This window comes from Bombus flavifrons, chromosome 8 (genome assembly GCF_040668555.2).
Source record: "Bombus flavifrons isolate JBK064 chromosome 8, iyBomFlav1_principal, whole genome shotgun sequence".
NCBI lineage: Eukaryota > Metazoa > Arthropoda > Insecta > Hymenoptera > Apidae > Bombus > Bombus flavifrons.
The window spans coordinates 15333285-15619330 of record NC_138449.1 but is presented as its reverse complement, the minus strand read 5'-3'; the positions used below and the strand labels follow the sequence as shown (position 1 = coordinate 15619330).

The 286046-nt window shown below is 40.8% G+C and overlaps 26 protein-coding genes, 2 long non-coding RNA genes and 1 other non-coding gene across 55 annotated transcripts in view; 13 read left to right on the top strand and 16 right to left on the bottom strand.

The window, feature by feature from the left end:
* Positions 1–51818, top strand: part of LOC138182341 (protein Skeletor, isoforms B/C) — a 55307-nt gene extending 3489 nt beyond the window's left edge. For 2 of the 5 annotated variants that reach the window (XM_069118070.1, XM_069118071.1), the window contains exons 2-12: positions 12755–12933; positions 28663–28888; positions 29782–29893; positions 42620–42858; positions 42948–43128; positions 43263–43283; positions 43399–43789; positions 43949–44269; positions 44432–44555; positions 44817–45111; positions 45225–51818. In XM_069118070.1, coding sequence (XP_068974171.1) covers positions 12867–12933; positions 28663–28888; positions 29782–29893; positions 42620–42858; positions 42948–43128; positions 43263–43283; positions 43399–43789; positions 43949–44269; positions 44432–44555; positions 44817–45111; positions 45225–45347 — 2100 coding nt within the window. In that variant the 5' untranslated portion in view covers positions 12755–12866 and the 3' untranslated portion in view covers positions 45348–51818. Of the gene's footprint in view, positions 1–9981; positions 10116–11721; positions 12199–12754; positions 12934–28662; positions 28889–29781; positions 29894–42619; positions 42859–42947; positions 43129–43262; positions 43284–43398; positions 43790–43948; positions 44270–44431; positions 44556–44816; positions 45112–45224 lie in introns of those variants that run through there. The other 3 variants (XM_069118069.1, XM_069118072.1, XM_069118073.1) reach the window with 3 other exon arrangements.
* Positions 51819–52041: 223 nt separating this feature from the next.
* On the bottom strand, positions 52042–55650 carry Nup107 (nuclear pore complex protein Nup107). Its single transcript, XM_069118067.1, has 7 exons — positions 54991–55650; positions 54431–54906; positions 54130–54337; positions 53194–54047; positions 52793–53110; positions 52466–52717; positions 52042–52374 (listed from the first exon to the last, which is right to left on the bottom strand). The coding sequence occupies exons 1-7, from the start codon at positions 55511–55513 to the stop codon at positions 52273–52275; spliced, it is 2733 nt and encodes a 910-aa protein (XP_068974168.1). The 5' UTR covers positions 55514–55650; the 3' UTR covers positions 52042–52272.
* Positions 55651–56021: 371 nt separating this feature from the next.
* Positions 56022–58683, top strand: UQCR-C1 (Ubiquinol-cytochrome c reductase core protein 1). Its single transcript, XM_069118082.1, has 6 exons — positions 56022–56177; positions 56736–56954; positions 57032–57417; positions 57491–57854; positions 57939–58193; positions 58260–58683. The coding sequence occupies exons 1-6, from the start codon at positions 56109–56111 to the stop codon at positions 58398–58400; spliced, it is 1434 nt and encodes a 477-aa protein (XP_068974183.1). The 5' UTR covers positions 56022–56108; the 3' UTR covers positions 58401–58683.
* A 190-nt stretch (positions 58684–58873) lies between these two features.
* Positions 58874–61109, bottom strand: Mob3 (MOB kinase activator 3). 3 transcript variants are annotated; one of them, XR_011173770.1, is made up of 6 exons: positions 60740–61109; positions 60347–60497; positions 60028–60255; positions 59843–59958; positions 59547–59773; positions 58874–59436 (listed from the first exon to the last, which is right to left on the bottom strand). XR_011173770.1 is itself a non-coding variant. In XM_069118091.1 (5 exons), the coding sequence occupies exons 1-5, from the start codon at positions 60788–60790 to the stop codon at positions 59609–59611; spliced, it is 711 nt and encodes a 236-aa protein (XP_068974192.1). In that variant the 5' UTR covers positions 60791–61109; the 3' UTR covers positions 58874–59608. The 3 variants fall into 3 exon arrangements, 2 of the variants coding, with proteins under 2 accessions (XP_068974192.1, XP_068974193.1); XM_069118091.1 differs by having other exon boundaries at positions 58874–59773; XM_069118092.1 differs by having other exon boundaries at positions 58874–59773; positions 60746–61102.
* A 1897-nt stretch (positions 61110–63006) lies between these two features.
* Positions 63007–66795, bottom strand: Letm1 (Leucine zipper and EF-hand containing transmembrane protein 1). The gene is made up of 7 exons (XM_069118068.1): positions 66548–66795; positions 65745–66202; positions 65482–65652; positions 65092–65406; positions 64546–65004; positions 64019–64456; positions 63007–63947 (listed from the first exon to the last, which is right to left on the bottom strand). The coding sequence occupies exons 1-7, from the start codon at positions 66603–66605 to the stop codon at positions 63531–63533; spliced, it is 2316 nt and encodes a 771-aa protein (XP_068974169.1). The 5' UTR covers positions 66606–66795; the 3' UTR covers positions 63007–63530.
* Positions 66796–67461: 666 nt separating this feature from the next.
* On the top strand, positions 67462–73773 carry LOC138182343 (uncharacterized). 4 transcript variants are annotated; one of them, XM_069118078.1, is made up of 7 exons: positions 67462–67619; positions 69063–69355; positions 69443–69845; positions 69929–70255; positions 70334–70739; positions 70993–71632; positions 72258–73773. In XM_069118078.1, the coding sequence occupies exons 3-7, from the start codon at positions 69519–69521 to the stop codon at positions 72316–72318; spliced, it is 1761 nt and encodes a 586-aa protein (XP_068974179.1). In that variant the 5' UTR covers positions 67462–67619; positions 69063–69355; positions 69443–69518; the 3' UTR covers positions 72319–73773. The 4 variants fall into 4 exon arrangements, with proteins under 4 accessions (XP_068974179.1, XP_068974175.1, XP_068974178.1 ...); XM_069118074.1 differs by having other exon boundaries at positions 67463–67619; positions 69926–70255; XM_069118075.1 differs by lacking the exon at positions 67462–67619 and adding an exon at positions 68792–68811 and having other exon boundaries at positions 69926–70255.
* Positions 73774–73922: 149 nt separating this feature from the next.
* On the bottom strand, positions 73923–78051 carry Ir25a (ionotropic receptor 25a). Its single transcript, XM_069118095.1, has 5 exons — positions 77826–78051; positions 76568–77700; positions 74823–75661; positions 74399–74728; positions 73923–74317 (listed from the first exon to the last, which is right to left on the bottom strand). The coding sequence occupies exons 1-5, from the start codon at positions 77950–77952 to the stop codon at positions 73975–73977; spliced, it is 2772 nt and encodes a 923-aa protein (XP_068974196.1). The 5' UTR covers positions 77953–78051; the 3' UTR covers positions 73923–73974.
* A 3379-nt stretch (positions 78052–81430) lies between these two features.
* On the top strand, positions 81431–91281 carry LOC138182344 (hrp65 protein-like). Of its 4 annotated transcripts, XR_011173769.1 has the most exons (10): positions 81432–81760; positions 82266–82484; positions 82676–82977; positions 83237–83529; positions 83618–83808; positions 84130–84223; positions 84400–84419; positions 90436–90491; positions 90631–90722; positions 91105–91281. XR_011173769.1 is itself a non-coding variant. In XM_069118079.1 (8 exons), exons 1-8 carry the CDS (start codon positions 81569–81571, stop codon positions 86140–86142), a joined length of 1527 nt encoding a protein of 508 aa, XP_068974180.1. In that variant the 5' UTR covers positions 81431–81568; the 3' UTR covers positions 86143–86817. The 4 variants fall into 4 exon arrangements, 2 of the variants coding, with proteins under 2 accessions (XP_068974180.1, XP_068974181.1); XR_011173768.1 differs by having other exon boundaries at positions 90436–90722; XM_069118079.1 differs by lacking the exons at positions 90436–90491; positions 90631–90722; positions 91105–91281 and adding an exon at positions 85927–86817 and having other exon boundaries at positions 81431–81760.
* Positions 91282–92905: 1624 nt separating this feature from the next.
* LOC138182347 (ionotropic receptor 25a-like) lies at positions 92906–99065 on the top strand. Its single transcript, XM_069118083.1, has 5 exons — positions 92906–93322; positions 95729–96081; positions 96910–97448; positions 97872–98201; positions 98415–99065. Exons 2-5 carry the CDS (start codon positions 95797–95799, stop codon positions 98689–98691), a joined length of 1431 nt encoding a protein of 476 aa, XP_068974184.1. The 5' UTR covers positions 92906–93322; positions 95729–95796; the 3' UTR covers positions 98692–99065.
* Positions 99066–110084: 11019 nt separating this feature from the next.
* On the bottom strand, positions 110085–173954 carry Oct-TyrR (Octopamine-Tyramine receptor). The gene is made up of 3 exons (XM_069119183.1): positions 173500–173954; positions 148154–148328; positions 110085–115943 (listed from the first exon to the last, which is right to left on the bottom strand). The coding sequence occupies exon 3, from the start codon at positions 115924–115926 to the stop codon at positions 114718–114720; it is 1209 nt and encodes a 402-aa protein (XP_068975284.1). The 5' UTR covers positions 115927–115943; positions 148154–148328; positions 173500–173954; the 3' UTR covers positions 110085–114717.
* Positions 173955–179027: 5073 nt separating this feature from the next.
* Positions 179028–188685, top strand: P5CS (Delta[1]-pyrroline-5-carboxylate synthase). 3 transcript variants are annotated; one of them, XM_069119174.1, is made up of 6 exons: positions 179028–179688; positions 182759–183095; positions 185149–185796; positions 186786–187603; positions 187677–187967; positions 188149–188685. In XM_069119174.1, exons 1-6 carry the CDS (start codon positions 179590–179592, stop codon positions 188314–188316), a joined length of 2361 nt encoding a protein of 786 aa, XP_068975275.1. In that variant the 5' UTR covers positions 179028–179589; the 3' UTR covers positions 188317–188685. The 3 variants fall into 3 exon arrangements, with proteins under 3 accessions (XP_068975275.1, XP_068975277.1, XP_068975276.1); XM_069119175.1 differs by having other exon boundaries at positions 179031–179688; positions 182792–183095; XM_069119176.1 differs by lacking the exon at positions 182759–183095 and having other exon boundaries at positions 179029–179688.
* A 977-nt stretch (positions 188686–189662) lies between these two features.
* Positions 189663–192228, bottom strand: U4-U6-60K (U4-U6 small nuclear riboprotein factor 60K). 5 transcript variants are annotated; one of them, XM_069119180.1, is made up of 5 exons: positions 192075–192228; positions 190967–191521; positions 190512–190889; positions 190228–190441; positions 189663–190156 (listed from the first exon to the last, which is right to left on the bottom strand). In XM_069119180.1, exons 2-5 carry the CDS (start codon positions 191490–191492, stop codon positions 189697–189699), a joined length of 1578 nt encoding a protein of 525 aa, XP_068975281.1. In that variant the 5' UTR covers positions 191493–191521; positions 192075–192228; the 3' UTR covers positions 189663–189696. The 5 variants fall into 5 exon arrangements, with proteins under 5 accessions (XP_068975281.1, XP_068975283.1, XP_068975278.1 ...); XM_069119182.1 differs by lacking the exon at positions 192075–192228 and adding an exon at positions 191706–191822; XM_069119177.1 differs by lacking the exon at positions 192075–192228 and adding an exon at positions 191601–191779.
* Positions 192229–192898: 670 nt separating this feature from the next.
* On the bottom strand, positions 192899–193316 carry LOC138182874 (histone H4). Its single transcript, XM_069119184.1, has one exon. It carries the CDS (start codon positions 193260–193262, stop codon positions 192951–192953), a length of 312 nt encoding a protein of 103 aa, XP_068975285.1. The 5' UTR covers positions 193263–193316; the 3' UTR covers positions 192899–192950.
* A 3315-nt stretch (positions 193317–196631) lies between these two features.
* LOC138182496 (histone H3) lies at positions 196632–197238 on the top strand. The gene has a single exon (XM_069118405.1). It carries the CDS (start codon positions 196797–196799, stop codon positions 197205–197207), a length of 411 nt encoding a protein of 136 aa, XP_068974506.1. The 5' UTR covers positions 196632–196796; the 3' UTR covers positions 197208–197238.
* Positions 197239–199902: 2664 nt separating this feature from the next.
* Positions 199903–200725, bottom strand: LOC138182583 (histone H1). The gene has a single exon (XM_069118583.1). The coding sequence runs from the start codon at positions 200629–200631 to the stop codon at positions 199960–199962; it is 672 nt and encodes a 223-aa protein (XP_068974684.1). The 5' UTR covers positions 200632–200725; the 3' UTR covers positions 199903–199959.
* A 2921-nt stretch (positions 200726–203646) lies between these two features.
* LOC138182582 (histone H2B) lies at positions 203647–204135 on the bottom strand. Its single transcript, XM_069118582.1, has one exon. The coding sequence runs from the start codon at positions 204067–204069 to the stop codon at positions 203698–203700; it is 372 nt and encodes a 123-aa protein (XP_068974683.1). The 5' UTR covers positions 204070–204135; the 3' UTR covers positions 203647–203697.
* A 129-nt stretch (positions 204136–204264) lies between these two features.
* On the top strand, positions 204265–204749 carry LOC138182581 (histone H2A). Its single transcript, XM_069118581.1, has one exon. It carries the CDS (start codon positions 204331–204333, stop codon positions 204703–204705), a length of 375 nt encoding a protein of 124 aa, XP_068974682.1. The 5' UTR covers positions 204265–204330; the 3' UTR covers positions 204706–204749.
* A 2631-nt stretch (positions 204750–207380) lies between these two features.
* LOC138182267 (histone H3) lies at positions 207381–207880 on the bottom strand. The gene has a single exon (XM_069117930.1). It carries the CDS (start codon positions 207842–207844, stop codon positions 207434–207436), a length of 411 nt encoding a protein of 136 aa, XP_068974031.1. The 5' UTR covers positions 207845–207880; the 3' UTR covers positions 207381–207433.
* A 149-nt stretch (positions 207881–208029) lies between these two features.
* LOC138182599 (histone H4) lies at positions 208030–208681 on the top strand. The gene has a single exon (XM_069118625.1). The coding sequence runs from the start codon at positions 208084–208086 to the stop codon at positions 208393–208395; it is 312 nt and encodes a 103-aa protein (XP_068974726.1). The 5' UTR covers positions 208030–208083; the 3' UTR covers positions 208396–208681.
* A 2385-nt stretch (positions 208682–211066) lies between these two features.
* Positions 211067–217610, top strand: LOC138182758 (histone H2A). The gene is made up of 2 exons (XM_069118935.1): positions 211067–212953; positions 215624–217610. Exon 1 carries the CDS (start codon positions 211124–211126, stop codon positions 211496–211498), a length of 375 nt encoding a protein of 124 aa, XP_068975036.1. The 5' UTR covers positions 211067–211123; the 3' UTR covers positions 211499–212953; positions 215624–217610.
* Positions 217611–218135: 525 nt separating this feature from the next.
* On the bottom strand, positions 218136–219015 carry LOC138182759 (uncharacterized). Its single transcript, XR_011173905.1, has 5 exons — positions 218912–219015; positions 218694–218834; positions 218476–218616; positions 218258–218398; positions 218136–218180 (listed from the first exon to the last, which is right to left on the bottom strand). It is a non-coding gene; the product is annotated as an uncharacterized LOC138182759 (long non-coding RNA).
* Positions 219016–219627: 612 nt separating this feature from the next.
* Positions 219628–221980, top strand: LOC138182756 (uncharacterized). The gene is made up of 2 exons (XM_069118933.1): positions 219628–220242; positions 220717–221980. The coding sequence occupies exon 2, from the start codon at positions 220717–220719 to the stop codon at positions 221401–221403; it is 687 nt and encodes a 228-aa protein (XP_068975034.1). The 5' UTR covers positions 219628–220242; the 3' UTR covers positions 221404–221980.
* An 18-nt stretch (positions 221981–221998) lies between these two features.
* Positions 221999–224352, bottom strand: LOC138182657 (transcriptional regulator ATRX homolog). The gene is made up of 2 exons (XM_069118686.1): positions 222812–224352; positions 221999–222328 (listed from the first exon to the last, which is right to left on the bottom strand). The coding sequence occupies exons 1-2, from the start codon at positions 223892–223894 to the stop codon at positions 221999–222001; spliced, it is 1413 nt and encodes a 470-aa protein (XP_068974787.1). The 5' UTR covers positions 223895–224352.
* Positions 224353–224436: 84 nt separating this feature from the next.
* LOC138182757 (uncharacterized) lies at positions 224437–225880 on the bottom strand. Its single transcript, XM_069118934.1, has 4 exons — positions 225760–225880; positions 225042–225206; positions 224826–224954; positions 224437–224700 (listed from the first exon to the last, which is right to left on the bottom strand). Exons 1-4 carry the CDS (start codon positions 225763–225765, stop codon positions 224494–224496), a joined length of 507 nt encoding a protein of 168 aa, XP_068975035.1. The 5' UTR covers positions 225766–225880; the 3' UTR covers positions 224437–224493.
* A 984-nt stretch (positions 225881–226864) lies between these two features.
* LOC138182753 (cytosolic carboxypeptidase 1) lies at positions 226865–260196 on the top strand. Of its 8 annotated transcripts, none has more exons than XM_069118928.1 (20): positions 227882–228158; positions 231625–231678; positions 232073–232217; positions 234437–234519; positions 235136–235247; positions 235410–235552; positions 235622–235766; positions 235905–236036; positions 236175–236318; positions 237088–237259; positions 237620–237686; positions 237882–238057; positions 238150–238738; positions 239232–239741; positions 240110–240288; positions 257639–257891; positions 258319–258443; positions 258531–258683; positions 258783–258922; positions 259129–260196. In XM_069118928.1, exons 3-19 carry the CDS (start codon positions 232076–232078, stop codon positions 258895–258897), a joined length of 3240 nt encoding a protein of 1079 aa, XP_068975029.1. In that variant the 5' UTR covers positions 227882–228158; positions 231625–231678; positions 232073–232075; the 3' UTR covers positions 258898–258922; positions 259129–260196. The 8 variants fall into 8 exon arrangements, with proteins under 8 accessions (XP_068975021.1, XP_068975022.1, XP_068975025.1 ...); XM_069118927.1 differs by having other exon boundaries at positions 227882–228282; positions 231588–231678; XM_069118925.1 differs by having other exon boundaries at positions 227882–230026.
* Positions 240355–246932, bottom strand: nw (narrow). Of its 2 annotated transcripts, none has more exons than XM_069118929.1 (4): positions 246635–246932; positions 244053–244410; positions 243282–243437; positions 240355–242267 (listed from the first exon to the last, which is right to left on the bottom strand). In XM_069118929.1, exons 1-4 carry the CDS (start codon positions 246678–246680, stop codon positions 241556–241558), a joined length of 1272 nt encoding a protein of 423 aa, XP_068975030.1. In that variant the 5' UTR covers positions 246681–246932; the 3' UTR covers positions 240355–241555. The 2 variants fall into 2 exon arrangements, with proteins under 2 accessions (XP_068975030.1, XP_068975031.1); XM_069118930.1 differs by having other exon boundaries at positions 242132–242267; positions 243275–243437.
* Positions 259359–271912, bottom strand: LOC138182755 (dicarboxylate carrier UCP2). Its single transcript, XM_069118931.1, has 6 exons — positions 271763–271912; positions 268083–268627; positions 267735–267856; positions 265630–265739; positions 263769–263978; positions 259359–263157 (listed from the first exon to the last, which is right to left on the bottom strand). Exons 2-6 carry the CDS (start codon positions 268200–268202, stop codon positions 262772–262774), a joined length of 948 nt encoding a protein of 315 aa, XP_068975032.1. The 5' UTR covers positions 268203–268627; positions 271763–271912; the 3' UTR covers positions 259359–262771.
* An 810-nt stretch (positions 271913–272722) lies between these two features.
* Positions 272723–272796, bottom strand: TRNAI-AAU (transfer RNA isoleucine (anticodon AAU)). The gene has a single exon. It is a non-coding gene; the product is annotated as a tRNA-Ile (tRNA).
* Positions 272797–276281: 3485 nt separating this feature from the next.
* On the top strand, positions 276282–277521 carry LOC138182602 (uncharacterized). Its single transcript, XR_011173837.1, has 2 exons — positions 276282–277091; positions 277217–277521. It is a non-coding gene; the product is annotated as an uncharacterized LOC138182602 (long non-coding RNA).
* Positions 277522–286046: the final 8525 nt, after the last annotated feature.

Sequence of the window (286046 nt, the reverse complement as noted above, 5' to 3'; positions counted from 1 at the left end):
GGAATTTTTCTGCCATTGGAACGAGTTGTTCGCCGAGGGGATACGTATAAATTCGATCGAACGTTTTCCATCGTTGCCTCGGGTTGCGCGAATCGCCAGAGATTTATCATCCTCGTTTCTGATCCTTGGCCGAAGCCAAACGGTTATGAAACCAGCCTAACAAGCATCGAGTCGCTACGTTTTCCTCGCGAAACAATTGCCAATGGTTCTCTTTCTAAATTTCGTTCAAAGATTCTGTTCGAAGATTCTGTTCAGTGATTCTGTACTTTTCTGTTTCATTTCCAAATCCCTGGCAAATTCTTTTAATTTTATTCTATTTCTACGTCGTTTGAATTCGGACGATCTCGAAGAAAGCGAAGCGGCCAAAGCAAATAGTATCTTTGACTTTGAACACGCGCACGATATCATTGAGAATATCAAGCCAACCAAAATACCTTCAGTTACGTTTCTATGCTCCCTATAGGGAAGATTCGAATGATAAAAGCTTCTCAGAGTAACTAAGATTCTTAGGATTCAACGGGAAATGAAAGATGCTGCGTCTCGAATATCCTGCAACTTTTCTCTGAATCTCGCTGTCAACTACTTAGCGATATTATTCACTTACATCGTCGTGCAAAGTTTGTTTATTGGTCGCGGCGCTGATTATTCGAGCAACGATTTAGCGCAGCCACTCGAAGTCGTCTGGAATAATCGTCTATCTGCGGTGGATAAAGACGGTTGTCCCTTTGTTTCTTAAATTTCTCATTCACGAAAAGAATAACGAAGAATATAGCGTATAGAAGAGGATAGCGGATGATTAATTGTACGTTAGAGTTCTCCTTTATCCGGTTTCTGAAGCTTTCGCGGCGGATTGCTAATATTATGTTACGTCGGTTGGCGCGGTGACGTAGCAGGATCTTTATCTGCTCCGGTCCGGTTTTTCCGGTTTCACCCTCGCGGCTTAAACGTCGTTTCCGGTTGCATCGTTGGCAGTCGGTTCGACCGGCGTTCGAATTTAAGTCGACTCGGTGCATTATTATTCACGAAGCGTTGCCAGTGAGCGCGAGTAAGAAGAGTAAACACGAACGTTTCGAATGTATTTCCGGGTGCGATAAGAAAAGAAGAATAGAAGAGAATAGAAGAGAATAGAAGAGAAGAGAGCCACGGTGATATTTACGATGAAAATTACGACGGCATCGTGTTGCACGATCGTTGGTCGTTATATCGGAGCCGCGACGAAAATCGTTAATCAAACTGTTCTCGAAATGGAACGACCGGGTCTAATAACTCGCTCGCAAGACAGAATAGGCTGCACGGTGAATGGAAGTAAGGCGTCGTATTACGGCAATGTTCCGAAAGAGAAATCTTCCTTATAACGTTGGATTGTTATGCGAGGAAGGCTCGAGCTGTATAATGCCATTGTATCGTCAGGATAATAGGGCTATTAAATTTGCTATGTGAATATCGTCGAACGATAAAAATATCCGTGATCGCTTATTAAAGTTCTCTCGTTCGTTCAGCCTATGCTATATGTTCCTTTGCGTATCGTCGAAGGAATTCTTCCTTCCAAATGTTCGCCCATAGGAAAAGGAACGAAACGGAAAGAGAAGAAGCTTTCTAGCGAATCGTTAACAAGACGGAAAGACAAGGTTACTCGTTGGACAAAGTCGATCGTTAGGATTATTCCGACAGCCGAACAGCGTCGATGGTCGTGTTCGAACGACGACGAAAGAGTATAGCAGCACCATTGCCGATACACCGGAACTAATTTGATAGCGTTTTGGGTCAGCCAGGGTCGTACGGGAAAGGAAAGAGCCCCTGAAGGTTGCGTCCTACTTCCAACGTCGTGATGCTTGGGTGGGAGTGCAACAGAAAGCAAACGGGTAGGATAAGGACTGGGTGGATCTAGGGGTGGGAGAGGGAAAAAACTCTACCGCGAGAGAAAACCGAATCAATAAACCTACGATCTCGCCTCCAGCCTGCTGCCTCCTGCCTTGCACCTACTTATGTAACTAGGCGAGCAGTTACGACCCTTCGAACTGCATGCTTGCATTAATGGGCCGACCAAGTACCGCGAATTACCTTGCCGTTCGGATAATTAATTAGCCACAGCGATCTTTTCACTTCGGACGTTGATGCGACGATAAATAACCGAACGATTCTCGCCTCTCTATCATCGTCATCGTCATATATTTTTATATATTTCTTCCGCTTCTTCGTAAGTTCGTAACGTCCGATCGACGTTTTCAAGCTGCTTGCCGAGGAATTTTTATTTTCGTAGAAAGATAGATTTCGATTTTCAGCTTTTCGGGAATTTTGCACAAAATTTTACATAGATTCGAGATAGAATCGACGAAGGTATAAAGTTTCGCGATCGAAGTAGGCGGATTTAAGTGGACGATCGATTTCGTATCGCTCCCTCTAACGTCAGATGGGGGTGCGTTTAGCCTCTGGCTGCGATCGAGTTGTATGGCGCTCGCTATCTCGAATGTTTGACGAGAGACAATTAGGGGAATATATCTTTAGAAAAGTAGATCTTATCGTGGCAATGATCGAACACGGATAATTGTGTTTCTTGGTGCGCAAGGCAACGGTCGGAACATTCGGAATTTATTGGAAAATTCGATCGACGCTATTCGACACCGACGCGACTTCATTTTCTGGCCAACGGTTGACAGAGTATAATTCTCGCAGAGAGATAGACACCGTGGCAATTGTTACTCGTCTTTGTTTCTCCAGACATTGTTCTCTCATTACGACAGGATGTCACGAGGTTTCAATTTCCGCGGTACATTTAAATCCTTCTACTTCTCCCGATAGCTTGTTAGCTTTAGTTCTCGCCCGCGGCTCCAGCAATTACCCGACCGGTTCGGCTCGAATTATTTTCTAACGATAAGACAAATCCGTAATAAATACTTAACAGAGATCGTTTTGAACCGTGTCGATCGGCATAACGCGACGATAAATTTTTTTCACATAAAGAGAGAACGACTACGAAAAGAGACGTACGATAATTAAAAGAAATTCGTTTCTATCGCGCATCTATCGTACTTTTATTTTATTTCTTGTTTTTAAATAAATAAAAAATGGTTCTGCAAAATTGTCCGGACATCTTAATTGCGAGAAGAACGCGCTCATTTACGATAAACCGAGAGAAAAGAAAAGAGAACGGAATACAAGGCCGTGGCACAATGCTGTCTGCCTTGAATTTTGATTGGAATGCCCATTGTCTTCCATTTAATTATCTGTTTAATGCTGACCGTCATCTCTTCCGCTCGTCCTTCGTACGTACACGTTCCGTTTGCGTGTCCTACGTATGTACGAATTCGCGTTTGCCGATATAATTAATGACTCGCAATTAAGACCAACGAACAGAATCGACGGGAATCAGCCGTAATAACGACGATGAAACGAAAAATTATGGAAAAATATTTGGACGATACAAAAATTGCCGCGCGAGTATTTCGACGTTTAAAGATCGTTTCTTGTTTTAATTAGGAGAAAATAGCATCTACACGCGCGTATGCGAAGAGACGCGGATACGAGATAGCGATCTCTTGGGAAAAGAATTTCTTTGGAAGAAAATTTGCATGTTCGACGGGGACCATGGAAGATTCGAAAGAGCCTGTACTTTACTTTCGTTTTCGACGAGATAAAATATTTGGTCAGTTACATTGTCTACGGTCTGTTACACAAATACAGCGGTCACGTGGCACGCGGCGAGCTTCAAACGTTGTTTGCGAAGGGAAGATATTAAACTTCCAACATGATGCACGGCCTCGGACTCGGAGCGTAACTCCGGAAAGGAACTCGGGAAAGGAATGCGGGTATCGAGTTTCAGCTCCTTTGTGTACAAAGAAACCCTTCGACAACTTCGTTCCAAGCGTTTCGTTACTTATTGCACGAATAATTTAAAGCAGTAACGAATCTTCATCGGCTGCTCGCGCGCTTCATTTTCCAAACTCTTCGTTCAGCCGTTAAATTTTCATCGTACCGTAAGCGATATAGTCGCCATCCCTGGAAAGAAAGGCGCCCTTCTCGGTGCGGATCGCGACCGATTTCGCGTCTCCATAGAGCTTCGCCGACATAAAAGCCGCCTCATTTCCTGCCGCAACGAGAGAGAGAAAAAAAGGAAGAAACAAAGAATGAAAAACGAAGTAAAATATCATTTTCGAATCGTTGTTTCGCGCGAGCGGTTCGGAAATCGCGCGGCGAAACTCCAGATATACGTATACGCGAGGTTTGGCGGTGGTCGTCGACGTGATCGAAGGGAGCGAGAGGAAAAAAGGACCGAGGTAGAAGTAAATAAGACAAAGGTTGGAGAAGGGACGGTAGACCGATGGAGGGATGGAAAGCAGCCAGGGGATGGTACGTGGTTGCGTGTGTGCGACGATGGGCGACAGAGAGAGCTTTTCAAGGAAGCGACGTGTGTGCGAGAAACGCGAGAGCTCGTGCGCCGGCTGGCTACGGACAAAAGCGTGGCTCGAGCTTTTTTTAATCGCGTCTCTCTTACACCTGCTCTCGTTCGACCTGCCTGCCTTGGCTGGCGACACCTTCCACGTGGCCCCATTATCTCTTCTTCTTTCTCTTCTTTCCCTTCTTTTCGTCCATCCTGAATCGGCTCGGTTTTATCGGAGTATCGCTCGACTTACCCCCAAGGACGCGCGGCCGTATCGTCGTCCACGAAACCAGGCTGGTTTTACGGATTCTCGATCGGGAAGAGAACTCCCCGTCGTCGGTTCGGAGAGGGGTGGACGATGACGCGTGAATCGGAGAGATAGAATTTTATTTTCCATAGGCGCCGCGCTATTTATGCCTCGTACGCCTGGAAACGGGCCTCGATACCGTGATATATTCGCGCGTGAGTGGCCGAAAGCCTGTGGTGAATTTGCCGGTGACGCGGCGTCGTACCGCGTGTCCTTCGATTTTCATCCCTATGGTTCCGTTATCGCGACCACCGCTCTTCGAGACAACGACTTTCGCCAGTTTATCTTGCCCCCGTGAATTTTCCCACGTTTCCTCTTCGTTTCCATACATTGGCCGTTGCAAGCTTGGAAAACCATCGCTGGTGAAATTATTTTTTTTCTATCTCTTGCTGAGAAATGTCGAGGAACTTTCGAGTAGCCTCGATTCGCGCGTTTCTGCTCGCGTAGAACTATCGAAAGTCGTGGACGATTCGTCGCGATTGAAACATCGTCGTTTCTGAAGTTTTAAGTCGTTTGCGTTAACCGGGAAGACGTTGCAGCCTCGCCAGGAGTTCTTTCACGGGGCAAGCGTATCCTCGAGAGGAATGGCGCGGCTCGAGCGAGTAATTTGAAATTCAGCTTCGTCCTTTCTTGCGTCGCACGAACGAGCTTGCCTCCTCTCTCGCAGCGAAGCAAAGTCACGCAAACGAGTTTAGAACGAGAAGAAAGGAGGAAAAATAGGGAGTAGATGCGTTATTATGTTTCTCTGGAACCGATACAGACAACGGCGAGACGATGATGCGATTTCCCCTTGACGGGAACGAATTTACGAAACGTTGCGTGGTCGGCTGTGGGAATCGAGAGGCTGCTTATTTATCGACGCACGATCGGTCCTGCGACAATTTCCCGCGCAAAAGTTGTCGCGATTCCATTATGATGATATTACGTGGAGGAACGCGAAACCTTTGAAAATCGAATGCAAAGGAAAAGGCGATTAATTGGAAGAGAAAAACTTGGCAAGAAGTAAATCCGTTTTTTCTTCGTATCGGAATGAAATTATTCGATAGGATACATCTATACCGCTAGGAAATTCGGAAACTATTTGCTAACGATCCTAAACATCTTTTCTTTGAAGCAGCGACGTTCGTGCTTTCATTAGTACGGTCGTAACCGTTGAACACACGACGAAACAAAAAGCGCTCGTAATTTCGACTCGCTCCTCCAAAATCCTAGATACCCGATAGCATCCTGGCAGCGGATTCAGCCAGCGCAGTGGCTGCATCCTTTTGGCGCGCGCTGAATTCAAATAGTCAAAGCGCAAAAGCTCAAAAAGGACGCCTCGCTGCGTGAAGCTTCGGGAAACTCGGACTTTGAGTCTCTCTCTCTCCCTCTCTCTCTCTCTCTCTCTTTTTCTTTTTGAAAGTACGCATTCACGTAGGCAGGTACTCGCGTGGAGGAAGAGCAGAGAGGAGGAGAAAGAGGAGAGAGCTTTGAAAGCTGTCGCAGGAACGAATCGGACGGGCGAGCTGTTGAAACGCGGGCGTAGAGGATGTACGGTAATAGATTGTACAACCGGGCGATTCTGCATGAAAAAATAAACCACGAGTGTCGGATAAAAGTTTTACGCGTGAGCCATCGTTTTCGAGAAAATCGACTTTGATAGTACGAGGGTGCGTACTCGCGTTCGCTCCGCGTAATAGTGGAATTACCGTCGCTGTAGTTTGTGAATCGACTGCGAATGTTTTTACGTCTACGTGAAATTTAAATGCGTATAAATTATTTCGTCGGATGTATAAAAATTTGCATAAACATTCGCCGTCTATTCGCAATGGTTTTTCGCGAGTTGCGTGTTTCGAAAAAAAAAGATCGTAATCTTTGCAAAACGATCCAAAGTTTGCTGCATTTTGATCTTTTTCCCCTCACGGTGAACCGTCCGAGTCGATCGTTTATTTCGAAACACCCTGTACAAGTTAGCGAGTGGAGGAAGAGGTAGCACATTTCTCATTGAAATACCGTCATATTTCCGCGTTGCCAATGCGTTTCGTGCATACAGCTGACTAAGACGTACGAGCGAGCCGAGTTCGATCTCGCTAAGAGCAAATCACGCGCCGCGCTTTCTGTGAGTCGAATTGGAAATAATGCGAGAAACGAAAGCCATCGCTACCCTCTCTCCGAGGTATCGTTTTATCGATAGATCTTAACATTCTCGCCGCTGACAAATTACATTACGTTTGCCTGTCTCTCCGTACGAAACCATCTCTACATATTTCGAGTATTTCTTTTTAAGTAAGTTTTTCCTTTGGATTCGCGTCGAGTCTCTTGTAAAATTTCACCATCGTACGGACTTCGTAGCGTTTGCCTCGTATCAATTTTATTTCAAATTCCCTGGACGCTTGACGTACGTAGGATCGCGTTAAGGCATCGTTCGATCGGAAGCGATCTAGGAGCGGATTAATCCGACGATGGGATTTCGAAACGCGGCCGATCTCCTTTTCCGCGTGTATATTCCGAAATGAAATTAAACCGTTCGATTCGGTGTCAATCAAAGTGGATCCACTCGGATGATATTTGACGGTTGCCGTGAAAATACGCATCGACGAGTCCTTCTAGAAATTACGTTACGCCCTTATTACCTGTCATTGTTCGATAACGATATATATTTAATTAAATCGGACCCGGCCGATTGAAAGCAGACGGGACGTGCTAGATTTTAACGAACCTGTCAACGTCGTCGTTCCCCTGATGCGGCCACTCGATATTCGTTTCTGTCCGACGGAATGCTCGATCGAAGTTATTGTCTCGCTGTGTTTTCCCGAACAGGCAAATGCGCCCCATTACGCGTGATTATCGATCTTTATCGATTATCGACCAGGGAAATGAACAAGTTAAATTTCTTAAGAAACGAAATTTACTTTTCCGCGATATAGATAAAAAAATCAAACCGATAGATTTAAATTCGTTGTAAGCAATCGTCGCGGTAGATTATCAACAGAATCGATCAGTTTTACGCGCTACGTTCTGTTTGTCGCGTAGAGTACCGTCGATTAATCCGACGTCCGCGAGTGCACGTCGTAACCGATTCCTCGGCGGATGATAAAAAAAGGGGGAAAAGGAAAAGGGAAAAAATGGTTGCGATCGAAAATGATCGTAGAGTCGCGTTAAAAGCAACGATTTCATCGACCACGGCAGCCGCGCGTTACGGACACGCTCAAAGCTCGCACGAACGACCGGCGAAAGCTGGCTATAGCGTGCCGTGTGGTCGTGCAAAACGTATCGTCGTAGATGGCCGGATCTGCAACAACGAAACGACGAAACAGCGATCCGCTTGTTACATCCTGGAATGTTTTCGATTAACCGGTAGATGATCGTCGATGCTTGATCGACTCGTAATTTACCAGCTGATGAGCATATTGCACAGAGTCATCCGAGCGTAAAGAAAAACCGAGACTTCTCGACTTAAGCACGCCTCGAATAACGAGTTCAGGCAATGAACGAATCCTTTCATCGTTGTTTTTGTTTGACCGCGAATCGACTAATTCTGAACGAATGTTTCGCTTGCGCCCGATCAAGAATCACCGGCATCGAGAGTGAAAATTCACGATTTCGGCAGAGGCAGCACAGAAAAGAAGGAGATAAAAACGTAGAAGAATTTGGTTGAAAAGGAAAATTGTCGATGAATAGGTTTGAAGCGATCGAAAGGGCTATCGGTCGCGCGTGTACGAACTTTACTCGAAACATTCGGAATCGAGCAACTTTGCTTTACGTCGATTATCTCTTTATTTATGTCCCAATTTGGTTTTATTCTATTTTCGACTGTACCGCGCTCCATTCGCTCGCTCGTTATTTTTTTCATATTTACTTTATTTCATATTTCTATCATTAGTCCTTGTTACTGCCTTAAACGAATCGCAATTATTACCCTGCCATTGTCTCGACTTTGTTTCGCCTTCCCCATTCGCGCGTCCTTCTCTCCTATTTAATTTCCCTCTCGCTTCCTCTATTTTCATTCCACGAGCAAACCAACACGGTCGGGGAGACAGATAAAGCCGTTGAGCTGATTTCGAATTCTTTGCCGCGACAACGAAATCGTATTACATTCATTAAAGGCTGTGAGCCGGCTAAGAACACAAAACACTGGCGAGGGTAGCGGGTGGAAGAGGGGGCGGGACAGAGGGATCGGTGTATAAGTGCGATACGTATCGAGGAGCGAGACGACGAGGAGAGCCGAGTCGACTCTAACGTGTCAGTGGAACAGCGAACCTTCTAACCGCGGTTCGTTACAAGAAGACACGACCCGCAGCTGCAATTGCATCCCCTTCTGCCTGACTTTTCTTCCTGACACCGTGGCGAGATCCTCGGCGTGCCTGCGGTTAGTTTCTCCTGGTCTAAATTTCGTCTACGTCTGTCTCTAGCGATGGCGTCGATATTTCGGGACTGGTATTTCCGACTTGCCCTTTGTCGTACCTTGACGAAAGCGTTGCGCGTAGGTTTCACGTAGGACGATCTGCAGTCCTTCGAACGAACTTTGACCTATCGCCAAACGAACGTAGGTGTCGAATATTCGGAACGTTATGACGTACGTAAGAGCGGCACCGTTCGTCACAGTTACAACGTTTGCCAAATCGTGCGAGATGCGAGCTCAGTTGCGATCCGATAGTACGTGCGAGCGGCCAACGGACTGACTACACGGTATTTCCTACTACGTCGGCACTAACGAGCCAACATTCCGCTTTCGTGCTTGCCTTCGTCCTTTTTATTTCGTCCCGAAGAATCTGAAACGACCTTCGACGCTTCCTCGCCATCGTTCACTCGTCTGGCGTTCTCCAGCGCAACCCTCGTCCCTTCCCGGTATCGCGACTCTCTTACGCCGTTTGGCCGCGTTACGATCCTGCAGATCGAAGGGAACCGATCGCGATAACGATCGACAACGTCTTGGAATCGGTATCGATAAGTCGACGCGAGTGTATTGGTCCCATCGCTAGCGGCGGTCGTAGCCGTGTTAGACTAGAGCTCTTTAGGTATCCAGGGTGGGGTGAGATTGGGCGCAGAACCAGCGTGGGTAATGGTGACTACGTTGGCTGGTAGGTTCCGCGGGGTTAGCAGGGCCGAGAGGAAGGCGGCGGTGGGGTGGACTCGGGTGGCATGGCGCGGGGGTGCACCGCAAGCTCGAAAGTTGGGAAAAAGCCAAGGAAGGGGTTGTGCTTCGAACGGAGGTCCGTCCGAGGGCGCAAGCTCGAGGTCGTCCCCGTATCCTCCCACTCTGGCACGCGATAGGTGGAGCCTCCCTGGCCGCCAATACATGTCCTGGACCCGTGTACGCTACGTGCGTAACCCCAGTCAGTCCTTCCACGTCCGAAAACGCGCGCTCTACGCACCCGGTGCGAGCGAGCTTAGCGCGGGCTCTCCCTGCTCTCTCTGCCGCGCTGCGCTGCGCCCAGCGTATCCGAACAGGTTAGCCCTTTTCGCGATACCTGCACCAGAACGTTCGTGCTCGAGCGCTTTCAGATATTTGCTAAATCGCCGACGATTCGATCGTTCGTCCCTCGGTATCGTTGTCACGCCGCTGTTCCGCCGACGTGATAGCTCGTTGTCACAGATTCTCGGCGATGGAGATGCCGGTGAATCTGTTTTGCAATCTGTTTCGACCGTGACGATTCGTCGAGCCTCTTCGTCTCGACTCTGGTGATATTTTCCGAGTTGCTCGTCGTAACGATTCTGGCGGGTTCTGCGTGGATTTTCTAGCGCAAGGCGCCACCGCTGCTACGCCAGTTCGTTTGTCTCGAAAAACAAAGCTCGTCGTATCGTAACGCGTATCGGTTTTTTGCGAACATTTATTAAAGAATAACAGGCACGCTGCTCGGTAAGCTGCAGCGATTTACGATTTCTACGAGCAACGATTGGAAGCGCTGGCATTTCGGGTTCAGTGCCAAAACCGCGAAAGTGCGAGGTCGTTAACGCGGAAGGGAAAGTTCCAGTGTATTTCCAGTGACGTATTACTTTGAAAGTATTCGTAGATAAAATGGAAAACGGTCGAATAATATTTTAATATATCGTCGTACACGAACGTACGTGTAGGACGGATCCTGTCGAATCGATAGATCGAAAAATATCCGGCGAATCGTCGGTGAAATAGCGAGTATTGCATTTCGAGCAACTCGACCGCGAATCGTGCGCCGAATGAAATTTGCTTCTTCGTCCGATGTGAAAACACCAGTCGATTTTCGTGTGCTCTCGTCCGATACAAAGAGATTACGGCCACGGTGGTATACAATACGGTGGCATAGTGCGTTCTACGATAAATACGTTAATAATAATCAGCTATCGATAGAAAAATAATGCCGCGGTGAAAGCGTGGAAAACGTAGAGCGTCGAAAACGTGGATCGCGCGATTTCATTTTTACCAGCAACTATATCCTTTCGAAAACGTTTTCGAATATTCGTTCTACGACGTACGATCGTGGTAACAACCGTAGGAGAATAAATCGCGATAGAATTTCATCAGCGATCGTGTTTAAACGTTCGCGGAAGATGGCGCGTTCGGCTTGACCTAGCACGATACATTTCTACTTTCCATCGGCTCGTATTGCGCGATTGCGAAGGAATGCAATTATGGAAAACATTGCCGAGCAATGTTGCAACCAAACATTGCATGCACATTGGAACAACAACGGTGTACGGGCTTGGCGTACCAGTACGTGTGCAGCTTACTTCCTGTCCATCTCTCCTTTGGTATTCGCTAGATGGCCAACAGAGTAATTAAAGATGCAACGTGTGAATGAACTCTGACACGAACACACCGATGGCATTTTAATTGCTCGACGCATCGCATCGCGTATCTTACTCTCTCCTCCTGTTTGCTTCGCTAAGCTACGTTTATCGCATTCGTGTAGCGAAATCTTCCCGATCGATTCATAATTATTTACTATCGCACCACTTGCAAATAATTCCTACGATCTGAAAATTAAATGGTTACGTGGCCTTTCGTTTGTTCCGCCAGTCCAACGTATTAATATGACCAATAGAAATTAAGGTAAGCGTAAGAGTAAAACGTTTCGCGTATTTTCTTTCGATCGTACGGTAATCATGTTCTCTGTGCGTAGAGCGCAATTTGCTCGCTTAAGGAAAGACGTCGCAGCTGTTGTGACAACGCGAAATTCAACGTGAAATCCGTAATTTCTTGCGATTCTATCGAACCATTCGACGACAAAGAGAAAAACGATAAGAGTTAAAAAGAGAGAATGGACGGCCGGAGTCGGTAGACTCGTTCGGAGGAAAATATTTGTTGGCCGCTGATAGAAAGTACCGGCGCGTTTCGTGGACTCTCTCGAGGTCGTGTAGACTGTACGGCTGTTTTTTTCAAACTCGCCAGCCGGTACGGGAAAGGTGTGCCGGCAGACCGATGGCAAATTTCTGCTCAGTCGACGTTGTCTCGGTCAATAGTCAACACGTTCCACAGGAGTCCGTCGCCTCTCGTTCACTTTTTCATCGAGCTTCTTCCGACCGATCGATTCGAGTGTTGGTACAATTCGTTTTGGTTACTTTCTTTCGCCAATTACTCGCACGCGGCATTTCACTCGATGTTCGATAGCACTTTTATCCTCTTTGTCGTTGGTAAGTTGCTCGTTCAACTTGGTTATTCCGAATCTCGATCGTGAAACGTCGTTTAAACGACGATCGATTATTTTCCTTCGGAATCGTCGAACGAATTTCAAACGACTGTTCTTCGAATTTCGCGAAAAAATAATATCATTCTCTCCATCGTGGCGCGGTTAGATTCAACGATTCAAGGTACATAAATAATCCTGGACGAGTAAGTACGCGATCCTAAAGCTGCTTAAAGCCTTTGTCCGAGACACAGTGTCGTTTCATGGTTCCCGCGGCGAAAGGTTCTCAAGGATCTTGAAGCGGCGTGCTCACCGTCCGTTCTAAAAAACAAAGATTTTCTGACCGCGACAGCTCGAAGCACGCGGAAAAAAGGGAGAAAAAAGAAGGAAAGAGGGAGAGAGAGGGAGCAAAGAAAAAAAAAATCCCGCCGAGAAAACTCTCGCGAGGATAGTCGAGGCTTCACAGTGTTCCTTTCGAATTTCCAGATCAAAAGTAAGTGCGCGCGTGTGGTTCGTGTGTGTATACATGTGCCATCATCCGCGTGAGCGATAAGCGGGAGAGAAGAGGACTGGGGCCAACAGAAGCCGGAACCGAAAAATGGATGCGACGTCACTGCGACTCATTTCCGGACTGCTTTTGTTCGCCTACACCGCGTCACACTTTAGTAAGTCATTTTGCTTAATAAAACTACTATTTCTTCCTCCGTGTGCATGCGTCTGTCTGTCTGTGTCGCGTAGTTGAATCCTCGTGTCGCGAAACTTGTCAATTTTCGAAAAACACGTCCTTCCTTCATCGATCACTGTACGTTGCTTCGATCGTTGTATTTCGCGTTCTTAGAATGTCAGAATTATGTTTTAGAGGCTTGCAGATAAGAGGGGGAATTAATGAAAATTGGCCACCCTCTAGTTCATAAGACTCTGGTTTATTATCAGAGAAAAATTCCACGCGTACGCTCGATTAATTAAAAGCGAAGATAGCTTAATTCTTCGTGTCGCAAAGAATTTCTGAAGCATAGCCTAGACAAGGTACCCCTATGATAATGTTTAGATCGTATGTCTCGATTATGCTTACAAATACTATCTCCGTAGAATGTTATTATACGCATTTGTGTTTAATAATAATAATAATAATAATAAGGATGAAAATTTTAGTTTCGTTGGTAACCGCTTTAACAGCTCGCCATTTTCCCGGTACAAATACAACCAACTAGAACGGCTGACTACGTAACACGTGTTCATACCGCAGCCACGATATTCGAAACACGAATCACGACGCGTTTGCCTTTCGAGCCCTGTTCATTTCAAAAAGCATTTCGATGTTTCCAACATCCGTCGATCCAACCGTTTCTGCCAATCTTTCTCCGCCTCTGTTTCGCGTTCCCGCCACAAATCGTCGACGATTGCCGATAGAAAAACCCGTGTGAAATTGTCGTTGATCAACCGATCGCGATATGGAGGCTGGTCGATTAAAATCTCTAGGATCAAAAGAGGACTTAAAGTTAATTGTAGGAACGGGAGTAACGTTCGCTTATCGGACACTAGGATGGTTATGGTAATTTCAAAACTTTGAGCGATTTAGAAGGTAAATTGCTAAGGAAAACGAGGACGTGGCACAGCAGGACCGAGGCAATGGTGGAAAGGCGGCAGCAAATGCGTCGCCGTAATTGCATAATGGACCTGGTGTGTTCGCGTCGAGATACGAAGCCCTGGCCTGGTTTTTACTCGAGGACTTTCACTCCGCATCACTGGCTCTTCTCTCTCTCTCTCTCTCTCTCCATCCTTCCTTGTTTTCGTATTCATCTCTCTCGATACTCCTTCTCTCGTCGTGTTTCTGTTTCTCTCTTCCTTATTTTATCCCACGCGTTTCCTTGTTACTCCATTTTTCGCTCGCTATTTTTCTTCCCTCTCTGTTCGACCGTTTTTATCTTCTCCTGCTGCCATTCTCGGTTCTCTATTTTGCGACGTATTCGTTATCTTTATTCCCGCTCGTAAATGTGAATTTAATTTCGCACCTCGAATAATCGAGGTACGATAGATTCTGAAATTCGATTACATTCTATAAGAATTTTCTCATTCGCGCGAAACTTTTGTAACGCTGTCGCGAGAACGCGAGAAACGGCGCTATAATTTCCGTGTGCTCGCCACGAATCACCATGAACATGGTAAATAATAGAACCGAAGAGAAGGATCCAGGGAGGACACCCGGTATATAAGGAACAGGCGGCTCTCTCTGTTACTTGGCATTAGTCGGTTTCAAGTACGGAGTATTGTTTCTGGAGATCCCGCCGCTCAAATTGCCAGCATTTAGCGGCTTATCTGGATTATCGTTTCCCCATGCACGGTCCGAGGGAGCATTTTTCGCGGGGGTAAAAACGCGGGACGGTTCGCGCTTTTCGAAATTCATCGTGTTTTCTCTCACCGGACGATATTCTTTTTCCTTCTTCCTTCCGCCGTCTGGAAAAGGATTAAACGGAGAAGAGGATTAGAGACGTTTTCTTTTTCCTTCTTTTCCCCTCTTACTCGTTTAATTCTTTTCTTTCTCCCTCTCTATTTCCCTTCTGTTTTCTATCTCTCTCGGTCAAGCTCGGTCTCTATAACGGAAATAATTTCAGCGGAGGAGGAAGCGTAAATTCAGTGAGAAAAATTACGCGAGATTTCAAGATAAACTGGAAGCTGGTTTAATGAGTTGCGTTCAACTGGTATAAAAGGCATATATATCGTTTTGCAGCCGTATATCGATTCGCACTGGGATCGTTAATTGATTACAGAGCGCAATATTTGCTCTATTTCTTTGCGTACAGGCACACACGGTTGAACGTTTAACGTTTGACCTACTTCCTACGGATAATTTGAAAGGCTTCTCACGCGTCCCAAGGTCAATCATGCCCTCTCGACAAAATTTTACCTTGGGATTAGAATCCGATCGGACATTTATTGCGGTGTCTTACAACCGCATTTTACACGGTAGATATTTCGCGTGCAAATTGCTTTCCACGAATAACGAAAAGCATCTTCGTAATAATATTTCGTTTGAACGTTAAAAGGCAGCCACTTGCTCTAGAAATGAAATATTTTTCTCGAATTTCTGCCTGAAAATTCTCGTTAACGACCAACTAGCTTCGCTCAAAGGCTCTGCTTGCTTCCTTTCTTCGTCATCAACTTATAAGGTGTACCATAAATATGTCGTATACTTTCGCAATGTCTAAAGCGACGATAGCTGCCGCCGTATACGTACGAAGCTTCGAGGTACGTTGCACAAATATCGAAAATTATTTCTTCGTAACGCTGTGCGCGACCATCTTCCGCTTACGAAATTCGCTACGCGAACGTAACTCGTTACTCGTAGCACGAAAAGTCTGAGAAACGTACTCGATTTCCGGGACACCTGGTACGTCGGTATACACGGAGATAGAACAGGGCGCGCTCATGTAGCTTCCAATAAAGCTCCGTTCGAGTGCTCGTTCGGTACTCGACGAATCTTGAATCGGACAATACCCTCGTGGTACGTCCATCTGAAATAACCCATAAGGTCCCTCGAGTGTAGCATCTATATAGGGAGCGGTAATGCCTCGTGGCACGGTTACGAGTATCCGCCGTACAACCAGCGGAGCAACATTTTTTACCTTCTTTGTCAGGGATTACTTCCGGGTCAGCAGCCAGGCTCGATCGTGTCCAATCCACAAGCTTACAGATTACCGGACATACTTGTCACGAGCGTGGTAACGCGATGCGTATCACGTGTAATCCATCGACTTTTCCAGCACGCTTTTACTCACATTTCTCTTCCTTCCGTTTCGTTTTTCTCGCACGGAGTTTAGTCCGCAATAAGACGAGTCGGTAGACACGCGTGCAAGCCTGAATGTCGTATAAAAAATATCGTATATTCCAGCTTCTGTGTAATTACGTCCGCTAGAAATTTTGTTTTTTCGTCACGACAATGCGTTATTTCTCGACTGTGATCGAGCCACGTTCCATATATATTATTTCGATTCGCTGGAAAACGAAATTCAAACGTACTTTCGCGTATTAGGGAGAACAGGTCGGGGGATGTCTAAAGGAACGGGGTTCGGTTCGAAGCAGACGCGAAGACTCGCGGAGGTGGAAATCGCGAACGAGAACAGGCATTCATCGGACGTTGCGATTGCGAGGTTACGCGGCCGTTCGTTGCAAAAGTAATCGAGCAATTTTTTCCCTTTTTTTTTTCTTGCTTCCCCGCGGGATTACTTCCGGTTCAACGAGTCCCGCTCAGTCGGGTTCAATCTCCGTACTCTGTGTCAGATTACAGAGTACTCGCCGTAGTAACATCTATAGTAACACGTGTGTAGTATGTAAACTCGTGGTACGCGTGCGCGTTTACGGACCAGTCGCCCATATGCATAAAAGGCGAGTACTGCATATATGTATATCGCTGGAAAATCGGGCGCGTTCGTGTGCGTTCGTGTGCGTTCGATGCATATCGGAGACGCACGATCTTTATTCCTTTTCTTCGATCGAGATTGTATCGCGTCTGCGATTCCGTTCGTTCCATACGAAATATTATATGCTCGTGAAATATTTTTAAACGATGCGCGATAACTAGAATGCTACAGAAAAATGATTGGAAAAGATTAAATTCGATTTGATATTTAGGGGATGAAATTTATCATTCATTTACCATTTAAAATCGAAGGAGTTTTATTTCCATTACGCATACAATTGACACTTATCGATGATAAAAGACGGAATATCGATGTGTCGCGTAATCGCGATACAAGCTACGAAATAATAGACCGGTAATAAAGTAAAAAGAATAGAAATGCACTCTGCTTTCCACTCGATCGCCGGAACGAGAGTGAACCGCAGAGCGCTCTGCACCCTGAAACTTAAGTAGCTCCTACCAGAGTGCACACAGACAGGGTGGGGAGCGTCGTTTCGACGCGGCGCTCAACCACGGCGTCCCCTCCGTGATACTCGACGGTAGTATGAGGGGCGTCGTTTCAGCGCTCGCCGCTCACAATCAGACAGCCGAGTCCCCACCGTGAAGCGTACGAAAGAGCACCCCACCACTGCCACGCCACTATGGAAGTGGAATAGGTCAGCCGGACGTTCTGAATAAACCTTGTAGTTACGATTATTTCTATACATTTTGAAACTTTCGATTCTTCTGCAAGCATTTACCGATAAAGTACCCCAGTATCTACCCCTGTGGAATTATTAAAGAGCAGAGTATACGAAGTACAATATTCTGAGATAACTTTCCATATTTGTTGCTAATAAAATTCTATCGAAATTCCAGCGAAAGTAGTAGAATGTTAGTTATGGTTTTCTTTTCGGTATTTCTTCGAATCACGAGCGACTTGTTCTAGGCGTTGCTTAATTCGTTCGTATTTACGATCTGTTCATTCATACCGTACGTTAAAGTTTGTCTCGTTGTGATCGTCCGTGTGCAAGAAACGAATCGATTTAGCCATGTTCGGTGTGAAAAATTTACGAAGGATGATAATTTCCTGAGTATATCGTATCGAACAAGATTCCTATATTTTTCTGGAACATCGGACGCTTTGCAATTTTCCTGGCATGCGAGCCTGACGCGCATGCATCAACGTAATCGCGCGCTTGTTCCTTCCATAGATGACACAGATGTGTCGTGGAACGCGCCCATTACCGGAGATCATTATACGCGACTCGTAACGAAATTTCAGTATCGTTTCTTATGTTCCCAATTTTTCACGCGTTAAATAAAACTGCGATACTCTGTTCCAACACCGAGACTGTTCAAAGATAAATTCCGACGATTTCTATCAGAATTTCTACCTTGTCTCGGTCTAAATCTGCGTGTACGTTATACGTATTTACGATGCTCGTTCTCGTAATTGCTACTATACCTTGACATAAATGAATCGTATACCTGGTATTCGATCAGTCGTTGCTACAAGAGTCCTGGAATGCCACGTCGCGTCATTCTCTCGTCCATGATCTGAATTATATAGAAAATTATGGCGCTCTTGGATACGTAATCCCATATAATGCCTCATTAGCGGTAAACCTGCGTCTCTAGTTTATTCTTAGCAGTTAAGTTTGCACCGTAAATATATCAGTTCGACTGAAGCGTTTTATTTTAAAATCGATATATACTTTCATCGAGAGAGTCTCGTAGTAGAATCTTACAGCGAATTGAAATTCTTATCGTCGCCAGTCTCTTAAAAGAAGGATTCGTTCTATGGTTAATAAAGCGGCAAGTGTAGAAAGTTAGCACCGAGCAAAACCGAGCGAACTGACGCATCCTCGTAATTAAAATTCGTCGGTAATCGAAGGGAGGCGCGCAATCGAAGATAGAGGATCGCATGTGCACGTGCGACGCAGCGACAGGCTACTCGGAGTAATTGGAGTCGGTAACGGGTGTACATTTAATGCGTGCATAGTATACTTGTTGCTTGTTCGCCAGATGTGTGGCTCCCAACGGAGCCGGTTACACGATGCTTTCGAAACGGCGAGCAAACGGCGACCACCCTCAAAGTTGGCGGTTCGGTGTTAATAGATGTAAACGGCCAATTCGAGACTTTAACTAAAGGGATTTCTCTCAGTCGGCGATATTTGTAATCGATTAACGGTCCCACTTGTGACCGATGGCGCAACAGCGAAATATCGATCGACGATCGAAGGATGATATATCGAAGTCGTATTCGCAACGATGTGGTTTTACTCGCGTCGAAACTAGAGCTTTGATTATCTTATTCGTCTAGCTTCGTTCCAGCTATTTCTCGGCCTCTTTCTACTTTCAGTTAGAAAAAGAAAAAATTCGATTCCATTGTTGGATCAGTCTGCCGCATTAACCGGTGGTCCGACACAAAACGTTCGGTTTGCATTGTCAGACAGTACAACCCCTGTACCTTAATCTATCCGCAATCAAATGATCACCCATCTCCCCTGGGGATCCCCTTTTCTTCTTTCGTACTATTTTCTTATCGACTTCTCCGGGGAGAGAATAACCCGGAATTGCATCGTAGCTGGGCCTATCCGACCAGCAAAACGGAATGAAAGGCCGGAGTCAAAGAACGCGGACGTATCAGGGAAACAATTTAACTAATGGAACCGTATTGCCCGTAGAGATCTATGATCGTACACGATGCGCGCACCCGACACCCTTCTTTACGCGACATTATCCGAATTTTTCACCGGTCGTTCTTGTTATCGGTGGTCGATTCTAATTCCTCGGAATGGTATCGATCGATATCGGCCAACGTCAATCGAAGAGAAAGACGTTGTCTCGCGGAGATACTGGAATCAACGTCTGTGCCGTTAGTCGGGCCGAATTTTCTCAATCTAACGAAATATTTCGTTCGGTTACTTTTACCGTATCCGTATCCTTTACCTGTATGCGTCGATGAAGGCACAGATGCATCGCGTTAACTAAGCGGCAACGGCGTATTTCATTGGCTTCGTCTCGTCGACCGTATCGGAGCCGGGTGTAATTTGCACGTCTTGCGGATGCATAATGTGCTATTAGACGAACGGCTGACACGTGCTCTGACACGGAGTCATTATCGACCGTACCGCTGTCTTTCTCGTTATAACACCTCGTGCTTCTGTGCCTACGACTCTATAAAGCGAGATACACGCGTGTATTGGAAAACTCATCGCCAAACACACGCTTTCTTTTACCTTTCTTTCGCTTCACAGTCAAATAAAAATAGAATCAAAATCGAACGAAACACTTTGATCGTCTCCAGCGAGTGTAATCACTTGCCTCTTGGAGCAATCAAATAGAAAGCGGTGGAGATCGTGATCGAAATTGGCATCCAAATATTCCGATATCGATGGCACAGTGATCAAGTCGGCCGAAGGGGACGATATTACAGTGGCGTGTCTCTGGTCCGTGTTTGAGTTCCACTGCGATATGAATGTCTCCCCATGGGGGTGTCGTCGCATATCGATTGGAATGAGGTGCTAGCTACGCGTGCATGTATGTATCTATGTATGCACGTCCCGCTACCAGCGGCCCTACGTCGTAACACGAATTTCGTGGGAACTGTAGCATCGAAACGGAGGGAGTCGACCGTGAATTGTCTTCTGACCGATGACACGGTCACCATCGCTGCTCCGCGATAATGGTGTCAGCCAGGAACATTCGTCACATACACTCGTATCAGACCGTGTCGGGCGTTCCGAACGCACGAGCCGCGAAACGCCGATCTCTCAGGTCACGATCGTTAAAATTCGATTTAAGTCATCTTTGATACGAAGCAATAGTAAAATGTATTATCTACTATTTTAGGAAGCATCTATTTTACGAAATACATTTATCCAACAAGAAGGAACTTTTCGGAACAACGTATAGTATTACGTGCACGCTAAATAGGACGGCTGTCACGTTACCTGTCCACCCTTGCGCTCGTCCCCCATTCGAGTCGCTCAAAAGACCATCCGAGATAATATCTAACGGATAGAGTCCCCTTCCTAGTTACCATTACCCTAAGCCAGGTTTTAACGAGCGGTTATTCGATCGAAGATAGTATTCCATTATTATTCGGCGTAAATCGTAACCAGCGACAATCTCCATTTATCGAAATGGAAGCGTAAACAAGTGGGCGAAATAAACGGAAGGAATGTGTCCAAATAGAACGGAAAAGTAAAGATAAACGAAAAGAATCGTCCACGTGGACGTCGAGCAAAGAAACATCTTATCCAGGAGGATTCGTTTTATCCGTAAGCCGTGCCTTTATTTTCTACACCGGCCGTGTTTGTCGATCACCTTGAGCCCCGCAGACAGTCTACCCGGCACGAGTTCTATTTCCCTGGAATCCCGTTTCTTTTCACTGGAAAGTTAACCTGTTCCCGTCAAAGGTATTTCGCGATGTTTTTACCACTTGAACGCTGGGTGTATCGAAAGGCGTGAAAATACTTGTAGACTACGGCACCGGTTAGACTCTTATAGTAAACGAGGTGCGAGAAATCGAGGTGTATCCCGACTACGGAGCGAGTCGCACAGTCAGTTCGATATCGCCAAGAGAGGAGGGTAGAGGGTGGTCTTAATGCATTTGTCGAGGTAGCTATGGTACGCATCACCAGGCACCCTTTTTGCAAGCTCAGCGTGCTCTCTCCATTCGCTCCCTTTCTCTCCAGCTCTTCCTTCTTCTCTTTTTATCCCCCCAGCCTGCGTACGCTCGTTCCTTCTTCTCCTTTTCCTTCTTCCGCGTCTTCTTTGAATCGATGCCGAGTTTCATATCTGTCTATTCTTTCTTACTCCGTTCGATTCACCTAATCCATTCTTCGTCCCCTTCTTTCGTTTCCGCTTATTTCGCTTTATAATTTTGCATCGGTTTTACCTTCTCCTCGGTGCTCCTCTTTCCGTACTCGTCTTTCTTTATCTGCGTGTTCGTCACGTTTTAGAATTTTCCCGAGCATAGTTGCTTTCGCCAAGTCAGTCTTCGTTTATTCGTCCCTTTATCGCGCTCTTTCTTCCTCTCTTGCCCGCATCTCCGGCGCTTCCCCTCTCCCGAGAGTATAATGACTCTAAAACGAAGCGACCGACCCCTTGGCTTTAATCTCTTAACGGGCAAACGGCAAAAAATATCATTCGTATTCTTGCTCGGAGACGGACAGAGGCTGTCTGGCCCGATCAATTAAGGGATTGCCTTGTCTGCGACAATTATCCGGATTAACCGGTGCGCGTCGAAAGAATATCCGCGGATTAGAGCGAACGCCCTTTTAGGGGAATATCTCTATCTTCAAAGACGTTGGAAAAATCGAGAACTAGATTTTAATGAGCGACAAGAAGAAAGTACAAAAAGATCAGATTAGGAAAAAACGACGGTGATTCGGCGAATGTTTCGGTTATGGAAGAGCGGATCGTTTAAAACTTTAGTCTAAAATGCGGACGAGCGACTCTTAACCGCGCGATATCGTTGCGATCGTACGACTATCTTTGTTTCTCCAGTTAAGAATAAATCCAATTAAGAAAAACGTCGCTCGTCTACGTCGTGACCTAACGTCCGGCTATGTTGCGTAATCGTTGTACGCGCATTTGCTTGAACGAACGCGTTCCTTTCGACGATTTTCCTCTCGGTCTCGGATAGCAAAACGGGTGAAATCCCTTTCTCTTCCACTCTCGATCCTCCGTATGATCCGCTTTTAATCGTACGACGGAAACTTAGAGGTAAGCTGGCTTATAAAATCCCAAGCGACGGTATGAATATTTATACGAACAGGATACAGGTACAACAGGATGTTTGAATAATTCTAAAAACGTCTAGAGGAAACTTGCCAGGCTATGAAACGATTCGCTTAGAAATAAGACAGATATCGGCGTCGTCTGTCTGACTAATCGAACGAAAAACGAATGCCGGTTGAGTAATCGAATATTCTACGAAATCGTTGAATATCCGATTGTTTAGTCTGCGAAAGGCGACGCCTCCGGTTCTCTTGTTTCGCTATTTTCAAATTCTCAGCTAGTGTCGCAGACGACACGCTCTCTCGGTCGGGAGCACTTAGAAAATCGATAAGCCCTGGCTCGCTTGATCCGCCGCTGGCTGCTGCCAGGCCATATCTTGATTAAAATCAGTGCCACCCGGCACTCTCCTTTCTTCACCCTTCTCGCGCAAGATCCAGCCCTTCGCCTAGCGATGAATCCGGTTAGTCTCGTTAACGTCTTAAGTCACCGGCTTCTCCAACCACCTTCTCTCTTTCTCTCTTTCTCTTCCATGCTCTCATAACCTTCTTCATCCACGCCACTTTCTCCTCTCGAGGACAATGGAACATCGAGTTTGCTCGAAAACTTGCACCGCCACTTCCGCTCTAACGCGTGTCCGATAAAATCGTTCCACGACGGGCTTGATTCGACGGAAGCACTCCGGCAGCGCGCGTACACTTGGTCATTAGGATCATCGCTTCCGACGATTTCCACTCCTCTTTGCTCGCCCCTTCCATCGATTTTTCTTCCGATCAACTTTTTTTCTTCGCCATTTCATTCACATTCGATTTCACCGGATAGATAAGTTTGAAAACAGTTGATTCGATTAATTTAATCGCTGCTACTTTCATCGCTTCTGAAACGCGTCTTTGGTATATAAATTTCCCTATTTCTGTATAGATATCGTATCAACGTCGATTTTTCTATTCACGTTACATTTTCCTCGAATTTAAAACATTTCCTTACGACGAGCGAACGAACCGAAGAATACAGCGTAAAACAAATAATTCTGGAACGTAACGCGTTACTTATTGGAAAAGGAAATATTCTCACTTGCGGTAATTGCTGCACGCCTATATGAAAACCGATACTGTCGAGCCATATAAATCGATGTGTTCCCATCGCGACGCGGTAGTCGTATCTGTTCCTGCGGCTCTCTCCACGATCTCACGGTGTCTCGTTTATCGTTGAACGAGATTGGCCGTTCTTTCGCACGAAAGTGAAAGTTCACGCGTTTGTAGGTCTAGTCAGCTACCCAGCGAACCGGTAGCGTAACGACTGGTTGGTTGGCTGGCTGGCCCGCATGTAAAATCAGATCGTATTAACTTTTGTGGTCTGATTATCCGGTGTTATTTGAGCGGGTCAAATCGGTCTCACGAAATCGCAGAATCGTTACAAAATCAAGACGAGAATACTTGGCGCAACGTTGCGTCGCGGTGCTTCGAACGACCGCTAATTGTAAATTTAAATTTAAATTCATCGCTACGTGGGTGATTACGTAACAGACGGAACTGTTTACGCTTACCGCGATGAAAAAAAGTTAACGATAGGACGAGTCTGTTGATTGGAGTGACGGCGGTAAGACAGGATGATCTTACAGCGCATAAATTGGCTCGTTATCTTGGGATCTTGAATAAAACCACGCACCCGTCGTTTTACCTCAAGGTTTACCTCAAGTTTATACACGCGTGGTATGTGAAAAACGAAACGAGATCGACTTACGGTTTTTCTCCCGTCCGTATAATCATAGGGCACGAAACGTGATCGATTTTGCGAAGAAACAAAGAGTCGTCGCTAATTGATTCTCCAATTAGCTTACGTCACTGATCGATACGGATACGTTTTTTACGAAGATGATCGTCGGACGATGGATAGATCGTAGCTGGTTGACCGACTCATCGTGAAATCACAGCCGGAAAGATGATTTCTCCAACGTTATTGCGTTTTACGATTTAAAGTAAATACGCCGAGGCGAACAGATATTTCCAGTGGAAACGAGGCGAAGAACATAAGCTGCGGGAAAGCGCGACGCGGTTTCTTTGAGAGCGAGGTAACAAGAGAATTTCTCGAGACTTTTCTGGTTAAACGCGTGGCCGAAGGCACGCAAAGTCTGGCGAAGCCATAAAAACAATCGAGTTCTCGCCACGACTAAAAAAACATTTGCTTCTAATTAATTAGCTCCAAGTTGGAACATAGAGCGTGGACAAACTTGTCGCTTACTCTCGTAAACGGGAGTTGGATGGAAACCTCTATCGAATCGTTGAAATGCACGCGCTACTTCTATCATCGATCGACCGACCGATCGGTTCCGTAAATAGAAACCGGTATAATGTCATTCACGATTTTGTAATAGTGAAAAGGAAGGAGGAAGATTCGAAAGGAAAAAGAAACGTTAGGATTCTTCGATTTCATGGTCGTTGGCGGTGCGTCGCGCGAGCCGTAGTACCGCGCGACGTAGCAAGATAACGAGTGAATTTTTTACGACTATCCTCATTAAACGCGTGCCCGGAGGCGAGCGGTGGATCCGCTGAATCCGATCGAAAGAGCAAAGACCATCGGCGCCAGAAGCTAACGAATCCTGACGCTCCCGGCCCAGCCAGCCGGCTGCGATTGTGTATTTGGGGCACATGCAATATGCTTTGTGCTACGCTGCCCCGGGGCTAAGGTATTCCCCACAGTGGCCCGTGAAAGCGGAGTTATAAGACTGACGTGTGCCAGAGAGGAGAGACTATTCGAAGAACCTATGCGCGATTCGGGGTCTCATCGACGGTTGCGAATAGCACGACGGAGCCAGGATGCGGGGAAGAGAAGAACGAAGGGAAGAAGCACGGTCGGCCGATGTTTACTCGGTTCAAATGTTGACCGTACTCCCTTCGCCACTCTCGCATCATATCCTGCTTTCAGACGAACCTCTCAGGACACGTAGTCGCAGATTCCGTTAAAGCGTCGCTCACGATTCACAGCCATCGTCCTGCGGAGCATCTACGAAGACGCGAACGATACACGATTCGTCGATACGTCGCTTAAAGTTCGAGGATAGCGGACAGTGGGTAGCAGTGGGACAGTGGGTAATCGAACGCGAATCCACCGATTAACGACGAGTATACGACGAGTCAAGCACGTTAAAAGGAGAGCCGGCTGGCCGAGTGAACGGGTAGGAAGAAGCAACGCTCGGTGTAGCCGTGTTTAAAGTAGCGCCGAGTCGTAGGCGAGGCGTCGCGTCGTCGCATTGCGTTAATTCGTCCCGGTGATTATGGATCCATTAGCGTGGCAGCCAACAAATAGCACGGTACAATCCAATAACCGTCGCGGCCCATAATAAAAGGGGAGGCAGTTTAAGCACCAGTCGGGGGTAGTTTAGGCGGTGGCGCGTAGGCACGCACCTACATAATCTCTCTTTGCCTGTGGACGTACTTGTGCACCAGTGTGCGCTCCTGTTTACTAGTAGATATTCTCTCTATCCCAAGACGCTTCTATGTCTCTACCCCTCCGTTCGAATTCCCTTCTTCCCTCTCTCTCTCTCTCTCTCTCTCTCTCTCTCTCTCTCTCTCTGTCTCGTCCTTTCTATTCGCTGTTCTTTCCTTTTTTTTCCTGTACTTCTCTACTTTTGCCCCTCTTTCCGTCCACGTCATTCCATAGCCGATTTCGCGAGCGCACAGCGAGGGTCGACATCCCCCAATACCGGCCAGATAGCGATCACTGCGTTCATTGTCGCATCACCATAATATCCTGCTATACCGATGGGGTGTAGACACACTACGTCGACGACAAGGACGACGAGGAGGAGGACGGATCGAGAAGAACGGTAGCCGGAACCTCGACGTTCACCAATACAACCGCGAGCGAACGGGGTGAATGGGAATCGAGGGTGGACTAAAAGCCTGGAGTCTGCGTTTCGGTCCAACACCGCACCGGTGCGCGCCAACGACGTGTTAATTATCCTTGGGCGACGGTGATGGTGTTTCGTTCCCAGCAAAAATCACGCACCACTAAGTTGGACGTTCAATGGGAATTAATTGAAGAGGGAACTTCGTGGCGGTTAAGAATTATACGTACGATCGTGCCGAATTACGTCTTTTTGGACAGGTGGAGAACGAGTTGGCAAAAGGTGTACGGTTTGAGGCCCGACGCAGACGAGCGACTTTTGTTCGCAGCGATATCGCGCGCACGAGAGTCGTTGACCTGTATCGAACCTAATCGAAGTATCGGCTCGTTAAACGGTTTGCGAGATACATTATTATTATTAATCGATGTGCAATGTTTAATTCATCGGAACGTGCATTTCGGGTATTAGAAATTGTATTAATATCGAGTTGTTACAACGCGTGGAAGATTGAAACATAGCGATAATAAATAAAGCGTTTGGCGTGTCGGTTTATAATATTAGCGGGAAACGGATTTGACGAAATATAACAGAGAGCTACTGTTTTTAATAAAATGCCCAACTTCGATCGGATTTTCTTGCGTCTAGTTTCATCGGCTGGAATATTTGTCGGAAAAATATCGTAGATAAACGATCAAAGTCGTTTTTCAGCATCGAACTCGGTTATTTAAAATATCAAATTGTTTATTACCTTTTGTAGCGAGATTGTAGCCAACAGTGGCGATTTATCCGGTTGGTAAAAATATAGGTACACGCGAAGGCGTGTGTGCGTATGCCCTAAATCCAAAATTCCGATCGAACTATTAAGCCGATTGCGACGAGATTTGAAGAGAAATTCGTGCATTCGGTGTGCATGAAATAAGATTTGCAGAGTATCGGTTTTTTCGCCTAAAAAATATCAACGACCGATGCTTCCCTTTAGCTGTACTCGGACAGCACCCAAATCTATGCTTTGGTTTTTGTAAAATATCGTAGAATACCTTAAAATAGAGGAGAAACGTTTTCGAGACAATGTTTGTTGTTGGAAATATTATTCGATGATTTTTACGGTATTGACGTTATTACGGGTGTTTACATATTTACGGGAAATTAAAGTACGCAAAAATGTACAGTGTGTGCAATATGGAAAATATTATACGATACACCTGAAGCAAAGAAGACAGCGAGAAAGAATCGTGAAAGGTAGAAATTTGGAATTCTACCAGAGAAATCCTAAAATGCGATACAGGCGAGGAAGAATATTTAAGGTATGAATCGTATCTCCGTTTAAGTATCTCCATTTCCTTGGTCATCTTCGTAAAGTAAAATACAGAAGCTGATGAAAGCCGTGTCAGCATCTTTCGCAGCCATTGCGCGAATCGTCGTAAACGTTCGCAGTCTAATTACCGCGCTTACAAAATACAATAATACGCGAACCGCCTGACGAGAAAAGATTACTCCGTGCAAATGGAATTCCCCTCTATCCCTGCCAACCGATCGCGGATAGTACGATCTTTCCAGGAGCGCCAATAAAACCGGAAATAAATCCTATCCATCGCGAGCAATCTCGCGGAATCCGTTTCCCTCGATTTCACGCTTCAGACTGTTAAACGCAACCGCTAATCTGAAGGCGAGAAAGCGCTCGAAGACGATCGGTTCGCGCGTCTGAATCCGTTCCCTCGTACGAACGATCCACGGGTGATCTTTACTGCCGCGGCGGCTCTTCCGATCTATTCGCTCGTCCAACTTTATGGGGCCTGTCGAGCAAATGAAATGAAATTCATGCAAATCGCGGCACGGCCGGCTGGTCCGTCGACGCTTTTGTATCGGGGCGGTGATGCGTCCAACCTATATCACGAGGGTGAAACCGTACTTCCCCCTTTTGCAACCGTGAACGTAGCACGCCTCGAACGAAGTCCCGACCGCCGCCGCCGCTGCGTCTTTTCGCGGTCTCGCTCGTTTAGGCTCCAGTTCGCTCCATATGTTCGACGTTACGTTGGAACCTTATACGAATAACGATCGTTTAATTAAACTATCACACGGCAGAGAACTGCATTTATCCGAATTTGCCGGGGGCAAACGGTTAATCGTATTGGAAATCATGCAACATGGGTCTACCGATTTGCTCCACTTGTATTTCTCGTTCGCGCGATAGCAGCTCGAACGAGCGGGTTCGACGGGTGAAAGTTCGCTTAATCGAGCGTTAAATAAAATTTCGTTACCATAAACGGAGTCTTACCGTATTCGCGTTAGTTTGAAAGATAAAAGTTAATGGAACGCGCGACACGCCGAGCGACAGCATTGCGCACGTTAATTTTTTAACGGTCTATCGTCGACATTAATTGATAGAACGATCTGTTACAGGTCATGCAAACAACGGACCCAACTACTACGGCAAATTAATCGGCTCGTTGAAGAACTACGCACATGGAATCAAAGGAGACGTGTACGCCGTGGACGACACGACGATATTCATAAAAGGATTCTGTTACGATGGTACCGGACCGGACGCGTACTTCTGGGTGGGCAATAGCTCCACGCCCACCCCACAGGGTTACATCGTCCCGTATCCGGAAATAAAGGAGGGCAGGTAGGAGTGAAATTCTTTCTTCGCGCGTAATTTTCCTACACGCGTTTCTATCGTTGTCGTTCTATTCCTACTGAAATCTCGATGTTGCGTCGCCATTCTTTCACGTTCGAGAGGCAAACCGAGTACACTGGTTCTCGCACGAACAAGCACGAACGAAGAAAAGAAGAAAGTTGCGTATGCGGTCAGGGTTGACGCCTGATAGGAACGCCGAGAAGAAGGGGAAAAAAAGAAAAGGGGGACGGAGGTGGACGCAAACGGCATACCGTAACCAAGGGATGAAACGAAACTCAAAGAGCTTGTTGCGTGCGTCGAAGGGACTGGCGGTGAAAGGGGAGAGGATAGGGCGGGGGATGAAACAGACGGAAGGCCGGGCGAACGGATTGCGGGGGTGCAGTTAATAAAACGGGAATTATACGGCCATCTCGTTCGGATTTCGTCCACGCGAGCACTTTATTACGTTTCCACTCGCTGTTACTTGTCTCTTCTGTGTTCCGTTCGTTGAAATTCGGTGAAAAAAGTTGACACCGTCTGAGACCGGCTCGGCCTCCTTTTCCACCCTCGTCGGAACTCCGCGAGCCTTTTAAGTCGCGAGAGATCGCCGCGCGCAATAACGATGTCTCGCTTAAACGGATCCAATTGAACGGAGATTATTAAAGGACGGTATTAGAAGTATTTGTTCCTGTTCGACCGGCTCTCCTCGTCTTCTCGAATGTTCGCGAGCACGATCGATACACGGTTGTTTGCCAAAATCGTCGACGCGTTGCCCGGCCAGTCGATGTACGATCTGGTCGGTGAAAAACTGGTGGGCAAAAAGCGCGGTATTGCTATTAGGATAGTTACGAGGACTACAACACGCTGGACCCTACAAACCTTTTTCTTGTTGTTGCGCTCAGTGACCCGGTGGTGCTCAAATTGTACAACTATACGGACATCATTCTGAAGCTGCCTAACGGGAAACGGATACGGGACATCAAATGGCTGAGCGTTTGGTGTCGTCGATTTACCGTAAGTCAACTCCAACGTTTCCTTTCTTTCTGTGTTCTATTTACCGTGCGTGTCCGTGTCTAAATACATACCTATACATGTATCTATATGTGTAATATTTATACGTAGGTGTATATGTATATGGAAAGTATCTTTTCACGAGAATATTCGCTGCGTCGAGAATCTATTCTAAGAAATCTTAAACTTTGCTCCTCGTCTCCTATCTCCCCGTATAAATTGCCTTGTCTCGTTGAATCCGATGATAGAACGACGATCCTCTGTAATCTCGTGTACGGCATTTCCAATAAATTTGTGCGACATACTCGGCTCCTTGGTCGCGGCGCAGAGAACGTGGTCGTGGCACAGAGCCACCCCCGTCGCGCGACGTTTTATTCGAAACCCCACGACGCGCGGAGAATGGAGATAACTTGATTTTTGAGGAGGTCCATGGGCCGCCCTATCGGACATGCATTCGTGGTCAATGGTGCGTGTGAGATGGATACGGAAGCCGAGATCAGGGGCGTGCACGCGTTTTCGCACATACACATACTCGAGAACGAAGCAGCATAGTTCGGTGCGTGCACGCACCTAAAGCATGCATTTAAGTCGTTTCCCTCCCATCCCCGGTTCTCTTCGCTTTTTCTATTTCTTCCGGTACTACTTTTCTGCTTTCGACTTTGCTTCCATGAATTTTCACAGAGTCGCATCAATTTATGGGATTGGCATAAAAAGCATCTAGTTTTCTAGCAGAAATTTACATTTTCTCGTAGAATTCGCGCATTCGATGTTCGACGATTGTCCGACGTTAACGATCATAGTAATCCGGAATAATTGGAATTTCGCCAATCTCGCGATTTTTCTGTACGCATTTCCTTACCGCGATACGCTTTTTGCGAGGTTCGAGAGAAACATCGCGAAGCTTAACGAATCTGTCCATCCTTTTCGCGATTCACCCTCTTGCACGCCCACTCGCTTACCCACGGATCCAGAGTCGTCCGGTCGGTCGCACGAAAGTCAGTATCGCTTGTTGGAAATATCCGAGGGAGAGAGAAAAGGTTTGAAACGAGCATATCGACGGTAGAGAGCGGAGCTTTTGCTCTTATATTAGGAGGGCTTTAATATCGAAGTCTGAGGGGTGCTCCCATACCGTGACAACCCTCCATCAGACACGCTCTGTCACCGCAAAACGCGCTGTCCGCCGCCTATGCTCCATTCTACAGGGTGTCCCGTTACGATCCGCCCGGTAAGTGATCGTCGAGTCCTTTAGTATAAATCGATTCCTCTCTCTCTCTCTCTCTCGTTTTGAGTGCACCGATCAGGAACGTGAGTAGAAGCCAGACCAGTCGTCTAAGGGGAACACGATGAATGTACGATCGTGATTTTGCGATAGGAATATAGAAAAGGCTGTTCTACCATTTCGCGAAAGGTTGCCTGGAAAAGATTGAAACGTCGCTTTCGAAAAAATCTATTTGTCATGGAAGTAACATTCGAATACAGTGGAAAATATTCTATGTTACGTAGCGCAATTGAAATTTTCCTCTTAACCGACAGGTGCATAGGTAAGTTTGAAACTTTAATAACTTTAATAAAAAGAAAATGTTAAAAAAGAGATGGAAATAGGGTATCCCGCACTAAGGTCAACACCCTGATAAAACTTAAGAAAATTAGCGTCTTTAAAACAACGGCATTTCCAGCGACCGCTACGCGCGACTGGAACGATCGCTGAAACGCGCGAATGTACCTTCCTCCGATGGACGGTGTCTATTCAACGGCGTCTCGATACAACGAAAAATCCCCGAAAATACGATCCCCGGAAGGGCTTTGGTTTCTTCGGTACGGTGTTCCTCCATTTATTCGTGATTCGCCAAAGATTTGAAACGGCTGGTGGGGTGTACCGATCTCTTGAAGGGGCTGACCGATACACACAACAGGGGTAGGTTTTGCTTGGGTATCTGGTAGACAGGAGCTGTCTGTCAGTCGGTACACCCTCGCGTTACGTCGAAGGATGTATTGTTGGAATAAGCCTTCTTCTTGTTCCGCTTTTCCTTTTCCCCTTCTGTTCTCGTTCCATCCATAGATACACCGCTATCGCTGCGCGATGCTTGGGTTCCTTTTCAAAAGAACTCCAGGAGATATCCTTGCTCGATATCAAGCCACCGTTCAATGGACCACCGATTCAGATAGGATTTAGTAATTTTTTTTCCAGCTTCCATCTCCCCTTGCCGGGCAGACCAACGTCCAAAACGGTCTCGCCACTTTTGCACGCGATTGGGGGAAGCCTCCGACTGCCGGGATCTTATCCGCGGGGCTTCCTCGGGGAATCCAAAACGTTCAAGCCGTTGATCGGTCTTTCATCTCGATCTCTGCCTTTCTTTTTCGTCTTCGAACCGCTTTTCGTTAGTGTATTCTTTTGGTGACCCGTGGCAAACTCTATTTGACCAGCGTGAGAGAGCAGGGAAGAAAAAGAAAAGATGGAATTCCGGTGGAAGATACTTTGTTCGTTCTTTGAAATATATTTGAAGCATATCCTGCTGCGATGCCTTAATTCGTAAACTTCATTCGATCGGACAGTAGACGTACAATGAGAAGAGAAATCGACGGTTAACAAATCGTAGAGTCTGTCGTACGTATCGGTCTGACCAGTGAACGACAGCAACTACTGCGGCACGCGTTGCCCACTCGCGCTGCCTGCGAGGAAAAATCAGAAGAAAACGAAAGAGAATAGAGCGGAATAGCTTCGCCCCTGAATCTCGTACGTGCTTTCTGCCATTATGAATATGCACGGTTCGCGTTACAGGTATTTAATCTTTCTCTGTAGCTTTCGTGCGATTACCGGATGTACGATAATAGACAATGACGGACGATTACGCGATTGGAATCGCCTTGAAATATATGTTTCGTGTAATTTATTTGAAATAGATTAAAGCGTAATACAGTGAATTTAGTCGATTCTAAGATATTCCAAATCGATCCTCTAAACGACAAATTATAGATTGGTGGCGCATTTAAATTCTATCAGCTAGGGTATCGCTCCAACCACCGGTTTTCGGCGATGGTTGTGTTTTAACCGGAAGAAGAAAGGGTCGTCCTGTGGGCGTGTCACGGCATTTGCATTTAAATTCTCCGTCTCTTTCCACGAACACTGGGAGTTAATTAAACGCCTTATAGTTTTCGGGGTGGGATGATGAAGTAGGACTGTTTGTGGCACCAAGTGGACGATCCTAGCCCGCTAGAACGTCAATTAATAACCGTTTCAAACGGGTTGTAAATACGAGAATCGCGTTGTTTACGGTATACGATCCTCGACCAGTCTACCTCCGTTGTCGACTATCGCGTCTTCGTGAAAAATATTTCTAACGTTGTGTAATACGTATTACGGTCGTATCTTTTGTTTCGTTGGAATTGCGAAACTGAAAAAATATCAATCTCGAACGAAGATGAAAAATATATACGTATGTAGCGCTTGTTTATCGAAAAAATATTGTCACAGATTACGCAGTCTTTGCGAGGGAAAAATGCGTGGGGGAAAAGCGGGGCGAAAACATGAGCAAAAGCTCTCGTATAAATCGTTTGCATTGACAGTATTTATTGTGCCGGAGCGACAAATGTTTTCCAACCACGTTGAAGGACTTCTCGGAAAACACTCCATGGCATTCCAGTTTCGCTCTTTCCAGCCGGTCGACGCTAATCGTCGATCGGAAACTGGTAATATCGTCTTCAAATATTTTACCGCTGACACGATCGTTAAACACATATCGATGGCGCGGAAAAAAAAAGAAAAAATGAAACATTTACAAAATACACGGAATAACGTTTGCCGGTCTCGAAGCCACCAAAATATTTTCACGTTGGTTTTAATACCGCCTCTTATAATAGAATCAGTCGAAAGCGAAGGAAACAATGTTCCCGTTAAATATAAAAATTCCACTCGAAAAGCTTAAAAACCGCGGGGAAAACAGCAATGCGCGTATGAAAGTGGTTCTGTTTTAATTTCATCGTATCAGCGTTATCGTAGCTAAAAAACTCGTGGTAATATTTAACCAGGGTGAATAAAACTTTGTTTTGCAGATTCTTTCCTACGATAATTTCTCAATTTTAGAATAATTTACCTCGTTAACGATACATTAGTTGCTAGACTCGTTAACTCGCTGCACATCCCGAATGCGATTTTGGCAACTAAATTACCGGTGCTTACCGATGATATACCAATCGACCCATTCGCAAGACCAGCTTCAACCCGTCGGTAACTTGGGCAGTTATCGTTTTGTAAAAGTAACGCAAAGTTGTAAGTCGAGAATTGGATCGGGCCCATCGCTAGTCCTGGGTAAGATCGTTGCGCATGGGCAGAAAGCAGCTCGCCGGGTCGATGTTGGCCGGGGCTGGCTGACTGGCTGGCTGCCGGCTGCTAACCGAGGATGCTCTCCCCCTTTCTCTTCGTCTCTATCTTCCCTCCCTTCTGCCCTCTATCCTCATCCTCTTCCTCTCTCTCTCCTCCCTTCTGTCCTAAGTCTAACTCTTCTCTGTCTCCGTTTCGCTTCCTCTTTCCCTCCAAAATTCTTGCCGCCGCTATTCACGCGCTTGCTTCCGCTTCCACCTTTTGTACCGTTGTATCTGCAAAGACCCCCCTCCCCGTTCCTCACGACGGTACTTTTTGGAAAAATTATTTAGTTTCGTCATCGTTTCCTCGTTTTCATTCCCATCCACAGATTCGCTCTCTCTCTCTCTCTCTCTCTCTGTGAACTTCGTTTCTTCTCCGTCCCAATGCCTTCGTTTCTTTCGTTGGCGTTCCTTTTTTCCTCTTTGAAGCGATAGTACTCTCGGTACGATGGTCATTACCCTTGTCTGCGGCGTCGCGACTTCCTGGTCGCTTCAAAGGGCCGCCATTTTGAGAAGACTTGGCCGATGGCTACGCGGTCGAGTGGCGAGGATCAACCGCTTGCTTCGAAAGATCGAAGATACCCTCGATCGAAGCTTGAGAAAGGAGCGATGGCTCTTTGAATTTTAAAGGGACAATATCGCGGCATCGCTAGCTACCATCGCCAGCTACCATCGCCAAGGATTTTTCCAACGACGGAACCGAAAGGCGAAAGCCGTCTCGTCAGTGCTCGTTTCAAAAACCGACTATCGATACCGACCGATAAAGCGCAAACGCCGACAAAGGGATTAGAAGAGCCGAATAAATTCTATTCTCACCCGTTACATCTTCCTCGCGGCACGCGATTACTTATTCCGTGAGACGAAGATCTTCACCGAGGATGGTAATTTTAAAAGCTGTCGTAGGATTCGTTGCGGACATACGATTACGCGATCGCAGGTTTTTACGAAGAAAACTCGTTTGTAATGGCGTAACGCGGCCTATGAACCGAACCGGGTGGCGTGTATTGTAATAGGACGCCATTTTGAAGCCACCCCAAAGCTCGGCACACGTTTCAAAGCAGCCACAACGGTGCATCAGGTGTATGACGGTGCTGCAGTCACGCATATGAGGCTATACACGCGTACATCGTGCGGCAAGTACCGTTGGAATCTCGCCAAACCTATAAACTTACCCTCCCGTCTGAAAAAAATCGGTACGCCATCGAAATTTTAACGCGGTCAAGCTAATCGACCAAGTTTAAGCGGTTATCTTTTGTGTTTCCCTCCCTCCCTACCTGCCTCTTCCCCGCCCATCCTACTCGTCGTTGAAAATAGAACGATATACTAACGAGAAACGCGAACGCTATCGCGCGTTGCGAAAAACGAACAACGCGTGGAAAAGGGGAAAATTAACACGAGTACGAAACACCTGCAGCCACGAACTCTTTTACTGTCTAAGTAACCCCCCTGCTGGCGGGGCCGGCGAGGGCGGAAGGGGTTACCGACCATGCATTTCCACGGTACATATGAACAGTATCTGCGCAGGCAGCATTCGGATACACATAAGTGGTGGAGTACACACGAGTAGACGTGGAAATGAAATACCGGGCAGAGTGGTTGGCTGGCGATGGCGCAGAAAGAGAGCGGGTAGGTAGCGCGTTGGTTGGCAAAAGCGGTAGAAGCAAAATGAGTGGAACGAGGCGAAGTGGAACGAAGTTAGTATCTCGCGTCTGACCAGCGACGTACTTGAACAAAAGTTATCATTTTTCGTTGCGAAACGAACGAGCGAGATAGCGAACGAATTCCATCTTGTCTCCTCCATTTTCACCCCTACTTCCATTTCCTTCTACCTGCAGGTCCGTTGGCAGATTTTTCTTTTACCCGTTATTCATCGTTCTCTTGGCCATTCTTCCAGTTTTCTATCTTTCTACTACTCCTAACTACTCCTTTCTATCTTTCTTTCTATAATTTTCTTCTCGCTTTTCTTACCCTGTAACTCGTCTCTTTCTCCTCGACTCGCCTCCTCTCACCTCCTAACGTCTACTTCTCGGCGTATCGGTTCACCGATCTCTTTCTCGCTTTGCCCCGTACTTCTTCCATCGTTGTCTCTCCCTTTTTCGCTCATTCACCCCGCTCGTCGGTTTCTCGCGGTCTCTCATCCGTCTCTTTTCCAGCGGCTTCTCCCTTTCTGGCCGATTCTCTGGCTCGTTCGCCTCTCCTTCGCACCCTCTGTCATCCGCTTCCCCTCTATATATCTTTCTCGCTCCCGACACGCCGATTGGACGGGAGCTTGCGAAAGTTCCAGGTATCCCGGAGGACCGCCCACCGGTCCTCCTGCAGCCGGGAAAGTTTCGTCATTCCGTGCAGAACAGGGAGGGAATCCGCTGCTGATGTTGCTCCGCCGGCGACGTTGTATACCTTGGCAATTGGTCGGCCCTATTCAGAAATCACGCGACACGCCACTTTCTGATAACCTCCGGCACCGAGGTGTAATTAAATTTCCAAGGATTTCGCGAATGAACCTGGACCGTGTGCCCTAGATCGGTACGCTCGCGTAATCCAGATTTCCCAGAGACTTTCCCAGCGTACAGACGTTTAACGTAAATATTTTATCGCGTTATTTGCTATTCTTTCTTCTTTTTTTTTTTTTTTTTGATATTTCACGAATCTTTCCGTCGATAAAAACGTATTAGTTAAATAGGAAACGAGTTCGAGGAAATATATAAATATCGAGTAATATGGTACAGAGCGTGGAGCAATTACGTTGGCAAGTTTATAAACCGATATCAGTCCCCAGGCGGCGCGCGTGGAAACAGCTCAGTCGGAAAGAAGTTCGAAGTGACGCGAGAAATCCATGTAATTAGACTGGTGAAACGTATTTAACGGGAGCTTATCCCCGGTTAGTATAAAGTTTCGATTAAAAAAAGTTCCATTAAATCCGCCGGCTAAGATATAGAGGAATTACGAGGAGGGGAGGCTCTTTTAATTTATCATCTGCTTTAAATCCAACGGACGCTGCTTGATAGAAGCGGTCCTTTTTAGCTCCGATTTCCAAGGTTCGGCCAATTGCCAGGATCGGAATTCCACGAGAGCCTCGTACAAACACGATGATACTTCCTGACCTTGTTCCATGCTATATCCTTCGTCCATCTACGCTTGACCTTCGAATCCATTCGTCATCGTCCTCCCTTGTATAAATTATTTACCTCGCTCGAAAATATTTTATATTTCGATACTTTTCTCGTAAACATCCGAATCCACGGCTTCCTTCGATCGAACGATTAGCCGAGAAATCTCGGACGTCGTAAGATCGTCTAGACGTTGAGACAACGTCGTGACTGCGTTATCAATTTAATCGTCTGTTGGCACGACGTTGAACGATAATAGCGACAGACTAGAATCGCTGGCCCGGTAGCAGTAAAGTGCAACATAACGTGCGTTTGCTCTCGTTTGACGAAGAACAGGGATAAGGGGCGTTGCTATCGAGCCTAACGAGGCTCGATGTCTCAATTTCCGTAAGAACGTGCGCCTCGCAACAGGGGGTGACCAATCCCGAAGGGGAACGCCTGCCTGTCCGAGGGCGATACGGAGCTGATAAGGTGCTAAAATAATATACGACTGTGACCTGTTAGGAATCCCTCAGATTCGGATGCATCGTCGTCCCGTTTCTTTCTTTCCTTTGTAATTATTAGCCTCCGCTGCTGAGATTATCGCTAAGGGATCGACAAACACGGATGAAAGCTTTAGGGAGAAAGATAGAATCGATGTGTGTATCGCTGTATCAGACACGTGGTAGCTTCTGTAAGTTACGATTAGATTAATTTATTTCCTTGGTCAATTTTTGTTATTTTATTTACGATAATTTTACTAATCTTATCTTTACTTGTATTAACGGAAGCAGTTGTTATATTAGTTTTGGATCGAAATTTTAATACAACGTTGTTTGGATTCTTTCTAGAGTCGTTCTAGAGTCTCTATCTTAATTTTACCAACACTTGGATCGTTTCCTCAAATTATTGTAAATTAACGAGAATCCATTCGGGCAATTTCTTTCTGAGATATTAAAGAGATGAAAGTGCAATAATAATTGGTGAATGTAAAGGCGAAGGGAAAAGCACGGAGACGATATCTTTCAGTTACAAGGGCAGATTATTAGATCCGTTCGTCCTTGATCGTGTAGTCGCCTCCCTTTCCTCGGGATTGTTTCTTGATGCTATCTCTGACTCTCCAGTTTGTTAGGGGGATTTATTTGATTGAATATCGACTGCTCGGGCACCCGCCTTGGTTATAACGAGTATATCAGCATCGGCCGTATCGCACCCGTCCACGGGGACCACCCCCGTGAATTGCGTTCATGGGGCGGTACGGATCTTAATCCAAATCGACCGACCGGGGTCTTGGTCACGTTTTTTTTTTTTCGAAAATAACGTAAGAAAAATGGTCGCGGTGAATTTATTCGGAAATCTTGTTCTCTGAGAACAGGTACAATCCGAGATTTTAAATCTTCGAATCTGCGAACCTTCGAATTTTCTTCGATCCTTTGCATTCTTGTAACGCGTGATTGCAAATTTTATAATTTATATCCATTGCCACTTGGCACCGAAAAACGTTCGCCGTGTTACGCGGAAGACATTAGATTTAAAGAGATTTACGCAGGGGTGCGCGCATGGCGCATACATAGACTCAAGACTCGCATAATAGAACCCGATTCGAATCTAAATCCCAGCTTACGAGATAAACAGTCTATTAGGGGCTGCAGTAACCCTCGGTGAAACTTCCACCGGCCTATAACGACCAGATCAAAGGTATCGGATCGACGAGGACCCCTCGTGACCATCGTATCCCGATTTATAAACTGCCGGTGTCTTCCCTTCGCGCGACTTCAATTTACCGGAAATTTTATTCCTCCGATCGATTACAATTCCGAGTAATAATATTCGGATCATTTTCAATGAAATTATTTATCCAATTTTCCATCGACGATTATTAGCAGAAACACGAGTCTAGTCAGACATTAGCGATTCTTATCTGATAATGAAAAAAGTTCGACGTAAAGGGGAACGTGAAATTTCATTCGAATGGAAAGTTTACCAGAAGCTGGTTCGATAAAGGGCGATTAATTATTGGCTGCGGATGACACCGCACGCGGCACGTGATCCGTTCGATGATCGACGTCGAAGTATCGCGACTTTCGGTGTTCCCGGCCTTTAGCGATTATCGCGAAAGCAATGGCATTTCTACGGAGACCGCGTGATGGCTTCCAGGGGAAAATCGATGTTGGAAAGCGAGAGGAAATTTTTAGCGCGTAAACTGTCCGGGATGGACGGGCGAATGGATCTCGCGTGAGATCCGCGCGAAAGAGACAAAGTGAACGGTTGGCGAAAAATATCGAGCAAGTTCGTTTTAATCGAAGGTGTAACGTTTGAAAGAAGATCGTGGAATCGATCGTAACGAGTAAATAAAAGGTATTCGTTGGACCATGTCTGCATTTAATGCGAAGGGTTGTCGTTGAATATCGAAGGAAGACGCGTGGGTGCTGTCAGATTCGAACATTTCGTATTGTAGCACCCACAACGTAATTAATCGTAACGTGAATACCAAAGTTACACAACCATTGTCCCTTTTTCAATGGAATTTCTTTCGCGTAAAACGCTTTACACGTAGGCACCTTAAATTGTTTTCGAAATTACCTTCTCCCTCGTGTATGTTTGAACAACATCGTACGGTATCGAGTACGTCGAGTAATAACGAATTAATCGACGAGTAATTCATTCATCCGGGGACCCAACGTGCAAACTCGGGTGGACCCTCGACTCGCATACTCGCATAAGCACCAATTTTCAGAAGATCTCGCCCACTCAAAACACCATTAAGCTCGAGTTCTAGTTCATTGGTAGCCAGCATCTCCGCTCCTCTCTCTCTCTCTCTCTCTTTCTCTCTCTCTGTGTGTCTGTCTATCGCACTGTCTGCGTATACGCGAGCACATAGCCACTCGCAGAGGGTGGATATGATTGACGAGCCCTTAAACGAAATGGGATTAATGCGCGTGCAAATTTCAAACTCAGCCGGCGGGAAGGGAAACGTCGGGCCCGGCTTGCCGATAATCATTATTATTAACGATGGAATTAGTATTCGACGAAGTGCGGACTTGGGAGAACTCAAAGGGAGCTACTTTGCTTTCCGGGCGCCGACATAATGCCGACGAAAACTTCCTAGACAATGGCGAAAAGTTTCGCATCCGTTTTGTTCCGTCGTTTCCAATTGGTCCGTCCAAATGTTTAATTTCCTTCACCGTTCTCCGATCGCGTTGAACTTTAAAAATAAAGGTGAACGTTAATTTGCCGGTTGAATGGCCAAAAGGAGTGTACATCGGTGGAAGATTAATTTTCAAAAGCGACGCCGCCAAGTTCTTTTGCTCGCCAGCTTCCTGTCTCGCCGGAAAATTATTAATCGATCCTTCGCCCAAGCTCCAGTCCCATTCACGCACCTTTTCACCTGCGATTTTTCCTTCGAAATTCGACGCTACCTAGGTGTATCTACTCTGGTTCGAGTCAGTGACGCGTACTTGCCGTGCGAGAGAATTCGTGTTATCATCTTCGGTTGGTATTGGAAAAGTAATCGCGAAAATAAGATTACGTGGAAGGAGCGTTGCGAAGGAAACGATTAAAGAGGCAAGGACAAAGGTGACCAGTTTCAAGATAAAGAATAGAGCGATTAGTTCACAAGCAAGTTCGTCGGGATCGTCGTACGTTATACGTTTCAATTAGAAATCGGTGTGAAACGGAATAGATGAATTTGCAAGTTCGTGAAATTTCACGCTTCGAAGAGGCTCGTACAATCGGCTGAAGACGAAAGTAAAAGAACAATTTCTGAGGAATTGCTGTTCGAAATTTTCCGCGCCGTTTATCGATGGATCAAGTTACCGAGACAAGAAAAACGACAAAGTTGCCGGGAGAGTGGTTCTCCTGGAAATTTCTTGGCCCAATTGCAGCGACGTTTTTCCGTGACTCGAAAAGCTCGTCGGCAGGGAAAAGCAAATAATTTAACGAATCCGGCGACCCTGATATGGAAAACTCATATCGTCGGTTCAAGGTATCGCGCGTATCGATTTCTTTGTAGACAAAAGTCTGCGAGTCGGTTCCAAAGAACATCTCGAAACGGGCGGAATCAGGCCACGTATACAGTAGCCTTGAGCGGAATATCGAAGACGTCGAAGATATTCACCGACTTTTCAATCTTCCACTCTTGGCACACTTCTCGAGGAGTCGATAAAAAAGACAATAGAAAAATAGCGACCGACAGAGCCGATTAATCGGTCTACGCCAATCACACGTGCAAGTAGATGCTTGAACCTATTGAAAAATCCTTAAATAGTCGAAACAAAATTGGCACGTTCGGATCGAATAAAATGGCCTATAACGAAATAACTCGCTGTAGATATAAATTTGCAAAGTCTCTTGATCGATCTAAAACAAAGCGGCTAGCGAACGTTTTTTAAATATTTTTAAATGACTTGAAAACGGCGTGAAAATGGGAGAAAAAAAGGAGCAGAGAATAAAAGGGGGAGAAGAGGAAGTGTATAAAACTGTATCGTACGCGAAATAGATTTGTCCAGGGTTACGGAATGAGTTGAGAAATCGTCGCGAGCGCTGAATTTTCTCCCATAAAACGTTCCCCAGGGGATAAGCGAGTAGATCACCCTGTATACGGGGTGGAATCCGTTTCTCGGATTTTACGAGGTCCCGCTCGAGATCTTTCTTTTTCTACTTTCGCCGGTTCTCCGTCCCCCTCTCTCACTCTCTCTGTCTCTCTCTCTCTCTCTCTTTCGCCCTTTAAACCTCCATCTCTCCAATCGCGTTCCTCTCTTTTTCTTTCTATCGTTATTCCACTCCTGCGCTTTCCTCGTCTCGCTTATTCAGACGTTTGACGGAACTTAGAATATAAACGACCCCAAACCAGACCCTATCGATACGTCAGCTTCAACAGGGGGTAAGGAATGATAGATCGACTTTTTCGACTGGCAGGGTGTAAATATGCGGTTTCTGAAAGACAGCTTGATGAGACGGTTCCTGTTCGATGCCGGAAATCTCTCTTTCTCTCTCTCTCTCTCTCTCTCTCTCTCTCCCTCTGCCTGCCCTCTTGATCCTTTACCTTCGACAGGGAAATCGAACCTTCGAATCGCTCAACTTTTTCGTGAAACTCGGTCCCACGCGAGACTGGAAGAAATTTCTTCAACGAGAAGATTAGAAAAGTTAGGGAATGCAATGTCCCGTGCAATTTTGAGAAACCTCGACTTGAAATTGTCGCGTTAGACGTTGACGCTATTCCATCGCTCGGATTTCATCGGTGCAAACGTTGGATCGAATCAAACTTACGTCTAATTTGCCGCAGGTGAACTTCGGAGACGTTTTCATTCCGGCGAACCTGAAAGCGCCGAAGGCCAGAGTGCTGCCTGAATTCTCGAGGTTGGCGCACGGCCTCCGTAGCGGCAACATCACCATCTTAGATTGCAAAACTATTTACATCCCGAATCTGCATTACGACGGCGCCGGTCCTGACGCTTATTTCTGGGTTGGAAACGGCTCGGAGCCCAACACGTTTGGCATCAAAGTACCGAGCGAGAGACAAAGGTACATCGTACTTGATCCATTCCATCCGTTCGAACTTGCCTTTAGACTTCGTGCATTACGAATAAAAAACGAGCATTTGTATTTTACAGCTTGGCGCCATTAAGCGGTTATCAAGGAGCGGACATAGAAATCGTCCTGCCGGCTAACTTGACCGTGCACGACATCGACTGGCTGTCGGTTTGGTGCGTTCAGTTTAAGCACAACTTTGGACACGTTATGATCCCGAAGGACCTCGACGTTCCACCGGCTCTTGGACAGACAAAGATCGCGGTAACTGGAAACGAACTGTTCGCGAACAAACTGAATTTCATTTCTTAGTATTCATGCACCTGTTAAAAACAAAAGTTACGTTCGTTCAATTGAATCTGACATTTCATTAACGAAATGTATTTTTATCGGGATAGCCGCCTTGGTGGTACGATCCTGTAAGTAACGTAGAGTCTATCAAACAGACGATTTCCACGTGTCAGAAACGATCATCCGTTTTAAATACAAGCGTGGTTCCTATATAAAAAGCAAAAACTTGCGTTGTTTTTGCAGACAAGCAGCACGCCGCCTCCACCGGACAAGGAAACGCCGCCTCTGTCGAAACTCGAGCTGACCAACTGCAAAGAGATAATGGAGGGCCGTGTACAGGTCCAGTGGGAGATGATAGGAGACGATATCCAGATCAGAGTGTCCGGCCGGATCAACGAGGACCAGTACGTTGCGTTCGGTTTATCCGGTCGCGAAGGAAAGCCCGAAATGATCGGTGGCGACGTGGTCGTGGTCGCTTACGACAACAGAACCGGTAAATTCATCGCGGTCGACTATTATTTGTCGGATTACGCTCAATGCGACGGCAAGAAGGGTGTGTGTCCCGATGAAAGGGTCGGAGGGAAGAACGACGCCGTTCTTGTGCACGGAGAACGAAAGAACGGCGTGACGACAGGTAAGAAATTACTTTTCCAACGATCGCGAAAATTGTATTTGTATTTATCGTAGCATTTCTATACGTACTAATTAATTAGGTCAAAGTGTATTAAATTTATTTATTTCGTTTATCATGGAAGATTACAGCGTGATGTAACGTTCGCGATCGACGTTTCAGTTACTTATATGAGACCTATGAGTACAAACGAGCCGGTAAAGGACAGAATGATCCCGAACACAGAGACGAGCGTAATCGCGGCGATAGGACCTCTGAATATGAGAGGAGAAGCCAATGCTCATCACAGTTTCGACAGGACGAACGAGGACATTCGTATTGATTTTACGTCGAGGAACGTGCACGAGTGTACAAATTCCCTCTACAACCTCCCGGACATGTCTGACATCGAACCCTGGCCAGCAGCCGTAATCACCAACGAAACTACCTTCAGCACGAGGATCGGACCTGCTGGTGGCAAAAGAGGATACACGAGGATCACAGGTATCCTTGCTCGTGTGCTACGTTCGTTGGATAACTTTTAAAACGAGCGTTAACAGGAGAACCTTGGGCTATTATTTTTAACAAATCGTTTTATCCCGTATCTTTTTTATACGTTCGTGCCGTGTTGTTTGAATATCGTAATGATCGAGGATTAAAACGTAGGACAACCTGCTTGGGGAATCGCGTGGTACATCAACGACTTGCTGATCCCTGAAATCACAGTGGAGAGAGGACAGACGTACACGTTCATAGTCGAAGGTGGGAACGATCCGGCTAATCCAGCAAGGCGAGTTGAAATTTCAAACTATTAATAGTCCGGTTTGTATTCTGTTTCCTTGATTTCGCCGCTCCTTCGATGTTCGATAATTATAGGAAATTCGTAGCGCCGGCATACATCGTTCACTGCCATTCGATTACAATTTTCCATAGAATTTTCGAACGTATCGTCGAAGCCATTGTTTTACGAATTGTTTCTTTTCGAAATTACCTGCGAAATGGTAAGTTTCTGCTTCGCGTAGAGTGCAAGAACGCGATTTCTTTCCTGTAGGTACCATCCATTTTATATCACCGACAGTCCAGAGGGTGGATTCGGTCAAAAGACCGAGACAGAGCAAAGGGCACAGAGAGTGTTTGCTGGAGTAAAATACGACACGGACGGATATCCTTATCCCACGGCGGCTGGTCGTTACTGCGAATGGGTTCACAAGACGGTAGACATGAGCGCGGATATGGAAACTTTTGAGAATTTCTTTGAAACCCTTAGACTAGAGTGTGACAAGGGTGAGCCCGCTAAACTTGTCTGGACCGTTGCTGAAGATACTCCGGATTTGGTCTATTATCAGGTACGGTTCATAAAGATACAATCGACATCGTATGAACGCAAGGTCGACACTTTTGCCATGATCGTGTCACGAATAAAGAACGTTATAAGAACGAGAACAATTTGTCTTCGCAGTGTTACACGCACAATAATCTGGGCTGGAAGATAAACGTTGTCAACAGCGCACACGCGGCCGTGCCGTTACTGTCGATGGTTACAACGACGTTCGTCGTCGGTATGTTACAATTCATAAGATGAATTAACCCTTAAATATTGCCTAAAACATACGCGAGGTGTTACGAGCGTACGTGCGATCGCAAGGCTAGATCTGAAACAAAACGAGACGAAGGGAAAGGTAAATTCGGATTCGAAGGAAACTCGCGTAGATAACGACGGTGATAAAACAAAAACAAAAAAAGGCGATTGTTAAAATCTGCTGAACACGATACAAGGTTGTAAGAAAGTACTTAGCTCGTAAGGTTTAATCGTACGTAACAGATTAGCAGAATATTTTTAAGATCTCTATCAGATTCAATATTTCATATTATACTATATATATGTATATGTATATGTATATTTATATATACACATATATATATAATTATATATATTATATACATACATACATACACGTATTAACACGGCACTTGAGGAGAACGAGATTCGAGGTGATTTTTAACGTTTAAGAATTTAAGAGACTACTTAGGAAAAGGAGAGCGAGAATAATTTCTGACAATAATAATAATTCGGGAGCGGGGTATAAACGTGGATAATTTCTGACAATAACGTGAAACTTGTATTGTTCATCGTGGGTACAGGGAGGGATATTATAATTTATCGAGCAGAATCGATCGGTGTAGATCGATGCGTATATCGGTGATAAACGAAAGAACGGGGAAAGTATCCGTGGTACATGTACAATGTAAATTTTGCACAAAGCTATAGTTGAGTATAATGTAACATTAAAGATCGAGTAGTACTTAAGATATACATTTATAAATGCTGTCGACTTGACAATAATACGTAGGGTAGTAAACGATGAAGGAATCGCTGAAGAAAAAAAAAACGGGGAAATATGTACAAGGTAACGTCAGACATTATGTAATTTAAGGGTGATACAGTTGCAAACTATCCCCTATACGTGTAACAATGCTATAATATGTACATACTATAGAGTGGACCTTCCTAAAACGGAATGAAAGTATAAAATGTGCCTTGGGTACAGATAATGAACTTCTCTAATTACACGAATTAGGAACCACTCGGACAAGAGATACCCTGTAGTACTTAGGAGCTGGTTTCTTGCGCGTTGAACGTATCCGTACGTGGTCAATTCATAGAACCGAATATTAACGCTGATGTTTCGTTTCGCAAAGGTATACCGAGTGAAACAGTTCAGTCTGTTTTAACTGGAGAATCCAATCGAAATCAATTCTCAAAGACGTAACGACAAGCGAACAGGTAGCGTGATACGTGCAAGGAATGAGATGTCGTGCAACCAAGAAATCAGAAAAATACATAATCACTCTAGAAACGTAGAGATTAACGAGGTAGCGAAAAAAAAAAAAAAGAAACGATATGTCTCTCCCTCTTTTTAAACGTGAATAATAAAAACTATGCAATGTCCAGATTCTAAGTAACGGGGTGTCCTCAAAATTGCCAGCAGCCAACAAAATTCTTTGCAATTCCGATTGCTTAACGTACGAAGACCAGCCTGTATTTAATTACATATGCATTCATACCTAACATAAACATTATATATATATATATACATACACAAAAACACACACACGCACACACAGATATATATATATATATTAAACATACATACATTATACGAGGTACTACATGCATAAATATGAAAGAAAATTCGGAAATTTACATCGTTTAGCTGTCAACGTTGTCCAGTTTGTATTCGTCCGCGCTTATCAATCGCGATAACCAAAATGACAATGACAATTGGACAAATACCTAGCACAACAGTTTATACCGTTCTGCTCTACCTTCGATTTACGATAGATCAAAGGATCGGCTCCACTTCGAGCAACACGTGTAAAGAAGCAACGAATACGCACGTTGGACATCGTTGCTCGAGCTTTTAAGCGAGATGCGTCAAAGAAACAACAGTGTCAAGTAAGGATACTACGCATTACACGCGTTTGTAAAGTTAATTAAGCGACCATAAGGCGAAGCCGAAGATTCGTTTGATCGCCGTGTCGATTGAACGCGTCCGGATTGCAGTATTTCCGGCGATGCTCGACGGCGATCCTCCAGAGAATACCACACGATTCCACATGATTTTCTTCGGGTCTGTACACCTTAGAATAACGCATCCTCGTCGCCATTTTCGTTCTTCTTCCTCGTCTCACTGCTTTTCTTCGTCCCTTCTCCCTTATCGTATCTGTTATTCTTCTTTCTAAGCGAGTCCTTCGAGAGAGCGAGGCGGATCGTAGCATGTAAGCGGATATAAAACTCCTACTTCTGTGAACGACAATAATATGATACCGACTTGCCGGATCGGAAATTCAGAGGGGCTGCTCCGATGAATCCAGCGATTTACGCGCGAGCCGGAAGAGAAAGGAACGTTTCGAAAGACGCCGGACTCGACGAAACTTGCTGTCCCGCGTTTCCTGCTTTTACTCGAGACAATAAACGAGCTGTTGAAACCGTAAGGGTCGATCGTTCGTTCGCCAATGTTACTCGGACAATAACGCGATTAATCGCGACCAAAGAGTTCTATATTTTATCGAGGGGATGGTAAAACGTATCCGAACGACGATCGCGACGATATTCGTGGATACGGTTTACTGTTCTAAATTTTGAAATTCCGACAATAATCACGCTCGATCCTTTCAAGTACAAACGTCCGATAATAATCGATCGCGTTTGTCGGTTATTAGATCGGACAACGGATACGGTCATTCGTCAAAGGAATGGCCGCGCGAAGAAAACGCTCGGTCGTAGGACAGCAGACGCCATTCGCTAGAAGACAAATATGTATCTGTACGGATCAATTATTCGAGTTGTAAGTGTAGAAAAAGAGAATTTAAACGGCGCACAGTTCCGCCGGCATTAAGCTACTAGCTGTAAACGAGTGTACAGAACGAACGAAAGTTTTAGATAGGAATGTAAAGATCTTCTCTTTTTAATAATCTCGTCTCTCCTCTCCTCTCCTCTCCTCTCTTTTTCTCTCTGTCCGTCTCTTTCGTGTACATGTGCACTTTCTACGCCACTATTTCTCTCTCTTTGTCTCTCGTTTTCACTTTGTCCCGTAGAATATTCACGGAGCAGCCCGAGCGATGTCCCTCAAGTTGTTAGCAGTTAAGGAGAGAGAGAGAAAAAAAAAGAAAAAAACGATAGTTTAGAAGTTAAGCGAAAACCTTCTTTTCTCGCCGTATCGAAGCGTAATTTAAAAACGACGTAAGAAGAAAATATGAAAAGAGAATCGAGGATATGTACGAGCGTCGAAGATGATCGTACGGTCGATCGGCCGTCGTTCGGATCGACGAAACGATGGCTTGGTTTCCAGTGTACGACGTTCGAAGCGTGAATTTCGAATCGTTAGCGATTATCTTATAGCAGGTAAACACGTTTACATTTTGTGTCTCTCGTATAGTAGTTCAAATAGCGTTTTACTCGTGTAACTTTCCTTCCACAAGCGTCGATCCTCTCGTCGAGGAGGAAATCGACGAATCCAAGAATCGATTAACTCGAGGAATTTATGCGAAAAAGAAAAACCTAAGAGACCGATAGAATCTGATTCTATACCGTTAGCGCTCGATTCGTATTCAAGCACGTTCCTCCCTGTGTAATCCTTTCTTGGCTGATAGTTTCGACGAACTTCTATATTTGTTATACCCAGTTTTGTCCTTCTACTATACCCGCTCACATATCCCTACGAACATATCCCTAATGTAAGGCTCGAAAGGTTTGAGACGAAACGTTCTCGATTAGTGTTTTATTCGATAAAAGAAAAGACAACAGCGGACTGTCGTTCGAATTGGAACGTAAGGAAATTGCGTGGAAATTGTCGAGAGTCCTCGAGATCGGCGTTTGTATCTCTGATTTTTCGCAAACGCCGTCTGACGGATATCTCGAACGAAGAAATAAGAAAGGAAAAGACGAACATCGCGGATTGATAGATTCATAGATAGAGATGCGCGAAGAATCGAGATCGATCGGAATTGATAATGGGAAAGATTGGGCGAGTGGCAAACGAACCGTAGAGATAAGTAAAGAAGAACGTTCGAACTAGCGATTTTAATAGCGTCGATCGATCGAACGGATGTATAACACTGTCAATATGTATGTAACGACAAAGGTCTTCTTGTTTCAACGATGTATCGCAAAGAGAACTGGAAGGCTTTTAAAAGTGGATATCTTTGTGAATCTTATCCTTGTCGTAGAATATATTTTCACACTTAAGAACACGGCGTCGAGAGCGAGAGAAAAAAAGGGAGAAACGGTATATCGGCGCTTCGGCTCTTTGCGCTCTTGTGAAACAGTCTGCTTTCTTGCTTTCGCTGATAAAGTACGTCTACGCGTGTGACGTACGTGTGAAGAAGAAACGAAAGATGGAGGACGCGTACGGGTATCGAGTTTAAGAGTCGCAAAACATTCAGAAGGATTTTATTCGCCAGCGCGATACGAACAACGTACAAAGTGGTGTCGATAAGAAAGAATTGATTTATTACGATAGACCGTCCTCAGTTGTGTTTAACAAATTCTAAGGATCTATATTTTTGAACGACGAGTATCAATGGGCGAGTGCCACGATGTTTTATCGTTAAGAGAGAACGCGTCGACGAGAGACCGTGTTTAAAAATCCGATCGAAAGTAGTAGAATGGCCAGACGCGAGTGCGAAGAGTCGAAGGAGAGAAAAATTCGTGAAATCCATATCCAAGTATCTGTAGATAAGTCGTTTTCGAACATGCTGACACCCACCCATTAGTGATTAGTAGGTCTCGTAGAGGATGACATAGCTCGTGAAAGTTTAAACGAAGAAACGAAAATAAAGAAAAAAAAAAAGAAGTAAAATATTTATCAACTACTCTATCCGAGAAACGTGTCGAGAAGAGGAAGAAACGAAAACGAACCTGATTCTGGAAAGTATGCGAAATGTTTCGGCGAATTTATCCAGCTCTCGCGTGAACAAAAAAGTAAAAAATATAACGTAGAATTATCGAGAAATGGTAAAACAATTGTCAACCGTTTTTTTCAACGTTTACGTGTTAGACTAGACTAATCAACAAAGTAACTCTATTAATCGTGTACTCGTATTACTGTAAAGTCGATTCAATTGTCAAGGTCCTCGTGTTTTTACGAGACACGTGCGAACATGGTTTTAAGAACATATCGAATTTTTTCATAATTTAATCGTGCATTGTGTTTTATGTTATTCAAAGAAAAAAAAAAAAAAAAAAAAAGAAAGAGAAAGAGAAATGAAAGTACCTAAATAGTTGGAATACCAGCTTAATTTAAACGTTTTGAATGTAATGTAATCGTTGATTGCGTTTATCGAACACCGAACTACTCGCACGTGTCTGAAGTTTATGGCCATCGTGAATGCGAAAATAAAACGCTCTGGTCCAGAGTGTAAGCCTAACTGCATACAAAGATGTATACGAGTTTGAATTTCGATGTCAATGCAGTGTAGTGCATTTTAAGCCATGTATGTGTATAATGTTGCACGTGTCGTCGTTTCTTTTCATCTTATTTTTGTCTGTTTTCGATCCAAGAATCTTACTCGTGGTGAAATTGATTCTGCACCGAATAGATTTATGTATCATCGAGCGAGAACAGATATTATGAAAATATAAATGCTCGGACAACTTGTTTCACGACGCTACAACTATTCGCATTGCATCATTGAATATATACATTCCTTTTAAAATCTTCAAACAGTTATTTCTCTGATTTCGGTGCTATAAAAATTGTTTTGTGCGAGATTACTAATATATTTGAGGTTAATCGATCAACTTAATAAGAGCATTGTAGCTTTCTGAAATAAGTTCAACAATTTGCGAAACGTACTATCAAATCAAATTTTATTTAATTATCAAACTAACGATTAAATTTGAATATAGTAAATTTTTTCAATAACTGTCCACCAAATATGTATAAATAATTTCACGTTCTGAAATTCTACGTACTGGCTAAGAACTCTAAAATATGAAATGAAAGTAATTCGGATAAACATGGAGTAAACATGTATATTTTGGTCAATTATTCCGTGATATACATATCTTTCTAGTTTCGATTCATTGGTGAATAATTACAAGTAATCTACGAAAGCCTACTTGATCCTCTGATTCAACTACGAATGAAGATATTTCCGTGCAATGTTAACATTCTTGATATAGTCTATACATTGTACGAGAATAGGCGATGGTTCGTTTATAATATCGGTTCATTTTTTTTTTCTTTCTTTTTCTTGGTCTCTTTTTTTACGGATATAAAGAGGAAAGTAAGACAGCAAATGTACGCATAAAACCACATAGAGAGAAAAATGCTCTCAAAAAAAAAAAAAATGTTATGAAAAGACTGCTCTTGCCGGCAAAAAGTATCAACACCCTATGAATATAGAAATAGAGACTCCAATGTACATCACGCATCACGACCACCTTCGTTCTTTATCATGATTCTTACCTTTTCGTTCGATACATAAAACCTTTGAAAAGGTTTCCTTTGAAATTCTATATACAAATAAACACTTTTGTATGTATTTATCCACTATACGCAGATCCACGTCCGAAGGATACCAACGATGTGTATGAGATTTAGAAGTGACTAAACTATAGAGAAAGATCGTGGAATTACGATGATTATTATTATTATTCGAATGAAAATATCTCAGGATAATGTATGTCCTTCATTGACCCTGAATTTCTCCGCAATATTTCACGCGTTAAATCTACAGCTTTGACAGCGCTACATTTATTAATGATTGGGTAAAAGGAGCATCTAAATAATCATGAAGTATATAATATATTATGATTATGAATTATTGAACATTGTATCAAATTTTATATTCACTTCTTGTGGTTGACAATAAACTGGTTTTATAAAAAAGCTAAAGAAATTTTCTATACATTTTTTCGATATTAAAATTCCAATACGTTGTTTCGTTGTTACATATACGATTGAATATATTCCTTAGCTATTTATTTAATTTTGCTAAATTTATTTTGGGTATCCCCAAGGATCTTTCTTTTGATCCATTAGGACGAGAGAAGATTCGCAGATTTTCTTAAACACTTCGCGCAGTCTTCCTTTTTGGAACACCTGAAATAAATTAAAGTATCGATTATTTTACCTTTCAGTTTTAATACATATTGATCGTGTACGAACGGTGATATATAGTATCAGTATGTACCTTATAAAGTTGATACTGTTCAGAGGCAAGAATGTCTGCCAATTGTATACATTCAGCGTGTTCGTTCATTTCGGTCATCACAGAATGTAAAAGAAGCGTAACTTTTGGAATACAAAGTTCCCGTAACTTTTCCATTTGATGCTCGCGGGTCGCTTCTTCAGGGGTACATGATTCGTCGTTATTGTTATTTGGATCAACCAACCAACCACCATCCGGAAATAGCAATACGTTAAACAATAATTGTTTCACTGCCTATAAGATTAATAATATTAAAAATACTTAACAATCTTTATTTCGTATTAATATGATAAATTTTATTTCACGAACCTTCGTATGATGTTGCATCGTAGACTTCCACCTTTCCATTTCTACGTTGTATTGTGACTTTTTATGTTCATATGCGACTTTTTCGGTGAACGTCGCATATGCGGGTAACTCTTCTAACGGCGTAGGTTTTCCATGATGATAATGAGAAAACCATTCGGCGAAACCTTCTTGGGCATCAAGATAAGTTTTATAACAAAGGTATTCCCGAATCGTTGAAGACGCTCTTTTCGACAGATTATTTGTCATCGTGAGATTTGTTAAAGTACCTTCTAGCGTTGGATATTCAGCCATAATAGTTTCAATAGAATCTACTGGAATCTATAGAATTTGACAAGCAAAAGTCATCGATTAAAAACAACTGGAAAAACATTTAAAAAGTAAGGAATCGTTCAACTTCGTACCTTATTAAAAGCTTTTCTAGCAGCGTCAATTTTTTCATTTGTCAGAAAATATCTTATAAGAGCATTAGTTTGCGACAATGCTTCTTCCCGTTGACTTTGATAAAATATTAACCAATCCAGAGCATTAATCTTGTCAACGTCCGCGTCAGTCATAGTACCTTTCAAATCAGTGGGATCGACGTCGATGTTCTTAGAACGTATACTTTCTACTACTAGTTTCGTAATTGCCTCTACGTTTAGATTGGCATCTTCTGCTGCAGATAAGCATTTTTTCCGTTGTTCATAATCTTTTATAGTCTCCAAATAACTGGCATAATTTGTTATTTGAAGTTCTTGAGGTAACATAGCTGTATAGAAAGCGATTAAAATTGGATCATCCATTTCGATTAAAACGCGAACATATGCCAACAGAACTTTATCTCCAATTTTATCTTTTGCATTTTTCCCAATTTGACGAAAGAAATATATCAGATGCGCTAAAAACCTTAAGAAGTGAGGATCGCAAGACTTCGAACATATCATGTCCTCTATTTCTTCCATCAATTTTGGTATTTGATCCAGTATCAGATATTTCTGAATAAGGTGATCGGGTTTATTCGATTGTGCTCGAATATCAGGGTTTTTCGATGCGTGAAGTTCTTTAAATACATCTTTTAACGAGATCTCATTTTTCCAATAATCGTCAGGCATGTCCGTAAAACTTTTTGCCACTAGATCTCTCACTTCCCTTTCTACCTTAATGTCTAACAGTGTTTTCATATAAGCCCATAGTGCATCTTGCCAAGAAGACGCCACTTGCAGCATTTGTTGAACATTTCCACAAAGACTAGCATAAATGGTGCGATAAAATTGACCTGAACGCGGAAAAATTTTAATTAGGAGATGCAGCTTGTGGTAAGTCATGTTTAATAGTACAGATAATAAAACAATCATTACCTACACGCCTTTCTTGAGAAAGTTCCCAAGCGCATAATTTCCAAAGACTTCTATTAGGATTTCCTTCAATAGGTAATTTAGAATCAGATAATGGGTTTTGATAGTTAGGATCATGATGAGGTATCCATCCTAACAGACAAGCAGCTCGCCAAGGTTGTCCACAGTATTGAGCTAATGCTTGTGCTTTTTGAAGACGACCGCAGCGAACCTATTTAAATAAAATATATTTTATATATTACCTTCTTTTATATATTACATATTTAAATATTTTTCGATTAATTCTTTATTAAACATCTTGTACCTCTATGAACATTCTCTTCTCCATCCTTGCGTCATCTTCCCTGTCTAAATCATGGAGAGGTTTTCCTTCTCTTATTGGAGCATCCGGATCTAGGGATGATACCAATGGTCTGGATGAACGAAATGGAATTTGTTCTTTGTCTTTATACATTAATAATTGTCTCACAGTATTTTCCCATGCGACTGTTTTATCCGTGAAATGTTCAGTGATTGGATATTTATCCGCTTGGTCTAATGCATTTTTCTCCAACCAGTCAATTATTAACTGGTATTCTCTAATGTAACTTTCAGTTTTGAACAAATTATCTATTACAACCTTTTCTGATATGTAAGTATTATTTTCGACTGGAGTAGGAAAATTGAGACTATTTATTCTATTTTGGTACAAACAATAAATAAGTCTCCATGTGTTCCTTTCATTTTCTAAAGAAATTTCATCTTCTGATATTTCAGTAGTTTCTACTTTTGACTGCATACCTAAAAGATAAAAAATATATAATTATATGCAAAATATAATACTAAAGCACAAAGTCAATACATACACTATAATTTTCTATGTACCTCTCATTATATCTAACGTGTCTGTGCAGTTTTGTATAAAATCTGCAATAGTATCAAATACCTGTGCCTGTGAAAAGTTTGTCTGTAAACTATGTAAGAAATCATAGAAGAGTTTAGACATAACATCTCTCCAAGGTTCCCTCGCTTTTAAAATCATGCCAGTCGCACTACTATCTTCCATCATTTCTCTCAAGGTAAATTCACTTTTTTCTGAAGCAGCCATTATATCTCGTACTTCATGAGGAGCAAGCGTTAATGAAGTATCAATATCCAAAAGATCATGAGCTTTAATTAATCTTGAATGAAGATAGGATTTACCCGACATCCTTGAACTATTGATGTCATTAAAGTTATGAGAATCATCCACATCTTTTCGCAAATAATTAGTGTTTTGTAATGATAGTCTTTTAGAAGGTGTACTTTTTCCGCTTAACCTCAAAAATGACCTTCGTTGAGCGTTTTCTTGATTAAGCATTTGAATAGATTGCTCTAAGTTCTCATTGCTATTGTTTATGGTATCCATTTTGAAACATAGACTTAAAGATCTGAAAACGTTTATGCAAGACTACTTATTTCATTCAGATAGAGAATATTTACAACTGTAGGATATTTAACAATCGTACCGGTTTTCAAATTCACAGTAGGTACTAATGGCGGGATGAGGATAGGGAATTATTCCAATGTAACGAAATTCCCTACATCAGTATCGCATAAAGTTCACAATCGAGTACGAAACATGCACTTTTTTATATTTACGCCGTAATGTATTGTTAATATGTAATATTTAATATGATTATATTTTCTTTTCTCATGTCGGACATGTATGTTAAAAAATAAAAGTATTACAAAAATTTTATAAAATGTAGTCAAGTAATAATCTCCTCAGTATTCTCTATTTTAAAAGACTCGACTTTATATCAATTTTATACTATATGAAACTTTGTACAATTGGATTGTTATCATAATAGATATGGATTTTGATCTATTGTTTCATCAACATTTATTTATATATATATATAATATTAAAAAGTATGTCAAAACTATACTCCTCTAAGCATCAGTTCGAACTCTACCACCACACTCGTCGCAAGGTCGTACAGTTGTAAAGACTTAAAGAAATGGCGACTCGTCTGCTTAAAGTTAGTTCCGCATTACGGGCTTATTCTAACAAAACCAGCCTCGTAAAGGTAATAAAATTCAAGTTCTATCATAACGTTGCTATTATTATTAAGTAGTAACAGAATAATTTCTCGAACTTTACGTTCAATTCAATATGATTTTCTCAAGCTGAGGAACCATTGAATCCATTTACTGCTTACGTAATAAGAATGAACTTTTTAAATGTTTGTAGAAACAAAAGAAATATGATGAATTATTATTAATGAATAACAAATAGAATTCAGTAATCTATGATATATATAGAAATACTTGTATCAAGCTATCATAACCTTAATTCATGTTGCACAACGGTGTCGTAAACAGAGAAATTTAATTTTGACAGATATCGTTTTCTATATTATTAAAATGATCACATCAATTTCATTTCAATAATTTATAATGTTATCAAATTTACAATTTGTGCAATCTTTTAGTTATTATTTCAGCCTATAAAATTAGTTTCGTCAAGATTATTAATATTGGTATATCTTTTAAATAAAATAAACCAGCATAAAATGAAATTAATCTTTTACACTTTTGTCCTTTTAGTTTTCTTTGTTATATGTCTATAGTTATATTTATATCAGGTACCAAAGCAATGGCAATCTACATCAGCATCATTAAAAGAAATATTGTTGAATCAACCACCAACACAAGTTACAACTTTAGATTGCGGTATGAGAATTGCTACTGAAGACAGTGGTGCACCAACAGCTACGGTAGGATTATGGATCGATGCTGGCAGTCGCTTTGAAACCGATGAAATTAATGGAGTTGCCCACTTTATGGAGCACATGGCTTTTAAAGTAAGTAGTGGTGTTCAAGTTTACTTGAAATAAAATGTTAAAAATGACAATCAAAATGAGAATGTAATTACAAACAGGGAACTACTAAACGTTCACAAACTGATTTAGAATTAGAAATTGAAAACATGGGTGCTCATTTAAATGCATATACAAGCAGGGAACAAACAGTATTTTATGCTAAATGTTTAGCAGAAGATGTTCCAAAAGCTGTTGAAATTTTGAGTGATATCATTCAAAATTCAAAGCTTGGTGAAAGTGAAATCGAAAGAGAACGTGGTGTTATTTTGAGAGAAATGCAAGAAGTTGAAACAAATCTGCAGGAAGTTGTTTTTGACCATTTACATGCTAGTGCATATCAAGGCACACCTTTAGGAAGAACGATTCTTGGCCCTACTAAAAATATTAAAAGCATTACAAGAGACGATCTTGTTAATTATATTAGGCAATACTATGGTCCACCTAGGTAATTACAACTATCTATAAAATAATTTTATTATACATATATGTATTTAAAAATTGTTAAAATATCTTCACAGATTCATTTTAGCCGGTGCAGGTGGTGTAAATCACAATCAACTAGTAGATTTAGCTCAGAAGCATTTTGGCCAAATGAAAGGGCCATTCTATGATGAAATTCCACCTTTGTTAGAACCATGCCGTTACACAGGATCAGAAATAAGGGTTCGTGATGATAGTATACCTCTCGCACATGTTGCTATTGCTGTTGAAGGTGCTGGTTGGACTGATCCAGATAATATTCCTCTTATGGTTGCAAATACGCTTATGGGAGCATGGGACCGTAGCCAAGGAGGAGGTGTAAACAATATAAGTTTCTTGGCTGAAGCTTCTGCAACTGATGGATTATGCCATAGTTATCAAAGCTTCAATACTTGTTACCAAGTACTTGTTATTAATTTATATTACTATATATGTATACAATATTGTACATTAATCATGTGTTAATATGAGATATCTTCTTTATAGGACACAGGACTTTGGGGTGTATACTTTGTGTCTGACCCAATGGAAATTGAATGGTTTGTACATAATTTACAACGTGAATGGATGCGATTATGCACGTCTGTGACTGAAAAAGAAGTAGAACGCGCGAAAAACATTCTTAAAACAAATATGCTCCTTCAATTGGATGGAACAACTGCAATTTGTGAAGACATCGGCCGGCAAATGCTTTGTTATAACCGGCGCATACCACTTCACGAACTTGAAGCTAGGATAAATGTAAGTAACATTCACATATTTTTTATGTTTTAAATACAGTTCTCATATCAATAAAATTATTTGCAGAGCATAACTGCCTCAAATATTCACGATATTGGCATGAAATACATTTATGATCAGTGTCCAGTAATTGCAGCGGTTGGACCAGTTGAAAACTTACAAGATTATAATGTCATTCGTTCCGGCATGTATAGATTACGAGTGTAAACATGTTACCATCAATAAATTTAGAACAAGCTATAAGTAACACAGATTTTAGCAAAGGAATTGGAATTAAAGTGAGACTATAAAAATTCAAACTATTTGTAACTATAAAATATAATCATAACTATAATATAAAATTATTATTGAAGCTACATAAAAAAATGTTGTATTTAATCTTTAGTGTGATATTTTATAGTCTTACTTTAATCCTGGTGAATAAATAGTACATTTCCAAATCATGTATTATCTGGCTACAATATAACAATAAACTCATCCTCGAAAAGTTTATTTGTTGACTTGTAATCTGCAGTAAACGAAAATTGTATATAATGAGTGAAATTATTTCAAATAGTCATAATCCATTTTAAGTTATTTATAAACAGTGAACAAGTTTTTATCATGGCAATTGGTTTATTGTGTTTTATTAATTTTTAAATTTGTACTCTTTTTTTTCTTTTTTTTTACAATATGCGATGTTATCTATTTTTATTATTAGTACAGTGTTATTCATAGAAAATGTTTTTAATTTTTAATGCAATATATGAGAACATTACACAAACATCTTAATGACGCAAAATTATATATACAAATATATATTTTATAAAATAATTTTATAAATACAATCTATTTATAAAATTAATATGTATCATAAATAATTTATTTATAAAATTATTAGTCTATTTATAAAACTCGACGTATAAAATTACTTGAGTACAAGTGTTAATCTGTACATTTAAAGATATATAAACTAATTTTAAGACATACACTTGTAAAAACATAACTTGTATGTTTATACATTAATTACTTACTGCTACAATTAATTATTGTAATAATTGCTGTAACTATTTACCCACAAAAAGTATAGATTTTCAAAATCTAATTGTTTCATTTGTTACGCATTTAATATGGCTAACCAGGGAGAGAGAGATATAGTTACATTAATAAGATATCCTAAAGTGGGAAAATATAAAATATTTTCAGTATTATAATTAAAGAACTTAAGCACTGTACATAAAGTATTTGTTGAAATTCTTTGATTCTGTAAATTGGAAAAAAACAAATATTATCCTGTGGTATCCTAGTAATAAAAATTTTGCAATACTTTTTGAAAGGCAATAAAATTGTATGGTCATTATCTATTTTACTTACATTAAAGCAAATTTGTTTCATTCTAATTTGGTTATGACTTCATGCATTTATTAAGCTTACAACTATCTAGCATTACTTGATGGTGCTGTTGCTTGTGTTGGTGATGCAGTATCCTTGCAAACTTTAGCAGTCATTTCAGCCAATGGTTCTAATTCTTTTGTATTTATTAATTCAAATTCTGTTACAAAATAGTAAAAGTGTTTATAACATGTATTTACATGTGCTTCCTAAAATAGAAATATTTTAAATTACATTTTAATATGATAACATTTATTGAGCATGTATAAGAAACTTACTGCTCCTATTGCTACGATACGATCAAAATGATGTATATAGACATGGACAAAAACTCTGAACAAACGTGTCAAAATTTTCCTACAGAGTGGTACAAATGTTTTTGGAAATGGTACATCTAAAAAGAAATTTTTGCATATATAAGTTATCAAATTACCAAATATTAAAATTTTTTAAAACTTTATACCTGTTGATACAGGAAAAATGGTTTCATTATTAATTTGTGCTTCAATCCAATCCATAAGAAGGCTAACATATTGTGGTGCTGGCAGTGCAGTAGGTTTTTTATATTTTTCACCATCTGCCCATAAGTATTCAAAACGAGCTCCGCCACTCATCGTTGGACAAGACGCAGAATCACAATATTCAGATACCGTACCATATATCAGATTTATTCTATTAAAAAAGTCTACCACTGAAATTATATTATTATTTATAAAGATTATGACCTTTTAAGCCTTTTTGTTATATAATAGATAGTAAGATTAATAGAAAATTTCAAATACCATGAACTGCAATCCAATCGTTCAGATCTTCTCCTGGTGGTAATTTCACAACAGATCTCAAATTAATTCCTGAATTCAATGAAGCTTGTGCTTGTTTATGCAAAGAATATCGTAATGTGCCATGAGCAAATTTTTTTTTTGGCCTAAATGTCTGAAATGTCAAATAATTAAAAATCCATTATTAAACAAATTTATTTTTAAATACCTATACAATGAATAAAGCGAAAGATATGAATTGAAATTTAATTCACAAGACTCTATGTAAAAAACTTTATAGTTTTAATAACTTTACGTAGTTTAAATAGAATGCATTTAAGTATAAAAATTGATCGGTAATATCAGGTTAGAATTTTTGTTATATTTTAAAAGAATGTAACATAAACAGAAATTTACATTCACCTTCCCTTTTTGAAAAAATTCCATAAAACCACTTAACGCAGTCATTATGGTTAAATATACAGAAAACCTGCACCTCTTTCGCGAGTAGCGAGGTAACCGGTAGTACAAAGTATTCACTCTGTCTTCTTACATGTGCTAGGAAATCCTTGTATCGTATGTATGTATAAATCTTCACTACATTTTATTATTTTCAATTTATTTACAAACATTATAATGAAGATAAAATGCTGAAATATTTATCATATATGTAATATTATTTCCTTATAAATAAATTTTAAAATTAGTGCTCGAGTCAAATATACAATAAAATGAACAAATGCAAGTGATTTATGATATATGATGATACCTTTAAATATCTTATTCATTGACCAAGTAGTTTATGTAAAATTCACATTAATTTTAAGATATCTTGAATATGTATGATTAAGATTTTATGAAAATGATATTATTTCAAGAAAAAATTATATCTAAAGATAGAAGGATTTATATATATCTAGAGTTAAATAATAATGTACAAAATCAAGTGGATTTAAAGAAATTAAGTAATTGCAAATTAAAAATGTAAAACATCGATATTTAGAAGAGAAAAAAAGTCATAATAAATATCTCTTATATTCATATACATAAATTTATCTGACTTTTTTTTACTTACATATATAATTTTCTATAACTCATATAAAACATAAAATACTAAATAAATATAATAAAAATGTGAGTGAAAGATATATATTAATATAACAATGATAAATATGTAAATATGATTATTGATCTAAATTTAAAAAAATTGCTGTAACTTTTATACAGAAATGCTTTTATTACATAAACTAGCAGTTTGATGCACTAAAGTAAAGAAGTAAATATTTTGCCCTGGGCATCATTGCCATTCATGTTTTTCCTGAAATAAAATAATTGTTACATGACAATATACATATAGTATATATATCTTATATAATATATATATGTCGGGTTTACATTGGAATTAGGATTAGGGGCGTGAAACGAATCTTCGTTTGGATTACACATTGTCGATAAGCAATAGAGAAGACATTGACTAGTGCAGGTACGATTATTATAGAATTGGACAAGTAACCGTGGTAATTAGATACTCGAGAAACTAATGACAATGATCCTAGGTTCAATAACGAACCCGCGGTCGCCGGGATGATGGATGAACGTGCTCACAAAATCTAAGTCAGACTCTTTGTTAAAACGTGGAATATCCACCGAGCGTACAAACGCTAAGTAAGTCGCTAATATGATCTCGCGAGAGAATGACTTTTCGTCGTGATGATGCTGCAGAGGAAAACTATGATGGGGTGTGTCTAAGGACACGAGATCATCGGATTCGTCGAGGATAGTCTTCGTTCAGAAAGTAAGGGACATTGACGTTGCTGCTAATTGGTCAATCTCCATATCGGTGGTTAGAAAAAGATGCTAGCCGCCCTCCAGGGAAAGTTGTTAGTGGGAGACGTCGTTCGTTGAAAAATAGGTCTCCTCTATCTTCTCGTAGTTGGGACAAAGACTGTTTGTTTAAAGGACTTTAGTTAGCTAAATCTTAAGATTTATAACGGACCCTCAGGCTAGCTGAACATGTACTGCGGAGACGCATCGACATCTGGCAATCATCTTACTCGAAGAATAGGGTATGCGTGTGGCGAGCCACAGGACAGAAACCGTTGGAATGTTTACTGTCGCGTGCCGCCACAAATATTTCTTTTAAGGAAAGCTATAGAATTACTCCATACCTTTGTTAGACAAAGCGTCCATCCCGTGACCGCGGCTACGCTCGGCGACTGGCTGTCGCCTCGAGCCCAAGCTCATTATCACAAATCTCGAACAAATACAATCGGATCGAAAGACGACAATTGTTTAATTACGCCTATGATAGAATCTAGATTACGGTGTTAAGGGATTTTCCCGACGTTCCAAAGGGAAGGTACTAATAATTATTCAATTTTTCATGTAATATATAGTTCTTATTAAAATATTGTATACTTTTTTATATAATTGCATCTTTATGTAATCGGTACGTACAGGTAACCACTAGTTCTTTGTTGTATATTTAGCAATTAATTATTTTATTTATAAATGTACATCTTGTCTTAACTTTGATTAAGAAGCTGTTATACAACAAAAGAAGTGACCTATTGTTTACGGATAATAATTATAATTCCGTAATAATCAATAGTTAAACAGATGGAATGATCCCTTTATGCTATTACAGTATTTTGTAATTAGGTTTTATTGAAATAAAAGCTGTATATTTCTATCGTATTTCATTACTAATCATCAATATTAGTAACATTATCATAACATACAATTTTACAAAGCATTTTTTTACATTGGAAGTTTACATGCAAGATGTACTTTTTGTGTCCAGCACATGTTACCTAGAAAATTCATAAAACAAATAATATATTGATGCCATTAAATGCATCACAGTCTTTAGAATTCAAAATCTGTTTTAGTTTCATAAATATAAAAATTATATTAATATTTTGTTTGTCCTTAATCAAATATTTTAAATCTAAAGACATGCATGTAACAGTAACATTTACTATAAAGTGCATTACTACATACATGAAACTATTACAGTTGTTTTTCTTACAAACACTTTTTACTTTACAAGTTCGTTTACGAAAAAAGAAAAAATTTATAATAATATCGTACTATGGAGGTAGAAACATAATCTAAAGATGAAAATATAATAGCTTTCTAAATTAGTACCCAGTAAAAAGGTTGTATTTATAATTACATACATTAATCATATTTGTTTGTGCGGTTATTACAGCTGTTTAGAGCCTTCCGCTTTTTTTTCAGGTGGTGGAACACCGGGAGTCAACGGAGGATTTCTGACTGGGTCAGAATTGGAATTACTCTTAAAAACTGCAGCTGACTTCTCTCTTTCTTTTTCAGATGAGTGTGCAGCAAAACTTTTATTTGATTCTTCAACAGTTTCTTCTAATTCTTCTTTGCCGAAACTCTTCTCAGTCGTCACTGGTGTAGCAGGAACTGGTGATTTAGGTGGAACATATTTTGTTTGAGTACAATTTCCATCTTTAAGTTTACTTGCATCTTTTTGTACCGCTTTCTCGGTCTGCCCTTTCTCTTCCAAGATTTCTTCTTTATCAATCAATTCAAGCAATTCATCTACTTGCTTTTTACTTAACTTAATATCTTCTTTACCAATTAATTCCACCACCTTAAAATTACGATATGCAATTAGTATAAATTTTCGTTATTCAATTATTTAATCTATATTATATATTATACCTTTAAGACGTCTTCAATTTTTATAGATCCGTCCCTATCGTCATCAATTTTTGCTAGAATTTCGGCTATGCGTTGTAATCGGTGCTGATCAGGTACATTTTGAATCTTTTTAATTACTGAAATTAATTCATCTATCTTAACTAACTCTTCAGCAGTTTTTGAAGCAGTAATTTCCTCTTCGCCAACAGTATTCTTTTGTAATTCTTTCATTTGTTTTTCAGATTCAAGTTGTGTCAAGACTGCATCCATCTTATTAATCATCTTATTCACTTTCTTAAACAAACGTGTAGCACCTTTGGATACCTTAATATTTTCTATATCTTCTTGGCCTTTAGCAGCTGCTTTTATTTCATAAAGTTCTTTGATATCTTCTTGGTACTCTGCCATTTCTTCCTTCAACTCTTTCAATTCTTCTTTTTCAACAGACATTTTCTTATCCTTTATAAAATTGAATACACAGTTATCTTTCAAAAATAGTAATAAAAACTACTAATCTAATACTACCATAAAAAATAATTTTCACATACCTTCCCCAGAGAATCTAAAGCCTGTTCTATTACTTTTACATCTGAATTTGTAATCTCGTCGGTTTTATGGTTTCGGACAACAGTTTGCGGTTCTTTCTCTTGCCGCTCCTCTTCGATTTTACGTTCCTCCATTTTAATAATTTCAATATTCGTTTTATGGTCCATCTTACCCTCTTTCTCTCCTATTACACCTTGGGTACGTGTAACAACAGTATCAGGAAGGGCAGAAATGGTAGCCTTCAATTTGTCTGACATAGGTATCGTTTCGGGGACCATTAGCGCGCGCGAAAGAAGCAGTAACGAAGGTGGAACTTTTTTATTTAGACTTAAGTCTAACCATTGAGACAATTGTTCCTTTAACTTGCTATCTGGTAATCCGTACGCTCGCATTCCGCGGGCCCTACACGCTTGTTGTAACTCAGTTCTAGTAAGTGAGTCTATACCTTCTTTTTCAATTAGCTGTAAAGGTAAGTATTAATTATTATCATATTAACATTAATTAATATTTTCGAAAAAGCTTATTATGTGCATATACATAATAATTACTTTATCATCTGCAGTGAGACTTCTAAGTCTCATTCTAAGTAAAAATCGTAAAAAGTTTGATGTTCCAAGAGTTTGTACATCTAGTACTCTACATAATGCAACTAATTGTGGTCGAGTAAGAGAATCTAATGTAATCTCGTCTTCGAAAAGTTTGCTGAATTGCATAATTTCTTCGTTACTGGCTACAGCACCAGACGACCGTACTTTATAAAAAAATTCGGCAAATTCTTTGGCTTTTATCGATTTATAACCAGGTGACTGCACTGCCATATCGTCCAATGTCTGTTGCAGAAACTTCGCCACTTCAATTTTCATCTAAAATTCAGAAAATTATATACATATGCAACTTATTAAGAGGAGAATTGTTACTAAATATTATAGAGATGATACCTTCAATGCTTGTTTTAGTTTATCCTCTTTCTCTGTTGCTGTTTGGAAAGTAGATGGTAATAAACCAGGGAAAAATTTAACAACAATTGGAAGTAAAAATTCCATGAAGGGTACAATAATAAAAACAGAGAAAGGAATAAGTCTGAAGACATCCCCTGTTGTTTTTATAAGCTAAAAATAATTAAGTTAAATAAATCATTAAAATAATTGAATGAATATAACTTATAACTATCATTTATAGTTATACACAATTCGTAACTTACAAGTCTATGTTCTCTTCTACTGAGTTCATTACCCTTCAAAATTCTCCATATCAGCTTTGCTGAAATTTTCATATCAAGACCTAACAACCTAAATCCATGATAATAATGTATAATTTCTCCTTTGACTTTTTGCCATATAGTTAGCTTCTCTACTTTTTCCACTGATTTTGAACCACTCTGAACAATAGATTCTTGTACTTTATTTTTTATTTCTTTTTGTTCCTTGATATTTTTTACAGTGTCTTCCACTTTGGAAGATGAATCTTGACCATGCCAAGTTGGTGTAATATAAAATGAACGAGACTGTACATATGACAAGTTATTACTATTGCAGTTCTCTGTTATCGTTGAATGCAATAATAATCTATTATTCCTGGTATCTCTTCTATCCATATAAATAAATGCTAAGTTACCATTTATTTGATTGGTATTATACCACAGTTTAAAGCAGTAATATTCTGTAATAAATATACTTTATAAAGCATTTAGATGTAAGATGAAGCAAAGCACGAGTATAATTCGAGATATTTTAATATTCATCAGTTTCAATAACATATATGTTATAATAATATCGATGTAATATCTATTTCACAACATAACCTACAATCGGAATAATTAGATAGATCATTAACAAAATGTCAATGTAAAGTGGAAAATTTATGTTAATTTGTCATCGATATTAATAGCTTTAACTACAAATTCGCCTGTTACATAAACATAGCGTGTACAATCTAGAATATATGTATTAAAAAATGTTACAATTATTACTCAATTTATTATCGAATAAAAATAATTGTACATACGGCGAATTGCTGTTCTGTGGCCAGATACCATCCTTTTTGTATGAATTAAAGAATTCATCTTGCACTACAATATTTTGTTTGTAATTTTTTTAATTATTTCGAAGCCGTTTTTAACTGCAATGTAGTAAAATACCTCACCATCATACATTTTCCAACTTGAACATAGTGATGAGAGAACAAAGATCAGCTAGTTGTTGAACTAGTATATCACTATTTTTAGTGTAATAATTAATATCTCCGTTAATACCGATCTAGGATTACTTCTTTCAATATATTTTCTTTTTAGAAGTATATTTGCAATGAAATATGCATCATTTCTCCAGAAAAATAGTTTTTGTTTATTTATAGTGTATTCTTAACCATTTAAGAACATACAGGTAGCATTTCTAATGCAAATTAGTTACACGAATGAAAACACATGAACTTCTCTTTATAAAATATGTATTATTGAATGATTTAATAAATACATAAACTATAATTAATTTAATATTATTTTACTTTTAAATGTATAATATATTTTATTTTTTATGTACATATATCTTCCTTAAATTTTCTCTTTATCTTATTATCAATTTAATATCAGAGAGCGAAATATTAAATTCTCATCGAAAGTATTTAAATGGGTTTGATGAATCTGTACTTTTATCTGGATCTGTTCATTACGACCTCCCTAGATTACACGTGTCATCTCTACTGCTATGTGTCATTATGTACCATTGATAACATGACAATAATATGTATAAAATATATATTTATTTACAATGAATCATAATAAATAAAACCTCAAAAATGAAGTACGGAATGAAGTCAGATAATTAGATTATGAATGTTTATGAAAATTTATATTTTTCTGAATATGATTAACGAAACAGAACCTAACTAAAGAAATCACATGTTTATCATCGATAGAAGATTCATTTCTGAACAGACCACGGAATCTTGTGCAAGAACTGTGCGATTGCCAGCACCTGGAAGGGGGAGGGGCAGTGAAGCTTTTAGTAGCCGCCATGTTTTTCTCTGAGTGGGGTGTGTAGAAGAGGCCGGGGTGAAAATCATCTCTCGAGGCATGCAGGTACGTCAAAATTTCCAAATTTTTGTTGATCATGATCGAACTAGCTACCATGCTTGTCACGAATTGACAGTGCGTTGTGTATGAAGGCAGGTTTGTTGTTATTTTGTAACGTCATGCAGTTGCTCATTCTCTTGACGAGAGAACTATGACTCAGACAAAACGCATAGCGCAATCTGCAAGGTTATTCGCATTGCTCGAACAAATACCTTTGCCAACAATTCGTAGACAGTCAAGCTGCAGCATTGTGCACACGAATTTACGGTTTGTTTTCGTGTATCAGTACGAGAGACACCTATCAAGTGGACGAGGCTGGTTGATAATACGTGGAAAACTCGAAAATTTTATCCTATCATGCTCGAATTCCTGTACCCGCGTAACCCAATGATAAACGTTTTTGACAACATTGATAAAAGTGTCGATTCGTCCTGGTAGATTCTGTAGCTTGTTTTTATTTGCGTACGCACTATGATAGCTCATCTCCTGACCACGATGTGGAACATGTATTTTAGCTCCACGATCCGTGCAACGTGATTTAATAGTCTCTAATACATGAACGTACGATTCTAACTGCGTCTTAGATTACTAACTGTATTTTACATAAAAAATTTCCAATACTCTAAAATTTAAATGAACGTGTTACAAAACGTGACATTTAAAAATTTAGAGTAGAAATATATGTTTGACTTTGTGTTATAGTAAAATAAACAAAATTTCATATTAAATGTTTTGTGTCTATTCTGGAGTAAATATTGTTCCCACTTAAGGTTAAGAAATCAGTTTGCTTTAGACATTTAATATATTTTGTATTATATTATATCTATGAAATAAAGAGAATAAATCTTTTAGCAATACTTTGATATTTTATACGGGAACTAACCTTAGTCACCAATTTCTGTTCTATTGTGTTTAAATATCTATGACTCATTTTACTTTTTATTTTTTTTGTAATATGTGATATGTATCGTTCGGTAATGCTTGTTATTACAAGAAACTAAATTAGCCAAATTAGTCTAAGTTAGTAAAAGTGAGATTTATTATTGACGGAACTTTGTTTCAATAAACATTGTTTTATTTTTGTATTACTTTATATGTTTATAGGATGGTATATGAGCTATTAATGTATTGACACTAACACTTATTTAGATTATACGAAAGTGAAAGTTTTACACAATTACCAGTTAGTGTTGTTTATGTAAGAAATGTGATAACAATATTTTATAGTTCAGTTATGAAGTCTTTTATAAATTTAAGTTTGCTATATATGTATAACATGGAGTTTTCAAAACATGTATTGTAAAATGAATATATTTATATTATATATTTTCTATCGTATAAATAAATGAGAATAATGAAAAAGAAATAACATGTATTTCTTTATTTGCATGAAATGTTATTTGCATTCAGAATGTCTAAAGTGATAATGTGGGAATTATAAAATTTCAGTGTCAAAATGGGGAGGAGACTATATTTGTTATCCTTCACTAAGACCTGCCAGCCTCATTTCCACAAGATATCCACCACCTGTGCACAAGAACTAAATAATTTTTAATATCCACGTAACTGAAATCTCAGGAAGTACCACCATTGATTGTGGGCAACGAAACTAAAAGAGAGAAATTACAAGTAACAAGAAACAAAAGAACATTTATTAATCTAGTAAATGTCAAGGTGGTGGATTCAGTAAAATTGAAACATTAAAGGACAATAATATAATACTGTAACTCTATTGTAAATAGGTAATTTGATTTGTTACTAGCTTTTTCATTAATCTTCATCACACCAACATTTAGTGTACAACTGTTAAAATTGATTTGCTTTTCAAGGAGAGAAGATGATCACCCTGGAGGTAGTGAAGTCTGTGAAAGTTCCTGGGTCTAGGAGGAGCTTTATTAAAAGGAAATGAGGAATCCAGCACTGCACCTAGTTGGGATAGCGACGTCCCCTGGAGGAGGTGAAGTGTTTGGTACCAGGGCCGAGGAGGAGTTGCGCCAGTGGCTTGAGGCACGCTTGGACGCACTGGGAATCGACCCCGTTGCGTACTCGCGATTTGTACTCAGCCTACTGCGCTGCCCCGACTCGGCCCTAAGCCCTCCAGAAGAAGCAGTTGGTACAGGTAGAAACGGAGGACGTCGCATTCGGGCCCGACCTAAAGCAAAACTGCCCACGCGAGGAGACACAGAACAAAGACGTGCTGTTGTGCAATGTTTAACAAGTGCTGCTGATAATGTGCGTAATTGTAATTGTTATTATCATTTCATACTTTAAATATCTGTTTACATGTATCAACAATATATTTTATTCTATAGAAGTGTGGGGTGGAAACGCTGGTCGACGAATTATGTATGAAACTTCGAGACCTAGAAGGAAGTGGTTCAGATGAAAAAGAAGAAGATTTCAAGAAGTCTGATGGTGAAAACAAAACAAATCTAGAGTCGCTTACACCTCGCGACAGAGCTCTCAGATATTACGCGGCATTTCCTGCTTTGCAACCTACGACCTTGAAGAAATTTTCTCAGAGGAAAGATAAGAATTTTGGAAATAATAACAACAACAATAATAACAAAATTAACGGAGTCAACTACAATAACAATAAGAACGCTAGTAAATCTCGCAATAAGAAAACTAAAATGTCCATTGTAAGTATCCGAGATTAAGTCAAGTATCGTAATATATTATCAAGAAGAATCATTGACTAGTTGATCTACTTGTTATAGAGTATTGATTCACGCAGAGCAGAAGAAAAGCAAAGTTTTGGATTTGCTAAATCAATGGAACGCGAGAGGGAAAAAGAGCTAGAATTGGAATTGGATAAACTTCGATTGGCACAGTTACAAGCAAAATTTGACGAGAGCTTGGAAGCACTTTGGGATTCAGGACCAGGCAATGCACAGGACACGGCTTCGATTTGGGCAGCACCTACGCTTTCTATTCCTTCAGGACCCCTTTGGCCGACAGACACTACCGAGACAATCTTTACTGTATCCACCTCAGATAATGGCTATGCTACTGACACGCCGTATCAGGAATCTATCGTTGACGACTCGCCGCTCATTCCATGGGACATCGATTTAATCAGCATTGAAGATTATGCGGATGAATGTAGTAACAAGAATAAATTAAGTGAGTATCTTAGGTACATATAATTTACCAGTGTCACGACATAGTAATACTGACTTAAGTATATCTAACGGATAGGAGATCGTTGTGACATGTAAGTAAATAACAGAGTACATCAAGTTAGACGTAGAATATCTGTGTCGTACTGCAATGTATGTTTTATTCTCATTTTTTGTTTCATATACGTGCAAAAGTTAGTTGCTAACTTTGTCATCTAAATCAATGGTAAATGAATATTTAATATATACCATTCCAGAGAGCAATGTTAACTGGTCTGACTCAGCTATGGATGGATCATGGTGCTGGAAAGGGCTAGGTAGTAACTTAGCTACCTTGGGCCACAGTCCTCAGACAGGTAGCTGCTTCTTTCCAGTCGCACCGCGTAAAACTCCCATTGGAACACGCAAAGAATCTCGTTCAAATCTGAAGGTAAACAGCCTTCCAGAACCGGACGAGGATTTGCTCACTTCCGCGCGGACACACTTTCGTCCAATAAAGGATGATGGTCAGTGGGCCGATGGGACAACATTTCCTGTGAACAATACTTTAGAGCGGGTCGCGTATCGCAGATCTGAGTCAGGAAATTTGTTATATCTTCCTGGTGGAGAGAGTCCTTACATGGAGTATCGAGAGAATGACTCACCGCTTCCTCCAGTATCTTCGAATTTAACGTTGAAATTCAGGGTGCGTCAATGTGACAAGTGCGTTCAAACCGAGCCCATTCGATCTCCGGTCAAACGCAGAATTCTCTCCGAACAGGATCATTTTCATTATACTCCGATCGGAATGGAAGATACTATTATTCGCGAAGAAGAGAAAATCGAGAAAGATTGCTATACATTGGGTCAGTTGGATTGGGTACGGTCTAATGTACCTCTGCACAATGATAGGAAAAGGTAATAAAGTGTACATAAAAAGGAAATCATACTACGTGCCGAAGGCTTTGGTTTTTTCTTTTTTTTTCCGTTTTGATTTATTGCGCTCCATTGTACTATTCGTCAACCGTCATCGTGTTGGAAAGTACGAATGAAAAAACGTTATGTAGCCGTTATTCCGTACTAGTATAACAAAATATACACAAATTAATAAGACCTCTCTCATTTGTTCGAATGTGTACGATGTGTACAGATATACAATAAAACCAAAGATTATTGGCTGAACAGTCAAATTGAAAACTGTTATACGTTACGTATTATGTTACTCGAGCTACGGACGTTGAAATACTTTTTTTTTTTGTTATATTTGTTGTTATGTAACCTGAAATTGGAAGATGTGTATATGTATATGTATTTATATACGCGTAATTAATCACGTGATATGTAGTACATGTCACGAAATAGAGGAACATTTAATTGAGCAAACACCTCTTGAGAGATTGGTCTCGATGCATTACTACATCGATCGGGTTTTTATTTGAAGCGCGCGATTTGGCGTAACGTAGAATGTATATGGTCCGATTACTTAGTCGAATTTACTGCAGTTACAATTAACGTTACATATTTAATATGTTTTTTCCGATAGAAGGCACAGTAGCAGTTTCGGATGCCAGCCTCTGACGACTTTGCGTCCGTTGACCTTATGAACTGGATAGATATGAGCTGCTACAAATGCTTTGTGACTGGAGAGTTTGAGGTGTAGCTATACTTTTTTTCTCAAGACGAAGACGCAAATTGTTAACAAAGAAAAGAGAAAAAGTAAGAATATGACATTGGGGGGCCTCTTGGCATGTGGAATTTGTTATGCATGTATCCAAGATGGTGCCGTTAAATGAAAAAAAATGTATCCCCCGTTGTCGTTGAACAAAGAGTTAAAAGAAATAAATAAATAATGGTCGCAACGCGAGCAAAGCGAGACGAGAGGAATATTAAACGTTCATTTAGATAATTATTATTAATCCTTTGATAAACAAAATGCAGAAAGAGAAACGGGACGAAATAGAGAAAGAAAAAAAAGGTGTATATGTTTACGCAGCGTTTAACGATGAGAGCGCATGCGATGAAAAAGGAGAGAAGTATGGAGAACGTAGTCAATGAGATTTCGTTTGTAGCTTGTTGATAATTTTATGTGAACTTTTTCGAGGAGAAAGAAACGAAAACGAAAAAAAAAGATATATATATAATTAGTGCGCTGATTTTTCTAGGAATTGTAGCGTGCAGTTTTCCTTTTTTTGTTTCTCATCTGATGTGCAGGCGTTCACTGTGTGTTTGCATTTGATGCATTGCAGGAAAGAGAGAAAAAAATGAAAATAAAATGTAACTAAGAAAAAAAATGCCAAAAAAAAGAATGGAATTAATTTAAAGAAAAGAATAAAGAAAGAGAAGAGCAAGCCAAAAGAGTAATATTCGAGGACGGAGTACTTATAAGTATAAATAAAAAGGATAAAAAAGAAGTGCCGCACGATATTAAACCGAGAACCATCGAAGTACTATTCTATTTTCTTGTTGTTTTTTTCGTAACTATTAATGGATTATCTTAATTATATCCCCCTAATTATAATTTAACTTCCTAGATGATTAATACCCTGTCTCCCAATTCCATCATCCACCAGATCCCATGTTTTAAAGAAACCCAGAGTATCCAATGCTTTTCCAATGCTCCCTCAGAGAGAATATCGGAAAATATTATTGAAAGCGTACGTGTGAGGAAAAACAAAAAATATATATGTATATAAAAAAAAAAAAAGAACCGTATAACTTGAAAACAAAATACTACGCCTACCTCGGCGGAAAAGCGGATAAGCGGACGAAAACGTGAGAGCAACGTTATTAGAAAAAAAAAAAAAAAGAATGCCTTTTAGAGCGAAAGGAAAAGGGTGAGTAAAACGTTATTTAAAAAAAAAAGAAAAAAAAAATGGTGATATGTTAAGACGTCGCGAGGAAGGTTAGTTAAAATGACAAGCAATGTACGTGAATTGTGATGCGAAGAAAGTGAACGGATTATGAGGGAAAAGAAACGAAAGAATATCCGAATATGTATTCTCTGCGCGAAGTAATGTACGCAAAGGGAGTAACCAAATAAAGGCATTGCAAACGCTGAAGCTCTGTGTCATTTATAATTCTGATCCAGACTTTCTTCTGTAATAAAAAAAATTGTTAATTTTTTAGGTATTTCTGTACATCGTCTTTTTATATTTTTATTGAACACTAACCAACGGTAAATATTAACATTGAAGTGATATATCTGTAATACACGATGATCGATTCATGAATATCTTTTTTCTTCTTTATCGCAGACACATTCAAAATCTTGGTCTGAGTTGGCTAGTCTGAAAACCGTGCGTAGGCGCCGGCTGTAAGTTGAATCTAAGTGGTTTTACTTGTGTGACTTTCCCTTTGGTTGTGCTGTTTAGATTAATCTTCGTGATCTTCGTACGGTGTCGATAGTACCAGTATTCAAAGGCCAAAGTGAAACAAGCAAAAATAATACCTAGAAATATAACAACGAATACTCCTCCGATATTTTGGATGCTTATACCGTCACTTTGACTATTTTCTGCGTCGCAGTCTTTTCTGTCAGGGTTCTTCTTCCACCATGTGTCCTTTAGTTTCTCCAATTTCCTCTTGTTTAGTAGTATCAAAATTCTACATCAGAAGGAAATTAGGCAATGACATTAAATTACTCGGTAATTAATTTGTTATTTAAGGTAGACAAAAGATGCATACGCATTGTTAAACTGATCCTTCAATGGCGATCCCTGTTGAACGGCAATGGCGTAAGGCTTCCTCGAAAAATCTTCGCCTACTTGGACCAGGTCACAGTTCGTCATGGTAAGATACTTAATGGTCGTCGAATCTTCTATATAAGCGAACTCGTTATTCGAATCAAGACGCCGAACTCGTCGTAGCGCTTCTTCGGTGGAAGCTGGAAATCCAGCCTCTTCCATGGCTTGCAACATTTTCGTGTATTTGTCACTGACAGGGTAATCCCACACTGCCAAGTTTGCCCTCTCTACATCTGACAAACTATCATTAAGACTCATTTCCTTCCAGATGCTAAAATGTACAAGATCAATGCTCTTCATACCTTGATCTTCAAAGTATTCGACTTACAACCTTGAAAGTAATCCTAATCTCTTCCATTACTTACTCATAGAATTTCCATTCAATGGCAGCCATTCTCTTGAAGTAAATATAAGCTGAAGAATTTATCACCGGCGCATATTGAATCTTATACTGTTTGCTGAGATCCTCCAACGTTTCGATTGGAATTTCTAGCCTGGACACTGTCAGAAAAGCAGCTAAATTCGCCGTGTACGATGCGATGATTATAAATCCGAATAACCACCAAGTAGCAGCGACCAGTCGTCCAGAAAGATTTTTTGGAGCCTCTCCGCCACCCTGTGGTGTCAAGGAAGTCATACAAAACCAGAAACACTCCCTTAAATTGAATTCTCTTTTCTCGTCGTCGTTCTTGTACTTTTCTCGATTGTTCTGATAGCTGTATGGAGACCAACGGTCGAAGATCCACAACAAGACGCTGGTAAAGAGGTAAGCGGCTAGGATACAGAACCAGACCTCGTTCTCCAATACCGTGAGGAATTTGAATAGCGAGCTGGTTGTTTTCGTTTTCAACATCATGATGGACAGACCGACCAGATCGTAGTAAGGCACCGTGAAATCGACCACCCTCTCCCTTTCCGCTGTGACCCAGACTGATCCTAGAGCGATATCAGCCCGTTTGTCGATCAGCTCTTTCATCATTCCGTTCCAACTCCCATTCGGATTTAAACTTCCATATCGTCTGTCCTCCGTTTCTCGTATTTCGTACTGAAAGCCTACCGTGTCTTTAATCTCGTCCAGCAAATCGATGCAGAAACCGTAATACGTGCCGTTTTCTTCGTTGTACATTACAAATGGCGGATGAATTATGGTGACTACACGGTAGCTCTTCACCGCTGTGGTATTCATCACTTCGTTATTCGTTATCTTTAGAGAAAATGCAATTAAATTCGAATTGAGTCGATTAAAGAGATAAATGTAAAAATTGAATTATTAAGAGACCGAATTCTTTTGCAGGACTGGGATGGTTCTGTAAAGATATTGCGTTTCCTCTGATAATAAGACTTCGATGAATGCAGTTATATTTTTATTAGGGTAAGTAACGATGATATCTCGAAACGAATGGATAAGTACCTACTCGATGCATGACTCGCGAGTGTCAAGTTGCAATTACGTAGTTGAAGGGTTTCGCGTTACATGTTGGATAAACAAATACAGTTGCATGAACTATTTCCATTAGCGTGCACCGTTATCAGCAATAACGGTAAATAAATATAACGAGTCAGGGGCATGACTATCGCGATAGCTAGCCGAATGGAGGTCACGACTAAGAAATTAAATTTCCACTTTATAATTCATCAACTTAAAATACAAACATTTAATTATAAGGATATTTTAGCACTCCTAATTTGAAGAAATTTAACGAAGCATTCATCTCTGTTTAATTCGATCCATTTCATTTAATCGTAACGTAATCTGTAGTGATTAATTCTGCACGATATTACACTAGAGACGTGACGTTCGATTATCGAACAGATTCCTATCGTCGCGTGACTCAAACACACCATAATTTTTTCTTGCTGATCAATAGACTGACCTAATCTTGCTTAGAAATATCACGTGCACACTTTATCAGTTCGTCTGATTAATTTCACGCGTGATGAACTTTCTACGCTCTCCTCTGGATGTTGAACGAACATACACTTTGATACTTGAAACTCGTAGAGAAATTGAAGTTAAATACGAATGCTTAAAATAACAAGGAAGAAAAGTAAACGCAAAGAAAGGAAGATATTGAGAAAAGAAATCGATATTCTGTATACACAAGCTTACCTGCAATGGTGCGGAGATGCTCGCGTTCCATGATCCACTATCGATAGTGTTTGAAACAATCCCATCTTTTATGTCCACTAAATGAATGGACATCTCGAACTTGGCCCGGTGTTCTCCATTCTTCGATCCCCATTTAATTCCAGCATAAGTCGGTGTCATGTTATTATAAGTTTCCTTTAACCTATTAAAAAAGTTCACCTTTCTTTCTGGGGTATTAGTTTTATCATATTCGTCGCATGTGATATGCTTAGGTTCTACTGGCCATTCTCCGTCATCCAAGGCCGATTTCATTGCCCGAACGCCTAATTGTATTAAATCATAATAAAATGCGGAAGAAATAACCGGTTTTGACAAAGATGACTCTATTGGGCTTTTCTTGTTAAATTCTGGCTTCATGAAGAGGATGTTCATATTTCTACACTCGCATCTCGGCCAAACGTCAAGTTCCGGAGTCAATAAAAACCAACCGTACTTTTTGCCAGTGAAGTTTAAAGCTTCTGCCGCTTCCAGAGCTATATCGATGGTATTTTCATCACCAAGAATGAAATAGTTCACTATATCCAAATCTCGTAAACGAGGTAACTGTGTTCTCATTTCCATTACTTGCTGAGAAGCTTCGTTGATCACGTGTCTTGTTGGCACGTTCAACAACAGACTTTTATATTTATGATCCATGACGAAATTATGATCGTACAGAATCGCAGCGTTTGTTATGTTCAACTGAATACACAATTGTCTGATTACTTCTGGTATTAAATCTGTCGGAGGCATCACTTGAATCAAATAGGATTCCTGGTCTGTGTTTAAGTTCCTCCAGTATAAAAGATCTCCTTCTTGACCGTATTGAGCGGATAACGTGGGGATTCCCAAAGCAGCTGTAAATGAGTTAGATATCTTGGCCCCTAAACCGGCTGTCGTCGTGTCTATAACTAGATCTGGAACTCCGGTTCCTCCTTTTTTTACAGCCGAATCCCAAGGTTTGCAGATACGATCGAGAGTATCGTTGACGTCAGATTCATTCACTTGAACGATCCAAACCTTGCCCAAATAATTCGGGTATTTTTCTTTGATTGTCTCTAACGCCGCTATTATGCTACTGTTTGCTACTTTGTTGGCTTCATCGTTAATAAGATCTAGGGAGAAAGACGGTGTAAAGAAAAGATTAAAGTTAAAATCGTTGGAATTTAATGGATCTGAACAGTTAACTTTAAAAATTTAGAGATTCGAAAATTGAGAGATTCAAAATTTAATTACTCACAAAGATTAACAGCTCTTGTTTCTGTAGATCCTCGATTGCCCACGACGTTTCTCTGCGCGTAAACCGCAGATTCACCGCAAAATCCGAGGAATCCACACATGACGATCGTAAATCCCACGAGCCTCATTTCGAGAATACACAAAAACTAACTCTAATAATAATCAATTTTTAAGGCCGTCTTTTACAAAACCTCCATGATTCGTCTTTCCTCTTTTACATTATTCTCCAATTTCTTTGAAAGTTATTCGTAATGATTATTGGGTATAAGAAAAAATACAGCGTTAAAATTGCAGTTAATTTTCTTACAATAAGTAACTGGCCGATAATCAGGTTGGTTTCGATCGTGTACGTGATGTGTCTCGAGATGGGGATATCGCGTGCGGAAATCGGTCAAGCAACTGAGGGTAGTTTCGAAACCCATAGCCAGACTTTCTCTCCGTTTCATTTGTGTTTGCCCATTGGTTGCCGCGGGGATGACCCAATCAATTCTTCCTATCAACGCAACTTGTCTTTTCGTTCTCTGCCGTTAGTTTTTCGACAAAATTTTCGATCGTCGTTCGTCTTACATTGCTGCGAAAGGAGTAGTAGACGCGTACGATGTTGAGTTACTGCGAAGAATTTGCATGTCGTACATCGCGTGCCATCAGCCCCCGGTCGGTCGTTAGTTTTATCTCGTCGTGTATATATGCACACACGTATTGTTGAAACTTTCAGTTTAATGTGATATCGATATTTTCGTGACTAACGATCGTGACCACTTGATAGAACCGGTCTGTATTCGCTGCTCGTTTCTTACTTTTGTCCGTTTGTCTCTTGGCATGGCTGCAGCTTTATGTCTGCAAGATAGGATCGATCTAATTTTGATCCATCTATCTTTCCGTTCTATAATTCCGTAAAAATGTTACGTTCTATCGTGATCACATTCAGTTACATATTTCTTGATGAAACACTGTTTTCGATTATGAAATAAAAGGTATTTTATAAGGTACTAAAGAAAGGATAGTCCAGAAAGTGATATATCTATAGTATTTTAGAAACAAAGTAGAATGGAATTTCTGACACACCTAGATGTTCCCTGGTAATATACTCCATCGAATTCTTTCTATTAATATCAAAATTTTCATAGCTTTTAGGTAGACAGTCAAATGTTAGTAACTCTGAAAGAAAACAATAAGCAAGCATAGGAAAAAATGAAAGTTTTAAACTTTAGTAGTAACAACAGCGCCTTATAATTGCCGCGCCTGATCAACCGCTGACTTGTCCTACTTACATGCGACTGCTGGTGCGCTTCTCCAAAATAATCAACAAGCTAAATAAGGGTCGATAAAGTAGCAGGTATGAACATGTATCTGAAACCATCTTTATCTACAGTTGCAATTGTTACATTCAATTTACAGCGTACACTTGGGTACTTACAATGGTAACGTAAATGATAATGTTCGTTCCAAGGATTAGCTTTAAGTGTCCGTTTTCGGGCTGAAGCTGAGGTTTCTCTTTTCATACCGTTGCTAAGACGTTTTTGAACGTCAAAATCCTGTTGCTAAAACGTTATTAATCTTTGTAGCCTAAGAGCTTGGCACTGTACGTACTCCGATTGCAGTTCCGTATGATGAACATCATAAAATTTGTGGTTAAGACAGGAGCCTCGATTTCGAGTAATTAATGCAGCCAATGATAAACTCGTGGATGAATATGTTCTTGGTAAGCTTTTACTTTAACGGGGAAACCCTAGCTACATATTTATACATGATGACAAAAAATTGTTTAACTAATATTCAAATTTGAGTTATAATTGTTTATTGGTGGTAACCATTTTCGTGACAACATTATGGCAGACCGAGCCGTTATTTTATGAATGAATGACTAAATGTTTGGAAAGTCGATGGCCGGCGATTCGAAATTCTCGGGTTTTACATAGTCATAACTTTTAAACCAGCGGATTTCACGCCTTTGACCTTGCGCGTCGAAAACTACAAGATTACAAAAAGAAGTCAATAATTTTTGGGACTCTAAAGTAAAATAAAACCAAGGAAAGGGTCATATAATAACTCTAAATACTAAATAAATAAATACTAAATAAATATGAGCTCTAGATACTCACACGTATACATATTGAAAACTGAAAACATGGGAAACCACGGACCAGGGTCATATTTTATATTGCGTCAGTTGAGTTGAAAAAGATCAACATGGAGGAAAGGTCTCGCTCTGCGCATGCGCAAAAAGTTGCGGTTTATTTTGAATATTTAAAAAATTACTAGATACTTTTTTATTCAGATTTCTTTATTAATGAAACAATAATAATAAACCCAGAAAATAAAAGTTTTAAAACGAAACGCTACATATTCTTAGATTAAGAATAATAAAAAATTATGAATTTAATAATAAACTCTAATACAGTAACATATTATTAAAGAAATATTAACAAAAAACTTCATGTAAAGAATTTATTATTATAGGAATATTAAAATATTTTCTTAATAATAAATGTCGTTATAAATGAGTGCTGCAATAAATGAAGTATCTATCAAAAATTAATAATTTTAATATCATTAACTGGATACTAAGAAGAATATAAACTTTTGTACGCAAAACTGGAATTGTATAAATGTTTTTCTGAAAGGAATATGTATTTTTCATTCGCAGAAGATATAATAATAATCATAATTATTGTATATCAGACTTTAAGTCTATTACAAGAAAGTTCTTTGGCACGAAACATTAATCTATTTAGTATACCTTTCCTTATAGTATATCGTATACCTTCGTGTAGTTATTCTAACCTTATACATACATAAGCGTAGATATAGTTTACGTAATAGTATATATATGTGTATATATGCGTGAACATAGCTATAATACTAATATACTATACTATAATATCGTACTATTTGATTGTACTTGTAATACTGTTCGAAGTTTATTTCTTATTGGTACTGTTTTGAGATATTCGAAAAAAATAGAAAATAAAAGTATGTAGATTTATAATAATGAACTAAAAACGCATCGAAATAAAAATTAATGATTTATAAATAAATAAATGTGCAAATAAATAAGTAGACGTGGTAATTTATGGTGCGAATTTTTCGCTTCACTTTCGCCTATATTCATCGGCGATTTCTTTACTCATCTCCAACAAGATGAGACATGTTCACATAAATTTTATATAACCGGGGTCCAGACCTGTTTATATGACCGTGGTACGTAATATTCTTCGAATTAATGCTACGGGAGCGTGCATGAATCATGAACATAGAAATATTCTCATATCCATGGCATGGAGTTACAAATCTGCGACAACACATAGCAAAGTATAATCCATATTCATTTATCGTATAAATGCAGCGTTCTCTTTCTATTCCTATATCGCTTTTTCAACTCGCTCACGCACTCTATCTTTATATCTCTATGTAACAGCTAGTGTTAAAATATCACTTCCGGTTAATCTCATCTATCATACATCCATTAAATGTTTTATCTGTCTGAATTAACCAATCAAATGTAATTCCTATTAATGAAATAACCAATCATGTTCTTGAAATGTACCCATAATGCACCGAGAATGGAGCTACATAGGGGAATTGCTCCTCTGCCCTTTGGCTGCCACTGGTGGATCTCCAATCTTACCACTTCGTTTTATGACGCCATAGTGAACGATTTATTTAGCCGGAAAGTCGAAAGTAAGTCGAACTGTTTCACGACGGAGTTTGTTCTTAATAATTACTGCTTGAAACATCTGAGCGATGGCAGAAATTGAAATACCTAAAGTAATACAAGAACCTCAGAATACTTCTACAGAAAATAGTAATGAAAATCCACGGGAACGGAATCTTCCGGGCGATAATCGCAATCCGCGTGGTCGAAGAGGAGGAACACGTTTTTCTGGTGGACGCGGTGGCGGAATGAGCGGAGGAAACAGATATAGCGATGGATCCGTAAGAATTATATATATTTCTTTTTATATACATTTAAAGAATATATTTTTTGTTTCTATCGCCATATTTGCTATAAACTGATGCGTAATACATACTATGACTGGTTGTAAACTGCTGGCTTTTTAATTTATTAAACGCTCTTATTTATAACTATAATCTCTGTTTGTATTACATATTTTAATTTATTGTTGTGACTAAGGCAAAGTTAATTTTTTTTGTGATTCAGTACACATAATTGATTATATTTTATATATTATTACATTACTATACATTACTATATTACTGCATATTTTACTATGGCAAATATAATTTAAATAAAATATAGAAGTACTTGAGTGATTATGTTAATATTTCTCAGATCGGTACATCTCAAATTTTGCGTATTATACATTAATAATTCTATTACTATGAGTGAGCAATATTTACTACCAGTAAATGTTGCTTTTCTTTGCCAAAATTTCTATATATTAGAGATAATTAATATTGCTCTTATTTTTATGGTTAGGATCGCTTAATGGAGCGAATTATGAGTATTAGTGGACCTACGCATGATTTGCCACCTCAAGAAACTACAGAAAAAAAATTCAGTGGTCGTAATCGTCTGTATATTGGAAACTTGACAAATGACGTTACAGAAGAGGAGATCCAACAGATGTTTCAACAATATGGTGAAACATCTGAACTTTTTTTAAATAAAGAGAAAAACTTTTCATTTGTTAAAATGGTAAGTTCAATAAGTTTTGTTTTTTTCCTTTTATAATATTCTTACATAAACAAAATGATTAAATTAATTACCGTTTGATAAAAAATGATAATAATGTTTGGCTGTTATATTTATGATGATACATATATTACATACATATTTATATAGATATATACATTGTTAAACTGCAACATAATCGTTATTCTTTATAGGATTACAGGGTAAATGCTGAGAAAGCAAAACATGAATTAGATCGCAAAATGGTTAAGGGACGTGCACTTAAAGTTCGATTTGCTCCTCTTGATTCAACAATTAAAGTTAAGAATCTTACACCTTGGATTTCAAATGAATTGCTTGAAAAAGCATTCAGTGTCTTTGGTGAAGTCGAACGTGCTATAGTTATAGTAGATAAAAAGGGGAAGTCCAGTGGAGAAGGAATTATAGAATTTTGCAAGAAGAACTCAGCCCAACTTGCTTTGCGGAAATGCACAGAAGGATGCTACCGTCTAACAGCGTATGTTTCCAATATAAGTAAAAATTCATAAAGTCTGTTAGCCCAACGCCACGCTTGTTTGATGTATTTTCCTTATCAACAAGTGCCTAAGTATTAATCATATTGGGGGAAAGAAAAATAGTTCCCAAAGGAAGCATGATACAACAGATGTTTGTATTGTGTGCTGAACATTGGAACACAAAATCTTATTTTAAACATAATTATATTAGGTAAGATAAAGGAACCTCTTGAAGATTTACATGAGGTGTTTATATTATAGGTCTCCATTACCTGTGATTGTTGAATTATTTGAACAACAAGATGATATAGATGGTTATCCAGACAAAACTTTACCTCGAACTACTGAATTTTTTAAAGCTCGTGAAATTGGTCCAAGATTTGCAGAAGTAGGAAGTTTTGAATATGAGTATGGAACAAGATGGAAACAACTTTATGAATTACGTAAACAAAAAATAGAAGCAATAGAAAGAGAAATGGCAATCGAGGAAGAAAAATTGGAAGCTCAAATGGAGTTTGAAAGATGCGAGTTTGAAACTAAACGCTTAAGAGAAGGTAGGTATTTAAAAGCATTAAAAGATATTGTTTTGATAGATATAATATAAGCAATATGTCCTCATAAATTGGTTTTTATTGATTATAGAATTGCGTATGCGTGAGGCTGATCGTGAGAGGCAAAAAAGAGAATGGGAAATGAAAGAAAGACAGGCTGAAGAACAAAGAACACGCGAGGAAGAGTTACGAAGGCGACAGCAAGAAGAAATGGCAATGGCTATTAGAAGACAAGAAGAGGAGCTGCATAGGCGTCAACAGGAAAATAATTTATTTTTGCAGGTGATTACTTCATACTTTCAACAAAAACAAATTTCAAGATCACAAAAAATTTTACAACAAATGAAATTTTTACATTTTCGTATTAAAAAATTATTTGAGAAATACGTGCACAGGTTACATCGTAAGACATCGTATTATTTCTTATGTATTTCACAATGTATTTATTTTCTTTTATTTATTATTAATATTTATTATTACTATCATAGAGGCATAATGGGGGCGTATTATGTACTACTTATGATGTTTTTCGGAATATGAAATGTTATTAGAATATTCATGTTTCTTACTAGTGTTTAAAGTTATGTTCCTTTTTTATTTAAGGGACAAGCAATGAGAGGAGGCGGAGGAAGTGGAATAGTAGGGAAAAGTTATGATCCCATTAGTAACGACCGCGATGGATTTGGACAACCTGATGGTAAGTCTGAAAATGTCGTTTTTTATAAATTTTAATGTTTTTCCAACCTGAATTAGTTCTTTTTGAAATAGAAAATGTTTATGAAATATGAAATGTGTATGTTTTTATTACATATAAAATTTTTACACCATAATTTGTTAAAATTATTTTTAATTGTAAATTTTACTTTATTATAGGTGGAAGCAACATGCCAGTGGTAATGTATCCCATTAAATTATCATTTTATATATATATATATATATATACAGAGTATTTCCGAATTCGTGATACAACTTGAAAGAAAGTGATTCCTAACGTAAAAGTAAGCCGGAAATATACAATAAAATTTGTTCACACAGAGTTCCGTTTTCGAGAAAATCGAGTTTGAATATTTTTTAACTACGCGTCTACTCAATTTTACGATCTTGGAAACATCCTGTATATATTTTTCACGAAATATTTGTTTTTTTTTTTAAGTATTTCTTTGATATTTCATTTATGTGTATTTCCATTTGGTGATACATTTGAATTTTTTGTTGAAAAAAATTGAACTATGTTCTTGCACGGTAAAGAAGTATTATTAGTGAACACTTTTGCGAAAAACATAAATGAAAGGAATTTAAGAGTATTCTTATGAAGCATGCTTTTCAATGTAACAGGATTCTAATGTCTGCAACGAAATCAGTTTAATATCAAATGTATATCTCACACTAATAATATTAATTAATTGGTCTGTAGAGGTGTATCAATGGACACTAAAATCAAATTTTTTACTTAATTTTCTTACGACGTAAAATAAGTAATTAATTTTAAATTAATTTACCTAATAAGAAAAACATATCACATGTTATGTTTGAAACCTTTTATCTACATTTATATAATAATATATAGTGCAATTTCTGTAAGTCTCCTCGCTTTAATTACGAATACAAGTGACATGTTTCCTATTATCTATAACAAACAACTATTGAAATATGTCACATTTTTTATTTTTCTCAAACTTGGCGCGGCTTCTCTAAAAGTTTTATTCTATGCTAATAAAAATATTTTAATATATCTATCGCTCATTGGAAGATTTCATCGTGGTAGAACACTTATTAATATTCAATGTTAGGGAATTAACCGTGGATATTTGAAAGCAATAAATATATAAAATTTTGAAGAAATGTTAGGGAATTTTTATTAATTCTATGTAGATAATGCAACATACAAGTTGCATAGATAGGTTAAGGTTTTATTGGACGAATTCTTCTCTCTGTGCTTAAAATTTTTAGTTTTTGATTGTACTGCAAGTTCAGTATGTTTAAGCAGCGATCGTTTATTTCTATCTATATCGTACATGACTAATTTCTGAACATCCTAATTTTTATCCGTAGGTTATAATAAATAGAATCGATTTTTTTAGTTTACAAGCATTCAAGCATTCTCCATCTGCAAACAACATCTAACATTGTGTTTTCCCCTTTCTTTTCTATGTGATTTGACGAAAATTGACGATGACCTGTGCTGCTGACAAACATGGATGGGCGCCCTGAACCGTGAAATGTATTTATGGTACATCCAAAATTTACAAAACACCGTTATTCACCGTATTAAATGAAAATCATTGGCATTTCGGTGATATTGTCGGCACATAACTTTCGATTGCATTGACCTTAAAATATTATTGTGCTTTTACTCTACACGTAATAATCAAATTCATTTTTCTCTATAATGATGATTAGGATCCAAAGACATTTATGAATGCTTATAATAATATGGATCGTGGTAGTCGTGGGGTTTACAATGATGATCGTAGTCAAATGGATTTGAGGGATACGAGGGTCAATATGGGTGGTAACAGGGGTGGTGGTCGTGGAAATAGTGCTGGTGGACGTTGGCAAGGTGGAAATGATCGTAATCGTCAGAATGATTATCCTAATAAAAGGAGACGCTATTAAAAATTGCAGAATTAAAATAACTTCTGTTTCTTTAATCCATTAAAAAGAATCGATAGTTTGCATTGACAGTCTTCACTAATTTTTTCCAACAACGTTTGCGACCGATCATCTTTCTCACATTCTATATCATAACATAGTGTTTTGGGATAAAAATAGTAGCATTACATCTTTACAAAATTTTTTCTTTAAGTTCTTCTTATTATTTTGTCTTCAAATGTAAAATCTATGTCTGTTTTATTGGAAATGCTAGCAGCAATAAAAGCTTAGTATAGATTGTTGTCTTCGGGACGATCGTCCAAATTATAGAATCTACGTTCTTCGTTACTTTGGTCGAATCACTCCACATTGTTTCAAAGGGTTGGAATTCTCTGGGCCGAGATAGTTTCTCAACATTACTTCAATAAGCAAATCTAAAATATCTTATCGATGATGAGAAAACAGTCGAAATTTCTGTTTTAAAAATGTTACATTACGTTAGATCGGTCTGCCTTATATAACGTATAGTCATTTTTAACGCTCTAACTTCACACATTTCTCAACTTTAAAAAAATCTTAATACAATGTTCTATGAATTTTTGACAAATTTTTCCATTTTTTGAAACCGATGAAGTGTAGATTAATTATGGATGTGTAACATATTATATATATTATTATATTATTATAACATATATTATGAAGCGTTAGTTATTCTTTTGCGAATATAAAGGATATCCATTTAAAAAAACACTAATTTGTCATCAATTTGATATATGTATTGTCATGTTGCGAAGATTTTGGTAGACATTTTTTTGACTGATTCGTAAAAAAGAAATCAAAATACTGTTAAAAACATTAATTAGCAACACAATCATATCATTTTTAATGGTAAAGGAACAATTTGAGTTCCCAGCAATATAGTGGAAAAATGAACCCTAAGTTGTCAATAGTAGAACAGTGTAGTAATGTATAATCTCATAGGATTTTACTTCATGAAACAATATGTAAATATTTCAAATAATGTATATTAACTTTTATTGCTACTGTATTGTCATAGTATATACTATATACTATTCATAGTTTGTCATTTCGTTTGATCTAATAGATTTCCAAAGTGAAAGTATATACTCTGATCGTATCTTTAGTTTTGTTCTTTATGATTATAAAAAAATACGAAATTAGCTTATAAGCGAGAAGTGCGTTTAATATTGACTGATACCAATATCAAAGTCATTTGGTAACTTACCTTTTTAAGAACAAATAAAATTGCACAGGCGTATATATGTGTCTGTATCAAAGATTATTTGTTTTACCTTGTACATTATCTCTATTCGTACATGTGTACACGCAATCGTACTACATGCAATCGTACTACTTATAGGTGAATTAAGCGAAAGTATTTTGACATTGGTATATTTGTTAAATTTCTCGAACTTAAATGTGAGTTGTGAATTTCCTAAAAGAATAGGGACATTATAATTAAAATAGAAAGTAATGACAGTATTATTTTTTGTCTTAAATAGCGTTATAAAATATATCTCTTTTCAAATGAATTTTCTTTTTATAATCGTTTGAGAATTCATTTGAGATAAACGTTAATCATTAAAAGATAGTAAACTTTGTTATATGAAAATGCTTGCAACATATTTGCTTGCCTCGTTTTGGCGGTAAATTGACATTTTCATATTGACGTTTTAAATAAAGTTATAGGCAATTAAGCATAATGAAAAATATATTTGCTTAGAGAGAATTTAAAAATCATGGTGAATGTAATATAAAGGAACTCTCTATTCTGTTTTTATTAAAAATTTATTATTTTTAAATATCGCCGCATTTCTTTCAGGAAATCTTCAACATAAATCTTTTAATAATGTGAGTTTATAGTACAAATTTTTATTATGAAAATATTTTGTATTTTTTTTATTCACTTTTTATATGAACCATAATATTTGCCTTTTCTTCGGAAAATTTTGTTTAATTAAAGATATAATATGAAACAGAAAAATATATTTTCATAAAATCTATTTTAAATGACTTGCATTATTCTTTAACCATATTTTGTCTCTCTATTTGATCTTAATCCTACAATATAACTATTATATAAATTGTGATTGAAAAATTTCCAATCGCTTTTCAGTTCATTTATTATTATTGTATTCTCCTATTATAATAATCGTTACTTTGTAAACATTGCTAGCTGAACATAACTTCGTTGCGTTGTTACTCGCCTAATTACTTGTTAATCACCCGGCAGCTGGGTTATTAATTCAGCCGTTGCTAACTATCGTGAACTATTTCTGGTGTAGCATCGTTATGGTCCTTGTGAACAATTTTCGGTACAGCATCATTGTGCTGGCCTTGAACACCCTATATATTCTTTTGGTCACTCGACCCATTAATACTGTTCCGAACACCATTGTACTCTTTGTGGCCGCTCGACCCTTTAACATTACGTTATCGTGATTCGAGGGCGGTGCTCTTCGGCTGTAATAATTTTTTATTGCTATATCTAAACAATTAAACGACACACCATCTACGGATTATCTTCCTGAATTGAGAGCACTGAAGAGAGAACATTCATGTACTCATCGTTAGACGATACTGCGTGTACGCGATACGATGCTTTGAATTCTAGCTATTAATTTCCGACTATGTCCTGTCGCTGGCTCACTCGTTACTTGAACCGATACTTCGACTATTGGCAGGTATACTAATGGGTATTTCGTTCCTTCGAGTGTATTCGCAGAGATGAGAAAAATGACCAGGGCAAAGGAATGCGAATCTGATCGCTTACTTCTGACAGACCCGGTATAATCAAAGATAAGCACGTGTATTGGCTGCAAGAATCACATATATAAATAATAGCAACGGATAACGGTGAGCGATAGAAAACAGTACATATTTGTACGTATCTTCCTTGCTCCTATTTTGTCCTGTTAACCATATCTTCACCTCTGCATTTATACCTCTGCCGGATCAAACACGGAGATTATGTGTTCGTCTCCGAGGATGAAGGGCGAGAGCGATTACGATAATGGACGGCGATCTTTCCACTAGCTGTTTAAGCACTTGGAGCCGCTTCGGTCGTACATACGTCTTTACGTTTGTCAGCGGAGCTCGAACTTGATGTCAATGATAACCGATCTTGTCTTCTCTTATCACGCGGTTTATGCGATTTGTAACGGCGACTCATCGATTACAGTACAGTCCCCACTGTATTATCACTATCTCTTATTACACAGACATTACGTGTTTTTATTAAATATTAATTATAATTCGTACGCTCGCGACAAAACGTCGTTTGTTCCGCTTGTAAGTTGTGAGAGAATATGGATGTGTAAACTCGAACGCGTGGAATCGCCGAGCGAAAGGAATTCTTTTTCAGAGAATGAATGAAATTCTTTTCTGCTCCAAATGGAGCAGAGCCTCAATGTCGACGCTCGCAGCGTAGATCAGGGCACGCGTTTCAGACGATCATCAAACGAGAGATACATTGTAAAGTCTACAATGTATCTATATTTCTGACAGAAGAGAGTCTGCAATTACAAGATAGGCTTGCGTACTTGAAACTACTGGTACGAGGTGAGTAGATTTTGTCAAAGTGTTATTATGCATAATTCTGTCTTAATCTTCGGGTGGGATATATAATTTTAATCCATATTTTGTCATTAGTCGGATATTTAAAGCGCAGACGTTTCATATATTTAAACATATTAATCTTTATTTATACGATATTGAATATATAAATTATATTCCAGCCATTAAGCGACTCTATATTTTTAAAAGAATTAATAATTTGTAATCATTGCCAGCGAGGTTGGATTCATCGTTAGACTTCAAAGTTAGAAAACAAATAGGAAATTATAATACAAAGTGGTTTATTTTGTTAATTATATTATGCACCCAATATATGACTGACTTCATTTTCAACCGATATAATTCTAACGAAAATCTGTTACATAATTATTCTGTAGGGACTTAATTAATACGAGGAATTTGTCCAGCCTAGACAGTGTTTTTACCTCTGACAACCAAAATATGCTCGTATACCAACTTTAGCAAAGGTTGTCTGGGTCCATTATTGAAATCTAGGCTGATAACTGAAATTATACTTACTTAAAATATGCTATTTATACCTAATAAGATATACTCTTGAACTTTAAGATTCTGAAGGAATTTTTAATAACAATCACATTACTGATTTTATTTGACTCACATGTAATCTATGTATAAAGTGCATTAATTTGTTACGTTCTATGTTAAAACTCGATGCATTGTTTCTATGTAATATATTTACATTACTTTTTATGTTTACAGGCGCTTATAGCAGTTCCTGGCTGAGGAAATGAATAAAACGTATTGAAAAACGGAAAGTAAATTTGCACAAAAATCATTACGTATCCTTAAAAATCAAACAAGAAATCATATAAAATATAACGATGAAATATTAATCTCAATGTACCGATTATACAAAATTTAAGACTTGAGATTATATATAATTTCTATTTACAGATTTTTGATTGCATCTGTTAATACGCATCCGTTAATAGTATTCGACATACAAACGAAAGATATGCGTGGTAAAAGAAGTTTAAGATCATAAGGTTTGTTTCAGTTTTCTCCTTATTTTTCTTTATTAACACGTTGAATGCCACTCTAGTTTTAGGGAGTGCCCGCGCCGTCACGATGAATTATGTATTATGCGATACATATAACGTTGAAATATTACCTACAAGAGATATGTTACAGTGTATAATCATCAGTAATGAATTTATCTCACTGAGGTCACCGGTGACGCCCGTGGCATTCAACGTGGTATTAAATTGAGATTACGTTTGTTTAGTAAAATTCCTTTCTATGATGACAAATAATTGAAGAGAGATTTTAATGACTAACCCAACGTGTTCTGAGCGTATTGCTCTGAACATTTCAATTTAATTAACATCTACACATAGTAGCATTAACAAAATATTTTTTCTTTCATAGGAGGAAGATCTACGCGTTAAAAGTCGTTTTCTTTATTGACACCATGATGGACGTTTCATTTTCCGGAGACGATTGAACGAGCGATGGCAAGAGCACAGCAGTGATGGTTATTTCGATTACAATTTTTCATACTCGCCAGATTGTATGACTTTTAATATAGTCTCTTCAAAAACTGCATTAATGTTGTAAAATTAATGCACCATTTCACACAAAAAAGACTCCCTCGTCCTCAGACGCACGTAAAACTTGTAGTCTCTTGCCTACTTAAAAATAAAAAAAAAAAAAAAGGAAAATAGGTTCTAGAAAATAGAAAATAGAAAACATTCTGTAAAATAGCTATTTTACTTGGTTTTAATTTGTGTCGTAAAACATTGTTATATTTGATGAGAAGTACAATATAATATTATTCAGATATTAGACTGGTGTTAGATTGAATTTCGTTACGTTTATTACGAATATCATTCTTGAATGTTAATTTCTATGTTTTTAATGGGACGCCACAGCATATTCGCCTACATTTGCAGTCAGATATTTGAGAAAAATCTGGTCGGTATGCATATACCATGAGTGGAAAAATCGACACGCTTCGTTTGGCCCTTTTCCTTGACTCTCGTGGTACGGCGGCGTGGCGAGTCACTTTTTGCTATGGCACTTTACACGAAATTCGCAGAATTCGTCTGCCAAAGGGTTCTCGTTTAAAAGAATTACGCGTTCTGTCCATTCCGAGATGTTGAATAAACGATGGTCGAATACTCGCGAAAGCAAACGAATTGCATCGGGACCAGCGGCTATCCAGTTAATATAGCGATTTCAATTAGAGTGGCAGCGGTATGTTCAAAGTGTCACCGATCGGGATATATATTCATAGAAAATATGTGAATTTTGTCGATGAAACTCGTATCCTGATTATACTTCTGCTCTCTATCGCTGTCGTCATAAAGAATTATTTATCGAAAATTCGCATCTCATTGGCCGTTATCATGGAATTAACCGAATGAAAATTGCACTGGAATATGTTAATATCTGACGAAATGAATGTTACGTATATCGAATCTGCGAAGTTAATTTCCGGCTAATTAAAAATAAACAATTAAAACTCCACGTTTCGATATACATTGGCTTACGAAAGTATTTCAATATTTACCATTATATGTCCTATGTATCCATATTATATTAATTAAATTAATAATTATATGTCCCTTGTGTTATAGAAAATATATTGAAATTGCGCGATACACATAATATATAGATACAAAGTATTTACAAGTCCCAAACATTTTCGCGAGGCTGTGTATTTTAAATTTTCATGAAAATACAACTGGAAAGTTTCAACGGAGCGATTGACGAGAGTCTTAAAACAACGGAGGAATCGTTTCTCGTTAATTAAAGAAAAAGAAGAGACAGATAGATAGATAGATAGATAAATAAGCGAAGAGAGAGAGAGAGAGACATACAAGATACCGAGAAGCTCGTAAAGACCAAATGTGACTCTACTAAGAAGATTCTAATTACTAGTTCTCAACGTCGTTCCCTTTCTCTTTCCCGAAAGTAACGTCATTTGATAATGAGGATTCATTCGACGACTGGAAGATAGAAAGGCGAGGGTATTTCGTCAAGGACTCCATTCTCGTCCGTGTCTGCCTCTTTCCTTCGATTTCTCGCTCTCTTTCTCTCCCCTTGTCTCTCCCCTGTGCAACTAGCTCCGAACAGACGCACAGCCACGGAGACAATATCATACGTCGGGAAAATCGAAGAATGGGAAGCAACAAACGTACCTATGTGTGTGCATGTCAAGGTGCTCCAATTTGCGTGCGAATACGTGGAAAAAGCTCGCCGGTGATTTTACAATACGGCGCCTAACTATACTGCTCGGCATTGTTAGAAAAGAAATACTTTGTGTAAAAAAAAAAAAAAAAAAATAGGGGAAGAAAAGAAAGAGCGGGCGAGACCGAGAGACGAAAAGCGAGACAGAGAGGGAAAAGTCGAGGGACAGGCCGAAAGAGAGGAGAGGGAAAAGAGACGGTGGAAAAGCAGTGGGCAAGCTTTCAGTGTGCCATTGCCGCGGCAACTAGCTACGTAGTATAGAAACGTAAACGAAGCCGAGAATCAGCCTTCTCGAAGATTTACAGTCACCGTTTGGAGCCAACAACTTCCTACAGCCATTGGCAAGTTTCCGACCAACGCAGCGGCTTTCCACAAGGATTCCCAAAATTTGCGGGTACGATCTATCGTCGTCGTTCAGGGATTAAACACGTTAATGTACTCCAATCGAACAATCGCCTTTCTAACGTAAAATTGCCTTCTATCACGAAACGCGAGACATGAAACGGAGAACGTTAAAAACGTATCGAAATTTTGCAATTTTCCAACGTGATCGAAAGAAATACGAGAGAGAAAGGGAGAGAGAGAGAGGTCCAGTACAGTTTCTGATTTAATGCAGTGACGATATCGGTGCTAATTTCCCACGAATTGCATCAAACGATCCGGTCTTTTTCGACCGCGCCGCGTTTTTTCGTTTATTTTATCGGGATTCAGTGACTCGCGGCAATTAAAGTTCGCTTGGCGATCGCGTTCTCCACGCTTTTTCGTTTCGTCCTCGTTATTCCGCCGCGCTCTTCTATCGGCCTCCCTTGCCTTTTTGCAGCTTTTCTCCTTTCCCAGGGATGGAAATTCATAATCCAATTTTCGAGGGCCGCGGTGGTTTTTCGGGTTATTAATCGCGGGAACGTGGACCGCGCGCAAATATGACGATATTTCGGGGTGGTAAAAAAAAGGGCGGGAGGGAGTGAAAGCGAATCTAACCGCTGCTGCAACGACGATAAATTTACGTCGTTAATTCTCCTGGCAAAGCCGAATTGGCCTGCCTTTGTTGTAGCACGCTGCCACCGGCAATAAATTCACGATTTCGATATCGGTTCTGCCAAAAGGTTGCCGACGAATTAATAACCGATCCATAGATATCGTCATCTGGCTTGCGGCTCGATGAGATTCGTAATTATATCGCATGGTACGCGACTCTTGCCACCCTTATTTCTCTCGAGATTTACCACTCGACCGATCGCTCAGAGATACGTTCCAATTCCCCTGAATTCCAACGTTTGTTATATTGTGTTTCGATCTATACGATTCCTGGCCATCGACATTAACACCAGTAAATACTCTTCGATATTTTTCGTTTTTTCTTTTTTTTTTTTTTTTTATTAAAATTGAGAAACGCGAACGGGCTCTGTGTATAATTAATTATTAAGATATTGTACATCGTTCTGTCACGTGTTTCTATTCTCGTTATTACGCGAAACACCTTGAATTATCCAACTACGAAATTATACGTGTGATCGTTGATTCTATCACCAAGGGTTGTAAATAGTTACCTATAATTAAATAATATAATTGAGACGAATATAAACGCAATTGATTCTCGTTCCGAATTGTTCAATTTCAATTCGTACGGATTTAAAAGTGTATAAATATTTGGCTAGACTTTTCGAAAAGGCTAAGGCGAAAGCTTACCAAGGACAGATTTATCCGCGTGTCCATCACCGGTTGCATTAATTACTCGAAACCGCGGCACCGGCTTTAACCACGAAATTTATGATGTCGCTCGTCGTCCACGATTGCGATCAGAGTACGTGTATAGTGTCAGGCTTCCGAGCTACGAAGATTAATAGCGCCTTAAGTACAGGGATTTGACATTCTAAGACGTCTCGGCGACACGAACAAATTTACGGAAGCCTCAGTTTCGACCCGGAAACGGACACTCGAATCCATTTCTCCGAACTTTGTCATTTGCGTTTTCGTTGTTAATACACTGGCGTGCTTTGCAAATTGAATGTAACGATTCCAATTATAGACAGAGATCGTATCAGATACGTGTCCGTGCTTACCGTCTTATCGACTATCCTTTATTTGGTCTGTTGATTATTTCGGAGAAAGCGTGTCAGTAGTCGCGTGTAAGTAGAACAAGTTGGCGACTGGTGAGACGTGCCGGATATGCGACCAGTTACTACTACTAGCTTTTAAACTCTCACACTTTCCTTTACTTTACCGTTTGTTTGTGTTGAGGTTATTCGATGTGTAAACAGAGGAAACTCGTGGATAAATCGTAAGGCAGAAAATATATTTAAATAGAAGTGTAATTATAAGTAAGAATACAATTCGAGCTGGTCCAGATCCGCACGCTAGCTGTGTCACCCAATAACTGAAAACCCCGAAGCCAACGTCGCCTGTCTACTGTTTATGGTCTGACTTCGTCGCAGTCTTTTGTCTACGAGCTGTCGATGGCTTCGGTGCTTGAGAAAACTAAAAAGACCAGATGTAGAGTTTTCTTATAAGTGGTGACCACTTCAACAGTTTGCCTGTTTGAAAGACACGAAAATTTGAATATAAGAAGAATTCGATAGGTTTTACACTGAAAATTCTATTCTACTTTGTTTCTGGAACACCGTGAATCCATCAATCTCTCAACTGTTCTTTCCCTCGACATCTTATAAAATGCCTTTTATTCTACGATCGAAAGCAACGTTTCGCTAACAAATAGCCGAATATAACCGCGATAGAGCGTAAGATTTTCACGAGGTTATAGAACGAAAGGGGTGAACATCGCTCGATCTTTCTGCAAAATTAGATAGGTGGCTGTATCTCGCGGCCATAAAACTGCAACCAAGCCAAGAGAAAAGTAGATAAAAGTAAGAAATGAGCATCGGAAGCAGACCGATCTATCGGGCGGTAACGGGAATCGCTCCACCGTATGTCATGTACAATAATACCAGTGGCACTTTTTACGGATATTGCATCGATCTTCTGAACGACATTGGATCGTTGGCGGGTTTCGATTACACGATCAGAAAGTCTTTCGACGAAAAATACGGGGATTTGGATCCAAAGACTGGGCTTTGGAACGGTATGATCTACGAGTTAACGAGCAATATGTCGGACATCGCTGTCGGACCCATATGGATCACATCCAGCAGGGCTCAGGTATTTATCGATCGTTACTGCGTCGTAAAAAGAATATCAAATTTCTTTTCGTACCCTGAGCGACGAACGAAACGAGCGGAACGATCAATTGATACATAGACGTATATTTGATATATCTATTTTATATCGCGATGGCGGAATGGGAATTCCGCGTGGATGATGAGCGTTTCAAAATCGTTCTGTAGTATCGTAAATATAATAATAATTAGTTTATTAATAATAAATGGATCAAACAGAAAATAATGATTATTTAACACGAACTAATCGTAACAACGTATTACAATTAATTAACAACTCTCGTCAACACGGGTTCAACTCTCTCTCAACAATAGCAATCCGCACTCTCTGGCTTCTCAACTCATACTGCTGTTAATTCGTTTATGCCTCTTAGCAACCCTCTGATATTTTTTGTTTAAGCCCCATCATGCACACGCTCGTTTACAATTCGCACGACACCCCCTAGGCCCCTCGTCCGCGATACTACAGTTCGAATGTTTACGTCGGAATATTGGCAGCGACTAAAAAGCGATTCGGAGAATACAGGTGGAAATTTCTTCGTGCGAGATCTTTAAGAATGCGGTATGATCGAAAAGAGAGAGAAAGAGAGAGAGAATCTTTGAAAAGTTTTAAGCGAGAGGCAAAGTTTGAGAAAACCACATTGCGTCGAATAAGCAGTTACCTTGAAATTATTATTCCATTACTTTTACTTCGCTTTTAAAATTGTTTAATTCCAATCGCTTTACCAGTAAGCTGACCAGTAACCGATGATCGAACTTGTCGATGATAAAAAGTTCGTGAAAGTTAGTGGTATAATGGTATGATACCCAGGTAGTCGACTTCGCTGTTCCGTACCAAAGGCCAAGCGGTTTCACGATAATGATGCTGAAGAAAAGGAGGCAAGTCCCGTTCCTCAGGTTCCTAATGATCTTGGAGATCGATGTCTGGATAGGTTTTGCGTTCGCTTTCCTCTTCACGATATTTCTATTATATAGTCTGGAGAGGTACTCGCCCTTTAGCTACCGGAACAATCGGGCAAAGTATCGGAACGAGGCGGACGATCGATTCTCCTCGTTGAAGGAGTGTTTCTGGTTCGCGTTCACGTCAATCACTCCCCACGGAGGAGGAGAAATGCCCAAAAATTTATCAGGGAAAATAGTGGCCGGGACCTGGTGGCTGTTTGGCTTCGTCATGGTCGCCGCTTACTCTGCCAATCTCGCGGCCTATGAAACTCTAGAACGGTTGCAGAGAAACATCGAATCCATGGACGACCTTAGAAAGCAGTATCGAGTTCGGTATTCCACTGTGGCCAATTCCTCGGCTTTCAAATATTTCTTAGCAATGAGAGGGATGGAGGAATGGTTCTACACGTAAGACGCTCTTGACTTTTAGCGCCATTTTCCACTTAAAAAATGAATCCTCTTTCGGGACTAAAATTATTCATCCCATGATGATAATTAATTATTCATTTACGATATAGCCACTGCTTTCTTATGGCCCGACGAAGAAAGCTTCTTGCTTCTAGACTAGTTACGCTTAACCCTGCCGCGATCCTCGAATTTTTAAACTCCGATCTTGCTCTCGTTTCGACGAACAAAGATTTTTAACGCTTCGATGTAGAATCGAAACGAGCGATGCAACGGTGTTTTCGCATCTTGTTCGAGTTCGAAGTATCATTTGGCGTTGCAGAGATACAAGCAGCTAGCTAGAACCAGCTAGAGAGTAACGCAGCAGGGTTAGCATCGATTCGAACGATTCTTGCACAATGGTAAAACGAAAATTGCTATATATAGGAACTGGAGACGTATGGCGTTAGACGAGAATACACCAGAAGCAAACAGATCCGATTATGCCGTGTGGGATTATCCGTTGGAGGACAAGTTCACGAAGATGTATCTTGCGATGAAGGACACGGGATTTGTTCGGAGCGTGGAAGAAGCGGTGAAAATGGTGCGGGAAGCAAACCGCACTTACGAGTTCGCCTTTATAGCGGAAGCTATAACCGTAAAATATCTGACGTTGACGAACTGCGACTTCAGACAGATCGGGGAAGAGTTTGGCAAGAAACCGTTCGCTTTTGCGGTACAGAGGGACTCTCCTTTGAGAACGAAGCTCAATGACGCGTGAGTCCAAATCGATTCGTTTCCTTGTTCTGCTCGGTTTCCTACGATATTGCAACGGTCAAATCCTAGTCTCTCGTAGTCATAAAATTTAACTACGCGTTTCCGGGCTAACGATATTGCCATGATATAATCTCGAAGTGGAAGAAAACGACTGCCATTAGCTCGTTCGTTTGAAGCTCCATTTAGTGCGTAACGATAAATGTTTAATTAAAGGATTACCAAGCTGGCAATTGAACGGAGATTAAACGCTCTGGAGAAGAAATGGTGGGACGAAAATCCTTCGAGAGCGAATTGCCCGGCTGACAAGGATTTTAACGCGGGCTTCGACGTCGACAATTTGGCTGCTACATTCTTGCTAATCCTTCTCGGTATATTGCTCGCTGTTCTAATACTTTGCCTTCAATATTGCTGGTATTGCTATCAGTTAAATAGAAGAATAAAAAAGGTAGGCCTCTATGCGACAACGCGATTCACTTCTCGTAGAAAATAAATAAAAACAGAAAAATAACAATAACATGGCATATTTGCACGTTTTTCATGCTGTTCTGTACGAGTGTGTGTGCGCGCTTTCGTGAATGCACAGCAGTATTTTTTCAAACTATGTAACAAACAGAGCAACGAAAAAAGTAAATGTTAATCAGAGGAAAATGGTTGTTACCTTTTGCCGTTTTTGTTTGTTCATCAGTTTCGCGTATCGCGTTGTAACGTAGCCGAGGCATACGTAAATTCCGATATTTTCTATTAACATGTACGACGATCGACTAACTTTACCCGTTGTTCTTTTCTTTATCCTTGACTAAACTTCAAATCATTTCCATCGATCGTTTGAACGATTTCCAGAAAAAAAAAAAAAAAAGAAAAGAATCAATTTCGTTGAACGGTGCGTCGAAAGTGGTCACGATTTCCAGTCACAAAGATATCGATAACACGTTAAAATGAAAGTTTCAACGATACACGTGAGTATGTATGTACACGTGACGAGAGGAAACTAACGATCGACTGGTCAATTACGAGATAACGAGAGGTGACGGCACGCGACGCGTGACATGCAAATTTTTCGCGGTGACTCAACGTCGTACGCGACGATTACTCTGTTCGCGGCAATGCGAGACGATCTCCGATCGAGCATTTCCACGAGAAACTATCGAAAGGGAACGAAGAGACGAGCTGCGTCGATAGGAAAAATCGAGTGGATCACGGCCGTTGCGACCAATGGACGAAAACGAATGAAACGATGCGAAAGCTTAGCTTTCAGTTGCGAGACCAGTGTCGGTCGCTTGACCGATTTTTGCACGCGATACACCGACCTCGAGAAGCACCGTATACGCGATCGAAACCAACTCGATTATCGGCCAGTTACTTATCGTGAGAAAATTAGCTGCAATTTGGACGCTGGATTTTTTTCTTCTGTCCGATAAGGAAAATTATTTCGAGGAACTTTCGAAGAAATTGGAGAATAAAGTAAAAAAGGGGAAAACGAATTACGGAGATCTCGTAAGGATGGAACGTAAAAATTGATGATTATTGCAGGTGGTTTTTATGTGTTCGGAATCAAGTTCGTGCGATTTATGATCGCCACCGACGATGTTTCAAGGATTTTGCGGCGAATTTGCGGTTCGCGTGGAGAGAAACGCCGTGAGTGATCGAGGGTCTGCACAGACGCGTCTCGTTGATCTTCGCGAGTAATTAAATCGCTCGATTTTCAATGTCAGGCTTTGAATTTTTCAATTTTCAAATATTCATTTTTGTAACGCGGTTCGTCAAATTCCCGCTACAATTTACTTTTAAGTTAGAGATACACCGATGGCTACGCGGTTCAATTTTCTATCGAGGGAATGTTTCATTTAGAGAAATTCCATTTCCTTATTCCAGCTTATCTACTACGATTTATGAAAGTTACATAATCCCAGCGGAAACTACGTCGACTCTGAAATGTTACATTCGAGAGAATATCGGTACGACCGTAGCGTGCTTATTGCCAGTAACAATTATCGCAATAATACACACATAAACTTTAATTTTTTGCGCACGAAGGCCGTTGCACCGATCTTTCACCGGATAGAAAGAAATTTCTCATTTACCGGAATCGTCGAGAATTTCGCGAAGAATTTTAACATTCGGATAACCCACGAGTCCATTGAAAATGATTAATGGTCCGCTAGTGAAGTCCTAGAACGGTCGTACAACTATTTCGTGGCGGATCCATTAGAGTAGACTAGAACTAACCATAAGCGATCGAAATACAATCTGTCGTTCGAGTGGGTGGTGTACGGTGAGTTGAACGGTCAGGTGGTATAATTTTCGATCGAACATTCTTGATACACCGTCGTACAACCCTATGAATGTCAAGTATTTAATAATACCAGTGGACGATAATTGACGATCCACCGAACGTTTCCTAGTTTCCAACATGGTCGTAACGATTTACGAGCGTGCAATCAATTCCAACGTGGTGGTTCGTTGTTCTATTCGTGCCTCAAGGAACGATACACAGATACAAGCACCCTGCATTCTCGCATCAATTTACATGCAAATCGATGGACCGAGAAAATCGAATTTCAGAAAATTCTACGGTGAAAAACATCGCGGTGGTTTATCTTTAAAACGTGGCGCATCGTTCGATCGTTGTAATATAACGGTATTACGCGATAATTGCAGCTTTCATAGATATTAGGCTACCGGTTATCAGTTTCAAACGAGATACGAGATCAACGATAGAGCGACCACCTACACGCACCGAAAAATTTAATAAACCGATGATAGCATCGATCGATCGATTCTTGCACGCTTCGCGCGTTGCGGTCCTCTCGAGTCCGATATCCAGATAAACCCTGGTTTATCCGCTACTTTTGTGCGTTAATTCGCTATCGTATCGGTAATGTATTGTCATTTCGTAGCGGTTCTCAACTGGACGCATTTGTGTGCAAACTAAGCTGCTGTATTCTCAAACGACTGTCTCGTACGTACGTCTACGGGATATTGATCGGGATCGTGTTACACATACGAACATAACGAAGAAACTATTTGTAGAGAAATGTCGTTCGCGAGGTTTGTTCCTCCATTTACGAACAATTTCATCGATACTTTTAAGCGTGTGTCGTTTCTTTTGGTTTACGAATCGTAGAGTGAGAAAGACGAGCGAGATGCGAGTCGGATAAAGTGGAAGATCGGAAGATACCGATTCATCGATACCGGTACTTTTATAGCGGAAAATAGAATTGTCCGAAGCTTGAAAAATAAACTTCGAACGACTTGCAGCTGCACCTACTTGTACTGCAAGGTACTTGCACCTGAATCTTCTTCACGGTTTCGTTATCTAAAATCCACCCTATAGAAATCTTCCACATATTTTGCGATACCCCGTATATTTAAAAAACGCACATTGCACAAGATATAACAAAATATCCTAGAAACAACGATTCGTAATTTAACGAAATAATCAACGAGATCGACGTGTCTCTATATCGGTGCAACAAGAAAGAAGAAAGAAAAATAGCGCAAAAGAGGGTGAAGATCGAGTTAAGAACTGGTCTATATGCTGTTATTACCGAGCTACGCTGTGTTCGGTACAGTGACTCGTAGTCAGGACACTTTCAACGGGCGTTATAACAACGATCGACACCGAGAACGAAGATGAAAGAGCACTTACCTAGATCTCGTGATGTCAAAGGGGGGCGTTTCATTACGGAAGCCAGGGTGCGCGAAGATGGCAGCGGAAAAGTGCGCCTTGGTCTCTGTTACGTCGAGCGACACTCTACCTAGACCAGGCCACACACCGCGGGCAAGATGGTAACCAGATGTCCGCTCGTCCTCGCTGCCTACCCTCATTAGTCTCAAGGACTCATCATAAATCTCAGTAATTTACTAGCTAAGGTCCTTCAGATCAAACAAATATCCCTTTTCTGAATCCCCTTCTAAAGAGTATTGTCTACTACGGTTTGACACGGGAAAGTTAGTTTTTCTCACGTATGATGCTTCCCACCAGCAACTTTCTATCGAGGGCGGCTAAGGCCCTTCCTAGTCCGCCAACCTTCTTTTACCCAATCAGAAGCAATGTCTACTGTCCTCGCTTTCCCAACCAAAATTGTCATCAACAAATCCGATGATCCCTTGCGTTAGACACACCCACGACTAGCTTTCCTCCGATACAGCATCGTCACTTTACCTCACTTTTCCTACGACATTAGGAAAGCCAAGTCAACGACTTCTCCTACGACATTAGGAGGGTCAAGTCAGCTACTTACTTAACTCGTACATACGCATCAGTGTAGTCATTTCACTACAAAGTTGTTGGAATAAATATTAAGTTATACCTGTTGAATCAGTGTAACCACTCAATTAAACCACCTCTATTATCCTAACCGAAATAGGGGATCGATCATTTCGTGGCGTCGATTATCTAATCGTAACGGGAATTTACGACTCCCGTTGACGTGCTTCCTCGCGATCGCGTCTCTCCGCGAGTGATCGAACAGTCTCCGTATCGCGAGTTGCACGTGCACCTTCGGCTGGATGATCGCGCGACAGCCGAGAAATACGATGGTCCGACGGCCGATCGTGCGATTCGTGCACGTGATATCGCGATCGTGCGCTACATTCTCGTCGTACGATGACCGACGTCTGCGAAATTTTCGGATATCGCGAATCGCAACATTTTTCGCGCCAGTTGTTCGTTTGTACTTGCGCCGCCTCTTTCGCCCACGTGAAACCAGCTAAGCTGTTACGAGCTAGTTTCTTCTCGACTAATGTTAAGGGCAGAGGTCGGAAATAGCTGGCTGCTACTTTCAGCTTCCTGGGGGGCTCTTCGCGACGAACTGTATCGCGTTTGTTTGTCCACCGGGAGAGTGAACCGGCATCTGCAATTATCTTCCGGAATTGCAAAGGCTCGCGTGCACTCCGGGGAGCAAGCTGAAACGTCTTCGTGTACTTTGTGTATTATGCAGAAACGCCACGTGTATGCGCGCAGCTACGGGCTGTAGATTTCACGGAAGAAGCAGACGCGTGACAAACGCGTTCGACGATCCGTCTAAATATCGAAACGAACGTCGCTTTAATCCTCGGGACGAGGCTGATTTCAAAAGGAGGAGATCGGTGCTAGATATTACGACGATTCAAAGAGAAGAAATCAAATCGGACGGTTTTCGGTCGTTGGGATGAACAGAAGTGATATTCGTTCGAAGAGCTGGGCGAAAAAACGCTATGCATAAAACATTAATCAGAGACGTTAATAGGCACTCGGGTGGCGTGGATTTTACAACTTACCTCGATAACGAAGTTCCCTCGGAGGCCACTCATGTATTTTTCATTGAACCTGCCTCTGGTCATCTACATGCATATTTCGACTGCGTTTTCCCGCGTCGTTCGTTTTATTTCCCCTGCTTCGTCCTTTTCTCCCGCTTCAGCGTTTCCAGCGGTGGATATATCTGGCGCGTGTACACACCGACGTTGCGTATAAAAATAGTCGCGGCGGAAAATGAATTTTCCAGCTTCTGGAAAGGGAAGGGCTCGGCCAGGAAACGGAGCAGAGCAAACAAGGCGGATCGACTAAGCCGTGGCTGGACTCGGTTAGAACGTCACAAATATTGGCACTGGCGTTTTAAAAAATGTTCGTTGCTCCCAGTTAATCTTGTATCTTGGTTAATTGTGGCGCACACGCCAGACCATGGCAAAGTGGACGAGATGAAATTTCGATGAGGGCAAAGTCGGTGAGATAAAATTCCTACGAGTGCAAAGTCGGCCAGGTGAAATTTTAACGAAGGCGATGTCGAAATAAACGAAATAAACGAAATGAAATTTTCACGAATTAATGCGTTTCCAGAGGGGGATGAAAGAGGAGGGGCAGAAACGAATCGATAAGTTTCCTTGCGCCAAAGTCATACGCCGCAAGCTTCGTCGTTCCAATGCTTTTTCAACCGATTCGTTTGATTACCAGCAAACAGAGCGATTTGCTGAAAGGAATGAAACGCTGGTTCTGCGAGTTATCGGGTTGATGCTACTCAACAAGTTGGATGGAAGGGATGATTGATTTACGAGCACACGAGGACGCAACCTTTTTCTATAAATTCGTAAACGATTTACGTATCAAAAGTAGTTGACCTTTGACGACAAATTTCCATGCGAATAATTTATATTTGCACTTTCTTTTCTTTCTCGGCGAGACATCGAATTAAAATTCAGATACCATTCGAGTATCGTTTCGTTTAAAAAACTGTGTAAGTGGAAACGAGATATCGTGGAACGAGGCAGAGAGCCAAAGTCTCTGCGAGAGAGTCAAAACGCGTAAACGCGTGATCGGAGACATTTTTCGGCAAACAAGGATGTGCAGTTTCTTTTCGAAAATATACGCGGTAATTTTGAAATTATTCAAAGTACCGGTTATTAAACAAGAAGCGACGGAAACGTAATATTCTACAGGTTTAATAAAAGAACGTTCGCACGTAATTTCTACTTGCGATCTTAATTTCATTTTTCCAAGCTTCGTAACGATGGTGGCATCGATAGGCGTTCCTCTTTAAGCTTTTAATTTACGATCGCGCTGTATCATTGCCACCTAGCGTACTGGCGGTGCAACAGATTACTCCGTTCGAATTAATCGTAAAATACCCGAGTTATGAAATTCGACTGCACGTGAAAATTCTCGTAATGTAAAGCGTCCGGAGAAACTGCAAGCATACAAATACGTGGAATAGTGTTCCTTAATTGAAATTCTAGGACCAAGAATGGTATTCCAACTAACTCGTAACCTGGCGGCTTTGTCGGCCACGAGTTCGACACGATAGGACGATTTCGGTTTCCTTTATTTCCGTTACAAAGGAAAAATTTGAACGCGGTTGCCAACGAACACGCGACTGCCGGCGATGAAAACGCAACCGCGGCAAACCGAAGGGCGCCATAATTCCGCCGGCCGATTTGCCGGCCGATTTGTCGGCCGATTCAGCGAGCGTCGCGCGAGATCCGTGAAAACGCGATTCCCGAGGCTCGAGTAAAATTGCACGTTAAAGTGTCGGATATGCCGTGAAATCTCACTATGGCAGATTAGAGCGAGCTCGGGATATATCGATCAGCCATTGTCACGTACGAACGAGCGGACGCTCGATGATGTGGTAGGAATGTTTATCGAATCGCATTTTTATCACCGCTATCCGATAAGATTGCTTTTTCCCTCATGCTGTGAGATTATTCGATTCGGATGATTATTGACGGCCGCACCAATGCCGCATTGTTTCCAAACGCTGCCAATTACGATCTATGGTTTTTGTGACGCGATTATTACGCGCACGCAAATTATCAAATAACGCGCGCGTCCTGTTGAAACTCGGTTCACCATCGGATTCGTAATTATTGGTATCGTCGGTGTTAACATACGCTGCAATTCCAGAGTGTCCGCTCGTTGTTTCGCCTGATATATTTTCGTTAAAATATTACGCTCGAATCAAATTGCGAGTACGACGCTCCGGTCGAAAGTTTTGGGACGCGTTTTATTAAACCGACTAAAGAAACTTGATTTTGGGTACTTGTTTGACGAAACTCACGTACCACCGTTACCATGGATCGACCCAAGGGTCCGGATGCGTACTTCGGTCGATTGAAAGTAAAACCATTTAGGACACGTGTTACTTTCGACGAGGTTCGACGAAGGATATAAAATACGACTTATTCGTAACGCCCCGTAGAAAAACATAGCGAAAGAGTGGAACAAACTCGTTGGCCGTTTACTTTAGCCACTGAGATTCCGTGTACCGTGCACAAACACCGCAAAAGTCGCAAACTTTCTGCCGCTGGCATAAAGCGCAGCCTCGTTTCATTCAGCGACCGAAAAGCTGCCGCAACTGCAGGGATACCTTTACTTTTGATTTTTCATACAATCATTTGACTATGTACATAGACGAGCGCGTGCTTAGGAGAATGGGGAGCGGGAGAGGGGGGGCGGGGTGCTTTCAGGAGATTAATCACATCCGAAAAGGGTTTCCACATTTTACTGGTATATACTGGTATGCGTGTGTGTGCGTGTGAGTTTGTGTATATATATACATATTTTTTGTTCCGTATCTTTTTTATTTCTTTCTCATTTTTCATTCACACGGCGGACGCACGAAAATTCCGAGTCAAGAATCGTTCGCAATGGACAACGATAACAACCGTGTTTCGCCTATTTTTTTCCCCTATTATCCACGTACGATCTTTTAAAAAAATTGTCGCGCATAATTTCCGTGTAATTAAACCTTGCGTATTTCAGCGATTAAAAATATTGCTATGGAAATGTAACGCGTTTATTCTCGGAATAATTACGAGTACGAATATTCCGATGCAGAGATACAGCAGAAATAATTGGTCGCAGCATTTCCTATGAAATAGGAACCAGCAATACACGAGTAACGAAGAATCGCGCGAATAAATAAGACAGCTATTGACAAAAGAATTGTAGTTCGATGGAATTTAACCGGAGAGAAAGTAAGTTAGACGTCTGTGTGAAAAAGAAAAAAAAGATATAAAGGAAAGAGACTGTGAACGAAGTTTTCTAGCAAATCCGGTTAGATCTGACGCATTTCGCGTGTTTGTTCAAGGATCGCGCATCCAAACGAAGCTTAAAGGTCGTGAAATTGGACGAGAACCGTATAGTCGAGCTGTCTATACGCCACTCCGGTGATGGTGATGGTGGTGGTGGTGGTGCAGGGTTAATCCACGTGAAACGCGAAATACGAAATATGGAAATTAGATACGCGGGACTTCCGGCTTGAAAATAATTAAAGTGATTCACCGCGAAGGGCACTTTGCGATATTGGGGCTTCGTGGATGACACAGAGAGGCGTATTCGGTCCGAAAGTAACGAATCTCGTACGAGCTTGAAAATTCCCACTCTGTGTGTCTCTGCTCTGCTTTTTCCTTTCGCTTTATTCTGTTTCTTCTACTTTTTCAAAGTCGCGAATGCGCGCCAATAACGAAGATCGAATATACGTGAAACGTTTAAAGAATTGCCACGCTGGATCCGTGTGGAAATTCCGTGCGTCCTCCGATGCATCGACAGTGATTTTTTCGCTTCCGGTTTAACAAGGTTTCCCACGTTCGAGAAGACGATCGACGATCGCTTCGATCGATTTACCATTCACGCTACGCTCCACATACTAGTCGTACACGTACACGAATGCTTTTTTTTGCTATCTTCTTCGCCGATATTGTTTAAATATTTACACACTCAAGCGGCAGGCTCGCATGAACGCTCGATGGTCCGTGCTTCCGGGGCGCGATCGGAGCTTTTTCTCCTCTGCCTTTCGTCTCAAATAAAACTAGATGCGACTCGTCGTACGATCGAAGTTCATCGTTTATTCGTATCGACGAATGTAATCGTTCAAGTTGGTTAAAACTTTCGCGGTAGTGACATTGATCGAAGCACGCGCGTACGCAGAGGTTGCCGATTATTCGGTAAGCGCGTTCGAAGGACTCGATGGTCGATCGGTCGCTATGCCCGAGTTTGAGCTACTGGCGCAAGGAAATTCTTCGTTTGCCAGGAACATTTGCGAACAATCTCGTGCTCGTGCGCGACAATCGAGTCGCAACGAACGGGTTTACGAGAATTTATCAAGCGGATTTCGAAGCAAGCTTGTCGCGGGAGAACGGCGATCGAAAGAGCAAGAACCACGTTTCGAGGTATTTTTGAAATTTTTATATGCAAACGAACACGCTTGAAATGCGGCGGTAGGGTGGGCTAACTTCGTCAACGATTTTATTTCATCAGCGTGTCCTCGCGTGAATAATTTAATTAACATCGGGAGGCCAGATAAAAATCCGTTGATTTAGAGTACGCGTTTGTCGCACGATGTTTCGGTTATAATGTTATCTACGGTATAACGAACGGTGTGCATGCTTTTCGAGCGTACGAATTTTTCTATTTTCCCTTGTAACGGATTTACAAGTGACAAATGCACAAAACGTACGAGACGAATGGCTATCGTTAAACGACGCGGGCGTAGTCTTAAATTACTTGGATGGTTTACTGGCTACTTTTAAACTGCGAACACGGGCTTAAATTAGGAGACAAGTCTGTAAAATTACGCTCGACGTTAAACATCCTCGAAAAATTCGCTCCACCGGGACACGCGTTTAATGTAATAAATTCGTTCGGAGAGAGAAGCTCCATGGCGCGAATCGGTTCGCCGGACTCGAGCTGTATTGCTATACTTGTAAATCACAACCAATGGAGTATTAGTTTAATAACTAGATGTGTATATATATATATATATATAATATATTTATGTATATGTTATACGTATCTAGCGTAGTGTTTCTCTCGATCGGGCGACCAGGCCCAATTTTACGTATTAATTTATATGTATATATATATATGTATAAGATCGTCATGGAATATCGCGGATCAATTTGCAGCTTCTTTTCGTGTGGCGAACGTATAAAAAACAGTCGCGGAAAAAAGCCGCGAATCGGACAGAATTTCTTAAAAATATCCGTATGCTGGTCGATTTTTGCAAAGCATACGATCGGCAAAGAGGAAAGAGGTCGATGGTGAAAAGAGATATAGAAGAAAGAGAAATGGACGAAGGAATTTATCCTGCGCGTCGATCCGTGATACGTTTCTCGAAAATCAATCTGCTGATACCGATGTATAAGTAAATGCAATGCTTTAATGTAATATATCATGTAGTACAATAATATTTCTACGCACTGCCGAATTTCCCATCCAAGAACGATAGGCGAGATCTTACGACAAGCAAAGTCTTACGACCTCGATCGCTTTCCCACTGGAAGGCGATCGCCTCTCGTCTAAACGATACGTTGCACATCCGTGTAGAATTCTAGAAAGTAATTGGAACGTATATATATCAGGTCTGTAAGTATGAAACCGGAATTTGCATATAGATGGCTCTAGCTGATAATGTAGTTATCATTAAACTGCGTCATTGATGCCAAAAGTCTTTGTTGACATCTCACAAACATTTTCGACTCGGAACAATACAAGTTTCATACAACAGCGTAGTTTGTAATAGCGTGGAACGTGTCAAATTTTGTGCCTGGAAACTACGATTTGCGGACAGCATTGATTTTCTGTTACCATTTGAAGAAAACTGCTGCAGAATCGCATCGAATGCTCGTCGAAGCTTTCGGTGAGCATGCTCTTGGCAAATCACAGTGCTTCGAGTGGTTTAAAAATTTCAGAAGTGGCAATTTTGACGCGAGGAACGAAGAACGTGGAAGACCACCGAAAAAGACCACCGAGCTGTTAAAACCTGGCGGAACCGTTAATACCGAGCGCTACCGACAACAAATGGTCGATTTGAATCAAGCTTTGAGTGAGAAACGACCAGAATATCAAAAAAGACAACACAAAGTAATTTCGCTTCGTGATAATGCACCATCGCATACAGCAAAACCGGTCAAGGAAACGATCGAAGCGTTCAGTTGGGAAATACTTTCGCACGCCGCTTACTCACCAGACTTGGCTCCGTCCGATTACTATTTATTTGCATCGATGGAACACGCACTTTCTGACCAGCACTTCGCTTCTTACGAAAATGTACGAAAATGGCTCGATGACTGGTTTGCCTCGAAAGAGCGACAGTTTTCTTGGCGTGGCATCCACCAATTGCCAGACAGGTGGGAAAAATGTATAGCTAGCGATGGGCAATACTTCGAATAAAATATTTTTAATCATTTTCATACAATAAACGTGTATTTTCTATACAAAAATTCCGGTTTCATATTTATATACTTGGTGGTACGTAAAAAGTTTCGGTAAATATCGAAAGTATCGTTCAGGGGACGGAGTCTAATTCCTTCGACCGACCAAAGAAACACACCGTTTGCGTCGAATTAGCCGACAGGACTGGGATGAAAACGTTGGAACGAAATTGATTTCGTTTGGCATCGTTTCGTCATCGAATAATTCTGATGAAACGTTCGGGAAAGATAGGCGAAGAAAAACAAATAGGAAGAGGAATTACGGGATCGAGTAATTTGAAATTCTATGGGCGCAGTTCGGTTGTTCGACAAGACAGTGAAGAGAGTGTACCATTCGTCGGACCTGTCGCGGACTATCGGTGAAACAAGCGTAAAAGGGCACGCAAACTGCCAGGATACGAAGGAACAAATGGAAACGGACGAGAACGAATCGATTGGTAGGGGCAGATATTGTTCGAAACAATTTTCTAATTGCCCGACAACGCGTAATTACGCTAATTCTAGCCACGTTTGCTCATGGCACGCGTGTATTTCGTGCAACGAATGTTTCGTGCAATCGGAAAAAAAAAGAAAAAAAAGAAAAAATAACCGGTGAAAACGCGTCCTTCCGTGAAAAATAAAACATGTCCCGTACGCATCAGTCAGTCAGGAAATACGATTTTCCGGACGCTGTGCAAAATGTACTTTTTTTTTCAATTCTCATGTTTTTTATTTGTTTTTTTTTTTTTGCTCGCGTCTCTCGTTTGGCATATTTCTTTCGTTCTTCTTCGATGGAACAGCGAACGATAGAAAGATCGACCAGCGAACAAATTTCCCATAGCTCTTTTTTACGATGCGGGTATCGCGCATTGATCGCCGGTCGTTTTTAAATGCGAACGTGTTGTAACACGTGTTGCTCTACCGTCGAATATTCCGTTGGAAAAGAGAATCAAAAGCGAGATAATATTGCTAGTATTAAAAAGATAACGCGAAAGCTTGCATAAATGAGGTAGCCGAGAAGAGAGAAGGTGATCTCGTCGAAATAACGTAGCAGCGAGCAATTGTCTCGGAATAGCTGATTAGAGAAAGCAAAGGAACAACGGTCTCATCGGTGACCAGTGGCTCGCGAAATTCGCTCTTCGTCTGGTCAACGATTCGAACGTATGCGATCGACGTGAAAGTGGTAATGGAGAAAATTTGCGATAACCGAGTCTGACTCGTCGTTTCCGAGTTTAACAGGGATGGAAGGGGAGCGATATAGCTTGCATTTTACGAGCACTTCGGGAGAATGTGAAGTCCAGCTTTGCTGGAAATCGAGTCAGCTTCTCGTGATATTCACTGTCGCGTTACCAGAATCTATTATCGTAAAAAAAAGGACGAACGCGTATAAAATAAAAAAAGAAGAAAAGAACTCGCGAGACAGAGAAAAAGAGAGAGTTGGAGAACGAAAGAGAAAAAATTTGTGATTTTTAAAAGCGAGGAATAGAACGGAGAGAAGATCGTAACCTTGACGACGATTGGATAACACGGAGAGGACAAAGCGAAGAGAGCGAAGCAAGAAACGGAAACGTAGGGAAATTCACGCAAAGGATTAAAGAAACGCAGATCCGGGATCGGATTCAACGTCCAATTAAAACTGTTGAAAAGTCGCGCTTAATTCACTCTTGGATAGGAATTCGTGCCGCGTTTGGACAGTGCCACGAATAAAGTAATATTCATTTGTCTATCCTAATAATTAAAAATCTTGTAGCGTCCGTAGCACGGCTACGAACGTGTTCTCACAACCTTATCACAACCTTATTATAGAGCGCCCTGGTGACGAGGTCGAGTTTTTTGAATTAACCAGCCTTTCGCGCGATCTCCTTTCACACCAGTAACCTACGATACGTCTCCCGCTAATACTTTTCTTTTTTGCCATGTGTTTTTCTCTCTTCTTTTTTTTTTCTTTTTTATCTTTTTTCCTCCATTCTATACCTTTTTAACTTTCGCGTTACTCTATTCGATTTGGCGCGACACTCGAGGGGACGGCAAACGTGTCACCTGTTCCCTCGTTGATCGGTAACGACTCGTTTTAATTTAACTCCTCGCGCTTCAATCATTCGCCGATACGACGATACGTTATGCCGTGTTTCATCAGCGGCGCGCGTTGTTCCCCGTGTCCTATTAACGAACTGATTCGCGCGCGTCATTATATTATTATACCACGAATCGCTGTGCTCGGTAAACGATCGCGTATCGTTATTCACTGACCGAATCATCGATATGTATCGAGTATACGAGGGCTTTCTTTTTTACGCTCGACGAACGCCAGAGCTTTTACTTAATTAAAGGACCGGCGAACGTTGAGGCACGAAGAGGCAACTTTTTCGATTTTCTTCGCGTACGAGCGCTTCCGTTTCGTGCACGATTCGTGTGCTCGCTATCTCGCTGCTCGTGGAAAGAAGACTGCAGGCGACTTACATATAATTTTTATACACAGACACACGCAGACAGTCGCAACATTCTCCTATTCCTGTCGCGTAATTCCTCCCTTTGGTGCGTCTATATGTGTTACGAACGTAACTTCGCGTCGAATCGTCCACGTCCTCGTCGATAGCGAACCGACGCGACGCGTTCTTTTTCTTTCCTTAGCGCGCTTTTTTCACCTTTTTCCTTCTTCTCTTTTAACGGTAACCTTTTTCTTCATCGCACTCGGATTCTTCGTTATCGATATTCACAACCATAACACTTGCGATTAATAACGAACGGAGTGAGTAACGTCTGCGGCACATTTAAGAATACGCGACATCTCTCGCTCGTTATCGTTGCCAAGAAAATACCAAACTCTTCGCTTTTTCTCCTCCCGGGAGGATCGATGCTCCAGTGAAAGTTTTTCCTCGAAACCTCGACCACGCTCCAAGAAAAATCGACAACAATCAACCACGTTGATCTCGTTACAACGACCCGGCTAACGAGCTCCACTCGTCCATCACATAGCCCGTTCTCGATTCTGCGGATATATGTGCGAGATTTTTCTATCGGTACAAAAATTAACCTGTTCGACGATTTCGAACGCTTCCTTTCAAAATTAATAGCAAACCATCACCGATGCAAAGAATTACCTGAACTTGATAGCTTAAAATTGCTTATCTAATTAAAGACGTAGTTTAAAAAAAAAAAAGAAAGTCCAACCTCGATTTCGTTGCAACTGTCGAATCTCGAGATATTTTCAACTGATTGTCCGACCATGAATTTAGAAGTCTCGGCGACACTTTGTCCAGAAGATTCTTTGAAGAATGCAAGGTTGAACGTGGACGAAGCGAAGCAGCTGACTTTAAACGAAACGTTCTTTTTACGAGGACTATTTAAGAGAACGATCATCGGCCAAGAGGAAGGTAACCGTGTCTATTGTTCCGCGAATTAATCCCCGCTCGTTTTTTGCTATTAAAAGAGCGCCAGAGAATCTCGAACGGGTTGTATCCGCCTTGTGCACGATCTCATTCGGTAAGTGAGTTACATTACGAGCGCGTATACCACCCTAGGAAACGTATATTCTATCTTCTAAACGTCTTAACTGGAGTCTTGGTCGATTTCGTAGAAAATTCCTATTCGTAAACGCGAATCTCTTTGAGATTGGCAAACGAGAAGAACGCACTGGCCGTGTTTCGGTTCTCGTCGACGCGTCGTCGCTCGATCCATCGTTTCCACCGTCTCTCGTATTATTTTAGAAGTCGATCGAACTGGAGAAAAGGAGAGACGAAAACGTATACGAAACGAATCTCGACTCTTTATCCGCGAGTATAGCGGGGAAAAAGCTGGAAAGCTGCGCGAAGAGGAAATTCGAAAGGCTCGTATCCCCATCGATTCATCGGGCATCTTGAAATTCTTCTGTTCCCAGGGGAGCGATATTTTACGAGGCTCGATAGAAAATGGAACGATCGACTCGACGCCGCAGTCGAATCTCTACGCGACTCGTACTACTTGAAAACGTTGCCTATTCGATGCATCGGACTGAATCGACTACCTGTTTGGACGAGCCCGACCGACCGATCGAACGAGCGTTAAACGGATCGAATTCGTCGATCTGTACCTTCTACTGCTGCGATTGTTCGCGAAACGAAGGTCCACTGCGAGTTTATTCTACGACTTAAAGCACCCGAGTAACGACGCCCGACGAAAGGAACGAACGATCGCGGGACGATCCAGCTTGGAGATTTCATTTCCTTAAGATTCCTTATCCGCGCGCCTTGTTCCCTCGCTCGCTTTGCAGAATTAATGGAACAACTTTAATGAAACGACCTTTTGCGAGAATATCGCCGGTAAATTAGACTATCGTGCTCGCCGTTTGGTCGCTTGATCTATGCCGCGCGATTGGAACTCGCAGTTTGCTTCGCTCTCGTTATTATCTCGTCCCGGTAAAATCGACGTTCGTGCCACTGAAAATTCATCCAACGTCTGTAAATTGCGCACGGCCGTCGCGATACATCGTCGTCCGCGCTATGTACCGATAGATTTTCAGCCAGCAAACGCGAAACACGTATTCGTTCAAATTCTTCCATGACCTCGTCGCATCGTGGAACCGCGAAGCCGTATGCCGTTTCGTGGCGCGAAACGAAGTGCGAAACGACGATCGTGGTAGCGTGGCTGATCGACCGGCGCATCCGCCTTCATCGTCCTCGATCTCGGTCCGCAGAAACTCCAGTCGAACTGCGATGTTCGCGTGGTTGTCGTCGTCTTGCTCGACGACCAATCTCAAGCGGGTCGAAGTTTCGCTGTCGCTCGCGGTGCACTCGACGAGCGTAACGGCAACAACAACGAACAACAATGTCTCTCAGAGTCTCGGAATAGAACTAAGCAGCCGGCTCGTGGTTCAACGAATGCGCAGCAGCCTTCTGAACGCTCTTCTATAGTCAAGATTGAAGATCGTGTAGATGAGCGGATTGAGCGCGCTGTTCACGTAACCGAGCCACGTGATGAAGTAGACCATCCGGTCCGATGGACAACAAGCCGGACAGAACGGTACGATCACGTACATGAGGAAGAATGGTAGCCAGCAGACGACGAAAACGCCCATGATCACGCCCAGCGTCCTCGCGGCTCGTCTCTCCTTCGACAACGAGATTCTTTGTCGTTCCTCGATGAATTGATACACGGTGGTGGTTGTCGCCGGTGCTCGGCCACCGGTTGTCCTCCTGGAGGAGGACGTGGTCACGGTGCCGCCACCTCCTATCGTTACCTCGGTCGGTTCGTCGTCGATCAAGGATGGTTTGGCGTGCGATCGAGGCGTCGATCTTTCGTTATGATTAGTTTCCGAACTGACAGACTCTTCCGCGTCGTCTACCTCGCGATGTCTGGTCGATTGCACAGCGTTTATTCTACTTTGCCTGGCTCGTTCTCTCAGTCTTCTTCTCGTCGCTAGGAAGATCTCGAGATACACCAGGCTCATCAACAACAGAGGAATAAAGAACGAGCCTAACGACGAGTAAATCACGTAGCCCTGTCTTCTGGTCAACTGACAGGGTGTCCCTGGCTCCAATTCTTCCGGCCAGTCGTTCCAACCAGCCAAAGGCGGCGAACTGATCGCACCGGACAATATCCACACGCCCGCTATCGTCGCTAGAACTCTCTTCAGCGTTCGTTTCTGCGCGTAATTGATAGGATCGGTGATGGCCCAGTAACGATCGAGCGCGATCGCGCACAGATTCAGTATACTTGCGGTGCAACAGAGCACGTCGCAGGTTAACCACAATTTACAAAGGTGTATACCGAAGATCCACTTGCCCAGAAGAAGATAGGCGACGTTGAAAGGCATCACTAAGATGGCGACCGCGAGATCGGCCACCGCCAGCGAGACGATGAAGAAGTTCTGAACGATTCGCAGAGGTCTGTAGGTGAACACACTGAGGATCACCAACGCGTTGCCGAGCACCGTGGTGAGAACGAGGAAGCCTAGTGTCAAAGAGGCGGCTGCGGCTTCCCAAACTGGCAAGTTTGATCCTGTTTCCTCTTCCGGCGGGCCGCAGCCTGTTACCTCGTAGTCTTCGGTCATCGTGCCGCCTGATTCTCCGCTCGAATTCATGTTGTCGAGCCTGCTCCCTGGAACAATAGATCCTCGTTAGCGTAAGAAGAACGGATATCGTATCCGTCTGACGATTAACCAAGGATGTGCGAGCTTGTTCTCGCGCGATTAACGTTAAATTCGTGTCGCTATCGCGTTATCGGTTTACGATCGTTTATCAAAGAAACAAGTAAAACTGGCGTGTTTCGCACGATACCTTTTCGAATTATCAGGCGAGTTCGATTAATTATCACATCGATTAATTTTCAGCATCGCTCGTTCGTGTGCATTTTGCAGCGTTTGCGAGAGTAGAAATATAAAATTAACGATTCTGCGAAATTAACGGTAAAAGTAAAGGTTCTTTTATAGACATTCGTTAACGTCGATGATTATACAAGGAACGTCCATTGTTGGCGTTCGTTGCGAAGTAGCGGATCTCTTTAACCCGTGAAACTCGTAATAGCGAAAAGGATCTAATTTATGATATCCTCGGGTATATGTTTCTTTCTCTCTCTCTTATGCTAACGGGATTAAAACTGAACTACTTTACCAAAAGCTTTCCTCCATATTCTGTTGAAGAATTTTTTTAACGCTTTATCGTTAAAAATATAGCGCTACGAAAGGACAAGCGAGTTGCATGGAAACGTTAACGATGAAAATGAAATTGCTCGTTGGCGCGAAATTTCACACAACACCGAGAAACAGCCCGATGTGTACGCGTATCGTAAGGTTTAAGATCGATCTCGTAACGCATCGTTCAAGCATTCTCTCGGAATTAGTTTGAGAAACCGTAATGCATCGTTTGTTCGCTGGAATCGTTGCAACTGCTTGCGTCCCTGTCGTCGATCAAAGAGCTCGGCTACACGCTTTGGCTACCTTTGAAAAGAGCGATACAACGGCACTCGATGTTGCGTTTCAAAGTAATCGTTTCGTTTGAAGGGCCATATAGAAAATAACGGGAAAGAGCTACATGGCGGCGGTTTTAAGTGCCTCCGTAAATCCTGGCAACGCCGGCACAGGCAGCAGTGTATTTTCCCTTTTATGGAGTCTCGTCGTTTGCATTCGCTTGTTTTTTCTTCCCGTGGTGCGGTGTAGGATTTTACACGCGATGGTTCAAAGCGATCTAAGCCCGGACGAACGTAATCCCTGATCGGTGACGCTAGAATTTCGCTGATAGCTCGCGTAAGTTTGCCACGCGTCTCAACCTTCGTCGCGTAGATATCTCAGTTTCACATCGCGTCACCAGCAACTTTCAAACGCGTTCCTTCGCCTATTTGCCGGCTGACTAGTTGCAGAGTTCGTTTCTCAGGCAACTTACAACCACTTTCTTCCTATCAACGAGCAAAGTTTCAGCAGGGGACGCTAGCGAGATTTAACGCGTGCTAACTCGCGTTTCTTCGTTCGACGAAGGAGCGTTCGTTAACGGAAAAGAATAATCCGTTGGGAAACAATTAACTAGACAGAAGCGAGAAACAGGATGAGCGAAACAACAGCTTCGGCAAACAAAGAGATAAGAATAGGGCGAGAGAAGGAAGAGATAGACACGGTACTTTGAATGGTATTTTCTCTGGAAATTGTTCCAGAGATACACACGCACGGGATAATCAGCTTGGAAAACAAAAGATCTGAAAACACGAGAACGCAGCTATTTAAGGGGAGGATTAAACGATTGTCGCGGCTCGTTTTAACGCACCGCTATTTCCCGTGGCCTGTGCGGCGAAACCAGCACCAAGGTTACAACGATGGTTGCACGGTGAAATTCACAAGTACCTCGTCGAGCGATTCGTTTCCGTTTAGAACGCAACAAATTCCGCGACTATTCGCCATAAGCGGTTGTACGCTGGCTGACCAACGTACGCCCTCCGTTCGATTTATCTGTTAGTATGCGACCACGCGCGGAACGCGCGATATTTCGTCCACCGGTCGTTAGAAATTTAAATTAACCGCGTGGAACGATAAGAATTTTCAAACAGAACGCGACACCTCCGCTTCGTTCGTTGCCCGTTACGCCGCAAAAGGAAATGCCGAGTATCTCTCGGCGGGGAAAAAACGAAGCATCTCCGAGCTATAAGTAATCTGCTCGTTCAAGGGGATACAGTTTCTTGGAAAAAATGCTAAGAGGTATTAAAATCCGAGAGGAAGAGAGAGAGAGAGGAAAAGTATTGTATATTTAGACGATACTATACCTTTACGAAGGTATATAATTAGCGTACTTCGTGTCTTCTATTTTCATGGAATCTCGTAGCCAATTTTCTCCTTCGAGCCACCTGCTCCTTAAACTCGAACGAACGCGTTCGTTGGTTATCAATGTCGATCGGTTTGCCAGCAATTTTTCTATATCGGAAAATTTATCGAATTTCATCTTCGAGCCAGCGTTGTCGAAAGAGATGGTACGTGTAAAACCAGAAGGTTGTGACATCAAAGAAGAAAGTACGATTAATTTCTGTCGATTTGATGTTCCGATTCTTCGTTGTTTCGTTCCTCGGGAACCGTATTATCGTAAGCAATGATCCATGGCGAAATGAAGGCACGCTTCGTCTGCTGGAATCGCGGGGAATTCAATCTGTTCTTTAAGATGGAGAATGCGATATTGCCAGGGAAACGTTAATAGATTCCGTGGCGTGTTACATTTCGATCGATATTTGAAACGGCCCGGAGATTCATTCTCTCGCCCATCTTGTTCCCTTCGCTCAAATACACCTGCTGACAGACCGAGAATAATGAATAAAAATAGCTGCAAGCTGGAACACGCGCGCCCCGTTCGTCGCTCGTCCGATATCTCGCGGCGCCAAACACGGCATATCTAGAATTTTCCTCGATATTTATGTGTCCTCGATGAATTTTCTTCCCGCGTTCGTTACGCGTCCATCGTATGAGCTCGCCGTGGTACAAAGGAACGCGAAAGTGAAACGCGTAATACGTTCGCTGATCACGTTCCTCGCCACCTGTCGCGCGTAGACAAAGTTTCTCGAGAGTTTAGAAAGGAAGCACTCGCAAAAATGTACGTATTAGGCTGGGCGCATATGAAATTTTGCTTTTAATAAAATGAAGCTCCGGGCGAATATACATGGTTTTTTTTCGAGCGTGGCAAATTTAATTAAAATAGCTGTATTATCCCAGAATTGTACAAAGTTGTTGGGTATTCTTCATCTAGCGGGATAATTTGCCGTACTCGGAGATACCGTCTGGATGGAATGGACGATGCCTTTGATCTTCTGCGAATCAGAGATTTATGTTTCCAGCTACTTTCGCCCCGTTGTTCTCAAACTGAAACTCGTGCAAGAACAACGCAGAAACGTTTGAACCATTCGCCATCACCGAAAATGATAATTTGTCTGTTTCAATGTAATAAATCTTTTTAATATCGAATATATATATGTCGGGTTAAGATTGGAATTTTGGGCGTTTGACGAACCTTCACTCGAATTTGCCATCGCGGTTATAGCTGATATTTGTTGGTACAAATGTGGTTATTACAAGAGGTTACAAATAATAGCAGCGATAGGATGGTCGCGATGCCGATGACAACGAATTCAGGTTCGACAACGAATCCACGGTCCACGGGATGACGAGTGCCAACGTACTACACGATTCGGATAACTCGATAACTCAATCAGCAATTCGCCCAACGACTAACTAACTCGTAATCCAAATGAAACTGCCCTTATATAGTCCTTTTCCCACTCTTTGGGTCAATCTCTGTTTTTGAGGAGAGCTGCACAACTATTTTCTACTTCCGTTATTACACGTCCCTTCCGTGACCGTGGCTACGTTCGGTGACTCATTATGTCACCTCGAGCCCAAACCCATCGTCATACCAGGTATGTAAATACGAAACCGGAATTTTTGTATAGAAAATACACGTTTATCGTATGAAAATGATTAAAAATATTTTATTCGAAGTATTGCTCATCGCTAGCTATACATTTTTCCCACCTGTCTGGCAATTGGTGGATGCCACGCCAAAAAAACTGTCGGTTTTTTGAGGCAAACCAGTCATCGAGCCATTTTCGTACATTTTCCTAAGAAGTAAAGTGCTGGTCAGAAAGTGCGTGTCCCATCGATGCAAATAAATAGTAATTGGACGGAGCCAAGTCTGGTGAGTAAGCCGCGTGCGAAAGTATTTCCCAACTGAACGCTTCGATCGTTTCCTTGACCGGTTTTGCTGTATGCGATGGTGCATTATCACGAAGCAAAATTGCTTTGTGTTGCCTTTTTTGGTATTCTGGTCGTTTTTCACGCAAAGCTTGATTCAAATCGACCATTTGTTGTCGGTAGCGCTCGGTATTAACGGTTTCGCCAGGTTTTAACAGCTCGGTGGTCTTTTTCGGTGGTCTTCCACGTTCTTCGTTCCTCGCGTCAAAATTGCCACTTCTGAAATTTTTAAACTACTCGAAGCACTGTGATTTGCCAAGAGCATGCTCACCGAAAGCTTCGACGAGCATTCGATGCGATTCTGCAGCAGTTTTCTTCAAATGGTAACAGAAAATCAATGCTGTCCGCAAATCGTAGTTTCCAGGCACAAAATTTGACACGTTCAACGCTATTACAAACTACGCTGTTGTATGAAACTTGTATTGTTCCGAGTCGAAAATGTTTGTGAGATGTCAACAAAGACTTTTGGCATCAATGACGCAGTTTAGTGATAACTACATTATCAGCTAGAGCCGTATATAGGCAAATTCCGGTTTCATATTTACAGACCTGGTAAACTTTGAGTGCCCGCATAACTATTTCTTCTTTTATTGCTTAACTGTCGATGCCGTAAACATCTGGATTGGGGTATTGGGTTTTTCCGAACATTCTAAAGAAAGGTCCCGATGTTCCTTCATCTCCGACATACCACATAATATGTACCACATTATATGTATATATACCACATGGTACATATAATTTTCTTATTCTTTAACGAGGTCGATAATCTGCGAGATGATATTCGCTAGACAGATTCGAGCTTCGAAAGGCACGACTCTTGAAACGCGCGAACCTGACAGGAAAATCTTCGTGCACCCTAAAGGTCGTTAGCGCAATCTTGATCCTTTTATCTTTAAAAGGATAAAGACCAGTTTACTCGATGAACGTTTTAGCCTCGATAAAGACACAATGTTCGAAGAGAGAAGCAATCGAGATCGAAGGTGAAATCGAGCATTCGTGTCTTACCGGGATGGAAGCGTGAACCCGAAATGGATAAAGAAATTCGTTCTACTAGCTTTTGAGGATCGACGGAATCCTCGTAGCGAGCCGGGCGGATAATACAAAACGGATCGAGCGAAACAGCCGTTTCTACTTTCTCGGAATCAACGATCCGACCAAGTACCTTTTTCTCGCTATATACAAAGAGATAAAGAAACGTACGCAAGAGACATTTCGATTCGACGAGCTTTTTATCCGAAACACCGTTTGGTTGCGAGTTCGGAGGGTGAAACGGTGCCATTATCGAGCGCGAGATAGTCGCTCGAGCGATAAACTTCAAGTTCTTGTTCGAAGATCTTCCAGGCATGGTGCACAGTTAGGCTTTTTCTTCGTCCTTGCACGGAAATGTCAATCGATTCGAGTTTGCGCGTCCTTTCGCTTTCATCAACGAGGAAATGGAAAATGTGCATTATACAGGATGTTCGGTAATTGGCAGGAAATCGGGCGATAAAAGAACGATGCTTTCGTAAAATCGTTTCTCTCGAGGACTAAGCCTCGTACGCAAACGCTTCGTTTTACATTTTCGACTTATCTTCTCACGGGGAATCGCACTTTGCTCGGGCCAACCACCAATTACCAGCCACTCTGTATATTATACGTCACTGTGGTCGGGATTAATCGAAATTACACTCGTAAATGGCGCACAGACTTTTTGTCGTTAATTTTCCTTTGGTAAGAAGAGAAGAAACGGTCGACCGGTGCTGTTTTTCCCGGCGAGAAATGAACTTCGAGCAAGTCCAAGTGCTGTGCAAACAGGACGACGCGTCGCTTCCTTGTCTTCGTAATTTTTAATACTCTCTGCCGACTCTTGTATTCTCTCTCTCTCTCTCTCTCTCTCTCTCTCTTCCTCTCTTCCTCTCTCTTTCTCTCTTCCTCTCTTCCTCTCTCTTTCTCTCTTCCTCTCTCTAGCCTCGTTACCAAAGAGGGAAGAGAATCGATCTCTCCGCTTGCCGACCATGGAACTCGATTGCAGGTGAAGTCGAACCCGCGAGTCGTCTTACCATTTAATTAAAGTCAGACTGACGTCCGATGAAGATTAATTCGATTATATTCTCGCGAGATCGAATTGATTTTATCGAAGGAGGAATAACTAAAGACGAATCTCTATATCGAATGGATCGCCTTCAGCGATTCCCCTTCTTTGCCTTCTTCTCCGGGCCTCGTTTACTTCCGGCAACAAAGCAAATCAAAGTTTGCCGGAGCAATCGGAAGATAAAAGTTGAGACGATGTAACGCGTTCTATCCAGCGACACCTTCGGGGAACAACGGCGGAGCCGGCTGAAGGGACGCTCGAGAAAGTACTTATATCCGTAATGAGCGGAGGATGGAGCGCGTGATATCGAGCGAACAGAAATGTGTGCCGGAGTGACGATACGACAGGTGTGATAAATGGTGGACCGATTGAACTGTGAAGCACGAGCAAACGACCGTTACAAGTAGCGAGGACCTATGTTCCATAGACAGAGATACGAATCTCAAAGATAAATGGAGAGAAAAGCACGTGCGAGGATAAAATTGTATAGAAGATAAAATAAACGAGTGGAAGAAATACGAAAGAAAAAAAGAAAAACGAGGAAATTTGTGGTTACGCAAGAAGAGAAGATGAGAGGCTGAAGAGGCAGAGACTGCACATCGTGCGCTACGTGCAAGTATCTTGCAAAAAGACGGACTGAACGCGAGAGATGGCGAAACGTAGCGAATACTAAGCGGCTGTAAGCGCATCTCGTACGTGTTACAATTCGTCGTTGATAAATCGTGCGAAACTCGGCAAAACTGTTTGGTTTACCACCGTGACTCTTAGTACGTTTTACCTTAAACGATAACGTTGTTATTTTAGCAACGCTGAAACTTGCTAACCAGTTCGGTTCGTATAGTTAGGAGACACGTTTCCGTGAAATCGGTGCTTAAACTTATCTCTCTTTTTGCACAGCGTTGAAGATATTTCTCGACTTGGTTCGAGCGTCTACTGCTTCTACGTCCAAACTTCTACTTTCTCCTTGTTTCGTGTCATTATCCCGAACAATTTTCTCACCCGTACACTTCTAAATCATCCTCGTGAGAAAAAGTTCAAATTCGAGCAACAGCTCGATCGATTCGATTCGAACGTAGCCTACCGCTTACGATGCTTTCCCCTCGCTTTCTACCTTACTCCGAACGATTCTCTGACGTATATTCCTAAATAATTCTGCCGGCAGAATTGGAATTCGAGCGAGAGTTGCCGTGCTTCGCGTTACCTTCGCTATCTCGAATACTTTGACTACTATAACTCCCAAGGTTTATTAATATTTTATCACGGTACATAACCCAGTTACTAGCATCTTTGCGTGGAGTCCCGGTGAAAGCGTTACACCTTGCCTATCTCCCGAAGCTCTATCAAAACTCCCTATATAACGTTCTCCTACGGCGCACTGGTAATAGCTCGGCGATAAAATCGGATGTGGATTCGCGAATCTATAAGAACGATCTATGCAGTCGTGAACGCAGTGCGCTGCTACCTGAACACGCGGTACACGCAAACCACGCGAGTGTTTGAACGAAACGGCTTTCTGTGGGACCCGATCGTAATTTACTTTGGCCAGGGAGCCGACAAAGTTTCGACGAGGGCGGTTCCATTAGCAGTGCCCTCACGTTCCACGTGTAATCCGCCAATACCGCGCGCGCGACTTTAGATTTGCCGCTAATTTACCGTCTCGCTGTACTTCCGATGTAAATGGTTCGGACGGCTCGTAACTGCCTAGACCACTACGATAACATGAACGCGGAACGTCCACGTGTAACCTCGTTCGAATCGTTACGTTGCGTCACGAGCATCATAATCTGCATGCAAACTCATTATTTCCGGCGAAAGCTGTTTCACCGTTGGTAAAAGCTGGTCGATCCTTGTAGATTGAGTCGTAATCGAAAAATTGGATGTCCCTCGGTTTAACAGCACGCAAGGAAACGAAAATAAGCGTTCGAGCAAGCGCGAATAATTGGCTTGGTCCAGTTAAAATATAAATTTCGTTACGATTTAATTCGTCAACGATTAAAGTTTAATCGATGATACCGATAATATTGGTATTGTAGAGATTTTTACTCGATTTCATTATTATTCGACTGTTTAATCATTGCTCGAAACAAGAGAGAGAGAGAGGGAGATTTCTATTCATAACTTAATGCAAATTTTCATTCCAGTTATGCTTATAAATCAAAATTAATCATACAGAGAATATTCGAGCATATTTCGTCCTCGCTCTCGTTACACCGATGAATATAAAACACTGTTTTTGCCACGAATTAAAACAGTTGATAAAGTTCGTTGGCTCGAGTATAATGCTACACGTGCGTACCATGCATATGTAATCATTTGTTCGGCTAAAATTGTTACCCCTTTATGACGATAATAATGTCAAATTATTTTGAAACGCAAGGACATACGATAGACACACAACGATAGATAGTACTTTTCCTTTTTCTCTTCATCTCTCGTCTGCTTTTGTCAAAAGAGAATAACGCGCGAGCACATTTTCGCCAAGGCATTCGCTTGTTTGTTCCATTACGCGAGATCAGCCAAGTTTCCTAGAAACAGGAGGCGTGCAAGGAAAGGGAACAAGGATCCGTGGCTTTTAATAATTTTCTTCTAAAAGGTGCCACTGCGACTCTTTCTCAAAAGTTGGTAAAAAAGGAGTAACCTTTTCGAAACGATAGCCCCGTTTCATCGTTGATATTACCACCAGGATAAAACCACTGTTACGTCGCCTAAAACATCGGCGCTGCAGCTCTCGCGACCGGGCAGCCGATGGCCTGAGTAACGTCATTACGACCCTCAATAAACCTAAGGACCAACCATAATTTTTCTCTTTCATTGTGTACATATGTACCTTCATTCAATCCGTTGTCCTGAAAGATTTCTTAAGGCTAAAAATATTTTCGACGCACATCTGGTTTTTACAGAGGTCCTTGGGTTTATTAGGCGCAATTAAAAACACGGAGAAAGCGGGTACGCACCCATTAGGAAAAACCGAACATCTATCTAATAGAACAGGCTGGGGTTTCCCATGCACAAGGTCACTCACGAACCACGTTGGTAGGAGGCTTCCTAATATACAATATTATTTTCTTCGAATAAACATTATCTATGAAGGCTACCTAAAAGCTGTATCAATCCATCGAAAGACAACACTGCGTTCACGCAACATTTTATTTTCAATTATCTCTCGATCGATTTACGCAATCAAATTCTGTTTTTTAATATTGCGACTATGGAAGAAGGATGAAAGGTTCGCTTCGTACTTCTTTCGATAGTTTTGTCTTTCAGAATTCGCAGCACGAGTTCGACAATTAATTCGACAATTCGTAAAATATTATTTTCTTCGAATAGACATTATCTACGAAGGCTACCTAAAAGCTGTATCAATCCATCGAAAGACAACATTGCGTCCACGCAACATTTTACTTTCAATTATCTGTCGATCGATTTACACAATCAAATTCTGTTTTCTAATATTATTATTGAGATATGTATAATTTTGTGTGCTACGCTAAATTAGCAGCGTAGTAGTGACACACGTATGTGAATGCGAGTATGTGGAAGTATGTGTGTGCGCGGCGTCTCGAGAACAAAAGAATGTAAACTGTTCAGTTAACAGTCTGGTATGGAAGATGGTGAGACAAAGAAAGCGCTGAGACGCGTGCAAGTGCGTATCGATGAATATCTTTGAAATCGTTTATCAAATAAATATATAACTATTTTAATATAAATTCTAAGTGTAAGCTTAGTGTTCCTATACCATTATTTCGGCAATTAAGATCCAAAATTCTCAACAATTATGACTATGAAAGAAGGATGAAAGATTCACTTCGTATTTCTTTCGATAGTTTTGTCTTTCAGAATTCGCAGCACGAGTTCGACTATTACGAATATTACTGTGTCGATTAAACATTAATATACAATATTATTTTCTTCGAATAGACATTATCTACCAAGGCTACCTAAAAGCTGTATCAACCCCTCGAAGCAACATTGCGTCCACATTTTATTTTCATTGCAACATTTTATTTTCAATTATCTGTCGATCGATTTACACAATTAAATTCTGTTTTTACATATTACGAAAGAAGGATTATTATTATTATGAAAGAAGGATGAAAGATTCACTTCGTATTTCTGTCGTTAGTGTTTCTTCCATGTGTATTCTACGATCGTATGGGAGTGAAAGATATCGAAGCAAGCATCCGTAACGTTATGCAAAACTATATCGTTCGATTGTTAATAGATCGACATGCATAATTGTAAACGGTAACAACAAGCAAACACGACACGTCAAGGGAAACTTGATTCGCGAGCACAGCTTCGAATCAAAGGATGGATCGCGTGTCTGCCACTATTACTTGTTTACCGATTGGGTAAATGCAATCCCGAATATGGTAATTGAAGCGTTAATAGATATCAGATTATCAAGCACGATACCGCTGCAAACTTTCCATGCGTGTGATTGCGTTTAATTCGTGATTCTCTGCGAGTAATTAAGCCGCACATATAGCACTCTCTGAAGTTATTTAATCGAGAATAGTTCCGATTTCACCTGCCGTTTTCATGGTTTGTTACATCAACGAGGAAATCGTGTCGAACCATTTACGCAAGAAGATTCGATCGAGTTGATTCGAATTACAAGTAGAAGAACCAACGATAGTTGTAAGATTGCTTTTGCTCGATTATCGAACTCGCCGTTGTTTTCTCACTGATCGATGATCTTATTTTGCCACGAAGGTACATTCTGAACGCAACTTTCGTGATAAACGAGAAGGCAAATTCGTCGGGACTCGAGAAATCCCGTTTTCACGATGTTCGCGAAAGATTTTGCTCGTTATCTGTCCGTTCGTGTCCGGTTAATCTAACTGTAATAAAATAATCGCCGTTTCGCTCAGTCTTTAATCCACTTAATTGCTTCGTTCAAAGCTGCACGTCTAAATTAGACTCTCCTTGAAAGCAGCTCGACCAACACACCGCTATCATAATACGGAATAATTGAACGATCTACTACGCGTTAAACCTCGTTTGTTACTGTTCCAATATTTGACTAGTGTGTTTCGAATTCCTAGACAATTTAACGCGAATTTAACGCAGGAAGGTTATTGACGGAAGACTCGTTGAAGTTGATCGAACAAAACGGTCCATGAATTAAACATAAATACGAATATTCCACCGTAATGCAGAAAACGTTCGTGATAAACTTTTATGAATAAATTATGCAAAACGTTTATTTATCTACGTTAAAATAATCACACTAACTAATAACGTAGAGTTTAATATTTTAATGGTCACAGATAATTCGGCCACGCATCGATCTTTCCTTTAAATTCCTCTTACGAACCTACACGAAAACGAGCCTAGAATTTAAAACAAGATTCAAAGTATTTTAAGGATGTTCTCTACAATCGAGATCGAACGGGCCAAAGGAAAAATTCACCGATGCCAAGAAAACGTTGGTTGCGGAAAATTTCAGCGAGTCCCGATGGAACCAGACGTTCTTCGTCGCTCGACATTTATGACGCGCGAAATGTTAATTAAGTCGATGGAAGAGAAACTTTTCTGTCCCAAAGGTTCCGCTCGAACGCGCTACGACTCGCGAAATAGAGAAAACCATGAGAATAGAAAGGGTGAAAACGACCGGGGAACGAGTTCAAAAATTGGCCCGTGCAGACGCGCGTTCGGTTTCAGCCGATAACGCGGCTCTTCGTCGAAAATATGTGGCTATAAACGGTTTTTTCTCAAACCGAACGAATCCAGTTAGTTTTTATTGGCATTTTCGTCAGAGGATCGAACAATAAAATTAAGCGAATTAAATTCACGAAACGGTGCCACTTCGTTGGTTTTCCGCGCGAACATCGAACGGTGTTTTCAAACGAAAAGAATCGCCTCTAAGTATAACGCGTTCCGTGTTAACTTTCCATTTACTCCACATGTTGAATAACATGTTGTTACACATCGTTACCACTATAAACGGTTTCTTCTCAAACCGAACGAATCCAGTTAGTTTTTATTGGCATTTTCGTCAGAGGATCGAACAATAAAATTAGGCGAATTAAATTCACGAAACGGTGCCACTTCGTTGGTTTTCCGCGCGAACATCGAACGGTGTTTTCAAACGAAAAGAATCGTCTCCAAGTATAACGCGTTCCGTGTTAACTTTCCATGTACTCCACATGTTGAATAACATGTTGTTACACATCGTTACCACTAAAAACGGTTTCTTCTCAAACCGAACGAATCCAGTTAGTTTTTATTGGCATTTTCGTCAGAGGATCGAACAATAAAATTAAGCGAATTAAATTCACGAAACGGTGCCACTTCGTTGGTTTTCCGCGCGAACATCGAACGGTGTTTTCAAACGAAAAGAATCGTCTCCAAGTATAACGCGTTCCGTGTTAACTTTCCATGTACTCCACATGTTGAATAACATGTTGTTACACATCGTTACCACTATAAACGGTTTCTTCTCAAACCGAACGAATCCAGTTAGTTTTTATTGGCATTTTCGTCAGAGGATCGAACAATAAAATTAAGCGAATTAAGTTCACGAAACGGTGCCACTTCATTGTTTTTCCGCGCGAACATCGAACGGTGTTTTCAAACGAAAAGAATCGTCTCTAAGTATAACGCGTTCCGTGTTAACTTTCCATTTACTCCACATGTTGAATAACATGTTGTTACACATCGTTACCACTATAAACGGTTTCTTCTCAAACCGAACGAATCCAGTTAGTTTTTATTGGCATTTTCGTCAGAGGATCGAACAATAAAATTAAGCGAATTAAGTTCACGAAACGGTGCCACTTCGTTGTTTTTCCGCGCGAACATCGAACGGTGTTTTCAAACGAAAAGAATCGTCTCCAAGTATAACGCGTTCCGTGTTAACTTTCCATTTACTCCACATGTTGAATAACATGTTGTTACACATCGTTACCACGTGGTTCTAACACCTAACTAGCGATTATAGTAATTCGAGCCTTCAACTATGTTCTAGAATATCGCGAGGAATTGTCCAATTTTTAAGGAGGTTAATTTCTGGAAAGAAAAATTCTACGACGTCTGCGGTAACTTCTCGGTCAGAATGGCGAGACACTCGGAAGAATTTCCTTCTATCGTCCGATATGCTTCCATCTTTTAACGTCTTACTCCATTTTCGCCAGACGTTTCTCGATCTTTCTTTCTCTCGAAATTTCACAGATTCTATAGGATTAATAGGAAGATCCCCGGACAATGCGATTTCAATACAGTCGGTCGTCCTAAGAACTTTGATGGAGTGTTACGCATCCAACGTCGCGTCTCATAGATAGAGCAAGTCGTCCCCGGAAGGTGCAATTATCCCGGGATTAAAGAGGAGCTTTGACAACTAAAACTTTCTCACGATCATTTTCTCGTTCACCCACCGCGCATCACCGATTCCTTCCATTTTCAATTTCCGCGGACAACCGCTAACATCACTTTTACTCGGCATCTTGCTTCTTCAGTTACGAATCGATCGCCAACCGAACGAAAGATCCATTCGCGAAGCTCGCTCGATCAACTTCTCGTTTTATCGTCGATCTCAATCCTTCGCACTCTGAATTTTATTTCAATTTCGTTACCAGCAGGTCGCAACGCTTTTAAGTGTTTTATTTGAGATTTACTTTAACCAAGAAATAAGACAATTTAAATAAATAAAGGAAGAAACGAATTCACTCAAATACCAATTTTATTCGCACTATTGTTGTATTGTGTAATTTTTAAGCGTGCGATATATCTTGGAACAATTTCCAGGATGCAATCCTGGTTTTCTCTCGCGCGTTTCACAAGAAAAGGTGGGACTGAAAGAATGTCGAGTGGGATTCGACAAAGGAGCCGCTGAGATAAAAAGCTGTTGTCGACTCACACTCGACATAGGAGTGTTAAGGGTTAAAGCCTTCGACAGGTCGTGGATTTTTGTAAGATCCGATGAAATCGTCGTCGGTTGTACGCAGAAATAATGGAAACGATGAAAATAAGAGCACGAACGATGCAAACGATTCATAACGGGTGCAGATCGTAATCAAGGCTAATTGCAAGTTTGTGGAAAACTAGCAGGAAACAGGTCCTGTATGGGAACATTTTGTTGGAATAATTATATACTATTTTGTTCGATAGTATTTTCGGATGATAAGGCGCGTTCTGCGTACAATGAATAATACAATGCGAAATTGGTGGAATTAGCATGGAAATGTATCGCATAGTAGGAAATCGGAATGTTCAAAGCTCGTCTGAATTTTTCATCTATTGCGCAAACATCGGTCGTATATTCGGCGAATGAATTGCACGAGCAGCTATTATGCTTGATCCTAGTCGACGATAACAATTGTTACGCGAGAAGTTTTCGACAGCAATGCGAAATATAGCTGGCAACATAATGAATAATGAATCACGAGAGGGATGCAGATCGCAGACAATTATAAATCATCTGATTTATATTGGCTCCGTCAGTTGCGACGTTTTCCAAGCTCCCAGCAATCGAATTTCCTTAATTTTACTTAACGCAGAGAACGAACTGTCTCTCCATTGCGAACGTTGTTTCAAACCGATAAATCTTGTTTATTATTTCCTACATGACCATTATACCGATTGACAAGTTCGATGGGAAAGCGATACGATTTTATCTTTTTCTTTTTTAATGAGATATGCTGAGATATGTGTAATTTTCTGTGCTGGACTGAGTTAAATACGTAGTAGAGATACTTGTATGTGGGGAGCACGAGGTGGCTACGGGTTTTCAGGGCGTAGGACCACGCCCTGGGAAACCCCGATGAATCTGATGTTCTCCTATAGCCGGACGGTGACTGGTCGGCGCCTTTGGCCCCCGCCAGTTTGCCGATCAGGTGCGGAGAACCTAGGAGAAGTTGGTGGGCCCGTATCCGCCAAGACCACTCACCTCACCTTCTTGTGGGGCTCCCCGTCACCCTGCACCGGCCTTGACCGGGGAGGCGCGGGACGTCGCACACGGCGGGGGGACGCGCCCGCGGGGGATCCCGACTCCGCGCTACTTCCGGCTCCCGGTAAAAGGAAGAAGAGGGGCGTGAGGCGCGGGACGGATACCGACACCGATACCGACGCCGAGGCTGTCACCTTGGCCGCCGCCGCCGCCGCCGCCGCCGCCGCCGCCGCCGCCGCCGCCTCTACCATCCGCGGCGGTGCCGACGGCGGCGACGACATGCGGAGGGACGAAATGAGGACCGGACCGGTCGGCAAACAAGCGACCGGGAAAGAATCGGAACCGACCCACGATCGGGAAGAGGAGGACGTCGCATGCCTGCGAAGGAGGGTGCGTTTTCTGGAGGAAGAGGTCAGTCGTCTCCAAGAAACGGTGGAACGGCTGACCAAGGATCGCGCGGAGAGGACAGCCAAAGTTGGTAACAACGACGGCAAAGGACAAGAGGTGGGGATCACCTCTACGAGAAGGACGAAAGAAAATGCTCCTCGGGCCCCAGCGGGAATGGCCATGGGTCCCCCTCCCCCACCTCCCCCACACCCCTGGTTAGCGTCGCGCCGTCTCTGCTGTCCCGACGGGTCGGGGAGTAATACACGTGATGCACGTAAAACGCTTACCGAGGGAGTTGGAGCCCGGAATCGAGGGTCACCGAGGAAGAACTGGCCGGGGCCGTCGAGAGGATCGGAGCGCGGAAAGCTCCGGGTCCTGATGGAGTCCCGGCCCGCCTGTGGAGGGACGTCGCCGGGGTCTTGGCCCCGAGACTAATGCGTCTGTTCGACGGATGCCTGTCTCGAGGTGAATTCCCCACTTCGTGGAAGTGGGGGCGGATGGTCCTACTGCCGAAGCCGGGGCGCTCTCCGGACTCGCCTTCTGCCTTCCGGCCGGTGTGCTTTTTGGACGAGGCGGGCAAGCTGCTGGAGAGAGTGGTAGCTGCCCGCCTGGAGTCGCATTTGTCCCGGAGCGTGCCCGGGTTGCACGATGGCCAGTTCGGTTTCCGGAGGGGGCGGTCTACGACCGACGCTGTCGCCCGTGTCCGCTCCCTTGTCGAGGGGGCCGGACGGCGTGGTTACGTGGCGTTGGCCGTATCGCTGGACGTGGTCAACGCCTTCAACAGCATCCCGTGGGACAGAATATGCCGGGCCCTCGAATTTCATCGGGTACCCGCGTATCTGCGGGATGTGGTCCGGGCTTTCCTCCGGGACCGGAGTATCGTCTACACCGTCCGGGGAGGGGGGGGGGGTGACCGGGAGGACTGTACACCGCGGGGTCCCGCAAGGTTCGGTGTTGGGCCCGTTGCTGTGGAACATCGCGTACGACGCGGTGCTTCGGACGCCGATGCCTCCGAACTCGGCGCTGGCGTGCTACGCCGACGACACGTTGGTGCTAGTCTGGGGCACGGCATGGGGTAGAACCGTCCGCCTGGCAGAGCTGGCGGTGGCCGCGTGGTCGCCGAAATCAAGCGATTGGGACTGCGGGTGTCCCCTGAGAAGTCCGAGGCAATGTGGTTTTGCCGCAAGGCCGATCACGGGACGCCCCCAGCGGGTTACCGCCTGAGGTTGGAAGGGACTGAGATCGGGGTCGGAACCATCATGAAGTATCTGGGCCTGACCCTCGACAGCCACTGGACCTTCGGCGTTCACTTCGAGCACCTGACGCCGTCTGTTGAGGCGACGGCGAACGCCTTAGGACGTCTGCTGCCTCGGCTGGGCGGGCCCGACGTCGGAGTGCGCCGGCTGTACGCCGGCGTGGTGCGATCGAGGCCCCTCTACGGGGCTCCGGTCTGGGCGGAGGACCTGATGACCAATCGTCGCAGTCTCCTAGTGGTCAAGAGGCTGCACAGGACGGTGGCCATCAGGGTAGTAAAAAAAAAGAAAAAAAGAGATACTTGTATGTGAATGTCGGTGTGTGGAGGTATGTGTGTGCGCGGCGTCCCAAAAAACAGATGACTGTAAACTAGTCAGTCGGTTAAGGGTCGGTTAAGAGTCGAGTATGGAAGAAAGTGCTGAGACGCGTGCAAGTATGTATCGATGAATATATAAGGAATCGTCCATGAAATAAATATATTACTATTTTAATATGAATCGTTAGTGTAAATTTAGTGTTCCTATAACATTATCTCGGCTCCAAAGATCCACAATTCTCAACAAGATAAATACAGTTCTTTTATTAGGTTCTAACGTTAATTTTCATAATATAATTGTTTTGTAATTACATAAAAGTAGTATGTGTAGTATCGTGGACAAAAAGGCCTAAGAGATATCGGGTAAACCATAAACAATGCCGCGAGAGCCGAGGCGCCGTCGGGCCCATCAACGTGTGGTCGGTCCTTCGATTGAACAGTTTCGTAGAAAAGGCCCAAGTGACCCTGGCCGTGAGTGTTTGCGGGTCTAAGAAAAGACAAAGGGATGCTAGAACAGGCAGTGTCAGTGGAGAAGCGAGAGAGTGGGAATCGAGAAGTCAGAGAGCGCGAGTTGCGTTGTCGAGATAGTGTTGCTAGTGTAACATCAAGCAAATCTCAATGCACAACAGAGACCAGACCACACACCGAGGGCGAGATAGCATGCAGATGTCTACGCATCCTTACTGCGTATTACTAAAAATTCTCAATGCGAGAATTGATTGTAAATTTTAATAAATAAAAGAAAATCCTTACTGCGTACCCTCTAATGAGGGTGACTATTGTCTCTATTGACTCTATTAAGGGTGAAGACTATTGTCTTAAGGACCCACCAATAAATCTTGGCATTTTCATAGTTAAGGCCCTTCAGACCAAACAAGTATCTTTTGTTTCAGGTTTCCTTTACATTTATTGTTTGCTACGGATCTTTTTTTTATTTATTAGTATTTACAATTGTTAGAATTTAATCTTGTAATTAAAATTAATAATCTGTGGAAGACACAATGTTTGTGTTGAAATAATATAATGTGATATTTATTAAACAATTATTACAGTGAATATAAGTGTTGCGGAATGTAGACAGTTGGCTAGTTATTCACAGACTGACTTGCTTAGTGACCCATGGCCCTTGAAAAGGTTTAAAACCCTACTCTCTATGCAGTAATGAGTGTGACCTGTGTGGGTGTCTGTGTGGCGTCACATGTGCCACAGAACCTTCTAGTAGCTTCTCGACGTGCCCATCGAGAATGTTCCATCCATATCCTTACGCTTCTTCCGCCGAATTCTCGAAAGAGGATGCACGTGCTAGCCGGCGTGGTACATCTCACGAACGCGCACTAGTGGGGATAGCGCCGGACAACGAAGGAAAGAATCTGTACGATCAATCACCTCATCTGTATGCGATTGATATCGTTGTATTCCAACAACGATCGATCCTCGCATTGAGAATTTTCAGTAACTTTTTTCTGGCGTGGCGCAGTGACATGGCTAAATATTTATAATAAGTTTGCCACGGATTGACACGGGAAGTTAGTTTTCCTCGCGTTTGGTATCTTCCGTTAGCAACTTTCTCTCGAGGGCGGCTAAAACCTTTGCTGCTCCACCAACCTTCTTATTATCCAATCGGAAGCTGTGTCTACTGCCCTCATTTTCCTAACCAAAATTGTCACCAACAAATCCGATGATCCCGTGTCCTTAGACACACCCATCCCTAGCTTTCCTCAGACACAGGATCGTCAGTAAAACTTCACTCAGTCTCTATCTTTAGAATAGTCAACACCTTTTACCCAGCTTCTACCCTTAGACCGGTCGCGTACTTAGCGTATCAGTGTAACTAGGTTTTACATAAAGTTGTTGCAGTGTATTGTGATTTATGTGTGTTGATTCAGTGTATATTCCATTGCGATTGCTGAATTCCTAATAAAGTTTAATAAAGGCAAAATTGATAGTTGTGTTACGACCCAGCTATTTTATTTTATCCCTCAACTTTACGTGACACCAGCGTTGTCGTGAGAGTGTGATCGTGAGAGAGCGTTGGATCCGTTGTGACGAGAGTTGCGAATTTACTATTGAGTTGTCTAAATTATAGCACGTTATTGTGATTAGTTCACGTTAAACAAGCATCGCTCTTCTGTTTAATCTACATCTGTACAATCCAGTTATTGTAAATAAATCATCATCGATAACAATATTTTATTTCCCATACTACAGTATCTACTACGAAACGATACAAAAATACCTTGATCCGATTAATTATTACGTAAATGCTACAATAAATGTAGCAGCGTGCAAATATTCGTATAGCCAGTATAACATGCGCATTTATTTAGTGAATTGAATTTAGCGAATATTATAAATGTTCAAAGTTCCAATGTAGAGAACCGTCAGAAACGTCCTCCGAGTATTCGACTTAACACGCAGTTGCTGAAATTCAAGATTTTCTCATCTGTATCACATGCTCCCTGAACCCTTCAATTAATTCATCTAAACGACCATCAAATCCTCTTTGCATAATCCTTGCAATCAGAACTGAAGCAGCTATTACTCTCGTTCCCTATCCCAGACCAAATATCAATCTGCGAAACGCGAACACGATTACGAACACAACCGAGCACGATATCGCGTGCAACGATAACGACTTCCGGTTAGAAGCAAAGTGCAAGGTGCGTAAGCTTTCAGAATTTGGCTATAAATTTACGATACTGTAGCGTCGAAAATAAAACGTCCCCTTTTCTCGGCTACGCTTGCTGCGCGATATCAATGTAAACGTAAACGAAACGTTATGATTGCCATGTTCGATCGATCGATCGCGGTTTTCCATTGATCGCGCGGAACGACGTAGGATGATACCGAACGCTAGCTTTCGAAAGTCTTTTACAGCCGTACAACTATTTGACAAATTACAACGAGAGCGTAGCCAATTAAACATTGCGGACGGTTGCGCGGTACTGGCGTTGATTTATCGCCCTGAAATAAATATATTTGTTCGTTCATAATGATGAACCCATCGTGGTGTTTGCCATGGAAAACAAGGGAAAGGCAGTGTGATAGACGAGGAGAGTGTGAAAGAAAGTAATCCGGTTAATCGCAACAATGCGTCCTAAGCGGGCGAGACGTTGTTTCTAAGGACGTTTCATTGACATAATCTGTTCGAGTGACAAACTTCCAGACTATCTCTATACTCGTGTCTACGATTGACTCGATAATGAGTGTCCGGAGGAAGTAACGAGGAAACTACGGGGACGAATTTTAAAGAGTGAGTAGTGGCTGAGCCGAATCTGGTCTCTCTGTTTAGCCGACTCGTTCGAAACAGTCGGCGATTTTCATCGGATCGTTTGGAATTCATTTCCTCTGAAGGGAGGAAAAAAAGAAAAACTTTCTGTTTATTCGGTATCCCTCTGTTTTCCTCGGTTTTTCCTCCGGAAACGTTCCGTCCCTCTTTTAGAAAGAGGGATACGCGCTCCTAAAAAATTATGGAACGTCCCGTTATTACCAGCGCTACGAGGTAACAAGATTTTTAGTATTTATGTGCTCGAATCAAGATGTCTTGGCAGATGTACAACGCCATCGTGAATTCCTCTCTCTCTTTTCCTCTCTTCCTCTCTCTCCGCTCTATCTACGGGTAAAAGTTGGCTGCGGAGGTGACACGCGGAATTTGTTAAAAGTACGGTAAATCACGTAGCCAGCAGCTGAAACATCCTTCCAAACTTCTGACGGACATTATAAACTGCGCAAAACAACCGCAATTCCCTGTCGCGAGACACAGATGTTCAGACGTCCTGGTCTTATCACGCAGCGTCGCAAAAATGAACTTTCGTGTTTCGATACACTGGCGATCCTGTATTCTGCACTTTGCCGACTTTACGAGACTTTCATCGTCACAGGATCTTTCTCTACCTCGCGAAGAATCCAATGACAAATGTAAATCATAGGAAACAAGGCGACGAAGTGGAGATTCAGCAGAAATTCATGATTCGCCGCGTGGAAACGATATTCAGGGAATATTTTCAAAATTCAGAATAGAAACGACTGTTTAGAGATAGTAAAGCGAGATTTAGCAGTTTTGTAGCTGTGTACACTGCCGTTCATATGTTTCCTGCAAATTCCGCACAATTTTTTAATTCCGTGTAAATTTCGCACAACGTTTAGTTTCGTACGAGGGGTGACAGTCTGTTTAAACGATTAACCGGCCATGATTTTGCAGTTAGGCGAGACGATTATATGATAATCAGTAAAAGCTGTTTCTCTAAATAACGAGAGAAGTATAATGAATTGAGAATTATACGTATTTATCCTCGCAATTCCTTAAATTTAAATCTCATCGAAAAGCTTCGTTTGAAACAGCTGCAACACACGGAGAACTTACCTAAAATTTCAACCAAAATGTGGAATTACTTAAGAACGAATACGATAGAAAAATTAATAATATTTCTAGAGGATGGTGGTTGAATCGTGTGGTTCAAACGACGAGATAACTCGACGTTGAAACCGTCAAATATATTTTAAAGTAATTAATAAATACAAGAGAATGTTCGCTAAGACGCTCAGTACTAACTGATTCGCAAAAGACTGTGTATCGATCGCTAATAAAATCGCTCGAGGCCGAGACTGAGAAACTGGTCACCTTACGATTGCGCTCGTTTATTTATAATGATCGGAGGAGTATCGGAAAATTGAAATTTGACTTTGTTCGACGGTTGCACGTAGCGGCAACATTGTTTTGCCTGGAGTTTATTTATTATTAGATTATGTATGTCCTAACGATGTTGATACTCCGAGGTAAAATAACAACATGATTCGAATTGTCGTGTAGCTCGTGTGCTACGTATTTCATTAAATCAATAATAGCGAGAATTGGTTAAAGTAATCGTAAATACAGATGAGACCTTTATTATAACGTCGAACCTATGAATCCCTTATTTGACTTCTGTAAGATTCCATCGTTTCTATGCATCTTTCCACAAGATTCAAATCAGATAATAATTTTGCACTAGTTTTCTAATCGTTGCGAGAATAATCTCACTGTCTGCAAATGTCCTACCAATTACAAACAGATACGTACGGGGAATTTGCAAATAGTGTTATCGTTTTCGAGTAATCCTGTACCAAACACAGTGAGAGGTTCTGCAGGTCGGTCTGAACCTAAAGTTCAGGTCCTTACGACCTCGTGGATTTAATACGGACATTCAGACATAAAACACGCGGTTGCTAAACATGGGAAAAGCAGCACGTTCGTGCAAGAGAAATCTTCTGCACAAGATTGGTAACCCAGGTCAGACAAATCCGTTCTGTTATGGTCCGCGAGAGCGATATACCGACGTCGTAAAATCGGTTCGGAGTTACGGTTTACATGTTTCGAGGATCGAAATTTTTACTATTACTATTTTACGCTCTCCCTATATCGCTTATACCAAGTACACTGAATTTCACGTCCACCTTTATATCATTGAAACGGTTTTTGCTCTAATGGAAGAGGTAGCAAACGAAGAGTAACTTTTTAAAGACTCTTTTTTTTTATTTATTATTATTTATAATCAATTCTCGCATTGAGAATTTTCAGTAATTTTTTCTGGCACGGCGCAGTGACATGGCTAATTATTTATAATAAGCTAATACTTATTATAGATAAGTATAATTTATAAGTATGTATTATAAATAAGTAAATATTAATTAATTTAGATAACTAATTGAATCTAGCGTTTAGGTCTAGCGGGTAGTGTCTCTTCAGCCTGCGGATCTGGTCCGACGTATCAAGTAGTCCAGTAATTAGGGGGTTTCGATGTTTGTTGACTCTTTTGCTATATCTGTCGCCATATTTTGCTATTTCCTCTTTGACTGTTTTCTATCCTAACCCTTTTTTTTATTTATTTATTAAAATTTACAATCAATTCTAGCATTGAGAATTTTCAGTAATTTTTTCTGGCACGGCGCAGTGACATGGCTAATTATTTATAATAAGTTAATACTTATTATAGATAAGCATAATTGATAAGTATGTATTGTAAATAAGTAAATATTAATTAATTTAGATAACTAATTGAATGTAGCGTTTAGGTCTAGCGGGTAGTGTCTCTTCAGCCTGCGGATCTGGTCCGACGTATCAAGTAGTCCAGTAATTAGGGGGTTTCGATGTTCGTTGACTCTTTTGCTATATCTGTTGCTATATTTTGCTATTTCCTCTTTGACTGTGGGTATCTTGAGGTCGCGATGTATTAGTTCGTTGGTGACATACCAGGTTGCATTTATAATGGATCTTAGCGTTTTCGATTGGAAGCGTCGAAGTATTTCAATGTTGGAATTATTACTTGCTGTTCCCCATAATTGGATTCCGTATGTCCAGACAGGTTTTATTACGGTCTTATAGAGGGTAATTTTATTCTGTGTGCTTCTTGAAGACATTAGGGCGAAAGACCGTGTTGAAAAAAAACGCGTAAATGTTTGAAGTAGAAAAGTGGAGAAGTTTTCAAGAATATGGAGAAAATCAAAAATTCTGTACGTATAATTCTGGTTTTGTAAGAAACGCGTCCCTGTAATACTCGAGACTCTCGGAAGTGAAATCAATCGATTCCACTTTTCGTCAAAATCTCGATTTCATTATTCGCGTGAATATTGAATTTCCAAGAAAACGGATTACCTATTTCCGTAAATTGACTTATCACGAGAACATGATATAAATAGTAATAAATTTGAAAAGAAGAAATTCCAGAATTATTTCTAATATCTATATCATTTTTATCTCTATCATCCCTATTTCTATTTTATTTCATCTTCGCAACCTCGTTAATCGTCTTTCTAATTTACAGAGTTACTCGCTATGGTTTGCGAACGATGTTGTTTCATGTTGTTTTGTAGCTTGATGATCGACGTTTATTTTAAACGCGCGTTCCACTCTGCATTTTGCAACACTCCATTGAAGGATTTTCTCAATGTGTCGTTTGTGTCTTTCTCCTCTCTAGTCTCGATGATCTTTGATGTTGTTCAAAGGATGACAATTATGTAATACGTTAATTATGCTGCGACTCGTGCGATGTTGCAGTGTGTAGCCTTAATAGCGAAAGGTCCGTGAGGCGTGAGATAAGCTCGCGTAATCAAAGCATTCCATTTCACGTAACCTGGCGTGATATGGCATGGCATGGCGTGACGCGGCCAAGTATGTTTCTGCATTCATGCACTTTTGAACGTACTCCCTTGTTCCTTGAGGGTCACACAACCTCCGAGCACGATAAAGGGGTTAGAAATTTTCAAGGACTGCTCGAAACTTTTCAAATTCCGGCCAGTTTCTTGCCTGGCAATAAACGTCCCACTAAAGGGATAATTGCGAATCCCGAGCTTCCGTTAATCGTAACTCGAAGCCCACGATTTATAACGAAAAACGTTTCGTTTATAGAAAAAAGAGGAAGAAAAATTTCTTTGACTATCGATTTAATAAACACAGTGAGGCTGATACGGTTTCGTTTAACTCGAATCCTCGTCCATCGAGATAAAATACTAATCGCAAGGTTCAAGGCTGAAAAGAGAAAGATTTCTTATTGTTAGTCTTTCGAAGATTTCTTTTCCCGCTGGTAACGAGATTGCGCTCTATTCGAATATTTAGATTAAGATTAATTTGTAAATTATTTAGACGAAGAAGTAATATTCGACCTGAATCGATCAAACCCTCGGAGGGTTCATCGAAGAACGTTTGAATACGACGAACGAGAATTACTTAGGGAAATTAGTTGATTAACAAGACAGGAACTTTGACGCTATGCTTCGGTTACGATATAACGTAACACGTAATAAATCATTCCGATAAATCTTTCCGATGATCTTAAAACATCCTTTATAGGTGTTGCAGCCCTCGACCCGTGAACGAAATCGCTATAAAAATTCATGCGCGATTGACACCGTTGTTTAACGTAATTTTAGATAACGCTTACATAATCTATCGCAGCTGTTTGCATGCTCGTGTGAAAACCCGTACTGGACTCGGCCAGTTTGCTAATTATCGCATAATCTAAAGCGAGCAACTCGCGTGCAAAGCGAAACTGGCTTAATGAGTCCCCCGAGAAAAGTAGGAAAGAATCAAGGACGATCGTTGGATCGAACACTGACAACTTGGCTCTGACATTTTCGTTGCTCGAGACGAACAAAACCCCCGTGTTTCATCGCGATTCTCCATCATCTTTTTTCCATGTTATCTCTCGAAAAACCTAACTGTTCGACTAAAGAGGAAGAAAAGACACGATCGAATCTTCTTTTGACCATGGCGAAGTATCGAGACGAGACGAAGAAGCCCGGAAACAACGTCGAGGAGGACGATTTAACGTTACTGAGAATCTGATTTTGTGCGAACGAACGAACTGTGAGATTCGAATTTCCACGAAATGCCGGTTTCGAGTTCGAACGGTCCATTTGTACCGCGGAAAAGTTTTCCTAAATCTCCTAAGGAATCGGCTAGACTCGGTTTCCTTCGCTCTCTTTCCGCACGCAGTCGCGATAAATTTCGTTATCGGAAATGTACAGAAACTTTCCAACAACTTTCAAATTACCGTCTTACTTCCGGCAATCAACAGTCGTCGGATTATTACACGAACGTTCTTCCACCGAGAAAAGTATATCAGTATAAACTTAGTTCTGTGTAATTTGTATAAATTAACTTGTCACGCACTTCTACGTTCGTTTAACGATAATTTAAGTGTCTTATGAGATAACAATTTTCTATCGCCGTTAAAAAGAGAAACGTGTAACGCCAAAACATGGATTACAAAACATTTAAAGTTGAATCTGTTACGGGCTTTCAATTTCCGCAGTTGAATCTCGCTTTTTTTAATAAACGAGGAGACTTCCAACCGTCTGTCTGCAACCTTATTTTTCCTGACGTCGTTTGCATACTGGGTTGTTCGAGTTCATGCGGTCTTTTTCTAGGTTTCTGTGTTCTAAAAAAATCCAAAAAAAATTCTTGATAGCTGCTGAAAGTTTGTAGAATATCATCCGATAACATTTATCGCTATGTGTTACCTTGATTTTCTGAAAAATGTGGAAAAAATGGAAAATTACTTGAAACTGCTTAATTTTCTGGTTAACAACGAGACGCAAATGTTCTAACAAATTCTCCCAAGAGATTCGAATAAAATTACGCGTACAAATAATTCTTTTGTTTCTTCCTCAAAGTCGAGAAATTTATCAACGACCAGAGATATAGGAAAAATGCTAGAAAATCCCGTATTCCTTTACTTATAATCGAATAATCGAAAGAAGGGAATATCATCGGCTCGTTTACTTTCACGCCTATTTATATGGCGTAAATCATAAAGTGACGCACGAAAGAGGAAACGAACGAAACAGTCGCGTACAATGGCAGTTGGAGAACTTGGATCTTCACGGACGGAAGGAACATCATACTTCGTGAATTTTCTAGCGACGTGACTTTTATGAAACGTTTACGTTCGAAGGATACGCGGGCGAAACGTTACACGCCGCGACGCGAACCATAATCTTTTCTTTTCTTCTTCTTGACGACACCGGTTTCTCCTTTTACAATTACGCGACGCCGGAACAGCCAACGCTGGCATTGCTCGTACTCTCTCGCCCGTGAAAGCACTCGCCGACAGTGCAGGCGAATTGTGTATTCTTCGGCCGCGACTCGTCCAACGCACGCGAATTTTTTACGGCAGGCCGAGAAAGGTGGAAAAATGGTACTTTCGTGTTTCGAGTCTGCACTCTATATTCTTTTGCACTTCCATTTAAACGTACTCGTTATTTTCGTCAAGAAGATGACTTCCTCTTCGGTATTTTATTATACAGGTCGATAAGTTTAGAAAGACCGTGTATACACAGCAATTCGTTATCTGTGTGTCTCGTTACCTCTACGTCACTTATATCTCGGTCAGAGTTCCGTCTCGCTGCGATCTGACTTACAAATCGGTCTGCCTTTCGATATTACGCGAAACGCAAAGAAATTTGCCGCGACTCGTCGACCAGAGACGATACGTTTTCCAAATAACCAGGCTGCATGGAGGAAGAATCCGCGGAAGAATGGAAGAAGCTTTGTCAGTTACACTGCGCAGGCTTTAATACACTGATCTTCTAGGAGTGGCTTCTCCCTTGTGTTATGTCTATTATGAGGATTTTATTTCATTTTTCTCTTCTTTTCTCTTACCACGCAAAATCACGAGAAGAGAAGACGAGGAAGAAATAGCAGCGATACCGCGGCAGAGTCGCCGCTTGCCGCCAACCAGAAACCAACTCGTTTGTCGACGATTCAGTTTCTAAGAAGATCGATACGATGCCATCGATTTTATTGAAAAATAATACCAGTCGAACGGCGTGTATTGTGAAAGGACGTTTACGCGGAAGCGATCCGTCGTCACTTTCTTCGTCGGAACGACCCCCGACCTGCCTGATCTTATACACATATTTTCTTTAAAAACTCAATTTATCCCCATCGTACCGTCCTATTCCAGGCTCCTTTTCCTTCTCTTCTTCTTTCCTCCTCCTCCTCCTCCTCCTCCTCCCCCTATTACTTCTTCGAGTTTAATCCCAGGGAAAAGGATATTAAATCAGATAAGCGGCGTCTCGCGGGAAAATGAAAAGTCGACGAATCAAAAAACGGAAGATGAAGACGGGAATCAGAAACGAGAATTAGAATGCATCGAGGACAAAAATGGGGCAAGGCTTGAGGGGTGCGCATACGCTCATTCACAGAGCAGGCGTACGTGTACACGTAGAGGAGGCCTTTCTCGACCCTCGAATAGACAAAGAGGAGTAAAATAGCAGGCGAAACGAAGAAAGATGGTGTGCACGTTGACCCGTTCGTGGTTTCTTTATTGCTTTTTGCGATAAAGCTCACGCTAAAGATCAACCTTGAAGCAGTTCTTCGTCCTCGCGAATAGCGAGAATTATAATGTGGTGGACGTTCGTCGGATAGTAAAAAAAGATTTGTTAAATTCCATCGTTCGTTCGTTCTCGCTAGGTTAAGACAGGATTATCGAATCGAGCTCAAGCAATTCGACGCGCGATTCGCCAAAGATTACCGACAATTTCGAAACGATCTACAGGGTGGTTGGTAACTGGTGGTACAAGCGGAAAGGGGATGTTTCTACGCGAAAAAAAAGTCGAAAATATAGAATAGAAATTTAAAAATTTAAAAATTTAAAAATTTAAAAATTTAAAAATTTAAAAGTTTAAAAGTTTAAAAATTTAAAAATTTAAAAATTTAAAAGTTTAAAAATTTAAAAATTTAAAAAATAACGTCAATAGAGACAACGATCAACAGTGAGATCCGTTATAACGAGACGCGATAAAGTGCGCGCGTACCGAGCGAAAATTCAAAGTCGATTTTCTCAAAAACAAAGCCTCAAACGAAAAATTTGTATTCTATATTTTCGACTTCTTTTTTCGCGTAGAATCACCCCCTTTCCGCTTGTACCACCAGTTACCAAGCACCCTGTATATTTGAAGATCTATCGAGCTCGTGATCAACGTTGTAATAAACAATAAAATATATCGCGTACATTGACAACTAGATTATTCGAATCGTTTTCTTGTTCTCGATATTTTTCTCTCGCGCCACCTGAAAGGTACACGATATTTTCTCACCTTTTCGTTGTTACGTCTGTTGAGATATGTGTAATTTTCTATGCTGCACTGGGTCAAATGCGTAGTAGAGATGCTTGTATGTGAGTGTCGGTGTGCGGAGGTATGTGTGTGCACGGCGTCCCGAAAAACAGATGACTGTAAACTAGTCAGTCGGTTAAGAGTCGGGTATGGAAGAAAGTGCTGAGACGCGTGCAAATATGTATCGATGAATATATAAGGAATCGTCCATGTTACGTCGGGCGACACTCTACCTAGACCAGGCCACACACCGCAGACAAGATGGCAACCAGATGTCCGCTCACCTTTACTGCGTACCCTCAATATTCTCAAGTACCCTCCATAAATCTCAGCAATTAGTCGAGATCCTTCGAACCGAATTTCTTTGCATTGTTTCCTAAAGTTTATTGCCCACCAGGGGTTGACACGGGAAAGTTTTCGTTCCTCACGTATGAGGCCTCCCACCAACGACTTTATCTCAAGGGCGGTGAGCATCCTTCCTCACCTACCACCATAGCAAATAACCAATTAACAACGAAGCCTATTTCCCTCACTCTATTAGCCAAAATCGTCACCAACAAATCCGATGGTCCCGTGCGCTAGACACACCCATCCTTAGTTTTCCTCCGTCACAGCTTCATCGCCGAAGCTCACTGATTTTCTCTTCTTCAAACCGTCAACATCTTGTAAACCGGGTTTACACCGCAGATCAGTCAACTATTAACTTGTACATTCGCATCAGTGTAATCATTTCTCTACAAAGTTGTTGGAATAAATATAAAGTTATACCTGTTGAATCAGTGTAACTACTCAATTAAACCACCCCTATTATCCTAACCGAAATAGGGGATCGATCATTTCGTGGCGTCGATTATCTAATCGTAACGGGAATTTACGACTCCCGTTGACGTGCTTCCTCGCGATCGCGTCTCTCCGCGAGTGATCGAACAGTCCGTGAAATAAATATATTACTATTTTAATATGAATCGTTAGTGTAAATTTAGTGTTCCTATAACATTATCTCGGCTCCAAAGATTCATAATTCTCAACAACGTCAAAGACCAACGGTGTCTCGCGATATACACCGAGTTTGTCTATTCGGTACAAAATTCAAAACTGAATTGTTTAGACGTTGAATCTTGCGTAGCTCGAATAACTTGCACGTCGCTATAGTGGCAAACCGGCAAATCGAAAGATCTACAAACTCGTAGAGCACATTAATTTCCTGTTCTTTCGTGCTCGTTCGAGGCTGCTATAACTTAAGATGCAAATCCCCTGGATGGTTCGCCCATTCCTCTAATCCTAATTCGCCATCCTGACGGCTAATTAATACGGTCGCCATTTGTCACAGTCGCGATAAACCATTTCGCGAATCGCCATTGTTTCGAAGTCGACGTCGACGTCGACGTCTCTATACACATCGTGGGCGCTGTTTAAAGCAGACGTCTGTTATTTCGTATAGACAAATCGAAACCAGCGTAAACTTATGGACGCCTTTACGAAGGTGGAATCTTTACGAAGACAATCGACCGCACGGCTACATTTTCCACCGGCGATATCGTAATTCAACAACGATCGGCCCGTTAATAAAGTAACAATAAACGTCGGACCTGCACCACGGAGAGCACCACCGACAGCAGTTCGAGCAGTCCTGGGTTTGTCTTTGTCGCCGAGGCAATCGATAGAGCTTAATTGACTCGAACATGAGAGAGCATTCGTACGTTCAACGTTACATCGACTCCGTCGGTGAATCGGGTCACGGTTTCGACTGTTCCGAAATTTTCGAAGGCCGTTAGTCGAGCCACGTTAAGAGAAACTCGATCGTGTGGTTACCGCTACTATTTCGTCCAGCCTTTGTACAAAAAAATATATATATTTCAAGAGGAAATCGATCGTTAGCGTTCAAGAAAGCTGAAAGCTCTCGACAAATTTTCGGCTCGTTGTTGTTACTCCTTCCGATTAACCTTATTGTCGCGTGTAAATTATTCCTATAAATTTAATTGGCAATTGAATATTTACGCTACCGATCACAAGTGCGTTGTACCAGATATAAAGATAAAAGAGCGGAACTAACGTAAAGAAAAGAAAGGAAATAACTGAACGAGAGAAACAGCGAGAAATTGCGAGTCGCTCGTTTTCCTTACTTTGCCATTTCTAATGTTAACGTGTATAACGTTCGCCAAAGCGACTCTCAAGAACTCGTTGGAAGCTGTGTAATATCGAAAACGGGATAATCGAAATGACACGGAGGTGTTAGAAGAAAGGTATTGTACGCGAAACATAGATAAACGATTGACTACACAATGGGCTGGATAAAGGGGTTACCGTGAAGAGTGTTTCGCGTTTTATATCATCCAATATGCACCGCCCCCGTGCCTCCCGCATTATACACGCTCCAAGTGACGAATTAAACCTCCAATTACAACTTCGATTAATGACCACCGTTGCGGCTGGATAACAGCAGAATTTTTCAAACCGAACACCGAGCAGCAAACGAATTTTTTTTTTGTTTGAAACGTTCATCGTGTTAGTGGCTGCGTTTTCCGCTGCAACGAGATGAAATAACTCCCGGTGATTAATCATCTCGTTAAAAAACTTGCAGCCATGGGATTGAACACACGCGATGCACCAGCATCACCACCGAGTGTCCGTCCTTTCGTATCGATACACCAATTCCCGTTACGCGCACGTTAGAAAGATGTACGCAGAGTATTTCTGGTTATCGTCGCGTGTCCAGAATTCTGGCTCGAAGCATCTTGACTACTTTAATGGCATTAAGTGATTCGTTGAAACAATTGGAAGGTAACGAGGCGGAACTATGGTTTGAAATTGTTCGAAATTCAACAGAGATATAACTTTCAATGGAAGGATTGTTTTACGGTAATTTTCCTCTCTATTTCCTTTTCTCGGTTGGCGAACGTAGACGTTATAATAGAATCGCACAATTTATGACCTTTCCCACAGGCTTAATAGAAAGTAGGTGTCGCGATATTTTATAGGTTCAGTGACACGCTGATCGGCGATAAATTACACAATCCATCAAGCAGCTACTCGCAACGAAAGCAAAACAACGACGCGTATTTGCTGGTTGGAAAATTATTTTAAAGACCTTGGTACGCGTGGCGATCGCGACGAACCTGTTTGAACATCGTGAAACTTAAAATCGTACGGTTCACGTATTTCCAATATATTTGTACCGCGAATACGTTCGTACGCTGCGACGTTATATATTCATTTGTTGCGTATAAATACTCGCCCCAGATGCTTCTCGTGAAAAATTCCTTGAAAAATGCAAACAAAAGTCGATGAAATGCCCCAAAAATACCCACGTGCGATTCCATCGACTGACTAAATGTAGGAATTTTCGCGTATCAACGATGACACCGATAACGCGGAATATGCGATATCATCGAATCAGCCGCGATAAAATACGCTCGATAGAAAGAATCGATAGCTTTTTAGATGCGAAAATCGTAAATAGAAAATAGAAAAACGGAGAGCCGGTTGAAAAGGATATTTTGAGAGGAACGACGGACAATTTAACGAAGTTTGTAACTTTCGCAGGGAGAAAAATACGATAACTGCTGATGATAACGCTCACCGTCGATCCAACGTCAGGCTGCCAATAGTCGTTCGGTCTTCTCTGTTCGAGGCTCGGCCGTCGTATGCACGCCGCGCGTCACATTTTTGGTCGTCAGTTTCCGGTGATCAGCCCTTCGATCGGTTGGCTCGTCGAGCCACAGCGGTTCGTCAATTTCTATCGTAGACTATATCGTCTGTGTAGAAGAGAAACAGAGTTAAATCAAGACGTTGGACGATCTTCGTTGCAAAGAAAATCGTCGATGGTTCAACTATGGCGATGTAATTATACTTTTTTCTTGTATTTGTAATTATACCAACAAGTATAGTATCGAACTTCTCTCTTGGGGGGAGTGCAACGATCGAAGAGAAGGTAACCGACTAATGGACGACCAACTAGATTTACGCGTTCTATCGAACTAACAACGAAACAAAAGAAAAACTGACTCGATAAACGTATAAATGACACGCGGTGATTTATGCTCGGCCAATCGCGCCACTTCTAATTCCCAGCCAATACACATTCTATTTAAGCCAGGCCATCGATCCTTCTTTTCTTCGACAGGCATTCTCATCTTTTACGTTCAATCTCGAAATTGAAACATAACGAACGATAGGAATAATTGAAATAAATCTTTTAACCGCTAAAACTTATGAAACGATCGATCAGCCAGGCTTGTTTAAAGCCTTAACGAACTCCCCTTAGGTCGGTTAATCCTGCTTGATCAGTAACTAACGACTAACACCACTCTGAATACTACTTGATTGCCAAGTACAGACTAACTGATTGCTTCCAACTCTGATTGCTAACCGAATCCGAAATGCTGATTCCAACGCTTAAGTTACACACCCATCAACGACTAATCGTAACTTTATCGCCATAAAACTATCGCACCTTGTACCTCTAACGCGAAAAGGAGGCCTTCGTGGATGCATAAGAAGAAACAATCTTCGTTGCTGTTACGTTGCTGGAGAACGTCGATTCGCAATTTCGTCTGGTCGCAGTCCCGTGAACGACGCAGGGTCAAGTTTAGCCGATCTTGGTCGGATTAACCGTGGCAGGTTTGTCGGCCGGAAGCACGTTCCGATAGCGAAAGAGGATAATTTGCAGCGAGGCCGCGTTTCTACGCCAGTAATTCGGAAATTTCGCTTCTCCTTCGGCTTCGATACGAACGAACAGGATTTCGCCGTGGCCGCCGCGCCTTCGCAAACGGAAAATTTAATTCCAGTCTTAACCCAGTTCCGGAAGAATGCGCACTAAGAAGGACCTCGAAACGAGCGTCGATACGCTTTTGCATGCGCCACGAGACCGCTTCGAAGCAGCTCGAATCAACAAACCCAATACACACAACTAGAAATGCCGTATAAACAGAGAATTCGACTGTCCGATCCTTCTACAAACCAGAGGATAGACCGTAGTCCTCTTTTCGTCGAATTGCGGACGAAACTAGAATTCGTGGAAATTCCCATGCGACATTGCGCGTATTAACATCGGCCCCTTTGTTGATCGTCCACGAAACTCCATGTCGTATAATTAATACCATTATACGAGCTTTCTCGTTCGAACTACGGAATCCCTAATTATTATCATGGTTGTAGAAATCATCCAAGTTACCGAGTTACTTTACCTACACGTTCCGGCGAGAACACCGGCGGCGCCAATGGAAATGGAGATCGCAGATGTCGTTGAGTTTACAGAAAGGGTGAAGGTTGATGGAGCGATTGTTTGATGTAAAAGATTGATTCCTAACACGCCACGTTTGTGTATAATACGCGATGTGATCGAAGATCCAACGGTGAAAGTCAACGAAGTGGCGATTTAGCAAACACACGGTATTTCAAATTCTTCGATAAACCATCCATCAATACGTACAGGATTACGTATTCCAGGATCATATATCCCGATCATCGAGGACATTTTTCCACGTGCGAGTCGCTGGTTTTCCGTCTCTTTACGGCCAGTCGTATATCGATGGAACTGCCGATCGAATTATCGTAAAATCGTCGAGTCGGCTCAGTTCACGAAGAGATTGTCACGTAAATTTTAAGGGTTGGTTGATGAAATAAAATAGCTGAGTCGTAACACAACTATTAATTTTGTTTTAATTAAACTTTATTACGAATGCAGCAATCACAATATAATACACACTGAATTAACATAAATCACAATTCACTCCAACCACGTTATGTAAGACTTAGTTACAACGATACGTTAAGTACGCGACTGTTATAAGGGTAGAGACCGGTAAAGATACGTTGACTATTCTGAGGATACGGAATAAGTGAGTTTTACCGACGATACTGTGTCCGAGGAAGGCTAGGGGTGGGTGTGTCTAAGGACACGAGACTATCGGATTTGTCGATGACAATTTTGGTCAAGGATGTGAGGGCAGTAGACACCGTCTCCGATTGGCTAATAAGACGGTTGGTGGACCAGGAAGGGTTTTAGCCGTCCTCGCGAGAAAGTTGCTAACGGAACATACCAGATGCGAAGAAAACCAACTTTCTATGCTAACACGTGGTAGACAATAAACGTAAAGGAAATCTAAGACAAGAAATACTGGCTTGGTCCGAAGGACCTTAACTATGAAAATTCCAAGACCCCTGGTGGATACTTAGGACTATTGAAGGTACGCGCCAAGGATGTGCAGACATCTGGGTGCCATCCTGTCCGCGGCGTGTAGCCTGGTCTCTGATGTGAATTGGCGTTACAAAATCGTCGTAGCACGTTAACGTTGTAAAAAGTCGGCTGAGAGAAGCTCGTTTCACGCTACGTTTTCCACCTACCATCGTCGATTCGAACGATCCAAAAGCTATTAATTAATACGCAGCCGTCTCGAACGAATAGCATCGATGCGGTGAACGCCGATAACATAATTTCGCGAACGATCCCGACGTATTTGATTTACATATTCGATTACTAACGCAGAATCCGCCCATTAAACAAAATGAGCATAATTTGCACGTTTATAACCGAAAAGTATTGCACCGACATTCCGATAAACTATCACGGACGAGGGCATAAAGGCAATATTACGATTTATCGATCTTGTCCACGGACCACTCATCAACGATTATTTTTCCATTGTCTCGATCGAATCGTATAGAACCGAAGTTGTGGATGATCGGGCCGATATCCCGTACACGATCATTGACCTCTGCAACGTGTCGAGTGGTCCGCGCACGTGTTCCTACCGTTTTTCGGATAATGCAGACACGTTGGTATTGCCGAATTTGTGGCGCGTGTAGAACACATGGAATTGCAGCAGTTTCGCTGATCGCCGTGTCGATCGGAGTGTTGATAACCCGCGAACAGAATACCAGCTCTTTCGTAGATTACAATGGACTTTTAGGTTCCTGCCATTTCTTCGATAATCTACTATCTGGAGAATTTATAACGAAAGAGATCGATATTGTCGATCGTCGAAGAAAATTCTCCGTTTCGATTTTTCTTTCTCTTTGTAACGCTTTATTACGTTTCGTAACATACCGATGGCGCGAGAAAATATCGTACGACGATGAATATCGAAGCGAATTCTTTTGTTCGGATAATATAAAACAATATTGCTGCGACCATTAAAACGTTCAGTAAATTTCACGCAAGGTTTTCAGGCAGAAAAGAACTCATTCGATGTTCCCCGGACGCGACAGATCAAAAGGCTCCGCGCAAGTTTTTCAAATCCTCTTTGGGAGTCAGCGACATTCTGCTTGAAGGTGCATCGCAGTTCCGCTCGTAAGACGTTCCTCTTATTTCCAAATTCCCTTTGATATCTGAAATGTCAGCGCGCCAAGCACGACGTAATGAATCGAGCGACCATCGTTATTTGACTGACCGACACAAAGAAATTCCTCTACCTAGGGAGGAGCTAGTTTCAACTTTGTCGTCGGTGCGACTCGAATTATCTATCGACCATTGCTGATAAAAAAAAAAAAACCAGACACAGAGTCTACAGATACAACAGTGGAACGATGTGCAAACTTGAAATTAAATTAACTTTCTGTCAAAGTGGATCTATGCTGAACGTTTTTCTCTTACTCGTGAATTAACGTTCATGGCTTAAACGATTTCAATGGCGCTGTAAATGGAAAGACTACAGCAGAACGGTCCCGCTAACATAATAAAGCCATTACGCAAAGCGACATCACTTTTATAGATTTTTCCTTCTGTAAACTCGTCTGCATTAATCCCGAAATCTCGTAATACGAAACGCGAGAATCAACAATTTCCTCACGAGGTTCTCGATAATGATAAATTAATACGGCAGAATGTAGAATCCAGAACGAATTATATTCTCGTTCGGTGGAAGTTGCATGGTTGTTGTCACAGCGTCGAAACATTTTACTTTACAGAGATAAAAGAAAGGAGCGACTGTGAAGGATCTTTACCGGTGTACGATAATCGAATGTAAAATATAAAATTATTGATATACAGGGTGGTTGGTAACTGGTGGTACAAACGGAAAGGGGGTGATTCTACGCGAAAAAAGAGGTCGAAAATATAGAATACAAATTTTTCGTTTGAGCCTTTGTTTTCGAGAAAATCGATTTTGAATTTTCGCTCGGTACGCGTACATTTTATCACGTCTCGTTATAACGGATCTCACTGTAGATTTTAAAAAAATTTAAAAAATTTTTTTTAAATTTTTATTCTATATTTGTTACGTCGGGCGACACTCTACCTAGACCTGGCCACACACCGCGGACAAGATGGTAACCAGATGTCCACTCACCCTTACTGCGTACCCTCAATATTCTCAAGTACCCTCCATAAATCTCAGCAATTAGTCGAGGACCTTTGAACCGAATTTCTTTGCATTGTTTCCTAAAGTTTATTGCCCACCACGGGTTGACACGGGAAAGTTTACGTTCCTCACGTATGAAGCCTCCCACCAACGACTTTATCTCAAGGGCGGTGAGCATTCATCCTCATCCACCACCATAGCAAATATCCAATTAACAACGAAGCCTATTTCCCTTACTCTCTTAGCCAAAATCGTCACCAACAAATCCGATGGTCCCGTGCACTAGACACACCCATCCTTAGCTTTCCTCCGCCACAACATCATCACCGAACTTCACTGATCTTCCATCTTTCAAGCAGTCAACATTCCTTGACCGGTTTACACCCGTAGATCAGTCACTTACTTATCTTACACACACGCACCAGCGTAACTATCTTCTTCACGAATTGTTGGAATAAACTGTGATTTCTAACTTATTATATCAGTGTCATATTCAGTTAAACCACCTCTATTATCCTAAACGAAATAGGGGATCGATCATTTCGTGGCGTCGATTATCTAATCGTGACGGGAATTTACGACTCCCGTTGGCGTGCTCCTCGCGATCGCGTCTCTCCGCGAGTGATGGAACAATATTTTCGACTTCTTTTTTCGCGTAGAATCACCCCCTTTCCGCTTGTACCATCAGTTACCAACCACCCTGTATAAGGGCAGTTCCACTTGGACTGCAAGTTAGTTCATTCAGATAAGTTTTACTTGTACGTTGAGTCATGCGTTCGTCATCCCGCGGATCCATTATCGAACCTGAATTCGTTGTCATCGACATCTCGACCGTCCGATCGCCGCTATTACTCGTAGCCTCTTGTAATAACCACGTTTGTACCTGTTGAAGTGGTCACCACTTCTAAGAAAACTCTACATCTGGTCCTTTTTAGTTTTCTCAAGCACCGAAGCCATCGACAGCGCGTAGACAAAAGACTGCGACGAAGACAGACCGTAAACAGCAGACAGGCGACGTTGGCTTGGGGGTTTTCAATTATTGGGTAACACAGCTAGCGTGCGGGTCTGGACCAGCTCGAATTGTATTCTTACTTATAATTACACTTCTATTTAAATATATTTTCTGCCTTACGATTTATCCACGAGTTTTCTCTGTTTACACATCGAATAACCTCAACACAAACAAACGGTAAAGTAAAGGAAAGTGTAAGAGTTTAAAAGCTAGTAGTAGCAACTGGTCGCATATCCGGCATATCCACTAACATACTAAATTCAACTATAAGAGCCTTGCTCTATTGTACATCTATCTTATCTTCGTGCGCCAAAGTGTCATCTAGGAATTATATCTACTCAACAGTGTAACTTAAGTGTTGGAAATAAAAACCTTATAACTCTGTGAACCACAGTGTTATACTAACTGAATCACCCCTATTATCTTAACGGAAATCAGGGGATCGATGAACTCGTGGTGTCGATTATTATAATCGTAACGGGAATTTACGACTCCCGTTGACGTCTCTCCTCGCGATTGGTCGAAAATACAGTACCAATAAATATCAGCTATAACCGCGATGGTAAATTCGAGTGAAGGTTCGTCAAACGCCCAGAATTCCAATCTTAACCCGACATGTAGTTCGATAGAATACTAATACGTAGAGGTAAAAACTATACAAATTAGAAAGTAATAAGCGTGAAATATTTGCAAGGATCGGAATAAATTCGATGTTCGCCTATGTAGAATTAAATCGTAGACATATCGCACTGTTAAAATATCTATTCACGAAGCGAGACACGGATCGCGTTCGTGTTAGCGAGAGCTTTACGATTTCCTTAATCCACAAACGTTCGGATCGTCCAAGCGAACGGAATCGGTTTGACGATTTTAAAGGCAGCATATTTCGCGTTCGAGCAAACGCACGTGAAATCCCTTCCAATAGCGTGTGTAATTCGGTGTAAACGTGGAAACAATAACGACCCCTCGTCCGATGACACGACACGTTTCAACGCCTCGAAACATCTTCCTTTTTCTTCCCTTTGTCTCTTCGTTCCCGTCTTTTTTTTTTTCTTCTTTAAGAATTCACAGTTTCGGTTCTAAAGAGGAGAAGTAAAAGAGAAACGTTGGTAACGAAGTAGTCGTTTTTACGCTTGGTTGTTTGATACAGCGCATCTGTTACAAAATCAGCGAAGCCTCGTTCCTTGGAACAATTAGCGTCACAATTTCCTTGCGCGCAACCTACGTTAATAACAATGCAATTACAGCTGCGCTTTCGCCGCCGAACGCAATAACTCCTCCACTCAAACTCTATTAGAAGAAATTACAAACAACACCGGCGATAAATTCGCGCAGAAAACTTCCAACCTGATGCATTATTTACGTTGCCTCGTGGAGGTCAGGTTCGTGCGGCCTTAACGGGCCAATAAAGATGATACAAAAGTCACGATTTTACTTGATAATCGTGGAAAATGAAAACACGAATGCCCTCCGACGAGTAATAAAAGTATCGATGTTTCCCGGCACCTTAAAATCGACACCTGATATACAAGTTCCGGAGAGCGAACTTTCGCGGAGTTCATCATTCTTACCACGATTCTCGATGATTCGATTTCAGAGAGAAAAGAAGGGCGAATAGAGAGAAGATAGAAACCTGTGGAAGACGATATGGAGGGTGCATTTAAGCCACACGACATTGAGCGGCGGAGTGTTGCTGGCAAGCTTCCACCGGAAAATGAAATTCTCGGCCCGGAGTTCGCCGATATTGAACGAACCAGCCCTAATGGGAAGCAGAGGAAGCCGAAAACGAATCGCGACCTGTCCTCTTCCAGGGTGTTTCTACAACGCGCCATTTGTCAAGATCGCGCTCTTCTAAGTCGATCTAAAAATCTTTTGTCCCGTTAAGCAACTGTCTGACTCGTACGCGGTCCTTTCGCTTTCATGGATGCCGACCCGACGCTTTGCAGGCAAAGAGAATCGTTTACGTCGAAGATTAATTTCGTTGCTATTTTAAGCTTAGAAAAAATTTGGAAAAATCCCAGGATACTTATCGAAGTTTCTGCTATATCGAACAATCATTCGCGCGATCGAATATTCGAATTATCTGTCGGCGTAAATAACGATTCTTTTGGAGGAAATTATAGGATGAAATGTCACTTGTTCGCCTGCGGAGGATTAACCGATCCTCTCTGCTACGCTAAATTGATTAATACCACTTTTGATAAATTCATCGGTTTCAAAGTGGCCAGGTATACGGATAATATTTAATATCTCAAAAAAAGTATTTGCCTAAAACATCGGCGCTGCAGCTCTCGCGAATTTACGACTCCCGTTGACGTCTCTCCTCGCGATTGCGTCTTCCCGCGATTGGTCGAAATTACAGTATTCTACCCGTTTTAATTTATAATGGAAATGAACGCAGCCTGTATGCGGCTCGATTCTCCAACAAAATCGTTATCGTATTATTCGCTGCTCGGTTTAAACCATCGATTACTATCGAGCTTAAATTGATAAACCATTAAGTATTAAAGATATACCACAGCCTGGTTGATCAGAGATTAAGAGCTGCGAAGAAACGTACACCTAAATCGATGTTTGATAAAGTTCTAAAATTGCGTTGACGTTCTAAGCAAGCGTTAAATTTGCCACTTTGGAAATACACAGCTGCTCTCTTAGACGACAAGAGCGAAGAAAGATGTTTTCGACCGAATGGAAAAGAATCGAATGGAAATCTGAAATTCTCGAACAACGAGGTCGAGGTAGAACGAAATAATAACGATACGAAATAACAGACTCGTTGCAGAGTAAATGAAGGCGAGGGAAACGAGGAATCGCGAAGGGAAAAAAGACGAAACGTCGACCGAAAACTAAGAGTTAAGGTATAACGGCGCGAGGCGCGCATCGCGTCGCATCTATTATTTACAGTATGAAACCGGTGAATGTAGAGACGATGCAGCTAAGACGTCCCATTTACGAGTCCCTGAGATACGACTTCGTTTTTTCCTCTGTTCCACCTTAGTTTCTATCGTGCGGAGCAAAAGCTCGGAGTCACCTACTGTCAGACCAAACCACAGATAGATAGAGAAGAGAGAAAGAAAGTATCGAGGGACGGAAGAACGGAACTTCCAACCACGAGCGGAATTCAGTCGTGGGATTTCGTTAAAGGAGTTTGTACGCGGAAACCAGGATACGTATCGGAAAGTCTGTAAACAACAAAACCTTTACGTCTTTTCCCCTTTTTCGTGTAGACCCGTGTCTGTCTCCCTTGACAGTATATGATTTTACACGAAGAACAGAAGCTCGGTTTTATCGCGATAAGAAGCGTATCGGTAGAGGATATCTGGAGATTCGTGGTTGCCTCGTCACGTTAAACGAATCTCCGATATCGAATCCTTTTCCACTTTTTTTTCATGGAAAGCCCGCACTATACCGAGAATGATAAACTCCGAACGAGTGGGAAGAAAACTGGTTAAAAATAACAGAATTAACTGGTTAAGGTGCAGCGATGCGTTAACGCGATATTTCATTTGTAATTTCTCCGCACAATTTTAATTACCGAGCTCCCTTTCTTAATATTGTGATTACGAAGGGAAATTCCCAGGATTTCATTAATATCTCTCGCCACGGTATTTCTTCCTCTGTCTGAACGACACAAATTTAGGAAATTCGAAGATGCTCAAATATTTATAACACGATGAACCATTATTCGTTCGTTGATCATGGGGAATCCTCTTACGTACATGCAGAGCTTTTACGCGTTACTAATTTCCTTCGTTAGTCCTTAATGGGTCCGTATAGTAACTTCTACGCAATACACAAGACCAACAAAATAATAATACGCGAAACGTTGAATATATAAAATTATACGATAAACTATTAATACAACATATTTTGTAATTATAGAGGGAAAGCTTAAAAATAGAGAAAAGATATCGATATAAATCATAATAAACGATAATAATAGAATTTACGATACACTTGCAAGATCGCATGAAATAAAAAGTAAATCACGCTAGCGTTAGCGGCTGCCGTGAGACGAAAAGTGATATTAATTTAACCCAACCTGTAATCCATTGACTTATCTTATTTTATTTATATTACAGCTGATTAGCATCGATGAATTAAGTTTAATAAACGCGAGACGTGTAAAGGCATCGTACCACGAGACGACGGGAATAATCCCAAAGCCAACGAAAAAGTACGAAAACTATTTTTATGAATATCTCGAAAATTAAGGCCGAGCGTCACGGCGATAACACGTATAGGGAAAAGTTGCTCAGAATGTTGTCCTTTGTACGTATTTATTTAAAGGTCGTTGAAATCCGTGAGGTGTGGCTCTTCTCTGTATTATTACCTTGCATTTTTTACACATAGATATTAAATACATATTAAATATACATATACGTATATACAAAATATGAAAATATAGAAAGTGATCGATCAAACGATCGATCGGAACAAAGAGTGTTCCGTCAACATAAGATTGATACGAGGAGAGGTAGCTATCTTAGCAGGGTTAAATTCACTCGATGTTTACTATTCGAACATCGTTCCCGAAGCGCGCAATCGTCTCCCGCGTGTCTCGGTTCGCAACTCTCTCTTGGGTCTCGTTCCTCAAACATATTTACTCGTAAATGTATACACACACATACACACACACACAAGGGATATCGACGGATACCGATGCACTTCACCAAAATTCTACGGCCAAAACCCGGAGACACGACGAAACAGCGCCCTCGGGACACCGCAAATCCTCAAATATTTTCATTGAAAAATTCCATCGAAAGACAGATTGATCAAAGTCTTATTACGCGTTTCGTGGCTTGCCGATCGATTTCGATGGTTCGACGATAAACAGAGGCAACCTTGCTACCCACTATTCCACGTCGATTTTCTATAAAACAACGCGAGTTTCGATCGTTGAAAGTATAAAGAAGGGACATGATTTATGGAAGAATCTAAATAGAAAATGATGCGCGCTCGATGGAGCGAGTATCGAACGTAAATAGGATTGTAGCGATACTTCGGAATGAAAAAGATTAGCGAAACACTAATCCTCTTCTCGTAATTTCCATTCGTCTTCGTTAACAACGGTTACGATACGACGAGAAAGGAAAAAAGGTGAAATCCGAGCGTCGAAGTGAAGAGGATCATCATTGATTCCATTTGAAATCCTTTTCCATTTAGTCTGTCGACTCTGTCGAAATTCGCTAAAGGACGCGAGAACATACCCGCGAACCTGTCGATACAATTTCTCAGTCCGATGGAACAATTTTTCGTTCGATAGAGCGTGCGTCGAAAGAAAACAGACGTTCACAGCACCGCCGACGTTCCCCTCGTATTTCTTTGCTAAAGGTCCGTAAAATAGTAGCGCGACCGTTTCACGGCTCGCTGTTACCGGTTTATAGATTTTTGTCTGGTATCATCCTATCAAAATTCCCAGGCTCGTGTATTTCTTTCGAGTAATCCAACTCTGGTATCGCTGTACAAATATATTTTTCGTACAGTTTTTCTTTAGTTTATATTCGCCAAATAAGAATACGCGGTGTGCGCAAAAAGAAGCGTCGTTATTTCGTTAGTCGTTACGAAATGGCGTTTACGAAGCAACGGAGAGGCTGAAAAATCGCTGTTTAAAAAGTAACGGAAAGATTATATTATCGAAATAGGAAAGAATTCTCGGAATATGGAAACAAGAATTGGATCTGTATCGAACGTATGGCTCTGTATCGAACAGTCGTACTATTTTCTATAAATTTTCTATAAATTTTCTATAAATGAGAAAATGAACTAATCGTTGGTAATTCGAGTATCAAGGGCTATATCGATAAGTCGAACCTGCAGAGAGATTGAGAAATGGGAAATGAATATTTTCTGTCGAGCTTGGAAAGCTTCGTTTTAATACATCGTAAAGGCTCACGGGCATCAACTACGTCAAAGTACTTTTTTAACGGAATTAAATTGCAGTTAATCCTGTCCGGTGAAATTTAAATTACCGGATGCGAGCTTGTAATTACATCGGGCGCTGTAGTCTTTTCCGTCGGACGTCGCCGCGGCGACACTGAATTTCCATCGTGGCTAGACACGAACGAGGATTTTCGATACGCGGTTGCAAAAGTATCGTTCAATGGCGAACGAACGCTAACTAGAAACGACAGGCCACGATACGTTCCTCGTTACTGTTTGCCATCTGGCGAATCCCAGCGTTATAACCTCCGGTCGGTTGACATTGACGATTCGTTGCTACTTGCGTCTCACAAATCCCTCGTGCCATACCTTGACTACTTAATGTCCGATACGTGTCTTGCTAAGCCGTAATTAGGTACTCGATTTCACAATTTAACGTTCAACCATTAAATCGGCTACATCGACCACGCGACGTCCGATGAAAATTTACATTTCGAAAGATCGCATACGTGTTAATAATTTATCGATCGGCTATCCTACGTCTAAGCTTTCTCGTTACGTTTCTGTGTACACGCCATCGGTGAGATACATCTAACTTGAATAGAAATTAAAACGATAAGAATTAATATTTATCGAAACAACTAACAGCGTTATCCTGGTTGGAGTGTGCGTATTACACGCATTATAGGTCGCTACTTATCTCGTGTCCGCTATGTCACGACAATGCCATTGCTGCCGGCCAAACAGGGTATGTCTGATAATGGATCCAGATGAAAGCAGCATTCGAGCGTCCTAAAAATGTATCTGTGTGACGATACTAGCTTACGTGTTTCTTCCTCGCAATTTCCTCTGGAACACGTGTGGTTCGTCGAGCGGAAAGAAGCAAAGGTTGGAAGAAAAAGGACAGATACGATCGATCGATCATTTTTACGTGGAAAAAAGAAAATTGTCGCGCGTATTGTCGTTACGATTTTCCTTGTAAACGACGAAGAGAAGAAGTCGTGCAGGGTATACTGAAAAGACGAATTAATCGACGCGTTGATTCCAGTTAAATACAATTTGTCCTTCTGGTCTGTGAACGTTCGATGCGGACGAGTAACTTTTTCTATCCATTCGCATCGTACGTTAAACGGATATTTAATCTTTCTCACTGGCGGAAGTGCATTTAACATAAGAAGCAGACTTCGATTCGTGTGGAAAAAAGCTTAACCTGACGTTTCCCACGTTCCATCGTGAAATATATTACACTGCCATTTAACACTCGACCCAACTGTACAAAGCACACTGACTGCATGAAAAATGGCTTGCGAATGAACCGCCATTTGCCTGGAAGTAAATCTAATTCATGTTCCTTCTGTCCTGCGAGACATCGCTAACGTTAAAAACTTGCGAAGATGCAGGAGGTACCTGGTTTCGATCTTCATCGATAAACCTACATTAATCACCATCTACAATCTATGAAATAACGTCATTACTGGCAAGTATGGCGAAGAACAATAGCGCGTAATAAATTACCCGAGAAACTTGAAAAGAGAAAGAAAAAGGAAAAGAAGGAAGAAATACGAGATGAACGGTGATCGCGAAAACTAAAGCAGACAAGCAACGTAATCACGCGGTGCTTTGAAAGGTGCATATCCGTTTAAATGAGACGCGTTCCAGTAATTAAAGCGATTATTTCGGTAATGAGTTTCCTTCTCTAAGCGCGTCTCATCGGTTACAGCGTTCGTTATCCGCCAATCTCTCCGATTCTTTCGTATAACATGCGCGGAATAAACTCTTCCTCTTTATATTCGCGAAGTTTATCTCGAACAAGTCCTGGGCACCGCCTTAAATATTCTCGATTCTGATTACGAGCTGAAAACTCGCTGGCCGATCTCTGAACGATTCGTCGATCGTTACTAATTCAACGAGCTCGGGCAAACTTAAGTAAAACGACGGGGTAGTTCACGGACAGTTGGTGGGGCGGCCGTTTCGAAAAACGTTTAGTGAAAAACGTGGATAATCGACGAAACGGCGCAAGATACCCATTTCGATGTACGGTGTTTCAGTTTTATGGCTTTTATGGCGAATAGGGAAACGGACAGAGTCAGCGTCCTTGAAATTCGCTCGTTCTCACTATTTTTATAGTCGCTGGAATGGACACGGCCTCTCTATTCTCTCTCTCTCTCTCTCTCTCTCTCTCTCTGATCGCGAATCATAAAGTGAAACGTATTTCGACGAACGAACTATGCAGCTCGAGGAAAGATACGAGTTGACAGTTTCGCCGCGGAGACGAAGCAATTCCGCGTAAACAAGCCTTGGTTGTTCCTTGGCTAATTTGACACGTACGACGTCGTCAAAGTACCGGAGAGCAGTTTGTCAAGGGGAAAGAAACGTTGTCTGGATAAACAGTTGGGGAAAAATAGACGAAAAGAGGATATAAGGATTTAGACTAGTTTGGAGCATTTGATGCTAGTAGGATCCTGATCGCTGGTGACACGTTGCTGCGGCAAGACAAGGTAAGATAAGCGCTTGTGGCGGTGGACTTACACCAGCCATTAGAGAAATGGATACACAAAACACGATCCTCGAAAGCTCCTGCTTCATTATCCCTTCCTGCAAATACATTCTCCGACCTGACTTCTAGTATCCCATTGTTCAAGGCACGGGTCTGCTGGGTAGACGATGAAGTCACCGGTAGGTCCAAGGCGAGATGCACTTGTCTATTTGTATCTTCTCTTTTCATCCTTCTATTTCCTTCGGTTACAGCACCACAGGCCTATTTGTATCGGACGCGACTGTTGACTCTCCTATCGAAGTATCCAACAGCTGATGAGATAATCAAAAGCGTTTATCGTCGAGTATTTCATTCTGACTTCTGGTTAGAGTCAATTACTTGAAGTTTATACACTTTATTATTTATGACGCTTCTTTAACTCATTGAAAACGATGAGCAATTAAATCCGCCGTCCAATTACGACGAAATAACAAAACTCGTGACCTGGCTGCTTCCGAATGAAAACTAAAACTAGTTTTCTAAAGCTTGTTCTTAGTAAAAAATAACTCGCATCCCCGATCGTGTCGTAAAACAAATTCACTAACTACGGTAAGAAAATTCAATCGAAGAACTCTCGTTCTCGTACTCTGCCCAGCAAAATACATTCTAAGGGAGACTGGTAAAATTTTGACCGATGCGCGTTCGATTCAAATCGTTCCGTTTCTATCAGTCGCTGGTATCAGTTAATTTACGGAAGAATTCGAGAAACGAAGTAATTGGAGGTTTTCACGAACGCAAATCGAGTCTGGCTGGCGCGCGGCGCGAAATAAGCCCAGGTAATTCGGTTGCCAAAAATGAGCAGCCTTCTGGCTATTTGCACGGCAAACAATATAACGCGAAGATAATTTAATTTGCAGTAAAAGGATTGGAACCGCCTGGTTCTCGGCTCTGCTCATTTTTGATGAAAATTTCCCGGTACGTCGACTGTATCGTCGAATACGGCAGTTAAGAGACGAAAGTTCGACGAGAAAGGAAAACTTGGCGAAAGGTTACATAGCCAGGCGTTTTGCAATACGCGTTTCAAGCGGTGCCTACTCGACGAAACTCGGCATTTATCACTCGTTTCACCGAGACCAGCGAAATAATTAATTTCCATGCCATTAATTTTCCAAAGTATCCTTGTAATCTCATGCGCACGCAAACTATTTCGTATTCCATAATTCCACGCGGTAAACATCTCATAATGGCTGGGGTCGCAAATTTGCCGCGAAATCGAACTCACAGCCGCGACTACGCACTCGTCGATTTACGCTTATTGAAAAATGTTGGAACAACGAATCGCGGATAAGACAAAGCTAGTGAAGTCTACCAAGGTTGCAGCTACATGACAAACATCACGACTGTTGAGGACTTGCGTAGGATGGTTGATCGTCAGATTTATTGGACGAGATTGCTCGCTGTTGAAACCGTCAAGTATATTTAAAACGTTAAATAAATAAGTACAGATAATGTTGGACGAAGACGCTCGTACTAACGCATTCGCTAAGACAGTGTATAAGTTGCAAAATAAAATCGCTGATAACTCGTTGATAACTGATAGACACTGAACTGCTTACGATCGCGTCCGTTTATTTATACCGGTCGGGGGAGAGTCTGAAAATTCAAATTCGTCTTTGTTTGACGGTGCACGTAGCGGCGACATCGTTTTGCCCGCAGTTTATTTGTTATTACTGTAGTATGGTGGAAAAGGGCCTAAGAAACATCGAGTTAACAATGTCGCGAGAGCCGAGGCGCCGTCGGGTCCATCAATGTGTCGTCGGTCTTTCAATTGTATAGTTCTGTAGAGAAGGTCCACGTGACCCTGGCAACTAGCGTCTGCGGAACACGTACGTGCTGGGCCTGAGAAAAGACAAAGGGACGCTAGAACGGCCAGAATGTGAGTTGAGAAGTCAGAGAGAGTCGGTGGAGAAGCCGCAGAGCGTGAGTGGAGGAGCCGGAGAATATGAATCGGGAAGTTGAGAGCCGGGTATGATAATTAGACGTACGACGATATTGTAATCCGTTTTTTGTATTGAGTATTGCTTGTTAAACTAAACTTAACTCCAAATAAAACGTCATTACTTGTCCTTACTCTAAGACCCATTTAAGTTACCACATTACGTTGTTGATATTGATACTCCGAGACAAAACAACAACATGATTTGAATTGTCCTCTAGCTCGCTTGCCGCTACACGGTCGTAATCAGTAGCGAACGAAGACTGGAAAAACACGACGAGTCCACTTCTGTTAATCTTCCAATTTTTACGATATTTGGTGATTAAAGATGACGCTTTGACTTAATACAATTAAAAAGGGGAATGATTTGTCACGTTCAGAGACACGAGACTTGTATAGAGTGTTTTTTAAATATCAGAAAAGCCGAAAGCGAGACTTAGCCTGGCTTTCTCCTACGCTTTTCAAATAATAAAACTAGAAAAAAGTGAGAAGGAAAGTTGCAATGTAGAAACATGTTCGAATAAGTCCGTGGGAGAAAATGTGAAAAGAACTGTTGTCACGGATAAGCGACGAGGCGATGCTCCTTTCGTCGCTCTCTAATTACGTAAAGGCCTTTTGGTATCGTGTCGGCGAGCTGGCGACTCTGGCCTCAAGTTCAAAGCATCGATTTACAAACAACCATCGCTGGAAGGGTAGACGCGATTTAACTTTGACTCGCCAGGTGTAAGGGAGAGAAGCGACTAAGATGGAGCAGTCCGTGTGTCAAAAATAGGAACTCATCGAGGATTCGAACGACGCAAGTTTCGAACAAATTGCAAAGTCAAAGCGAGCAGTAGCTGGCTACGCTCCTCTTACGCTCCTCCGGACCAACAGGGTGAAACGTAGGAGAGAAGATTCAAAAACGAGTTATGCAAATTCAATGCGCGCTTATACGAAGCTTCGTGACTTTCCAGAACGAAGAATCGTCAAATTCGCCTCCTCGTTCAAATTCTCCCGTATTCAATGCGCAATTTTAGACACTCGAAATTATTCTGTCCGATTTCTACGGTAATTAATTTCGCTGGGAACAAGACGAGGAATAAATTGCCGTTCTAAATAGCTGGCAAACCTTCGACAAACGGGGTAAACGTAGTTAATCGAATCTTTTGATATGTCAGAGGACGTGTTGCAGTCAATTACGCGGGTAAACACGATGGAAAATCATCGCGGAGACTATGCTCGGGTCAGCAGCTGTTTGGCAATTATGAACTCGTCGGCTCGAGTACTAATGAATGAAATTGACGTAGCCACACAAACGAAGCAGCAACGCACAAGTTAAGCAGAAAGGGCGCGTGCCACTGTTGGACCATGTGCGCGTACGCTGATCACGTTAAGGCAGCGAGTTATCATCGGGAAAGTTTGATATTTAAGTTAACGGAGAGTTGACGCGTCTGATGGTATCGAGCAATTTCTCCAGAAGTTTCGTACGTCGTAACAGCGTCCTAACCAGATCCCAGTCTGCCGTTGGTGCATCCGTTGCTACAAGAGACCAACGAAACCAGCGCGCACTCCTTCGACAACCGCGAAAACGAAGAGGACAAGTATCGACGAGGACAAAGATGACGTGCACGCATCGACAACTGCGATACGATACTGCAACGTCGATGAAAGACAAACTTTTGCAGACAAATTAATGTTTCCTTAACATACGTAAGGTAAAGTTGGGCTGTTGGCTGACAGATAAGCGACCATATCGAGATGAATTTTTCCGCAAACATCCCCCTCGAACGATATTCCCTCGACATTTGCTTTAACGCATCATAGGGTGTTCAATTTGTATCTATTTTGAAATTTAAATACGAATTTTCGAATAGACGTTTGGAATGGAAATATTGAAAGGAAATTTCGTGGAAATAGATAGGTTATTTTCAAATTCGTTGAAATTCCGTATAGCTGAATGATCGATTTCAATGTCCTTCCATTATCCTATTCGCCGTCAAAGTATACTTTGGGCATATTTGAGGGATTCGATGTCTCGATACAGATTGAACATCGCGATTCATTTCCGACCGATTAAGCACTTACGGAAATGGAACGCGATTGGTATTCGGTCTCCGGCCTCTCCTACAAGTTAAATTCGCGATTAAGAACGGCTTTCGCGTCAATAACGGGAGCATCGAGCGTGACATTTTCTCCCCGTGCCGAGATAATGGCAAATCGAGTGTGTTCGCAACATTTTCGACCCAACCTGTCAGCCTTTCTTCCCCATGGTCTCATCGATTTTTCAACGGCCCCCTTTCACTCGATACTCGTGCCACGAATTTTCCATCGTATTGTCATCGGCCGTGCGTAAATCGTGTACGTACGTGCGTCCCCTGCCGCATAGAAGCTGCTCTATTTCTCGAGCGCGCGTCTATCTCGCGAAATTTCGACCAAAATAATTCTGGAAACTGAAAAATCAGCGGTTTCAAGACCGAGATATCTTGAACGAAATACGGAAGAACGTGGCGCTCGTGTGGTCGTTAAGGAATGATATTGGAATCGAAGCTGCCGTCATTCGCAATAGGTACGCGTTTCCGTTTGCATTACCGATTCCATGGGGAATTTATGGGACGACACGTGGAAAACTTGCAACCTCTAGAAAAGTGCGCGAGTTCGCGACACGAGCACCAGTACATTCTGGAAATATCTGGCCGAAGCGAAGGTTGAAAGCATCGCGTGTTGAAGAGAAAGACGGGGGCGCGGCTGAAAGAGAACATTTCAACGATCGAAAGGAAGAATGTTTCAAGGCAACGGCGAGACAGCTGCCGCTAGATCCAAGAGATTTTTCACGCGTCGTGTGATTACAATAGATGACTCGCTTTCAACGAATCGGTCGACGACGATAGATACATCTGGTGACTTAAACGATCGCGTTATCGCCGGTTGAATACACGCTTCAAGCCCGTTTGCTTAAGTTCTTGGAAATTTCTTACTTACGAAGTAAAGTGCAGCTTGGTAAAAAGAATCCGATGAAAATTCAACCTCTTTTCTACTTTCTAGGTGATTTTCGTCGAAGACGAACAGCTGACGATGGAACAGGGAAAATGTACGATGATATCGCACGTGTGATTCGGAAGTTGCAAAAATCTATTCGAAATACAAAAAATTATTTATTTAGCGCGGACACGATTGACCGAAAGAATGGACTTTGAGTAACGATGGTCAAATATAATTTTCGTAATTTTTCATTTTTAGCCACTGAAATTCCTCTTTCACGATTCTCGTGTTCTTCTGGCACCGAGCCGAATTACATCGATTGCGAATTGTGACATTTTTAAGATACGTATGCTGTACGTCGATGGCAGCGTGTTTAACGTGTAAAATGATAAACATTTGATCAACGTGGTAGAATAGAGGACCGCTTCTTCGAGCTGACGACTATCCTGTACACGTTGGTGGACGATTACGAAAAACGCGACGAGAAAAAGAGTAACAGCCAAGCGGTAGAAGCGCGCGTTTTAATTAAAAGGAATCTTCTCCAAAACGGGACGAACAGTTCTTCCATGCTTCTGTCACGGCTCTTCGCACTCTAATTAATCATTTTACGTACGCTTTCAGCATTGTCGATTGGTGCTCTAAAGCGACTGGATTATCAGCGTAAAGAGCGTCCGGGAATCTTACGCAGCGTTGCATTTACGATTCGAACGAAATTATCGGAAGAAAGAGTGGAAGGAAAAGGGAAGACAAGAAAGGTAGAAGACGAAAAATAGGAACGTCCATTGAAAGTCGACTATCGACCAAACTTCGACGCGATACCTTGCAGAAAATTAAATACGATGGGAAAGAACAGAGCGTTTTTTAAAATACGTACCAACGATCTACGCGAAGAATTCACCGCGTATGACGCGTATTCATTTCTTAAGTGAGAATAAATAAGAAACTCGCCGAGCAAAGAGCTTTCTGTTCAAGAGAAAATGAATTTCCGGCGAGGAGGAACGCCTCGCTCGAGAAGATTAACACACAGCTCCTTTTTCGCGAGTAAATTTTTCTTTAACCGTGTAATCACGCGTTTCGCTTTTATGGCCTGTCCACCAGAGTAGGTGTTAGGTACGATCACACTATTACCCCGTAATTGGTTGCCATTACGTGAAATTTATGCGACCGCTTGTTGAATTAGGGTGGGAAGGTTACGTCGACCGCCATTTGCATATCCCATGCCACCAATCGAAAGAAAGAAAAAAAAAAAAAAAGAAGAAGAACGCCGCTAGCTTTTGTGATCTTATACCGTTACAAAGACGAAACATGATCAAAACCGTCGACTATTAATCTCTATCTTTACAAGGAACGTTATTGGAAATTCTGTCGTGGCGGAAGAGAAACTCACAAGAGGTGGTTCCATCGACATGCTTACAAGTACAAATTGTCAGATACTCCGTTTCATTTCTAACCGGGTAAAATGTCACGCGAACTTATACATCTCTCGAAAGTTTGGTAAATCATTGACTTTCTATTGTACCTTTGACTTTTCGATAGAAAAATGCGGAGCCTTCGACGAGTTATTGCGATCGCGTCTGATCGGTCACTGCGCCACGCTCGCGTCTCTTCTTCCTCGCTATTATTATACGATATACTTGAGCGTCATAATAAATTCTTTGTCGATTTCTTTGATCTTCTCTTTCTTGCTATATCGTTCTTTCGGTTAAGTAAAAAGGAAATTAGTCTCGTAAGATTGGATAAACGATTCGATAAATTTCGCGACAGCGAGAAGAGAAATAAAGGGGGATACGATATGAATAGATAAAAACGAGTTTCGTCGGATGGCAAATATTTACGTTGACGCGGCATCGATTATTTCTCAATCGTCGTGCAACCAGAGAAAGATACTAATTTCGATTCGGTGTTTGATACGTCGGAGGAAAGGTCGTGTCAACGCGTTTGTCCACGGAACGTGGCAATTTCGGTACCCTCGGACGATGGACACTGTACGTGTTTGTCCGATACCATTTAAATGGTTTCACAAATCCGAAGATCGAGTGAAAATCAATGGTAGGAAAGTGGTCGTGCTCGAGTGCAATCGACGATGATCTAGCAACGGCCGATGAAACACTCGACTTGCCACTTACCTTATTAAAGCTATTTTAACTGACGCAAAACACGACACTATTTACGTCCTTATTTCTCAGGAAATTTAACAGAGCGCGACTCGTTACGTAAATAAGAGCGGATACCTGAGCGACAAGCGCTCACGGCTTTCAGTCCCGTTAATTGATAAAAAATTGATATTCACTCTCTCGATTAAATTAGAATGGAAAGATTCAGTCAGCTTATCCCGTGACAAAGAAAACGAAACGAGAGAGAAAATATGCTTTTTAATCTGTAGCCGGTATTTATGTACGCGGAGGAAACATAGTTGCCATGGATAGAGCAAGAAAACAGCTGCTGTAAAAGAATTTAATATCGTGGCAATGCCGGTTAATCGGAAAGATCGAGTTTAAAAGAATGGGCAGAAAATAAGCCGTGTAAACAGCGCAATGTTGTCCCTGCCCTGTATATTGTCCACGATGTTGCGCAAACAACAGGCAACGTAAAAACGGGTTTTTAGGTTTTCCCTAGCGTCTATCGAGGTCTCGACAGCCTGACGTATTTATATCCAGGCGGCTGTTCGCCAGATAATAGGAGCAAAATGAGGATTCAAGACGAATTACGAGGATATCGATCAAACGTATGGCCGGATTTCATCTCGTGGCCCGATAGCCAGCTTTTTCCACGATGGCGCGGCGCGGCGATTTTAAAGAATCACTCCGGCCAGCGCGATATTTACGCGTCGTCCGGCGGCTTGCTCCTACACGATCGGTTATTTATAAAACCATTCACGATAATCAATAACCTATGCCGTTCTCTCCCCTTGCAAGGCGAAAATTCACCAACACCTCGGAACACTTGTGCAAAACCTCCTCTCGCATGAAGAGAGGAGAAAAAACCAGAGGGAAGAGAAAAAGGAAGAGAGCCAGAGAGAGAGAGAGAGAGAGAGAGAGAGAGAGAGTCGAGGGGTGACGAATACATATTTATCGAAGCCTAACGACGCGACGGACGCGCGCAATCCGGCAACACGATATGAAACACTGGCGGTTCATCGTGGAACCTATTGAAAATTTCACGTCGTGCGAAATCCTCCTACGGTACGCTTAAATACCGTCGAGGGAAATGATTATTAAACAACCCCGAAGGTATTAAGGGAGGACGGTGATTTAAACTTCGTGCTCTGATTGCGGCGAACGCGGTTTAACGGGAAAAATATTCACATATCACGAGTCAATTTATCATCCCAAATTTCCATACACGCGAAACTAGCAACGATTAATAGTATTTCTGTGATATTGGGTGGACGATGAGTAGCTTTTTAAAAGCATCGAACTCGTAAGTGAAGAGTCGTAAAAAAGAAAAAGCTAGAAGCAGACGAAAGGTACAACGATTCCTGTTCCGTCGAACATCAACCCCTGCTATAGTTCTTTCACCGATACGGCAGCCTTCTTCTGGCTCGCGTGGCAAAACTTAGAAAGACAAACCGGCACGCAAATGACCAGCGGAAGTTTCGTATCGAGTGAAACTCTCCTCCTCTCTCTTTCTATGTCCGTTATCTGCCTTTTTCTACAGCGAAGCGACGGCACGTCGCGCCGAGCTGAACTTTGTTTCGTCGTGAAACGGAATACAGTTTCCCGCGACCGGCCAACCGAAAAGTACCTGCTCTTTCTGTACCGTTAATCCGGTCGCGCGGCATGAAGACCGCGCACGAGCGACACGCAAGAATAGTTGGCTACAGGAATTCTCCTAACGAGACAAGACGGGGCAAGCATTATTTCCTGTCAGCGAAAAATATCCCAACCCGTAACAATGAAATATCTATTCTGCGTCGCGCTCGGGATACTCACGACCGTGTGCATCATCCCTAAAGCATAACGAAGCGAAAAAGAAACACAGCAAGATGTTAGCTCGTTTTTCTTCTATTTTCTCTTTTTTTCCATGTGTTGCTTTTTCATCGCTTCCGGTTCTCTTCGTGTACTCGCTTTTTATTTCGTCATCGTGAAAAGATGGTCGCGCGAAAGCAACGATGAACTTGGAACAGATTACGAGGCTAAATTCTTCGTGCGGTTTCGTTGCGAGGTAAGAAGAAACTAGACGATCGGAACGTATAGGAAGCTCGCGTATCTCCCACGATATGCTCTTTTACGTTTCGTTTCAACGTTCAACGTGTATTATTCGAAGAGAAGAGGCGCTCATCTCCTTTTATCGCGATCATCGTTTCGACCAAAATGCCTTTCTTATTTCTATTACGTCGTATCGTTATTTGTCTCGCGGATAAATAGGAATGAAGTAAACCGGTTTTATCGCGTCGATACGTCGTAAATATGGATCGCGTTCTCGAGGAAGAAAGTGGCATCCCCGTAGAATTAAATCGCCGCAACGTTTAAGAAACTTTTTGATCAGTCTGCGATAATTCGATCGATCGGTTGCAGAAAACCGTTTCATCGTCCAAACAAACTGCTAACTCTGCGTTAACTAACCTGAATTCTATTTGCGATTTCTTTTTCCACGACCGTGTATTTATGACCGATAAGAGTAAGAACGTTCACGTAAGAAAGTTAGGCGGCCGGTCAAAGAGAGGTGAGCCCCTTTTCTTCTACGGGCCAATCGAAGAAAAACCAATACCTTTAACCGATCGACTAAATACTTCAACTTTTCGATGAGTTCTGTTCCCTTCATTTTCCATTAATTTAACTTTTCGCCGGAAGCCAAGAGCGTCGAACGCAGGCCACTGAGACGCAAACTGCCTACTTCAGGCAAATTGTGGAGGGATGGGCAACGAAACTTTCTGCCAATAATGTAACCATTCTCCGGCAAACTCGAGACAAATATTTCAATAATAACTGCCGCGTATATACGAGTCTGTATGTGTATCTTAATTAATAGACTACTCCCTTTTGAGCTAGTCACGCGGTACACGCGATGCCATAGAAATCGTTAAACGAGGAGAAAAAAGATCGGTTCCCACTGGCGAGAAAACGAGGTAAACCGTCTCTCGCCTAAGCGACACCTTCGTCAAAAGCGTCCCTTTTTGAATTCGCTGGAAATCCGTCATACAATCCCTTCTACGTTTCTTTGATCTTCGGCATACACGCACGCATACACGCGCGCATACACGCACGGAGGAAGAGCGGCTACACGTACAACGATTTTAATCATTTTACACGTAGCCCCGGCGTACGTGCATACAAAACACCTCTAACGAGACGAGAGTAAGCGGAAACCGCAAACTGCTCGAGGAACTACTTCGTACGTACTCTGGAAAAAGTATCTGATTGCCTTTGGCGATACGGCGAAGATTCGATAGATTAAGACGTCAGGTTCTCGGGTCTCGTTGGACTACTCGAACGACTGAGCGACCGAGTCGCCAGGGAAATGAGAGCGATACCGCGCGTACGATCGGAATCGGTGGGAGCATAGTCGATAAAAGGCGGTAGAATTATATCACGAATGTCAAATGTCGAGTAAGAAGAGTACAAAAGGATGGTTTTCTTTGAAAAACGAGGACACCGACTGAAGACGTATCTGGCTCCTACGATAATAATTTCCTCTCTAGAGTTCTCGGTTTTCTACATTTTTCTCTTTCTTTTTTTACAATTAATCGATAGCTGGTCGATGATTGCGCATAGCCCCCATAACGAATCCCACGGAATTATGGAAGCGGACGTGTCATCGCGTTTCGATCAAACTTTGCTGAAACTTTACTCTTTTCCAATGGGAGGTGGTACACGACCGACGCACGAATCGGATCGATTCGTCGATCGATCCTCGTGGACACACGAGGATATGCGAGCGTGACGAACAACAAGTTTCACCAAAAAACCATTCCGGCAACGCGTGCTTCCTTCTCCACGCCACTAAACCGCACGAAATCGTAAAAGAAAGTGGAGCGAAACGACGAACGATTATCGGACGAATGCCAGCTTTTCGCACTTCTAATCACGATGACCGAACGTTTCTCTCTGTTTCGGACGGGCACACGGAGTCACACGGATCATCGATGAGCGAACAACTAGCAATAGGAAGCCACGCGAAACGGATTTATCTCGTTCCCATGAGACGCGATCTATCTTCAGGGGAACACGTTTTCGTCCGGCAAACCACTAACCACGCTAAGGGCAACGAAACACCGGTAGCCGTGTAACCGAAGAAACGTCGTACTAAAAATAATATGCGTATCGATATCTCGGCAATGATAATGAGTCTCGCGTACCTGAGATCGGTTGATCGGTGCTGCAGGGCGCGGCGGCATGGTCCCGTCGCAACACAGCGCCGTTCGACGAGCACTGAGCAGCTATTCTGCGCCAACGGGGTTGCGTCGACGTCGAAAAGACGTGAACGGTTGCCTCTCACCCCTCGCGCTTACCCTCCTCCCACCACGTACTACCGACGCCACTCTTCAGGGTACTCTCACACGTATTACCCTCCCTCCTCTCTATCCCGCGTGCACACCCCTTCTCTTTGTCCTTCTTCCTCGTACAGGCTCGCATCCACTTGCATTCTTTCCTACTTCCTCTCGTTGTCTACGGCTTGTGTTACGTCCTCGAGGCTGCCACCCCCGTGGCACATGCGCGGAGAATCCTGTCCAACAAAACTCTTCTCTCGGAGCTGCCAGAATTGGGAAAAACGGGCCGAGGAAAAAGGAAGAGGCCACAGGGGAAGGGGGAAAAGATGCGCGAGGGGTGGTATTTTCTAAAAAAACGTTCCCTTCCTTTTTACTTTTCCCTTTCGCTCCTGCTTTCTCTGCCGCGATTCCTATTTCGTTGCTGCTACTTTCTTCTCTTTCTCTTCTTCCACCTCATTTTCTCCTTTTGCCAACCTCTTTACCATTCACCCTTATCGCCTCGTTTTAACTTCATCTCCCCCCCCCTTCTTCCTCTTCTATTCTTCTCTCCTGTTCTCTTCTTTTTCGGTATCATCGTTCCTCCTATTATTATTCACCTCGGTTCGTCCGGCGAGGCACGCTTCGTTCTCGCCACCTCTTCGCTCGTTTCCTTTTTTCGTCCGGCATTGTCCGTCCCCTCGTGTCCGTTTTCCCAAACGGACGTTTTTTGTCCGGTGTCACGCTCGCGTCGAAGTCCGTCTCTCTGAAACGCGTGGCTGAATCACCTTTCTTTCTCTCTCGCTTCTCGTTAAGTTTAATTCGATGAATCTCCTGCTTGCTCGCGCTCCTGGCTCCGGCAAGGATTTCCGCAGGCTTTTGTTGCGTGCCGAGGGGCCGCGAAGATTCGCTGCAGTTTTACCGCTTCCGTTTTCCCGCTTGTAGCCCTCCTCGTTTTTCCTTCTTCTCTCCTCGTCTCGTCGCTCCTCTCTTTATCGCTCCTGACGGTTAGGCGCGCGCACTACCGGCTATGAAATGTAACTTTTAGCATGGCTTTTCGGTACACTTGGTAATCCTAAATGGCTTGGCGGTTTTTCTCAAGTACGGTCGCGTGTAGCTTTTATTCCTCGCCATCTACGTTCTGACGTCTTTCATCGAACAAACATGGTCACGCTGAGAAAATGGAACGCTTGTCAAACAACTATATTTCTTAAAATAATCCCACCGTAGGAAAATACCATGATGTAGTTTACGCGTTTTACGATACGAACGATCGTTTATTTTATCACGAAACGATAACGCAACGATCATTGTCTAATTTTGTACGTGGAATAATCGAACGATAAGACCTGATCAGAAATTACAGAAAACGTAGATAATCGCAACGATAAATCGGCATTAATACCGTGTTGATGTCGACTTAAGCGGCGTTAAAGGAGAAAGTTTTAAAAGATAAAGCTCTTAATTAGATCTACGTTCGTTCTAATACCGTTCGTCTTATCGAAGCGTTACTAAAATTTTTAGTATCGCTTTTGTCGCTTCCGCTAATAAATATTAGCAACGTTCTGTCGTGATTGTTGCGTGAATCGAAGGCGCGCACGAGATGAATACCGCGGCTACGAAAATGCAAGGGATAAAATACAATACAAGGGATAGGGGATGAAAAGAGTTTTATTCGAAGAACTCGTCCGTGCGTACTTTTTTGCTCGCGATCGTTCGGCCTGTTCTTTGTGTTACGGAATTTCGTCTAAACAAATACCGCTTTCCGACGATCTCCTCTTAGCAACTCGAGATACGAAACAATGCGATCGAGATAGGATTTACTATGGAGTTCGCCCGTTTCCCCTTTGTTTCGTACGAACATTTCACGAACTCGCGCCAATTTTTGCCTCCTGGACCGAAACGTTCGACTGGAAAGAAGAGAGAAACGCATCGCGAGGCCGCTATCCCCTGCGAGCAACGTTTCCTTGATTTTAAGTGAATTCACCGGTGGTCCATTGACGACGAAACAACGAACGAACCCGGCTAACTTTAAATAGCTTTCAAAACTCTCCGCCACTACGAATTACTTTGTTTTAAATGACGAACAAAAGGCTGCCTTCTGGCTCACCATCGCTTCGTTCACTCTTTTCGTATCCTTTTTGTTCGACCTTGTTTTATTTATCTCTTTTCTTCCACCTCTTTCTTCTTTTCATAATCCGTAGTTTTCCTTTACAGCTTCGAGTTTTCGTACGCCATAATCGAGTAGAACGGTTCAATAGCTATCTCCGGACGATGTAAGGGAATCATCTATATACCAGTCGTCTATCCTATCCCCACGTTTTCGTATGTTATAATCGAACATAAAGCTTCTGACGGTCGCGTATTCTCGCGATTGCTCGCTTCCTTTCCCGTGCTTCTCCGCCGATTTGTCATTCCATGCTGGTATTTTCACACCAATGTTGTCGAACGCAACTTTCGGTGTAATATTTCAGGCACGATATAAATCATAGGCAAAGGGAATAAAGGCGCCTTTCGATTCTTCTTCCCGTCTGTCAGCGTCTTTACGTGAGAAGATTTTCCCCTAAAAGTGTCAACCATTTTCCAATTCCCCTTCAACCATCTGCTCTATATTAAACTTTGATCTTCTCCGGCAAGATAAAAACTATCTTTGACAAGCTATCTTTCAGCGAAAATCGTAGAATTCTGCTGTGTAAATCATTTTTCCATCTCCATTGAACATCCGAGAGAGAACGTAAATGCTGGCAAACCGATATCAATTATTCGTATCGGCGAATGCAATCACGAGCTACGCGCGTGTCAAACTGTTTACGGAAATACTTAACTTATCGTTGGATTACCAAACGGACTAATTAACGTCTCTATTAACTAATTGACTAATCTCTCGGATAATTAAATCCGTTTTTCATCGATCGATTCTCTCTATCGAAGACAGGCACGCGAGAATCTTGTCAAATATAAGCAATTCGTCGAGCCAAATGGTCGTCGGGAATGACGGATAAGTATTTCACGGGGAACAATGAATTTGACAGTGAGAATGATAAACAGCCGCGCACCGTTGCTACGAATATTCGATCGGCATTGCACGCTGACATGATTTAGGGCTGCCGGCGATCCTTACGAGCGACAATCGAAAGAGAACACGAGCCGAACGTTCTGTTAAAACGTACCACCTATAGCGATATCGCGTCGTTGCAGCATTATATGTGAGAACACAACAAATCTCTATACATATTTATCGTCTCCTTGCATATCCGTAATACCATTCAGTTTTGACATTTTTACCCAAATTAAACGATTCTATATCGATGGAAATCGAAGATTAAATTTGCCCGGATCAATGTGCAAATTGGCTCTATAACGATATTTCTCTGTTTTTAATATATGTACGCGAGAATTATGTCGATCGAATTATAGTTCGGATGACGCGATGAATATTCAATATGTCGGACGTTTTAAATTCGAGTTGTATTAATATTAAAAGCACGCATTCAGATGAAAGCAATAAGTATTTTAAAGAGTTGGAAACGTGGAAGATATCAGTGATCGAAACGTATCAAATGGCGTGGAAAATATATATCTTTGGTCGTTGAAACATCGTTGGACCGGAAATTGTTTGCAACCATGGAAAACCTATATAGGTACACGAAATCTCTTATCGTAGCGTGGAAAATAAACTTTAACTATGTATATATCGACAAATTGTAAGGAGATATATTCTTTGCCGAGCGACGGTATCCAACGACGTGTCTCGTCATCCATTGCCGCCCCTTTTCACCAGCCCGCAACCCCACTTCATCGCCGTCCCGAGAATCTTTCAGAGCCACGTTTTCCATGAAAGGATTCCGCGACCCGGCTGCCAACGAATAACACTATTGTACGATCGTGTCTCAGACATTGGGTGAAACTTATTTTCGAAGGGAAATCTTCGTATTCCATGGCAACCTCGAAGTTCGCGACGAATATCGATAAACCATCGTTTCTCGTTCGCTGGAAATCTATAAACGAATCCTACGCGAACAAAAAGTTTCAAATTCCACGACGTACAAATATACGGAATTCCAGAGCTCTGATGAATCTTTTATTTCTCATGAAACATTTTTCTATCAGCTTCGGGTAAAACCTAGAGCTCGGGTTGCGAGAACAAAAAGAGGACACAGGTATCGGAACAAATAAAATGAATTTCGATCTCACGGATCTGTCTCCTTTCTTTTTTTTTTTTCTTTTTTTTTTTTGTAGGAAAATCTGTAGGTTCAGCCGTTTACCTTGCGCACTTTCTCTCGCAGATCTGTTGGATGTCGCGGAAGCGATCACGTTGGATTACGAACGGTTAGAAACTCGGCGAATACGATTGTCTTCGAGCTAACGTTCCAGCTGTTGGCGCGAATTTTAATTACGTGTTGTACAACCGACTGAAACTGTATACCTTCGCGTAAACAGCTACGGAATATTTCACGCTGTTCCGCTGGAAACCGACCCACCGTGACTCGCATTTCCGATACGATTCTCATAATTACGTTGCCTCGTATACTTTTCCTTGCACCATCGAAACCTCAAATACCTCTCTTCCGTCATCGAGATGGATGTAGCAGCGAATTTGACGTCCACCGCAGATAAAAGAAGGCAAACAGCCAGCGCGATATTTTTCGTTCGCGTTTTAGTACGCGTTTTTCCTGAAAACGAGCAGCTTGACGTTTCATCCACTATCTGACGATACCGCGACGAGAGTACTTGAAAAATATCTCCTTATCGAACGTGTTTCGTCTCCTCTGGCGTTCACGTAACACGCGTATATACGCGCGAAGACGTATAACCCGGCATGATCGAAGGGACAGATGGAGTTAACGCGACGCCGCGTCGCGCCGCTAGCTTTTCATATCCACCCATTCCGTACTCGTATACTTTTCCCAACCTTAACCACTCATATTTCACATCGGATAAAAACGCATCATCCATCTCGAAAAGAAACTGTAATTCCCTAGTGGACGCGATCTCTCGCCACGCTGATAACGCGCTCCTCCACGAGTTACGAGTTTCTATCGAATAGCAAATGCAAATAAGCTATCTACCACGGTTACGAAAACAAACGTCGAACTCGCAATCGGTCTTTCTCGTTTACGCGTATACATATGTACCGAGATCCACGAACGTCGGTTTATCGTATACGAATCTATCGCGCGCATACGATGCCGAGACGCGACGCTGGAAAGTACGAGCCGAACGCGAGTTAGATAGCGATTCTGTTTGCTCCGATTCCCAGGTCAAAGTTCGCCAACTCGCGCTACCATCGCTGCACATCTTACATATTTTACATATACGAATTCGTTGGACAAAGGGTACGCGAACAGGCGGACTCTGCGTGGCCTTCGCTAACCACCATCGAGTCGAGGTTTCCCGAAGAAGCAAGATACAACGACGTCGATCATCGTCTGAAACGTCAAGTTCTCCGCAGAAGACACTTCATCTCCCACCAGCTCACCGCGTCACATTTTTGTACGAGGATAGGCTTCTAATCTTCGCTCGCGATAACGTCGACGTCGTTTTCTACCGCGATTTCCAACAGCAGCAAGTAGTAGTGTGTCGTTGACCATCGTGACGACCGCTCCACCTCGCTACCGAGGTCTATGCTCGAGTGTAGTCCTCTCCCGTCGACTTCTTTCTTTCCTTTTCTCTTTCTCTTCTCGTCTTCTTATTTTATCATAAAAATTCTCCGAAGCGAAACTCGTTGAAAGAACTGCTCGCAAGATTTTCCCTTCGCGGATTATCAGATTTCCCATTCTGAGACACGATCTTCCGATTGATATTTGATACGAATCCACGCTTCTTTTCTGTTCCTCTCTCTTTATATCGGTAACCTTCCTTTCTTCGGTGGAGAAAAGGGCGCACGGGTGATCAGGTGGCGTTCGTCGGATTAGAAATATCGTAATAGTGTGGCGTTGGTGAGAGGGTGAGCAAAAGGACGAAGAAGTTGAAGAGGCAACGATGTACGCGAGATTGTTACTATTGAGATCCAGTAAACTTGGATGTATTCCAAGGAGATTGGCTTCGTCCTCTTCGGGGCCGAGGGTGCCCAAGCAAGCAGTACGTGCAATTTTTCTTATTTTCACCTTTCGTTTCTTCGCGGCGAGTCGACGGCATCGATCGATCGGAGCCGGGACCGACCAGAAGAACGATTGGCCAACTTGTATGCCGTCGATTCAATTTTTAACGCGCTCGGCCGTCCGTGTTTTTAATCGAACGTTGCCACTCGAGGAAAGCTTTTGTGTCGTCCGTCGGTGTAATTAATAAAACAACCAATCTGAAGTTACCTGGCGTGCGCGTCGGCAATTGTTTTTCGAAATCTTGAAAAAGTCGTAGAAAAGGGGAAGAGACACGTGCAACGCTCGTGCTATCAGAACGATGATAAAATATATACGCATCGATGTACACAAGCTGGTGAAAATATTTCGAAAACTTATGCAAAGCTTTTAGAAATATACGTATTGTGTTTGCTATACGAAACTTGAAATTTCATTAGCATTATTACGAAGCTCGACTACCACTATTGTATGGATAAAGTTTGAAACAAATCTGAAAATACAAGCTACATTTTCATCGGTAAACCTTCAAATATTTTCAGAAGCCAGTGGTAGCTTTAAAAGTTATTCGTTAATTTTATATGCAATTTTCTTATTGAGAAATCACCACCTCGCGTCAAAACTTTCCACTGTGTTATGTCATTCGGTAGTAATTTTCGCCGCGAGATAATAACGAAAATTATTTACCGCGTATAGAATCGAAACGGAGCCATAAATAACGCGTTTAGATGCTACGTAATGCCGTATATACCGCGGAAACCGCATTTCGATAATTTTTTGACAGCAAATAGCAATGGACCTGTTAAACGAGCTTTTAAACGCAAAATGCATTGTTCGATTGTAAAGATCGCCAGTTTAATTGCCTATAGTGCCATAAATGTAACGGCAACGTTATCACGAATACATAATACGAATGATATCTCCGTATACACATGCATGCCACGCAATCACCGGATTATAAATATCGTTCGCATTTGCGCTCGTTGTACGAGTTCCAACATCCAGTTCTTCCTGTCTGACTTATGTATCCAATATACGGTTCGATCGTGGAATATTTTCACGTTCTCTTGTCCATCGAAATTTCGCCAAACGTTTTTACAAACGATGGGTCGTCGAAAAACGACCAACCATCAACTATAGTAATTATCGCGTGTACCGCGTGTTTACTTCTCATCAAAACAGCAAAGATAAGAAGATATATCAAGTGGATTTTCCAAGGGAATCGTGATCCACCTTTCCTCCTCTACAACATCTAGGAGCCGATAAGAATCGTGTTTTATCAATTGTCACTGAATCACGATACAGCCACGATACGAACAGCCTGTTAATGGGAAACGATCGTCGATAATTCGGATGGCGTGTACGTTCTTTCGTATTTCAGGAACAAGATCGATTCCATCGTCGCCCACGATGAGAATCGATGTTTTCGGTGGACCGTTAAATCAACAGGTCGAGCAAGATGACGATTGGATCAAAATCCAATGACATTTCCGAAAGAACGTAAAACTTGGGGCATATGGAACGGTCGTTCGACTTTCTATTCAGGAAAAATCCCTACTGTGGGAAAAACGATTCGAGAAAAAAACGACCAGCTCTTGAGGGTGTCGTAAATTAGGGTAGAGAGGGTGGTTTCGACAATGAGCTGGAATCGTGAAATGTCTTGCGACCGAGACGCAGAGAATAGGCACTCTTTGTGAAGTAATTGATCCTTACGAACGTTTAAGAAATGTACATTCACATACACGTATATCTCATTGCCAGACTGGAACAATTAATATCGTTTTAGTCATGGAAATCTTTAGTTTTAGTTTAGTTTGGACGTCGTCGATTCTGATCAACCTCTACGACACGTATACATTTTAAAGTAAGATGAAACTTTTTTAATCGTAAGAGTCCTTATTGTCGTATTTTGTTCTACGAATTACGATTCTATTTAATATATTGAAACGAAGCCGAATAAAGAATGTAGTAATTTTATTAGATCACGTAGTATCATAGATCCCGTTCGACGTAAGGAATTACGAATTGATTATAGTTGAAAATGAATTGCGTCTTGGGAAGCGAAGATAAGAGAGCACGATGTGATTTATAACGCACAATCGGCAATCTCTGGCTTGCGAAACCAACGGAATCTGCGTCAGAACGAATCCGGAATCGACAATGCGTCACTGAAGAAAAGAAGAAAAATTTGCGTAATCTTAGAGAATTTAAATGTCCGACTGAAAATACGATCTCAAAACGAAACGCAGACTGGCCGAATAAATGTACGCACATGTAAAAAGAAAAAACTGCATATTTACCTACAGCTATTTCCCAGTTTCTTTTTTTTTTAACCTTTGCATTTTTTGCATTTGCGTATTTTCTATCGTAATTCGAACAAATCCCCGAGCAGACGCGCAAAAATTCTTTCGACGTTTAATTCGGTGGTACACGAGTAATCGGAACTGTAATTTTATGTAACAGATAGAAATCGGTCCAGGAAGAGGTTGCACGACACGTGTACGCGTGGAAGTGTGTCGAGTGGCAATCGAATAGAAATTGGTAGTCGGGAATTTTTCGTTCTCGATTGAAGTGTTGCACACAAAGATAACAGCCAAGAACTCGAACGATTTTAAATACACACGATTGTAGATGACGCGAACAGCTTAACGAAAAAATTGAAAGGTCGTCGGCATCTCTTATATAATTACGTAGATTTCATCTGGTTACGCGTAAAAAAGAATTAAATAAAATGCGTTTCATGCAACGAGGAATTAGGTGAAGTATAGATGCAAATTAACTCGATGCCGCGTCGTAGCTACGAACCTGGGAAAAGGTATAGAAATCGTTCGAGGCTTTTCATTTGCAAATGGACAGATCTCTGCTTTAGATTTTAATGACTATCCTTGATGAATATCGCGTCTTGAGATACACGTATGACATCGTATGTCTCAAAAAGAACGTAAAAACGGTTAGATTCTTGTCGCTCGAAATCTCCTCTGACGCGTTACACGTAACCAAATGAAACGGATACAACCGACGTGAACAAAATCTTATCGTTAAAAAGATTGAAAAAAATTAATCAACGTTGTAAGAGAAATCGAGTAGACTTACACACGGAGTTGCAGGCGGTAGAGGGACCTCGTAAACCAACGATGTTCAACGAACGCAGCCAGCTGACGTATACAAGACGTTTGGTGGTGAAATTGGGCAGCGCCGTGATCACGAGGGAGGATGAGCACGGACTGGCACTGGGACGCTTAGCGTCCATAGTGGAACAGGTAGCCGAATGCCAAAACGGAGGTCGTGAATGTATTATGGTAACTAGCGGTGCGGTTGCATTCGGCAAACAGAAGCTCGCCCAGGAACTGTTGATGTCCTTATCGATGAGGGAAACGCTGAGTCCTGGCGGACACATGAGAAAACGCTCAGGTATAATTCTACGTAATAATACGTCGATCGTTTGCACTTATAAACGTGTGATCATGCTCGAAGGAAGAACGCTTATGACAAAAAAAATCTCTTTTCAGAGAAAAATATATTTACAGTTTGGTAAGGATCTTTCTTTCGCACGTGTTTGTCTCCAAGCGTTCGTATCTGTCGCGAAATGAAATATCGAGTTGCATGTGAAAGTGAAGACATGGTCACATATTGAGAGACAATCTTTCATCTTTCTCTGTACATAATATACTAATATATATACTAACGGGAGTTCAAGTTGGAGGCGCTTTTTTCCCAATAGTAAATTTAGTACGCTTTTCTACGTAATGGACTCGTTGGATGTTTCTCAGACGAAGTAAATCGATACTAACTTTTGTTCGATCGTGGAATTCATCGACCATTCTAATTCACCGTACAATTGCACAAAACGGAGAAACTTCATGGACAATTCGTTACAATAAAGGGCGATATATGCCGTTCGACGATAATATTATATCACAAATCGGATATCCGGGCGTAATTCATGCCGAGACCGATCGTTTCAACGTGAATTTTCTTCTCGGAATATTATCAGCCAACTACAAATGAGGGTATACGTTCACCGCGATTGTACTTTCCTCCATTCGTAATCCTTTATACCTGGCGCGCTAATGAGTCTCGAGTATAGCAAAAATGTATTCGGATTTGGTTAAGTTACCATATTTTCTCGCTCGTATATCTCGCCAGCTCATCTCCGCACTTAATTCATTCTTTATTAATTAATCCCAATTACGCGAGTCGCCGATGTGAGTCACACGAAACGCGAGAATAATAATGCCCTCTCGTGTTTTAGTCGTCCACGGTGAATCGATCGACCGAATAATACCGACGAGTTATGACGATTAAATTGCCTGAATGTAAATTCTCTGCTTCGAGCGAGAACGTACAATCTCCTTGCTTGGTAAGAATTGCAGAATGCTTTTCCACGTGAGCACAGTTGTGACAATTAATCCGGTAAGGATCGTACAGACGCACGAACGTATGAGAACAGAAATTGAAAAAGAATACAGGGGACATTTAAAGCAAATTACACGGTTATCATACGAACGTTAAGAACTTTGCGAACAAAAGGAATAAAATGCTAAATAAATTACGTTGCCCGAGAACGAGCTTATTTCTTTCTCTCCTCTAGAGGACGAACGACGTGTTTGCAATGTACATTAGGAGAAAACATTCCGCTTGTTATTTGCTTGTATTAACGGTGTAGTAGAGATATTTCTTTTTTCGCCAGCATTCACGTGACTGCCGTGTGAAAGAGGTCGATACAGGGGATCGTAAATTTCGTAGCAAATACGAATTGTAGACCATTGACGACGGGGACCCGTCGGAACATCCCCGAGGTACTTCCGGATATACAGGGGCTCCTCGGCAACTTGACAATGTCCGGTCTTCCTATGTAGGTTAAACTAACAACCGCGAGCCGCCCAATTCTTTTACTGGTAATACCTTCGAGATTCTATTTGCTCGGGAAAACATTCGCGGTAATTCCTCCTTTTGAGGAAAGCAACGATCGAAAGCGATAGACAGAAATTGCTTGGAAAATAACGCCGCCTTGTTTCTTGTTACTTCTACGGAAACGTTTGAGTATCCAATAGTTGTCCACCTTCTTTGGCATTTCTAACTCGTTCTGGCAAGAAAAACACGTTGAAAAAGAATTGCAAAAGCATGGTAGGTAAATTATCAAGACATCGCTCGTATTTTATCCCGCTTCTAAATTCATAATAATACTGCGGTTCATCCAAAATCAATTAACCGTTTCGTTCCAATTAACAACTCACCAAAAAGAATTTATTGTATCGCATACCAAACTCTAAAAAGAGAAAAATTGCTGCACTCGTAAAATTGTAATGTATCGATACACGAGGATGAGCGGTCAACTGATTTTGGACGGACTCCAGAGTGCTACGAGGGAACTAGCAAAAACCGTTCGCCTAACAGTGCCGTTTGTTGCACCACACACGATCTACTGACCTCACATTGTAATTTCGATCTAATGTTCACGCAGGCACCCCTTTGGAACCTAGAGCAGCAGCCGCAGTGGGACAATCAGGTCTGATGTCGTTGTACGACGCCATGTTCGCCCAATATGGAGTGAAACTGGCCCAGGTATTGGTCACCAAGCCGGATTTCTACAACGAGGAAACTCGTAAGAATTTGTTCAGCACCCTGAGCGAATTACTTAGCTTGAACATCGTTCCCATAATCAATACCAACGACGCTGTCTCACCTCCACCACACGTTGACGAGGAAGTAGCCGGTAGTGGAGGAAGAAGAGGTATTTCCATCAAAGACAACGATTCCTTGGCCGCTATGCTGGCAGCTGAAATTCAGGCAGACTTATTAATCTTAATGAGCGACGTCGATGGCATTTACAATCTGCCTCCGTGGCATGATGGCGCTAAGATGCTGCATACGTTTAGCATGGACCTTAGGGACACCATCAAGTTTGGACAAAAGTCGAAGGTCGGTACCGGTGGCATGGACGCGAAAGTTAATGCAGCGCTTTGGGCTCTGGATCGAGGTGTCTCCGTTGTCATCTGTAACGGAACTCAAGAGAAGGCTATAAAGAGTATTCTGTCCGGAAGAAAGATCGGTACATTCTTCACACAGACGACCGAAACTTTCGCACCTGTAGAGGTTGTTGCCGAAGAAGGTAAAAGCTTTTTTACTTTCCAGCGAACTTTTATGCCTTTCGAGTGCTTTATGAAATAAAAGGAACAGGTCGTCTATGTAGCTTAGATAGCTCCCGTAAATATTACCTTCGAATTTGCTTAAGGAATTTTAACATATTTATTCGGCGAAGCATCAAACATGAAAAAGTGTTTGTCTGTTTCAAGGAAAACTAATTCGAGAAAGATCGTTACGTTTACGTACGCAATAGTTTTTTCGTGGAGAGATCGGCTAGTAGCGTCATTTTGTTCTACCGACTATAGCAATATAGGTCATCGATTATCGAATGTAGAAATGAAACGGCTTACGGCTGCTGGTATCGTGGCCATTGTACAATTATCCGCGACACGTACCGCACTCCCCTAAGATATAGAAAAATATCACATTATTCGGGGAAGTATATTCAAACCGAACAACTTTTAGTTAACATGGCCGACCATTGAAAAAGTAAGTGAAAAGAAAAGTAGTTAAATATTCCTTTAACTCGAGAGCTTTTCCGAGCAAAGTCTCTTCTATCCTCGTTACTAGTTGGGGTAATTTTTACCAGCGTCGGATTCCATTAAAACTTATTTAATATATCCTTTGCGGTTCGACCGTTCGATTGCGAATAGCCAACGCGTTCGACCCTTGTATTTCTTTCAAGAATAATCAATTTTATCTATTCAACGGACGTAGTTATGTACTTTCTTTCTTTTCCCTTACAATATTGAATTAAGGGAAAAGGGGAATTACGAAGGATGTAAAAGACATTTAAAAAGAAATCTCGGAAAACAAAACGTGCAGAGAATCGAGGTATTTGAAAAGGAGAAACTACCGAACTACGTCAAATACATTATGACGCCAAACTTTGTCTATAAATCAGATCCACTTAAGACGCAATTGCATCTAAAAGATTCTCAACGTGGAATCCGTAATATTAACCCCAATTTATGGAAGAAAATCTTCCTCAAACCCAAAAATAACAATTTTCAGCTCGCGCCGGGAGCCGAATACTGCAAGGCCTTCAACCAGAGGAACGAGCAAGCTGTATCAACACGTTGGCTGATCTCCTGGAATCCCGTCAAAGGGAAATTCTAAGTGCTAACGCGAAGGACCTCGAGGCAGCGGAGAAGAGTGGCTTGGCGAAAGCTTTGCTCTCCCGACTTTCCTTGACGCCTGCCAAATTGAAGTCTCTGAGCTCTGGTTTGCGGCAAATTGCCAACGACTCCTTAACGAACGTCGGTCGTGTGCTCAGGAGGACGAGATTGGCTGAAGGTCTCGAACTGAAGCAAATCACTGTTCCCATCGGTGTATTGCTAGTGATATTCGAATCGAGACCCGACAGTCTACCTCAGGTGGCGGCATTGGCAATGTCCAGCGCCAATGGTCTTCTTCTGAAAGGAGGCAAGGAAGCAGTCAACAGCAATCGGTATTTAATGGAGCTGGTAAAGGAGGCACTGAGTGCCGTCGGCGCTGCAAACGCGATATCCCTCATCTCAACCAGAGAGGACGTTGGTGACCTGCTGTCGATGGGCAAGCACATAGACTTGGTGATTCCTCGAGGCAGCTCTGACCTCGTTCGTAGCATTCAGGAACAATCGAAGCATATCCCCGTGTTAGGTCACGCGGAAGGTATATGCCACGTGTACGTGGACAAGGATGCGGATCTGATGAAAGCTATGAAGATTATCAGAGACTCGAAATGTGACTACCCTGCCGCTTGTAACGCTATGGAGACGTTGCTTATTCATGAAAGTCACATGAAAAGTAGTTTCTTCACGGATGTATGCAACATGCTACAGAAGGAAGGAGTAAGGAGATTAGTGTGATACTGGAACGTAGGAATTGTTGTTATTGGATTTACCTAAGTACTTGACATTTTAGGTGAAAGTGAATTCCGGGCCGAGACTGAGGGAGCAACTGACGTTCGGGCCACCAGCTGCGAAAAGCATGAAGACCGAATATGGAGCCCTCGAATGCGCGATCGAGGTCGTGACGGACATCGACGATGCTATAAATCATATTCACAAATACGGCAGCGGGCACACAGATGTCATCGTTACCGAGAACAGCCATAGCGCCACTCACTTCGGAAGGGAAGTCGACAGTGCCTGCGTTTTCCACAATGCCAGTACCCGATTCTCCGATGGGTACAGATTCGGCTTGGGTGCCGAGGTGAGCCGTTGACATTGAAACTTCAGGAATTAAAAAATTGACGCGTGGAAAAATTTTACAACTATAAAATTTAAAAGCTTACATATACAAAAATTTAATAATTCAAACATTTAAAAAATTCAAAATCTTTAAAATTCAACTTTGAAATTTCAACAAAATATCAATTTCTTACTATTTTAAGGTCGGTATTTCCACCGCGCGAATTCATGCACGTGGCCCGGTGGGAGTGGACGGGCTGTTGACCACAAAGTGGGTGTTACATGGTGATGGCCACGCAGCTGCTGATTTTGCAGAGGGTGGCGACAAAGTTTGGTTGCATCAATCTTTACCCATCAACGAATCTGCATGAATTAAATCCGGACAAACTGAAGATGTCGGAATCTTCGCTTCTGCGACACGGAGGATTATACATCAAGGAGAAATGCCAGGGAAAGATCAGAGGACCGGCATATTTTTATTCACAAAACAATTTAAATTGCGACCAACTAACATCTTTTTCTCCTCTCTTCAATCACTCGTCGCTAAATGCTCACAGATAGTTAAAAATTTAACGAAGTGGAAACGTAGAAAGTTCCACAAGTCATAATGGCATCTGTCTTCCACGAAGATCTTCCTATTTGATAAAAGCATCATTATTGTTAGATCATTGTTATTTTAACATAATTACAACGCTGTCAAAATAATTAAAATAAATGAAAATACGGCAATCTTTATAGAATAGTTGTTATAAAGTACTGCTTTTATTAGATGAATGTCTAGTTTCGTCTTGGAGCAAGTATCATTCGCAAAAGTTGTTGCCGTAACAAAATATATTACTATCCGTCACAATATAGCTTTCGTCCTTTTTCTCAACGAACCAAAGAATATTAAATACCTGGCGACAAATAAAAACAATGTATCACATACAACTAATATCATCAATCAATTTGTACTTATATTCTACGTTTTATTACCTCGTAACTCTTCCTTCTGATTATGAGAGAATTAAAAGGTACAAAAAAGGAAAGGAAATACAAAATCAATTCTTATCGGAAAAGAAACATCCACTTGATTACTCTGGAAAGTTATCGAGAAACTTATTAAATAAAGTAAAATCTCAAGAGAGACCCTCTTGTCCTCAGTTACTTCGGTGTTTGTGAAAGTGAAGTCGTCAGGTTATATTTGAAACTCCTCGACCGACCATCAACTGGTAAACTTGCATTTATTCGTTTTAAGTTATCTCAACCATTAATAACCGTAAGACATCAATTAAGAATTCTTCAACTTCCGAAATTTAAACGTTTCAATCGATAAAAACGTATAAAACAAAATCGTTCTCGAATGTAACGTTCGACATAAATAAGGAGAAATATCTTTCAGTAATTGCGTATGATGGTATTTTATCGACAATGACGTAAAACTACAATCGCACATCGAACTAAGTACAAAGTCCAATCTAAATAATTACAAGAATAACTTTACGAGTAGTTGAAGAACCTATAAATTTGCATTCTGTTGTCAGCAGTAAATATTTTGTAAGATTATACTTTAGATTTACATTGATTTAGATGACCACTATAACAATACTTTCTAAATGTGATTATAATATGATATTACTTGAACAAATAATAAAAATATATGTTTATTACTTCTCTTATAGTACAAAAATGAAGTCTTCCTGTATGCGGCGATAAAGTAGTCTTCCTGAATTCGTCTGTTTTTAAATTATTCTTTATTCCATCAAGTCTTTTTACATGTTTTCTGGAGCCCACAATTTGAACGTTCGATCGTACGAACTAGTCCCGATGAATTTATGATCGGAAGAAATATCGACGGACATAACTTTACCATCGTGACCTGGTAACGTTTTAAGTGGTTGCCAGGTTTTATTTGACCATATTTTCGCAGTATTGTCGTACGATGCTGTGACTAGGTATTGTCCTTCTATCCTTTGGTATTTCACGTCTGATAGTAAATTTGTGTGCGCAGGTATCGTATACACGCAGGATCTCTTTCGTAAATCCCATATCTTTGAAGTATTATCTTCGCTCGCTGTTGCTATGTGAAATCCATTCGGGGAGAAATCGATACCAAAGATAGATTTCAAATGACCCTCCATAAACATAATGCACCGTCCTGTGCGAAGGTCCCACACTCGACCGAAAGAGTCATGACCACCTGTGGCGCTTACACTACCGTCACCCTGAAAACTATAGACCAACATTGTTTTGAACGCGTTGTTTTTTGTCACTGAAAATATATACAATTTTAGGTATGTTACCTAATACAGTGCACAGCTCTGGCATGACCTTCTTGATGTAAGACTTCTGCTTGCTGTTCCAAGTCCCAAAGTCTCCAAGATGCATCATAGCAACATGTCCCAAGAAATCTACCAGATGGATGAAATGCTAGCCTTGAAACTCTGTGCGGTTCATGTCCTTCGACTTCAGCTAAGGGTTCCTCCCCAGATCCACCACTCCACAACTTTACTGTTCCTATATACACAGTGAATATTAGAATAGTATTTACCATATATATCATAAAATTTTGGTACAATAAATATACCATCCGAAGCGCAAGATGCTAACACACAAGTCTGTCCAGATTTTTCTCCTACCACCTCTTCAGTAATAGTAGCTTTTGGATGAAAAACAATGCAGCCAACATTACAAGTGTGTCCCTTAAGTGTTCTTAACAAAGTACAGTCAGGTACAGACCATATTTTACACAAGCCTGACCATGAAGCTGTAGCGAGCAATTTGGAATTTGGACTGAACTGACAGAAAGAAATTGGCCTCGTATCTCCAATTTGAGAACAGTAAATTGTCAAAGCTTGTAACTTTTTCAGAAGCTCTTGACGGCGTGCTGTACGCGTAGCTGTTGGCAACTCCAAATCCTGCCTTGCCTTACCCAATCTCGCCTTTGCTCTGGGCAATGAATACGCTATTGAATAAATAAAAATATCACACAGATAAACAATAAAAGACAAAAAGACTAGAAACAGTATATTTTAGGCTCACTAGCAATCCAAGAACGTGCTATTTGAAGTGAGTCTGGCCCTTCATGATACCATGTTGTTTCTGTGTCTCTCTCAATTGGATGGGATGGTTTCTCCTCCTCTTCGTGTTTCTTTTTAATAGCATCTTCACCCAAATTAGCCAATAATTCCCTCAGTCTTGTTCTCCTATCTGCAGGTCCTTCACCAAAGAGACAAATAGGCTCATCCAATTGTCTCAAATTTTTCTTTACTTCGGAATCATCAGTGGACACGTTGATTTGACGAGCTTTCTTTCTACGTTCAAATTCTTCTAAGAGAGCTTGCCTATCTTTAGACATCTCATCTTCAAGTTCCATATATTCATTTGATATATGAATGTTTCCCAAAGTAGCTGTAGCATTGGCATTATCTCCCAAATTTGTGGTAGTCTTTTCTTCCTCGGAAGATTCAGCCACAGCAACCAATCTAGCACGCTCTGCTTCTTCGAGGGATCCATAATGAACAGTCTTTTGCTTCTTAACATAAACCAAATCTTCGTCATCTGACATTTTAGACAATTACTTATTATACGCAAAAGCTGTAGAAAACAATACAAAATTAATAATACTATATGGTTTCTTAACCTCGAAAAATAATTTAAACATAATCTATATTACACAAAAAGTGTACGGAATTACGTTTCTAAGGTATGATGTTCTATGTGGGTTAAACAGAAATTATATACCAGAATAAATGTAATAATAGCTAGAACTTATTAGCACCTATTAACTGTCAAGCAAGCGACACTGCATACTTAAAATGATTCAAACACGAACATATCCAAGGTAGAAAACAACAATCGATAACATTTCTTTTCGTTCAAATCGACTTGTATCGAGATATCGATATTCAAATGACTGCAGCTTTCTCATTTTGCATTGTTAGTTACAAATTTATACATATAATTTATACACACACAGTCATAAATTTATATAAAATCTTGATGGAGAATAATGGGAATATAAGCGGGACATAACACATAAATGGGAATCTTTGAACTAACCTAAAATTTAAGAACAAATATTCTGATTGGTTGAACGCGTAGGGTATAAAATTATAAGAATACTTTATTTATAAATATTTATACTTACCTAAGTAATTCTGTGTAGTATAATGAGATCGTAAATTAAAGTACATATGTATTAAATGACACAAACTGATGAACATATAAATGAAGACATAAAAAAGTCTCTGGGAAAAACATAGGGACAAATGATAGAACCGCAGGAAGTATTGCTCGTATCGCTCACCGACACGCCTTTGTAGGTTTATTTTTATAAGTGACACTTACGATTGTATAGAATCTATCAAAAACAACCAATCAAAACCACATTCTTTGCACATATTTTACATGTACTTTGAATCTCATAAAGAACATTTGTGAATTGGCATTAATTTATAAATATATAAATATTTAGTATATAAAATATATAAAATTATTTAATATATGAAATTTTATTATATATCTATTCTATAGTAAATTATATTATAAGATTATTAGAAGGGTTCCTAAAATTATGTTGTTCTAGAACTTACTATAGTTTTTAAACTAGATAACACAAAAACCTTTTTCAATGTATTATAAAGGACACAATTCGGAATTGACATTGCATGAATTTTAACATGATTCGGGATTCGTATTTCTCTATAAAACCTGATTAGTCTTTTGAAATAACTACAATATTCAACTTTATAACCTCATTCAATCCTTTTCACTATGCATTATGTATAACTTCAGACAAAAGAACAAGCATTTGATATCTAAAAAGCCGACTCCATGAAGGGTTGATAAGACATCTAAGACTTGGTGTAAACCTTGATGTAAACATAGATTTATATGATGGGTCTTGCCTTTCATGATTACTTTATCGATTTACACAGTTCTTTGAAACAGAAAATTCCATCGTTGAAAATATTGTTGGCCCTGAAAAGGGCCGTTTGTTCGTAGAAGGATGCAGCAAGGGAAATTAACCACCAAAACCGTAAAGAGTTCTTCCTTGACGTTTCAAGGCGTAGACTACATCCATAGCCGTCACAGTTTTCCTCTTGGCGTGTTCAGTGTAAGTTACGGCGTCTCGGATGACATTTTCCAAGAACACCTTCAATACACCACGCGTTTCTTCGTAAATCAATCCAGAAATACGCTTCACACCGCCACGACGAGCAAGACGACGGATGGCTGGCTTGGTGATACCTTGGATGTTATCACGCAAAACCTTTCTATGACGCTTTGCTCCTCCTTTTCCCAATCCTTTTCCTCCCTTACCACGGCCAGTCATTGCGCAACTCGATCAGTATCAGTGAAGCAGCGACCACTAAGTGGATGCTTGATGCTCTTGGCACCTGCTTTTATGCTTACAGTTGCGCGTTCCCTCTCCAGTCCGCGCTTGACCAATCAAAAGTCTTCTTCTGGTAACAGCATCGCAGCAAAGGGGAGCGGTCGAAAGCCGCATATATTATTAGGTCATCCCATAAGTTCGTGCCGACTTTTGTGTATATATTTCATGTGTCGATTTATAAACATACGGCGATAAGGGACCAATGCACTTGAGCTTAGCTGATCGAGAACAGGCTAGAGCAGATTTTCGTGGGTATAAGATCGTAATATAATGAACACAGTGACTTCTAACAGTAAAAAATCATGAGTGAAATGCGTATCCATATTCGACATCTCATGTTATATGAATTTCAGAAAGGAAGTTCTGTAACAATTGCCACGAAAAACATATGTCCTGTTTACAGAGAAAATGCGCTTTCATCTCGCACCTGTAGGAAGTGGTTCCAACGTTTTAGAGCTGGGAATTTCTGTTTAGAAGACGAGTTGTGACGAGACGTGAATATGAATTCAATTTTTAGAATTAAACTTCTCCTCAATTTGTTGATTTGTTGTAAAGTGATCATTTTAAAATTATGAAACTCTAGAATGAAGACATCAGAGAATACGCACTTACATGATCTATGAGGATTACGACAGGGCAGGGACGAATAGGGCAGACAAAAGACCGTAATTTATAGGCCTGTAATTACCAGGAAGGAGTCTATCTTTACTTGGCTTCGGGATCGGAATGACCGTCGTGGCATCCCAACTGGTTGAAAAATACACCCTCCTTAGAGAGGCTCGGTAAATATAGTACACATACAATATGATCTGGTGAGAAACATGCGTCAAGAAGTTTCACGGGACAGTGTCAAAGCCAGCAGCTTTTTTTATGATTCAACTCGCTGAAGTGCTGAGCAACGATACCAGGGGAAATGAACCCAGTAGGCACGTCATAATGATTGAAAGAAGACCCATACGTTTCCCGGATCATCCGTTAACTTATTGATGATTGAGAGATTCCTGAGGGAGAGTCCACCGCATGGCTATGAACATCGGTAAAAAGTTTCGGTAAAAGAATGCTGGCACGCAGATTACGCAGCGGAAGAATCAACGTTTTCGAAGTTTTGATTTTATGTAATACTGGCTAGAAAATATTACACTAAACTGAAGCGTTCTCCATCTCCTCCCTGATCTTGCGAGCCCTAAACGCTACAATCCTTCTTCTCATACTGCCAGCAAGAAACTTGTAAAAGTATTTGAAAACAGGGTCACCAGAACGCCACCACCTACGCCTAATTGGATTCCTAAATCTGTTGAACAAGGCCAGGTAATGAGGGCGGTGTCACTCCCAAAAAGTTGCCTAAATATCTCACCTGATTCTTTTCCATAAATAATCAGCCTTTTTTAAGGCCAAAATTCTTTTCAAGTTTTCGACTCGTGAAATTATTATTCTATTGCTGCCATAAAATACAATCGTTCTCAACGAGAATTGATTGTAAATAGTCTACCAAATAAAAAAAAAAAAAAGAAAAATAAAATACAATCTAAATCTTTATCATGTTTTATTCAAAATTATTGTCATGAAACCAGAAAATTTTATATGAATGTTTCCAAACTCCTAATAGATATCTCCTCCTATCTCTCTCATTTATCATATTAGAAGTATGAGTAAATCTCTTTAAAAAAGAGTTCAATAGTGCCTATTGACGTAATAAATATGTAAATCGGATGGATGATATAGAATGTAATAATATAGTAATAAACAATTTAAAATTTCTGTTTAAAAATCTAAATTCAGGTAGTTCAGATCAATTATGTTTTATGATTCATTGTTATTTTTCTATGACATCGATTTTATATAATTTGAAGTACACTGAAATATTTAGAATTTATAATTTTGCTGCAATATATTGTAATTAGAATTTGGAGTAAACGTTGTACTTCGGTCCCCTACAGAGAACAGAACATCTGCGTCGAACATCTGCTCCACGTCCTTTGTGTGCAAAATCCGGCTTTCACTGAATTTAATGGTTACTCTTTCCTAAAAAATCATCCTTTACTTCTATCCTAACCCTGGTAAAATTTTTGTCTCGAAATTAGATTTAATTTTTAACGAAACTTAAAACATTGCTTTATCGTCAATTGCAGAAATGTACCGTGTAAAAGAAGAAATATTCAAGCTTGAAACAATAAATAAAAAGTGAATAGACTGTGACTTTCGTCTGTGATCGTTGATTGTGGGTTTTGTATCTTTGAACTAAACGTCATTTTGCATATTAAAACAATTGTTGAATAGCTGGAATGGATTGGAAGGATACTCTAATTCCATAATCATAAGTTTAGGCATTGAGGTTAAAATGATATTAGTTCTTGTTGAATACTTAAGGACGTAGAACGCTTCTTGAATATTTTCTATACGGCTCTCCATCTTGTCTGCTACGTTGTCTGTAAGATCTTACTTGGTTATGGCATTTCCGTTCTGTTGTAGGAGAGGGGCTTCTTGAAGGTATGGTTTTTTGAAACTCATACACTTGATTTTCTGTTCTTTAATGGCTGCAGAGACTACCAAGAATTTTGTATTCACTGCATTTATACGGTAATGCCGAAACAGTACCGAGTGTGTGTTCAATGAACACACCGTTTGCCATTCCACTGAGAACCAAATGTCCCTTGCGAATCACTGCTCTATATCGAATGAATTCTATGAATATGTGAATGTATACAATATGCATGTATCAATCACTCTTCTTTTTCTTTTTGTGCTTTTTCTCCTAATTACTATTAATGCGGTGCACGAAATGCGGTGCACGAAATGCGGTGCATGAAAATGATTATGATGGGGAATATGTTTGTTGATCTCAAACGATAATTCGAACATTATAATTTGCTATGGAGTTTATCAGTGGATCAGTTTATCCTGATTTCTAGTTAGAGTATTTCTAGTTAATTCTTGTACGTGTGTCTTAATATTTACGATGCTGCCATCTGCCTCTTCATATATATAATTGCAGATGCTGTAACCACGCATAATTATTTTGATATGTATATTTTATATGTATATGTAAATACATCGATTTTTATGTCTGATTGAAATTGGACTACCTTCTTCCATTAATGGATATAACTATTTTGATTAAGTCACACGATTTCCTTTTGTACTAGGTATTTGTACCAATCTTATACCGACCCTTAATGGTATTATCTATTCTTAAATATTTTCAAACTTGGACTCATTTGTTGCTAAAATTTCAAATCTATCACAGCCACAACTACATTTGCCTGAATATAAAAGAAATAAAACAGGCAGAAATAGAATAGAAGCTTTGTTGTGTTAACGGTCGCGCAGTTCCCCTTCCAGTCCGACGCTCGACCAATCAGAAGCCGGTAGCCGGTAGTTGCATCACATAAAAGTGGGATCTTCCAAGCACGGAGCGTATTCTACATTTTGTCGTAACGGTGAACGTATCGCTGTATTTTCCTATTGTTTGAAAGGATGGCTCGTACCAAGCAGACTGCTCGTAAATCAACTGGTGGAAAGGCTCCACGTAAGCAGTTGGCCACCAAGGCTGCTCGTAAGAGTGCCCCGGCTACCGGTGGAGTGAAGAAACCTCATCGCTACAGGCCTGGAACTGTCGCTCTTCGTGAAATCCGAAGATACCAAAAGAGCACTGAACTACTGATCAGAAAGTTACCATTCCAACGTCTGGTTCGTGAAATCGCACAAGATTTCAAGACCGATCTGAGATTCCAGAGCTCCGCCGTCATGGCTTTGCAAGAAGCTAGCGAAGCTTACCTCGTTGGTCTTTTCGAAGATACCAACCTGTGCGCAATCCATGCTAAACGTGTTACCATTATGCCAAAGGACATTCAGTTGGCCCGCCGTATTCGAGGAGAGAGAGCCTAAACAGCCTATCTTATTTTCTTCTGTGTCGGCCCTTCAACAATCGGCCCTTTTTAGGGCCAAAATTCTCTTCAATATGGGAACTTCAGGTTTTCGACTGCGATCTTAAAATAATCATTTTATTGCATCGTGAAAAAGGTCCACGTACAATTCCCGATACTTTGATCCGTTACTCTTAAAACTAACGGTATAAAATATAATACACGTGGCTTAAGATTTCTATAATTCAGGTGTTCAATTCTGCTTTTTCTAAAATTAAGATTCCGGGCTTATGAATATTTATTATTTAATGAAATTTTCTACTAAATGTTTTAGGTGGACATGCTACTTTTTCCCATGCAGAGTGGGGAACATCTGTCTGGCGGCTTGCCCCCTTTTGCGTTAGGTAACATGACCCTCCGTCGATGTTTGTCTATACCTTCTCTATCTAACATAACCTTTTGTCTTTTTTATAGATTCTTGAAATTTTTATTGAATTCAGGTGAAATAAAATGAATAAAAACACTGAGTTTTGCTCTGCATTACTTCCATGGCTTGTTTTTTGTCTGAGATTATGATGTTAGGCTCAGAAATACTTAATATATTATATCGATTTCAATTTGTATTATGAACAGCTACGAAGTACTTACGTTTGAAAATGTTTTGTAATCTGTAGAAAGACTATTTGCATTGATGTTCTTTGATATTTTTCGATGAGTCTGCTTCGATATTTAGCTAGCCATTTGAAACCATTTTTAAACTAGAAAGTTTTGAACAGATAGCAATATGTAAGTACTTGTTGTTCTCGGAAATGAGGACTGGTTTTCATGATATAGACCAGGATTAAGTATGAGTCATCATATTTGATACAGTTTGGGATTGGTAAGGGATACGATAGTAGGAAAAAATTTAATGTATAGGCAGGCTAACCAAACTTCAATTATATAACCTGAATAACATCAAACTGTCAAATGAACATATAAGGAAAGTATCGAGGAATTAAATTCCTAAGTTCAATTCCAAAATATATCTGTAGAATGCCTTTTTTTACTTATAGATCTTCAATTTTAGTACATTATCGAAGACAATGTAAATGCCCATTCCAATTCCACTACCCAACATCACAAGAAAGTCAGATTATAATCAAAAAATATTTATGAAAAAAATACAAAAGATAAGACTCTTCTTAAAGAATGTTCGCGATAAGGTCTTGACTTGAGATATCACTGCATTAGACTAAATAAACCAAGACATGATTGAGAGAAGGTAGCACCGTATTCTGCATTACTTATGAAACCAGTGACGGTAGCAAAAACATATATATCATAAATTATAAGAAAAGTCGTGGTATTCAAATAACCTCACAAAATGCGATTTCCATTTCATAATTAAAGAAAAGTTTTGTGCTAACAATTAATATATAACGTAAATAATCGAACCTAAATACTTTATATTCAGTACGTGATTCATTTACGAATGACTCGAATGTTAAGTTGTAAGTGCAATAAACGTGTTTTATGCTATACTCATTATATAGTCGGAGGAAGTCTCTTTTACTCACAAATCGTGTGAGATCTTCTAGGTTTGACGATATGGCAAGCATTCCCTGTTCACATTATCCAAAATGCATTCAGATTTTTTATAATCAATAAATATAAAAAGAATGGTCAGTATATTATTCATGTCTAACATGCAATTATAGGTTATAAAGTTATGAATTAGTTTTTGACTTCTACAACTTTATTATCGAATGTATATTAAAAACTAAAAAATAGAGACAGAATCTGCATACGTCACTGATAAATATTTATTTTTGGAAAATACGTTTATATTTGCCTCATTGAAATTATACAAATAAAAAGACTAAAAATAAAAAAGACTAAAATTATACAAATAAAATATTTGTATAAATCTAAAACGTCCACTTTTACTATTCTTTCTAGCATAATCTGGATAAGATAATGCATCGCTTCAGAGTGCAGTTACATTTCACTCATTCACCATGTTGATTGTATTTGTCTGAAAAAAATACAGACATCAGTCTTATCCGAATCACGTTTAAGGATTAGATATGTAATAAATAGCGTGAATCATTTATGTATAAAAAGAACTTTTCTGTGTCTTATAAGTATCTAACATTAAATGATCGTGATTAGAAAATTTTTAAAATGTTCGATTGTTATAAATGTCATTGTCCATGGACAAAGGCTTAACGTCCTACAGTAATATAATCTAGTGATTAGTTCCGCGTTATTTTTGATGAAAGAACCTGCTGGCTTCTACCTTAATATGCACATGGTGTGTCCACGTCTGCTGTTTTGGCGGGAATTGGTCGATAGCGTAGGGTAGAGAGGTTATGCAGCAGCGCTTCCCTGTTAGATTCCCTAGTACCTTGACCAATCATACAGCATGGTTGGAAACATAATGGTTTAAAACTCACTGTCATTTTTGTACTTCTGGACAAAGGTCTAAACATAACTTATGGTTACGTCTATAAGTTGTGTCTATAGAAGTTCATGAAATACTAAGTATACGAAATCTCAATGTTTTCAATAATCAATATATATCAATGAACACATACCGTTATGTACTTCTTTCTCGTATTTAAACCAATAAACAAAATAAAATTGTTTTTAACTGTGATAAAAACCTCGAATTGAATTTATGGGTATTTTGTTCCTAATGGATAGAAAACTGTGATTGTTCCTTGTAAAAAATATTTAGTGGCCCTGAAAAGGGCCATTTGGATTTGAAGGGCAACGTAGTTTGAAAATAATTATTTTTTTGCTGGGGATTTAACTGCTTTTGGTGCAGCTGCTTTCTTGGGTTTAGGTGTTTTAGTCTTGGCCGCTGGTGCTTTGGCGGTCTTCTTAGCTTTCGACATGCTCTTGGCTTCGCTAGCAGCTTTTGGTTTTGCAACGGCTACCTTGGATGCACTCTTCTTCGCCGGTGCCGGTTTCTTTTCAACTGCAGCTTTTTTGGGCGATGCCGGCTTCTTAGTAGGAGCAGTTTTCTTCGAGACGGTCTTCTTCTCGACAGATTGTACCTTTTTTGGTGCGGCCTTCTTGGCTGGGTGAGGAACCTTCTTGGTCTTGGAAGTTTCACTTTTTCCAGTAGACAACTTGAAAGATCCAGACGCTCCTTTGCCTTTTGTTTGGACGACAGTTCCAGATGTCACAGCAGATTTCAAGTACCTCTTAATGAACGGAGCAAATTTCTCTCCGTCGACTTTGTAAGTGGAGGCAATGTATTTTTTGATAGCTTGCAGAGACGATCCTTTACGATCTTTCAACTCTTTAATGGCAGCGTTGACCATTTCTGAAGTTGGCGGATGAGACGCCTTTTCACGTTGCGATTTCGACTTACTTTTCGACGACTTCTTCGCTGGCGTAGATGGATTTTCGGCAGCCTCAACTGCGGTACTGTTAGAGTTCGCTTTGTCTTCCATTTTTGTGGAAATACTTTAACACAAACCAAATTGTTATACAAAGTGCCTGAAGGTATCTAAACCAACAATGCTGCTCTTGGTATGATAGTTAGCTTTCATGGCAGCGCGTGTTCTTTCTTAAGCGCGGACCATGGAGAGAGTCTCACCCAATATGTCGGATGCCGCGATTCCGTGACAGCGAAGAAGCGGTAAATATACCTTCACTTTCAACCTTTGTTTCTCCATATTATACGCATGTTAATGAACAATAATTGCGCGAATATATAGCTACGTGTTTGTAGTTTTATTTGTTTATTAATTTTCGGCTGTATTTACTTGTTCAACTGAAATATTGCGCCGTTCGACGAAGTCCGTCTTTTCGGTGCGATAGGACATCGTATAGAAAAAGTTAAAAATCTAAACATTTACATGAAAATTGGCATAATACTTATATAGAAAATCATAAAAAAAGGACTGCTGCTAATTTATATTCAATTATTTTTATCCTACCTGTAATGGATCGTTAAAAAACTTGCTTGATATTCGATCGCTTAGTGATGTATAACGTGAACCACGAATGTTCTATCGTTGGATTAATATCAATTCCCATGGATGTGTGAAATATTCAGTTTATATGCCTAGAATGAATTTTTATTGTATCTTTCATACTTTTAGTATCCTTAAATGAGGATTCACGACATTTGTCTTTATTTAACCTGTTTTATTTTGTATTCTTTCCTTGATGAGGATCGTGATAGCGTGTATAAGGAATCTACCATTCAATATGTGAGTTGCAAATACTAATATCAAAATATTTTCATGATATCGTTTACTTTGCATTTGTAATTCATTTTACTACAAATTAAGTTTCATCTGAGAAATTTAGTCACAATTTTATACGAAAACGTAACGGTTCTACATGGAATAACATTTTTTTCCTATAGAAAAGCATAAGTATTATTGTTTCATGTTGTATATTCTATATAATATATCTGCTACAAAAATGTTTCTACTTATGTAATAGTTCGATTAATATTTATTCAAGTATACTCTATGCATACATATATATATATATATATATATATATACATATGTATTTTAAACATACTTAGCAGGTCTTGTCTCTTGCTTTATCACAGGGTACTATACATAGTACATTACACAGAATACAAAAATCTTGAAGTTCTTTTGCATAAATTTAACGATTTTTTGGCTATTAACATCTCGTTAAAAAAGCGAATAGTAACTACGTGATATTCATATGGTATCCATTGTTCTATGCTTTCAACTGCTAATATATTATTGAGAAAAATATGGTATGTCAGCTACAATTTGTATCATAGTATGTTTTACTTTGAACATTAACGAATGTTATTACGTTAACAAACAACCCAGAACAACAATAAAGGTGTTTTCAAAAGTATTTTATTTATAAAACATGATAAGAAAGTTTATGATCGGAGTCAGAACTTGAGGGAGACATATAAACGACAAGACACGTCATCATTGATTCGTTTATTGCATTTCATGAAGAATTTTCTGCATTCTATCGTTTGGGAAAAGATAATACAACCCTAACTTGAGTATTTATTCATGCGTTAAATAACAGTAATAACAGTGTTTAATATTTAAGTGTTATTATTTCTTATTATTTATGCATTATCTTTCTGCACATCAGTTTGCCCGTTCATCAAAAAATTTAAGTATGGAGGGCACGCGAAAGGTTGTATGTTATGACATCTGGTGTAAGAAATTTCTACTTTGGTTGCCAAAATTTTGAAAAACAAATAACGCGTAACTGCAAGTGTACTAGTAATATAGGTTAAATAATATATATTTATCGTATAATTTCTTAAGCAATATATATTATTTAAAAATATTTCGTTGCTATATTCTTACCTCAGAAATAGTCTTTTCTTAGGTGAACCAATCAAATTTCGTATTGCCAAACGTCTGTGACTCCATCTATACGGAAGCCATTTCTATAATGGTTCATCAATGTTGTTTTCAAAATAAGTATTAATAGTAAATAAATGTCATCCATTAACTAAGAAATTTGTTACACGTGTCTCTTTTATAAATAAGTAGCATTATCTACGAATATGACAATTTTCTGCGTAGGAAACTGTAATAAAATTAATAATACCGAATATCATGTGATTTTCATACTTTTAACACGTTCGGTATGGTCGGTCTTTCGCTTCCGAAGATAACTATTGCGATTAAAGCGCAGAAAAGATAGTCTTTTCTAATAATTTATAACATTGTCCTAAATAGCGAATTAATCAACGTTTCTCTTTCCTCTTCATTAAAATAATTCTTACGCATGATTATTTGAAAAAGTTTTTGCTATAAACTTCGTACAGCATAGGTAATGATCCCGTTAACGGATGTAAATAAAACGAATGCATATGCATGTATGTTATAATTTTTAGCATATCAAAGTAACGTAATAGTTGGGAGTAAGAAAATAGAATTCTAACCTAAAATTCGGGATTATAGTATACTGATTGTACTAGTAATACTGCCATTGAATTTATTTTTGTTATAGCCAATTTAGTACTTTTATATTTCTGATAACTCCCTTATATTCTTATAGCTATTGTCCGAAATTTTCTAATTTTTCTTAAAAACAAAAGTATTCAGAAGTAAAATATTTAGTAAATTTACATCATTGATCGCAACATTGAATGTTTCTCAGATATGAACTGCGCAAGTCAAACAATCGCAAAACACCGCGGAAAACAATTAGAAAAATAACCTGCATATTTTCTACCAAGTTTACATTACATTATTAAAGCGATGTGGCTGGAATACGAATGCAACCTTGCATTTGAAAAATTCTAAGTTAAATACTATACAATCGTGAAATAGTTCCTCACTAAATTATTGGATAACAAAAATATTTATAAATAAAATGTATTAATGCTACTATATTCTATGTTGTATTGCATTATACACAATGACTCGAAACTCTATTATGAAAGGCATATCAAAATAATAGTTATGAACAAAATTGTTTAACGTTATTATAAAATTGTTGGCCCTGAAAAGGGCCGATGATCATGATTTAGGATGCTGCAGCGTTTACTTTGAGCTGGTATACTTAGTGACAGCTTTAGTCCCTTCAGAAACAGCGTGCTTAGCCAATTCACCAGGCAACAAAAGCCTGACAGCAGTTTGGATTTCCCGAGATGTGATCGTAGATCTCTTGTTGTAATGTGCTAAGCGTGAAGCTTCTGCAGCGATACGCTCAAAAACATCATTAACAAAGCTGTTCATGATGCTCATGGCTTTACTGGAAATACCAGTATCAGGATGGACCTGCTTCAACACTTTATAGATGTAGATAGCATAGCTTTCCTTCCTCCTCCTCTTCTTCTTCTTATCAGATTTGCTGATATTTTTCTGCGCTTTGCCAGCTTTCTTCACAGCTTTTCCACTAGCTTTGGGTGGCATCTTCGAACTTGCTTTGTAGACTTCAAGTACACTCGCTGAGACAGTTCGAGACTGAATGTTGAACTCCGACCCTGGCTTCTTATATATCCAGAAACGCGCTGGCAACAGCGCACCAATGGCGTCCGAGCTCGCACGCCATTGGTCCGATTGAGTTTATAACGGTCGGCCTAATAAAGGCAGGGCTGTAAAGAAAACGGAATATTTCTCTCTCACATCTGTTGGAGTGCATTTGTGATACTTACCCCAAGTTCAACGTAAAACATGTCTGGCCGCGGCAAAGGTGGAAAAGCCAAGGGAAAGGCAAAGTCTCGTTCGAATAGAGCTGGCCTGCAATTCCCTGTTGGTCGTATTCATAGGCTTCTTCGTAAAGGAAATTACGCCGAGCGCGTCGGTGCTGGAGCACCTGTGTACTTGGCGGCCGTTATGGAGTACTTGGCGGCTGAAGTACTGGAATTGGCGGGAAATGCCGCTCGTGATAACAAGAAGACGAGAATTATTCCACGGCATCTTCAACTCGCCATCCGTAATGATGAAGAATTGAATAAATTGCTTTCTGGTGTTACCATCGCTCAAGGTGGTGTCTTACCGAATATCCAAGCAGTCCTGTTGCCTAAGAAGACTGAAAAGAAGGCCTAATAATATGCACATCATTATAAATGGTCCTTTTTGGGGCCACAAAATATTTCGTTACGAAGGAATTCTTTTGCGTTCATAATTCAGTAGAATGCGTCTAATGTTTAATATTTTTTTAATCTTACCATGAAGCAATCAGTAAAAGTACATAATTTAGAAGAAACTTTTTACCATAAATTTTGCTACACATATTGTGAAACAGTTGGAGAAATTTTATTTATCTAAGATGTGTTCGAAAATTATGTTCAAGCGGGAACGAAGTGATCCATTATAAAATGATATAAAAAGAAATATTTTTTCATATGACACTTCGTTCACAACTTTAAAAACTTGTCATATGTAGTTGAACTTGGCTAACTATCGATCGGATATAGCTAAACAATCAATAAGAGGTTATTCCGCATGTGAAAATAAGTCACAAATTACAAACAATTTTTCTGTCTAAGAACATTTCAAGAAACAAGCATACTTTATAATACCGTCAACTTATTTTTATTTTTTTTTATTTTATTTATTAAAATTTACAATCAATTCTCGCATTGAGAATTTTCAGTAATTTTTTTTTGGCGTGGCACAGTGACATGGTTAATTATTTATAATAAGTTAATACTTATTATAGATAAGTATAATTTATAAGTATTATTTGAGAATTATAAGTAAATTCTTTTGACGTGGTACTGTAACTTGGATTATAAGAATTTATAGTATGTTTGATTCTAGTTGAATCTAATGATTGATAATCTAGTTGAATCACCCTTAAGTTAAGGCTGAAGTCGCAAATCACCATTTTATTTTTCTATGACTCATAGTACAATTACAGGAAATCAAACGACCTTTAACCCTTAGAGTGCTATGGCGAAAGCTATGGACTAAGGACACATATATGCGTTTTCTGTAAGTGTTGTGTGAGATAAATATAAATGTATTCCTTATATATAATGCATATATTTTATATCAAAAATCTACTGTTTCGAAACAAAAATTTAGTGAATTATTTAGTGAATTTCATTTAGCGTTGATAAGAGCCATTTTACGAAAATATTTCCAACGTAGAAGCATGATAGGAGGAGGAAAGGGAAAGTCTGAAGATTTACCATTTCGTTTAATTGATAGGCATTTTCCATCAAAGTGCCCTAATCGTGCCGGCACAACACAATTATTAAGAAGAAAATGTGTTGTTTGTGTGAAAAATGAGAGAAGGGGCTACACACGATACGAATGCAGAAAATGCGATGTCGGATAATTGTTTCGTAATTGTTTGTATCGATAATTGTTTTGAAATTTTTCACACACAACTGAATTATTAACTTGTGTTATATTTACTAAATTTAGTTTTCTAGTTTATTGTTTTCTAGTTTATTACCCAAATTCTAGTTTATTGTAAATTTCAATGTTTATACCAAATAATTAATACTAAAAGATAACGCTCTTGAATCATTTAATCTCGTGCAAAGGAATTACTATAACTTATTACGATTTGCGCTTTGAATAGTCAAACAGAGTTCAGTTTAGCGAAAAAGTACTCCGTCCACAGCGATCGTCAGCGCTGGCCACTCGTTGTCCGTACGGACCGCATAGGTCGCGAGTATTCAGCACTCTAAGGGACACTGTAAACCTTTTCGTGCCTCCTTATAATACTTTAAAAGGTTTCACTTTTCTTATTGCGTTCGTATTTAAAAACTACGATTCTAAAGCATTTTCAGTTCAAGAACCGTTCGTGCTATCATTCGATAATCTAGTTTACTACATCGCTACCTATATGTTTGGTACATTCTCTATTTTATACTGTATATTTTAAAGCATGTCTTAAGCGTTTCTAGAAATTGTAAGTTACGTCGAGAAAGGTAAAGAAAAAAGCTTGAGATACAGTATATCATCTAAAAGTGAAGCTTAGGAACAGAAAATCGTTAAATCAGTCAATAATAAAGTATGCACGAGAAGTATTCCAATTAGGAGATATTTATAGAATCTTAAGAAGGAACCGTAGTTAAAGTTGTGCGAAGCGAGATATAATTTTGTTTTCTTCAATTGTGAATAGAGCAAGCCTGCAAAATTCGTTAAAAATTAAACCTAACTGTGATTTAAAAAAATTTTAGAAGGTTTAGGATGAGTAATAAATTATCCCTCAAGGAGTAGTAGTCACAGATGCAATGAATTCCTTGTTTCGAGCACAAAGGACGGACAGATGGGTAGATGTTCTGTTCTTCATAAGGAACCGCGCCTATTTCATATTCTAATAGTAGAATACTTTTACTAGCATTAACTTACTATGCCTATTCCAAATTCTAGTTGTGAAATATTCCATTGAGAGAACTAAATTCTAAATGCTCCTGCACATATAAGTGCGTTATTACTCTTTATATTACTTATATGACTTATTAGCAATTATTAAAACTTATAGCAACCATGGACAGAATCGAATATTGTTTTTCTCTTAATATCTAATCGTATTTCTGATGCGGTAAACGGAAAAGATAAGAGGAGGTTCTGTTAAGAGTAATTCGTATGAAATTTTCTACTTTCACGACAATAACTTATGAATAGAATATAATAAAGTCCGACATGATATCTTATGATAGTAATATAAAACTTTTAGAGAAGGAGAAAGTAGTAAAAAATTTCACGAGTACAGTGGAAAATCGGAAGTATCCTGGAAAAGTTCCTATATTGAAGAGAATTTTGGCCCTAAAAAGGGCCGATTGTTTATATAGAAGAAGGAAAGATAGGCTGTTTAGGCTCTCTCTCCTCGAATACGGCGAGCCAACTGAATGTCTTTTGGCATAATGGTAACACGTTTAGCATGGATTGCGCACAAGTTGGTATCTTCGAAAAGACCAACGAGGTAAGCTTCGCTAGCTTCTTGCAAAGCCATGACGGCGGAGCTCTGGAATCTCAGATCGGTCTTGAAATCTTGTGCGATTTCACGAACCAGACGTTGGAATGGTAACTTTCTGATCAGTAGTTCAGTGCTCTTTTGGTATCTTCGGATTTCACGAAGAGCGACAGTTCCAGGCCTGTAGCGATGAGGTTTCTTCACTCCACCGGTAGCCGGGGCACTCTTACGAGCAGCCTTGGTAGCCAACTGCTTACGTGGAGCCTTTCCACCAGTTGATTTACGAGCAGTCTGCTTGGTACGAGCCATCCTTTCAAACAGTAGGAAAATACAGCGACACGTCCACCGTTACGATAAAATATAGAATACGCTTCGTGCTTGGAAGTTCCCCCCTTTTATGTGATGCAACTACCGGCTACTGGCTTCTGATTGGTCGAGCGTCGGACTGGAAGGGGAACTGCGCGACTATACGCATAAAAGCACGGTGCCAGGAGTATCAAGCATCCACTTAGTGGTCGCTGCTTCACTGATACTGATCGAGTTGCGCAATGACTGGCCGTGGTAAGGGAGGAAAAGGATTGGGAAAAGGAGGAGCAAAGCGTCATAGAAAGGTTTTGCGTGATAACATCCAAGGTATCACCAAGCCAGCCATCCGTCGTCTTGCTCGTCGTGGCGGTGTGAAGCGTATTTCTGGATTGATTTACGAAGAAACGCGTGGTGTATTGAAGGTGTTCTTGGAAAACGTTATCCGAGACGCTGTAACTTACACTGAACACGCCAAGAGGAAAACTGTGACGGCTATGGATGTAGTCTACGCCTTGAAACGTCAAGGAAGAACTCTTTACGGGTTTGGTGGTTAATTTCTCTTGCCGCATTCACCTCCTCAGAATCAAACGGTCCTTATCAGGGCCAACAATATTTACGACGATGGAATTTTCTGTTTCGAAGAATTCGCTGTGAAAATTGATAAAGCACTGGTGAATTTCCAATCGCTCATCCTTTACATATAGTACGCCCATTTTATGTGTCACAAGTTTTTAGTACTCTTGAAATGGCGATATCTCTGAGATATATATAGTTTTATTAAATTATCTTTTGGAATCTATGCTTGTGTTGCGAGTTAAATAAAAATGTTTCTTGGACTTGCATATGCATAATAAAAAACCTAACCTATAAAACTTCTCCATACATCCAACTTTTCAGGTTGATAGTTTCCTAAGTTTATTGAAATTTAAAAATTATTAAAAAATGAAAAATTATATAATTTTTCAATCCTAGACATTACCCTCTAGATTTAAATGTTAGATTCAGCTAGAATCAAACATCGATAATCATTTATTATTCACGTTATAGTACCACGCCACACCATAATTTACTTATAATTCTTCAATGAGAATTGATTGTAAGCTACTTCAAAATAAAAAAAAAAAAAATTTTTCAATCCTAAAATATACGCTATTTCACGTTTGAGAAAGATTGAAAGTTTTCTTTACAGACTGTGTGTAGAGATCACTTTTCTGTTTCACTCATACACTATTGAACCGTTGTCAATTACAGAATATAAAAATATTTATATATCAGTTTATAAATAATATATATGCATGTACTGTTAATAGAGGAAGCGGGATTCAAAGTACACTTTAACAGAGAAATATGCATTTTTAACCCTTTCGCCACGAACGTCGCCTATAGGCGGCATCCGCGTGACGATGAACGCTTTCCGTCGCAGTGCTCCGTTCAGTACCGCTATTCCGGTGGCACGGTGGCCCGTACAGCGGTGTTATTTCGACGAAGCACACTGCCGTAGCGAAAGGGTTAATATTACTATGCACACGAAATGTTCTGTGTTTCTCGAAGATCGATAAAAACCTGAATATGCGGGCAAAAAGTTCTCGATTGATGTCAAGTATATTTTCAGTGGGGATATCCTTTACGAATAAGACGAATTTGTCAAATCCCACACTAGCTTTGTACTCTTACGATGGTTATTGTTAGCTATGATAAAGACAAGTATTGAAACAAATGACAGGTTCATTCAAGAAATCATCGAGGAAAGATTTTTAAATTAACATTCATAAAAATCTGGGTAAATATAGAAAGTTAGTATATATATATATATGTTTATGTGTATCTTATTAGTAATGTAATATAATTTAGTGCATTGTTTTTTTTTTTTTATTTATTGAAATTTACAATCAATTCTCGCATTGAGAATTTTCAGTAATTTTTAGTGTATTGTGTCTTCATGAACATAAATTATGAGCCAATTTTACTCCAATATTTAAGGAAATATATGCAATGTTATGTACCCGTTAAATTAATAAAAAATTTGAGAATAATATTCAGTCCCATTTTTCAGTTTGAAACACTGTCATTAATGCTTCAATGAGGAAGTAATTCTTTTACAAATATCCATTTAAAAAACTGCAAACCAAAACATGTAAACTTATTTCTAGCATTCATGATAGTTATTCTACAATAACAATTTTTCTGGAGAACAATAGAATTCTTTATAGAATATTCACAAAATTATTCAACGTAGTTATGTCGCATATATTTTGTGTAAGTGTTGCACTTCTCATACATATGCAAACGATTTTTCTTTTTCTTTTTTCTTTTTCATCTAACATCTTCTTTTGCATTTCGTATGTTTTTCTTTTGTAAGTAAGTAAAAGATTTACATAGTATTCAATACGAAATCATTCGTGCCCGCTTATTCCAGAGATTATTACGTCACGGATTATATCATACTTATTACGTGCTCACTACCTAGAATGATCTTATGCTCATAGAAATTAGAAAAACATTGTCTTAGTAATATAAAATGTATTTTAGTGATATTTACTCGCGTGTTAAGATCAGTTGCGTTTTTACATCTGTTCAAATGCCGAAAACGATGAAGACTTGAAAACCTTGTACATTCCTAGACTCGATTGACCTTTCTGGATCTCACGATAATGCCACTCAAAGAATTTTCCAATTCTCGACAAGATATTCTAATCAGTCAAATGAAACGACGTTTGGTTACATGAATGTACATTAATGGAAATTTGGAGTTCTTGGAGTTTGCTCAAACAAGCCGTATATTTTTCATTCTTTTCTTACTATTAAAGTGTATTATGTGATATGTATTGTTACTTTTTCTTATTTAAATGATGCTTTTTATTAAGTTTACAATTGTTATATTTCTATTAACAATACAAACATGATTTACGACGAGCAACATCGTGTTTTAATCAATATTTCTTATTAAATTTACAATTGTTATATTTATATTAACAATCAAAGCATGGTTTACAAACAAGCGAAATCACGTTTTAACCAATGCTTTTTATTCAATTTATAATTGTTATATTTCTGTTAACGATAATATGATTTGGGACAAGTAAACGCATAGGTTGAGTACCAGCAGCGCACCAATCACAGAACGAGAAGCGCAGCGAGGCTCGTGATTAGTGCGCTGCTGGCCACGTTTGACTGGTATAAAGGCGCTGCTGTTCCGACGCTTGACATCATTTTCTACCAAAGTGTGGAAGAGAACTCTTCGTTGTTTTTGTTCTTTTGTGTAAACAATCTTTGAAAGAAAAGATGTCTGGACGTGGAAAAGGTGGAAAAATCAAGGGAAAGGCGAAGTCTCGTTCGAATAGAGCAGGCTTGCAGTTCCCCGTTGGTCGTATTCATAGACTGCTTCGCAAAGGAAATTACGCAGAACGCGTTGGTGCTGGTGCGCCTGTTTACTTGGCGGCCGTCATGGAATATTTGGCTGCTGAAGTTTTGGAATTGGCTGGTAACGCAGCCAGAGACAACAAGAAGACTAGGATTATCCCAAGACACTTACAACTTGCCATCAGGAATGACGAAGAGTTAAACAAACTCTTGTCTGGAGTCACTATCGCCCAAGGTGGTGTTTTGCCAAATATCCAAGCGGTACTGTTACCTAAGAAAACTGAAAAAAAGGCATAAGGCTGCTTTCTTCCACTACCTAACCTACAAAACCTACAAATCGGTCCTTTTCAGGGCCAACAATCGTTCCTACAAAGAACAGTCTCAAGCTAAACTATTTAGATTAATCATTTTAAAATCGTAGATTCTGTTCGAGTAAACTATCGTCATATCGCTCAATTTATGTAATATTTGAGCAATATGGTTGATATGCTGACATGGAGAGCAATAGAGTATAGGAGAGGTTAGGTATATAATATCGAATACTATAAAGAATTATTAGTTTCAATAATCAGAAATTAATTTAAGGACATTTCATGATTTTACGACATACGGGTCTTGAACACATATATTACCACTCCCATCCTACCGTTTCTTTACAAATGTCTACAATAGCATGACAAATCGATAGTACTCCGATAAAATAGCGTCTACTCAAAGGATAAGCAAAACCGCGGATTAAAGCTTCGATTCAATCTTACTATACGGCGCTAGTGTATCGTGAGAGCTTACGGCGAGCTAAACAGATCTTAAGAAAATAATCTCTGAAAGACCTCCTTTGTGTAAGATCATTGAACTTTATTCGGTGAATAATACGCAGTTAAAGTATACATGTGCACTTATCGAATCAAATGTAATACTAACAAAATTTCGAATATCACATTCTATGTGCATTATTTTTCGTGCAAACTACTGTAAAGCCTGATTGTGGTTAGTTACGATTCTTCAATCTAAACGATTTGACTAATGAGAAGAAGAAAGAAAACTTGAAAATAGTAGAAATCAAGTAAATAACAAAGTTTGACTTGAATATTTTTTCGCCTTTTTACTCTTCTTCATCGCTGAAAAATAAATTAATATTTAATAATTGAATAGAACTAACTTTCAAAGATATTGATAAAAGATCAAAGATTAGAATTAAAAATAAGCAAGTCCCCTTGCGAGAACATATACAAAGGATAGAAAGGAACGAAATTTGAAGGTTGTTCAATCCCTCCACTGACCCGACGCAATATTTCCATTCTGCTCGAGTAAATCTCTCTCTGGTGTAGTGTCCGTGAGACAAAAAAGACGAGGTCGACGGTTGGAAGTTGTCAATGCCATCGAGAATGGTGGACGATCGGCGCTTGAACGTTCGAAGGCGGAGGGGCCTCGGCAAACCGCGTCTATCTGATGCAGACGAAGCGTTACCAGGTGACTCAACTATACTCGTGTACGTCGGTTTCAAAGCGCCGAAAGAAAGGGAAAGTACCCGGGACATCGAAGCATGGGAGCCTGGCGTGCTCTCAGTCCGCGGAAAGCGACTGAACGCATACGAGAAACGATTCTTCGCATCAATTCTGTCGCGCATTCGTGGAGATCGCGATCGAGATTCGTGGTGACACGTTGTGGACCGTTGGAATATCGTTGATTGGATCCTCGTGTGGCGGTCGGTGGCGATTTTCTGTGACGCGGATCGTACTGGATCGAGGAATGGTAAGGAACGATCGATGTGCATGAATCTTTGTTGATGTTCTTTTTAGCGTGGTAGACATCTTGCTCTTTGGAATTCTTGTATATTTAGGACGTATTTACACACGTATTTACTATCGTTTAACAGTTTGCGATTGTTAGCATTTGACAGTGGAAGATCAAATATTCCGAAGGATTAAAGTTGTGCTCTGTGCTGAATTCTTGTTGGAATTTGGTGTGGAGTTTAAATTCTTTTTTGATATACGATAGTCAGACTGTGGAAATGTTTTATAAAGGTTATTCAGAGAGAAAAATTTTATTTGTTTACGAGGTTCCTCAAGGAACGTTAAACGCACGAGGTAAATGCATTTCGTTCGATATACATGTGCTCCGTGGACTTTTTACGAGGCAAGGACACCGCGATATCGGAGAAGAGATCGAAAATCTGAAAGTCGTTCGTGCACCGTATCCATACTGTCGCTATAATCAATATAAACCAATAACCAACCCGAATTAACTAACGATCGAATCTCTTGTTTCCTATTAGTGCAGAATTTGAACACGATAAATAGCATGTAAACATTCAAATTGTACCTTGCTGACGCAGCGAATAAGTATCGATTGCAACATTATATTGCGCAAATTGTGAAAGACCTTGAACATAGATTGGTTTTTGATCTTTGATTTGAAACCTATTTCGTTCGATAAATTTTTGACTAATCAGCTATTTACATAATAAGTTGACTATTTAAATTGAAATTAATTACGTAAATTATCTAACAGTACGTCGCATAATTTATATACTAATTCGATAAATTATTTCATAATTATTCGAGGCACAGAAAATCATAAAAATATCGTAGAAATATTTCTGATAAACACAAAAACGAAGTCAGAGTTGTTTCGGTGTTAAATTAGAATATCTCAACGAGGTTAATCGTGTCTTCGTTAATGGCGGCACAGTCCGTAACCACGTACCTCACGATCTACACCGGATAATAGTATTATGTTAGTATTACGCAATAGCGAAAATTTCACTTTCCGCGGTACGGTCGCGCGCACAAGTGCCCCAAGATAGCGAACCCGTTTGCACGTCGTGTATGCGTTACCTTTGGATACCGGCGCAGATTTTTATCGTTCGTTCGTGCTCTCGTCTCCTGTCTCTTTTCGAAGCTTTTTTACATCGTCTGACTTGATCGCCGTGGCTTGCTCAACCGGTCTCTCTATCAAAACGTGCGTGTACTTAGCCATACAAGGACGAGCGTGTCGACGCGCGCATGTTCCATAGACGATGAATGATGATTTTCGAGTTGAATATACTTCTCGATATTTGAAACAATGCGATTTAGTAATTTTATTATATATTATTATTAAATCAATTTTCCCTGAAAATTTCATCGCGTTCTGTCGAGCTTAAGACTGGCGATTCTATTTTACGATTTCTTTTATTTGCATGGGTGAAACAAGAAACGAATAATAATAGGCTGTAATAGAAAAACGATCCAATTTAGAAAGAAAATGATATTATTTTGAAGAGTATCTAACATAAAAGAAATTTAATAGATATTTATTACAATAAATTTATAAAAAATTTTAAAGCTCGCGATGGCTTTTCCAGAGTCTCCATAGTCGATGATTATTCAGAAAATTTTTTAATAAATAAACTTTCCATCTTCGACAAAACTAATTGGATATTTTGTAAGTAATGTTCCGCTCTAAAGTCTTCACTTTCTATGTTTCATTAACACTATGCATGAAATTCGAGGTATCACAATGAAAGAATTACACAACAGTTACGAACTTCTGTTACATAATCGACGACCATCTATAAACTAGCTCGATCGCGCGGAAAGGCTTAAATGCAACTACGAACACCATTCTTCCATTTCTCAAACACCGCGTTCGATAACCGCGCAGAAAAATAACCGATATGATTGGTTCGTAACATTTTATCGTCAACGGTTTACTGCGCAATCCAGCGTCCATTGTTCCGTATATCGTACGGAAGACTGGCTCACCTTTTCAGTAAAACTCGTCGTCGTCGTTATGATGCAACGGATAAAGAAGTGTATCCTTGAAATAGGCGCTTGAAACGATAGTATGCTAGGAAGAAAAATTAGAATATCATCCTAATCGTTAGAACGTATAGTATATAGTATATAGACCGTCTTTCGTGTTACAGTTACAAAATTCGAATTGGTTATTAATTAATTATAATAATAATAATAATTATTATTATTATTAATTATTATTATTAATTTATTTTAGTTATTTATTAATTAATTATGCATTATATATTTATATATCAGTTAGTTTCATAATTTTACGGTATTTAACGAAATTCTCAGACTCGTTTGAAATTTTACCAATAAAATCGCGATAATCGTGTCTCATAATAGTCGCAATAAGATTTTCGAAAATTTCCTACGTTTTATTTTCTACATTAAGTTTTCAAAAACCGTCAAATTCGCTGCAGGTTTCGATTATGATTAACCTAAATCCGTGTATTTCAAAGTGTTTGTTTCATGGCATATGCATAACGCGGAAGGAACACTATCTAACGTTTACATTTTATATGCTGTTTATTCTTACGCAATCGGAAAGAAAATATCGGAGTATATGTGAGAATATAAGCTACGTAATGTTATAAGAACCTGCGATTGAATCCATGACTAACGATTTTCTTTTTTTTAGGAGTTCTTCAATTAATCGATCATACATGGAGGAATATCGATCGATTATGATTCCAAATACGTATTGTCTTGGTGGAATGGAATTACCTCAACGAACCACAGATGCTTCAGAATTTCTGCGTGCCTGACATCGCCAATTGGGACTCACGATGTTGGAACCAGTTCTTGGAATATCGACGGTATGGTGGTTGGTGGTGTACGCCAGTATTCTGCTGCTGCTGTCGCCCTTGGTGCTGATCTTCATCGTATTGCTACCGAACTTCCCGATATTGTTGGTCAGAAGAATGTGTTACATTCCGATCGAGTCTATTTGACAAATTGAATCGTCGATTCTTAGAGATCGTACCTCTTTAAACCTCTCTGAGTTTCAATGTTAAAATTTCCTACGGTTTAACGGTTCGGTAAGTCGACGATTGAATTGCAGAAGACTGTTGAAAAATGCATTATTGTGCTCGAAAATTCAAAGCGTGACAAGAGTTACGATAGTCTTTGATAATTCTATGAAAGTACAGAGTTAGCTTTATGATTGTAATTTCGAGCATACAATGAGAGATTGTAGATTGAAAAAAGTAAAGAAATTATAGTCCCCTAATAGATATCTGCACAAAGATATGATACTTGGGACAATGACCATGGAATAAATGGTCGCGGTTGAGAACAAACGTATCTATTTTCCGTATATTGTTCAATCAAATCAAAAGTAGTCGTAAAGTTAATACTCTATTTTGTACCTTAATTTAAAGCGCTCTAATTAGCTATCTACTTGTTTATTTAGGTATACAGATTATTAGGACCATTATTCGTACCGTATAATTTGTCATTCCCTTTTTATATGACGATTACGATGCACCTTGGAATTGTCAAGTATACGCACAATTGATTAGGAATGAATTATAAAGCACTCTCTAACGAAACACCGTTATTTCTGTTTATTTGAATCAACATTTAAACACGATTCGATTGTTCGCTCAGTTCTTCTCCTGTCATGATTCTTTCGCTGCCGTTGCCAAGATTTCGCCATAGCTGTCGCGCGTAGAACGAGTATAACCGACATGTAAAACTGATATAACGGGAACGACGTTTCGCAAAGTGCGAGCAACACGAAAATTTCGAGAGATCCACGCGTTTTCGAATCCGGTAACAGTAGCGTCGTCGATTCTTACGTCATTGAGCTGGTTTATACGTTCGTCTCGTGTGCACAGTCAGCATTTTTATACATAAACATCTGGCCTACGTGAGAATCGAGGAGCTCCAGAGGCACGTGCTGACCATTCTTAGTTGAAATTATCATTTTGAAACGTTCGAGAAAGCTGAACTAATAATTTTATTATCTTTTTACCACATCTTTGTCTTTCTCTATTCAACTTAAGACATTCAGTCCTTATTTCGTAGCTGTATATCTGTAATGAAAAGGTAAAGGGCATAAAATTCTTAGGCAAACGCAAAAGGAAAGGTTGTTCGGACAGTTCATAGCGTTTTTCACAACCAGTATGTCGTGTGACAGATTCTAATAGAATTGGAAGAAGATTATTTTATCATGAATTTTGCTAAATAATAAATTTCGCTATGAACTTTCTCAATAACTTAACGTTTCGATACATTTTGAAAAATGAGAACACGTTACATAGATAGGATATTCGAACCAATGCCTTTACCTCGATTTTCTCGAGCGTTGATATTTTTCCCTGAATGTCCTTTAATTTTCCTTTCATTAATGAGAGTATTATGTAAACGGCAGTGTGTATGCGTGTCATTGAACGTTCACCATTTATCTTGTTAGTCATTCGGTTTCTTTCTTTTTTTTTTCATGAACTTTGAGAACGAATTATTTTTTTATTCGTCATAAATGGCATTTGCGATCGATTGGAGATTGAATGATTAACGCGTGTCAGTTCGTTGCTGATTTCGTGATACGTGAGCGTGTACGGTCACTGTCACGAATCGATATGTGTATCTCATTAAATCGGGCAATCCATGTGTCTAACAACATTCGAGGTCCTTATGTTTATTTCTTTTTTCTTATTTCTTGAAACATTCTACTTCGTTCGCAATGTACGGGTTGTACCGTAACGAATGACCTATGAAATGTGAAATATTATTTTTAACTATCGATAGTATTTGTTGAAAGGAAACAATCGAGCCGTAGCCACGTAGAAGAAAAAATACTCATAGCTACGATTAAGTACCCGCACGTACGTCATTAATCAAGCAGTTACGAAAAGATCGACCGTACCCTTTACATGAGACGTGTTTGGGCCACTATCCCTCTAGTAATTACTTCTTCACCGATTATCCTTATTAGAAACTATAAATCGTTTGCCTTGTTCAAAGTCTATATTTCACTGCTGGCATTTTTATCATCAGTAACCATCGTCGTTCGTTAATACGATTTATTGTTCTACAAAATACAAATTTTACTTCTTGCAGGATGGAACATATTAATACTAGTATTACCTATATCTATTACCTACACTAGTATTACCTATATCTTATCTATTTACCTCTGAAGAATTCAAATATTCGAACTTTCAAACTTCCAAATTTTCAAGCTCCCAAACCTCTGAAGAATGTTTCAAGTGCAATGTTCTTCCAATTTTTCGAGTTCGAAAATTGCAAAATCTCCAAATATTTGAACTTTCAAACTTCCAAATTTTCAAGCTTCCAAACCTCTGAAGAATGCTTCAAGTGCAATATTCTTTCAATTTTTCGAATTCGAAAGTTACAAAATCTCCAAATATTCGAACTTTCAAACTTCCAAATTTTCAAGCTTCCAAAGCTCTGAAGAATGTTTCAAGTGCAATATTTTTCCAATTTTTCGAATTCGAAAATTGCAAAATTTCCAAATATTCGAACTTTCAAACTTCCAAATTTTCAAGCTCCCAAACCTCTGAAGAATGTTTCAAGTGCAATGTTCTTCCAATTTTTCGAATTCGAAAATTGCAAAATCTCCAAATATTCAAACTTTCAAACTTCCAAATTTTTAAGCTCCCAAACCTCTGAAGAATGTTTCAAGTGCAATATTCTTTCAATTTTTCGAATTCGAAAGTTACAAAATCTCCAAATATTCGAACTTTCAAACTTCCAAATTTTCAAGCTTCCAAACCTCTGAAGAATGCTTCAGGTGCAATATTCTTCCAATTTTTCGAATTCGAAAATTGCAAAATCTCCAAATATTCGAACTTTCAAATTTCCAAATTTTCAAGCTTCCAAACCTCTGAAGAATGCTTCAGGTGCAATGTTCTTCCAATTTTTCGAATTCGAAAATTGCAAAATCTCCAAATATTCGAACTTTCAAACTTCCAAATTTTCAAGCTCCCAAACCTCTGAAGAATGTTTCAGGTGCAATGTTCTTCCAATTTTTCGAATTCGAAAATTGCAAAATCTCCAAATATTCGAACTTTCAAACTTCCAAATTTTCAAGCTTCCAAACATTAAATGTTCAAATTCAGAAACTTTGAAACATTTAGATATTCAAATTCTTGAACTTTCAAATATTCGAGTATTTAAATTTTCACATATTCAAACATTCCAATTTTTAAATATTCAAATATACAAATTTGCAAATTTTCTAATTCTCAAACTTTCAAATATTTAAATATTGAAATGTTTTATCTCTCGAACATATATATTCCCCGTTTCGAGCATCTTTAAACGTTTCGTGTTCGATGCACGTCCACGTTCACAGTTCGTCCATCAATCGTGCACCATGCATCGCGGTCCTGTGCATGGTAAATGCTTGTCCTTCTGCAGTTCGCTGGTTGATGTAGACGGGCCTGATGTTGAACATTACAGTACCGATCGCGGAGTACTTTCGCTAAGTGGTATGTAGTGGGGGAGGTAGGACTTGAACCCTGATTGTGAGACCCCATGGGCCATATATACTACGGTTCCATGCAGTTCTCTTGCTACTTAGTGTCAGCTTCTCGACGATCCTTGCTGCTCTGTAGGGAAGGTATACCAAGAGGGAGACGGATCGAGTAAAAGGTAAGCGTCGTTCATTTTATTACCGACAACTGATCTTTGGTTACACTCGAATTTATATGACAAAAATTTCACGATTCTTCCTCTTTATGACTCTTCGAAGTTACGTTTTATGACGAAGAATGAAAGAACGCGCCGGGGAAGGAAGAAATTCGAAGAAATTCGCGTATGTTAATGAGATGAATCATTGTAGCGAAGCGCGTGTCTACAATGTGGTATCGACGTTCTATGCATTTTCCTTCTGTCAATAATTCCGATAGAATTTACAAAGACATTTTTCATACAATTACTGCAATTGTAAAAGTTACTAAATTAATGGATGATTTAATTTTAATTTTTCGTAGTTAACCGTTTTCCTTGTTGAAATCTATTTTTCTCTCGATTATCTGAACTTCACGGAACGCAAGAATTTTGCTAGGTGCGACAACTCGACTGTTAGCACACACCTACAAAGAAAACAGTCGAGATTTTATTCCGTGCACGTGTAGCTCGCCTCTTTTGTATGCGATCGTTCGAGCAAGCACACGCGAGATTCTTATCCATGGATGTCTGTTATTTCTCGAGAAACAATGGACAGCTGGTTGACACGCGGTTAAATCGTCGGTCTTGCTTTCTAGAAATCTGGATAAATTTTAAAAAGTTCGTGTATATTTTCACTTACAAAACTAGTTCTTCGTAGCTACGATCTATAAATTACAATCTTTTTTGTATATATATTATATCTTTTTATACTCGTAAAACTATTAGACTGTATGTGTATATAAACAGGATAGATTCGAATACCGTGGTATTATATCGCGAGGGAATTGATACAACACCTCATAACATTCTGACATTCTCGCATAGCTTTGTTCTTGCATCAACGCAACGCGGTTGATAATTGCAACTATCACGTACGTCACTTTGGGGTCGTTTTACTCTACGTATACACGCGTGCTTGCACTAGATTTATCGACGTTGTGCTCGAACAGGGACTTTGAACTATATCATTCTTTCCGTGACACGATAGCTTACGGGACTTGGTATTTGTTTCGATTATACCGTCACATTTGACACGTTGTATCGTACTAAACGTTAATTCCCATTATTTTAATTCTATTTAATAATTTTCAGATGAATTTGTTGGTCGTCTTCGCGTTGATAACAGTGGCTTCAGGAAATCCAGGACTCCTTCGGGTTCCTAAAGTGTATAACGCCGTGATTACGAGTAATCAAAACTTGTCCCCGTCCAGAGCGTATCCAGTGATTCAACCGATAATCCATCGAACAGCGGTTGGATACGTGCCACCGGTTTATTACACGCAAGTAGCGCCTCATCTTGCTGGACCAGAAGTCGTTCATCTTCCTCAAAATCCTCTAAAATCGTACAATCAGCCTGACGTACAAGCCGAACCCACCGCTACCGTCGAACAGTCGAAACCAACTGACGCGAAGGATAAAATAGAAGCAACGAATCCAAGCGCAGAAGAGAATAAAGGTTTAAAGTCAGAACCTAAGAGCAAGAACGGGGAACAAGAACCTCTAAGCTTCTATCCCAATTATCAATCGTTGTACTACGATCCCTATTTTTACACGTACAGTGGATTCAACCCTCACTTGGTCCCAGGGACCTACTACGTCGACTATCAACCCTATGGCACTTTAGAACCTATTCCAGCAACCACACCGAAGAACGGGTTCTCTGAACATCTGCTTCCAGCTTACCACGAGGAGAAGAAGCTCGTTGCAAAGGAACAGAAAGAGAAAATACCAGATGTACCACCGCCACCCCTTCCGACAGCTGTGCCCAAAAGTTCCTGAAGTGGAACCCGTCCGACAAGATTCTTCCAGTTACGTTTATTCGCCGTCATGGTCAGACTGATTATTTCATAGTGTTTGGAGGAAACGATGTATTTAACGGACGATGAATGACGTTGAATCCTTTGAAACCGAATTTTTTTTACTCGCGAGAAAAGCTTTTTTTATTATTTATTGACCGTAGAAACACATTTTTTTCCGGTGGTTTTGTAAAAAGAACATATACACCAAAACAGAGTAGTTTTACTGAGAACAAATACATTCGTCGTTTGGTCAATTGAACCGTTCAGAAGCCACACTGAACAACTTCATCAATTGCAAAGTACAGATGTTATAAATTCTGTTTTTTCAATTTATCTTGGAATTTATTATTCTCCGTGCCCTCTTCTTGCAATGAACGAACTTACGAAAGGAAGCCATTTGGTTCTTGAGAATCGAATATCAATGGTATAAAATGAAGAAATTAATAGAGAATGCAGTTGATTAGTTTGACTTTTGACAGGCTTAATTAATGGAATATTAATGCAATATCAGGAGCGAAAGGGTTAAGAAGGAACAATGAATTTGATGTACGAGGGTCATTTGTTTTAATATAAAATTACGGTACGAAGCTGCAACTGTTTTCTATTTTGTCGACGGCCCACATCCTCACGGAATATGATAATTGCTCGAGATGGAAGTCGTTGAACTTGAGCTTCGCGTTGATAATGCTGCCGTCCTTTCTACGATTCACTTCCAGTTTCACCGTGACGCTCTTGTTACGATTCAATGATTCCACTCTGATGCATGTAACGCAAAGATGTCCATCCACCGACGTAGTTATATCCGCGACAGCTTGTAACGCTTGGCGTACACTGATGATTATGTTATGCTGATATACTAAACTACCAGTACAATTACCCCATTTCGCGTCGCTTTTGTCATCGTCCTGAACACATTTTTCATTGTTCGATTAGGAATTTGTAGAAATACAGTAAAACTCCGTTTACCTGAATCCCATTTATCGGAACAAAATGTTAACCAATGTCCAATTTCTTGGACATAATAATTTCATTATCTAGCAACATCTCACCTGTTCAGGTGTCGTTTCGTATTCGGTAAAAGCAAATCCAAGTTTTCGTGATTCGCTTGTGTGAACCTCAACTCTGTTTCATAGAGAACGAAATGTAATAGGTAAGAAAAATTAGTAAGAAAATATGTGTGAATTCCCATTGTACCAATTGTTTGTTCCTGCATTGTGAGTTCAGATAAATTGAGCTCTACCATACGATAGACATTTACTCATAATTTTTTATTCCCTTTTTTTTTATAGTTTATTTGCATAGGATATTAAGCATGTTAAGTTTAGCCTGTTAAATCTTTGTAGCATAATATATAAAATTTTGATAAATACATGCATTGCATAACTTACTAGTTTCGAGTCGTTAGACTTCTGATAGTCATTGTTATCTTCCAGATAGTCAGAGTCTTCGTCGTAGTCCTCTTCGACATCCCGTTCTAGCGAATTTTCTGTAGTTTGAAATTGGTTTGATCGGTTAATACGATAGGCTGTTGTCGTTGTTTCTATGATTTGTTCTCGAATCGGTGTCGTAGAAGAAGTGGAGGTACTGGTCTCCAGACTGTTATTCGCCTTATTGACTGCGTGTTCGCTTTTATTGATATTATTTATCGGGATCTTCGCGGATAAAGACAAAGATACGTTGTTTTTCTTCTCCAAATCGTATTTATACATATACTTCGGAGTCGTGGACGTTTTCTTCGCGTACCTGTTCGCAATTTCTCTTTGACGAGCGTGAAATCTGTCCATAACCGCTTTCCTTTGCGCGTAATATTCCGATCTATCATCCTTCGAAACCTTAGTCAGCGCGTAACGTTTCGATCTATTTGTTTTATTATTCGGGAAATAATTCACGTAACGTCGACTGATTTTCTTTGTCTTGTCCACGGGTTTATCGTCGTTCGAATCGCTCGACCGTTCTTTATTCTTCCAATTCTTGTAACCAGCCTGAACGTGAGCCAGCTTCAACTTTTTATGGCTTTTCTTCGCGCCTTTGAACTCAGTCAACGCAGTCGCGTTTCTTTTTACTCTGTCCTTGTGCGTTTCGTCACTTTTATCTCCGATTAAAAGATGTTCCCCATTCTCGATGGACTGTTCCTTGCCAAAGGGCTCCACCCGCAGCCGAGTGATCTTGTATTTCTTGAAAATCGGTTTAATCTTTGTTTCGACGTCTTCACCAGCGTCCTTTCTACTAATAAGCATGAATCTCCACAGCTTTAATTTCTTTTCTTTTCCCTTAACGTCGTACGTTTTTAAACCCTGATAGTCTCCTTCCGTAATTTTCGTCTCTTTGAACGTAGACGACTCGATAATCACAAAAAGCGTCAACGTCAGAGCACCGACCAACCAAACAGTTTTCGCAGTCATATTCGCGATCGATGCGAACGATCCTAGCACCAACGAAGCAAATGAAGGAATCCGAAGAGCGTTTCGCATCTTTGACCTCAGTTTATCTACCGTTCGTGGGGTGAGAGACCTTTCTGTTGCTGGACGCGCGATTGTTTCGATTTCTCAAACATAATATCTAATTATAACAATATGTTTATAAAATTTATCGCAAACCGATGAAAGCAGACTAATTGATTATCTTCCGACGAGACTACCCTATGATCGTGGCGCCAATGATGCAAAACGTTCATTAGCTTTTATCCTATCGTGTTCATTAGCTTTTATCCTCAACGTGAACATATTTTGTTAAACACGGCCGGCAGATTTAAATTACTATTAAATTACCACAAAATTACTATTCCATAGAATCGAAGAATTTAAGGAGCAGCTAGCTAAGAATTCTGCTACGTTAGTAGCTTGTTGGCTCAAAATTTGATGAAGGTGAAGAATGTTATTATTAATATTTGTAGCGTTAATTTCATATTAATGTTAGCAGATGATTGGATATAAGTTTTGATCGCTGTACGTAGCTCAGAAACTTGAATCATTAAATTTCTAAATGAACGTGTAAGTACAAGGAAGTAACGGGCAAAGGTGTAAATATTTTATTTAATTAGCATGAAGCGTGAAACGTAATACACGGCAGTTTATATCGACTCAATGGTAATGCTGTCATCGTCGATGTCTTCTCCGCTCTCGTTCGATTTCTTCATTTCTTTTTCTGGTTCAACCTTCGTGTCCAATTTTTCGATGCCATCCTCGGTGCTTTCATCCTCTGGTTTCATAGTGGTTGTCGATGGTGGGCTTGGTTTAGGCGGTTCTCCCGGTTGAATAGGTTTTAACAGCGGATATACCTATGAAAAATCAAATGGATCATACTTTTTCAATATCCAACGCACGCACGAAGCTGTTATTGTTGAAAAAATTGATTTTCTACAGAAATTGAGATATCAAACGGTCAAACAATTGTAGTTTTTACCGGATTCAGTGGAAACCGGAAGTCATGTACAGGGGTGCTGTAATAAATGTTATAAGCAGGCAAATGGGAGACCGAAGGCTTTCCATAAGCGATGACAGCAGCTGGAATACCATTCACGTCTACGGGAACCTATAGAAACAAAGCAGCGATAAAAAAGAATCTATAGAAATAAAGAAAAAATGGTGAAATTTTACAAAGTTTTAAGAGACACGTTACATTTTGATAGTAAAACGGAGAGTTCTGGTATTGCAGAAGTTGCGGATATACGCTGATCACTTCAGAAGGGTTTTGATGATCGTTGACGTACAAGTTTAGTCCGATTGGTTTCGACTCTGTCGATACGACCAGGATTACAGCGAAGGCAAGCAACGTGGCGTAGACCTTGAAAAACGATGGTGAAAAAATTCTGACGAATTCAAAAAGAACGATTGTTTCTTCTACTTATAGAATGATATATCGAATCGTGTGACACGAGAAACAATGCGGTAGTTAGCTGCAGATTGATCGTACGAATCCTGTGTCGAATAAAGAAGCAGCTCGTCCGACGCTTTTGATAATACGAGCTTTGGCTCGATGCGCAGCATCGCGTGGCCCGCATATCAATGATTCTGATTCACAGGCAACGCGGAAACTGATTTTTTTCCGCAGATGTAACGGTTAGTTGCGTCTTGAGAATTATTCATAAAAACAGTGGATCTCCTCTGCCACTGGTGTTATCATCATTTCCAACCCTTTTGGTCTTAAATTTATTTGATACGAACGAAAGAATAAGAATATATCGTACGAAATATTCTATTTGTCGTCGTACCCGTTTACCGAAATACAAATAATAAGAAACTGTTCATAATGGAAACTTGGAAAAGTAAAGTAGGCGTGCCTCAAGTTGGAAAGTTGGAGAAACGATATTTAAACGAACGATCAGAAATAGACTCACCTGCATAGTGTGATCACAGCTTCGCGATAGGCTTGCGAAACTATCTGTACTAACCGGAATTTCAGCCCTACCCGCGATTTATATATTCTTCATGGAGAGCAAACTCCCCCACCCTGTCGAATATCATCCGTGATTGTTTTTTTCCTTTGCTCCTACGCATAGCTCTTCTGTCGTTTCTCCTCGGTCCTTCGTCACGATCAACGGGATACTTGCTCGTGATTCTTTTTTTCGACGACGTAAGCGCTCCATAATGATCGAAATATTTTCGACGTTGCCTGAGGATCCACGATGAAACGATTAATACGACGCTACGAACGATCTATGTTAGTTAGCCCGCCAAATAACTCAGGACAATGCAAGATCTGACCAAATCTTGAGAAAATCTCATTTTCCACGAAATGATCTCGCGTGTGTTTCACGTGTTTGTCATTAGGGTAGGTAGAGTTATGACAACGTTGTTTTATCGAGGTTAAGGTACGAACTTATGAATAACATGCCTGAAAGCTACAAACGGAAATAGCGAATTTATTGAAACGTATCACGTTTGGTAACAGGTTTCTATATGGTACATGCATACATCGAGCACAGGATGTATTGTAACTCGAGGTTTATTTACTGTTTCGATTAGAAGGACTAAGACGAGATCGTGCAAGGATAGTCATACATGAACCGGTTAACGTTGGCAAATTGCCGTTTAGAATATGAATGAAGGGTGTGGCCTGGCGACTTTGACACCCGAATTTACATTTCTAATGTTCCCGTGTCCGTCACCGTTTCGTTTCTTCCATTTCGATCATCGCATCGAATTTCTTCCCAAGGTTATGCGCGAACTCGATACTCGCAATACATAAATTCGACTGATTACGGTATAATTAAAAATATAATTAATGAAAATCAAAGTCTCTGAGAAAGCATGTACGTAACGTGGTACGTTATTTAAAGCGAGAAAGCGATAATTATACGTCGACGTGAAATTCGAGATGCACTTCATGGTATTCGTGCGGAAAGAATTTTTGACATTTTCGTTAAAGTTTGCAAGTAACCTCGTTTCCTAATTACGCGTGACAATTTCGTTAGGAAAATCGTGGAGTGAGTTGGGATTCATCATCGCTTAATCATGGTCGTTCGACGGAACTTGCGAAATCGGAAGTGCTTGACTTCACCGTGACTCGGTCCTAGTATGGCTCCCGAAGGATGGCTCTCGAGAGTGGTTAGCCGAAAATGCAAAAGACAACTTCCGATGGTGAGGCTCAGAAGCGAGAAGTGCAGCATTGACAATCAAGGGAGTAAACACGACGAGGATAAATGTTACGCTGACGTTTCGAGGTACGTATTGTCCATCTAAAAGTCATGCTTCGATAGGTTACATTATTTAAAACAGGCGTTTCATACGTTTCAATCGATCGAAACGTTTATTCGAAATCGTTAAATGCAATCTGTCGCACGATAGACGTCCTTCAGTCACACAGCGTTTATTTTATTTATTCGAGTAGCTTAAAGCGACGACTCCGTGTAGCAATAAAAACGACACGCTTTGTAATTAAAACACGTATTGTAAAGATATGGCTAATATATCGCTGAGAACGATTTTTGTGAATGCTTTGATCGCGCCAACGTCAAGTAAACAGAAATAAAATTTGACAGATTGATATGTTATTCAAACGATACTGCGATAAACTGTCGATTTTTATACATTCATGAATAATTCAATGGCGCAAAAGTATATAAAATGCACATAATCTGTGGAAGTATATAAAACGTCGAAATATTTGTTATGAAAGTCTCTTCCTAAATCTTATATTTTTAGCGGTCCTTATAGAAATACGAATTTCTATAAATTTCCGCAGTTCAGCAATAAAAATTAGCTTCGATGCAATCGTTAAGAAAAATAAATATAAATACGAACGCAAGTAATAAGTATAAGAACCTAAAGTGACATAAAAACTCGGACATCTTTAATAATACTTTATGAAAATTCTCGTTTCATCTAAATTACTCAACCGATAACGAAATCCTATAAAAATACACGACTAAGAACAGATATATAGAAATATTTTAAGTATTAAAAAGATGTCGGCGCGAACCACGAGGGAGCAGCTGATGGACCAGTTTGAACGAAAGCGCCTTTTCGGAAATCGATAGGAAGAGAAGCTCGTGAGGCGTCGACTGCGCTCGTGGAAGTTCGCACGGGCACTAATCAATCCGCGGGAGCTATCGTGTTTATCAACAAGTGCCGCATACACCTGCTTTCGCGTCAGCTTCCGTAACGGTCGTTCGGCAACCACCATCATCGGTGGCAACCCCTTCGTTGCCGGTGGTTCTTCGAATCGTGTTCGAAGGCGAGGTTAAAGCACCGAGCCGTTTTCTCGACCAACGGCCACCTTGCTGCGTGTTAAATCGTGCGTGTTGCTCGTCGACAAAGATTACCCTCGCCGACTCTTCCTCCAATCGTCTGCCTCCTCTTCTGGTTTTCCGCTTTTGTTTCCTTCGTTTCCTTGGTTTTTCCCGGTTTTCTCGTCGAGCGTGAGTTCGCTGGAATTACATACTATTAATAACCCAACGGTGTCGTTGCACGATGCTACTCTTGACCAGCTGTTTTTCAAAGGATTTTTGCTCTCGACGACGAACAGTGGCATTTTGTCGAGAATTTTCGTGTCGATCTTTTTGTGTCGTCGTAGATTTATTAGATTCGAGATCGTGAAAAGGAAAAAATAAGTTTCTAACGGTTTGTTTCTAACAGGTAAAGGTTAGTTTCGAGAGGGTAAAAGGTTAGGTCAATGAATTGTCTATCGAATCATCGAACTGTATTTGTGCTTCTTCGTGTTTTCTATTCGTTTTGTCATCGTTGGATTTTAAGTGATAGAATTTACGGTAGATGTACTTGATTTCGACAGACTTTAGCCCGATATGAAAATTCGCCAGACAAGCAGATCTTCGCTGTGGTCGCCGGGAAATATCTCCACGAAATTGCGAGAAACTTGTTCATAATTATTTTCGGTGACTTCGTCTTCATGCGTATTATACCGATTTATTTAAGGATCTTCGATCGCGTTTGAAAATTTTCTTGTATCGTTCCGATATACTTGCGCCGTAAATACTTCGCTTCTCAAAGTACAAAGTCACCTGCTGCTCATAATTTACTGTCTCACGTCTTAATAAACTGATGATCTTCACAAAACACTGATGGAAGCTTGGAGACATTATCCATCTTTTGGCAAGCAAATTTCGTTCCTGCCATCTTTCATCGTCGCGTCATCTGCAAACCCTCTTTCCACATATTATGTGCGCGTTGAAATCCGCCGATTTCGAAACAATGCTCGCTGTGATCTCCTTGAAAAAATCCCGAAAATATTCTCCATTTCAATTTACACAACAAAGTGAATTACACAATTTAGCGAATTTTGTATTCTTCGCATTTTTATGAATTGCAACGTGCGTATAAAAGTGAAGTGAATCTATCGAATCTCAATGAATCAGCAATAAAACGTTATTATTTACCGGAGTTTCGTTTAATTGTCTGCGATGACCGTGTAGAAACGTGTTTTGTTCCACGCTTCAGGACACGAGGTTCGATGATGCGCCGCTTAATGATCGAGGGGTGCGATCGAGGAGGGTGAAATCGAAAATATGAGAAAAGGGGCGCGGTTTTCGGAAAGCGGTCGTCACTATAAATAGAGCCGCCTCGTGCGTGCGTGCTATGCTTTTAAACATAGTTTTGGCAGCGCGAAACGTCAAACCGCCTCGGAGTGGCAAAGCGCGTGGATCGTTTCGCGAATTTCACGGAAAACATTGGCCGGAGTCCTTGTTCCTTTCTGCAATACCTGGTTCAAATCACTGGACATCTTCGAGTCTGGAGAATAAAATGTGACTGCGTGTTACTATTTTTTAAAAAAATCATTCGCCCCTTCGTTAACTCGTATCAAGAAGGAAATAAAGAGATAGAAGATTTATTTACTGACAACATCGAGTAAAATAAAATTCGTTTGAGTTTCATCGTGAAGTCGTGTTTTGATAATAGAACGATCGATATCGTTTTGAACGTTCGTTCATTAAATAAATCAGCTGTTTTATTTCGTTGTTCGTTGTGTCGCGTCTCGACGACTCTTTTCTTGCCTTTTCTTCCGATTAAAGGGAGGTAAAAGAGCGGGGAGCTTCGTCGAGAGGAAGAAATGAAAAGTGCATCGGAGAAGTGTGACAAGGAGAACCAGTGGCCGATGGAGAGAAGCCACGAGGCTGACGGAGACGCGCAGGATGCCCAGGACGAAGAGTAAAAATCGCCATCACACTAACAAAAACGCCTGTCCCCGCGTTTCGTGCGTGTGCTCGTCGCTCTGCGTCAGGTTTCCGGTTCCCGTTCCGAACGCACATTCGCAGACGCTTCGATGCACACTTCGCTACACGTTTCTTTTCGTTCGTGTGCAATGGATGCGGGAAGTATTCGTGTACCGATAGGTTTTAAACAGTATTTCGTAGAATTATGGTTCCTTGGTCAATTTGTATAAGAGGATGAGTTCGTACGTGTATATGTCTTGTCAGATGTCTGTAAAATCGACGTGCAAGAGAAATAAATTATCGGTCTAATAATAAAGTTTTAAATAATATAGTTTTCGAACAAATTGTAGCTTTATGGAAAATTACAGTCGAAGGATAGGAATAAAAACGTGTTATCAGAAATTTGTTGTACGATATCTGTCCTAGCGATGTCCAAAAATATAGAAGCTCGTTATTTTATAAAGGTTGCTTGAGAAACCAGAGTTTCATAGACTGTTGTTTATGCGAATACTTCCTACATTCACCGTACGTTACACATACGTATTATTTCTACTACTACTACATCGGAGAATCGTTTAGTAGCAAGTTTCAATTTTCCTTGAGAAATATCATCTTATTCAAAGAGGAAGGAATGGTTGTTTGATAGAAACAATAGAGAAACGTTCCGGTAGAATGCGATTCATTGCCGGTTGGCTGGTCTCGCAAGGTTAATTGCAAAATATTGGCATGGATAGCGATACGATTCCGGCCAAATAAATTGTAATGTTGTCGCGAGTGTCCAATAAAATCGTTGACAATAATTGGTCCGTGTATATCGTAGAAAACTAATTACTCTGTACAATGTGTCTTCTCGAACGTGGACGGATAGTTGTCATAAAAAATACAGGTGGTCGACGAGTCTTCCCAAACAATTTATTAATTGAATTACAACTTGCGATGCATTCGTTGCCTGTATTTTTTATCGTAGCTTTATTTAAATCCTGTTGCTTATAGAATCATAGAAGACTGGCTAGTTCCACGATACTATTTGACTTTCTTTTAATGTAAACATTCGCGATTCCAGACCTTCGAATCTTCCTTATCGATCAACTTGAATTTACCATCCTGTAGCTGACACTTTTAAAACTGTCGATAATTGACCCAAGAAACGTGCAGCGTTTGCTATCGCGATTAACACTCGAGATAGAGCTCGTGTCATCGAAAGTATGGCGGAAGTTCTGAGAGGAAGTAGAATTGGTCATTGCCGCCAATTAATTATCGATACACAATGATACCGAGAGTACACAACGGTTTTTCTTTTTCTTTTCGCGATCCACGCGATTTATTTCCAACATCGCTTGTTATTTGGCCGTGTTAATTAACCTTGAATTCGAGGCTTTCCAACGTTCGATTTTCATTTCTGTGACATTGGCTAACAGCGTGGCGTACGTGAAAGGAGACTAATGCGCATTACGCGCGAGAAATTGGCGCAACGCCAATGGACAGTCGATTGATGATACCGTGAATGACTCTACGTTTCTCGCGTACCTGTCCCATTTTCTTTCTTTTTCTTATAGAAAAGAGAACCGTGATTCTTTTGTTTCTACATCGCAGATATACGAAGGACATTGTAGACGTCAGTAGGACGAGTCGCTACGTTCTATTAGTTAAGTATGATAACAACGAATTTTATTCTTTTTCGTCGATACGCGAACAACAGACACAACGTTTTATTTTATTTCGTGTGAATAAAAATAGACGACAGACCCAGAGAAAGTTTCTCCGATCGATCGACACGTGAGAAAATAAAAATTCGTCGAATGGTTCTAAAATATTTTTCCTTCAAAATGAAACGATCAGTACGATCTGCATCGTTCTGCTTGCTACTGTGCGCAATCCCCGCTTTGTTATGCGTAGCATTTTGGTAGCACGAGATTGCATGTTCGACATCGGTTTGCCAAGATAAAGCGCGTTGTTTGACTTGCAATCCTTTCACGCTCGTAGCTCTTCTCTTACTCTGACCGATAATTGAGCTTTGATTGTCGGCTGTTTGTGGTTTAGTGTGATGTCACCGAGCAACAAAAGCGCGGACGAGGCTATAAACGAAGCGTTGTTGGAGAAGCTGCGAAGTTGCGTGTCCAAGCCACAGGAGGCCGATACGTTCAGACACATCGCAGCTAAGATTCATGCTCGTGTCACGTCTTCAGGTAACCATGCTTACACATACATGTACCTATTGTCTCTTATTTTCTCTTTATTTTATTTCGCGACTTTCACAATGCAGGAAATTACATTTTTGCATCGTTAACAAGTTCGACAATAAGATTTCGTGCGGATTTAAACGACGTATAAATAGGACAGCACTTTCTTTCTTTTTCTAGGGAAACATTTTTTCGAAACGAGTACGTTTCTCCGGTAGACCAGTTTCTCGTTTTATTCGTTATCCGTTTCGGAATTGCGAACGATCACCGAGCAATGAGTTTCGAATGCGGTAGCAAAGTTTTAAACGACTCGAAACAGATTGGACACTTTAAGACGGAGCCTCGTGCCGCTAAATTGCTATTTTTACCGCGAACGTTGGCTTCTATTTCATCGGGCTAATCACCAGAAACTTGCACAATTTATTATTCGTACCGTGACGGGGTGCTTGCACGGACGCCCTTTCGTCAGCAGCGGCAACACTCGACACGTTCCCGTCTCACGAATTTTCGTCCTCAATTCCTTTTTACGTTGCTAACAAACGGCTGCCTGGTAATTCCCGTTCGCACGAACTCTTTCCATGTAAAACGAACGACCTTCGTGTCAAAGGATCGGGTCAAAAAGAGTAGAAAAATGCATAAAGAACATTACCATATTCTTGACGAAAGAACTCGGATGTCGAATTTAAATTCGAAATGCCTCTTTCGAATACACGGTAGAACCTTCGTTATCCGCGCTAAAAATCATTTACTTTGAACTACCTTATAAACGTTGATATTAAACAAGAGCAAAAGTTGCTAAATAAAAATGTCAGAATTTTTGTTCACCTGGCATCCTTGTTTCTCAAGCTTTTCTTTTATAATCGCAGGTAAATCGCTCTGCTAAAACACACCAGAAATTGACAGAAAGCCATAAATAACGAAGAGTAAAATAGAAAACAATATCGTGAGGAACGATGATGAAGCATTTTCGCGATGTATTCCAGATAAACACGCTGCGTTCACAATTATATTCCCATGCATGCCACGATATTATCGAACGATCAACGCTGCGTTTCATTAGTACATGAATCTAGACCCAGTTTCACCTATGCGAATTTCCATCACACGCCACCGACATATGTGCAGCCATTTCTTTTTTAAACGATTACGATTGCGTGGATGTGACGATAAGGATTCCGCGGATTGGCGAACAGGTGTGCCAAGCATAGTCACACGTCATACACTGGCCGTCACTCGTTATTTTCGAAAAGCCGGCTTTCCATTACATAAGAGTTTTCTTTAATGCTGATAGATCGTTTGGACGTAATCCAAACCGTACGGTACAATGTTAGACTGTCTCCGAGAGAATCGCGGTCGTGCCAATTTGATAAGGACTCGTCGTCTCGTTGATCGATATTTCTTTACGTTCGGAAGCTCGTGGAAACAGTGTCGTTGCACTGAATCATCGTTTGGCTAACGAGACACTTTCCATTGGAAAAAGTTTCGTTTGTTATTGCGACATTCTGCATCGTCGTTTCACGGTTGCTTCCGATACGTAGTTTCAATAGAGAGAATTGCGGCAATTTTTTATTTGAGAAAATATATAACACGGGCAGACGGACTTGCAGAATCTGGTTGCGAGTTGGTTTGCTTAGGTTCTTTCAGCTGGCTCGCGTTCAACTGACTTTTTTCTCTAAACGCTCGAGCACGTGTTTAACGTAAGTATCTATTTACATTCTTACGAGACCTGCAATTCCTAAATACGTAAACGGTGCTTTATCAACGTTTCAATCGAACAATCTCCGATTAGGCAGTGCTTTCAATTAGAGGAGACATTAAAAATTTAACAGCGATCGATTATATCGAGAAGATGTTGAGCCAATGGTTGAATATCTTCTCAGGCCAACAGCTTAGTGTGTAACATCCAGCTTTTTTATGGATAGTGTTCATGGCATTGGTCGCGATTGGCCTCGTGTCAAGTCTGAAATAGGAGCCATGTATTTTGTCAATGTCCAGTATGCTTCGTATCGCATCTGCTCCTTCGATTATTCATGGTCGCGGACATTGATTTATCTGTGATTTACGTATGTCGTATTTTGTTGTTTCGTTAACAGGAAATCGACTGATATAATGATCATTCGTTAATAATCTTAGAATACGGACGGTCTGATTTCCCTCGTGGAAATTTCGTAAAATTCTAATTACAGCTATTGTATTAAAACGTTTAAAGAATCGGTATCTTCCAGATCGGCGGGTGCGTGAGCGTACGCTGGAGAAATTATGGCGCAAGAATTCCGGCGCGATGGAAATATTCATCACAACGTTGGAGGTGGGTAGCTTTTTTAACTCTTCGCGTTCAAACATATTTTCGTTCGCAAAAATTCGCTTCGATAGAATTTACGTGCGATAAATTTTTGAGGCGTAAACGACGCACGCTATCTACGGAGGATTGATTAACCGCTGTCTCGAAGCTTTTATCTCATAGAGCCAAACTTTGTCAACCCGCATTGTTACATCATCGCTTAGATCAAAGACGAGGGCGCGAACTTTTACTTGAAATCGCGTTCCTGATTTTCAAGGGGCGTGACCGAACGCCCTGGCTTTTGCGAAACCCGACATTTAATCGACACTTTGTGGATGCAATTAAGCGTGAGGATAACCATGTCACGATTAACATTTTGCACGATATGGCGTGGTTAGGTCGCATCAGCCAGCTCGGTCCCCATTGTCTGTCTTGTCGACAGGGTTTCCTGCGGCATGCAAAACTGGAAATCCGTTCGTTCCATTTTCTGTTAAGTATCGCACGCACGCATCGCAGGAATAATTATCTGCATGGCCTGCTGCGCGTATCGAATATCTCTCGATCGTTTCCTTTTCCTATTGCAACGAGTTCAGATGCATTAAGTATAAATCGTAGAAGAATTATAACGTTCGTTTTGTTACAGAACTGCAAGGATCACGTGATAAACTGCAGTATCGCCAGCATATTACACGAATGCATATCACCCCGTGTCGCGAAGGGGAAGACCAAAGGGAACAAGAACAAAAGTGCCACAAGTAATTGCAATTTCTAAGTTTCGACGAGTTGGTGTTATTGTTTCTGAAGAAAATCTACCAGTAGACGTCGTAGAGATTTGTAGAAAGTTTGGAAACCTAGATCGTATAATTGCTATCGAAGACGTACGGTTAATTGAAACGATAATTGGCTGTCCTTTACAGGATCCAGCAGCCGAATGGCAGTGATGCAGCTGATCAATTTAGGAATCACGCAAGTTCTAGTTAAGCTTTTAGTTAACCTGCAACACGCGGACACTATTTCGAGCGAAGTGCTCACGCAGGAGGTGCTTTGGCTTTTGGGCCAGGTAATATACATCGTCCTTCCCTTTACAGTCTCATTCAACTTCTTTCAATTTTGTAAATAAAACTTACAGATAGCCCAAAGGGACCAGAAGTTCGTGTCAAAGATAAAGATGCTTAATACGATAAAATTGTTTCACACGCTCCTCAAGCAACATTACAACAACAGCAAAACGCTACTACCGTTGTTATTGACTGTCAAATGTCTGGCCAGAAACTGTGAGTAAATTGTCTCTGGATGAACAGATTTCTATAATTCAGAGTTTACAGATATTTCTATATTTTCTACACAGAAATATCTCTATAACTTGTCGAACGTTTCGTGTTTATAGTTGTTTAAATCCGACTGGTTTTCAGCAATCTCTCTTCAAGTGTTGGTGAAGGACGGGATCTCCAGCACACTGGAGAAAACGTTCGTATGCGTCGGTTACATTCCGCATCTGAAACTCAGATTGCTGTTAGAGTGTTTCAAATATTTCACAACGAGCAGTACGTAGACTATTTTCGTTTATCGTTAGCGACGCGCGAGCTGATCCCATCAGCGAATTGAACTTTAGCAATTAGCCGGAATTTAAACGAGTACCGGTATACAACTTACTTACACGAGCATGTGTGTTTTGTTCGTAGAACTTTGTTGCACGAAATTCGTGAAGGTGGGCCTTGTGCATCTGTTGATGAGGATTTTCGAAAGATGGGAACGATTCGACGGCCCGATGAGACTGAAGATTTGCAATTGCGCCTTGATCACGTTGCAGCACTTATGCGTCATAAGTGAGTTTATTCGTGCCGACCTTTAAGCGTTGCGAATTGCGAGAACAGCCGGCCGGAAGTTGAGTCTGTAGGGCGTAGAACGTATAGTCGTGCGCGATGGTTCAACATGATTCGCTTTTCAGCATCGACCATCGTGTTCTTGGGTTATTCCTAAGTAAAAATACAAAACATTTAGATTAGATTTTTATTTATTTAAATCGATCGAGCAAATTGAAGTTTAAATAGCAGGACTTCACTGAGATTATCTTCCACTATCTATGTTTTCTCGTTCATATAAGCATTTTACGTTCACGACAAATAGGTTCAATTGTCGGGAATTCGTTTAATCTGTCAACCACTTCCAGATAAGTCAATTATATTCTTCACAAGCGTAAACATATAATTCGTTTTCGACAGAAATGCCACTATGCGTTAAAAGATAGAAGATTTACAAGCAAAGAATTAAATATGTTATTATATCCTAGAGTTATGTCGGCCTTAATTAACAACTTAATCGTGTATTAACTGAAAGATTGTCCGAATAACCAAAAGCTCGTATAAATGGAGTTCCACCGTATACAGACGTCGTTTCTTCTTGTGTAATTATTTTTGAACCGGTTAGTTATAGCTTAGTTAGGACATCGAATGGCTCTAGTTATCTTTTCTTACGACTTATTTGCCATTTCTTGCAGAACAAACATATCGCATGTAAATTTATGTTCACGTTATATCCACAAGCGGTGGTTTTACGTCGCCATTACACGTTGGGACTTCTTTTTGCCCGTTTCAGAAGCCGGCAGAAAGGCTATCAAGACGAACAATGGTCTGCAACTACTGTACCGGTTTTGCAGCAACTGTCCGGAGGATAAGGCATACGATTCGTTGCTGTCACGTATATGCGGAATAATCAATCAATGTCTGGAGAAGAAGGAGCTGCCGGTGCCCGAAATGTCTCCGGCAAGGTGAACGAAACATTCAAGGACGCGCGAAATCGATCAACGCTCGATCGTAGCTCGAATCGTTTTTTCACGACGGTAGCTTATTCTTGATCTGGGCTAACGGATCAACTATCTGACGTTATCCATTATTAATAGTAGAAGAAGCATGTTGTTTGTCACGATAATGGATAGAAGATAAGCGATTGAGAGAGAAGTAGAGATTCGTGTATCGATTTACTAAATATTAAAACGAGAATTTTACTTTGGGTATCTTGAATATCCAGTGTGTCATGTGCATTGTGTACATTTCCGCGCAGATATTCTCCGGCAACAGGCAGCATGATTCTAAATAACCTTGTAAATCTATGTCGAACTCTTTCACAGATTTGTGCTACCTGAAGCAAACGTTAGACCGAATAGCGCCGAGAGTGGCAGCGACATCGACAGCCAGGTGCGTATTTTTGTCGATCAGAATGATGCAACGAGTGAAACGTAAGGTTGCGAGGCGCCACACGGGATCATAAAACATCGTATAATTGCCTTTTGACGCCGGAATGGTTTCTAAGAAACTGTCTTAGGTCAAATGTTAAGTACCGAACCTTAGCGAGCATCTGTAATCTACAACGAGCAAAATGTCTCTACGCAGGCCTGTAGCGTGGCTTCTCTTGGAAGACTGTACAGTGACCTTGATTCCGGAGACGAAGAAGAAAGTCAGAATTCAAGGACGAACGTGAAAAATATGAATGCTGCCGACGAAGTGGACGAGAGCAAATTCTTCGCTGGTGTGTTCACTTCTCAAAGATCGGAGGAGGATCTGGCTGAGTACGTCGACGATATTTTTAACAGTCAGTTTTTTGGGTTAAACTTTCATTGGGAGAAAGTTTAATTAACCTGTATGTCTCTCGATTGTTTAGATACGGCGCTTTCTTCAAAGAATTAGGCAACATACAGAACCAAGTTTGCGTAGCAAAGTCTTCAACGGAGAAATTGATCGATGCAGCAGACACGAGAATATGCAGTAGCAAAACAAAAACGTTCACGAAGGATCCGACAAAAGAAGGGATAACGAAGAATCAAACGTCAAATAACGACACGGCTATTAAAATCTTTAACGACATGTCTTCGAATTTGTCGGATCAACAGGCCTATTGCGTGATAGCGAGCAGAGTGAAAAGCGTGATAGGTTTCGTGAAGGTGGCTTACCCGGATCTAATCGGTGGCGATGGTCTCGGGAAGGACGAGCCTTTGAACAACAAGGACAGGAAGGTCTGTCGATCGAAACTTCTTACGTGCGTGGAACGAGGTCTTCACGGTGGCACCTTGGTTCAAGAAGTAGTCTATGATCTTGACGCTTTAGCTTCTAATAACAGCGACGAGCGAACACCGGCTGATAATCATTTGTGCAACTGGGATGAGAACAGGATAGGGAAACGTTGCTCCGACACCAAACAGCTGCACTTCGAGTCCAGATTCGAGAGCGGGAATCTGAGGAAAGTTATTCAGGTACAACTCTATGAATATTTCATATTATTCAATCTTACCTGCACTGCCAGCCATAAGTATCATGACGTTATTGTGGACATCGGTCGACTAGGACACCTTATTTATTTTCTCAAAAGTTTCGATTGCCATCTACGCCTCGTTTTTTCTACGGAACAATCTTTTTTCCGAGAAATAAGGGTATTAGTAATTAGTAATTAGTATTGGTAATTAGCGTTTCGATAACATAGAATACGAATAAAATATTTATTTACTTGAGGAAGTCAGTATTCCTTAATATCCTAGTACTCTTCAAACTTACGAGTGTGAGTACGTTATAACGTAAAATACCAAATAAAATGAAACGTGCTGAAATTTTCCGAGAAATGTAACGTGTAAACGTGCGATAGTACTTATGGCTGGTGATGTATATTTAATTTTTCAAAGAATGATACTTCCGTTGGTTCTCGTTTCGCGGTAAATCTGCATCATTTCTTTCCAATCCGCTTCCTTGCAGATAGGCCCGAGAGAGTACGATCTAATCTTGACCCCGGATGTGAACAGCGGCTCCAGGCATCAGTGGTTCTATTTCGAGGTATCAAACATGGAGGCGAACCTGCCGTATACGTTTAACATCATCAACTGCGAGAAGGCGAACTCGCAGTTCAATTTCGGTATGAAACCGATTCTCTTCAGCGTGACGGAAGCTCAGTTAGGCAGGCCAGGTTGGGTGAGAACAGGCGCTGATATCTGCTACTATCGGAATTGTTATCAACGTCCAACCAAGGGGAAAAATTATCTGACTACGTCGTTCACTGTCACCTTTCCTCATGCGTACGATGTTTGTTATCTGGCGTACCATTTCCCTTATACGTACAGTTTGTTAATGACTAATGTTTGGAAGTGGAGCAGGAGGGTTCCTTCGAATACGTATTTCAGAGCGGAGACTCTTTGCGAAACGTTAAATGGAAACAACAATCCTCTGTTGACTATTACGTCTTTGGATTCTAAGAGCAATCCTATACAGGTGAGCTTCGAAGAGGAAATATGTATACAATTTAAGAATCGAAAAGAATATTTTACTAGGTGATGGATGACGAATGGCGTTGATTTTATTACATAGAAATGTTAACTCTTTGACAGGCTGATACAACGAAGATGAATTCAGAACGAACGACTTAGGAAATATTTATTTCGACGTATATTTGTCGTCAAAATTTCTTTTGATAAAAATTCCTATTTTCAACTTTTCACGGACAATCGATTTTAATAGTTTCGTTACGTACAATTAACATCTAAAATATATGAAATTTATGGTATTATATTTTTCATGTTACACTGTGAAAGGGTCAATGGAATGATCTCGAAACATCTCGTTTCCTCTTTATTCTCCAGAACCGTAAAGTGATATTTCTAACATCGAGAGTTCATCCGGGTGAAAGCAATGCTTCATGGGTGATGGATGGTACGTTAGAGGCGCTGTTGAGCAACAACCCTTACGTAGCGAGTTTACGAGACGATTACGTATTCAAAATAGTGCCAATGCTGAACATCGAGGGTGTGGTAAACGGTTGGTAAGTGATTTCTAAGAAGGTAATTATGTTAAAGGTTGACAAAGATCGACACGATACCAACAAGAATGTGTTTCGTACCTTTATTAATATTCAATTACACAAGTTGCACATTCGCGCCGTGTTTACGCAATGATATTCAAGATCCATGCGTCGATGACCTATCGTAGCAGTAAGAAAAATCATCTCGTGAATGTTGATCTACGCGTATGCCGATTGTCATATGTCTGGATGACCGAAACGTTGCGATTCGTACGTGTTCCTCGAGTAACCTTTTTCCATTTAGCATGCTTCGAGACCCTGAATACTCTAATTTTAGTTCAAACGTTAAAATTACGATTAAGATGGACGTTCGAACCGTTATCAAGGAGAAAATCCGGGTCAAAACCGATCGGCTACGAAACGTTTCATCTTGCAGACGTACGAATAACGTTAACTAAGATGATTACACATCGATATGCATGAAGATTCGTGGCACGGGCGGACTCCCAACCCTACACCAATGATGATTCGGTTAGCCTTAAGAACAAGGATAATGTAGTTCACCGTGCGTTTCCTCCTGTACCAGCTTAATGCCTGAGATCCCACGCAGATGAGTCCTCACGTTCGTGTTTATTATCATCTACCATGTCTACGAGTCAAATAGCGCTAAATGGATACGCGATCCGATAAAAAAAAAGGACTGCTGAAGAGATAGAGAAGAATCGAGCGCGACCGATCCTGTCACGCGGATGCAATATGTCCGCCGGTGCCACTGATTAAGGATCGAATTGAAATGGTGGAATGAATGCCCTTGCGAGAACGATGTCGGCTATCGTCGGAGATCGACGCCAGAAGGAAAAGACTCGCTTCCAAATTTACGTATGTATTCGAGCAAATTAACTGTTAACTTAGTTTAAGTTTCAAAGCAAATCGAACATTCTTGAAACTTCGTTCGGTATCAAGACATCTCTGTTCAAGACGAAACCTGATTTCGAAAGTTTTCCTTCTGTCGATCTAAAGACCCCGACGATTGCGAACGGCGTGAAAGAATCCGACGAGCGCTAACCGGAAATTTCATTGAAATCAGAACGAATGGATGAGCGATGAATGGCAACGACCGGCCCCATCGTGATCGCGATGGGATCGCTCGATCGCACGCGTGTACGCGTGCCTGATGTCCGCTGTATAAACATTAAAATAACGTACATTAATACATCTAGTTCCTCGAGAATCTCCTATGCTCTTCACTTATTAACGAACAACGCGACGATGCCTAAATTGTAAAGCGTTACTTGGACGGAGGGTCTAATACTTTGCCGTTGGTGCGCACTTTGATGTTGTACCTGTAGGCCGGTTCCGCCTCTGGCAGGATCGTGCTGCTGTCGTCGTCTTGATCCTTCATCATCGACGATTCAGCCGCCTCTGGTTGGTCGTTCACGTAGTAATCTTGGACGCTGTCGTATGGACCGACCGTGTGTGCGTCCTCTAAACCGTTATTTGGCGACTCGGTTTCGCCATGCATCTCGAAATAATCCGGTGACTCTCGATGTTCGACTTTCATGTCGGAGGCCGAACGTAAAGAGGAACGATGAACTTCGCGAGTCTTAAGACCATCGAATACGCTGTCTTTTCTGGCCTGTGGACCTGGAGTGTCGGTAAACAGGCTCGTGATGTCGGGAAGATGATCCGGTCTGGTGTTGTCCAGTTCAGCGTTAGTAGGTTGTTCGTGATCCTCGGTGATTACTGGCGAAGACGTGGACGGTGATAAGGCGGGTTGCTGTTGCTTGTCAGACGCGGGAACGGCCGTGGTAATCAGCCTGCTAACGACCGGGTCTTCAGGTAATTTCTCGTCGACAGAGCTCTCTTCTTCCGGTGTTAACTTCTCGTCGATGCTGCTCTCATTCTGCTCGTCGTTCTTGCTGGCGTTGCTTTCCTCATGCTCGTCGACCTGGTCGTCGCTGGCTGGCGCCGAGGTGGTTGTTATGTAGGGTCTGCGATTTCTGGAAATCGCGCACTAATTTCAGGAGAACGTTGTCGTCTGGTTCACGAGGGCAAAGCGATAGATTTACAGAGGATTATTATTTAGAATAGAAAGTTGTAACAGTGACTTGTGGTGTTCCCTCTCGTATATTAGCGATAATTCATATTAGTATTGTCTATGGTGTTAAAAGCATAGAAAGTACATAGAAAAAGTCTGGCACCACTGCTTAGCGTAATATTAGTAAGATCAAATATCGAAATTGAAAAATGTCGATAATATCAATTTATAATCAGTAGTGTCCACGCTTTTTCAAATTCACCTGTGCTTTGCGTCTCTGTGTGTGTATTATGCGTCGTGTGTCTGACGTTTGCGAGAAGCGAGAGAACGTGTTATTAATTATAAGCTGTGTTCTCGTGTTCGGGAACGTCACGAGTGATAAGCAGTTTACGTCCGGACGACAGCGAAGGATGTCGCACAGTTTCCCAAGTACCATCTATCTTAACAATTATTCAGACTACATTATCCAGTGAAGCGTTATTTGTCAGTTCCTTTTATCAGTTCTCATAACTCATAACCGCACGGAGAAAAAAACCTGCCAGTTCGTTAGCCACCGTGTACTCACTGGCTCTCTACGATCGCCTATTTAATTAACGTATGAGACAAAGACATCTTGTCCGCGATTAATACGCGCTCGTATCGAAGCGTTCACTCGATTAATTTGCATACGAAATACGAAGGATCCTCGTCGTGCCATAAAATCGTTCGCGCTTGAAAAATCAACGCGCCGTTGAAAACCCTTTGGCGTAATTACATGGTTACAAGAGACGCCTATGGGCCGACCAATTATCGTGTCTCTTTCGCTGATATCTTATCGGTTTGTCCCACCGTTTTCTATTTTTTTGTCCGTGCGCCATCGAGATTCACCTTGGTACACGTTGAACTCTTCTGATAGCCTATCTGCCTATCTCATTTTCTCTCTCTTATTCTCGGCGGTTTTGTGTATTTTTGTGACAAGTATTATCTCACCTCTTACCCCTGAGTCGCAGAGACTGGAATGCTGCCGTAGTTGTAGTAGTAGCATCTTGTTTGCTCGCAGATGAAGTCCTTCACCAAGGTGCAGTCCTGGGCCTCCCATGCTAACGTAGGCGCTGCCATCGCCACGCATCCGTCCGCGCTGCCGCTGTCACCGCTGGAACCGAACAAGTTCCGGATTAGAATTTAAATCACCCGGTACCCGTTTATCGATTCGATGCACGCGTTTCCGGGTGGAGACGCGTGCACGCCGCGGAAGGCACGCCGATAATTATCGTTCGTGACGACGAATCGATCTTCGACCTATTGTCTTCTTCCTTCACGCGAAAGAATCTTCGCTGTGTTTCTATTTGCCTGGTTCTGTAGACAGAACGTGACGCTTGCTTCCTCCTGGACGCGTGTCTTTTGTCTATGTGATTTCCGGTTCTGACGGGGTTTTTTTTTTTTTTTTTAACGAAGGATCGTTACGAGGTTTGTTCCAATCCGATAAATCTCATTGTTTCGCAAGGTTACACGCTGAGATAAAGTGGATAATTGAAAAGTCACGCTTGCTACTTTCTGTGTGTGCGTATCCCTCGTCTATGCGATGATCCGATTCCGATGAGACTTTTTAACGAAGGATCGTTAAAAGGATTGGAAGGTTCGTTCCAATCTGGCAAACTATTATCCCGAAAGGTTAGAGAGTGGGATAAGGTTGTTAATTCCAAAGGTCGTTACGAAGTAATCTACGAATTGATTTTAGTGGAAGTTTGACGTGCAAGTTGATGATTACCTTTCGCGTGCCACTCGTTGAGGTTCGGTGCCGGGTGGAACGTCAGCGGGTCTGTTGCCAGGTCGCCTCAACATGTAGTCGAAGGTGGCATTGAACGGAAGACCTGTGCTCATCCAGAGGAACATGTCCGTGCCCAACTTGTTGCCGGATGTCCAGAAGTCGTATTTAACGTAGCCGGCGTTTTTCAAGTACTGCGTCATCGTATCGGCTTTTTCCTTAGTCTCGAAAGAGGCCAACTGCAAGCCCAACGAACGACAGTACTGGTAGGCCAAGAAGTAATTGAGTTCGGGACTGTAGGGATTCATCCTTGACACGAAGTATTGCACACCGTCTAACTGGATCGTTGTGATCCTTTGAGCTGTAAATTCATTTCAATTAAAATTGAATGTTATTATTCGTCAGAGATATTTATTAATTATCGAAAGAATGTATATTAGGTACGTATTTCTGCTAAATGTTTACCAAGTGTCACGCAATCACCTGCAATTTATTCCTAATAATTGTCCATGCAGCGTTTCATTATGCTCGAATACATCGGCTAAATTTATTCAAATGAATTCAAAATTATGTATCGATACATGCTGTTCGTTTTCGAAAATCAACATATGTTTCACCAATTCAAATGCTAGAGAGCTATCGATCGATCCCATCCCCGACACAGCCAGCTGATGAATAAAAAAGGAAATTCCTTTCTCGTTCTCGTATTATCTCATCGAGGCACGTCTCCGCCATTGACTTCCGACCAGGCCACAAATGGCAGCCCCAGACGCGGGAAAAATCATCCTGTGAATTCTAATCTACTCGGTGTTCCATTTTAGCATCGTCGCGCGAACCGTTACGTCTGCTAGCAATTATAACTACTTTTTACACGTTTAATTCGGAGATGCATGTCGCGAAGCGGAAGAAACATGCACTCGACGTATCCAACGAACGTCGTTCCCATTCACATCGAATTCTATAGCCTTTCAGCATTTTAAATCAGCCTATTCCAACCATCTAGATCTATCAACTACCATTGTCTTCCGTTTCCTTTCCTTCCCTTGCCGTTAATTAAGCTTCGTAAAATTTGTTACGAATACTCCTATTAAAATATATAACATCGGTTTACAGCGTCACATCGAACAGGTCGATTGTGTTCAGCTTAACTCGCACTGCCGCTCGTCGTAAATCATTTACTATCACGATTTTAATTTATTACCTCTGGGATATGTATACATCATTGACGCCGTTCGTTGTAGCCAGACTCGCAGAATGACTGTGTAGTTTGTGAGAAGTGCCGTGTTCACACGATACATGCCGTGCGAGTTCATCGACCTTCTACGTCTATTTGGTTAACTGTACTTATAAATTATGACCGGTTCAGGCCACCAAATAGTTCGCAGACGACTAATACAAAGTCTAGAAATTTCGCACGAGCTTCGCCCGAGCTGTTCTCTATTTTTGCGCGCAAAAATCATCCGCAGATTATACTAAAATTCCTTTAGGAACGCAGACCACGTTAATGTTGCCGAGATTTCCGTTAAATCATAAAATTTCTTCTCGCAATTCGAAATCGCGATAGACGTTTAAGTATGTATTAGATTTTTCAAAGATTTAACGAAGAAAAGAACGTAGTATTTTGGACGGCACATGTTACGAAATAGACGAACGAGCAAATGATTGGAAGCGCCTTGAGAAAGAAGACGCGTGATAAATTGAAAGGGTGCGTTTCGCGTAAAAATGCTCCGGTTCGTGAAGCCCGCGGCGCAGGTGGTGGTAAACGACCTGAAGACCTTGAGACGTCTGCCGCCGGTGCTCTCTAGAAAGAAGACGCTCGCTAGACGCTATGAGCCGCGATTTCATTCACGAATTGCACGTCGGTCGTATGGTAATTAACGCGATCGCGACGACGATAGTTTAAAAGCGTGGAAATTTGTCAAGAATCAATCACGCGTTACGCGAAATAAAAATTCAGGACGATTAAAAAAGGAAAAAAGAAATATTTATCGAAGAAAAAAATTCGAATGTAGAAAATACGAGCAAAGAATCGTGACATTGGACGGACTTCTTGTCGTTAATTAAAGTCTGGATGCACGGTATCGTCCGTCGAGCGCAAAAAGAATCGTTGGGCGAACGTAGCATGAATAACGAACCGCGAAGAAACGAGTCAGAATGACGAACGAGTGATCTTGAAGTCGCGTGCGTGATCAGCGACCGCGAGTTTCCTCTTCAACGTTTGAATGCACCGGACGTCGCAGTCGACGTTTTCTTCAAGGGAACGACAATGCGAGGACGAAAGCATCGAACAAAGAAGAGAAGTTGAAAAACGAATCGATGCGGGCCGAGGTATTCTCCGGACAAAAACTTGGCGTTATTCCAACGATACGAATCATTAAGAGACTACCAGAATTCGAAATCCGAATCTCAAACTGTGGAAAGTTCGAGCAAACTTCTTGCCAATCCACCTTGTTCCTAGCGAATTCCAACAGTCAGATTAGATTCCTCTCTGGTGTCTCGATTCTCGAAAGCGAATTTTTCAGATCGAACGTAAATTTTCAGCGAATTGAGCGATAACGACCGATATGTCGAGAAAGTGTACCAACCTGAGGCGAAGGCCGCGACGAGCAGCAACAGTAGAGCGATCTTCATGGTGGCGTGTGTCGATTAATCGATCAAGCAGCCGTTTCCGTTTCCGACTCTCGGAATACACCGGATGTTAGTGTTAGGGTCGCGTTCTCGGACTGGCCTCGCGCTGCGCTGTGGGGCCCCTTAAGAGTCTTCTGCCCGGATCCCAGAGGAGGGGGTCGTTGAAGATGATTCACTGGCTAACCTAGAGCAGGACGAGCGGAGCCCACGAAGGGACGAGCGGGCACGAGAGAGCGGGATAGCTCGAGACGTCGACGGGGGATACGAACCGATCCGAAATGTAATCGACTTGGCCGTGCAAAAAGCCTGCGAGGTGACAAGGTCAGAAAAAAATACGAGGTACCACGATAGACGTCGGTGCCGGAGGGTTAGAGAGGATGACGCGGTACGTTCGTTGACACGGCTTCGCTCTCTCGTACGTTTCTTCTCTCGCCAATTTTCCTCTCTCGACCGAAATTTTTAGCCCACCGATGCACCAAATGTAGATTCTCGTACGTTCTCGCTTTATAGCGCGAAGGTTTGCGAGTGATTTGGTGGATTGGAAATTGTCGTTGGTTGGTTCGATCTTGAATCTAACGAACGTCGATCCAACTAACGCGCAACGTACGATTGTATTTTCTTTTCTTTTTCAACGTGTGTCCATACGTCGTAGAAAGAGAGCATAAACGAAACGAAACGAAAGTGAAAGAATTGAAACGAGATCGAATCGCTACGAGATGTGGAGAGCTACGAACGAAATAGCGAAGCTTGGATTGTTAAGGAAACGGAGAACGAGGCGTGAAGCTGTCTAGCAGACAGCGGGAAGATGGTTTGACGGTGGACGCTATTAATAACGTTGTCCCATCGTATAGTTTGTTTTACGTTGGTAGTTGTAGCGGATGGAATTTCGCTTTAGCGTCACTTCGCGATGTTCATCGTCCTGAATGGAATTGTATCGACGAGCTGGCGCAAAAAGACACCGACCTCAAGGTAGACTTCATTTCTGAGCGTGGTTCGCGAGAACGCGCCACATACCATCCCTCAAAATCACCGTTTTCCATCGTGAACGATGTCGACGATCGGGACGCGTTAACGATATTATCGTTCCAGTCAACTTGGATATTGTGGATGTAAATCACGGCTTGCAAGAACCTCGAAAACGTCAGTTGGCAACGTTTCCTCGTTCGAAATACCTTTTTCATTTTCCCCTCTTTCGATGCTCCGTAGGACAGACGTTCGATTCAACGTCTATCGCAAGTTAAATATACAAACAAAATTATATATAAACAGCATCGAGATACGACGTAGGATGCTAATTGGTGGACGAGGCTAGCGCACGATTGCGATTGTAACCTGCTAGGTATTACGGGAATCGTACACGCGTTCGATATATTGCACACGGTGGTCGAAGTGACTCGGTGGAATCTCCATGAAAGTCGGAGTACACTGGCGCAGAAGGTTTTGAACCGGTTCCCTTGTTAAGCCTTTGGCGCCGTCTATTCTTATTCTTCGGTCTTTCCGTGCTTAGTTTTTTCTCCGCCGGCATTGACCGGGCCCCATTAAGGGAAGTATCTTCAACGTCTGAAAAACGCATAATCGCTTTACAATCGTTTAAATACATCCAGCCGCGTATTTTTATCGCGTTTAATGCGTACCTACGGTCACGAGGATAGAGGAGGATTCCATTTTAAAAGCGTCCACACGTTTCGCGAACGCGCTCGCGCCACATTAATTATTTCGATCTACGCGCTCGGCCTCCGCTGCGACTAACCATTACGATACCACGGCGCGTAGATACGAATGAAACATTCGAGAACTCTTACGAGAACGATGCCCATCTTAATGCGTCGGACCGATATTAACCCCTTAACACAGTGAAGTCGTATCTCGTCTGGCCGAGAGATTTCTTGCTAGCTTTGCTTTCGTTGTGGATCCACGCTCGCGGCATCAGCGTATTCTCAGCGGCAGCAAAAAGGCTCTTGTCTCAAGGTAGGCTTCATTTCTGACCGCGTCTTCTCTCGCACGAGAGATCACTTGCTTCTGGAATACGTGCTGTGTGTATTGTATGCTTTTCTCGCGTCGAAACGACCGCGCGCCACCGAGGCCCAGTTACTTCGATTACGATATGCAACCGGTACCGGAGAACCGACAAGCAGTGCAAAATCCCGACGAGAGAATTTTCTTCTTCTTCTTCTTCTCCTTCGTCTTTCTTTTATCTTCTTTAGCTACCTACTTTGTCTTCGTTTTTTAGTCGCTCTTTGTCCAGACCGTATCCGATCGATTCGATATCCTGTAACGTCTCTGGATCGATGATCATTATACGCGACGTGTTATTTCTGTTACGCGGTGTGCGATCAGTTCAGCAAAAAGGAACTCGCGTGACATCCGAGACCCACCGCGTCTCTTTCGATCTGCGTTCCTCTTCTCGTTGTCTCCGTGGCTCGCACGAAAGCACCGCGATCTCTATGTTAAACGATACACGAGTCGATTTCAGATCGTTTATAACGAGCCGCGTATCGTCTATTTAAAGATTCGATACGGTTGCGTCAGGTAGGAACGTCGTGGAACGGAATTGCCGAAGGTATGCTTTATTACGAGAGGCCAATGTCAGGTCGATCGTAAACAGAGGCGAGTAATTACACGAGCGAGCAGTTAGAATTATACGGATCCTTAAAATATCTCTCGTTTAGTTTTAGAGTTCTACCGACTATTCTCGTGCTCCCTATTCTTAGAGTGCTCTATTATTATAAAATATCGAGGGTTGTTATTTTAAGCTATCGTTATATTTTACATAAATCCATCGCAACAGTTCTCTCGTACCCTATTCTCGTTGCAAAATTACCACCAAGTATCTGGCGATCGCAACACGTTCGCATCCACGAGGTTCCAGTTTATTACGATCGCACGATTTGTTAACAATCGAGCCTGGCCTATCCGTTTGGGGACACTCGACGAAGCAAAAGGAGAAAATAATCGGTGGCTGTCTACCGGGGGGATAAACAGGCGGCTAAACTCGAATCTAGTATGTTCGACCCTGTGGCTTGGTTGCGTGGGTCACGCTTTGCTGGTGCATTGGCGCAGGTCAGTTTAACAGGTCGGAGTCTCGGCGACGTATTCCCATGGGAATGCAGTCGTTGTGCCGTGGAGTGCACTTAGGTCTGGCAATGCCTACGGGGGTTTCTGTTCGTGGCCATATATCGGTGGGTGAAACGAAAGCAGAAGCTCGATCCTGGATAAACAAGCGATCCTCCACCACCTCCTTCGTCTTGTTCGTCTCCGTTTCTCCCTCGTGTTGGCCCTATCTGCGTGAACGAGATGCTAGGAACAACTTCTCACAGCCAAGCCGAGAGGGATTCTTGGTCCTTTTTTGCGAAAATAAAAGTAAAGAAAAGGAAGAGTCTCGAGAGCTGTAGGCAACGCTTGTTGTTGAACGAAGAAGAAGAAGAAGGAGAAGAAGAAGGAGAGGAAGAAGAAGAAGAAGAAGAAGAAGAAGAAGAAGAAGAAGAAGAAGAAGAACTAGAAGAAGTATAAGGAGGATGAGGAGGAAGAGGAGGAGGAGGAGGAGGAGGGTAAGAAGGAGGTGCCGGTGGTGGTGGAGGAGGCGAAGAAAGAGAGGCGAGGATGCTACGGGGGATTCTTCAAGTCTATTTCAGGCCCTGCCAGCAATCGCTATGTAAGGCCCCCGTTCTTTCCATCTTCCTCTCTACTTCCTAAGGAGAAGAGTAGTTCCTCTCTTCTCCTCTACTTAGCCCCCCGTCCCTTTTCTTCCGAGGTTTTCTTTCTCCTTCGTTCATTCGTTCCACGGGCATGGAACGAACTCCGTTTTAGCCCGCGAATAGCCTCGACGTTCGAGACGATCCAAGGAGCCATACTGCCCCGAAGGCTTCGACGCCGTCGATTCCTTCCATTTTGATACTTCTAGGACAGTGATCCTCATCATCCTGTCTCCTACCTGCGAGATACATCTATCGGTGTGCTCGTTCATGTATATACAAAGTGAGCATCGGAGTTAAGCCGTCGTTTCGTCGTGAATATTCTTCTTTCTATCTAACGATATCGCGACTACCGCGATTCCTGACGAGAGCCACGGTTTATTGCGTTTCTTTCGCGCGCTTCCTGTAGATTTACGGACACCGCGTTACCTGAGAAGGGTATACGAATCCTCGATTATTTATAGGGTATCCAGGATTCTCCTCGTTTCCTAGAGAATCCAATTAAAGCCGCGCAAAGTGGTCAGGCGACTTGGCACTACGAAAGGGACGAGCGTCCTTGCACACTCTTTTCTTCGATTCGTTTCTCAGAGCCGTGATTCAGTTGCCGATCGAAACAATCCGTATATCGCGTCGTATCTTCTGTTTCAGCGTTTTCAACATTTAGTCCATCGATAGATTCTCTCGTGTCGTTCGTTATCGAATCGATCGTAAGGGAAATCACCATCTTCCAACACAGGAAGCCTGTGAAATTGCCACTTGAAATACGTGTAGAGAGTTTCCTCGGTGAATTCCACCGAGTAACGAGCATCGAATTCGATCATCGTCCAACGGACAACGGTTGAGAACGCAGCAGAGAGCCGGGTTATCGAGGATATCTTCGGTACACGGCTCATCGATTACGTACCTACGTCTTGTTATGCACACGATGTCTCGCGTATATATATTTAGACAATGTTGTTCCCCCAGGATGTAATGTGATTACACGGTCCCGTGAATCGCCGTAGGAAACAGCGAAACTCGTCGTTGAACACACGTAATCCCACGGCGTTCCCTAAATCATGCTGATATCGGGACCAGCGGTCTTCGACTCTGTCTTTCTCTTTTCCTTTTCTCTTCTTTCTTACTGTCCCCGTGTCTGGGTCCCCGACGAAACCACGAACGAATCACGACTCGCGGCGCATGTGATCGCCGATAGAACGCAGAAATGGATGATAATAACAGCCGTGGCGGCGTACGATCATTAAATGCTCCTCCTGCTACCCACCGTTTTACTTGGGCCCCTGTTCTTGCCGCTGTTACGTGCCCCGGGCTTCACGGACTGACCTAGAACCTGAAACCGTGAACCTCTGCTTCTGCTTGCGGTTACACGTTCTCGAAACAAGCCTGGCCGTCGCGTCGTTTTAGTTAGTTAGTTAGTTGATCTTTTTTTCTGTTTGGAGGTCGCCGAGCGATGCCTTGGCTTCGCTTTCGCGTCGCAGACGACGCTCCAGGGGCGTTAAGCCCCTATGTTGCTCAACGAGCGTTATCGTCTATTTTTACGTTCCCAGATGTTGGTCGTCCTGAGGCGTCCTTTTCTTCGCACTTGTACTTTTAGTTGCTCGCATTTCCGCGCATTACCGTTACAGTTAGTTTTGCATACTCGATACAGTTGCATTTCGCTTTTCTATACCTACGTACTTTTACTTTTTCTCCTCTCGCTCCGCACTGTTACGTTACTAATTCCATTTTGTATCTTCTCTTCTTCTTTCTTTTTCTCTGTCTCTAGCAGCAGTCTTATCGCGTGGCGATTTTTCGGACCAATTTTCACCCCGATACAGTGGAAGCTTAATCCTCGGGTAACAAGGTGAATTCTTCTTAACGAGGATATTTCACGTTCATTATTTCTTAAGTAAATCGAAGATTTAATTGCTTAGGAAAATTTAGTTATCAGTTACCCGATACAGTGGAAGCTTAATCCTCGGGTAACAAGGTGAATTCTTCTTAACGAGGATATTTCACGTTTATTATTTCTTAAGTAAATCGAAGATCTAATTCCTTAGGAAAATTTAGTTATCAGTTACGTTAAATGTAGTTTAGCCTTCGTCGCTGCGAAATGAAATATTCGAGGTTCCTTGACGAGGATAAAATCATTGTCGAACAAGTATTTATTTGTCTCTGTTTGTCCAGCTTCGATCAATTAACCAACAGGTGGATGTAACAAAGTTCATCTTGGATTCAGCAGCAAGAACCACTGAATTTACATTCCTTCTTCATTATGGGCAATTCATTTATATTCGTGGACTACTGCGCTGTGATTTACGTTATTAGCATAGTGGGAAACCGACGTCTACCACTGCCATACCAGGGCGGAGGGGGAGAAATCTTTTCGATAGAATATTCTATTGAATATTTTTAAAAAGTACAATGGACGCTTTCTATACCGTGTCCCGAATATCAGAAGCTATCAATTTGGTCCATTTTTCATGCATCTGTCAAAGATTCGCTTCGTTAGGAGCCTTTTTCCTTCTTTCTTTTTTCTCGTAGCCAATTTCGAGTCTCGGTTCTGTTTAGCCGGTTCGTATAGATTCTCGGTATTGCGTGTAGTTACCGGAAAGAATTCCAGGGAACTATGCCTGTGGACCAGCCAGCCGAGCCTCTAAATTAAATCTCGATTCGGATAGGCGAGAATCCTATTGCCTGTTGGCGCAGAGACATTCGTTCACGAGAATGGAATCGCGAAATTAAATCTCGGGATTTATTGGACCAGCTGCGAGAGCTCGGCGAACGAATATTTCGCACTGTATCGTCGAATTCATCGGCGAGGGAGTAGTTAGAGATCGAATAAATCGGTGTTCGATGACGGGACACGAATGACGTTGGCATAAAATCGCTCTGTTCGTTCCTTCACGGACCGAGTATCCATTTAGAAATAATTTCCTGTTCGCTCGTCCTTGGTGCTTAAAACGTTTTCGAATCGACGAATACCGTTAACTACTTCTCGTTTTCTTATTATGCTCGCCGATTTATCTCAGTCGACGATAAAGTCGATACGATCGAAGATTTTAAAGAAAGAAGTTTTGCATAATATTCAGCAAAATCTATCGGCGATCCTTGTAACCGGAGGTGCATCGAACTCTGGAAGAACCAGTCGCGCGAATCGCGCCTTTTCCTTATGTATCTTCCTCTCGATCCAACATGTCGATAATGTAGCAGAATCGATGCACCGGTTCGACTTTTATTAATCCAGGCTGAATCCATCGTTCCGTCTGGTATATTTACGCGGCTGTATTTATGTAGCGCGAGTGACACGTTGTGAAACGCGAATTTTACGAGGTCCGCGCAACGAGCTTCACCGCGACCAATCGCGTTATAGTAAAAACCTGCACGGACATTCCTCCGTTTCGTTCCCTGTGGAAGGGACCGACGCGTCGTCGCGACGCAAGGGCTGCTTTTGCCGCATCAGCTTCGAAGAAACGATCGGTCAGGGCGTAGAAGAAACGTCAGCGAGCCGAGAATTCATCAGCGAATGCTCGCCCTTTTCTCGACCGTTGCTCGACTCGCGCCAGCAAAGAAAAAAGAAGAAGAAAAGGTACGAAAAGAGAGAAGGAAAGAAAAAAAGGAGATTCAGAGGCGAAGAAAGAGAGACTGAGTACGAGAAAGAGGGAGAGAGAGAGAGAGAGAGAGAGAGAGAGAGAGAGAGAGATGGAGTGATAGAGGCCTTGGTTTCGCGAAGGAATGCAAATCGGAGACTGGTCACGAGTATTCTAATGCGCGATCGCTTTAGCCCTTCGGCCGGCCAGGATCCTGAAACGAACGTCACACGTCCCTTTCGTATCAGTGACGCTATAAAGATACTCGCGAGCTTCTTGCCGTAGCCTGGTATCGTTTGCTCGCGTGTGTTTCTCTGTTGCCGCGGGCGAAACGATGTATGGCGGCTTGGCGACCCTCGATTCTCGCCCGCGAAGGCATTCGTGATAACCGCGGCAGCTACAAGGTGCACCAAGTGGTAATTTGCACGTTTAAAAGACGATGTATCGCATGACAAATTTTACATTCGCACGTACATTCTTGCGTTTACCGTGTACCATTCCGTTGCAACGGAAATTATTCGTTCGCGTAACTCATCATGATTTCTCTTACCTATATTCATCCGTTGATTTTTCCCAGAGAACGTTATCGTGGAAACGATCATCGCAACGAAAGTCGCAACAGGTATCGATCGTCCGAGGATTTATAACAGAGTGGCGCACAAACGAATACGCGATTTGAAACGGCGTTCGAGCTCGGTTACGGTCATATTTCAACGACGCAGGAAATAGATTTCTTGCTGGGTTGCGGAGCAAGGAAAAAAGGAGTTCACAAGCGTGGTTACACGATCGAACCTCGGGATAACCTCGAAGAAAATGCCGCGAGGCGAGAAGAGATGAAACAAAGATAGAGGAGAAGCCGGGCAGGCTGGTAGTAAAGTTCACGGAAGAAACGCGTGATACGTGGAAGACGACCACGAAGAAACGAACGTTCCCAAGGTACCTAAGGATTTCGCTTTACGATTGCAAGAACGATCTACGAATTTTTCTTTCTCGCGTCCGTTTCTTCGTCCTCCCTCTCGGACCTCGTTCGCCGAAGTATCCTCACTTCTGGCTGTATTTTCCTTAGAACGACGTAATCCGGCCATGGTGTATATGTATATCCAGCTCGAAGATAAACAAGACTGTGAATCGTTCACCGATGAAATGGCAAAAGTTACTCGTAACGGGATTAACGATTCACCTTACTTTGCGTCCGTACACCGTTAATACGCAAATAAGCCTGACATCATGTTCGAAATTACTCGATACATCCAGGAAAAAAGAAAAAAAAAAAAAAAAAAAAAAAAACAGGGAAATAGAGACGCAACCTGTAAAACAAGACTTTTTCCATCATCCGTGAATTTCTCGATTTGCGAGCATTTCGAATCTCTCGGTGATACGATAATCGGTTCGGTTCTGCCGAGAGTGAAATCGAAGAGAACACGTGCAACCACTTTCGATGTAATGGTCGAGAACGCGGTTGCAACATGCCGCATCGGTAACGCAGTTCAGTAGCATCGTTGCTGATATCGGCGTCTGGTTCACGATTTCCGAAGAGATTCGAGTAAGTGCGCGTACTCGTGAAGCCAGCAAAATCGAACGAAGATGACAGTAAAGTTGAAACGATGTCGATACTCCGTGTGATTTACGGTCGATTAAATAATGACGATAAATCGTGCGATCGGTGCTCGTTAATCGTAATCCAACGAGCGGGTAATTCATCGATATTTTTACGGGTCCAGGTGTACGAAGCCGATGGCGGTACCTTTGAAAATCTCATGCGCGCAGCCAGTTCGAGACGAGTGGCCGGTTAAGTGTAATTTGTACAGGATCTCTGAGAAGGTGAGAGAAGTTCGCGGTCAAGGCTCCTCCGTTCAAGTCATTGACATCGCTTGCTAGCACGGACAGACTGATGTTGGCCATTACATCGGTCGGCTAATAAAACTGCGAAGAAGTTCGTTGTACAATTGCTTCATTGTCGCTCGCACATAGCCGCCACCGCGCGCCATTTCATTCGCCAATTGTGCCGTTCAATTGTTCATACATAAGTACATTCGTCGTTGTCCCATCGTGAAATCGTTTTCTTCATTCGATAGAATAGGTATTTATAATTACCAGGAAGTCGCTGCTTATGATTATAATAAATTAACGTGGCAGCGGTTGATTTACCATCGACGAAAAAAGAAAGAAAAAGAAGAATAAAAATGACGTGTTTATAATCGTTATCGCGACCGAAGAAACGGAAGAAAGAAGCGTTCGGTTAATGGCCGTGTTACCTCTTCTTCTAATTCCAGTTCCTCGAAATAGAGCCGAGGATAACGGAATCAAGGAAATCGAGAGCCATTAGAGTTCCGTGTTTTTAACGACGAACGAGTTACATCGTCGCTGAAGTTCGTCAGTGATGATTTCATTTTAATACACGTCCGAGAGTAATTCTTGCCGGTTTTTTCGTCGGACGTGTCTCTTTTTCGCTCTACCCTTTCCCGTTCCATCTCGTTCCACGCCGGACGAAATCTATTATCTCCGATGACTGTTGTTTTTCGACGATTTCTGCGAATGTTCTCGACGGTGAACGTCCTCGACACCACGACCACGACGACCAAGACAAAGACAAAGACGACGCGGACGAGGACGATGACGACGGGAACGTGTCTTCGCGTACATCATCCCGCAGGTGCATCGTCACCGCTCGTCCATTATTCTTATTATTCGCCGCCATCTGCCTCGATGCCAGATATCGATCGTTACGTGGTTATCTTGTGTCCGTGTCACGTGCGTCTGTACTACCTTAAAGACCGGAAGCGATTACGAGGCGTCAAATCGCTAATGTTTGTATTACGTGGTCGATGTCTCGATCGGAAGAACGCTCTAAGATTCCTGTCCGTGGGTACGCGTGTAGCGATTGTTAATCCCACGGTGAGCGACTTCTCGTAATGGTGACCGGTACCTGCTAATTATTTCTATCGCCAGTCAATGTTCCTCTGATGGTATTACGCTTCTTACAGTGGTTCAGGTTCTTGGAAGGGCGGTTGGTTAAACTCGAGATCGTGAAATGAATAATTAGCAATTATTAGAAGAAACTTGTATCTCCGTCTCAAGCTAGTTACGTCACGAATTTAAATAAATATCGAAATTTTACAGCGTTTTAGCGTGCAAGAAAGATCTAGACGCGTCTCGCTGAGATGACCAAATGTGTTTGGTATTCCAAGTACCTAGCATCGTGTACATCTTGAAACAATCTCGGGATGACAGGTAAAAGCGAAATGGCGGTCTCGGTTGTGTAAAGCCAGGGGTCCACGGTATAACCCCACTATTAGCTATGCGAGACGCGGAGGCGTCACTTCCTCCGGCCCGACTTCCGGCCGCCGGAAACGTCCTTCTAACCGCGGCTGAATCCTTAAATGAAGACGATCTCTGACAACAGCCCTTCTCCTTCTTCTCGGTTCGACGTGCACCATCGACGTGCAAACTGACAGGAAATTCTAAAACCGTGCTTCTTAGAAATTTGTTCCGCGTTATAAATAGACGTTTATTCGTTTTATAACGACTAATTCGTTTGCTGGTTTAAAAATAAACCGTGCACTTTCGATATTTTCAACGTTATTCGTGCACGATATAATAATAATAACAACGACGACGATCGACGATAGTATTTATTTATTTATTTATTTGAAAGGTGGGCGAAGAACTCGTGGAAGAGTGTATTTTCGATTGATTATAGTAATCGCTACGGGCTGACGAACGAAGACTTGAACAGACGATGGAGCAATCCGAACCGGGTACTACATCCGGTGATCTATCACACGAAGGGCCTGATGGAGTACTGCACGAGGGTGCTGCAAAGACCTCCCTATGTTTTCGTCGACTATCACGGCCATTCACGGAGGAAGAACGTGTTTCTGTTCGGTTGCTCAAGGTCGGGTTCTTGGAGCGCCGCGGACAGGGCGAAACCGGACCAGCCGGCGCAGTATTTGGTAAGGGGACGAAAGAGGAACGAAGACTAGGGTATTATTTTTAGATACCGTACGGGTTACATGCACCGAGAAGTACGAACGGTAATCTAGCGCGATCTATCGAAGTGAATTTACGAGCGGAGCAGTTTTGAAGCTAGCGAGAGGGGAAATATCAGTGCGAAACGAGTTTCGCCCGATGTAATTTACAGCGAACAGGATCGGTACATCGATTCCGTTCGTGTTCCAATTTTAGATACAGTCCATGGAAATATAGGTTCCGCTGCAACTAGTTTGTACGAACGTGATGCAACTTTTTACCTTTATTCGTCGATCTCGTTAAATTTCCAGGATCGCGTGACACTTAATTTTTAATTAAAATGAAATGAGGAAAAACGAGATAACGAGCGCTCTCGTGTAACTCAGACTATTCTCGCGATACGCGTTTCAGATGTTGCCGCACCTCATGCAAAGAATATCTCCGGCGTTCGCGTTGCCACTGTGCTCGTTCAAGGTCGAAAGGAACAAGGAGTCCACGGCTAGGGTAGCCATATGGCGGCAGTTAGGTGTTTCGAGGTATACGCGCAGACCGTTACCGATTTACCTTGCCAAAACAACCACTTGATAATGCCAGTAACGCTGCATTTTGTTCATTTTCTATAGAAGCTACACCATGGAGAGCAGCTTCTGTGGATGTGACCAAGGAACGTTGGCAGGCTTGCATCTAGATACCAAACACTTGAAGGCGATCGGCCAAGATTTCTGTCAGGCTCTGTCGATGATGAAGGACTGTGCCGAGGATTGGAGCGTCGAGAAGTAAGTTGGCAGAGATAGAAATTAAGATTCGACGATAGGAAGTTTGCAAGAGTTTAGTAGAAAGACGAGCAGGATAATGAGAAGGATTTCTGAACGCAGGTCATTGGTGGAAGACTGTTGTCCGCGAAAATGCATTTTGCGGAAATCCAGAAAGGTTCCCCCTAAATGTATTCAGGATAAGACTGCGGTGCATCACATCGCTGCGATCGCGTAACGAACGATCGAGTAGACGATCCGAGGCAAGATTCGTGTAGAAATTTAACGTCGATTAACGTCGATTAATCGTTGTACTAAGATATTTATTCTCCGTGTTACTAACATTTCCACTTTAACGAATTAAATCTTGCCTGATCGATTTACTAACGTTAATTAACACGATAACGAATTGTTTCTTTAAATATCATCGTTTCATTTTTACGTCAAGACGTCTCTTTTTATTCTCTAGGATCCCCATGGGAGAAGGCATTCCCGAGGAATCAGGATGCATGGAGGATGAGATTTCGTCCAGTTGCGAATCGGACGAGTCCGATTTTGAAACTTAGGAATATTTCGAAATTTCGAATTTCATGGAATCGACAGGGATTATCGACGATCGGTGTTTCTTCGTTCATCGATCGGAAAGTTGCGCGGGTTTCTTTGTTGCCGAATAAAAGAAGCAAGAACACCGGGAAAAGATTCTGTACACTTTGAAGAATTTTTATTTAAACTCGTAACAAATGTCAAGCTATTTCTACGGAAATCCTATCTAGAAACTGAAGCCCCGTTTTAATGTATACAATCTCGAAAATGAACGCGTCGCCATTTGTAAATTGAAACTTCTATTAAATTTGAGCATCTTAAACATCACCGATACCGAAAGTACGTTCGCTTAACCAGAATTTGAGAACTTCGTTCGCTAAAGCAAACGATTAAACGTGAGAAATCAAATGAACGAGAAATTTCGGAAAATCAACGTCACGAGCAAGCAATCCGGTAGAAGACTCAAAGCGGATCTACAGAGAAGCGACTCGAATTAATTTCAAAGACGAAAAATCATCGAAGCGAATTGTCCTTTTTCTTACGAACAAAAACGCCCACAAACTGATTTAGTTAAGCGAAAAATCAAGCGAGTGTTCTAAAAGGCAAAGTCCATTTTCTTTTCATGCTGTACCTCGCTGTTTACATTAATTGTATGTGATACTTTATCGATTGTGATCATAGAAAATAAAGCTTACTTATAATACGGTAAATATCTCGCTAAAAAGTATTCACCCGAAACTCGCAAGCATCTGAAAATCCTCCCATTCTTACTCGTATTTTACACTAATCCTTAATTAATCGATTCAGTCTTCTACAAGGTCGTTAATCGCATATATCGCTACGCATTTTCGCACGAAGTTTGCCAAATTCGGGCCTCTAGAGTTCGTATTGCTCAACCTTTAATACAAGCTGCTTACAAGCGATACATACTGTGTGATCGGTGCTTAAAAGTATACCACGATTTAGACTAGGCAAATCTAGTAATTGCGGAAAGCGCGAAGACAAAAAGTGGCTAACAGTGTATTTTTCTAACGCGGTGAAAAACATTGCTGTCGACAGGGCTTTGTGTGCGATCGAAGCTCGATCGGTGGGACGCGCGTGCAACGAATCGAATCGTATCGAGAGTAATAAAAAAAAAAAGTAGAGAAACCAAGTGGAAAAGCTGCGAATTGTTTCTGCGATAGAAAAGAATTGAGAGCGCAGAAAATCGTCGAATCGTAACGAATAATTAATAGAGACAGCTTTTTCTATTACGCACAGTTCTTTAGCGTGCTAGAAACGTGTAAAATCCAAGTTTGTGATAGAAATATTCAGTCGATTCGTTTTGTGTTAATTCTGTTGGGCGTGATAAAAGATAATTTGGCCTGCCGCGACCTACCACATCGAAGTTTTAGAACCATGTCAATTTAACATTACTCGGGTATCTAGGCGTTGAATTCTATAACACGCAATTCAATTCGTATCTCCGCTCGGCTTTTTGTATGTTTTGAAAGAAGTGTGCCTATTACGATAGAACATTCCATACGCAAAAGACTTCATGAAGCAGCGTTCATTTGTGACATCTTACATTGTTAAGAATTAAAGACACTCACAAAGTTAATAAAGTATATATACGATACAGATAATAATACGTTCTTCTTGAAATCGGTAAACGCTTTACGTTGGACATGTTCTTTCTACTCTGCAGCTTCTTTTACACGATACAAGGGCAGTAAAATTTCTCGTTACACACGGTAATACAGTACAAATAGAAATGTCGATCAATCGAAAGTTTCATCAAATGATTTCATTGTAACGAACTGATCTAATTGATATCGATCGAGATTCAAGTGTAACAATAACAACTAATACTGTATGGTACTCAAGCTACAGTTACGGATTTCATGAAGATCGATGTGACGTTAAAAAGACGATCGTTCCTTACACATAAAGTGAAAATAAGAAACAAGTTTCATCGTTGGCTAATAAGACTTGTTCATAAATGTGAATTGAAAAAGACGAAAAGCGAAGAAAGAGAAAAAAAGGATAGAAAAAAAAAAGATGTAGATGGATGAGACAGTCGGAATTAATAAGATAAGAATTGCTTTTTAATGTGAAACGTACATCAATAGATGATAACATAGCCTTTAAAATAGACTACAAGTCGTCGATCGAAATTCGATAAAAATTGTGCCCTGTATAATATTAATTGACCCCAAATGAGATTGTGAATTATCCGCCCCTACTCTTTTCTTTAAATATCTAGCAACGATTGCGACAAATTATCCCGCATAACGCAAATGTTAGAAGAACGAATTACAATTACACAGATAGATATTAGCGAAGGATCTCTGTTTAATTCGTGCCTCGAAGAATTAATCGGAGTCTAGAAACGGAAATCAGTCGAACAATCATTTTGAGTATGTATGCGCGTGTGTGTAGCTTTCGTTAACAGACGTCGCAAACGCGTTAAAACCAATTTTGATATCTTATTGTCTGTCTGGCGTATCGTAATGCGCGCGATTTTATACTAGTATCCATCGGGGGCAGGGAAAGGGAGAAATTTCTTTTTTCTCTATTGTTCTACTGTCTCTAAAGCTGACTTACGTAGCCAAAAATGTTTCGTTATGGATTATTGAGAGATTTCTAAGATCTTCTTGATCGTACGTGCACTTCGTTGAAAGACGAAATTTTGTCGAAAAATGAGCATTCCTCTTTCTTTTTCCTTTTTTTTCTTCTTTAGAATTAATCGAATCAAGATAGACCAATTGCAATACGCATGGTATTCAAGTTATTTTATAAATAATTTTGGACGGACAAGTTTTCTCCGTTTTGTCAAATCGCCAACTTGAGTTGATTTCAATTTGATCAGATGTCGATGTGCAGTGCACGCGCGGTCTTATCTACGGAAAGAAAAGTGAGAATACAACGATAGATGGGAGAATTGGCTGTCGTCGTTTGCAAACGAAGCTATCGGTAAGATCAACAAAATCGCGTCTTAAATTTTCTTACACTTAACGTTCTTTAGTGAAGAGAAAGAAAGTCTAATGTGTGTCATCGTGCTAAAAATTATACCCTACGAAAGAGCACAGGGTAACGGCTTTTCTATCGTAAACACACCCTCTACGTATGCATAGGTAAGAATCTTTTCCAAGTAGTTATTACATACGAATACGCATTAGGTAGAAAAGCTAGCGATAGAAACTGTCCTCTACAGATAGGCGATTAAGCGTTATCGAATTCATCGAAAAAATCCCGGCAATTCCAACGATCGATAGAAAGTAAATAATCGTAATTTTCAATAAATCAATAACATACATTATCTAAGATACTTAGAGAGAAACTTATACGTATGTATGTACGCATCGATATTAGTAAGTGTACCTGCAAACGACGGCAGGCAATAAGTTCTATTCGAAACGACCAAATCTAACAAATATACGATAATATATCCTCCCATCTCTAAGCTACATGATCGAAATACAGACTATGAAGCTGCAGTTGATTAAAACACGGCTCGTATGTGTATATCTTGTGAATCGACGGGTACGTCGGTCGATCGAGCACGTAGAACGCGACAGCTATGGTGCTCACTGGTCGCCGTTCATCTTCTTCGCGTAGACCTTGAACTGCTCGTAAGTGATCCATAGAACGATGTTCCAGGATACTAAACGCGTGAAGCTGGGCGTGAAGCCTTTGTAGAACGCGGATGGGCCTTCCTTCATCATCATACGAACAGCGCAATCCTTCACGCCTTTGTATTCGCCAGGGGCGCTGTTCATGTAACGAGTCTTCACCACGTCTACAGGACTAGCAGCCAAGGTGGTGCACAATCCTGCCGCCACGGCGGCCGTTATATGACAAGGGATTCCATCGCGCAGATAATTGCGCTCCAAGATGAACTCCTTGATGATGTCATAGCAGACGATCTCCGCCACGTTCACGATCGCGTTCCTCGAGATGTTGGGCATGGTTCCTAAACATGAAAAAGTGGTTAATTTTAGCCGAGTCTTAATTCTCTTACAATAATAGTACAGTATTGCAATAGGCTACGGATCTTCCGTTTAGACTCTGATACGATCGTATTAAAGGATTACGTTTAATAATCCATGCGAATTCCAAACGATTCCCGTTTCGATCGAGTTTGCTTATGAGAATACCTATTCTACTTTGTGCGGATTAGAGAGGCTCGGTGGAGTTGCGTAGATTAGATTAGAGGGTAGTGGCTATAATAAACTACGTACACAGTGGCTACAATAGGGGTTCGGCACATACTCTCATCTTCCAATGAGGCGTATTTTATCAGCATTTGCATTTGCCCTTTGTAGCCATTGTAACTCGTTCTTAGAGAACCTTGATGAAAATCGGAGATAAATTTCGCTGTAAATACAATCTTTATAACGTAATTCGTAGGACCAGTGTGACACGAAATTACAAGGCAGAGGGTTCAAGATTTATAAACGTTGAACGGTGATTTTCCAGAAGCTCGGCAATTTGCGACGGATCTGTACTCTCGCCCGAAGCAAGAGGATCATATTTCTGCGTGTAAACGGTATGGGCTTGTAATATAAGTACTACTGGTGGTACCTTTCCAAAGGCCCCGCGTTCCTTCTTCGGCAGCAATATTCCTGTATGCTTGCAGGGTTGAGCTGTATCTCACCGATCGTCCAATACTTCCAGCCTGTAGGCGGACCTTGACGACATCGGTCGGTTGAGCAAGGAGCACCGCCATGGCGCCTGTCGTGATTCCAGCGGCGATTCGTACGGAAATACTCTTCGATCCGCTCCTGTTATTACCTGCCAAGACAAAAAAGTACAGTGAAAAGGCAGTCCAGGTTCGGTGTCGGTGTCTGGATTGTTTCGAGTACGTTATTTACGTTCTGTGTCACGGTTTTAGATCGAAAAAAGTAGGATGCAGGGTGGGACAGATCGCGCTCTGCGCGGTACAGCACGTTTATTAGCTCATTGATTATATTCACGTTACAGTAAACTCTTCTAAATGATAATTTTCAAACGTTACGAGGTCTTTTTTCTCAACGATTATCACGACTTCATTTGTTAACGGGAGTACAATATGTTGCGACAAGAATCGCGACGATCATCGACGCGAGATGTTCGAGGCAGATACTCGAGATCAACTACGAATAGCTAGTGAAGATTATATTTAGTTTAAACTTATTTTTTAAATTTACTCTAATTACCAGGACTATTCTCGGCAATGATATCTATACATAGATCGATAGAAAGGTGTTGTTGATCGCGAGTACTTTGTGCCATTGATTTACACGGTTCTAGCAAATCTCTTGATGCGAGTAATTGGAAAATTGATTCGTGAAAAAGGTTACAATGACGTCGATAAGTTACGCAAGGAAACGTTTACAACATGCGACAATGAAGAGCGAAGACGAAACTCGAAAATCCCGCTACGACCGTTCGGCTTCTAATCAGGATATTTTATCATTAAGGAAAGATTAGTTTTAAATAGAAATAGTAGTGAGGATGAAAATTCCGCGAATATCGACGCATGTACACATGAAAAATATCCAGAACATACATGCTCCTCTTTTCTATCGATAAATATATAAGTTGGTTTACACGCGACAGAAATTTCAAAGAAGAATTCCAAAAATACACACGGCAGTCGTATAATGGTTACGAGATCAAACTGTGCATTTTTTAAATATCTCTTTCCAAATTTCCAATTTCAAAAAAAAAAAAAAAAATATGAAAGAAAAAAAAAATAGCGTTCGATAATTGTAGAATAATTTTGATACAGGAATCGATCGGATTTCGCGATAATAGAGGGTACAGATTTAGTAAAGTATTTAGTAAATTATTTCACGATTCCTCCAGCCATTATCTTTAAATCTTCTTTCTTCTTTCTCTTATACTTCCCTTTCGATAGTTAACTTTCGGTCATGGAAACGACGTGGATCAGCGATGGAACTAGACTCGATATTCAATGGATTCAAATATGAAAAAAAAGACAAAAAAGAAAAAAAAAAAGAAAGTAAAAAGGAAACGTAAACGAAACAGCGTCACGTCCGAGGCGCTGCATTTCGATTCGCGGTCAGCGATTCAAATCTGGCTAAATCTATATGGTACATTGCTACAGTTTATTGTTATTATCATATATGTATATATGTGTATATATATATATATATATATATATATATATATATACATATATTATATAATAATATATATATATATATATATATATTATCTCGTTTTGTCTTGTATAATCTGTTAGAAAAAGCACGCGGCAGCCGATGGTGGCTGATTATCGACCAATCAGCCGTTACTTACGCGTGTGTTACTCTGTTCGTGTAACAGAGAGATGGAGCACGTGCGCAGCGTATGTTCGCACGCTGCTCGCGTGTCTACTCGATTATATATCATATAGGAGGATTACGTAATCAAAAAGTTAGGAGTTTGTTGGATGTACCGTCGATGATTCCAGCGTAGCGTGACTTCACCCCGTCGTAGAGGCCCAACCGTATGCTGGCGAAACACATCTGTCTCTGGAGTCCCGCGGACAGACCTCCGTACAGGCTCCTGTAACCACCCTCGCTCAAGCTCACCGCCCTCACAATTTACCCTCAAACGTAGCCCAGGGTCATATTTTTTTTTATTTTTCTTTTCTGCTTTTATTTTTACAAGTTTGTATTTATTATATATTTACTTTTCTCGATTTCTTTTTTCTCTCTCTCTCTCTGTCGCTCTCTCTTTCTCTAATTTGCTTCCCTTCGATTACATTGACTTTAAAATGCTCGAATTCTTGGTTTTAATACGTTTCTCTCTCTCTACCTTGTTTCTTCAATAAACAAAGAAGAAGATTGATTTTTGTATCGCGGTAACAACACTAGAAATACCAGAATTTCCTATTTCCAATGTTGTTCCCTCTTAGCAAATTCTTATTTCAAAAGGAATCGCTGAACGATGATCCGTTGTTATTTTAAAGAAAGAAAACACACACAAGATGTTTATTTTTACGAAGAAAATAAACAATAGAACGATTATACTCGACAGAGGAAGACAGTAATTTTTGTTGATTTATGTAGTGGGTCGAAATGACCAGGCTGGTCTTTTTAGTGTTAAAATTTCTAAGAAACACGCAAAGGGAAGCCAATAGAGTCTCTCACGAATAACATTTGAGGAGCACGAGAGAAAAGATCAGCTAAAAGAACCGGGAGAGAGCTTGCGCTGAGAGAGCTGGACACGGTTATGACAAATCGTATTCGCGGTGGAAGCGCAACCATGCGAGGCGCCGCTCCGCTTTTTTTTTTTTTCAAAAATCGTTGAAAAAGGGAAAACTGCGGCTGAGCAAAGGCAAAAGAAATAAAAGCAGATAAAAATAAGAATAAAAGATAAGAAAAGAAAAATATATTCGCATAGATGGGCAGTTTAAGGTGGTCACGCAATGCCTTCCTTTGTATCGAACTTCCGCCATTAAAGAACGATTATTACCAGTATTACTATAATAGCATACTTATCGAATATTTAGAATATAATGAAACTTAATATAATTGTCGCTATTTATGCGAATAAATGAAAATCGTTCTTTATTGTTATTTTCGTACAAAAATCACGAAAGGCATTTCGTGCTCGAAAGAGAAAATAAATAAAGTGATAAAAGGGAGCACCATGGACGTGTTCTTTTGTCTAATAAATAGAATTACAATATTTCAAGTACTTTATCTAGCGTTCGATTGTCAGTTCAAGGAACAGTCAATGGCACTCGATAAGATAAAAACTACGTAGAAAAGAAAAAAAAAGAAACAAGTGTAACCCAATTAGCGTTAGAAATAAGCAAAGATAACTGAGGAGCAAAACGCCAGTGCATCAGCGGTTAGTCAAACTTGTATAATCGCGATTTCGTTATTTCCATTATGTTATTTCGATCCCCGTTCGTCGTTGTCGATGCGTTTGGAAATTCGAATTCTATGATTCATAGCGCGCAACGTCCGACTTTTTCGTACTTTTCTCGTTCACTTGTCTCTCATCGAGTACATCACAATTGAACGCTGTACGACCGTAGAGGATCGCACGATAATACGATGCATTTAACGATACTAATGAGATCTGCAAAGTGCACGACAACGACAACGACGACGGCGTCGATCGAGTCGGTAGTTAGCAAAGAACGAGATCGGAAGAGCAATCGAATCGCGGGGCCATGTGCAGAGAATTGGAAATATTCTGGAGTCATGGAATGCCAAGAAGCTATTTTAGAGAGAGTTAATGTGCGGTCTACTAATTCAACGATAGCATCAAGTTACTCGAACGAACAGCTCCTACGATCAGCCAGTACGGAAATTTTTTTTCTCTTTTTCTTTTTCTTTTCTTTTTTAAGTTTAAGTAATTAAGCGATCAAATAGTCATTCGAGCGGGCTTAAAGAATCGCCCGGCGTGTATAAACTTTGATTCGAATCGGAAGAATCGTATATACGCTAACGATATTTAATACTTATATCAATATCGTAATCGTAATCAGGCTTTTACCTACCCCTTGTTCGTCTTAAGTTACAGATAGGATCGTGAATAACCTACCTTGCTCCTTCCACTCTGATGATGTTTCCTACTGTCCTCAATAATCCTGGCTGTGTATTTCGAACCGCGAGCATGGAGCCGTCCGCTGTTGCCAACAGAAGAGGACGACTTTCTCCGGCAATCTACAAAAATCGTACGGGTATCACTTACGTTTTCTATCACCGGATAGATAGGTTTTCATCGAGCTACGCTCGGCGCATTAGCGAATTTTTATGAGCCAACGATCGTCGAACAAGACAGAACAAAACAGAACGAGTTGGACGCTTTGAGAAAACGTACATAACAGAACGTTCGTTGAAACGTTCAATATTCGGTAGTAACGTGGGAAATTGATACGTATTTGGTTACCTGCATTCTGACTTTGGCGGTGTCCAAAGGAAACGTCGCTAAATCAGCGATACAGGCTGCTGTGCCTGCAGAAAGTAATTTCATCCATAAAGGGAATTCGTCCGACGCTTGTTGCTTCATCGTGCTCGTTCTTCTCTTCGTTCTCTTTCTCTCCACCAATATTTTCTCTTTTATCGCGTTTTAGCTATTTAGTCTGATCAGTGCGGTCTAGGTTGATGAATGCGCCGGATGTATGGGATTCGAGTAGTGCAAATTTTCCAATTCTTTCGACTCCTTTAAATCACCGCGTGACTGTATCTTTGATCCTTCGAGCTTGCTCCGCTTATCTGAGCGAGATCCTCTGTTAGAAAAAGCGATATGTACACTATATACAAAGTCCTACCAGAGGACAGGAACCTTTAGATGATCATTTAGTAAACGGCTGTGGTTTAGAGGTAGAGCTTTTTAGGTTCCCTGAAATGATCAGGATACGCGTGCAGTCCCCCTGACCGCGAGCACTCGTGTTTTATGTCTTGATTGTGAAGTACTTTATACATACTATTCTTCTGTAACAGACACCAAAGGAGAAACAACAATCGATAAGTTAGTCTTTCGTGAAATTCGTTAATTTGTCGCTCGCCAACACATATCGATCTAAATTATCTTTATCCGGCTATCGATCGACGCTTAACTGCTCCACGAGTTTAACGAAAATAACAAAAGTTCATTGGCCGACGAAGTGGCCGAGCAGAGTGGAGCTACGATCGTTCGACGAACATCGACGCATCAGAGCAACTACATGTAATTCGTTGTTATCGGGATACGAACACGATAGAATATCGCGAAACACGGGCCAGACGAGTGCGTCGTGACTTCGCAACCGATTGTTTAGTCTCTGTAAACGTAGCCTATCGGTGCACCTGTGTCTTAATTATCCGGACAACGTCAACTCTTCTTCCCACAACTCAATTTTATGTAACGTTATTCCGCACTCAATGACAGTGTTCTCGCACGTGGACAGCCAAAACGTAACTTGCAGCGAATGACGCGAAAATAGATGGCTTAGAAAACTATTGGGAAACGGCCAGCGTGACTATGCACGAACAAGTCGCGAATCTTTGTCTCGTTTAGTTACCTTTTAGATCTTGTGTTTAGAATAAAACATATATAGTTTGTTTGGGATAAGTGGCACCGTTGGCTTGCCTTTGTTTCCTTCGATGGAAGAAGCGAGAGTCGACTCTACTCGATCGCGGTTTTCAACGTTCAAACCAGTTATATCTGTAACGCGTTATTGCGACCGTGAGGCTATTTTTGCCAAAGTGAAACGTTGTCGCAGGTATCGCGCACAACGTTCTGACACGATCGAACAAAGCGATGGTTTTCTGTTCTGCCGATTATTCGCCCGTAACCAGACCTAAGGCTTCCCCATGCTAAAAAACGAAAGGAGTACCGTTGTCGAGGCAAGTCGTGGGGCAAAGTCCGCGAGTTGTGATTCGAGTTAGGTCGAACTCGGTCCCGTCTGCACTTTGCTCGTCGTATTCGCGTCGTTCTTGTCCGATGTCAAGGACCTCAACCTCTCGTACGATTTCCTTTCTATAATCTATTCCGTTTATATAATCAACGTTTCGTTTAATTAGCAATTTTTAAACTCTAGGCGATCGATTAGAAAATCTAGGCTAAATATCGATTTTATTGCAGGTAAATTTTACTGGAGGAAGGTTGAAGAGTAGATCGTCTTGGTATCGAAATAATTTCAACGAGTCTTGTAATTTAAAATTCAAAATTATAAATTCTGGCAATCGCTCGTAACCTTCAGTCGCCGATTTCTATTCGGAACTTCGATTCCTTCCACTCGCTCGGTTCCAGGATTTCTCCATCGCGAATGCTACCTATCGACGCGTTCTATTGTGTCGAAAGGCCATGCAAGACGCTTGCAAACAATGCGATCGATAGTAAACTTCGGCCATGCGCCTGCACCCGTTGCTGCACCCATATTTTTCATATACCACGCTTACATATATATGTATATATATACACATACATATACGTGTAATTTATTAAACAAATGAAACGTATTTCTGATCTCTATTATCGAATAAAAGCAATTAATTTTAATTAGCTTTTAATTCTGAATCGTATTAGAATTTGTAACGTATCGATGCAAATGTTTGTCGAGATAATTGAAATAGTTTTTGTTCGCGCTATTGAATAATTAAATGTCCATATTTGAAAAGGTCTTTTACGTAGATCTTAGGTCGATCACTTGATAAACAGGCGCAAATTGTGAAACAAGTATGTAAACAAGATTTATCTCGTGTATGCTATCTTCCTTTCTAACGATTTCGAGCCTTGAAGAGGCGCAGTACTGAGATATCCTTGCGCACGAGGATATAGCTGCTGGAAAGGTCCAGGTATATTGATTATCCTAGACGCGAACGCGGTTGCGGTATAGCGATCGTTGGTACACAATCTAGTCAACACAGTCACTGTACTTAGGTATTCTTTCCACGTTCAGCGATAAATAGCAGCAGAAAATTGGCACAGAACAAAATGATTTACTTTTTACTACGATGATTTGTAATCCAGTTTTCCTGAAAAATAGCTTGCAATTAGTATGTTTATATTTTTGCGTCGCAACATCATGGAATACGAACAAAACACGAAGCTATATAAGTCGTGGCTATTTTAATTTTTAATGATATTATATCAATGAAATTTCTTTGGCGAAGATTATTTAGAAAAAATATAATTCGTCTTTTACGACTCTTTCGATGTTATAAAATAAAAATTGATAGAAAAGGAAACGTCGATTTAATAATTATTATTTTTATTTTTATTAAGAACCACCCAAACAAATATGACGCGCAATAACATTTTCACGTAGCAATATCGTACACTTCGTTGACGACCGTGCAATTTCTTTGTAGCGAGTTATTTTTGAACGAAGAGTCTGGCGAAGTTTTCCTGGAAATGCACTAATTCGTGGCAGGTGGTTCTGTGGGAGTTTGACAAATCGATGTTGCCGGCCTTTGACTATTCGCGCATATGCATTGCAGTTACAGACTGCAGAAACACGAATCGGCTATATCCGTTTAAATGACATATTGATTGAAATTTTAATTCGTATTACTCTTGGCATCGGAACGAACGAGTGGAATTTGAAACGCCTGTCCTTCGAATGTACATTCTTGCATTATGTAAACGACCATTGAGTTTGATAACTGCGACTGCAATTTCCTAGGAACTGGTTTAGCGAAAGCAAGTTCTTTCGATGGTTTTGCGTCAAAGCGATCATCGATTTCGTTATTATTCGATAGAATATTTAAGAACGACGAACACTGACAATACTTTGTCAATATACTAGTGATTGTCTTATTAACGCGAATACTTTTTTTGAACTTTACAGTCAGCACAATACTAACATAAAAGGAATTAAATATGAGTCTTGAATATTATTTGAAATTATTTGAATATTTATGATGAAGATTAGAACCATGTTTGAATAAAATGGAACGGCAACGATAGGTCAAATCACCTGGCAAACTACGTCGAAGGTTAAGTAATTTTGCAAAATTCGCGAAAATTTTCATGAATTATTTAAAACATTAAAAAACGACAATATTAATAACCTCTTAAAAAATGGTAAATAAACATTGCTGAAGTAATGAAAAACAATGGAATTCTGAGCAAAATGTACTTACCAAGTGTACAGTGAGTGAACAACAACACAACTGGAACAGGTTACTGTGAAGGCATCGTTTATACCGGCTCGTCGACCAATGGGAATCGTGCAGAGTTGAATTCTGCCTATCAGCTGCCGTCTGTGACGTCAGATTTGGCCAAAGAAAGCTCAGCTTGCGGCCAAATCGATAAGTTCCAGGAATGTGCTAGTATAGTGCTTTCTTAGTTGCATACGGATACATGTACTGTGTATATATGCATTGGTAGAGGGCAGGCGCATTACGGTCGACACCCTTTCAATGAAGAAGGGTTACGTGTCGCGGAATGTGCAATCCTGAACCATTGGAAATTGCCATAGCTCATCGTGGAAATTTATTTTGCCGCATATATTGCAACTTTTTGCATCAACCAACTGTATATGGCACAGCTAACTGTATTCGATCCACAGACAAATAACGCGTCGAAGGAAAGGACATCTTCCAGGAACGTAACTTAAAGAATAATCGATGCGTTTTGTCGAATCAATTTTGTAGATGAAGAATTTTTAACGAATCATTTATTATCGTATTTACTTTGATCATAAACATTGCGATAAATCTTGTGTTCGGCTGTCTTTCTTTTTCATCGATTTAAGATAGGACAAATGATAGCAACTCGATAGTTCTTGATCAATGTCGCTGGCCTTCACGGACGTTTGTGAATTTCACATGAGTACTAATACTTAAGATTTACGATTATCTTATCGGTATGATAAGGATGATATAATATTTGTTCAATCGCTTTTACATGTATCTTTTAAACGTAGTCGATAACTATCGTTGCGTATTGGTTTCGGAACGAAATCCACGTGATATTTCATGTGCTGATAACGTGCATAGATACATATTAACCGAATAATTAAAACGATAAACAAGACAAAATAGATCGAATAGTAACAGCTCTTGTATAAAATATGAAAATGCAAACAAGAAAAAAAATTTTGGCTCATGAGGGGATCGAACCCGCGACCTTCGCGTTATTAGCACGACGCTCTAACCAACTGAGCTAATGAGCCAGTTGAGAGAGCGTTCTTATTTAGAAAATTTCTGTTTCATGCTTAAGCCATCTTTTTTACATTTAATATTTTTTACATATTGAATGATTGTATAAAATAGTAACTGGAAATTATTTTTTAAATGTAAGTCAAAACTAGGCGAGTTAAGTACACGGTCGTTTATAAAGCGCTACGCTGATTCGACACAGTCAAAATCGTATAGGATACTTTTTGATGTTCGTTCGTGTTGACAATTGTATTTACAAAGCTTGGCATTGTAATTGTAAAACGATCGTAAAATCTTGCTAATCCACGACGTAATGAGGGACAGGGTCTTATTTTTAGCATCCTCGAGTGTTTTCGCTTTTTCTTTTTAAGACTGAGGATGGCGAAGCCAGACGATCATTCCAAACATTCGAATTTCACATTTTTTTCTACATGAATATATCCTATTTCTCTCAAAGAAACGAATTTATATAATAGTAATTAAAAAATAATTTGTATTTCTTCTTATGGAATGATAACTTTTTTCGTTAAACGCATCTTTGTTTGACCAGGCATGATTGTTACGCCCGGTGACCTTTTTCATAACCCAGAATCCATCCGTCGGTCGAGGCGGTCACTCACTGTGCAAATATAATTAGTCGTATCGTACTAAGGAACTGTAATGAACTAAGCATTTACATTTTACCGTTAGGGTCCTTATTCGTTATAAAATATATTCAAGTCGAGACGTTCCTTATGGTTATTCCTACCTCGCCTGGTTCCATCAGGTAGAAGATGGGAAAGTCGAGTTTCCCCATGTTCAACGGTCATGCTTATCTGCAAGCGACCGATGGTAAGGCGACCAATACCCAACAAAGTTTTCCTCTGCGACAGCATCATTACCGTCATTTTCTGGTTCATCGTTCTTAGATCAGTCACCATCTCTTGATTGATTTATCTGCCTTAGATTAGTCAACATCTCTTGATTGGCTTTTTATTCGTTGATAAGTCATGAGTTGTAACTTACTATTGTATTTACACGTCTCTGATAATACGTCTATACGCACGTCGCGTAACTATTTATATCTACGAAGTTGTTGGAATAAAGTGTATATTGTAACTTGTTAATCAAGTGTTATAATTAGTTCAACCACTTCTATTACCCTAAACGAAATAGGGGATCGATCACTTCGTGACATCAGTTATATAATCGTAACGGGAATTTACGACTCCTGTTGGCGCGTTTCCTCGCGATCGCGTCTCTCCGCAAACGGTCGAACAATGGTTATTTGCAAGTCGTTGCATTAGACACAATTGATCGATAATGTATATATATATATAGTGTTAGTCATTTTTTTGTAGTTTGGACTCTGCTATTCTGCTCACAAAAAGAGTCAAATAGTGTTAACATTATGGGTTGTAGGCTACATCGGATACATCATGAAGGACAAGTAGATAACAAATAAGATCATTGTGTCCCAATTACGTTTATTGTAAATGTTAGCTAACATTACTGTCGTTGTTCGAAAGCAGGAATATATTTATAAGATACAAAACCTCTTAGTTTCAAAATTTTCAACTTTTTTTTTTTGATTTTATATGAACATCGATTAAACAATCTCATTTTCAGTTTCGTTTTAATTGTCTAAGTTATAAAGATATTGTATATAAATTGGAATTATGATCACTGATATATTCAAAGCAAGTTACATCGAAAGCAATTTATAAACAATACACCAAGAGTTCGAAGGTGTATAAACTAAAATAAATGGTTAAGTAAAAATAGGAATATGAATATAATAAAAAATTTATTTTTTAAGAAAGATCAGCTATTCACTTTATCATCGCAGGGTAATTTATCATTTGTAATAGAGAGGATCGTCATTCGTCAATACAGATGGCATTAACGCTATCTTTTGAAAGTCACCTGCTTGAACCGCTATGCCATTTTCGTATCATACGCGACGCTATCGATTCAGTGTAGAGGAAGACTACAGCGCCAGTGGAGCATTTATCGCAATTGATCTATTGTCTGTTGTTTAACAAAGTTTAATTTATTCTTTTCATTATGTGGAATTTTGGTATTGACGAGAGGTTTATCAGAGCTGTAACATATATTTTATACTTAATATCTGTTCGACCGTTCGCGGAAAAACGCGCGCCAGTGGGAGTTGTAAATTCCCGTTACGATTAGACAATCGACGCCACGAAATAATCGATTTCGTTTAGGATAATAGAGTTAGTTGAACTGATTATAACATTGAGGTAACAAGTTACAATATGCACTTTATTCCAACAATTTGTAGACATAGACAGTTACGCTCGGTGCGTAATTTTTAAGGATGGAATTTTTAAGGATTAAGGATTTAAGAATGAAAATTAATGAAGAGATGTTGACTGATCTAAGTACGATAAATCAGAGAAGTTCGGCGACGATTGCTGGGTGTTGGTCGCCTCACCATCGGTCGCTTGCCGGTGGACATAACCGTTGAACATGGGAAAATCCGACTTTCCCATCTTTTGTCTGATGGAGCAATAACCATAAGGTACGTCTCGACCTTAATATATTTTATAACGAATAAGGACCCTAACGGTAAAATGCAAATGCTTAGTTCATTACAGTTCCTTAGTACGTTCCGACTAATTATATTTGCACAGCAAGTGGTCGTCTTGACCGAGGGATGGATTCTGATTGGGGTTAGGTGTAAAGGGTCACCGGACGGAACAATATCGTTGCATTTTTATTTTTTCAATGATATTATTAAAATTCGTAATTATTATTCTATTAAATTGACCCAAAAGTTTCTTTATGTCATATATTTTATAAGAAAATAATAGGTGCAAGTTTTTGTTCTATATTATTTTATCAAATTATATATGATCCATTTTATTATATTACTACAAATACTAAGAACTTAGAACTATTACTTAGAACTTGTAAAGTAGCCAAACTTTACTTACAACACATTACTATAATAAAAAATATAGATACGTATTAGGTAAATAACGGTATCTAACAACTGCAAATAGCATCTAATCACAGAATCGTTATAACTATGTAACAAACTCTAAATACACTATATCAATCTCCGGTTAAACTAAATTTCGTCACTCGAACAGCTCGTTCTGACTCTCGTGTGCTTTGGTGAAAATCGGTCACGGATATTCTCGAGAAGATCCATTTGTTGATCGTTAAAAATGACGCGACACAGCCTTTCAGGGATTCAGGTATTTTCTTGTTTTCGTTAGTCTGATAAGTTACAGCTGGGTCGATTCAGCGAGGCGAACGAAACCAAGGCGGGCAATAAAAACGAAAGATATGTTTTCGATAATCGTGATATATTCAGGAACTCGGTCATCGGATACAAGAGCGAACTGTTTCATGGGATAAGTGCTCGTAATGTTTGAATTTCGCGCCCCGATCTTGCACATCGTGTCGATCGACAATTTAACTAGTTCACGAATCTACAGCGAACTAGTCACGCGCCTCTATCGGAGTGCACGCGAATCGCTTACGTGAGTCGACGCGTTTTCAAACGTTCATCTACAGAATATAGTTCATAGACTGCTTTTCGTAAATATAAATAAACGTCGAGAGAGCAAGTGACACTTGCGCGCGTTTCTCCGTAACAGTCGAATAACATCGAAGAGGGAACGAGACTGAACAGCCTATCTTTTAATTATAAATTTAACACAAAATGAGAAGAAATGATTTATTGCGCGTACTTCTCAAAAGCGAAGATTTGACTTCAAGCAATATTGTCACCGAATGAAAAGAAAAACAGGGCAATTACTAATGGAAATGTGTTGTCCGCAGATAGTACAGATGTCATTTTAAGCTTGAAAGAACGAAGGAGGGAACAGTTTTAAAAAGCAGAGATAATCGCGTGAGTCGTACATCGCGTTTGACCGATGTTTTTCTGGCAAAAAGATGTCGCTTCATGTTCAACGTGGCGATAAAAATGTTGCTTCAAGAACGAACCTCAGATTAAAAGGAGGATCGTGTTTCACAATCGAGAGGATAGCCATGTCCAGAGGAAACGATCGCAAACAACAACAATCGTAAGTGAGATATGTGCCGTTTCGTATGCCAATTTGAATTATGAAAGATTGAAGATCTGAGTATAGGATCTAGAAAAAAATGGAAGCCAAAAATGAAGACCCGAAACAACTACGAATGGATATTTCTGTAATTTAAAATACTGTGTCGCAGGAAATCTAGATTAGTCCAGCCGAATATAATTTATGTACATAATGCGTTGTGACGTTTGTCTTCGTCCAATTTGCGCAAGAGGAGTGGTTCTTGCTTACCACGATTCTACAAATGAAAAGTAGCTATCATAATCACGATTACAATTTATTCTTGCATATTAAATAAAACTGCATATACAGTTGCGTACAGTCATAACGCCCAACTAATCGTTGCTATTTTATGAATTCTTTCTTGTCCATTCAGCACGATCCACAAACTATTTAATTTTGTTGTTCCAATGAACGTAGTATTTATGGAAGTTTCGCCTATAATAACATCAAACAGCTCTATCGACTGATACGTGAACAATTTTTATCAATAAAGTCAATACTTTCGTCGTGTAAACTCCGGGACGAGTCACAGAAGACCTAGAATCGTTCAACCGGTGTAAATCCACGTACGTGGTGTATAGCGCAGTCTTTGATCGATTCGCGCGAGAAACATCGTTTTGGAATGGGATCGGTGAATAAACGAGCACGGCTTCAAAGAGAAGAGGATTGAGATCGGTTGAAATTGTAATTATTCTACCTTATAATTAAGGGACAAGGTTAGCCAGAAGAAGGTTGGGTAAGCGAGTCTTTTCTTTCTCTTGTTTTGATACGTTACGCTTTGATATTGTTTGGACTCATGGTTTGTTTTTCTGACAGAAGGAAGGCAAGGATAGGGAGCGCTGATTAGAAAAACTCTTGTCGACGGTTTGTCGCTACTGCCACTAAAAACAATACCAGTGAAGGTCAAGGTAGACACCTGTTGAAGCTTGGTGTTAATGATCCGAAAATACGAAGTTTTAGTTTTGGTAATTTTTGCAGTTTTGTAATTTTTTTGCGGTGTAGTATAGTAATATTTCTATCGTGACTTCAAGATATATAAAATTCCAAAATATATAAATAAGTGTTACTCTTATACTACAATTTCTTAGTCAGCATGTTAGACGTATCTTTCGTAATCATTCGAATTTCATTGTTCTTACTATTCTCGTATTCCTTATTCTTTCTTCAACAATTAAAATTCCTTACTTCCCTTTTGCTACGAATTATGTAGTATGAAAGTTACAGAATCATGTAATCGTATAACTTATCACATTGTCTCTATGTTATTTTCATGTGTTTTCGTTATAGCGTTGTTTTATTGATAAACGCTATTTCTTGTAGCACTGCTTTTAGTGTACCCGATGTCAGCTGTACATCATGTAACAATCGAAGAAGCTGTTGGACGTCGCTATGGCAGATATCTATATGAATACAACGTACACTTCTATAACAAAGTTAGCTAAAACTTAGGTCGTACTGAAGGAGCGAGGCAGTTTTCACAAAACACCAATTGTGAGCAAAGGTAACTATATTTCATAACACTTTTTTTCTTACTCGTCGGTTTTTTCTTTCTGGATTATTGGATCCATCGTACAGTTCTGAATGAAATTTTATTTAATATGTAAGAGTAAGTGGCAATCGTGATTATTATAGCTATTTTTTGTTCCGTATCATAGGCAACCAGACGGGCGCAACGACGCATTATGTACGTGAATTTTTTCGGCTGAACCGATCCAGATCTCCTGCGAAATGTTTTGAATAGCTGAAATTCATCAACTCATTCGTAATTCTTTCTTTGGGTCTACTCCAATGACTCCGGTAATTTTCTCGATCCTGTACACGGATGATTAATTTTTCATAATTCAATTTGAATTTCGAGCTGCTCGAAAATTCAAACATACGGACGGCACTCATCGTGGAAATATTTTTGGTCTTCAGATTGCTTTTAGTTTATTCATTCGTTTATTTATTATATTTACTTATGTGATTATTTATTTGTATCCAATTTGTAGGTAAGAGATCGGAAGATTGTTCAAATTAATAAATAAATATGTCTGAAGGAAGCATTAAACGATTAAACTTCATTGCAGCATCAAAAGAATAAAATCCCGTCTCTTAGAAGTCCTTTTGCGACGAGGAACACGATTTGTCACGGCTAGTTTTGGTGCTATGCAACTCTAGCTTGGAGACAAACAGAAATACAGACGACATGAATATATTTTTGCATGGGAACATGGGACATGGGAAGTCAGATGATTCCCAAAACATGGAAAACGAAAAAGCATTAAATGTCACGTCTATTCTGCACCTCGTCGGTGATGCAAGAGTTCTATCTTGTATACTCGTCTGTGGTAATATCATTCTCATCATTACCGACTATATCGCGCGTACACGAGCATGTAAGTACGTACATCGTTCAAGATGTCACGCAGTTTTCCCTAAGAAAATAAAAAGTAAAACGCTCAAACTCACATTTCCATCGATCATATTTTCCCAATATCCGTATCAAAGTCTCAAAATTGTTTCTCAAAACTGAACAAAATTCCGAAGGCCAAGAAGCTTTCCAAGCCGATCCAAATCTTCCGAGAGAAAAGAAAATGAGGAAAGGAAGAGAAAGAAGAACGATTCTCGCGGTCTTACCTCAGCGCCGATAATAAAACGGAAGCTCGACGGAAAAAGCGGCCGACAGATAGTAGAGGAAGCAAGAGAGATAATCGTCATCGAGGGCATAAAGCGAGGTACAGGGACGAGGAAATGTAGAACAGGAACGTTAAGCGGAATCGCGCGAGCGGTAATCCCAAGCCGAAAGCTCGAACGACGCCAAAGTTAAATATAAATGTCGCGGTAAGCGGCTCCTGGACCGATGAACCAGCGGATCGACTAGTCTCTTCGTGATCTTCGTCGTGGACCGAACTACGAAAAATCGAACCTGATCGATCTCCGTCGATCACGCGCCATATTTTCCGCGACGATCCTCTTCGATCATTGCGGCTCAGCTCGTGTTGTTTCGAGACCTGAGATCGTGGAACGCGAGACTCGTGCCGGATGAGAGTTCGAGGAATCGAGATTTGAACGAAAATCGATCGAATATACACGTTCTGATATTATCGGAACCGTCGCGATTACCGTGTGCTTTTTGCCTACTTTGCAGATTTACAATCTTCGCATTGGATTTAGTTGATCGCTCGTGTCTGCGGTGCGACGTCTTTTCGGTATCGTTTTCATTTTTATTAATATTCCATTAATTGGTTTGCACGTTAAAAGAAAAATTAAGAGATTTCGTTGGAATCTTGGATTTAACGTTATCGGTTTTCTTGTCGAGAAGCTTGACGTAAATGAGGACGATGATCTTCTTTCGTGCGTGCTAATTTAGTGAATTATTTAGAGAATTTCGTTACTGCTGTTCTTTTTGTGGTAAAACTTTCTTGTAAAATATTATCACCTCAATTTCAAATTCTACGATCGAAAGAGAGACGGTCGTTCGACTAACGATAAAAAAGAAAGGATTTATACGTAGGAAGAATCAGAAATTTTTCATTTGATTAGTCGTAAGCTGAAGGTATGCTGTAATTGCAGATTTTCTCAAAATCCCGGACGAGTTTCATCTAAATCATCATCATCAGCTCGCAACATTTAGAGTTTCACGTTAATCCTATTCTACGCGACTCGATGGAAAGTTTCAAGGATTATCGTCGATCGAGGATAACCGGTACGAGCAACCTGTGTCAGGAGCATCGGTTCAGAACGAAAACTATTTCTGTTCGTTAATTCGGCAGTAATCTTATTTTTGGACGCAGCATCCGAGGTCCAGGATCCAGCAAGCTAACATTGTATTATAACTACCACGTCTCTAGCCTTCTACAACTTCCTTTAATTTTCGAATATCTTAGCCCGGGTTTTCCTCCGCGTATCTTCTTCGTCCACGTTTATTCACTTCGTCGTTTCAATGTCAACTTATCCATCAGATATACGTTTGATCTTTTATGTATTTCACGCGAATCGTGGATAAAATATCAGGCTCTCATCTTTCCTTGACATCATAACTCCGATGTGTATTTTTATCCAGTTTGAAGAAAGAATCCGTGTGCACCTAGCCATCGTACGTACGTACGTACCTATACAGTTTATCGTCGTCGAGTGGTAGGTTTTATAAATAGACCGTCAGTCGATTCCTCCAGCCTCAGTCGATGCTTTATTAAAATCGGTGGAACGAACTCGAACGTATGGTCGTCTGAACGAGCGTCGAACATCCCCCTTGTAATGGCGCTCGTGAACTTTAACAAGAACAAAATGGACGTGTGTCTTTGACCAGGAGCGTTTATTTCTTTTGAGGGAAAACTCGCCACGTTTCATAAATTTCCATCGTGCCTCGCTCCCATTTGTTTTCACAACGCCGAAAATGGATCCGCGTTTAAAGTAATGCGTGCACCGGTGTAAAAAGAAGCCAGTGTCAAAAGGAGATAGCTAGAATTCTCGAAATTAGGTCACGACCATCATTCCTTTAAGTAGAAAATCTCGAAGCATTTCTACCGATCGAAACGTGTATCCGATTAGCGTATATTGATTTTTCATTTCTCTCGTTTCAAGGTAAACATAATTTATGTATCGAACGCGATAAATCTTTGATAAACGAAAAGTTGGAATAACACGAGGCGCCATTCCTAACCATGGCGCCATGCACCATGTTTCACGGCAAAGCTAATTGTAGGTGTTAATATTCGCGTCACTTTCTGAAATATCTGACGCAGTCGTTGCAAATATACCTGCCTTGTCGTACGCGTCTGTGGCCAGTGCTCGAATCGTTCTAAAATAGATTTCTGATTATATTTAGTCGGCCTACACTCGATATCCAGCCAAAAACCTTTAGACCTTCGACCCGTACAGCCACGCTACTCTAACTTCCTTATATTTCGATAATTGACCGACATATGTCTATGATTCTCGTTGGTATCGTACGTATCGTTCAAGAATCCGTAAACGACCTTGATTCTTCCTTTACAGACTTTTAACAACCAAAAGATGCTTACAAATATCTCGGTAAATTTTTATCTTTTTTATTCATAAAGACTTTTCATAAGAAAGGTCTTTGATCTTAGCGTCGTTTCGCTTTAATAAGACGGAGAAGAATTTTCTGCTGTTGAACAAACGCGAGATTACATCGACAGGAAGATAGAACAAAGCGGGGATGATAATGGTCTCGTTTAATTTCATTGTTTCTACTTCGTGCCCCTTTACATTGTGTAATGCCACGCATGGCGCCGCAAGTTGTCTATTACACATTTTTCACGCGCTAACGTGCAGAAGTCAGCGGGTAGGCAGACAATCGAAGCACCTATTTCGAGAGACTTTTGGACCATTGCCCATTCTAATCTGCCTACTCACTGCCACTAGGCGACCCAGAGCTCGTTACACGTCCAAGACACTCCAACTTCCATACGATATCTCTTTAATTCTAATCGATATATCCACAGGATTTAATACATTTTGAAATTATTCTACATAGTTTTTTATCAATTTCATGTATCCTGTATCATCTACTAGATGTTGCGTTCTCTCATAGTTTACTATTCTTTGGCTTGAAATAAAATTATGATTCATTTTCTACGAATCAGAGTACTCTTTAAATGTTATGTAAAACCATTCTACTATTCTACAGGCAATTCACCATTAATTCTAATTATGGGAGAACTCGTTAGCAGGCTGTGGATATTTATGCAAATGTATATTTTTACGCGTAAATGCAGATCAAACATTTCGAATCATTTTCTCAATTTTACTATCAATTTGAAATTAATTGGCAATCTTCTTTGCGTCGATGGATTTTTAACGAAAGAGCTTTCTCACGTAACAGTGGCATTAGGTTGTCCGAAAAGTTTCTTTCGTTTTATAAGGAAATGATAGACACACAATGCTTTGTGTTTTATATCAGTTTATTGAATTATGCACAAACGTAATAATAGAAATGGATCATAGGTAATTCGATAAAATAATATGAAACAGAAATTGTCGTTTATCTATTATCGCTTTATGTAACGAAAGAAACTTTTCGGACAAGCTAATATAAATATGACATCTTTCTAAATTCGTAGATTTCATAGCGGTTCGAAGCGTAAGCCAAATAAAAGCTTGTCTCATCCGCTTCATTCGACGACTAGTACTTTGCTTTTCATACTTTTTATATTTTTGCATATGACGCACATGCTCCGTTTACTCATCCACGAAACATTGTACCACTCTACAGCGATGCTAGGTGATCGAAGCGCGACACGTGGAGCTTCGAAATAGCCAGAGATGTCGCAGCCGCCGTCGAAACCCCATGGAAAACCCGGATCAGGGGGTAGCTGGACTCCCAGACCGAACGTGTCTGGCCAGTACATACCTCCTTCTCCTTACAGTCCTACGGGCTCGCCGCATCCTCAGCGAGCTCGAGGACCACCTACTCCGGTTCATCATGCTCATCCTGCGTCGCCCTTGACGTATACTGGAATGAGGCACCCGATGAGCCCAGTGCCGATTGGAATGCCGATTTCTCCTGGAATGTCGCCTGTTTTTGGATCGCCCACAGGATACATACAGTGCCCTAGACCCAGGTGGCCGTCACCGATTCCAGTAGGAAGTCAAGCGCCTAGGCCTTTTATACCGATGCAGGTACGTTGCTTTTTGAAGTGGTGTCATGAGCGATAATAGTATTCCGTATCAAAATCGGTAATTAGGAATCGTTCATCAAGTTTACTGACATTAAAAAGTTTAAATGGAAATTAATAATGGGATTTATCGATGCTGAGAATTTTAGATTGAAACCGATTTTTGGGATATCGTTATTGGGATTTATCGTGTGAAATTGATCTTCACTGAATGCTTACTGGGAATCGATAACAGAGTTTATTTCGTGGTACTGAGAATTTGGATGGGAATTGATTATGAAATTGATCGTGCAGTATAGAAAGTTTTAGGTGGAATTTAATTCTTGAAAAATTAATAACGGAAAAATTTAGCAAATCCATGAATTTTTTATTAAGCTGGTTAACCGATAATATGTAATACCCGTGGTAAAGAAATATAATTTCCTTTAGGCATTCAAAATGTTTAGAAGCGATCTTGAATTTAGAGCGTAACAGGGGAAATACTGTTCTTAGTATTTTCGCTACTCTCGTCAGTATTCTGGTTAAATAACTTGCTGTGTGGTAATGCCGAATAACGTACAATCGAGAACAATCGTGGAAACGTGAGATTCCGTGGAAAGTAAAGCTGCGAGATTTACTGTATTCTTGGATCCATTAGTCATTGGGATAGGCAGTACCGATCAGTTAACATATAGATAGCTGCTAACCGGCTAGTTCTAAACACAGACCATCGTACGAAATTGTCGGCGAAACAGGAAACGTTGCATGTTAAATCATACTGACGGCACGAAACACGTGTCAACTTCCTCGAGAAAGAGAAGTCCGGTATTTCTCGAGGGATCTTAGTCTCGAGAATAGATGTTCTTTCGTGACAGGTGAAATGCCTTTTCTAACTCGTCGTTTGATTTTACAATTTTATCAACCTTTACAACTCATTTAAGGAATAATATTTGCACAAGTTTCAAACGGTTGGTTGATAGGTTAATTTTCAACATGTATTTAAACGTTATTAAACAATATTATTATAAAACAAAATTACAACGTGTATCGTTTAAATTTTTATTGTAGACTCGGATAAAAAAGTTGTAAAAATGCCATCTTTACTAATTTTTTCGCCATTCCGACCAATTGCAATTTTCTCAAATTTTGTTTACGCGTTATCCAGTAAATTAATTTTTTTGACTTCCACAGGGTGTCCTGATATATATGTATATACATTAACGCGAGTGCGATTGTAGTTGCTGGATTTTTTTAATGTGTATCACCATTTGTTTTCGTTACGAATGCTTCTCAAAGAAACATCCAGGCGTGTCGAAGAAGATCCGGGCTGCTTCACAGTGAAAATTCGCCACGTGTACCGTTCGTTTTTCACGCCCACGCGAACGCTTGTCTGACTGGCCGAGGCAACACGACGAAATAGGAACACCTAAATAAAATGTAGGCCGCGGCGAGTTCCAACGACCGGTTTTCTCAAACGCGCGCCAGGTGTGAATGCACCGTTAAATGGCAGAATTTACGTATATTTTTTCGATAAAGGTTCGCGAACCTTGCTGTGCACCTCGCTATTGTTTGTTTCGCTGTTTCGCACGTTCGAGTAGAGAGGATGAGCAGGAAAGATGAATATGGATCGTGTGGCAATACGTGGAAATGGAAGATGATAAAATAACGAGATGCGTGACTTACATATAATTTAAATTAGGCACTAAAAAAAAAAAAGAAAAGAAAAAGAATGTGGTTATTTAAAAGTAATACGTATGGGAATATGTATAGTAGATAAACGGCACAACGTATTGTAAAATAATTATGTGGTAATTTATTCGAGGTGGAAAATGATTTTTTTTTTAATTCTTCTATTATTTTCTTATCGGCCGAAGAAGAACAAGGAAAGAGAAAAGAAATGGAAAGGGATAAAAGACGAGGGGAAGAATGGCAAGGGATAGGAAAAAATGAGAAAGTATTAGGAAACTACCTTCGAATTTTTATATTTTAATCTTCCTCTCATTCTGGCAATTTGTAATGTTGTTAAGAAAGTGTTTAATTTAAAATTGGAACATCCGTTATACAAAATTTTGTTATATCTTATTAGCAGTATTTGTAATAAAGTAACGTACATATATTTTCCTCCTCTCATTTTTTGGTGCGTTTTAACAGAGTTCGTTGGAAAGTGGCGCAACACCGCCCTTGGTCAGCGCACCACCGGAATACATGATTGGAACATACAGACCCGGCGAATACGAATATGTTGGAGTGCCATTGGATCACTCGCAAACTGAAGAAGAGTCCAGCGGACCCAGTACCGCGGAGATAATAGCTAACCAAAGTCAAGATTACGTGGATGAGAAGCTTGCCGAGTATCAGGCTACGATACAACAGCTTCAAAGTGAGTATTTCTTAGCAACAGTGTACATATTTGCACGTTTTTATGCGGTTCTTAAAATGATAATTCCAAATTTATCTCTTTTCTTGCTTGATAAGTTTATGATAATAATGAAAAATAATAAATTACAAGTAATAATTAGTATTAATCACATAGCTGTGTGTAACCAGTGAATTTTGAAGAATTATGGCGTGTGAAGTTTTTCATTGGACGAGACAGTTTTT

Bases quoted from the DNA above. Each gene is read 5' to 3' on its own strand.
- LOC138182267 (XM_069117930.1), bottom strand. From the start codon at position 207,844: ATGGCTCGTACCAAGCAGACTGCTCGTAAATCAACTGGTGGAAAGGCT.
- LOC138182657 (XM_069118686.1), bottom strand. From the start codon at position 223,894: ATGCGAAACGCTCTTCGGATTCCTTCATTTGCTTCGTTGGTGCTAGGA. The intron at 222,329-222,811 runs GTAAGTTATGCA...AAATGTGTTCAG, and splicing joins AGTCTAACGACTCGAAACTA to GACGATGACAAAAGCGACGC.
- LOC138182344 (XM_069118079.1), top strand. From the start codon at position 81,569: ATGGCAGAAATTGAAATACCTAAAGTAATACAAGAACCTCAGAATACT. The intron at 81,761-82,265 runs GTAAGAATTATA...TTTTATGGTTAG, and splicing joins ACAGATATAGCGATGGATCC to GATCGCTTAATGGAGCGAAT. The intron at 84,224-84,399 runs GTAAGTCTGAAA...ACTTTATTATAG, and splicing joins TGGATTTGGACAACCTGATG to GTGGAAGCAACATGCCAGTG.
- LOC138182758 (XM_069118935.1), top strand. From the start codon at position 211,124: ATGTCTGGACGTGGAAAAGGTGGAAAAATCAAGGGAAAGGCGAAGTCT.
- Mob3 (XM_069118091.1), bottom strand. From the start codon at position 60,790: ATGACTGCGTTAAGTGGTTTTATGGAATTTTTTCAAAAAGGGAAGGTG. The intron at 60,498-60,739 runs GTAAATTTCTGT...TTGACATTTCAG, and splicing joins TTCAAAAAGGGAAGGTGAAT to ACATTTAGGCCAAAAAAAAA. The intron at 59,959-60,027 runs GTATAAAGTTTT...ATTTCTTTTTAG, and splicing joins CATTTTTCCTGTATCAACAG to ATGTACCATTTCCAAAAACA.
- LOC138182874 (XM_069119184.1), bottom strand. From the start codon at position 193,262: ATGACTGGCCGTGGTAAGGGAGGAAAAGGATTGGGAAAAGGAGGAGCA.
- Oct-TyrR (XM_069119183.1), bottom strand. From the start codon at position 115,926: ATGAATTCGAGCGGAGAATCAGGCGGCACGATGACCGAAGACTACGAG.
- P5CS (XM_069119174.1), top strand. From the start codon at position 179,590: ATGTACGCGAGATTGTTACTATTGAGATCCAGTAAACTTGGATGTATT. The intron at 179,689-182,758 runs GTACGTGCAATT...CAACGTTGTAAG, and splicing joins CGAGGGTGCCCAAGCAAGCA to AGAAATCGAGTAGACTTACA. The intron at 185,797-186,785 runs GTAAAAGCTTTT...AACAATTTTCAG, and splicing joins AGAGGTTGTTGCCGAAGAAG to CTCGCGCCGGGAGCCGAATA.
- LOC138182599 (XM_069118625.1), top strand. From the start codon at position 208,084: ATGACTGGCCGTGGTAAGGGAGGAAAAGGATTGGGAAAAGGAGGAGCA.
- Ir25a (XM_069118095.1), bottom strand. From the start codon at position 77,952: ATGAGGCTCGTGGGATTTACGATCGTCATGTGTGGATTCCTCGGATTT. The intron at 75,662-76,567 runs GTAAGCTTGTGT...TTTTCTCTAAAG, and splicing joins GCATCTCCGCACCATTGCAG to ATAACGAATAACGAAGTGAT. The intron at 74,318-74,398 runs GTATGCATCTTT...CTTCTGATGTAG, and splicing joins AAGGATCAGTTTAACAATGC to AATTTTGATACTACTAAACA.
- UQCR-C1 (XM_069118082.1), top strand. From the start codon at position 56,109: ATGGCGACTCGTCTGCTTAAAGTTAGTTCCGCATTACGGGCTTATTCT. The intron at 56,955-57,031 runs GTAAGTAGTGGT...AATTACAAACAG, and splicing joins TGGAGCACATGGCTTTTAAA to GGAACTACTAAACGTTCACA. The intron at 58,194-58,259 runs GTAAGTAACATT...AATTATTTGCAG, and splicing joins AACTTGAAGCTAGGATAAAT to AGCATAACTGCCTCAAATAT.
- LOC138182582 (XM_069118582.1), bottom strand. From the start codon at position 204,069: ATGCCACCCAAAGCTAGTGGAAAAGCTGTGAAGAAAGCTGGCAAAGCG.
- LOC138182347 (XM_069118083.1), top strand. From the start codon at position 95,797: ATGAGCATCGGAAGCAGACCGATCTATCGGGCGGTAACGGGAATCGCT. The intron at 96,082-96,909 runs GTATTTATCGAT...TATGATACCCAG, and splicing joins TCACATCCAGCAGGGCTCAG to GTAGTCGACTTCGCTGTTCC. The intron at 97,449-97,871 runs GTAAGACGCTCT...TGCTATATATAG, and splicing joins ATGGAGGAATGGTTCTACAC to GAACTGGAGACGTATGGCGT.
- Letm1 (XM_069118068.1), bottom strand. From the start codon at position 66,605: ATGAATTCTTTAATTCATACAAAAAGGATGGTATCTGGCCACAGAACA. The intron at 66,203-66,547 runs GTATGTACAATT...TATTTATTACAG, and splicing joins CCACAGAACAGCAATTCGCC to AATATTACTGCTTTAAACTG. The intron at 64,457-64,545 runs GTATGTGAAAAT...AATTTTATAAAG, and splicing joins CTTTAGATTCTCTGGGGAAG to GATAAGAAAATGTCTGTTGA.
- Nup107 (XM_069118067.1), bottom strand. From the start codon at position 55,513: ATGGATACCATAAACAATAGCAATGAGAACTTAGAGCAATCTATTCAA. The intron at 54,907-54,990 runs GTACATAGAAAA...TTTATCTTTTAG, and splicing joins CACGTTAGATATAATGAGAG to GTATGCAGTCAAAAGTAGAA. The intron at 52,375-52,465 runs GTACATACTGAT...AATTTATTTCAG, and splicing joins AACAGTATCAACTTTATAAG to GTGTTCCAAAAAGGAAGACT.
- LOC138182753 (XM_069118920.1), top strand. From the start codon at position 226,940: ATGGCTCCCGAAGGATGGCTCTCGAGAGTGGTTAGCCGAAAATGCAAA. The intron at 237,687-237,881 runs GTGCGTATTTTT...GTCTCTACGCAG, and splicing joins GCAGCGACATCGACAGCCAG to GCCTGTAGCGTGGCTTCTCT. The intron at 258,444-258,530 runs GTATACGCGCAG...CATTTTCTATAG, and splicing joins CGGCAGTTAGGTGTTTCGAG to AAGCTACACCATGGAGAGCA.
- nw (XM_069118929.1), bottom strand. From the start codon at position 246,680: ATGAAGATCGCTCTACTGTTGCTGCTCGTCGCGGCCTTCGCCTCAG. The intron at 243,438-244,052 runs GTAATCATCAAC...GTTCGGTTCCAG, and splicing joins CAACGAGTGGCACGCGAAAG to CGGTGACAGCGGCAGCGCGG. The intron at 242,268-243,281 runs GTAAGAGGTGAG...CGCGATTTCCAG, and splicing joins CCAGTCTCTGCGACTCAGGG to AAATCGCAGACCCTACATAA.
- LOC138182581 (XM_069118581.1), top strand. From the start codon at position 204,331: ATGTCTGGCCGCGGCAAAGGTGGAAAAGCCAAGGGAAAGGCAAAGTCT.
- LOC138182755 (XM_069118931.1), bottom strand. From the start codon at position 268,202: ATGAAGCAACAAGCGTCGGACGAATTCCCTTTATGGATGAAATTACTT. The intron at 267,857-268,082 runs GTAACCAAATAC...CGATTTTTGTAG, and splicing joins CCGCCAAAGTCAGAATGCAG to ATTGCCGGAGAAAGTCGTCC. The intron at 265,740-267,734 runs GTAGGTTATTCA...GGGTGGTTACAG, and splicing joins ATCAGAGTGGAAGGAGCAAG to GAGCCTGTACGGAGGTCTGT.
- LOC138182756 (XM_069118933.1), top strand. From the start codon at position 220,717: ATGAATTTGTTGGTCGTCTTCGCGTTGATAACAGTGGCTTCAGGAAAT.
- LOC138182343 (XM_069118074.1), top strand. From the start codon at position 69,519: ATGAGGAATCCAGCACTGCACCTAGTTGGGATAGCGACGTCCCCTGGA. The intron at 70,740-70,992 runs GTGAGTATCTTA...ATACCATTCCAG, and splicing joins TAGTAACAAGAATAAATTAA to AGAGCAATGTTAACTGGTCT. The intron at 71,633-72,257 runs GTAATAAAGTGT...TTTTTCCGATAG, and splicing joins CTGCACAATGATAGGAAAAG to AAGGCACAGTAGCAGTTTCG.
- LOC138182757 (XM_069118934.1), bottom strand. The intron at 224,955-225,041 runs GTAACGTGTCTC...TTGTTTCTATAG, and splicing joins CTCCGTTTTACTATCAAAAT to GTTCCCGTAGACGTGAATGG. The intron at 224,701-224,825 runs GTAAAAACTACA...GATTTTTCATAG, and splicing joins TCCGGTTTCCACTGAATCCG to GTATATCCGCTGTTAAAACC.
- LOC138182496 (XM_069118405.1), top strand. From the start codon at position 196,797: ATGGCTCGTACCAAGCAGACTGCTCGTAAATCAACTGGTGGAAAGGCT.
- LOC138182583 (XM_069118583.1), bottom strand. From the start codon at position 200,631: ATGGAAGACAAAGCGAACTCTAACAGTACCGCAGTTGAGGCTGCCGAA.
- U4-U6-60K (XM_069119180.1), bottom strand. From the start codon at position 191,492: ATGTCAGATGACGAAGATTTGGTTTATGTTAAGAAGCAAAAGACTGTT. The intron at 190,890-190,966 runs GTGAGCCTAAAA...TTTATTCAATAG, and splicing joins AGCACGTTCTTGGATTGCTA to CGTATTCATTGCCCAGAGCA. The intron at 190,442-190,511 runs GTATATTTATTG...CTGTGTATATAG, and splicing joins AGCATCTTGCGCTTCGGATG to GAACAGTAAAGTTGTGGAGT.